Raw genomic sequence first — 288358 nt, 5'->3', positions numbered from 1 at the left:
AACATAGCGAAAGAACAGACACAGAATTGGATTTTGTGAACTTTGGACGTCTATTCAAGATGTTAATCTATTTGTAAAAGAATTGAATCAAACTTCAAGCTGCTGATGGGTGAGCAGAGACTGTGCAAGGGGATCCAGTCACATTTGAGTTATAGGTCCCTTTTTATTGAATGCTTTGTAAAGGTAACATGCACCCATTTATTTCTTGTTAAAAGATCAACTGAAGCATATTAATATATGAACAAAAATCCACTCAAATAGGGCGGCATCCATCCTAGCAGATATAAGGGAGCTCCAAGGAGCAGTACAAAATGAAAGATTTTTATAGTCAGAAGGGAACAAGGACAAGGAGTTATACTAGACAAAAAGCAGGCTGGTTATTGCTAGGTTCCTATCCTTTAGGGGACAGCAGGGGTCTCTCAGGTAGGTTACCTAACTAGTACTGATCAGGTGATTCCTGATGGGCTGGTGTAAGATTTCACTTCTGAGAGAGCAAAACTGTAATTAAGTCTCTGTTTAATGATGCAGGGCTTAGCATAAGTGACTCCATTTTGGGCCTGTTGTCTTGTCCTTTAACATTCTCTAAATTCAGTGCCTAGGACTTTTTTAAGCACAAAAGCCATTTAATAAACATCCTTTTATATGTTGATGGCAGATTTTATTCTTTTGGTGAAGTGGGGTGGGGCGCAAATAGGTGATATGAGCTAAGAGAGTTCTGTTTCTCCCTTCAGCTGGCTTTTCTGTGATGATCGGTTTCTATTCAACTACACTTCCACATAAGGATACACACATGTAAGTATTCCATACAGCTATAAATCAGTGCTTTAGGTTAAGCATTTTTCAGATTGTTGTGGTTCCTTCTTTATACAAGAGAACTAAAGTTAAGAGGTTTAAAAACTTCCCCGAAAATCCATGGCCAAAATATGGAGACAAGTTTTTGATTCCTGGGTTGGAGTTCTTTTCACCACACCTGTGTGTTTGTCAAAGTGTGGGCCACAATCAGCAACCCTGCCAGGGAGCATGTCAGAAACACAGCAGCCAGCTACAGGGTAAGGGAAGTAGCGCACAGAAAACGTCTGAATTGGCCCAGTAGAAATGTAGAATCTCAAGTATACTCCAGACTTCCTGAATCAGAACCTGAACTTTAGCAAGATCCTCAGGTGACTTATAGGCATGTTTCAGTTTGAATAGCTGGCAACCATTCGGCCATACCACCTACTCCACATGGAAGGCATGCATTTCTAGCTATGGAATTACTCGGGGTATAAAATAGAAAAGTTCTGTATGAAATTTGAAGATTCTACACCATTAACACATCATATGGCATTACAAAGTAAGCTACAAAGCAGTTTGTTTAGAATAATTCCACTTTAAAATAATTATTTTTATAAATAGATATATATATCCACACAGAGAATAAAGATGAAGGATTTTAATGAAAATATTCTCTCTGGAGATGGGGTTATGGGCAATGCTGTCCTTTTTCAGTTTTTTTTTAAAGAAAACACCTATTAGTTTCTTAAAGTTAGTCTTTTGGTAACCACTGAATCTGGTCAGCTAAGCGGGGGAAAGCGATACACACAGAAACCATGAATTGGCATAAAAGAGCCCAATAGAATGTCACTACTAAAGTTTTCTGGGGTGCCAACCAAGCACAAAGGGAGGTCCCACAAGTATTCTAAAACATCAGCCACTCCACTCCCTGCCTGGAAGGGGCTCATGCTCCTGGCCCCCAGGGGGCAGCCCTGGGTAGGTTACAAGAGCCCGGTCTTCTCCCCCACGGTGTGACTACTCGGGCCTCCTGTCAGCCATAACTCATCTACACCCAGGGTCAGAGACATTCCAGGCACTATAACAACAATAACAAATATTATAGCCGGAGAGAGAATCTTTTATAAACAGAGACAACCCCCTCCCCCCAAATACACAGAGAAGAAACAGAAAACAAACCACCCACATTGCTCAGCCATAACGCCAAAGAATCTCTTGTCAACATAAAAAACATTCAGACCAGTAGAGAATTTCTGTGAGTTTACTTGAGCCAAACTGATGGCAATTGCCAGGAAGCAAAACCTCAACGAGCTGAGAAAATGCTCCAGAAGATAGCAGTTTTCCACTTTATTTTATACGTTACAGTCAAAAGAGGAGGTACAAGGGAGTTTCATGAAATCCACTGCTGATGGATTAGGAGGTAGGAGGAAGCACAGAAGGGAAACTTCGGGGATCGCGTAAAAAATAAAATAATAGACATGTTTCTTTTACATAGGTGGGCACGGGATAGTTAACAGCCAACAATTAACATGGTAACAATAACAATGAGGGGATTTGTGGTCTCCCCCTGGTACCCCTGGTACAGTGCCTGTGCTTTCAGCTGTCTGGGAAAAGGAAATTTCACATTCCAAAGGTATGTTATCGAAGATGCAAATAGACAACAGACAGGCTCATTTAAGGTAAAGACTGACCTTTGTCAGGGAAGATTCTAGCCAAGGACATGACCACTCGCCATGAGCTGCTTTTAGTTAGGAGTTTTAATTTCAGACCGTCCTCTGCGGTTAGTTAGGGTGAGAGAATGGGTATATGAAGGGACACTGTTCAGTCCAGAGTGTCAGGGAATCCCTCCTAAAGGAGATATTGGAGATGTATTAGTATTCGTGTGGGAAACCACTTTGCCACACTGTGCTCTTCGCTAAGCCAGGGGACACCACTCAGGACTTCTACACCAAATACATCAGGCATTTTAAAGACTACTCTATAATTATCAGTATATTTGTTTGCGCTCTTGCTACAAATGGACATTCTACTTCTTGCCCTGCGTGTATATTTGAAGATACTCATTTTAAGGCCATTCGTGGGTAAGTCTTATTACTGTGATTTGAAGCATTTTTCTTTCCTATTGGAAAATTAACCTGGAAGAGATGGTAAATGCGGATATATTTGTTTAACTTATCTTAGAAAATATTCTGGACTATATTGAATACATTCATTAGCCTTTGATTCTCAGAATAGTTTCTTCAGATTTTAAGGGCCACACATCATGTTGACTCAATCTGGCTCCAGCTTGTGCTGTGGACATTGTGATTTGATAAGGTTGCCATCGACTAGGAGACAGGGAACTCTTACTCTGCTAAAGATAGAGTTGTCGAGGCTATGAGATTTGAACTAACTTACTCTACACTGGACTTTGAATGATTCTTGAAATCCTCTAACATGCAGGGAAATGAAAACATATGTCTAGCAAATAAAGTTAAATCAATATTAGCAAAGAACATGAAAATACCCTTATGAATCCTGATTGAATGAAATCAAAGAAAGAGTAGGGAACTGATGAAATGAGACTGGGCCGGTGCAAAGCCTCCTAGCAGTTGTCAGGATAGCTCTACCTATAAAGCAAAGCATGGGCGTAGAGTGTCCAGGGTGGAGAAAGGAGGGGAGACTGTTTGATTCCCCCAGGGAGTGCTGCTCAGCTACCTGCCATGCTGGTGTTAGAGGTTCTGGTATCAATTTTAATGTGGGGAGGGTGTGTGCCCCATATCACCAGGCAACGCTCTGGACACCAGCTGGGTGTCCTCACAACACAACTCAATTCTGCACTACCTACCAAGAGAGAGCATCAGATCCTGCAGGCTAAAGCTTCAGTCCTACAAGAGCCCCCTCCCCCGATATGCGCTTTGGTTGTCAGTCTCAGCCCAGCCCGGGTTGGTACCTGTGCTCCTGACTGACTGGCTGTAGATCAGAGGGCCCCATGGCTTCCTCCTTGGGTTTGAATAATGGCTAGAGACGCTTACAGAACTCAGGAAAGCCATTTACTCACTAGATGGCTGGTTTATTATAAAAGAATAGAACTCAGGAACAGACCTGTGGAAGAGATGCCTAGGGCAAGGTACAGGGAAAGTGCACAGAGTTTCCATGCTCTCTGTGTGCACCGCTCCCTGAATCTCCATGTTCACCCATCAGGAAGCTCTTCAAACCTGGTTTCTCAGGGCTTTCAAGAGATACCTCAGTGATATAACAAAAGACACCATTATCATTCTCAACTCTCAGGAAATTATAAGAGTGTTGGGAGCTGTGAGACAAGAACCATGGAGAAAGACCAAATATATATGAGAAATATATTTTGGTTATCTGAATGGCCAAACATATATATTTCTTATAAATCACAACATCGCAGCTGGGAAGGACTTTAGAGAGGTATTTGGTTGGAGGTACTAAAGACTGGTAACTCCCATCTCACTGTTAACACTGAGGAACAAAGTGCCCAGTCTCTGCTCTTTCACAATTCCAGTGGCCTTTCTGTCACTCCTCAGATCACACCACGCATGATGCCCTGGTTATCAGTGGGCTTCCATGCTGGACAGTAAAGCCCCAGCTTCCTTATCTATGCAATTAGGATACTGCTAATACTTCTTATGATTGCTGGGAGGTTTAAGTGGGGCAATGCATGTAACAGACTTGCCACAATAGCATGAACATAGCAAAGATTAAAAAACACTGTTACTGCACTGACTGGTGTGGCTTCATTGGCTGGGTGTCATCCCACAAAGCAAAAGGTCACTGGTTCAATTCCTGGCTAGGGCACATGCCTAGGATGTGAGTTGGATTCCCCTGGTAGGGGCATGCCTGAGAGGCAGCCAGTTGATGTTTCTCTCCCTCTCTTTCTCCTCCCATTCCCCTGTCTCTTAAAAAAAAATACTGTTATAATGTTAGTTAGAGCGGGGATGCATATACTCATCACTGTTTGCTTAGCACCTACTAAGTGTTTGGCATATGGAAGGTACTTAAAAATTATGGAATGAGTTAAGACATTATTTAAAAAATCAAGGATGCCCAGGGTTTAGCATTCAGGATGATGAGAGGTCTCTTTTCAATTTTTTAATAGCTTATATAAAAAAAAATCCAGTTAGAGAACACAACTTTACTCTGACACTGAGAAAAGTTAAAAATTATGCCTTTATCCCAAACAGCAACAGAAAGAATGTGGTTCTAATTAGGGAGCAAAATACCTTGACCACCAGCTTCCAACACTGACTTCCTGAAAGAAAGTGGAAAAATCCAAATCTAAATAAAAATCTACAGCTTCTCCAAGACCCATGCTCAGGGCCAAACCAGCTAATACTCCAGGAGGGAGTAGCTTCCTTCCACCAATGAAACCAGCCTCCCTTGGTAAACCCCTTTTATAGGCAGAATTCCTTTTCTAGTTCCTTGGGGTTTCATTTCACTTTGTGGTCTGCTTGCAATATTCTGGTTTGAGGGAGCAAAAGGGAGAGAGGAAGCAAAATGCAGGGTGAGGTCCTCCAAATGTCAGGCAGGGCAGTGCCAGGCCAGCTGGGCCCAAAACTCTGCCTGTGAGGAGAGGCACTGGTGTGGCTGGGGAGGATGTGAGCTCAGCCTCATCTGGTTTGTTTTACTGCTCTCAGCAAAAGCCCTGAGTTATTGCATTCTTTCTCGATGTCTTACATACTATCAGATTATTAAGTGCAGAGACAGTCAACTGTTCTCTGTCCTCCTGGCTAGCTTTCTAGCATCACCATAGCAATGTCCATAAACAGAGAAGTAAATGAACCTCTGAAGAAGAAGTCTGCTGGCTCTACTGTTCAAACTGCTCTCACTTTCCCTGCTTAAACATGCACATGCATGCATGCACCCATGCACACACGTGTATGCATACTCACACACTACTGTTGTGTTTGTCGTTCTCCTTATTATTGTTAGATCCATGAGCTATTTGACCCAATGGTGACAAGATCTAAGATCACAGCTTGGTTCCTATCACTGCTTTGTTTAAAAAACCTTCAGCGACTCCCCATTGCCCTCAGAATGAAGTGTGATTCCTTTGCATGGTGTCTAAAGTTCCTGATCTCTTTCAAAGCCACATCTTCATCATTACTTGTCAGTGGGCCCCATAAGCCATTCGAGGAGAATAAGGCCTCATTTCCTTATAGAACCCTTTTTTTTCTTGGCCTTTCTGTCCAAGGCCCCCTGCTGTCATCTCAGCAAGGTCAAAGCAACCTTCAGGCCCACCTCCAACACTGAATCCCAAACCTGCTCTCTCCTATTTCTACTGCCACCAGCCTGAACCAAGCTGTTCTCAAGTCCAACCCGGATGACATCTTCAAGAGCCTCTGAACTGGTTTGGTGTCTCTTTTCCTGCCCTGCATGGTCTATTTTTGACACAGCAGTCAAAATGATCTTTTACAAAATTAAATCCTATTAGTTCACTCTCAAAACCCTTTTGGTGACACTCCTGGTACACAGACAAGGTTCAAAGGCCTCACAGTGCCTGCAGGGTCCTGTGTGACCTGGCCCATGCCCATCTACCCAACTTCATAACTTTTCCCATCCTGGCTCTTACTCTCCAGAATCACCGGCCTCATTTCCATTCCTTACATATGCCAAGCCTGGCCTTTGCCTTTTCTCTGATTCTAGAACAGCTTCCTTTGATGGTTACAGGGTTGACACCTTCTCCTTGTCACTCAGGCCTCAGCTTAAACTCTCCTTAGAGAATTTCTTGACCACTCTCTCTGCAGTACCCCCTTCCTGCCTCAACATTTATCAAATTGTCCCATTTGGTTTTGTTGACAGCTTGTAACACTATCTGATGTTATCTTGTTTATTCATTTGATAAATTAACTGATAAACCATCACCCCTGTCTCTTCCTGAGAATGCAAATAGTGCAGGGGACATTTCTGCTTGTTCTCCACAGAATCCCGGGCACCTAATGAAATTGCCTGGCACACAATAGCCCAGCAGTAAATATTTCTTGAATTAATAAATAAATAAACCTCACTTATAAGACCCGGTTTATATGTGACCTTTCTCATAAAGCCTTTATTGCCCATTCCTAAATAATCTTCTCTCCCTCCCATACATGTCTCCTATACATCATTGATCAGTTCTTTTCTCTTAGAGCCGTGATTTGTACAGCTGCTGTATCTTCTCTAGTAAACTGTAGCTTCTTAGGGATGGTTTGGTTCATTTTTATAGCTTATCACACACATCTTTATACATCAGAGCTCCTCCACAGAAGAATATGTTTTGCATTTCACCCCTGCAGTCACCCACAGATGCAGGCTGGGTCCTATGGTGGACCCTCTGCTGAATGTTAAAGCAAACAATGTTTATTTCCTGGTAACTAATCATAGCAGACACTTTCAGGAGCCTACATCTTATTGCTTGGCCCACACCTTATGTGCAGGCTGTTCAGAAGGGTCTCTGCAAGCTGAGAGGTATGGTAGTCAGAGTCTCTGGGTGGGTACCACACATAGGAGCCTTCTTCAAAGTCCAGCAGCCACTCCCCCAACGCATGCGCACTAGGAAGTTGCCAGAGACCTATCACCTTCCAGGGTAACCCTCAACCAGTGGAGACAGAACCTCAGGGAAAGAGCTTCATTCTCTTGTTCCTTAGATGGGCCATTTTGAGAGACCATCTAGATAGTTTTCAGATGTCCTGTCAGAACTGAGCCTCTGTCCCTTATGACAGCAATATCCATTGTATACCTTTATACTGGATTTTTGTCCTTCCCTGCATCTGTCTCCCTTTTTCGTCACTCCTGCTTCCTGTGATTACCTCCAAAATTAACTATCTATAAACAAGTTATTGTCATAGGCCCTGCTTCAAAGGAACCTAAAATAAAAGAAAAAAGTAGGTAATTTGGATTGTATCAAAATATAAAACAATTGTGTGCCAAAGGACTCTGTTAACAGGGTGAACCCATGGATTGGGAGAAAATATTTTCAAATCATATATCTGATAAGGTGTTAATGTCCAGAATATATAAAGAATTCCTATAGCTCAACAATAAAACCAAACAATGCAACTAAAAAACAAACAAACAAACAAACAAACAGGCAAAAGACTTCAATAGCCATTCCTCCAAAGAAGATATAGAAATTGCCAATAAACACAAAGAAAAGATGAGTGACATCACTAGTCATTAGGGAAATGCAAATCAAAACCATAGCGAGATACCACTTCCCACCCATTAGCATGGCTATTCTCAAACAATAGAACATTAGTGGCCATAAGGATGTAGAGGAATTGCCTCTGTGGAAAAAAGTACAGCAGATCATTAGAAAACTAAATATAGAATTCCCATATAATCCAACCATTCCACTTTTTGTAATCTGCCTGAAAGGATGAGAATCTCAAACAGACATTTGCACACCCGTGTTCATAGCAGCATTGTTCACAAAAGCCTAAAGATGGAAGCAACCCAAATGTGTGTTGACGGATGAAAAAATAAACAAAATGTGGCTTTTCCATACAATGGAATATAATCTAACCTTAAAAGGAGAGAAATTCTGGTACATGCTACAATATAAGTGAAACTTGAAGACACTATGCTAAGTGAAAAAAAAAAACAGTTCCAAAAGAATAAATACTGTATGATCCCATTTATATCATCATATATGATGGTACATCATATACGCGAGGTACTAGCGTAGTCAAATTCATAGACACAGAAAGTAGAACAGTAGTTGCCAAGGGCAGGTGGGGTAGGTGGAGTAGGGAGTCATTGTGGAATGGGGACAGAGTGTCAGTTCTGGAAGATGAAAAAAGTTTTGGAGATGGACGGCCATGATGGTTGCCCAATGATGTGATGTGCTTAATGCTGTTGAACTAGTTGTAGGTACACTTAGACATGATGAAACCAACCAACCTCCTTTGCTGCAAAGGTGTAGAAACAGAGAGTAGATCAGCGGTTGCCTGAGGCTTGAAGGGGTTGAGGACGATGGGGAGTAAATGCTAATGGATAAAAAGGTCTTTGGGGCATGATAAAAAAGGTATAAAATTCATTGTGTTCAAAACAAGTCAAAATCCATTGAGTTGTATACTTTAAATGGGTGGTTTATATGGCATATGAATTATCTCTCAATAAGGGTGATAATTAAACATAAAGCCATTTGACGATTCCTTTACTTAGGCAACTAATCTATGACCTTGGCTGTCCATGACATTCCTTCTCATGATATCGAAACATTCGATTTTTTTCTTCTCCTCCAGAAAAATTAATTATCCTCTGTCCCACTTCTTTCTCACCCTGCTGCCAAAAACTAACACATATATTTACGTTTTTAAAAAGACCTAATGAGTGCCTGTGATAAAGATCCTCCGATACCTAAAAGACTGAGCTAATGTGGAAAAGCCAGGGAACCTGGCAAAGCACAGGGGATATATTTAGACAGGTGTCACAGCAGACACAGTAAAAGCTGCCCATGACCTTTTCTCTTTTTGCTGCCAAGAGGGATAGAAAGTATCAGTCACAGGGCTAAGCTTTCACTTTCCAGAAAGGAAAAGAAGGGAAAACAGGGAAGCGCTTCCCAGCAATCCAAGTCATTGGGCTCAGTCAGCACAACAGTAGTGTTCTGGGTTGCATTTAGTCCCTCAAAAAATAAAATCCTGGGTTTCACTGAAGAGCTCATGTTTAGAAAGGGCAGTGTGGGTCCTAGAACAGCCCTGTTCCATGTCAAAGATAATGCTAGACAGTAGTTCTAGTGGTAAGGACAGATTTTAATCATTGCAATAGGAATGAAGTCCAGCATGAACTGAACTCAATTTTGATTTGGGCAGAAGTGACTGACTGTTTAAAAAAAGAAGAAGGAGGGGTTTGTTTGGGGGCTCAGTAGAGTCAGGCAACTAAAAATAGAAACCGTGAGTTTTCTAAGGTAGGCACTTTAAGTGGGGTTAGGGTCATCCTAGGAACGCAGCCTTGAGCTGTTAGAAACTATGTTAGTGTTTTATTAAATTCTTAAAGACCAAGGTTGAGATCTACTCAGGAAGAGGGCTCAGGGAAGCCTGCCTAGAGTTTGTTAAAGGAGAGAATTTATCATCTATAGCTTGGTAGTTGTGTGATCCTGGGCGTGTCACATGTCATCTCTTACCCCTAGTTTCTGAGATCAAAATTGAATGCTTCCAAGCCCAGTAGCTTCCGCAGTAGTCCATCCCTACTATAGATACTTATTGTACTGAAAGGTAGGGGGTACTTGGGTTTGAGCCTCATTTCAGTACGTGTTAGCTATGTGACCTTGAAAAAGTTCTATAGTTGTTGAGTGTGTGTCCACACCCTTAAAATAATAACAAATGACCTTTACAAAGATTGGACCTATGACTTCTGCTTCATTACATTTCCTTGAATATACCAAAAGTGTATGTAATCCTATTGGGACTGTCACTATTTTATGTGGTAAAGTGAACATTAAAAATAAACCAATGACCTTCAGTAGAAGACTGGCTAAGTAAATGGCGCATTCGTACACTGGAACCCCAAGAAAAATTTAAAAATACATCTTCATAATAGAATAAAGACCAAAAATCATGAAGTGGGGGGGAGAAAAACAAGTTATAGAACAGAATTGCTAGTTAGGTCTCATTTTAATTTTTATTAAATAAAAAGCACATAATGTACACATGTACATATTTATGTGCTAATGGATAAACGCTTGGTAGGATACACACCAAACACAAATATACCTGTATTGTAGGCTGCTGTGTGTTTGTTATACCTGTGTGTGTGTGGGGGGGGGTGTTGGGGAGTGAGGTATGACGAACTATGAAAGATTAGAGTCGATTAGTGAGGGTATCACTTTTCCCCTTATAGAATAGGTAATTTGTGCCAGGCTCCTGTGCTAAGCATTTTATTTTTAGTAATTCATAATTATCTAAATAACCTGAGAGACAATGATGATGATGATGATGATGCTGATAATAAAAACTATTATTATTACCATTTTACAGATGGGAAAAAGTGAGGCACAGAGAGGTCAAATAACTTGCTCAGTATCACACTACTGTAAAGTGCCAGAGCCATGGTTCTTACTGTGGCACTGACTTTAAAATTTCCCCTTTTAACCAATATTTAGCTTCTTACCTGGTTGCCTTTGAAATAAAAATATAAAATATATGCTTATTGCTAATACTTTTTTAATTCCAAGACAGCTGATCTCTCTTCATCACAAAGATACCACTCACTAATTTCTCCACTTTCCATTTAATATGGGGAAATATTTCCCACATACAAGTGTACGTAGGTAAAGGAAAACCTGTCTGTACTATATGAATATGCATCCATAAGAGCTGTTCTTACCAATGTGTACTTTAAAATCTTCAAACTATCCCTTTGTTTCCCCTACCTTTATAAACAGTCAACAAATTAAGTGAGGGGAAAATTCTATTGCCTATTAATGTAAGTCCTGTGAATTAAAAAACAAAACAAAACATGTCATTCCCCACTTGCTTCTGCTTACTGCCCCTGCCTCTAATCCGAGGACAAGTGGAAGTCTGGCTGTATCCATAAGCCAGAGAACTTGTGATCTGAGAGTAAAAATGGGAATGGGAAAAGACAGAGTAATTTAATTGGAACAAAATTTGCTAGTTTTCCAGGCTGCTCCAAATAGAAATAGTTTGGGAAAACAATAGAAAAATGTCAATTCTATCTCATGAATCTTTTTGGGCCAATCCAGCCAGCTTTCACAGCAGAGCATGGAGGTGAGGCTGAGCGATAGAGGGGGAAGAAGGAGGTGGGAGCATCAAGAATAACTACCACCCCAAACCCAGGCCCAGTGTTTAGCAGTGACATCAAGTGAACAAGGAAGTCCACATTATTGCCCCAAATTCCTTACTGCATGACTTCAACCTTTCTGAAATCCCATTTTCCCCACCTGTGAGCTCACGTCCTTCCTATTTTATCTCTTACAGGAAACAATGGCAAAGTACCAATTATTTGTTGAGTGCATTGAACATGAAATGAAGTGTTTATAAATAGAAGACACAATTAATGCAAAATAATACCCTGGGACAGTAACACAAGTAGGCTGCTTTTCTTTGTCCCCTTTTCCTCTTTTGGGTCCATATGGACCTTGGCCTCCTGCTTGTCCTCCTGTCCTGGTCCCATTGCTTGTGAAGCTGCCCAGAGCCCATTTCATAGACACATTCCTGTTCTGTGTTTCATCAAACATGTTTTCTGACATGTTGAAATGATGGAAATTAGTTTTGTTTCCAGGGGAGAATAGAGTTCCTTATGGCTCAGGGGTAGAGATGACCAGGCATTCACCAGACCAATATCCTCTTCCTCTTGAGCCTACAGCCCGGATATGTTTCCCAGCCTGCTTGTAGCTAGATGTGGTAGGTCTGTAAAACTCCAGCTCCCACCCTCCTCACTCTTTCTCCTTCCCCTGACTTGATGCTGAATAGGGTAGCAATCTGAGCAGCTATGTGTGGGAGGTAGCAGGGCCATGAATGGAGGGACCTACACACCTGTATCACCCAATGAAGGAGAGTAGCTAACCGATCAGGAACATCTATTATGGGTTTTGTATGGGCAAAAAAAAAAATGAATGTCTTTTGTATTTGAGATATTATGCATTCTGAGGTTTGTTTGCTACAGCACCTGTTTTCACCTAACAAATACAAGTTTTCTGCTACTAAAAAAGGGACAGATATGAAGAGGCCATGGCTAAAAATTTGGTCAGGTTGATGAAAAGGCTACAATGTCAGCAAAACCCACGATCCTCCATGATAGTGAGAAAACAGAGGCCCCAAGAGAATAACTGAAAGGCCATGAAATTAGATCAAAAGAATGACATAGTTCAATATAACCAAACAAGATTTTAAGAGTTTTCTAGAGTAATTCAATAGTGGCAAAGACACTCTAAAATGCTTACATTGGTGTTGAATAAAGAGTTTGGAGAGGTAAAAGGAAAATACTGAGGAGAGGATGAAGAGGGACAATAAAATGACATCTGTGTGAACACCCTCAGAGACATCAGCCAGTGACAAGTGTTCAGTGGTCTGGCTGGCAATAGGACTTTACATACATGAAAACCTTACATTAAATTTTATATGTTAGCTTTGTCATGATGTGACATAACTCTCTTCAACTAATGTAATGCATTTCCTCGTACTGGGACACTTAAGGAAATCAAGGAAGACATACTGCAGGTCACATCCAGCCTACAGGAGAATAGGACAGATCAAAAATTAAGAGTAACAGTATCTATTCATCAAAAGCCAGCCATATGAAAAAGAGAACCAAAAACAATCTGAGGAATAAATGAAGAGGGGAAAAATGTAAGCCTCCAAGAATTTGGGGGGACAATGGGAGGGTGCTGGATTTTCTACTGCACATGAATATGTGGTGATGCAAAGTATTCTTTACTACTGACTCTGAATTTGAATTGCTTATGACCTAACCCAAGTGTTACGAGTTACATACTTGTGACAAGTTCATTTATCTATCTGGACCCTGTAAAAAGAAGATAATGTAGAACCTATCTCCTAGAGATGTTACAAGGAATAAATTAGTTAAATAATGTTAAGAGGAATAAATAGTGTTTGGCATATAGCAAGCTTTCACCAGACTTTATCTATGGTTATTATTATTGTTACTGTGTATTGCATGTGGAAGATAATGCAGTGAGGTCATGAACTGGTGAAGACTAAAGCTCTTAGAGTACGTAGTTTCATGTGGTGATTTATGACATTTATGCACAACTAGTGTAAGTGAATGTAAATTAGCTGTCAAAGCAAAAGATGATTGCCTGAAAACACATTATTAAAATAAGATTATTTTCTGCCAAAACAGCTAAAATTGAAAAGATTGCCCATTCTTGAATTTGAACTGGAATTCCTACATATTGCCAGCAGGAATACAAATGGGTACAACTGTTTGAAAAACTGTTTAACATTAATATTGGACAAACACAAACCCAAGGTCCAGCAATTCCACTCCTAGATGTATGCTCAGTAGAAATACAGTAGTTGCTCACTAAAGATTCTTTAGAACGATGTTTTCCCCAGCATTTTCTGGATATCCTCAAACTGGATTCAGCCCCAACGTCCATCAGGAGTAGAATGGATAAAAAAAAAAAATTCGAATCGTGGAATACTACAGAGCAACAATAAAAAAAGTGAACTGCTACATACAAAAACATGAGCAAATCTCACAAAAATAATGTTGAGAGAAAAAAAGCCAGACACAAAGGATTAGATACTACATGGTTTATTTATATACAATGAATATGCAGAGTTATAAATATATAATGAATATATGGTGTTGAATACTATATAGTGTATAGTGAGATGACTGTATATTGTTACATGTCCAGGTAGTAATGACCTTGGAGGGGCCGGGATAGTGATTGGGAGGAGTCAGGAGCAAAATTTTTAGTAATGTTCTAATTCTTTCTCTGGGAACTGATCACACAGGTATGTTTACTTTGACATGATTCTGTGAATTACACCCTTATAATCTGCACCCTATTATACTTTGGTAAGAAGCTTTTTAAAAAGACAAGGATGGACTCGTGTTAACCCCAATGAGATCCAAGGCGGGTACTTGCTCTGTTCTCCCAGGATCCTAAACTTTTAGTCTCTCTCATTGTTCAGAGCTGAAACCATGGAAAAGACTCTGGCCTCACCACAAAATAACCTAAAGACAATGACAATTCTTAAAGGAATTAAGCAACTGAAGCCCATATTACGGTCAGTTCTCCACAAGCCAATAATTCCATTCAAAGCTCTTCCAAGACTTAGGAAAAAAAGAAAAGGTCTTTCATTTCCACTTACTATTTCCATTGTCTTACTATTTCCATTGCTCTGCACAGCAGGACTTGACTTAAAAAAAAAAAATTAGTTGTTTAGAGTTAGTGTGCATTTGAAAAAGTTTTTGAACAAAAAGGTGATTTTTGAGTCTTTCTGTAGAAGATATTCAAGTTCAATCACTATTTTTTCTACATTTGGTGATGTCATTTTGCCCCCTAAAATATTTCATCATAAATTTCCTAATTAACTCACAATGACAAAAGTCTTACCTTCAACACTATTTAGACTTGTAGTTTTTTATTTTGTGTTTGCTTCTTTATTTGTGTCTCACCCACAAGACAGTAAGCTTTGTGAGACTGGGATCAAATCTTTGTTGACTGATTTGTTACAATACATATGCAGTACCTAGGAGATATACTAACAAATAAATGACTTGATATTTTTATGACTTACCGTTGTCAATATGTTTCCATCATTTTTAGAGGAGCAGTAGTAAATAAAATCTTACGCAGATCCCTGATGCATCAAGTGTATAAAAGTGAAACTATGGTGCAAGGTTGTCCTCAGGTGTCTCCATACAGCCCTAAGGGTCTGAGTGTGAAGGCCTGAGAACTAGGAGGGCAGGAGGAGATGCATGTCCCCGCTGAAGCAGAGAGCAAATTCACCATTCCTCCAACTTTTTGTTCTTTGTAGGACCTCAATGGTTTGGATGGTGCCTACTCACCGTTATCCTGTCTGCTGATTCAAATGCTAATCTCTTAAGAAATATGCTCACAGATACACTCAGAAATAATGTTTTAACAGCTATCTAGGCATCCCCCTTAGCCCATCAGGTTAACACATAAAATTAACCATCACAGTGACATTTAAAAAGGCTTGACGAAGTTGATGGAAGAAACCATGACTACAACTACAAAAAGAATGTTTCAGGCTGAGGAAACATCAAGTTCAAAGGCCCTGAGATACAAGTGTTTGATGCCTTGGAAGATCAGGAAGAGGGCCAGCATGGATAGAACAGAGTGAGTAGAGCATAGAATTATAGGAAGTAAGTTCAGAAAAGTAATAGGGGTCACACCACTCACTGATACTTGGCGTAGTTGGAGCAGAAATAGATTCAAACAATTAGAACTCAGCAGTACATATCTCAACAGACGTATCTAAGGCTGTTTGCTTGGATTGGTCATTAGAACATAGGAATGGATATTATTTGATTAATAGTAAATAGTAATTTAAAAAGAGATTTCTTTGCAAAAGCATTCATGAGCCAAGAAAACTTGATGGAGGGGGTATGTTTGTAATAGTTTATGACAACATAGAAAATGATGGAGAACTTAGAAAATAAATGTGAGACTTTTGATTAGACCACCCTAGATAACCCCAGAGGTACCTCTATACAGTAGACCCGAAATCTTGCTGTAAGGGTGTCTCAGGGAGTGTTCTATATTGTAGGTAACCAAAATGCAACTTAAACTGGCTTAACTAATAATGGAGATGTATTGCCTTGCATAATTAAAGGGTTCAGAGTTGGTGAAGACTTCAGACTTGGTTTGATTCAGCCAACTCAGCCATGTCATCAAGGACCATCTCTCGGTCACTCTGCTCTGCCTTCCTAGGAATTGCTTTGGAGGGTGAACACCTGTGGGAGGGAAGGAAGGGTAGGAAGTAAGGTTAACAAAAGGAGGAGTCAAGCTGCTAAACAATCTCATCAGAAGCCACAACTGATCCCTTTGAAAAGCCCTGAAAATAACCCCTCATACATGTTTCAGGTTATGATGAGGGTGCTGGGCTTTATATCCCAGTATTAATCAGTCATTGGATACAGGCCACCTTGGCAAGGGCATGAGACCTTGGGTGAGGTGACCCTCAAAGTCATTCTCTGAAGGAGTCTGGCATTAGAGGAGACCGTCAACCACATTCTCAGTGACTGATGTAATATGTCCTTCATTCCTGAAGGGGGATCTGATGAACATGTCACAGTATTCACCACAAAGCTTCATGACAGATCCCCAAAGGGAACTGCCCAGCTGAGCCCAGTCAACCCACACATTCATGAGAGGTGCCAATAAATAGTTGTTCTACGTAATTTAGGGTTGAGGGATTTTGTTAAGCATTCATAGGTAACTAGACGAGAAGATGGAATAAGGACTGAGTTTTGGAGCACTTCAACACTAAGAGGACATGGAGAAAAGTAGGAGCCAGTAGAAAGACAGGAAAGGAGTGCCCAACACAGCAGGGGGATAGAGCAAGTCCCTTGTGCCAGACTTGGTCCTGGAGACCCTGAAGCAATCCCTCAGCCTTCCCACACTCAGGTCTGGACTGCAGTAGGAAGTAGGATTGACCACTGCAGGCTGCTTTCCCAAGATCTTGATGTTACTCACTTTCCATTGGGATTACTTATGAAAGGCACTGATGGAAATTAGGAAGGGGGGAGAAAAAAAGAAACCAGGGACATCCTCTCCTTGTCTCGGGGAGTGTCTCTGGTTGCAGCCGTATCTCTTCCCTGGCTCTGGCTTTTTCCAGACAAATTCTCCTTAGTTCTAGCTTCACCTGGGAAACCCCAGGCCCATGGGCACATCCTCTCCTCCTTGTTCCCCCAGCCTAGGTTGGTACAGGACTTCTACTGTTGCCCATCTCTGGTTTCCTCAATCTCTCTTAATTTGCATTTTCATCTTTTTTGCCTCCTGTGTCATCAAGGCTCTGAATTAAATTCCCTCTAGTCAAATAATAAGAATAGTTTCTGTTTTCTTCATTAGATGCCAACTTGAGTAGGTCCTGAAAGCCAAGTGAAGAAAGTGTATCCAGAAGGAAGGAGTAATTGACTGAGTTAAATACTGCCCAGAGGTTAAGTAGGATGAGGGCAGGGAATTGATTATTGGATTTAACTAAACAGAGGTCATTGGTGACATGAGCAGAGCAGTTTTGATGGAGTGGTAGGCAAGTGAAAGATCAGTTAGGTTAAATCAGCGACAAGCTCTCTAGCTGTGGTAGGGCCACTTCCCTCAAAAGATTAACATAGGGAAGACATAGGTAGTACAGATTTGGGAAAATAAGCACAGTATCCACTTGCGCCAGGAGAAAGGTGGAAGACTGAGGTAACAGAGAAGTCGTCTAGGTGGAAAGAGCCAGCAATCACAGCCAGGGCCTTCCAGTGAATTAACAAGGACTTAGGTTCATGGCAGAAATGCATGCCAAAGCAGGAAGATAACATCATGTGAGGGAAATTGAGAAACTCTAGTTAAAGTGCCAGAAAAACTCACCATCCCTTTAAGGATCAGTGACTTGCTGTTTTCCAAACTTTGTTTTTGCGATTGGACAAACCAATTAACAGTGTATCATGGGTGAGTTCATTGTAGGAATACATTTTTGAGTAGTGATTTCATTTGAGGGATGCTACCCCAAAGAGGGTAATCCTAAAATGAAAACTGTTTAGGCATAAAGATGAATCCTGAATTATTATTTACTATAATAGAAAAGTAGGAAACATCCTAGGTGTTCAGGGACATAGGAATATGTAGTTAAAACTATAGCATACCCACTCAGAAGATTATTATGAAAACCATTAAAGTTATGGTTCCATACACAAAGAAAATGCAGACAATGTAATGTTCAGGATTTAAAATGAAGGATGCAGCATTTATATGCACAGCATAATTACAACCATGTAAAAGTGTGCTGATGTTTAAGTAATGGTGTGAGGGAGATGATACCCTAGGTAATCTTTCCATTTTTCTATGCTTTATCCATTGATTGTGTATAATTTTTAATAGTAGAAAAATAAACTCTTTAAAAGGAAGAACACTCACATATAGGAGACAGAATTATTCCCTATTGAAGAAATTATCTCTTTCGTAACAGACACAATAGAGATGGCTTCTCTTACTCTTAGGATAGACTATATCATACCTAATCAAAGTCTTAATCTAAGTTCCAATTTATTTGGTTGCTTGTGATTAACACAATATTTTAATCTTGTGTCAAAGCTGCTTCCCTTGCAGTCTTTCTTATTCCATTACTGAAGCTTTTAATTCACATGTCATATCACAATGTTTCAGTGACAAAATCACATACATACAGATGTCAGGCCAACTGTTGCAAGTTTCTAATTTTGTAGATGGAAGCTTGCATTACATTCAAATGGATTGAAAACCTTCATGGAGAGAGGAATGGAAAAATATGCTGTATTAAAAATATCTTTAACACAGTCCTTAGAAGAAAAAAATGGGAGATAAAGTCTGAGATGACATTATACCATTCAAATATATTACAAGTTCTTAGTCTCAGATTTGAAAGATCTGTCCACACATCTCCCTATCCAGAACCAACACCCTTTTCAAATGACTGTGTTATTTCAAACCCTAAATGGATACATAAATGTTCTGCTTTCTTTATATTGTTGGGGAGTATATGCTAACGAAGATAAGGGAGCTCTCAGACATTAAGTTAAACCCAGAAGAATATCAAATATCAATCAGTATAGTAATTCCAATAGGTCGCAACAACAAAGAAATATTTTGGATTCCATTGTAAATGAGGTGAATCCAACTCTTTGCTTCTTAAGATTAACCAAGAAGCACCAACCATTACCCTCTTGGCCTTGACTGTAACAACAAAACATTCCAGATATCTTTTGCAGACAAGGAATTGAGGTTTAAACCTCAGTTCCTCTTACATTCCTCAAATTACTTTAAAAGATGAATAAACAGTGGGTATGTTGTCTTGGTAACCCAAGAGAGTTCTAATCAGGTATAGAAATGTTTTCTCCAAAATTTATCATTCTTCCTTCCCTCAGGTCAGGCACTATATTTTTTCTTACTCACAGTGGTTCAGATTCCTCTTCACTCATTTATAGATTAATGATGAGCCTAATATATTCAAGTTTTAATAGTACCTTGCATCAAAATCAGGGAATTCTATAGGGTAATGGATGTGGCATGGTTTAAAAGCATAGGCCTAGGGGTCAAAATTCCTGGATTCAAGTCCAAATTTTACTTACAGGATGGCCTTAGACAAGCCACTTAATCTCTTTGAGACTCACACCTTCATTCATAAAAGAAAGATAACAATAGTGTCTCCCTCCAAGGAGTATTGTGCAACTAAATGAATTAATCCATGGGCACCACTTAGAGAGGTGCCTGGTACTGTGTGTGTTAATCCAGTGCTGGTTGTAGCTATTATCGGCAACCTTTGTGGTGGCTCCAGGAAATTCTTAGGAGATGATTATACCCACCCTTTTAGATAATATGGTAGAACTGATAATTAATCTCTCTGGTTCATTTAAGTGAACATCTGGTCAAGTTTTCATTCCAAACAATATCAGTTGGAATGACTCAGCCACACCATGACTAAATAAGGCAAACATTCTCTAATTCTACTGTATTGCTGACCAAAAAAATTTTTTTACCCTCTGCTAAGAGCCAGGAACAATGTTAAGGCAGGGTGGAAATTCATTTCATTTTCCAGACAAAGGAGGGTTTAAGCTAAATCCACAATTTCCACTATAAATATCTGGATAAAATTTTTAAAAAGCAGATACTTAGCACATCATTCATATTCTCCAGGAATTTATCCACCAGATTTTGGTTATTTGTGTGATAACTTCTCTCTGCTAGAAAGAAAAGTCGGAGCCAATATAAGTAATTTACAAATGGTAGTTTTCACCAAAGTTCCCTGCTGCTCTGCAAAATATAACACCTACTTGTCTACAAACCCTTGATGCTCCATAGATTCTAAAAATAGCACAGTCCTCTTTACTCCATAAGAATAATGGAGATAAAGATATCTTTGATGGTGTCTCTTGTCCACACCACCTTTTAGGCAGGAGATAATCTAAGAGTGAAGCAGAAAACTGACTTATGTAAGGTCATGAGACAAGTTTAGGACAAAAGCGATACCTAGTTTGTAAGATTAAGTCTTTTCACACTATTTCCATGCTTCCCCAAACTCCACTGCCTACATTATGCAAAAAACAAACAAAAAAACAAAACAAAACCAGGGTCTTGGCACATTAACATCCAGAGAGATATCAGTGTCAATTTCCTTCTTCCATTGTCTATTTGAAAATTGAAACCAAAGTTATTTCCATCCTGACCATCTGGATACCATATGTAGCATATTTGGCTTTTTAACAGATAAACAAGTTGTGAGTGTGCCAAAAACATTTCAGTACGTGATCAGCAATACATTGTACCTAGGATGACTCTGTTGTTGAAGACTCAGGAGGGACCGGGTTCTGGGCTAATGTTTTATAGGCAATACTTCATTTACTGCTCACAAGAACCTTATGATGTAATTAACGATGATTCCACTCTTGAACAGATGAAAAAAATGGAGACTTAGCAAAGTTAACTCAATGGCCTAAAGTCCCAAAGGTGAAGAGCATCAGAGTCACGTCATTCATACACTTTGGTAATCTTACCCCCAAGCCTGTGTGTAAGCCTTTTTCTAACTGGGGGCTACCACAGCCATCCACGGCCATCCACAGATGGATCACTGTCTAATTGTTCTATGTCTGGCTTCCAAGTTCACATGAATGCATTCAAGGTCTATTGACCTGATGCTGTTTTTTCCAGTATCTTATTTTATTTACTTAACAAACACTTATATAACACTTAGGTGCCAGACATTGTCCTACACAATCTATACATATATTGCATACATATTTATTTAAGCTTTACCACAACCCAGTGGGTTAGGTAAAATTAATATCCTCATTTTATAGATAAGGAACTCAGGCATTTGTGTAACTTGCCCAAGGTCACACAGCTAGCAAATGACAGACTCTACCATACAAGTTACATCATTTATTATAATTATTTTTACTTCCTCTTTTTTTAAGAGCATATTTTAAGAGAAAATTTAAAGAAATATTTTTATAAAAGAAAGATAGGGTCATCTCAGATTTCTCATCTGTTTAAAAATTACAATTCACGCCAGTAAATTTGAAGATCTAATTGGCTTTATTAAGCAATTCATGAATCTGGTAGCATCCTGTCTAGCACTTAGAAGTACATGCCAGTGAATTGTCCAAAATGGAAGGTTTGTGTAAGCAGGAAGAGGGTAGGACTAGGCAGTTAAAAGCGTGCATTATTTCAGGCAATGACATATTCCCTTAAGGGCAGGCAGGGGTCTTATCAGGCAGATTGCCTCACTAGTGCTGCTCAGGACATTCCAGACTGGTTTAAAATTTCACTCCTGGAAGAGGCTGAAACTGCAATTAGGTTAGATATTAAGTTTTGGCTGGAGAGGCAGCTTAACAAAAGTGACTCCATTTTTGCCTCTTTTTTTTTTTTTTTTCATTTCTAACATCTCCCGTACCATGGTAACCTTTGGAATGCTAAGGATTGCAATCTGAAAATTACTGCTTTAGAATGTGCTTAAATAATTTTTTTTTTCCTCAGTTATTTCACATAATTGTTACCTGTTCTTAACCCATAGGAATTGTGTTTCCACAAGCAATAGCTTGTGGATGATTACTCAGCCATTAAAAGTGGTTGTTAGAAAGACTATGTAATAACATGGCAAGGCGGCTATACTGTCATAAGCGGAAAAAAAAGAACACCAAATGCATGCATTGCATGATTACAGCTACATAAAAGTCTATGTGCCTATACTCTCTGAATGACTGCATTGCAGAGGAGAATCATGGGTGATTACTTTTCTTTTCCAGATTTCATCTGCAGCTATTATAGCATCTAAATTAAAAACACCCTAACAAAATACCAGAATAAAGAAATATTCCTGAGAAAGGAAAGGATGTATTCTTTAAAGGAAATACTTAGCTGTAGACGAACTATCAGGGTAGTGATTCTTGTCCAGATTATGTTTTGGGGCTATCTGTCTCAAAATGATCTATTAGCATTTAGTTGGTTATTTGAATGGCATTACTCTTGCAAGTTTGTCAAGAGCCTGGTAAGGTAAATTGTGCTTATCCTCTTTAAATAATACAGCATAATAAGCATTATTTATGGTGAGTGTATTATGACAGAAGAACATGTTTATATTACATGAAATGAAATATGATGTTTAAAAGGAAAGAAAAATAAAATGTTGCATCTATAGTATGGTAACAGTTATATTTACATGTTTGAAAAAGGTAATATATAGGAATAATACAGAAAAGAAATACACCAGAATATTAAAATGGTTGTGTTGGAGAGAAAGAAGTTAGATCATTTTCCCCCTTCTTTTATTTTTTGAGTGTTTTACAATAAACATGAATTATGTTAAAATGGACGGCTATTTGCTTCAGTTTTAAAAAGAATTAGGAACTTAAAGTGCAAAGGAAGAGAAGTTAGTATTTTAGTTGAGGATTCTAAGAGTAGTGATGTGGGGGAGGAAAAATCTTTCTTCTCCTCTTCAACATTCTTCCAGTTGGTTTATTAATTAATTTTACATGAGACAGATTGACAAGAGAAAACAACCAAATTTAATTACGTCTACCCATATGGGAATCCAAAATACATAAGAAGTTCAGAGACAGGAAGTTAAAATGAGGTATACTAGGCATTCTGAGCTAAGGATAAGGTAAAGTACGGTGGGACTTCTGGGAGAAGGAAGCTCACTGCAGGATGATAAAAAGAGCAGATGTTCAGGAAGTAACATTTTGCCTTGCCATAAAGTTGGGTTGGCCAAAAAGTCCATTTAGCTTTTTCCGTAAAATAAAAGACATTTTTTTCATTTTCCCCAATAACTTTATTGACGTGGATATCTTGGGTATGTTGGCTATTTTTCCCATGGTATAATGTTGATTGTTCTCAGTTAATGTCTTGATTTAATTGCTATCAACTTCAACTGGTCTGCCCGACCATGGAGCATTGTCCAGCAAGAAATCCCCAGCGGGAAACTTTGCAAACCACTTTTGACAAGTTTGATCAATCACAGCACCTTCTCCATATACTGCAAAAATCTTTTTTTGTGTTTCAGTTGTATTTTTACCTTTCTCAAATAATAAAGCATAATATGCTGAAAATGTTGCATATTTTCTTCCATCTTCAATGTTAAAATGGCTATACAAAAATTCATCAGTTTTGATAAGTTCTTTTTTAAATGCACGCTGATATGACAGCTGTCACAATACAATCTAACAAAATTGTTTCAAATGAAGTTAAGGACAATTAAGTGCTACTATAGCCATCTCACAGAAAACAAACTTTTTGGCCAACCCAATAAGTAGATAAGTCAAAAAGGGTATCTCTGGACCCTCGCTGCTGTGGGTCAACGGATTGAGCGCCGGTCTACAAACCAAAGGGCCATTGGTTTGATTCCCAGACAGAGCACATGCCTGGGTGTCAGGCCAGGTCCTCAGTAGGGGGTGCTCCAGAGGCAACCACACATTGATTTTTCTCTTCCTCTCCTTCTCCCTCCCTTCCCTTCTTAAAAATAAAAATAAAATCTTTTTTTTTAAAGGGCTATCTCTGATCATCTCTTACTATGTGCAAGGCCCCTAATTCCCTAATTTACAGATTTTCTCTTGAGCCTGAACAGTTTTGGTTGCCATTAGCTCAAAATAATTCCCACACCACAGAGGCACATCTTTGGGTGACTCTTTCTGAACCCCTACAGCAGAAATCTCCTTCCCCGTCTCTCCCTCTATGGGGGATGCAAGACTGGAGGGAATGGAAGATCACCCAGTCTAAACGCAGCCCTCATGGTTCTCAGAGCCACGTAGGTAGCTGGTGTTTCAGTCCAGGGTCTTGGACAAAAGTCAGGGTTTTATTTTTCCTTTCTTTTCTTTTATAAAGTTGTTTTTTCAAATGAGCATGCAGCGTGTGAAATTTTAGGGCTATAACAGGCTCTCTTTTCAAAGAAGACATTTGTTTTTATTTTAAAAAACAGTTCAACATTGAAGATGTTGCAAAAATGAGAAAGAGAAAATGTTCTATTGATTGCATTTTCCATTTCAGACCAATGGAATCAATTCTACTTAGGAACTACCTGATAGTTTTTAGAAACTCCTAAAGCTGGCTGGTTATCAGAACAACCTGGGAAGCTTTTGAAAATACTAGGTGCTTGGGCTGGCAGGAAATTATGACTCAGAAGACAAGGGATGGGGTCCTCTATGTTTTGTGTAAGCAAAAGTCTGTAACTAGGCAAAAAATAAAAAAAAAATCCTAGGGTGACCAGCTGTTCTGATTTTAGCACTAGAAGTCCTATATCCCAGGACACTCCTCAATCCTGGGCAAACAGGGACAGTTGGCCATCCTAAATCATCTTTGCAGACTCCTAACTAAACCTGAATACCTAACCTAACTGCAGTTTCGGCCTCTCCCAGAAGTGGAATTTTAAACCAATCAGTCTGGAATGTCCTGATCACCCCTAGTGAGGTCATCTGCCTGCTAAAGCCCTCTGCCTTCACCTAACAGTCAGTGTTCTTGCCCAAAATAGTCCACTCTTTTAACTTTTTAGTCCCACTCTCCTCCTGGCGATAAAAACCTTTCATTTTGTGTAAGTTACCTAAAGCCCTTGCTAGATGGGAAACTGCTGGATTCATGAATTGCTTAAGAGAGCTAACTAGATCTTCAAATTTACTTGGTTGATTTTTGTTTTTTAACAACTTGGATCACTTTTAGCCATGGTGCAAACACAGAGAGATGAAAGCCAGAAAGAACGAAGTATTTGCAGTGCACAAGCCATCTCTTTGCTGGAGCGTCAAAACCATCAAAATGGTCACCTTGGGAAAAAGAAAAACCACTTTGATTTTTAATCTTCTAACTTCCTGAATATTTCTCTTCCCCAATGAGCATTTTGATACAAATTGTTAGCTGTTAGGACTCTATTCTAAAATACCTCTTAGGAAAAGTCCAAAGGAAAGAATCTTATCCAACATGTAGGTCCAATCCTTAGAAATCATGGAAAAACATCATCTTTATTTTTGTTTCTTCTTTTTCAACTTCCCAATGGTAAGATAATAAACTCAGACATTAACAAGAAGGTTGTCTTTCAAAATTTGGACTGGAATTAAAGTGATTGTGTCTGGTGGTCCATCTGTTAATGTTGGAATGTGGTAGGGTATAATTCTCGCATCATATTACCTTCTTTACCCTTTACTTACTAACAACACATCAGAGGTGTGGAATAAGAACTCTTCAGCATTAACAATGGGAGGAGTGATGTTCGTCATTAGAGATTTATTCTATTGTGAGGAGCACACATTGAACCACGAGAAGTAACATAAAGCAAACCTCTTACAAATGTGGTGAAAAGGGACTTGTTGCCCTTTCTGCTTCAAATCATAGTGTAGGGGCAAAAATTGACTAAACAGTAATTTTTCAATCACTGTCCGAAATAAAGCTATGTTGTTTTCCAGGGAAAACAAGACATTGTTATTTTTACCTCTCTCAACTCTGTGTTAAGGAGAAAAAAATTACATAGACGTTCTAAAAGATTGGATTTCATAACAAGTCCTTTGACATTCATCCCTAGTGCAGAATCTTGGGTAAACATTTTAATAGCTTTGGCTATGCTTTTAAGTGTCTTATTTACTTTAACAATAGGCTTCCTAACCAGAATCACAGACCAAGTATTCTATTGTTAAATCAGCCTGTCAAAAAACAAGAACAAACCCACAATCAAGGGACAGCGATACTTTGAGAAACTGGGGTGACTGGTGCGTGCAGTCAGCAGGCAGTACTGGGTAGAAGCTGAGCATGCTGGCTCTGGGGGCAACCTGTGTTCACATCCAGGCTTTCCCTCTTACTAGCACTGCAACCACAGGCAAGATATTTTAACTCTAAGCCTCAGTCCCCATTTGTAAAATGAAATAATAGCACTGACCCCCTCGTGCTTTTCTGTGCCTTGAATGAAATAAACAGAGCATCTAGCACAGTGTGAGAAGCGGGGGGTCTGTTCCGTAAACGCTGGCCCCTGATGTAACTCACTCTACCTTGTTTTCCATGTTCCAACCACATGGGATGCATCATTTCCTAAAATGAACTACATGCTCAATTTCAAGCAGAGGTCTTCACCGATGCCATGTGACCCGTAGGCAGCTCCCCTTGACCTTCACCTTACTAAATCTTACTATCCTTCCAAGCCCAGTTCTTCAGGGAGGTCTTCCCCAGCCACCTAACCTGAAGGGCTGATCACAACACCTTCCTGAACTTTCCCTTTATTTGTCAGAACCAGCATATAACAAGCACTTAACCTGATAATTATTTACTGACACTATTCTTATATAGAAACTTAATGTCATAAATCACATAAAGGGGGAGGGAGATAGCTTTATAAAATAGGAGTGTTTGTAGCCAATGGATTCTACCACCTCTTGTGAACAGCCAGGTTGCAGCAGAATGTGTCATGCAGCATTTGCCAAAGCTAAGCAATTCCTATATCTATCCAATATGTATACTATTTTCCCAGAACTTTTGTATTGGCTCATTTTTGTGTTTAGATTAATTTGTGCTGAGGAAATAATAAATCACAACCCTTAATGAGGAACCAGACTTTGGGGACCACTAATCTATTTCATCTCTTTCCTTTTCCAAATCAGGAAACTTAGCCTAGAGAAGGGAGGGAACTTTTCTGCAATCTATTCTAGGTATGTACCAATGGCCCATCAATGGCAATCATTCAAAGCTCCCACGTGTTAGCCTGACTTCTTAGCCATATTTCACTTCCTCATGTGAGCTTCATTCCAGACAGTTTTAGTTTGGTGATACATTTGGAAGAAACTGACAGAAAAATCCATACTTATGTTTGGTAACTTATAAAGCTGACCAAGGAACCACACTGGTGATAGCTGTCTCTCCCAGAAAACAATACCCTAATCCAAAGGAGAAATTTACATTTCAAAAACCATGACAGACGAGTGGCCATCTTTCCTGTCTCTTAAGATCCACTCCAATAGCTTCTACCTACTTTACAAGTAAAAACAATAAAGCCGACGCGCTGCAGGGAAGGAATGTGGCAGGCGGAAAACTTGGAAAGAAAAGAGCAGTGATCCCTTCCACCGAGAACGTGCTTTTTTCTGAGGAGCCACAGTTGTGTGGATGAGGGTAGACTTTTTACACGGGGACAAGTTCTTCCAGCATTTTTACCTACACGTTCTGAGACAGTCAGGCACATCAGTCCTTTCAGCAGAAACTGCCTTAGGCACTTAACCTTTCATGGCTCAGGCACCCCAAGACAAAAAAAAAAAAAAAATGGCCCAAATGAAAGAAGAGGTCAAAGCTCCAGAAAAAATACAACTAAGTGATGAAGAGATAGCCAACCTATCAGATGCACAGTTCAAAACACTGGTAATCAGGATGCTCACAGAATTGGTTGAATTTGGTCGCAAATTAGATGAAAAAATGGAGGCTATGCCGAGTGAAATGAAGGAAAATGTACAGGGAACCAACAGTGACGGGAAGGAAACTGGGACTTAAATCAATGGTGTGGACCAGAAGGAAGAAAGAAACATTCAACCAGAAAAGAATGAAGAAGCAAGAATTCAAAAAAATGAGAAGAGGCTTAGGAACCTCCAGGACATCTTTAAACATTCCAACATCCTCATCATAGGGGTACCAGAAGGAGAAGAGGAAGAGCAACAAATTGAAAACTTATTTGAACAAATAATGAAGGAGAACTTTCCCAATCTGGCAAAGGAAATAGACTTCCAGGAAGTCCAGGAAGCTCAGAGACTACCAAAGAAGTCGGACCCAAGGAGGAACACACCAAGGCACATCATAATTACATTAGCCAAGATTAAAGATAAGGAGAGAATCTTAAAAGCCACAAGAGACAAGGGGACAGTTACCTACTCCAAAGGAGTTCCCATAGGACTGTCAGCTGCTTTCTTAAAAGAAACTTTGCAGGCAAGAAGGGCCTGGAAAGAAGTATTCCAAGTCATGAAAGTCAAGGACCTACATCCAAGATTGCTCTATCCAGCAAAGCTTTCATTTAGAATGAAAGGGCAGATAAGGTGCTTCCCAGATAAGGTCAAGTTCAAGGAGTTCATCATCACCAAGCCCTTATTATATGAAATGTTGAAGGGATTTATCTAAGAAAAAGAAGATAAAAAATATGAACAGTAAAAATGACAGCAAACTCACAGTTATTAACAACCACACCTAAAACCAAAACAAAAGCAAACTAAGCAAACAACTAGAACAGGAAAGAATCACAGAAATGGAGATCACATGGAGGATTATCAGCAGGGGAATGGGAGGGGGAGAGAGGGGGGAAAGGTACAGAGAATAAGTAGCATAAATGGTAGGTGGAAAATAGACAGGGGGAGGGTAAGAATAGTATAGGAAATGTAGAAGCCAAAGAACTTATCTGTATGACCCATGGGCATGAACTAAAGGGGGGGAATGTGGGTGGGAGGGGGTGTGCAGGGTGGAGGGGAATAGAGGGGGGAAAATGGGACAACTAATAGCATAATCAATAAAATATATTATTAAAAAAATACAATAAAGCCAATGACAAGCTTCATCATTGCAACTACAGTATTGCAATGGAAAAACTGCTTCTTTATAAACAGCTTTATTGAGATTAATTCTCATGCAGTTAAAATGTACAATTGAATGTTTTTAGTGTATTCACAGGGTTGTGCAACCATCACCACGATATAATTTTAAAACTGTGTTTGATTCCAGCCTTTAAAAGAAGCCAGTTTCCTTTACCAGATAATTCCCATCACCCTTCCTTCCCACTCCCCAGTCCTCTCAGAACTAATTAATCACTAATCTACTTACTGGTAACCTAGTTTCTGTCTGTGTGGACTTGCCTAGCCTGGACATTTCATATAGGCAGAAACATACAATATACATGATCTCCAGTGGCTGACTTCTCTCACTTAGCATAAGGTTTTCAAGGTCAATCATGTTGTAGTATGCATCAATACTCCATTGTTTTTTATAGCTGAATAATATTCCATTGTATAGCTATACATTTATTAGTTGATGGACATTTGGGTTGTTTCCAACTTTATGGTTATTATGAATAATGATGCTATGAATATTCATTTACAAGTTCTTATGTGAATGTATGTTTTCATTTCTCTTGGGTATAATACCCAGGAGTGAAATCCCTGGGTCACATGGTAATTTAATGCAAAACTACTGTTTTGTCTGACTAAAATTATTGACTCCTCCTTCTAATAACAGTCCTTCCTGTCTCTCTTCCATTTTGCTGTATAGTTTCTTCTACTTCGGCTACAGTCTTGGTGGAACTGTCAATCAACTCATTAGGACCTCCCCTGGCCACATGGTCAACATGTGATAAAAGTCCTACCAATCAGATGCCCTCTCCCTGGAATTTGATTCTTTGGCTAAAGAAAAATGAGGCAGAAAGGAATAAGAACTCATGAATTTTCTACCATAATACCTCTCAGAGTTACACTTATATTTTAACTTTTTCTTCAAATATTCAATTATGCCATATCCTTCCAATAAATTCTCTGATTTTGTTTTTTTTCCTTAAGCAGATCAAAGGTAGCTTTGTTGCTTGCATCCACCTTTGGCAACATCTTGAATACTGTCTTTGAATAAATAAAAATGCATGCCTTTTTTTCCCCAAAACTGGTCTCTCTGTTGACAGCATAATTTAGTCAACTCACATATCCCCCACCCCAACCCCCAACCTCAGTCCATTATCCAAGAGGGAAAGGAAAAACACCCTCCTTTATAAGCACTGATTCCCAAAATGAGGAATTCAAGCAAGTCCCTGAATTTACCCTGTGTCTGGAAGACAAAGATGCAAATGCCAGAGCCATCAGCAGTAGTTCTTCTTTCTTGGTCAAGTTACAATCTGAGGCTTTTACAGAGCATGGTCCCTGCTCTTTCATGTATATAAAAAGGATGCAGTTAAAACAAATTAAAGGCCTGCATGCCTTCACCCTGTATCAACCCACAGATCCACAGAATGGTTATTCAAACCCAGAGAACTCTCGTTTTTCTAATTGTGAAAAACAAAATACACAGAACAATTAAAGAGATGATTTTATTCAGGCTGTTGCAATAGAAAAATGTTCATTAATAAAGAACATCTCAAAGAAAAAGATGGGGACCTGTGGTTTTATAAAGGGAAGTAGATGAGGGAATCATGAGGCAGAGTGGAGGCAGGGCTTAACCGTATCCTATAGGAAGTGTGGGGTTTTTGTGGTTAGCTCTTTCTGGAAGCAGTAAAGCTTGGGAAGTTTCTTCTGGGGAGCAGAGTGCTTAGATAAAGTTCAATCTTCCTTCCTTCCTCCCTCTCTCTCTCCCTCCCTCTCTTCATTCTTCTTTCCAAACTTTTGTTCACTCAGGAAATATATACTGAGCATCTATTTTTATGCTGGGATCAGGGCCCTGGAATTAAGGAAGGATCTTTCTGTTAAGGGTCCTCATGAAAGGAAACAGACCTATATAGGCCAAGGGAGCACCAACTTTCCAGGCAGGTTCTTTTCCTCTTGCAGCCTCTTTCTCATCACTCCCATTGCCATTCCACCTTCCCTCGCTGGTCTCTGTGCCTTGGATCAAGATGTCCCTCTGTCTGCATGGCACTTTTACATATTCCTACTACCTCTAGGTCAATCTAAATACCTTTTCCTCCAAGGAATTTTTTCTAGATTTCAAATGAAGTACATGGGACGGCTATGGGAGGCTTTAATGGGTCCTACCAAGGACATGGCACTTTTAAAATAGAGATGGTATACTTTTCCTAATTTTATGCAAAGTATTATCTAAAAGCACCTTCAGGATAGCCTTCAGTCCCCTCTTCCAACTAGATTGCCTCATATAGAAATTTTAGTATGTTCCCAGAGCTGAAGGAACCTCTCCTTCCCTTATTTATATTCTTTAACATTCTGTCTTACTAGAATTATTTATTAATGTCTTCTCTGGTAGTTTGTACAACATTTTTTATTCATGTCTATCTCCCCAAATGCCTTTTATATCTATTGTGTGTAAATTTGTCTGGGTTTAAGGAGCAAGTGTGAATTGTAAGTATTATAGGGAAAATTCTGTGCTTCAGTGGAAAATGCCTCCTTGGCTCGAGCACAGCCTTCCAGTGTTATGTTACTCTGATTCTATGGGAGCTACAGCTCTGTAGGCTATAACAAATTGATAGCAATGTAAAATAAGTCTTGCCTATAGATGTCCAAATTCTATCCACTGGAAGTCCAGCTGCCTTCTGTCCCCCATTGTGGAAGAGTCAAGATTTGCCTCCACTTCACATTCATTTTAACATTTTAACATCGATATATATATATATAGGTTTGACACATCTCTAGTTTCCTCATTAATGAGTTAATAAAATCTTTGACCCATGTTCATATTTATATCGATATTAGAGTCATGTTTTTACCGATTTTTCAAAGTTATGTTTTAACAAGTTTGGATTACATTAAGTTGCTCAGATCATCAAGGTGAACCGAGGAAATTCCCGATAGGCACGGGTTCAAGGGAAGTAGGGTGCAGTAGTGAGGAGTGCAAGATTTACAGTAGACTCTGTGAGTTCAAGTTCTACCCAGATCTACCACTTTTTCCCCCCTAAGCTCTGTGACCTTGGGCATGCTACTTATCCTCTCTGTGCCTCAATGCAGATAATATTACTTATTTTGTAGGGTTGTTGAAAGGATGTCCTGAGTTTGTCAATGTGTGGCATATAGTAAGAGCTCAATAAATACCATCTTTTACTATTATTACTTAATAAAGAAGCATGTAAGTAAATTTTGGGTCCCGTTAAATATGAGCAGGTTAGAGACAGAAAGCAGAATTTCCCCACTCACATGTCTCAGCATCGACAGCTACGGTTCCATTCATAGATGGGCAAGGTGAGAAGATTGGAAGGGGTAGAACCAAGCTCACCTGAGATAACACTGCAGGCAAAGCTTTTCAATGGTAGCCCTGGGACTTTCAAACCAAGGCCTCTAATTGCTGGACAAGGGGGCCTTCGTGTTTCTCTCTGTCACTTTTAGACACCAGTCCCCATGCCCACTCTCCCAGGATTTCTTACAAATCTCCCTTTTGACTTGAAATAGAAAACAGGGCTGTGGCACAGCTCTCAGGGTCATTTCTCTCTTAGGGGCCCCATTTTTAAGGTATCAGTTTAGAATCCCATTCTAACCAATTCCTGGTAGAGTATTTTCTGAGATATTTCTTGGTCCTTTATGACCTTACGTTATACCATCTCCCTTTGTGGCCAGAGAGCAAGGCTCCTTCATGGGTATCTGTGATTGGATGTCTGGAACGATTAAAAAAAAAAAAAAAGGAAAGAGGATAAAAGACCCAGAATTGTTAGAGGTAAAAAACGGAAGTGTCAAACTGACCTAGGAATCCAGACTGAGAGAAGTAGCCTTTGTACACACCCGGCAATTTGTGAACTACACTCAGGAGGAAGAAATTATATCTCAGGGAAATAATCACAGGACTTATTTTTTGTTTGTTTGGGGTTTTTTACTTTTGTCTATATTAGAACAAGATTTTTAAAAGATGTTGATATGTAGTTTAGCTTTGAATTGGTTTTCTACCAATTTCTTTGAATTCACTCTGAATCTGGTTTTCTACTATGGTGCCCATCTCCTTAGCTAAAAAATGAAAACACTATTTATTTTTTCTTATAGTGTCAAGTTTCTTAATTATGAATTTATGGGACCCTTTAGAGATCAAGGTAGGTAAATATTTGAAGCATATATGTAACTTAACAAAGTAAGGCCCCAAGAAGGGGCCTTTTTGTTAGTTACTTTTGTTAGTTACTTAACAGGATCAAAATTGTCCTGGCTGGTGTGGCTCAGTTGGTTGAAGTGTTGTCCCATGCACCAAAAGTTTGCAGGTTTGATTTCGGGTAAGGGCACATACCTAGGTTGTGGGTTCAGCCTCTGGGTGGAGGCAACCAATTAATTTTTCTGCTCACATCAATGTTTCTCTATCTCTCTCCCTCCCACTCTCTCTAAAATCAATAAGCATGTTTTTTTTTTAAAGAGATCAAGATTAACCCAAATTTAAGACTCATTGCTCTAGAGGATTTTAAAAAATGGAATAATTTGATCATTTCTTCCAGTCAGCATGCAATGGGAACACGAAAGTGAAGGGATTTTGACTCAGCCTTTGTTCTATCTCTGCTCCACTGCCAGCCCTTGACGTGAGTGAGCATGTAATGCAGGGAGGGAGGAGTGATTGGGAGAAGCCATAGATTATGTGATCCTTGCAATTTCACAGAATAACAGGAGACCAGTTTTCTTTAGTGCCATAAAAAACATAAAGAGAAATGGGTTCATCTTTTATTTAGAGAAGTAAGCCTTCAAGGTCAACTGGTTAAATGATGTGGACCCAGTTCATTGATGTGTTAGATAATGTTCTGATTGTTAGAATGTTGGGAGGGATTTGTTCTCTGATGAGGCTGTAAAGTCACCACTTTAATGCTGTTAATGACTCATCACAAAGGTCAGGAGGAAAAAACTTCTCCTCCCAGGACAGCATAACTGCACTGAATTCATTCTCCCAGTTTTCAAACCTGCCTTTGAAATGTACTGAACTGGATAAAGCAGAGGGGGGTGACAGTTGGGGGGGTCCATTTATTGTCCAGTTGGGGTCCTCAGTGATAGCATTATGTTTTAAACTTTGAAAATCATGTATTTAGCAAGACTTAAAAAGGAAGTTTGCTTTTGACCAAGGAACTTCATGTTTAGGAGTTGGTTACCCCTGAACAACTCCATAAAATTTCTAGGAGTAAATCGTGGCCATCAGTAGTTCAAAAAAGTTCTCCAAGCTATTCTAATGTACAGCTAGAACTGGGAATTATTGGTTAGAGTCAGAAAAATCTGGACTTTTAAACACAATTTTACTATAAATCACATTAGATTCAAAGCCTGTTTTCTTATATGCAACAAATATCTCAGGCTTCAATAAATATGGAAAAAAAGGGAACACTCAAAATTACTTGTTAATTCTTTTCCATCCCACAAAGAGTTATAAAAGTGACTGTCTCATTACCATATTCACATGCAATGAATTTAAAGTAACTGTTTTTTTAAAGATGATTAATTCTGACTAACCATTTTCCCTCCTTGCCCAGTGAATAATAATAATTAATTTACAGTAAGCAGGTGATTCACATTCTCCTCACACTCAGAGATTTCTTGGCTCCAACCAATGCGGAGGATCGAGCCATCTTGGCTGGCTGCCTATTCATCAGATGGATTATTCTTTACAAACAGTCCCAGCCACAGCAAGACCAATTCCTGCCCAGCTGAGACAATTGTCCTTATCACCATTCATCTTCTGGGAATGTTCCCCAATCCCTGCCACATGTCCCATGTCTCCTTTTGTGGTGGTACAAGAGATCATTTTTGAGTGCGTTCTCTGTGCCAGTCCATTCGTGCTACATTTTACATATGTTATTGCATTTTACCCCCCCAACAGCTTTGTGAATGAAGTGTACTATCTCCATTTTACAGATGAGGTAATAGGCTTATAGAGGTTTATAAACTTTGCCTGTGGACATAGAGCTGATATTTAATTCCAGGATTTAAATTCAAGTCTCTCTGGTTCTTAACCGTTACACCAACTTCCTTCTTGACCTACTCAGCTCCTGCCCTTTGTGCTTGCTCAAATTAGAGAGCAAATAAAGCACCCATCTCAGAAAAGCCCAAGTTTAAGATTTCTATTACCATAATAACTAACATTAAGGTCTTACCAGGCACCAGATAGATATAATATAAATATGCCTTCTTCTTTCCTTTGACCTACTTCCTCTAGACTTGTCATATACATATTTTTGTTAAACTGAGGAAATATTTTACATGTTGAAAATTATGTGTGTGTACTTATAAAAAGTATATTATGTCTACTCACTTTATTTTTCTTACTCTTCGGTCCTCCCTCTCTGCTCATAGGAAACTGTTTACAGTTCCAAGGACCAGCCACGCTATCTCTTGCTCTGGTCTTTTACATATAATCTTCAGCAGGGTGCTCCCTCAACACCACTTTGCTTTTCCTTACTCATTCTTTAGAACTTGGTTTCTCTTACCCTCAAAAGATGGATTTCTGTGGCCCATGTCTGAGCTGGGTTTATTTTCATGTGAAGTTTATTTGTTGGTCTCCTCCATGATGTTGGGAGCCCATATACCACAATGACTGATACATCAGCTATGCGTACCAAAGTGCTCACATACAGTAGGCCCATGGGGATTTTTTTTATATAGGGGAATTAACTTGTGTTTCTGTAATCCACACCAAGGCAACCTAGGCTACACCTCATGCTATATTTTCAGTCCCTGACTTGCCAACTTCTCTGAAATGGAACCAAAATCTATTTGGTACAAAATGGCAGGAACATGGAGAACTGAAATGACTTTCTCATTACTTTTTTCAATTATTAACTTTTCCTGGGCCATTGTCAAACTGCACCTTTGACAGACACAGAAGCATTATCTAAATTATCAGTTTGCTTCAGATTTAGAAACAGGAATAAGGAGCAGTTTGATTCATTAATTTGCTTACTGCAGTCCAGGTGTTTGGTCCTTCTTGACACTGGCACAAAATTTCAACTCTTTGCAATTAATGTTAAAATTTAAAGCATAGTGTTTTGGCTTTAAAAACTATGAAGCCGAAACAGGATGCTATACCATAGGGACTACATGCAACATCATTCTCTTGACTGTAAAACAATAAATATTTTCTTCTGCAGAGTCAAAGCACACTCTTCATAAAAAAGTCATCTAAAACCAGTTAGAGCATTCTAGTGTGTTAGGAAAAACCCAAAATTGTGTGACTTGCAATCAATATGAGACTATTACTGTAACAGAGTGAAATGCTCTCTCTCTCTGACTCCATCTTGTTCAAGCCTCCTTTGTTCTCATAGCCTTCAGGCTAATAGCTCCTTCTCTGTCTTGCATATAGACATGTGAATTCTATATAATGTCATATAGACATTAGAGGAATTCTGCTTGTAGCTTGAGGATATAAAGAAGGATGCACTGTTTATCAAAGATTTGCAGGAACCTCATAACCAGACACATCAACTAACACATTCTTCCTTGGACCCCAGCAGGTACCCAGATGTCTGTGGTGGCCAGTCACCTCTTGCCCCTCCCATTTCCCCTTTCCTTGGCATAAAAGAAGTCTGAACTCTGTACTTCCTTAAGATAGATTTAAGGTAGCACTAGGACTCCCATCTTCTTGGTTGGCAGCTTCTTGATCAGTAAAAATTTCCTTGCTCCAAAATCCAGCATTTTGAGTTTTGGCCTTTTGAAGCACTGGGCACATGGACTTTGGTCTGGTAACATTACTGTTTAAAATAGGGAAGCCCTGGCTGGTGTGGCTCAATGGGTTGAGTGCTGGCCTGTGAACTGAAAGGTCACTGGTTTGATTCCCAGTCAGGTCATGTGCCTGGGTTGTGGGCCAGGTCCCCAGTAGGGGGTGTGTGAGAGGCAACCACACATTAACGTTTCTCTCCGTCTCTTTCTCACTCCCTACCCATCTCTCTAAAAATAAATAAATAAAATCTTTAAAATAGGAAATCCTGGGAATTATAAGGATTTGCTCTTTGAAGGATCCATCACTTACCATCTACACTCAGGTGTGTGAACTACACTTGAGAAGACGGGTGGGTTGTGGTGCTGAAAGAACAGTTCCTACAAAAGCTTTTTCACCTGCACTAGACAGGAAAGGGAGGCCTGGGAACCCAATCCAAGTCAGGAAACAACAGCAACACATGACAGGAAAAGAGCTTCAATAGAGATAGTCTCAGAGACACCAGAGAACATGACTTCTGAGAATGTTCCCTGGTCAAGAACCACTTGCTGCAGAAATACCTGGCAGATGTATCTTAACAGGCAGCTTTCTTGAATATGTTCAGACTCGAAATCTATTGTCAAACTGCCCTCTAACAGTGTTGCGCTTTATAAACAATGCCAGAAATGATGAGAAGCTATCTTTCTGCACATTCACCAACCTGCACATGCTATGGATCAAGGGTTGGCAAAATTAATAGCAAATATCTTCAGTGATTTGGATTCTGCAATCTCTGTTGCTATTACCCAGCTCTGCTTTTGGCATGTGAAATCAGCCATGGGCAATACTTAAACAAATGAGTATCACTCTCATCCAATAAAACTTGATTTACAGGCACTGAAAATTGAGTAATAAAATTTTCACACGTCATGAAATATTTTCTGATTTTTCCAACATTTAAAAACATAAAAAAAATGTAGCTTGAGTGCCACAGAACAATAGGCATTGCGCAGCATTTGGCCCATGGGCTACTATATGCTGATTACTAGTCTAGATGCCATTAAGGCAGTCCAATTGTAATTACAGAAATCACTTTTGGACTAGCACTTAACTTTCACATGTATAAAAGGTGAAACTCCTGAATGTACTCCCTATGTACTTTCATCATTCCCTTTTAAAAAGATATAGAAAGAGTAGAAACTTCACTTAGCCATGTACACATACATTAAGTTCTCAAGCCTCCAGCATTAGACCACTGCTGAGCCTCATTATGAAAACTTCTAAGGCCCCACTGATGAAGGTTGCATAGCTGGGGGAATCATCTTACTGTGACCACATGAGGCAAGAGTCTGCCACTGTTCTGGCTTCTCTGCCTTAAATATTTGGAGAGAGTCTTGCCCAATGAATAACTCATCAAGATTTTGCTTAAGAATTTCTCTCTAAATTTCATAGAAATTCCCCTGTGATATACATTTCTACCACTATTGTCATTTGAGCTTTACAGTCATCTTACTTGATCCTTATAGGAACTTTGCAAAATAGATGTATCTGTGAGGTTTATTGTCCCCTTGTGCAAATTGTCAAGATTCAGAGGACTGGAGTGGCCTGCCTGGGAGCCACCTACTAGTAACTGGTGCTGCCCGAAGTAGAGCTGTGATCCCCTACTGTGCCTGTTCCACAAGGGCTCTCAAAAGAAATAAATTTTAATTCAATGTACAGTTTATTGTATAGTACCAGGCACTGGCTCATGTTTTATGAGTTTGTGCTGACACCTAAATATGATGTAACAAAATTCTATTAATAAAATATAATTAATAAAATCATAGGATCATATCTATATAGTCATCCTCAAATATATGCATAGATATTGTGATACTTGGTAAATCCTTAGGCACTAAGTGCTAAGCAGTGGAGGGAGTTGTTCAGACATATAAGAAATGGCTGGGCTGGACCACTTTTCAACAACTTTCCCCAAGGAATAAAAACATTAACATGAAATCCTCACCTATTAAGGATTCTGGCCTTTGTCTCTCTGTGACAAGTAAGATTTTCCTCAACAGTCCCACTACCTCGGTTGTATATACTATCTCCCAGTTATAGCCAAACAACTGTTAATCTAGGTGCTGCTCTGAAATAATGTCGCAGGTACAATTGAGGTTCTTAATCAATTTTAAATTAGGGAGAGTGTCATGATGGGCCTTACCCAATCTGGTGAGACTTGACAAGACAGCAAAGACTAAAACAAACAGCTTCTCCTGTTGATATTGAAGTAGCAAATAGCCATGTTATAAACTTCTTATGAAGGAGTAGAGGTCACATGGAAAGGATACGAAGGTGGCCTCTTAGAGCTCGAAGTGGCCCCTGGCTTACAGTCAGCAAGAACTGGGCTGGAAGTTTCGCTACTGGAAATAACAGAATTCTGCCACCAACCAATGACCTTGAAAGAGGACCCCAAGACTGAGGTAGGATCCCAGACTTCTCTGACACATGAGTTCCACTTGGGGAGACCTGAACCCAAATTCCTGCTCCATGGAAACTCTGAGGTAGTACATTTATATTGTTTTAAGCTGCTCAATTGTAGTAACATGTTATAGAAGAACAGAAAACTTATACACTCTCATGGAGAGAATCAAAACCTTTCTTTAGGTGCCTGTATGTACTATTTGATCTTATAGTTCACACCCCACCCCATCCTGAGAATGACAGAAGTCGGTCCATCTCTTCAGTCACAGCTCTGAGCTTTCTGCTCTGCTGTGAATCACGGGTTTTCCACCAACAATCCTCCGCCTGCCGCCCCTGACGAAAGGACATCAACTGTGGTCTTAAACACACTGAAGGCTCATTTGGAAACTTCCATGGTAAAAACTTGCCTCCTGATTCTGAACCTTTCTCCAAACACTCCTTGCACCATACCTGGAGATTTAGCAAACCCACTCAGCAAGGGATGGGACATCAGAATACTAATGGCTGAAGGTCACTGTCAGGAGAATGTGTATCTATGAAAGCATGGAAGTCTAAAGGAATAGAACAAAAGTCCTAAAAATTACTTTGGATAGCAAGATGAAGACAGGAGAAATCTGGGGGAGGGCAGATGCAGAAGTGACTGTTAGATCTGAAATCAAACCTCATGGCTGCAGGTGAGGTTAGTATTACAAAGCAGGTATGAACCAAGATATACTTCTTTTCCAATCAAAAAGTTTCTCCCTCTCATTCATGATCCCACCTGTTCAATCCTATTCAATCTTCCTGACTTTATCCATTACCAACCTGCAAGCCTTGTGCTCTCTGGCCAAGAAGGATTGCTCCCTGTTCTCCCCGGTTTCTCATTCTACCAGGAATGACCTCACTCAACTTCCACTTTGAGACTTGTGGTTTGCTTTTCAGAAAACCTTTCCTTTTCTTTTCCTTAGTGACCCTTATCACAGTCCGAGCAGCATTATATTTGAATAGTTGTCTTATCTCCTGTATTATAAACTCCCACAATACCATGAATATTCCCTGACACAAAATAAGTACTCAATAAATATGTAATGAATTAAACTGATTAAACACAGACTTCCTTTTGTTACCTGGGTAGAGCTGCCCTCTCCCCTAAGCTCAGTGATAGTGCATTGGGGGCCAATATTTTCTCTCCTGTGTGTGAACTATTTGGTGGTAATAAACAAAACTGGTCTTTAGATTAAAAAAAAGAAGAATGAATAAGGTTAACTCAAATATTCACTGATTTTTTAAGTAAGAACAAATTTCAAAGTGATTTCTTAGATATTATTCAATGTCTTCAAGAGTAAAAAGAGAAAAGCAAGCAAATTTGATTTTCGTATCATAAGGTATACTAGAATTTTGGAAAGACTACTCAAAGATCTACAAAAACAGTTATATTTCTTAAAAAAATTGGATCTGCCTTCCCTATGGGGAAGTTTTTATTTATGTCTTATCCTGAATGAATTAAAGACTTCTCAGGATCCAATGTAAAAAGCACTGGGAATAATTCAAACAGTGAAATTCATCATCATTATATGATTTAAGAGATTTTAATTACTGACCATGACATTTTTAAAGAAGTGATCATGACTTGCCAGCTAATATCAAAAATTATATCCATAACAATGAATAATCCCACTAATATTACATCCTTATAGTATTTCATTACAAGGGCAATTCCCAGGTTCTACATTTGCCAGACTTGCCAGAGTGCTGTAGGCATGTTATAAGTCCTACCCAGGTCTACATGATAGGACACAAAGCAAGCCTCAACAAATTCAAGAAAACTGAAATCATATCAAACATTTTCTCTGACCACAAGGGACTGAAACTAGAAACCAACCCCAAAGGAAAAAACCCCAAACACTCAAAATCATGGATATTCAATAGCATGCTATTAAACAATGAATGGGTCAAGAACGAGATTAGGGAAGAAATCAAAAACTTTCTGGAAACAAATGAAAATGAATTCACAACAACCCAAAACCTATGGGACACAGCAAAGGCAGTCCTGAGAGGGAAGTTCATAGCAATACAGGCCTACCTTAAAAAGATAGAAACATTTCAAACAAACAACCTAACCCTACGCCTACAAGAACTCGAGGAACAACAACAAAGACAGCCCAGAGCAAGCAGAAGGAAGGAAATAACCAAGATCAGAGCAGAGTTAAATGACATAGAGACTAAAAGCACAATTGTAAGGATCAATGAATCCAGGAGCTGGTTCTTTGAAAAGATAAACAAAATCGACAAGCCTTTAAGTAAGCTCATCAAGAAAAAAAGAGAGAGGATCCAAATAAACACAATTAGAAATGAAAGAGGAGAGATTACAACTGATACCACAGAAATACAAAGGATTGTAAGAAATTACTATGAAGAACTGTATGCCAAGAAATTTGAAAAACTAGGTGTAATGGACACATTTCTAGAAAAATGTAATCTTCCAAAACTGAATGAAGAAGAAGCAGAAAACCTGAACAGAGCAATAACAGCAGACGAAATTGAAGCAGTCATCAAAAAACTCCCAACACACAAAAGCCCTGGCCCAGATGGTTTCACAGGAGAATTCTACACAGCATTTAAGAAAGAGCTAACCCCTATCCTTCACAGACTATTCGAAAAAATCCAAACTCATGGAAGACTCCCAAACTCTTTTTATGAAGCCAGCATCATCCTAATCCCAAAACCAGATAAAGATATAACAAAGAAAGAAAACTTCAGGCTAATATCGCTGATGAACATAGACGCTAAAATTCTCAACAAAATATTGGCAAACCAGATCCAGCAATACATTAAAAAGATCATACACCATGACCAAGTGGTATTGATTCATCCCGGGGATGCAAGGATGGTACAATATTCGCAAATCAATAAATATAATACATCACATCAACAACAGCAAAGACAAAAATCACATGATCAAATCAATAGATGCAGAAAAAGCATTTGATAAGATACAGCACCGATTTCTGATAAAAAACACAGCAAAGTGGGAGCATTCCTCAACATTTTATTATTAGGCCATATATGAGAGACCTACAGCCAACATCATACTCAATGGACAAAAACTTAGAGCTTTCCCACTAAGATCAGGAACAAGACAAGGATGCCCTCTCTCACCACTCCTATTCAACATAGTATTGGAAGTCCTAGCCACAGCAATCAGACAAGAAAAAGCAATAAAAGGCATCCAAATTGGAAAGGAGGAAATGTAACTGTCACTGTTTGCAGATGACATGATAGTGTACATGGAAAATCCTATAGACTCCACCAAAAAAATACTTGACCTAATAAATGAATTTGGCAAAACAGCTGGATACAAAGTCAATACTCAGAAATCAAAGGCATTCCTTTATACCAACAACGAAACTGCAGAAACAGAAATCAGGAAAAAAATCCCATTTGATATAGCAACAAGAAAAATAAAGTGCCTAAGAATAAACCTAACCAAGGAGGTAAAAGACCTGTACTCAGAAAACTACACAACACTGAAGAAAGAAATTAAGGAAGACACAAACAAATGGAAGTATGTACCATGCTCATGGATTGGAAGAATTAACATTATCAAAATGGCCATACTACCCAAAGCAATTTATAGATTCAATGCAATCCCTTTTAGAGACATATGACATATGACATATTTCATATGATATAGAAACCCATGACGTATTTCACAGATATAGAACAAATATTTCAGAAATTCATATGGAACCATAAACAACCCCGAATAGCTGCAGCAATTTTGAGAAAGAAGAACAAAGCAGGAGGGATCACAATACCTGATATCAAACTGTATTACAAGGCCACTGTGATCAAAACAGCCTGGTACTGGCATAAAAACAGGCACATAGACCAATGGAACAGAACAGAGAGCCCAGAAATAAACTCAGGTCTTTACGGTCAATTAATATTTGACAAAGGAGGCAGGAACATAAAATGGAGCAAAAACAGCCTCTTCAACAGATGGTGTTGGGAGATCTGGACAGCCACGTGCAAAAAAATGAAACTCGATCACCAACTTATGCCATACACAAAAATAAATTCAAGATGGATAAAAGACTTAAATATAAGTCATAACACCATAAAAGTCCTAGAGGAAAACACTGGCAGGAAAATCTCAGACATTCCATGTAGCAACATCCTCACAGACACGTCCCCTAAAGCAAGGGACATAAAGGAAAGAATAAACAAATGGGACCTCATCAAAATAAAAAGCTTCTGCATGGCTAAAGAAAACAACATGAAAATACAAAGAGAACCAACAGTATTGGAAAACATATTTGCCAATGATACCTCAGTCAAGAGCCTAATCTCCAAAATATATAAAGAACTCACACGACTCCACTCCAGGGAGACAAACAAGCCAATTAAAAAATGGGCAAAGGACTTGAACAGACACTTCTCCAAGAAAGACATACAGAGGGCCCAGAGACATATGAAAAGATGCTTAGCATCACTAGCCATCAGAGAGATGCAAATTAAAACCACAATGAGGTACCATCTCACACTGGTCAGAGTGGCCAACATAAACAAATCCACAAACAAATGTTGGAGAGGATGCGGAGAAAAGGGAACCCTAGTGCACTGTTGGTGGGAATGCAGACTGGTGAGCCCACTGTGGAAAACAATATGGAATTTCTTCAGAAAACTAAAAATGGAACTTCCCTTTGACCCAGCAATTACACTGCTGGGATTATACCCTAAGAATCCTGAAACACCAATCCAAAAGAACCTATGCACCCCAATGTTCATAGCAGCACAATTTACAATAGCCAAGTACTGGAAGCAACCTAAGTGCCCATCAGCAAATGAGTGGATCAAAAACTATGGTATATTTACACAATGGAATTCTATGCAGCAGAGAGAAAGGAGCTTATACCCTTTGCAATGACATGGATGGAACTGGAGAGCATTATGCTAAGTGAAATAAGCCAGACGGTGAGGGACAAATACCATATGATCTCACTTTTAACTGGAACATAATCAACAGAAGAAAAAAGCAAACAAAATATAACCAGAGACATTGAAATTAAGAACAATCTAACAATAGCCAGGGGGGAGTGGGGAGAGGACAGTGAGGAGAGGGGATTACAGGAACTACTATGAAGGACACATGGACAAAATCAAGGGGGAGGATGGGGATGGGGGCGGGAGGTGGGTTTGGCTGGGGTGGGGTGGAAGGATGGGGAGAAAAGGCATACAACTGTAATTGAATAGCAATAAAAATTTTTAAAAATTCATTTGTATCTTATTTTTGATGAATTTTTATATAGTAAGTTTCACATACACATCTGACTGTATCTTTGATCTAGGATACCTTTAGGAGACAAATCTCTGGGATTTTCAGGATTACAATTGCAGGTGTCTGACTTGGTTTCCCAAATATATGTTTTCATTTTGGTCATGCCTAAGACAAATTAGTAGTCATTGGCTATATACTACATACAGTTCTATCTACCATTGAAAAGTAAAAGTCCTGGGTAACATTAGTAATTAAAGTGTGTTTTTTGCTTACCTATTAATTGGGTCACAGCAACTGGGGGGAGGATCTGACAAAAATCAGTGACATTTGTAGAGAATAGTTACGACTTGGTATGCACCATATCACCTTTATTTTTTCCAACACCACAGCTTTTTATTCCCATTCCATTGATGAGAGAATAGAAATAGAGAGTTCACGCAACACCCCCCCTAAAATTCACCCAGGCAGTGGGGCACCCACAATTATGGTCCAGATTTTCTCACTTCAGATCCCATGTCTTTCTCAAACACATTCCACTCCATGTAAATACTCTAATATTTCTTTTCTTTCCTTTTTTTGTTTTTTTAAAATATATTTATTGATTATGCTATTACAGTTGTCCCATTTCCACCCCTTCACTCAACTCCATCCTGCCCACCCTCTGCCTCCCACATTCCCCACCTATAGCTCATGTCCATGGGTCATACTTATAAGTTCTTTGGCTTCTACATTTCCTATAATATTCTTACCCTCCCCCTGTCTATTTTCTACCTACCATTTATGCTACTTATTCTCTGTACCTTTCCCCCCTCTCTCCACCTCCCAATCCTCTGTTGATAACCCTCCACATGATCTCCATTTCTGTGGTTCTGTTTCTGTTCTAGTTGTTTGCTTAGTTTTCTTTTGTTTTTGTTTTAGTGTGGTTGTTTGTAACTGTGAGTTTGCTGTCACCTTTACTGTTCATATTTTTTATCTTCTTTTTCTTAGGTAAGTCCCTTTAACATTTCATATAATAAGGGCTTGGTGATGATGAACTCCTTTAGCTTTACCTTGTCTGGGAAGCACTTTATCTGTCCTTCCATTCTAAATGAAAGCTTTGCTGGATAGAGCAATCTTGGATGTAGGTCCTTGCCTTTCATGACTTGGAGTACTTTTTGCCAGTCCCTTCTTGCCTATAAGGTCTCTTTGGAGAAATCAGCTGACAGTCTTATGGGAATTCCTTTGTAGGTAATTGTGTCCTTTTCTGTTGCTGCTTCTAAGATTCTCTCCTTTTGTTTAATCTTGGGTAATGTAATTATGATGTGCCTTGGTGTGTTCCTCCTTGGGTCCAGCTTCTTTGGGACTCTCTGAGCTTCTTGGACTTCCTGGAAGTCTATTTCCTTTGCCAGCTTAGGGAAGTTCTCCTTCATTATTTGTTCAAATAAGTTTTCAATGTTTTCTTCTTCTTCTTCTCCTTCTGGCACCCCTATAATTCGGATGTTGGAACGTTTCGAGATGTCCTGGAGGTTCCTAAACCCCTCCTAAATTTTTTGAATTCTTGTTTCTTCATTCTTTTCTGGCTGGATGTTTCTTTCTTCCTTCTGGTCCACACCATTGATTTGAGTCCCAGTTTACTTCGCACCACTATTGGTTCCCTGTACATTTTCCTTTGTTTCTCTTAGCATAGCCTTCATTTTTTCATCTACTTTGTGAACAAATTCAATGAATTCTGTGAGCTTCCTGATTACCAGTGTTTTGAACTGTGCATGTGATAGGTCTATCTCTTTGTTGCTTAGTTGTATTATTTCTGGAGCTTTGATCTGTCCTTTCATTTGGGCCATTTTTTTGTCTTGGCACACCTGTTATGTAAAAGGGCGGAGCCTTAAGTATTCACTGGGGCTGGGTAACGAGGGCCGCTGCACTGTGACACTGTATGTGGGGGAGGGACCGAGAGGGAGCAATGGCGCTTGCTGTACTCTCTGTCGGATTGCAGTCACTCCCTCTGGTATCCACAATCAAACTGGGCCCCTCTAGTGCTGATTCCTGAGTGGGTGGGCTTGTGCACGCTCTAGGCCTCTGTGGGTCTCTCCAAAGAACTCTCCTGTGAGCCTGGGAGTTTATCCCACAGCCGCCTCAACCCCCATGGGTGTTTTCCATCAGAGGTTTGAGGCTTTATTTCCCCGAGTTGGAGCCCTGGGATGCGCAGTCTCTTTCGCTCCCCCGCTGTTCCTCCCTGTTTATCTATGCACGAATGTGGGGTCTTGGGGTCTGCTAGCTGCCGCACTGCCTGCCCAGCTCCACAATCTGCCACGTCACTGGGTCCATCAGTCGCCACTTTGCTGTGAGTCCTCTCCACCCCGGCTGCCTGTCTGTGCCCCTCCTACCAGTCTGGATGAATGTTTCTTCTTTATCTCCTTAGTTGTCTGACTTCCATACAGTTTGATTTTCTGTCAGTTCTGGTTGTTTTTTGTTTTTAAACTGTTGTTGTCCTTCCTTTGGTTGTGCGTGGAGGTGCAGTGTGTCTACCTACGCCTCCATCTTGGCCGGAACTCTTTTCTTTTTTTTTAAAAAAAAGATTTTATTTATTTATTTTTAGAGACAAGGGAAAGGAGAGAGAAAAAGAGGGAAACATCAATGTGTGGTTGCCTCTCGTGCTCCCCCTAGTGGGGACCTGGCCCACAACCCAGGCATGTGCCCTGACTGGGAGTTGAACCAGCAACCCTTTGCAGGCCGGTACTCAATCCGCTGAGCCACACCAGCCAGGATACTACTCTAATATTTCTTCATAAGAAATGGAAATTGGAGCTACATGACTAAGCTAATTGTCTCTATTTTTTCTTCATGTTTCCAATTAAATTGCTATAGGAGCTTGAAGCATTGAACAGATCCTACTTCCTATCCATTTGTCTTAATTATGCAAGATCTAGAGGAATAAGGCATGCTGGGGAGCGGGCTAAACAAAGAGTTATTTATTAACAGAAAAATGAAATCAGACAAAGTCACTGGGGTAAGAAGGCATTACCAATGCATTTATGTTTTCTGAATCTATACACAACTATAAAATTCTCAATGACAGTATTATTTGCCATGTTTCCATTTTTTTCTTCCATATCTCTTAACATCTGACATTCATGCCCTTGCCTGGTAGCTATTTATGTTGGAACCAGGATGTGCCCTCGTCTTGTGGAGCCAGCAAGTTTCTGTCTGGAATGAAAGGAGATTCTCTTTTCAGGCTGTCATTTTATTTGACTACTTTCCTTTAGGTAGTACTTAGCTTATGCTCAAGGGAATAATACTGAAATAAAAGTTATCTTTTTTAATGTTAAGTGTAAGTTTCATGTCCAGGTCCCTTGAGCCACTCCAGCTATAATAACAGCAAAAATATTCCCCATCACAGGAAAGTGATTGGATTTTGAACTTATTCCTAACAGAGCCAGTATCGTTCAATTTAGAAACCTGGAGTGTGTGTTCTGAAGACACACACTTTCTCTGAGAGTCTGAGTGGGCCATTTTCTGCCCTGATACATGAGTTATAATTGCCTTGATTATGTTATTGCTGCAAGCCTTAGCTTTCTAAGAGTGAAGGGCTTCTGTATATCAAACACATCATGGTTATTCTTAAAAGCAAATAATTAAACTAGAGCAGTAATTTATTTGGCAAGAGAAAAAGTTTTAAAAATCCCAATGAAAGGATCAGGTTCTAACAGATAGCAGGTCTCCAGAAGAATCTGAGAGATTAATACAGGTTATTGGTTCTTTTTCAGAGGCAAGATGAGAGAACAGAACAGGTAGGGGGCATTTGAACTCTATTATATTATATTGCTTAAAAACATGAATAAAATGTGATGAGAAGTTAACATTTATAAATTCTAGAGACCGAGTACATGCAAGGTTTTGTTAAATTACCCTCTGCTTTTCTGTCATTTTGAAATTTTCACTGAAAAGGAAGGAAGGAAGGGAGAAAGAAATAAACAAAGAATTCATTACTGCTCTTTTACTTTGGATGGCAAAAAAGGAGAGAATTATTTTTATTTTAAATAATCAAAGTGAGACTTAAAACAATAATGTAAAACCAATGAGATTTTTTTTTTGTAAATGGACAAAAAACAGGAAAAGTAACTGGAAAAATAACAAATAAGCACATTTTTAAAAAAGATTTTATTTGTTTATTTTTAGAGAGAGGGGAAGGGAGGGAGAAGGAGAGGGAGAGAAACATTGGCCTGTGACCCAGGCAGGCGCCCTGACGGGAAGTGAACCCACGACCTTTCGGTTTACAGGCCAGCACTCAATCTACTGAGCGACACCAGTCAGAGTCAAATAAGCACATTTTTTAAAACCTTGGAAACATACTTTGAGTCATAGTGACTGGTAAAGAGGTTGGACTTGTTTGTTTGTTTTTTACTTTTTTTTTTTTTACTATTATATCCCATAACTGGATTTATTGTCTATCCTATTGTCTATACTCAGAGATGTTCATTTAGGAGATTAAATTGCACCTGTGAACCTGCACCAAGGAAACTAGAGCATTAGAGCATTTGAAATGAATATCTGCTTTATCATATCAGTCAGCATTTACTTAACATTTGTCTCCTCACTTAAGGCAAAAGGAAATTCAGTGATTGACATTGGCCTTGCAACATTTGAAAATAGTAACATCAAAGAGAGATGCTCAGTGGATGAACCTGGGAAGGAAAATGAGAAAAAAAGAAAAAGAAAAAGAAAGAAAAAAAAGAAAGAAACTGGGAAGGAAACCCCAACCCCCCACTAGGAAGGTGATTATGTCACGTCTCATTAAGTAACCCTTTGCTGGAAAGGATTTGCCCCGAGGACATTTCTAAGCCCTCATTTCATGTGCTCATCATAATGATCATGTTCTTACTCAGCTGTCCAACTGCTGAGGCGCTTTGCATGAGGTGACAACTTGACCCTGATGAGGGGGTCTAATTTCCTTTTATTTTTATTTTTTCATTTTAGATAATAGAACTTCATAAAAGAGTAGGGAGTGAACAGCTTGGTTCACTAATTCTCCATCAGAGATTTTTGACATGCCCAATAAATGTGTTTTATGTAAAATAACATCCTGGATGCCCATTTTAAAATAACACATTTTTAATTATAAAAGTAATTCACACTTACTATGAATATTTTGGAAAATATTAAAATGCATTACAGAAGAAACTAAAAGTTACCCATAATCCTACAACTCAGCCCCCATTAATATTTTGTATATATTTTTATAATTTTTCTCCTTATATGTATATATGTATGAAACAACAAAGATTTTTTTTCTGCATGCACAATTGAGATTATTAAAAATATTTTATAATTTGATTTTAACATTGTGGATATATTTAAGAAATAACCTTTTTTCAGGTTTCTGTTGAACACTTTGTTTACCAATATTAAACTGCAACTCAGTAGTAGCCTGTTAAGAAAATTCTTAGGGTGTGGTGTTGTTATACTGAAAATAGCAGTTACTTTTAAACGTATATTCCAAATGTTATTATAATGTCAATTTGCTCCATAAACCCTGCAAAGCTAAAGTCATAGGACATGGTCAAGCTCATTATTGCAAATTCTGTGTGATATTAATGATATATCTAGCTATATTCTGAGGACGTGAAGAACTAATATTTATTAAGCACCTACTATGTATCAGGCAGAAAGCTGGATGTTTTGCAGATTGCCTCATATATTGCCATTTCTAGGGCAAAAAATGAGTTTTCTGATCTCTCTACCGATAAAGTGGGAAGAGGTAATGTAGGTTCAAGTTCCACAATTCAAGGAAGAAAAAGACAGAGGGTGAGTATTGATCAGAAATATTTCAATTCACTGTTGAGTCAAGGTAAAATGCAGAACTCCTCTATTTTCTCCTTATTTTGAGCATGGAGGCACAGCCTTAGTGAGCATTAAAATGTTAGCTTCTATTGGGTAGAATTTTGCTTTATAAGAATTGAGTGCAATTCATTTTGCATAAAACGTATTCTATGGGCAGCTATATCCGGATTGCTGCATGCATGTCACTACTGTCTCTCTTTCTGCTGAGCTATAGGTAATAGAGATGCCTCCAGAATACATTTCCCTAAAGTTATAACTGGATACGCTATGGGCTTACATCACAAGTCATCTCATTGTACAGTGGCAAGTCACTTACTGCAGTCACAGGAAATGTAAATCTGATCTGGCGTGTAAAAAGCAGAAAGCTCTAGTTTGTTGTCTGGTTGTAGAAACACCTGGCTGTTTGCACATGGGTTTGGAGAGTCCCTTCTCTGGGAAGTCTGACTTAGGTGGCCATAGATGTAATGCTGCTCTTGTGTTTGTGGCTATCATAAGAAATGCATCCTCTGTCTTATTAGGGAGAGACATGACCAAATCACCCTATGTTTGTGGGCCCGATGCCTCTGTTAGGAGGATGTTGGTAAGATGTATCTTTTTGTCTTAAAGTTAACTTTTGCCCAAGAACAATTGAGCCACTTAGGATTATTCTATTTGTTAACATCTTACTTCTGGTCTTCCCATTTATTATCTCTTTAGATCCTTAAACAGAACTCTATCATGGGGTGGCTTTTAAGAGCACAGTCTCTGGAACTAGTTAGTAGAAAACTTGAACTCCAGTTTGAAGTGCTAGCTGTGATACTGTGGGCAATGAACTTACTTGTCTAGGCTTCGTTTTTACCACTTGTAAAATGAGAATAATGATCACACTGAAATTTTGTGAGTTGTTATGAAAATGAATGCAATGCACCTGAAATTCTTAGCCTTAATGTCTTAGTCAGGGAAGTGAAGTCCTTAATGCTTAATGCTTTTAAGTGGGTGATGCAAATCTGAAGTAGAAAGGCATCATCCTGAAGTTAACCAAGGCCACATAGTTACAGAACTGAAGTCAGATCAGCCTTTTCCATTCAGTCTTCTTTCTTTAATTAAACACATATGTGTATACACAGCTGTTGACTCTAAATATGATGTTTCATCAACAAATGTAATTATTGAGCATATACATTGCAACATAGTGGTGAGGCAATGTAGCTGTAACAATGGGGCTGATTTCTGTTCCTGCACCCACACGCATGGGCACATACACGCAAGCACCTACTTTCAGAATGTGGCCCGCTCAAAGGAAACAGACTCTGCGCATATTGCTTCCTGGAAGGATCCTGTCAAAACGTGGGCATTTACTCTGAGCCTCAGCTCCCTCCATAGTAAGAAAAGAGATGATAGTACCTGAGTTGCAGTGTTATTAAGATTAATCAAGATACTGTATGGAAAGTCCTCAGCACTGAGCCTAGCACAGAGTAGCTTCCTAATAAATGTTAGCTAGTAACCTTATTGTCCTTGCTGACAGTGTTGTGCCAGGGGTGCTTATTGAGTCAGGGGGCAAAGACTTAAAAGTCTTCCCTGACCAGCCAATCTAAAATTTTGTTACTTTATTTTCTTCAAAGCTCATGTGACTATATGTCCTGATCAGTCTTATTTACTGTCTGTTCCCCTCCACTAGAATTATGTCCCCCAGAGAAGGGAACCCAGGACAGTGCTGGACACATAACAAGTGTCCCCTTAAAAGTCTGTCAATGAATTGAATGGAGAAGAGGTTGACAGCAAGGGGCAAGAAGATGGAAATAACCTGTGTGAGCAAGAGGATGGGAATGGCCTGTACTACAGAATTTCATGTAATGAAATCGCCAATCAGCATTTGTCAAAAAGGAGCAGCTGCCCAGAGGAAGTCAGCTTAAGGAATCATGAATAATTTGAATAGAACACAGGCAGTTTAAGCAAATGCTTTTCTTCTCGCTGGGGGCAAGCTTAACTTTGTGGCCACGTAACTGTCTTAGACCCAAGTTAAGGTCCACTTCCATCTCCCAAACCTTCAAGGCTGTCACAGACCTGCCACCAAGATCCCATTTTTCAATATCCTAATTTCCCTCCCAAAATGAAGTTCAGAGTTTCAGGTCATCAAATATGTGGAGATGTCTTCCAGGATTGTGTTCCCAGAAACAAAAGTCTGCCATGTGCTCATGAGCACTAAATGTGTCAATATATACAAAACAATTACAACAGCGATTGGCACATAGCGACAGCTCCATAAGTGTTCCTTGTTGCTGCTATTATTAGTAGTATTATTATCATCAACATCATCATCATCATCATCACCATTTGTTCAAAAAGGGTTTATGGACTCTCTATGATGTGCCTATAGATGTTCTAGGCTTAAGATATTCAAAGGTAAACTAAACAGATCAGATCTCTGCCTTTTATGGAGCTTATGATGTAGTGGGGGGTTCAGAAAATAAAGTCTAGTACATTGAGTAGAACGGTGAAATACTTGGCTCCTCAGATGGGTGCCTGTGGGCCACACTCTCGGTGAGGCCAGGCCCCCATCCACCTCTTTTAACACTGTCATTCCAGTATCTTGTGAGGAGCATGGAAGGCACCCCATTCATGTTGGATGACTACATGAATGAGTGCGTTTCTGAGAGGAGCCCTGGTTTAATGGGAGCACCGCCGTTCCTGGGTTTCTGCAGATCCACACCAGCTCCACAGTTTGTGGGCCCTGTTTATGGGCAAAGTCTAGGTTAGAGTAAATGTGGGTGGGCACAGCGAGGAGGGTGAGCTAGTGGGAGGGTGCATATATACACATAAAATCCTCACATAGCTGAGGCAGCATGGAAGGCAAAGTCTTTGGTGGCACTTTTTTTGAGGTAAATCTGAACTAATGTGTAAGCCCAAATGTAGGGTCCTGACTGAGGTACATCTGAGCTTGAGTCAGCGTGTGAGGTATTAGGCGGGCCTGTATGTGGAGGGGGTATGAGGAGTATTTTGCAAGTATTTTGCTAAGGAAAATATGCCAATCGCTATCATAACTGTCTCACATATATTGACTCATGATGCATGCCTGTGATCTCTACTGTAGTTGTCTCTGAGGCAGATAAAGGGTGGGCAAAAGCATCTCTGGGTGCTGTATATGTGGTCAGTGTAGGTTTGTCTGTGAGTCAATTACAGGCTTTTGTGATTGTCACTGAAGTAAGAGGGTCTCTCCCTCTCTCTCTCTCTCCCTCCTTCCTGTCGTCTCCTCTTTTCTCCCCGCCCCAATTCAGGAATTTTTTACTTGAGAGTGTAGGTTTGTGAGATTCTAGAACTGTGAGCAATTGTAAGACAATCCTAAAATTAGGATGAGACCAGTCTGGGATTATGGGAAACCAAAGTCGAAGATCCTGAGTCTGATCAATCTGAGCGGGGTGTGTGTGGTTGTAAATCAGGGTTTGATTTTGAAATGAACAGCTAGGTTTAGGTGCATAAGCGGGGCACAAAGACTTGGGTTTGTGAAGCAAACTCAGGAGCTGGTGTGGCTGTAGCAGCATTTGTGTGCTTGTGTGAGTGAGGCAAGTTCTTGAGTGTGAAATCTGGGGCTTGCAGGACGAGCAGGAAGTGTATGTGCGCGCGCTTGTGTGTGCACGCGCGCGTCAAGTTGGGATTTCTACTTTCCTTGGGCAACAAGGACCTGAAGCCTGGGAAGCCACCTTAGGGTCTGGGTGCGCGAAGCGTGGACCCGGGTCCAGGGGTCCGGTGAGTGGAGTGCACCCTGCTCCGGCCCCTGCGCGGTGCTGGCTGGCTGGCTGGGGACTGGCAGGAACGGGAGCAGCACTGCCGCCCCTGGCGCAAAGGCTCAGGCACCTCCTCCTGCTCCAGTCACTGTGGCTCAGCGCACGCTGCCGGTGGCTGCCCTTTCCGCCTCGGGGAAAGAAAACCCACCAGTCGTAGTCGTAGTAGAACCATGGCCTCCGGCCGAAGAGGCTGGGACAGCTCCCACGAAGATGATCTGCCCGTGTACCTGGCCAGGCCGGGCACCACGGACCAGGTCCCGCGGCAGAAGTACGGCGGCATGTTCTGCAACGTGGAGGGCGCCTTTGAGAGCAAGACACTGGATTTTGATGCCCTGAGCGTGGGGCAGCGGGGCGCAAAGACTCCCCGAAGCAGCCAGGGCAGCAGCCGCGGTGCAGGGAGCCGACCCGGGCCCGAAGGGGACTCCCCGCGCAGGGGCCAAGGGCAGGAGGAGAGCCGGGAGCCCACGCCCGCATCGCCTGCGCCCACCGGGGTGGAGATCCGGAGTGCCACAGGCAAGGAGGTTTTGCAGAACCTCGGCCCCAAGGACAAGGTAAGGGGTCCAGGACTCCTTTCCATCTGCCCTCCTTCCTAGTGCAGCCGGGGGCGCCATGGTCCAGGCACAACTTTCTTTTGCTCACTGTGCATGGGGATCTGGGACTAGGAGGAGGAAAAGGGCATCCTTCACTGAGCAGAGCGTGACTTCCTAGCCCGGACCTGGATTCGCTCGTGTCCCCAATTGTGGGGTCTTCGTGCACTCGGGCTCCCCTGCCTCCCTGCCGCACCCTGTGGCCATCGGTCCTGGGTGGGTGTGTCAGCCCAGCCAGCCCAGGAAGGCTGAGTGATTTCCAGTCTTTCTCTCGTCTGAGTAACCAGACACAATTGTCTTGGCCTCCTCTCTGGCCCTTAAATCTCAACCGGGTCATCAGGGCAGAGGGCAAACTGGTGCTGGGGAAACGGGGTCATCTCCATAGTGCCCGAATGAAAATACAGGATGAGTGGTCCCCCTTCTCACTCTTGGAACATTAGCTCTGTCCCTGAAACTTTTGGGTGTAGAGCTACTAGACTAAACAATCGAATCTCCACGCCTCACTTTTGTCTTAGACGGACATTTCACATCTGTGTTTGTAAAGTATGTATTTGTGCACAAAGTTTGGCACAAGCCTGGGTACCACAAGTATCCAGCTGTCTCTGGAAGAATATCATTGTATTTTTGAAAATAGACGGGAGTATTAAGGGTGCACCTTAAACTAGCAGAAGCTGAAAGTTCCCTGCTGCTCTTACCTGAGCCCAAACCAATTTCTTCTGTCTGTATTTTTGAGAATCTTATGTCACACTGAACTGACTGAAGGCATGGCATTGAAATCCACCTTGCCATGATTTATTTATTTCGTAGAAAACTCAGAACTGTAGTTCAGAAAATTCAGGGCCTGGGCATGGCTGGGGTATTCAAAGTTCAAACTGATGCTTTTCGGTTGGGGGGACAATAGTGATCAGATACGTCACCCTCATCTAGACAATGGCTGCACAATCCAGCTGCATATATTATTCTGCACTAATACCGTTATGAATAATAACCCGAAATGGAAATGTCTGCCTCAGAGCAATTACGGTTAATGCATACCCAAGTTTTAGATGTTTTTCCATTCAAATGCAAAGAGCCAGGGAAAGGACAGCACATCTCTACACTGTTTGATTCTGGGAAGTTTAAAAAGAAAAACAAACCTTTAACTATTGATCCACCCTGGAAAAAGAGCTCCTGTTGGAAAGTGCCACTGGGAAATAATGTCACTGTCCCTTGGTATCTCTCAGTCTGTGATTTTTGGCCTCGTCCTTAGATTATGGGATCCTCTAGGCCCTACTCAAATACGCTTTTTAGGGAAAACTTCAGATCTTTTGGAAAGGCTGTGGCTGATTTGTAACTCAAGAATGGCCCTAGCAGGATGGTGATTGCCAGTCTTCTAGTCTAAGTTGATCTGTGTTTCCACATTCCCTTCCTGACTCCCAGGGGTGGGAGAAAGGATGGAAAAGGTCAGTAGCAATTGCTGTGAGTCAGGGCCATTCCCTTTGCTGGAACACCCCTGATGTAAGCCACATAGTATGCCTGGTTTGCAAGATTCAAGAATGGTAACTAAAGAAAAGGAGAACATTCCTCCTTTAAACCCAGCAATTCTCTCATTTTCCTTTCTTTTGTCAACCCTATACTTTGGGATCCTAATTGAAAAATAATAATACAACTTAAGCATCAGCAGGATTTCTGGTGCTACGTGGTGATTTGTAAGTTCGGGCTTGCCGTCAGCTTCATCCAGGCCATGTTATTATCTCTAATTTGGTTGAATCACACTGTTAGAAGAGGCAACGTAGGTTATCTGCTTCTGCACTTGATGTTTATATCCTGGAGGATAGGGGTTGTGTGTTTGGATTTATCTTGGTGACTGAAATACCTGGCACATTGGAGGTGCTTTATAAATGCTTGATACATTAAAGCTCCTTTTTAAGCCATATGTTTTGCTACCTATAATCCAGATGATCTGTTTAAATACTGCCATTTTCAGGGTGCTCTCTCCCTCATGAAGCAACTTTTGGACAACTCACTTAAGAAACTTAAAATAAGCCTAAATCTGCCTACTGGTAGTTTCGATAAACTAGTCTTAGTTCTGACCTTTGGAAATAGAAGAAAAAATATGTTTCCTTATTCTGAAGTATTTAAATAATTTTAGGACATCTGGACTCATGTATCTGTCAGTAAAGGCTGGTTAATGCTACAGTAACAAGCGACCCCCAAATCTCCATGCCTTAAACAATAGCAGTTTATTTTTTGCTCTTTCTAGTTGGCCAGCATGAGTCAGGAGGGCAGCTCTGCTTGTCACTGCCCCTCAGAGACCTAGATGGGTGGAGGTTCCATGTCTACACAATCACATTGGGAAGAGCATGTGGCAAATTCCTCGCAGACTCTTATTAAACTCCCACACTGAGGTCACGAACATGGCTTCTGCTCCTGTAAAATGGAGATTAGAAATATTTTAAAAATAGCTCCCAGATCTGTGGATGGACTGATGGGATGAAACCTGGCTCAACCCTGACACATTCTGTGACTGTCACCATGTGCCTTGGCTTCTGTGCCTCAGTTTTCTCATCTTTAAAATGTGGATAACATAATAAGTGCTCAATGCATACTAATTACTATTCCTCTTTGGTCTTTACTGCTCTTTATATGTTTGAAGGCAATGATACTGTTCTCTCTAAAATTCTCTGTTTTACTCTTATCATTTCTAGCTTATTCAGCTCTTCCTAGTATGAGTCTTTACCCACTTCATTTTTAGTTTAGACTCTGTTTTGTAAATATTCTGGCCAAAATACAGTGCCTAGAACTAAACACAGTTCTCCAGATAGGATAGGACTATGGCAGAGTACATTAGGCTGGTTAAGTTCCTTGATTTATACACACCATATGCTTCTGTAGTACAACATCCCGCCTGCTAATTCGGTGGCGATGTCCTGCTATTGTCTCCAATTCCCTTCAAGCCGTCACATTCAAGCCTTCCCAAACTTTTCCACACAAGCTCTCCATTCTATGTTGGTACAACTAGACTTAAAACCAAAAGGAAGAAAATACTTTATAGGATTTTGTCTTTTTCCCTGCTTTTATATTCATCACCATCTTAGCTCATCTTTTTCTATTATACCACAATAGTTTTGAACTTTAATTCTATGATACAGCATCCCTACTCCCAGCTTTGGATCATCTGCAGGTTTGATAGTAAGTACTTCTTTTTCAGCACTTTCTATGTGCCTAGCATAAATATGTATATATATATAAACTCTCTCTATATATTTCACCCTTTTTTTCTTATAGAAATTGATTTTAAAGATAAGGAAATTGAAACTCAGGCACTCTAAATGGTTAGCTACAAATCACAGCTAACAGTGGGGAGCCAGAGTTCAAACTGGTTTCTCTAATTCCAGAATCCATCCTCTGTCCAGACTGAGAGGCTGCCTCTTTATTTAAAGTCAATGGCCTGACCAGGGTGTCTGCTCCCGACATGTTACACTCACGCAGGGCAAGGGCAAATCTTCTTGCCCCACCTCTGGAAACCTTCCCCCATCTGCCACCAGTCCGTCATTCAGGGCTCTTGCAGGTCAGTTGCTCACCCTTGAAAACAGTTGTTGCAAACTCGTTATTCTTGCAAGTTCATTGCAAAGTTATCAAGAGAGATTGTTTTAAAAATGTCTCGATAAACTCATAATAGGCTTTGTCTCTAGCATACCTGCTCATTACACCCACTGAGTTCATTAATGAAAAAATAATGAAGGAATTAAATAATAAAAGTGTTTTGGCAGAATAAAGGGTGTAAAAATGTTTCTGAGTTGCACTCCGAATGCCAAGTTCCAGGTTTGAGATATGACTGGGTGTTCACTTTTCGGTTCTGGACCTACCTGTAAACACCTTGTTAAATTTTATAGTTAGATTCTTCTCGTGATAGGCATTCATATTGCCAGAATCCTCCAGGGTTGGCTCACACAACTCTTTGTTTATAATTTTTGAGAATAAGTGCATAAAAGGCAATTCTATGTGAAAAGTAAATATTTTCCACCATTTATCAAGATGGTTTCCAGAATTGTTCTGGCAGTGAAGAAATTACTGGAGGGGGGAGTACTATGATGGACATGCAGCCAAAAGCAAATGATCCTGCAAAGACTGTCATCCAAGCAGAGTAACGACATTATGATTCCACATGTGTGTTGATGACTGCCTGTCAGGAGCTGTGGCTCACTTCTGGTTCCCTGCTTCCCACACGAGCCACTTTTGTGCAAGATGTTTCTTTCGTCAGTGAAGTCAGCAGCGGTTTGGGGTGTTGGAGGAGAGAATTTAAACAAATACTATGTGGCTCTTAACTTTCTACCATTTGTCATTTGGCTTTTGGTCCTGGACAGTAAGTTTTCAAAATGATTCAGATGCATTGGTGTTCTCTTCCTTACCCTGCCAAAGGGAAGACAGCTGGCAATAGAAGTCTAGGATTAGAAAGGCCTCTCTCGTCCTCCAAATCCAAACCCTGGAGTGTAAATTAATTTTACAAGGCTGCTCTGACACATGAGAGTTTGCACTTAATGCTAGGAAAAAAGGGCTCTTGCTTACCTGGACCTCAGGCCACACTTGAACCTGGGAGTATGTTTGCCTCCCCTAACTTGGAAGTTTTTGAAACCTTTCAGAACTTTGGTTTAGTTTGACAATAGGCATTTGAGGAACATAAAAGTGTGCCTTCCAAGTAATGCTGCAATTGGCAGGGTTCCCTCAAAGTAATGGACCCTGGAGACAGGGTTTTGCTGACGGCTCTTGTAAGTAAAGTTTAGGGCAGCCAGAGACTGTCTGTGATGCTTCTGTCAGTGATTTCTGTGGCTATTCTCCTCATGATTCATTTCCACTGGGCCTTATCCCTTCCACCAGTGCTCCTGTGACACAGTGGACAAAACTTCCTGGGAACGGGAACTCTGGCTGAGGTGTCCTGGATCTGGAAGCTCAGCCCTCTGCTTTTGAGAGGAGGCAGGAGATCCATACAGGGGTGTAAGCACTTTTTAAAAATTAAACTTCTAGGAATGTGATATTAAAATTTATCTGTATGCCTTTAAACATTTTATTGATTTTTAGGGAGAGAGAGAGGAAAGGAGAGAGAGACACATCGTTTTGTTGTTCCACGTATTTATGCTTTCATTGGTTGATTCTTGGATGTGCCCTGACGGGGGATCAAACCGTCAACCTTGGTGTATCAGGATGATGCTCTATTCAACTGAGCTACCAGGCCAGGGTATAGCTGTAATCTTAATATGAATTCATTTGACATTCAAAAACAGTTCTACTCAGTCAAGAAACAATGAGATGATGAAGAAAAACCAAACAAACCAGAATAACTGGATAAAGCATTAGCAGTCTCAGCTTGAAGACCCCAGCTTTAATCAGCTGTACCTCTTGGGCAAGTACCTCCCTTCTCTCTGAGCTTTAGTTTCCTCCTTTCTGAAATGAAGGGGCTGGACCAGATGGTCACTATGGCAATGGTCTAGAAATATTTTGATTGTGTACCTCTATGCCAAATTTTTTCAGCATGCTCTCTCTTTATATATATGTATATGTACACACACGTGCATCTATATCAATTACAACCACAAATAATGTGTTAATATCTTGTGACCATTATACAATACAAATAAAAACGTACAAACCAAAAAAGGAAGAGATATCATAATAAATACAAATAGGAATCTTGATATTTTTTTCTTGTACCCCAGTAGGTTGTCTTGCCTACCCAATAGGGTGAGTGCCTATAAGTCTGTAATCTTTAGACCAAAGCCTTAGCAGTCATGGTTCTAATGTCACAGTCATTGATAGCCCTTCTAGATTGCCTTCTTTCACTCAGTAAGATGCATGTAAGGTTCCCCCATGCCTTCTCATGCTTGAGAGCTCAATTCTTCTTATCACATAGACTGATATTCCATTGTCTTGATGTACTACAGCTTATTTATCCACTCACCTACTGAAGGACATTTTGTTTCCAAGTTTTGGCAATTAGGACTAAAGGTGGTATATATATTCACATACAGCCTTTTGTGTGGGCACGCATTTTCAATTCATTTGAATACATACTAAGGTGTGTGATTCCTGGGTCCTATGGTAAGAGTATGTTTAGTTTTTTAAGAAATCTGCAAACTGACTTCCAAAGTGGCTGTATCATTTTACATTCCCACCAGCAATGAATGAGAGTTCCTGTCGCTCCTCATCATCACCAGCATCTAGTGTTGTCACTGTTTTGGATTTTGATCACTCTAATAGATGTGTAGTGATATCTCACTGTTGCTTTAATTTGCAATTCCCTAAAGACATCCAATGTGAAACATTCCTTTGTATGCTTACTTGATATCTGTATATCTTCTTTGGTCAGGTGTCTGTTCAGGTCTTTTGCCCCTTTTTAAATTAGGTTGTCTACATTATTTCACTCATGGATTGTGCCTTTGGTGTTGTATCTAAAAATTCATTGCCCACGTTCATCTAGGTTTTCTTCTATGTTATCTTTTAGAAGTTTTATAGTTTTGTGTTTTCCATTTAAGTCTGTGATACATTTTGAGATAATTTTTGTGAAGAGTGTATGATCTGTGTCTACATTGTTTTGTTATATATGGATGTTTAGTTGTTCCAGCAGCATTTGTTGAAAAAAATATTTTTGCTACATTGCATTGCTTTTGCTTCTTTATCAAATGTCAGTTTATTATACTTACATGGATCTATTTCTAGGCTGTATATTCTTTTCTATTAATCTATTTGTCTATTCTTTTGCCAATAACACCTTGTCTTGATAAGCATAGCAATACAGTAAGTCTTGAACTTGGATACTGTCAGTTTCTTTGACTTTATTACCATTAAGTATGATGTTAGCTATAGGATTTTTGTAGATGTTCTTTATCAGATTGAGGAAGTTCCCATCTATTTTTTGTTTGCTAAGAATTTTTTAATGCATTGGTGCTGGATTTTGTCAAATGCTTTTTCCTGTGCTTATTGATATTATAATGTAATTTTTCTTCTGTAGTTTGTTGATGTGATGGATTATATTAATTTTCTAATATTGAACCAGTCTTGCATGCCACTGGTAAATCCCACTTGATTTTGGTGTATAATTCTTTGTATACATTGCTGGATTTGATTTGCTAATTTTTTGTTGAGGATTTTTGCACCTATGTTCATGAGAGATAATGGTCTGTAGTTTTCTTATAATGTCTGTCTGGTTTTGGTGTTAAGATAATGCTGACTTCATAGTATGTGTTAAGTGATATTCCCTTTCCTTCTATCTTCTGGAAGAGATTGTAGAAAATTTGTATGATTTCTTCCTTAAATGTTGGTGCTATCTGTTTTGGAAGGTTATTCATTATTAATTAAATTCATTTAATAGATATAGGCCTATTCAGATTGTCTATTTCTTCTTGTGTGAGTTTTGGCACATTGTGTCTTTTAAGGATATAGTCCATTTCATGTAAATTATCAATTTTGGGGAGTAGAGTTGTTCATAATATTCCTCTATCATCCTTAAAATATCCATGGGATCTATTGAGATGTTTCCTCTTTCATTTCTAACATAAGTAATTTGTGTCTTTTCTCTTTTTTTCTTGGTTATTCTAGTTGGAAGCTTATCAATTATTGATCTTTTCGAAGAACCAGCTTCTGGTTTTGTTAATTTTGTTTATTGATTTCTTGTTTTCAATTTCATTGATTTATGTTCTAATTTTTATTCTTTCTTTTATTCTGCCTACCTTGGGTTTAATTTATCTTCTTTTTCTAGTTTCCTAAGATGAAAGCTTACATTATTGATTTTAGGTCTTTCTTTTTTTTTCTAAGATATGTATTCCATGTTATAAATTTCCCTCTAAGTACTGTTTTAATTGCATTTGAGATTTTTTGATAAGTTGTATTTCTACTTTTATATAGTTTTAACTGATTGAGCTATCTGGCCAGGGCAGGGATGGGAAGCACTTATAGTGCTATGATTAGGACTTAGCCTTTTGGGGAGCTTGTGGCCCTGGACTGTAGACTTTGCCATGCTTCTCGCAGTGCCCCATCCGCAGGTGAGACAGGATGGCTGGAGGAGGCTGGGATTGTATATTTTCCTTCTCCCATGTGGAAGGCAAGAGGGGGCTGGTTTGGATTTTCCCCCTCCCCCTCAGGTAGGTTAGACTCTGATGAAAGCCCAGCAGGTTAGGCTCTGGTAAAATAGTTCCTCCTGAGGGCAGGCCTTGTTAAGAAGAACAGAGTGCTCTGGGGTATTTGAAAATGGTTCTGTTTTCCCTCCCTCTGCCATAAAAAAAGAGGAGATTTTTCTCTGATATTCACCATGAGGACCTAGTGAAACTCCCAGAGGCAATGGCCATAAAACTCTGAGGGCCAGCCAGTAACTGAGTCCCTCTGGAGGTTTTAGCTCTTAGAGTTGACCACACTGAGTCTCCAGCAATTGTTCAACTACAGTTCAGGTTTTCCTACCCCTATTGGTTCCCATGAAAGTGTTTGCTTCTGGGTTTCTGCTCAGGTGAATTGCAATGTTTCTGCATCCTCCAGTCTCTCCCATTTTGGGGGCAGCTGTTTTCCCTGTGACCTCACCTTTACGCTGGATCTCAGAAGAGCTATTGATTTGTTAGTTTGCTAAGCTTTTTTACTTGTTGTTCAGGTAGAGTGGCAACTTCTAAGCTCCTTAATGCCAGACTGGAAACCCTAAATCACCATATTTTGCTGTATATAATGCACACCTTTTTGACCCAAAGTTTTGAGGGAAAAATAAGAATATGCATTATACCTGGGTGTAATGATTACTACCATGGGTATAATAATCCTGTATACAAGGTGTGCAAAACGTGGGTGCACAATATACACAGCAAATATATGGTATATTTTTAAACTTGAGTTATTATGGCACCGTGACAGAGAATCAATGCTTTTTTAAAGCATAATTTACAATGGCCATATAGTACTCCATTGTGGGGTATCATGTATTTAATTACTAATTCCTTTTAATTGGATATTTATGGTTTGTTTCTGTTTTGATTTTGCTTTTACTTTTCTCTTCTTTTGCTATGGTAAATAAGGAGGTGATTGACCTCTGTCTAGCTAAATCTTTGTACCTATTACCATTTGACAGCGGAAAATTCCTAGAAATGACTGCACGTGGTGTGGTCATTCTCATGCTGCGGGAACACTGAGCATGGGGTGGCTGCTTCCTACCGGAAACTTCGCGGGCAAGACTCTAGGCGTTTAAAGCTAGGGAGGCCTTTTGTGTAAATTCTTTAAGAAAGTAGGGTGCAGCCTAGGCCACATTGCTCCACAGCAGGTGAGATTGAAGGTCCACAAGAACCAGGTAAGTGGGAGCAAAGTAAAAGACACAGGAAGAAGATTTTAAATGTCAGCTGCAGATAAAAAAATATAAAAAGGAAGTTGAAGTTATGAAAAAGAGCCCCACTAAAAGAATAGAATTTTCTGTACCAAAGTAGTTCACATTGTATTCTCTTGGAATTTTACCTTTCCTTGGGCTTGGGGGCACAAATATGAGGTTCAGTTTGTGTTTCAGCCAAAAGTTTCATTGCACTGCTGTCTCCAATCTCACCATAACACTACAAAGTAAGTGCTAATACCTACGTAGTCAGGAAGAGACACAATCTCGGAGAGGCTACTGGATTTCCTATAACCATACGACTAGAAACAATGCCAGGGGATAAGCTCCAGGACTTGTCTGAGTGCTCTGTCACACCAAGATGCTGTTCTCTTTTTGTGTGGTGGCAGCTAAGCTTTGGCACTGAATCCAGGCCCAGTCCCCAAATGAGCATGACTGAGAGAATTATTCAAAATCAAATGTCTACACGTGGGACTTTCTGGAGAGTGAGAGGATGGGGTTCACAGAAACAAAACAGAAAAGCAGAATTTGGTCAAGTCCAAAAGGTGTACACAGTAGCTAAAGCAGAAAACATCAGAAGCTATGAGGCCCTAGAAAGCAGCCAGGACATAGAGGAAGGGAAGGAAGAAGTAGAGAGGGACTAGGGCAGTTGCCATGATAAGACCCAAGTGGCTAGTGATACTTTTTATTGGGTGCTGTGGCTTGCTGGGGGTGGGGAGTTGGCCTGGTTTACAGGCACGTACCAAGGGCAGATAGTATGCAAAGGATGGTGGCAAAGATTGGCCCCAAATCCAGGTCTACAAGGCCCTGAAGCCCACACATGGCCCATTCTGAACAGTCTCTATCAAGGGCAAAACCAAATGGCTTGTTTTCAAGCAGTTAGACTATGTCCAAAGAGAAAAGATGCAATGATTACTTTGAGTTGGAAATGGGCTTGGGAGGGGCTTTTTCTCTCTCATATACCTATACCCTGTCACTTAGAAATAAATAAAACCAACAAAAAGGGAGGTTATGTGATAAATGGATACTGAGTGAAAGGGGGGGAAATACAGTTGATGAATGAAGAAGATACCTCACACAATTAGTAGGGAGGGAGAACTGTAAGAGACAGTTTTCTGTTATACACCACCAAGGGAGAGTCAGGAAGCCAGCCTGGGGTACACTTAGGGGAGTTTTTAGTGAGATTGCAGGGTGAAGAGCATAGAGTTTGAAATAAGGGTGGGGGGCTTGAAATGAAGGCAGTATCTGGCAATGCATGTTATCAGCTAAGAATTTGCAATTAAAGAATGAGATGTCCCTCACTGTGTACAGGAGAGTCTGTAAGCTTTTTATGTGAAGGTCAAGATAGTAAATATTTTAGACATTATGGACTGTAACGTGTCTCTCACAACTAGTAAACTGCATTGCAAAAGCATGGAGAGACAATATGTAAATGAATGGGGTGGCTCTGTGCTCATCAAACTTTATTTACAAAATCAGGTGGTGGGATGGATTTGGCCCAAGGGCAATAGTTTGCAGACACTGGAATCCAATACAAGAAAAGGGGCATGTGTGTGTATGTGTTTGCCTGTGTGTTAGACTGGTAGAGTCCTAGCAGCTTTTCAATATGAAAAGATTTAGACATTTGAAGTAGATATGGTAACTATGCAAAACAATAAAAAAGACTCAATCAGAAGCACTGGCTCCTCCTTTCAGGAGGTCTGAGATCGGAGGAAGAAAATAAAAATAAATACAGATCTGACAATGCAGAGGAGAACAATGCAAAAAAAAAGTACAGGGCATGCACACTTATGAAGTGAAGACAAGTCTTTGTAAAGAACAAAGACAGGAGAGAGGGGGAGGTTGAAGAGGATAACCTGGAAATGACAGTGGGGAAGAAATAAATAAAGGAAGCCTAGCTGATGAGAAGAAAGGGGGTCAAGTTCAAAATGAGGCTTTACTGGACTGTAGGAAAGGCGAGGTGTGGAGGCAGCAAACAGCTTCAAGTTGCAAAGAGGGGAGTTAAAGGGGGGAAAGAGCATTTTTGGAGTGCTGATAGAACGGGACCTGACCAGAGGGACAGGCAGAATGCTAGGCTCACTCACACGTAAGACATGCCTTAACTGTGGAGTCCGGGAGCTGACATAATGGCTTGTCCAATAAAAGCGTGACTAGGAGTTTTCAGGGAAAGCGTAGGTGTACTTGGGAATGTGTTTATTACCTTTTGGAAGGTGTGTGCTCATCGCAGGAAATCTGACGTAGGGGTCAGCAATTTAGCAATTCAGCTGGGGCACGAGGCATGCACTGAAGGTCATTGGCTACACGTTCACTCATTCATTTTTTTCTTTTTAAAAATTCTTTTATTATTTTTAGATGAATTTCTATAAGTTTCAGGTACAATTCTATAATACATCATCTGTATATTGTATTGTGTGTTTACCACCCAAGTCAAGTCTCCTTTTGTCTCCATTTATCTCTGTTTTACCCTCTTCTACCTCCCCCACCCCTTTTCCCTCTGGTAATCACCATACTGTTGTCTGTATCTATGAGGATTTGTTTTATTTTTTTGCTTAATCCCTTCACCTCTTTTATCCCACTCCCTAAGCCCCCTCCAGTCTGACACCTGTCAATCTATTTTCTGTATCTATGAGTCTGTTTCCATTTTGCTTTTCAGTTTATTTTGTTCATTAGATTCCACATAAAAGTGAAATCATATGGTATTTGTCTTTCTCTTACTGGCTTATTTCACTTAGCATAGTGTTCTCCAGGTCCATCAATCCTGTTGCGAAGGGTAAGATTTTCTTCTTCTTTTATGGCCCAGTAGTATCCCATTGTGTACATGTACCACAGCTTTTTTATCCACTCATTTTGAGCTGCTTCCAAATCTTAGCTATTGTGAGTAATGCTGCAGTGAACATAGGGGTACATATATTTTTTTGAAATAGTGTTCAGGTTTCTTCAGATATATTCATTTTTCCTTCCATCCATTCATGGGTCCAATAGATATTTACTGAGAGCCCACCCTGAACCTCTTCAGGGTTGCCAGTAATCAGAGGTCGTCAGGCTTTTGAAGAAATCATGTGAAAGAGGTGATGGCAGCTGCACAATGAATGCTGAGACAAGCCACTAGGCCTCGGTCAGGCCACAGGGCAGAGGGTGCAAGACATGGATATTCATGAAAAGTTCTCTCCAGCACGAGGCAGATGGATCCAACTGGACTGCAGGATCTCAGAGCTGGAAGCAATTTCAAAGATTATTTTGTCTCTTTCACTTTATGAATAGGAAAACAGAGACCTTCAGAGGGCTATAAGGATAAAAAATAATCATCGTTGTATAAAATAAAAAGTTATTATATGCCAGGCATTGTTTTATTTTATTGTTGTTTCACTGTGGTAAAATATATATAATATAATTTACTGTCTTGACAATTTTGAAATACAATTCAGTGATATGAAATACATTTACAGTGTTATATAGTTGTCACTATCTTGTTCCAGAACTTTTCCATGATCCCAAAGGAAACTGTATCCATTAAGCAGTAACTGCCCATTCCACACTCACTCAAGCCCTTGGTAACCACTAATCTGCTTTCTGTCTCTACAGATTTGCCTATTTCTGGACATTCCATGTAAATGGAATCATATGATATGTGACTTTTTTTTTGGTCTGGCTTATTTCACTTACTATATTGTTTCAAGGTTTATCCATGTTGTAGCATGTATCAGTACTCTGGTCCCTTTTTATGGCTGTATAATATTCCATTTTAGAGCTATACCACACTTAGTTTATCTGTTCACAAGCGGATGGAAAGTTGGGTTATTTCTACTTTCTTGGCTGTTGTGAGTAGTGCTGTGCCAGACACTTTTTAAAACACTTAACTTGTATATTTAGTGATTTAACGTGTTCACAACAAACCTTGGAGGGAGGAACTATTTTAAAAATGAGAAAAAGAGATTAGATCACTTACCCAGTTACACAGTTAAAGGAAAGGAGCTGAGAAGTTGGTGCTATGACCCCAATTTTTTGTTTTCCAACCTGGGGCTCCTTCCACTGTCCCCACTAGCTCAGCTCTGTGAGGGCACTTGTCACTCACTCCAGAATGCTCTTCCCCCGTGTCCACCCTGGTCACACATGCTCAGGCTATTTGGGGTAAGTTAGTTGATGTAAACCCCTTTGCTGAATTGTATGTAGGAAACAAAAGGAAGGACTAGAGATTATTTATAAAAAGTCACTCACTCTATGTATTCTAATAGTAAATACATAAAACAGCCTATCCAGTAATGGGCTATTATAAATAACTTATGGCATAGCCATATAAAATAGTGTAGAGACATTAAAACCAATACCATAGAAGAAGAATGGTTTGAGAAAGTGTTCCTAGTTTATGTAGCCTCTCAGCCCTCTGAAGGAAGGTGGTATCAACTCCTTGGGTAGGAAAACTGAGGCTAAGAGGGAGTAAATAACCTGTGCGAGGTCAAGCCAGGATTCTGTCTCCATCCCCAAACCCATGCGCTCAGCCACAATAAAAAATTAAATGGAAATTTAGCAAAATTTTAGCAGTGGTATATTTCTGAGCAGGGGGACAATGGGAAACTTGTGTTTTCTTCTATTTCTCTAGCAACATTTTCCACATTTTTTACAAAGGGCTTGCATTACTTTTGACATTGAATAAAGGCATTACATGCTCTGTTACAATGAAGAGAATCCTGTTCAAGTTAACTTCAAAACATAGCTAATTAAAAAAAGAGACTAAACTCTCATGGAAGAAAGCATGGGTCACAGCGCAAGTAAGGAACAGAGTTGGAGAGAAACCCTCAGTGGAGGTGCAGTTCTGTGGTCACTTTCTTTGCCCCCTCAGCATTTGGGAACTATTTATGGATGCTAACTGTTCCTTTTCCCTAAATAAGCATTTCTGTTTCCCAACTCCTTACAAAGTTCTTGTGATGAGCTGACAGCCACACCAAATCGTACGCAGGTGTAGCCTGGTCTTGTGTGACATGGTGGAGATGTGAAGCATTCAGCTAGTTAAGTCATACCCCTCGATTCCCTAACCTCTATCTAGAACCTTCCTCTCCCTAATTTAATTTGGTTTTATTATTTTGTTTTATTTTTTATTGAGGTATAATTGATATAGGCCTTTTTTTAGTTTCAGCTATACAAACTAATGATTTGATATTTGTACAGATTGCAAATAGATCACCACAATAAGTCTAGTAAACATCCATCACCATACATAGCTATAGAATTGTTTCTTTTGATGAGAACTCTTAAGGTCTACAACCTTAGCAACTTTCAAATTTATAATACAGTATTATTAGCTATAGTCGCTATGCTATATATCACAGCCCAGGACGTATTTATTTTATAACTGGAAGCTCGTACACTTTGACCCCCTTCATCCATTTCACCCATTCCCTAGCCTTCCTTCTGGCAACCACCAGTCTGTTTTCTGTGTCTACAAGCTTGTTTGTTTTGTAATTCCACCAATAAGTGAGATTCTCATTTCTGAATATTGCCAGGGAGCCCTTGCTTGGGGCCTGTGTAGTCTCCCAGCTTCTATTGTTAACATAAGAACAATAGTACTTTGTTATTGTGTTTACTGTTGATGGGAACAACATTGTGAAAACAAGTCATTATCTCTAAGGACTTAAATTGTTGATATTTAATTCCAAATTTCCCCTTTCAAGTCCTGTCTCTTCATTGAATCAGCAGCGATGCAGCTCCACAGTAGCTGTAATATTGTCATAATTTCCATAGAAACCTTCTGTAAAGCTGCAAACACAGGATTACACCCTCCCTGCCGGCTAAGGCAGGAAGGCCAGATGGGCTCTGAAGGGGAAAAGGCCCTCAATGAGACATAAATCACTTGGTGCCAGGTGGAGGTGGGGGATACAATGGGGGAGGGGGAGGGGAGGAAGCCACTTCAGGAGGAAGATTGGTTTGGCGCAGTCTTTGCCACACGGTAAAACTCCCAAATGCAGTGGCCAGCAGTGCCGGCTCCTTTCCAAGGCCAGTGTCTGGGCTGGTTACTTGCTCGGACCCTGATGCTAATGAGGCTGGGTTGCTCACTGCATTGGTCATCAGCCACAGACAGACATAAGGTCCTGGTCAGCTGCTGAGTGTATGAAGATAGGGAGAAGAAGTCACACATAATGCCATCCCCGTGTGCCAGGTTGGACACATGAATACAGTAGTCCCCACCTTATCTGCAGTTTTGGTTCCCACAGTTTCAGTTCAGGTCAACTGTTGTCTGAAAGTCTTAAGTGGAAAATTTCAGAAATCCACACCCTTTCAGACTGTGTGCTATTCACAGCTGCATGATGAAACCCCCACCATCCCGCTTCACCCTCCCTGAGAGGTGAGCCACCCTGTCCTGTGTGTCCACACTGAATGCACTGCTCACTCCTTCGTCACCTGGTAGCAGTTTGGGGTGTCAGATCAGTTATTAGGGGGAGTAAAAGACCCTATTCACCTAACTTTTATTACTGTATATTATCATATTATTAGTTATTGTTTTAAATCTCCTACTGTGACTATTTTTTAAAATTTTTATCGTTGACACCATTACAGATGTCCCCATTCCCCCCACCCTTTGCCCATCTCCTCCCAGCTCCCATCCCTTCCCCTGGCCTTCACCACACTATTGTCTGTGTCCATGGCTATGCATATATGTTCTTTAGCTAATCCCTTCACATTTTTTATCCAGTCTCCACTCCTTCCCTAATTTATAAGTTAAACTTTATCATAGGTAAGTATGTATAGGAAAAAAACATAGTATACATAGGATTCCATACTATCTATGTTTCAGGCATCCACTAGGGAACTTGGAATATAGTCCCGTGGATATGGGGGGGACCTCTGTATCTTCAGTCCTTTATAGTGTCCCTGAGAGGAAGATATGATTATTCTTATTTTATAGAAGAGGTACCTGGATTGCTGTCAGGCTCTTTCTGCCTCAGATCTCAGCTTCATCTTGAGAGTTCCCTGGGATGTTTCCCTGGGTTCTCAAAGTCAAGTGAAGTATCTCTTTCTGCTTTCTAGTATACCTCTGTTTGACATGTATCATTCTGCAGTATAGATTCATGTTTACCTCTTTCCCACTAACCTGGGAGTCTTTTGAGGGTATTTCCCTTAGTACCTAACACAGTGGTTGACTTATAGTTGGTGCTCAATACATATTTTTGAATGAATAAAAGAATAAATAAGAAAATTTTAGTAACTTATTCAAAATCGATCTTTTCCACAGTTGTATCCCTGGGTATTAGCACATTCCCTGTCATATAATTGACCCTCAATGAATATTTGAGTGAAATAGTGAATGAATGGACATCAACTAGCTCATTACCCAGTGTATCAGGGAGTTGTAGCAAGCTTTTCTGACTTCAGGCACTGTGTTGCATTAGCTGGTAGGAAAGATCATTGTCATGTCTAGCCAGCAATTCAAAGTGCATTGCTTCCGGATAGTGGCATGGTGCTGTCTGCTTTGTGAAGTACGTCTCATTATGTAACAGCTCCTGCACTTATCTGAGGCTGCCCCAGCCTGGTGGAAAGAACATTTGTCTGAAAGCCAGGAGAATAAAAGTGAGGACTGGTTCTCTCACCCATTGTGTAAATTTGGTCACATCCCTTTATCTCGGCTTCTTCATCTTTAAAACAAAGATTTAGTTGAGTTAAATCTGAGGTATTCTAGGAGCATACCTTCTCTTTAAAAAAAATCCAAAGTAGTCTTATGCAAAACCCCAAGAAAAGTGGAGTTGCTTTTATAGAGATCTCCCCACCTTTCCCTTCATGTGCCCCACCGTACCCTTGGTAGCCTCTGAGGAAGCTCAGTGGACAAGGTCCCTGGTAAACACAGTTTGGAATCCACTAGAATAGATTGTATTTAGGGCCCCTTTGGTTCTAAAGTTCAAGAATCTAGAAATAAGGACACTGAGCTATGCAAATTATGCAGCCAGTCCTGGGGTAATGGCATGTGCCACCTATCCTTACAAGTGGGCATCTTGATGGAGAGGAATGGGCATGGCATTTGGGGTCATGATTTCTGATTTTGGAACCCAGAACCACCACTTGCCCAAAGGGTATTACCATTGAGCAAGCCAGTTCACTTCTCTGAGCCAGTTCCCTCACCTCTAATTTGGGGCAAATATCCTTTTGTGATTGGGTTTTATGAGACTCATAGTAACTATCATTTCCTAAGCCATTTGTTGGGAGACGCAACACACCCTGGGCTTTGAGCTTTCCTGCATGTTCTTGCTAGTTATTATCCTCCAAATGCAAGGCCCTGACTCCTCTTCACCTGGATTATTTCTCATGGTTCTGTTTTCAGTGAGCAAGCTTGACAGATGAGGTAACATTTCTCGCAGACAGAGGGTCGGCTTATGACCCCTCAGCAAGCACCATGTTCTCCTATAGCACAACCCACTGTGTGTGCGGGCATCTCTGCTGGGCCTTTTGCCTCATCCCTGTGAGACTTGGGAAGCATGAGCAATCAGTGGAAACCAACATGAAACTCTGGCTCCTGATTTTGTCATGAGTAGTGAAGTCATTTGTCTCTGACCCAGGAGTCTCCTGTCTCCTGTCAGCATCTGTGAAATAGTAACAAGCTAACTTGTTAGGTTGGAAGTAGGATAAAATCTCAGACCCTACTCAGTTCTTGACATGATACATCTTATATTACATTAAGTAAATGATCACAACAGCTACTTGAAGTAGGTATTTCTAGTAACCAGATTTCATAGATGATGAAACTAAGTTTCAACAAGGTTCAGTAATATGCCAGAGATCACACAGCTACTGTATGGGGGAACCAAGATTAAACTAATGTCTGCCTCACACCAAAGGTTATACCCTTAACTGTATTTCCTTTCTGAATTCAATGAAGTAATGGCTATGAAATCCCTTCCATATGTTATTATTACTGTAAATATAATTATATGTGATCCTTAAGAAATTGGTTCATTTCAACACATGTGTATTGATTCCCTGTTGTGGCCCTGGCCCCTGCCCCCACAGCAAATAAACCTGCCTATTTAAGCTTCACTGGCAAACCTGGGTTTAGTCATTACCATGCTGCTTACTAGCTGTGTGACATTGGACACAATATTTAGCATCTTTGTATGAATTCACACTCGGTCATAAAAACAGACCACATCCTGAGGTACCATATTTTCCCATGTATAATGCTCACTTTTTGCCCAAATTTTTTAGGGAAAAATAAGAATGAGCATTATACATAGGTATATTGATTACACCCGTGGGTATAATAATGGGTATAATAATCCAGTGTATAGTGAACATAAAAACATGGGTATGCAGTATACATGGGAGCACGTTATACATGGCAAAATACGGTACTTCAAGTAGAGGGGTTTAATACAGAGAATTGAGTATACACTGAGGGAGCAAAATAAGGAACATAGAGGTAAATCTAGAGATATTAACTAGAGGAAGCCACAACCGTCCTGAGTGAACAAAGCCTGAGAGAGGGATGCTAGAATGGAGGTGCCCGGGGGGGCTGCCCTGCAGGGCTGGTGCCTAGAGTTCTGGAGAGATCTCTACCTGGCTGTTCCTGATGTTCTGGAGAAGGTGTGGCAAAACGGGGAGCGGAAGTGCCTGAAGAAGCTAGAGTCTGGAGACGACAGGAGGGAGGCTGCAGGAACAGGGAAGGAGGAAGGAAGGCTCTCTCTTCTCCATTTTCTGCCTTCTGTTTGCAGAACTTAATAGGAAACTAGCCAGTGAAGGGTCATGTAGTTTGCAGAGTTCTGGCTGAGTACAGAAGATGGGCTTGGAGTTGAGATAGTAGGTGAGTAACAGGCACAATTGCTGTCCCTGGGTGCCATGCCTGTAATGTGGGGATGATGTCTATCTCGTTATATTCTTTTGGAGGATTAAATGAAATAACCACTCAGTTGCTTGACACTGATTGCAAGTTTCTAATAAATGGAAGCTTTTATTTTTCTTATTATTCTAAGCTTGCTTTCTATATAATCTGCTGCCTTTGCCTGTTTTCCAGTGGGACTTGGGTGTTAATGCTTGCTTCAGGGATTATCAGGCCATCTGGGAAGCTGGTTTTGCTAACCCCCTGGGGAGAACAGGCTTCAGAACTCTGCACTTGCCCTTGTGAGTTAAGATGGGAACCCTCTCCTCAGAGATGTTTAATTAGCTGGTTGTCAGAATGATGTTGATAGATGAAATGCCTGTCTTAGATGGGTTCCATGGTTGCTCTGATGTGGACTCTCAGTTTCTTTCATTTGTCATCCTGCTTCCTCTCTTTCCCCAGAGAAAGAACCCCTAGCCTTTCCCTTTTCTCTCCTTTCATGTCCTAGTCAGACAAGATAAAATGCCCTTCACTGAGTCAGCAAGATTTGTGCTACCTAACAGCTGTTCAGTACGCTGAAGCACCCACTCAGAATGTGCAGCCAGCTGGAGTTTCAGCAGCACAGCCTGCTAACTAAGGATTTAGATTGTGGAGTAGAAACAACCAGGGTTCAAATCCCCAATCAGTGTTTTATAAGACCTTGGGTAAATAGCCTCTTTGAACCTCAATTTTCTCATTCGTAAAATGAGCATGCAATTGCATGTACATCGTAGGGTTGTTGGAACACTAATAGGAGATAATTCCAGGAAAGCCCTAAACCCAGCATGCTTCATACTTCGTAACCATGCAATATATAATAACTATTATTACTGCCTGTCAGCACTATGCTTTTGTTTGTTTGTTTGTTTTATAAACTCCTGAAATACTCAGAGTTGAATTCATGTATTTATCCCATGAATATTTATTGGTCACTCACTGGGTTCCAGATACTGTGCAAAGAATTGGCAAACCAGAAATGAGCACAATACAAACCTGACCTGGTGAAAATAGAAGAGAGTTTCCACCAAGGTGCTAACAGTTTGGGAAGTGGGGGGCTGGAGGTCGGCCACCTTCACATACTCACAGGATAGTGTGATGGTGTGATGGGTGTTACAGTAGGATTACAAAGAGCCACAGGGGCTAAGAGATAGATAAAGAGCTGAACCCAGTCCTGAGGGACAGAGAAGTCTCCCCAAGACCTCGATGCACAGTTGAATTGGGCCGTCAGAATAGGTATGGTGATGAAAATGTGTGCTGCTGTGCCTGCGCACATGTGTGGTGGGGGGATTGGGTTTGTGGTGGTGATGGTGGCGGGTGGGTGTTTCCAGGCTGAAGATCTCTAAAACAGAAAGCATGGCATGCTTAGGAACCCGAAATCCTGTAGAGAATGAGGGAAAAAGTTGGGCAAAAGTTAAAGCCGGAAAGATAAGCCAGGACCAGATTATGCAGAGCCTTGCAGAGCATGTGCAGGCTCACGAACTACCCTAGGAGCCCTCTTGCATTCTGTTGGCTATGCCTTTCTTTCCAAAGGGGCCATCTGCTCCTCAGACCCCAACTCTTGATGTATTATGGTATTAGTCTAACCAGTAATCAATTGTCTCCTTTTTTATGAAGACAAGCCTGATTTTGTTGAGGGTGGCAGTATGCCCAGCTTGAAAATCTCCATCTTCCCACCTCTCTTACAGACAAAGGCACGTGCGGCTGAGTGACCATCCTAATGGACACTGATGTATAAGGCCTGGAGGTGCAATGAAAATAAAAATGCAGAGTGTGTGTTGAGATCTGTGAAGCCCCTCTAACAGACCAATAAATACAAAGGGAATGTTAAAAGCTTTGAGAGATGTGTTATCTTCAGCAGTGGATAACCCAGGATAAATCCTTTACTGAAAAGTATTTTTATAAGAGCAATAATTAGAGAGAGAACAAAATATGGTAGGACACAGAGACATGAATTCGGGTCCTAGCTCTCAAAAATCTGATTGTGATTCTTCATGAACGATTACCTATCACATAATACAATTCTCTAGAAAAATGTAAACAAAGCCTTTAATGCAGTGCTGTTATGAAGATGAGATGAAATATGGGATAATAATAATGCCAGCTAATGTCCATTTGGTGTTTCCTGTATTCCAGGCACTGTTTTAAGCAACTTACACATACCTTTTCATTAAAACACAAAACATTGTTATACTCCATGAGTGCTACCTTTTGATAAGTAAGTGAAATGAGAAAGAGAGGTTAAATAACTTGCTCAAGGTCAGAAAGCTTCCAGTAGGAGGAGTCAGGGTTAGAATCCCTTTCAACTGACTCCACAGCTAGAGTCTCATCATGTGGCAGAGAGTTTGAAAAAACCATGTTACATACAAAGGGAAGATTATTATCATGTCCACATGTGCCTTGCATGGATTACTGAGAACTAGAATAAATAAAATATGCTAAACACTAACCCAGTATTGGGTGGTGTTTCATATTTCTATAAAGGCTCCTTCAAAATCTGATGTCATTTCAGAATAAAGATTCCTTTGTAGGTAGTCTTTTTTTCTTCTCTCTGCTTGCCTTTAACTTCTTTTTTAGTTGCCTTTGAGTTCTGCAATTTTAGTAAAGATTCAGGCATATTTGTTTTTCCTTTTCTGAGTTCAACATACTTTTTGAATCTGAGGATTCACATCTTTCAACAATTTGGAAAGTGTCTTAGCCATCATCACTGTGGTATTGCTTCTCTCCAACCCCTCTCCTCTCCATCTGCAGTTCCCATTAACTTAATGGTGAACCATCTAACTAATGTCCTGGTCTCTTCTCCTCGCTATCGTATTTCCCATTTCTTTCCATTCTTTGCCGCAATTAGAGTTATTTGATCATATTTCCACTCCAGTTCACACATTCTCTCTTCAGCAGTACTTAATCTTCTGTTTAACTATCCATGAAGTGTTTAATTTCATTGACCATTTTTTTCATTTCCAGAAGTATATGCCCTTCCCCTTTTTTTAAATCTGCATTTTTCTGTTTTGATAGTAAGCGTCTTATTCTGTTCTTATGTTTAAAACTTACTTGTACTGCAAATTTGTCAATTTAAACATACTGATTTTATTTTATTTCTGATTCTTTTATTATATGAAGTTTGGAGAGGACTTAGTGTACTTATTGTGTCTGCTAAATCTTGCTCAGGAAGATTATTTCCTTATGTGTTTTGTAATTTCTAATTATGAACTCATATTAGATAATGCGGTTTTCTGAAAGAATCTAATGAGCCTGAGTCTAGAGTGTCTCTTGTGAGTGGTTTTACTTTTGCCAGGTACCCCAATGCTATCTTTGACCATTTTTAATGTTGATATCTCACTTTAGGGATTCCTAGTGGTTTAAAATAAAATCCAAGCCTATGTAGGGGCCCTCCCATCACTAGAAACTCTGAGGAGACCCACCCTGCAATGCTCTGTTAGGAGCATGGGCCAAGGCCAACAAGTTCCACATCATCGCCCTTTATTAAAAAGATTTTCCTACTTGATTTTCTTCACAGAAGGACCAACATGTATAGGGGTGTGTGTGTCTCTGTTTTGACCCTGCCTGCTTTGGAGTGGACCACAGGGCCTCATTTCTTGTTCTCTGGAGCTTTAAAATCCTAACCAAAATTAGCAAATTCCCATAACACAGCCAAAGTTTCAGCTCTCCTGCTTGCTTCTGTTTTCAATGCCCTTGTTTTCCCCCTAATTATGCATTTATCTATCTTGTGTTGGAAGAGCTAAGTTATCTAATCTACCATATTGCCCTACTCATCACTCTGGACTATCAATTATTTTATAGTCATAAAAATTGTCCTCCAAGTGGAGCCTGGGTAACTAAAAGTTCAGGTTAATTTAAATAAAATCAGTTCTGTGTTGTTGTTGTTGTTTTTGACTAGGTGATTGGAGGACTAATTGGCATTAGGGTATAATTTCCCATGCTAAATTATAAATTAATTCATATCCTTTCTTTAATTTTAAAGTTCAAAATGAGATCAAAATGGATTGACCTACATGGCCATGCATAGCTACATGGATTGAATTCCAGCTCTAGCTCTAAATCTTTTGTAAAGATTTAGGCATATTTGTTTTTCCTTTTCTGAATTCAACATACTTTTTGAATCTGAGGATTCACATCTTTCTATGTGAGCTTGCTATGTGAGCTTGATCAAGAAACATGAAATCTTCGTGGCTCATTTTCCTTCCTGAATATAGCACCACAGTAATAGTATCAACTTCGGCAGGTTGTTATGAGAATTAAAAAATACATGTATAACCTTTGGAAAAGTTCCTGGGCAGATAGCACTTCACAATTTTACTCTTGTTTTTATTATTACTGTTATTATTTGTAAAAGCCTTCTAATAATCACACATTCATTTCTGAGGGTGTGTTTATTAGTGCTACTTTGTATTCTTGCTCCTAACCCAAATAAATTAACTTCAGATTTTTTCACTATAGTTTCTCACTGTAGTCTAAAACCTTGAAGAGTGTTTTCAAGAGTTTGAGTCATCTTCCTCATTACGGTAACATTTTAAGACAGTTCTTTACCTGGGACGACTACTGTAGTTTCTAATTCCTTGGATCTTCCCCCCTTTCCTAAGGTATTTTTTACTCATTCTTTAACTTACTTTATATTTATAAATAGCCTTGAGGGTCTGCTTTTCTCTGTTCTTTCAAGGCATTCTTTCCATTCCCTTGAATAACTTTCCATTTTGAGCAATTTGTTTTGTGATTTCCATCTTTCTGTCAGGTCTTTAGCCACAATGATCAAGTTGTGTCAATCTTAAGACAGGTCTCAAAAACCATGTGCACGCCAGCTTCTGGGTCTGGTATCCTCTTCAAAGCTCCTCTCGACTTTCTTTAGAAATGGCATTATTTTAACTTTTTGTTTTGAAATGATTATAGGCTTATAGGAAGTTGCAGAAATAGTACATAGAGTTCTTTGAATGCTTCACTCAGCTTTCATTAATGGTCACATCTTCTGTAGCAGTAGCACAATGTCAAAGCCAGAAAGCTAACACTGGTTTAATAATAATGTTAGCTAGATGGCGGGGCCTTACCCAGATTTCACCAGTTTTTGTATTCACTTGTGTGTGAGTGTGTGCGCATGTGTGTATTTCTATGAAATATCATCCCCGGCATATTGGTGTAACCACCATTACAACCCAAAGGCAGGCTTGTTTCCTCACTCTGAAGGAAGTCTCTCATGCTACTTTACGTCTTGTCAGTGCGATTACTGTGTAAGTGGGATCATACAGTATATTACTTCATGAAATTATCTTTGTTCATCAATCATAACCCCCTTAACATCCACCCTACTTTTTCATCTCTCAATAGTTTGACCCTTCTTGTTACTGAGCAGTATTGCCTTGTGTGGATGCACCAGACTAGTTATCCATTCACCTACTGAAGAACATTTAGGTAGTTTCCACTTTGGGCTAGTACAAACAGGACTGCTATGGACATTCTTGTTCATGTTTTTTGTGGGAATGTAAGTTTTTATTTCTTTGGGATAAATGTCCAAGAATGTAATTGTGACGTTGAATAGTTAGTGCATGTTTAATCTTATAGGAAACTACCCAACTAGTTCATGGAGTGGCTCTACCAATTTAAATTCTAACCAACAGTGTATGAAGAAGTGACATTTTTGATACAATTTCTCCTTTAAGAAATCTAAAATCTTAAAATTCAGGTTAAAAAAATAAAAGACGTTTTTGGTGATAAAAACCTTCTACACTTAGATGTGGTGATGTTTGTACAACTTGGTGAGTATACTAAACAACATTGAATTGGAATTTTATGGTAGTGATTTATATATCTCAGTGAAGATGGTAACCATAAATATGACAAGAAGGGATCTAATTTTATTACAAAAATCTTAATTCTTCACTAAAAATTTCTAGTATTTATTAAGAATTTAGATGGGGCAGGCAATACATATAATGCTTATCTTGATATATCTACTAATTAGCATGTCATCTGACCATTTGCAACTCCCTCATCCTTTTCTGTAGATGGGAATGCATAGGAAAATTACCTTCCTTTGTGAGGATTGAATGGAATAATGCATATGAAGCATTTAGAATGATGCCTGACCCATATCATTATCCTTATTATTAAATTCATGAAAAGTCATTTTCCTCTTAGTAGTTCAAAATTGCCCGGTAATAGTGTTATGAGAAAGTGAGCCACATGTATTATTAAAAGATGACAGACTTTGCCATTGTATTTATGGAGGACAAGGGAAGCAGCTGACATTGATCACCTACTAGGCACCACACACTGTATTTATTATCCACCATTTTCCTCATTTAGTCTAAAAAATGTTTCCATAACAGATGTAGGACCATTCCCATTATATGGAAGAAGAAACAATCTCAAAAAGGTTAAGAAAATTTCCCAGTTTCCTAAAGCAAGTATTTGATATAGCCAAGGACAGAAAACCAGGTCTGTGTCCCAAGTTCTTGCTTTCGTACTTTCATGGTTGAAAGGAATGGATACAAATTAGACTTTTCTTCAAACATCACAGTTAACTTAGGGCAGCAATTTTCAACTGGTGTGCTGCAAGAATTTCTTAAACATGCCGTACCTGACTATTTATTCAGGGGCACTGACCTCTTTTCCCTTAGATTGTCAAATTTTAAAAAATGACAACAGCCAACACAACAGTAGCTGTCCAATGTTAATGAATCAAGATTATACCTATTTAATGTCAGATTGGCAAAAAAATATATTTTTTTGGTGTGCCACAGAATTTCAGGAGTTTATGTGTGCCATGAGATGAAAAACGTTTCAAATCGCTGACTTAGGGTATCAAGATACTTGCAGCTTTTCTCTCTTCTTTATCCAGAAACTAAGGTTTAGCATTTCTAAGGTTACCATATGTAAAATGTTTCAAATATAATTTTAAAAGACACTGAAAGGTCCCTGTGATAGTTCAGAAAGAACCCCAAGATTTACTCATCCTGAATTTCCAACTGTTTTAGAGTTTGAACTGCAAAAGGCAAAGTTGCTGGTGGAAGTCCATTGCCAGAAGTGTTCAGTAAGAAGTGAATGGATTCATTCCAGAGATTAGAAGACTGAGTACCCCATGCTGAATTCAATTAAAAAACAAAACAAAAACTAATTCCAAGCTAAGAAGAAAAGAAAATTGCTTGCGATAAATGTGTCATCAAAATGATTTCTCAAGTTCATTCACCCATGGATTAGTCTTTGTGCCCTTTTTCTTCTTCCAGCCCCTTTCTCTTTACAAACTGCCAAGTGTAGTAATGGAAGCAAAGAAGCGACTCTGATGTCAGCCAAATTATTGAGAAAAACAAAGGAAAGTTTTCTTTGTAGTGAGCCTCAAAGATTATGTGCTCTATTCTTCAGGTTTGTGGAAGAACTTGGCTGCAGGTTTTTACTGGAAAGAAACACAAGGATTTGGAACTCCACTCGGAAAACATAGGTCCTCCTGATTTCTGGATCCACATAGACAGAATCCCAGTGAGTGCCCTCACATTGATGTGAGACAGGAGAAATTGGAAAGGAACCCACTGATTGAGTCTCATGTGTTGGCTTGTTATAACTTATTTTATTACGGTTGGGAGAAACAAGGTCTGCTTCCCATATGACCAAAACCAAACCAAATCTAACAGTCTTGGTTGGGTTAGGAGGTTCTCTGAACCATAAGAAATGACCTCAAAACTGGCTAAAAAAAAAAAAAGAATGAAAAATATCAGGCTGCAAGTCCCAGGAAGATGCTGCAGTGATCAGCTTCAGACACATTTCATTTTGCATTGTTATTAATGGCTTGGAAAGAGGCTATAAACCCATTATGGTAATTACATCTGCAGATGAGGGTAAATAGAACGGTGCTATAGACTAGTGAGCAAGAGCCGCAGCACAGAGCAACCTTAGAGAGATTAGAAATATGGGCAGGAAATGAGCAAATGAGATCAGCCTGGAAAAGTAGAAACGTGCATCTGGAGAAACACATGATTTGAAAAGCAGAGAGGTACTTAAAGAGAGAGTCATGCTTGGAAACAGTGATGGTAAATAGGCCTTCGAGCAGATATCACTCCTGGATATGTTTGTAACACGGTGGAAAAAATCATACTAAGGCTTCATGTTCAAATAGCTGTTCTGAGTGCTTTTTATTTTTTTATTTTTCAAACAGGGGGATTTCCATGAGCTCATTTGACCATCAGCCCAATGGAGAGTACATTATTTGCAACAATTGGAAGCAAATAATGCATTCTCCATTAAAGATATGAGGAGAGGTTAAGTAACTTAAGGTCAAACAAACTGTTGATGATATAGACAAGGCTAAAACGTGGGTCTCTTGACTCTATTCTTTCTCTTTTTTTTGCAAAGCCACCTTTGTAGTATGTGTTAGATCTCAGAATAATTAGTAATTGTTTCTGATTCAGCATTTACCCATCTCTTTCTGATATGGAACACAATTTTCTTTCATTTGAGACTTAGTATCACTGTAGGTTTGAGCAAGGTGAGAACCTGACTCTGCCCCCATGCCCCATATACCCAGAACAAAGCGAGGCAGCATGTCGTGGCTGGTGGGTGGTCCCTGGAGTAGGAGTCAGAACCCTACACTAATCCTGTCACTGACTGCGGGGGGTCAGGGGTGGGCAGACCCCATGCCTTCTGTAATCTCACGAGTTTCAGCTGTGGGACCACGTGAGTTGATTGCTATGGTCTCCTGGACTCGATCTGTTTGAAGACCTAAAAGAATAATGAAGCTAGAGCCAATAGACAATCAGAGACAGAAACCAAGAAGGCTGAGAGAGGTGGAAGCGGGTTGGGAGAGGGAGATGGATACCTGTAACACCTGGACTGAGAACCCCATTAGCATATGGCAGGCAGGCAGATTTACATTGTCAAGGATCACGCTTGCAAAATTTATATGAGTCGCTCCTCTCCTGCAGGTAGAGAGTTCCTGCCTTGAACATGACATTTTTTTCTTTTCCTTGGCAACGATGTAAGAGTGTCTGCACACCCTCATGGCCCTCTTTGTGTGGACAGCGGATAAAAATCAGTGCACCAGTCCTCTTTTTGGGTTCCATCAAGATCATAATGGCCCCCTTTCTCTATGACCACCTGGGTGGGCTCCTGGCAGTCGTGTTTGTGTCGTGATTCCTCCATCCCTTCAACATAGGTGATTAGGTGGTAGGTTTCCAATGGACTCCAGCAGAGCCAGTCAAATTCTTCCAACTGAGAACTGGAACCAAGAGACTCTCATTTTATTCTCTCAGTGTGATTAGAGAACAGAAGTATGGAGCAGCCAAATATTTAGAGAAAAAATGTAGCCAATGTAAACAGAGTTGAGTGAATGACTGTGGGGCCTCAGAAGGTACAAGAGACTGGCTGACAGGTCCTGATTGCAGCCTGGCTGGACACTTACACATGAGCCTTTTCAATAAATATGGTCCTTCTTCTTCTTCTTTTTATTTTTTTAAGAATTGTTTCACTGAGCTTGTTATCTTTAACTTTTTAGCAATGTGTTTTCACTAGTAGTCTCCCTAAATGATATCCTGTTAACACGCAAATGAGTCCATCCAAACCTTTCTGCCACCCCAGCCAACCCATTAGTCCTGTAGGGTGCTGTTCTCCAGTAGGGTTTACATTTGGCTGGAGTTTGTTTGTGAATGTACGTGTGCGCATGTGTGCATGTCTGTAGGGTATACGTATGTTGATATTTCATCCAAGGCATTCAACACATCTCATGCCTGCCTTTGTTTATGTGCAGGGCGCCATGCCCGCACTGGGGAGACAGTAAGGAATAAACACAGCACCACCCCCAAGGACCCCGAGGACAATGGCCAGCCGAACAGATAATTATGACATAGTCTGTAAGGGCTGTGCTGGCAGTTGGCAGAAGCTCCAGGAAGCACCAGGGTGGGGGTGGGGGGGTGAAGAGGTGTCAGGGAAAGCATTCTGGAGGAGGTACTGCCTGGAGTTTCCCAGTTAACTAGGGGAGCGATTGTTTGAGGTATGACATAGGCACGCAGTTGGATGTGAGACAGGAACTCATGGGTCTGAGGATTACTGGACCAGAGGGTACAATCAGGAGTGAGGGGAGATGAAGCCACAGAGATGAGCAGAGGCCATGTATGGGGGGTTTGGTATCATATTAAGAATCTTAGGCCCTGGTTGTGTGGCTCAGTTGGTTGGAACATCATCCCGTACACCAAAAGGTTGAGAGTTTGATTCTTGATCAGGGCACATACCTAGCTGTGTGTTCGATCCCTGGTTGGGGTGTATATGGGAGGCAATAGATTGATGTTTCTCACATCAATGTTTCTCTTTCTTTCTCTCTTTCTCTCTCTTCCTCTCACTCTGAAATCAATAAATATATCCTCGGGTGAGGATTAAAAAAATAATCTTAGACTTTAACCTCAGAGTACTGGGGAATGACTGGAGACTCACAGACAAGTGAGGAGGTGGTATTTAAGAAGAAGGACCAGTTTTCATTCCCTGGCTCCTTTAGGAATTTGCTTAGAGAAACTGTGACTAGACCCTCAGGCGTATGTGTCTGCCATTCCTACTTCCTCGCAAAGATAGGGAGCCAGAGGCCAAGGAGGCCCTGTGGCCCTGGAGTACTTGCTACAGCTGAGTACAGGAAACAGAGGAAATAAAACAAAGGACATACAGCCAAAGCCCCTTCCTGGAGACGGATGGGAAACCTGGAAAATATAAACTGGGGTTGCAGCCTTGCACTGAGGGGTTGGCTTGCTATTCTGAGCCTCCATCCAAGAGTGAGCTGTTGTGCTCTGCAGTCTACAGGGAGAGATCTGAATCCAATCACATGTGTTTCCATTCAGCCCCAGGGTGAAACTCACTGCACTTAACAGTAGATTCAGCAGCTCCAGTGCATGTTCTTCAGCAGGCTTTTAACAGCTGGTCTGGTGGTGCCAGGATTCAATACTGTAACTTAGTGGGGGGTTGGGCTGGGGGGAGGTAGTTCCTTGGAGACAACTCACTGCTCTCTCAATTCTGAGCGGGCACCAGACTGCTTCGGAAAAGAGCAACCCTCACCTTTGAGACAGAGTCCCTATTCTTTAAGGCCTAAATAACTCAAGAGTCTCCAACTAGTCTGATGACATCAGACATTCAAATGGGAATAGCCAGGCAGGTGGCATCAGTATACAGAAGCCAACCCTGTGTAAAGGAAGAGAAAGCAGCAAGCACCATGGCTAACTGGAGAGTACGAGTTCTGTCCGAAAGGCAGCCAGTACTCATTTCCAGCTGATGGGCGCCAATATGTGCCAATGAGCCCAGAATTGCCAGGTTTCTAATTTTTGAAGAAATCTAAATTTGATGCAAAATGTATGCATTTCCAATTATTGGCTAAATAAAAATGTCACACCATGTAAATGTTCATTGAATATCAGCCTCACTGTTACAGGGTGGTTTTCCTGGAAGGCAGATTCTGAGAAGGAGAATCAGATGCAGGAAGTTTATTAGGGAGTGTCCCTGGAGTCAACATCTGTGGAGGGCAGGGGAGGGGAGAGGGCAGTGGAGGAGACCTGGAAGGGGAGGTGAGGGTTGAGCCCAGGGAGAAGCTGAGTTGTGTTGTGGTCTTTAACAAAGGCATATGTTGACCTACAGCCCTAAATTGGGATAACCCTTCTAGCTGTTGCTCTTATGTGGCCAGCAGGCCAGGCCTTAATAAGGTTGTGTTATCAAATGACTGGACCAGGCTGCCCCTGCAGGGGTGGGTACCTTCGACAGGGCTGCTTCCAGAAAGGGCTGCCCCGGAGGGTTCAGAGCTCCTGGGGGAATGAGTCCTTCAGTCTGGAACTGGCACTGGGTGGAGCTTCACATGTCACCTGCCCACCCCTCCTTTCACTGCTCAGATTCACTTTTTTGTGTAAGTGCCCGGTGCAACAACTCCAGGATCTGGGGTCCCTCTTCTCTTGGGGGTCTGAGGGCCTCTTTTCCCATTGCTGGTCTTAGGGCCACAGTAATCTTCATTGTTGTCCTTTACTGACTATTCTAGATTCTCCTCATTCTTAGCTAACTGCTTTACTAGTCCAGGGGATTTATTGGTGTTGGGACATGGACCTGCCTCTCGGAAGGTTCAGAGCCCCTGATCACCCTGCCCTTCTCAGGGTATAGCTGATGTTCTTGTCTGTTTACCAGCAACATAGGGTGAGGTCATACCTAAAAAAATTATGTGGATCTCAAGGGGGTCATACATACTTCTTCCTGCCCCTGTTGTGTAAGCAGCCCTGTCTCCCCCTTATCAGGGTTCTAAAAGGAGGCTGACTCACCTGAGCACAGATGCCAAAATGCCCCGAAGCACTGGAACTGAAGTTCAGTCGGACTGTTGCTGTGCTCCCTGGTGGAAGCACCCCCTTTGGGGGAAAAGACTAAATAACCCAGAGTTACAGCAATGTAAAGCACCTACTTCCCAGTCGTGTCCCTGGGAGTGAAGGCAAGAGGGGTCACTCCTGCTGCTTCTTCTGCTTGGTTCTTGAGTCCATGTGTTCTTCTTTTCTGGACACAGCACTAGATAGAGGACATTGATATAAAATGCCCAATGCAGCTTGGAGGATGGTACTTTATCCTTCAAGGAATTGTCTTGGAATCGGTGCTTCAATTGTGCCTTTAGTAGGACATTCTTCCCCGCTCAGGGTGGCAGCTTCAGGGTGAGGTGGCATGTGGTATAGTTAGTAGACCCCACAGTCATATGGCCATTCCTGCATTTCATTCACTTTTAAACAGGCCTCCTGATCTGATTGGATGTTATGTGGGATCCCATTCCAATGCATGTGCCCAGACTAGTGAATTCAATGGGAATAGAAAGGGGACTGCCAGCCCTGAATCCTTCAGGTTTTTAAGGGTGTTGCTAATCTCTGCTATTCCTTTAGGATGCAGAACTTTTTTTGATTTACTATCTAGATTTAATATCTTTGGGTAGGGGTTGGGGGTCAGTTTTAGAGCCTTCTACTTGGTCTTTCCTACTTGGTAACTGTTATTCCACAGGCTAAGAAACCAATGTGGAAGTTGTATTAATTGCCATATTTGTCTATTCTGGTTAATCAATGAAAGTCTGTGAAAATGACCACTAGGTGGATCTGTGAACCCACAAGTCCGGAACTAAGCCAGATCTAGACCAGGGGTCCAATTATCACCTGCTTCAACAGGCCTCCTCTCTACCCGAGGCGCTAGAAGGATGCTTCAAGTCTCTGAGTATCAGTGTCCACTGGGAACTTGTATCCAACTGGTCCTCAAGATTTTTCATTAGTCCCCTTTCGCAGTTGATAGTGGCATTAGGATATGGTGCTAGGACCCCTTGAGGAAGGAGTAGAGGAATCATTATCATATACACTAGGCATAGCATTGCAGGCTCCTTCCTCTTGATGACCCAGCTTCTCCTTCAGTTAACTTTTTGCAAGCCTGAAACTAGGTCACATCCAGAAACCGGGCAAGGGGAATCAGTGTCCTGATCAGCAACCCTTGATGATTCACTTTGATTTCTACCACATTTAGTTTCTTATCACTGCTCTGACAAATGACTGTACACCTACAGACTTAAAATCATAGAGCTGTTCTCTCCCAGCTCTGGAAGTCAGAAGTCTGGAATGGCTTTTACGGGGCTAAAATCAAGGTGTCAGTGGGACTGCGATCCTCCTGGAAGCTCCGTTCCTTGCCTTTTTCATCTTCAAGAGGTGGGCGCATTCCTTGGCTCATGGTTACATCATCTGACCTTTGCTTCCATCATCACATCTCTCTCTCTCTTACCCTTTGCCTCCCTCTTATAAGGACCTTTGTGGTTACACTGGGCCCACCTGGATAATCCTGCCTGTGGCTTTGAAATGAGTTGCCATTAAAGCTTGTGGAGAAGGCCGTAGGCCGTGAGAATCATTCTCTAGTAAAGAAGCGAATTTGAAGCTCCATCTAGGGAGAAGGAGATTTGCACACCGTGATCACTCTAGTGTAAATTTGATTTTGGGGTTAGCCCATGGGAATACTACTTTGTGACTATCATTTTTTTTGGCTTATGCATAACAAGGGTAGGATTGTCTGTCAGGTTATTTCTGTGTGTTTAATATGTAAACATCTAATAAAAAAACAGGTGAATCAACACTTTGATGTTCATTCTGTGACACTGGAATTACATGACTAAGATTTTCTTTGTTTGAATTGTTGGTAAAATTATAGACCCAAATGACTGAATGGGCAGTTCTGAGATTGACGGTTTATTTATTCACACTGAGAATTGCCTGTGTATTTCACAAAGGCCTAGTGTGTGGCTTTGCCCCTTCAAAACTCTTTGATATTGGTTTTGGGACTGCTTTTTTTCTCTGCTTTCACATCAGGACAAGGGGGAAATGTTAATCCCCATATTAATATAGAAAAACAGAATTTTTTTTAACAAGTAGAAATTATTTTCAGTAGTGAAAACTGTGTAAGTGGCTGTGCACTCATTTTAGGTATTTTGGTGATTAAAAGGGAGACAGAATATTCTTGACTTTCCCCTCTAGGCAATTAAAGTTTCTACCCATTGATTCTACTCTATTCCAAGCATTATAGAAGAGGAGGGACTACAAAGACAACTAAGACATAGCCCCTATCATAAACAACTTCAGCAAATAATATTCAGAACTTTAAAAATAATGGTAAGTCCTGAAACTAATATAAAATAATATTGAATGTCAAAATAAATAAATGTACAATTTTATAAAAATATATAATGCAGCAGTTTTATTAATCTTTTTTTAAAAAGATTTTAATTACCTTTAGAGAGAGGGGGAGGGAGGGAGAAAGAGAGGGTGAGATACATCAGTGTGAGAGAGAAACATCAATTGGTTGCCTTTTGTATGAGCCCTGGCTGGGGACCAAACCTGCAGCCCAGGCAAGTGCTCTGACTGGGAATTGAACCTGTGGACTTCTGCTTTGCAGGATGATGCCCAACCAACTGAGCCACACTGGTCAGGGCAGTTTTATTAAACTTTTCAAATCACCGACCATAACTGGTATTTGGCTTTGTATATCCTCTCTATTTCCTATTCATTTTTTCTTTAATTTGATCTTATTTCATAAATAATAATAATAAATAGCATTAGCTTCTATTGAAAAAACTAATGGTCAGAATAGCTGCCATCTAATTAACTTACTTTGTGCTAAGAGCTTTGCACAAATAATCTTATTTAATCTTCAACAGGTTCACTGTCCTTTACTCCCCATACACTGTGCCCTCCCTTCTCTTCTAACTAGCTTAGATCCCATGCCTCATCTTCAATCCCTTCTCAGCACTCATCTAGCAAAGCCCTTGTTAAACTGCACACACTCCCTGCCCCATGTTCACACGTGTGCAGCTGTACATGGCTGGAGGGATATGCACAAACATGCCTATGAGTCTTTCTTTAACGTCATGGCCAGTAACTGAAGGGAATCTTTGTGCTGCCAGGTAATCACACCATGTTTCCCTAGTCCCTTTACTCTCCTGGAAATCATTTCATACCAACTCCTCTGCCCTCTAACTTCCAACACCTTCCCTCCCAGACTGTCTCAGGTGATGACAGGGAAAACAGACACAATCACAAGAGCACTTCCATGAATTCCCTCCACGAAACTTACCTCGCCTCTTTTCTCTGTGCCAATATCCTCTTCCCATGATTTACTGTGAAGAAACCATCCTTGTTCCTTGCTAAGGGGCAGGCCCTCCGTATGAACACTAGATGTCGTCACCTGTGTTGCCCATTCAAGAATGATAGAGCATTTGTCCCCTTTCTCTCCTGAATCATGAAGTCTTCTCTGCTTACTGAATGAGCTCCTTTGGCATACAACCATGACATTATTTCTCTCCTATTACATTCCACTTTGCTAGTTACCGCTCCATTTCTCTGTCCCTGTTTGCAATATAATCCATTGTAAGAGTTGCCTGTCTTAGATGTCTCCAATTCTCACTTTGATTTTCACCCCTACAACTTCATTAAGACTGCTCTGGCCCACGTACACGCCTAGTAAGTGCTCAGTAAATACCACTTGAATAGTTTCATACATGCTTACAAAAGAACACTGAGATATGGGTATTAGGATAGTCATTTTACAGGTGCTCTCGTTCAGGTCCTCAGTGGCCTAGGCAGTGTTTGCCTGCACTGGTTAATTCTCAGTTCTCATCTTCCTTACCCTTTCAGCAGCAATTAAGGAACTGAACACATTCTCGTCTTTTCTGAAGGTCCAGAAATTTTGCTTCTGGACCTTCAGAACACAACACTTGCATGGTTCCCCCTCTCTCATGCACCACTCTCTCTGCTTCTGTCCCAGGTTGCTCATTTCCATTTGGGATGCTTCTCACCTCAGATTTCTTCTCTATCTACACTCATTTCCTTGGTCATCTCATCCAGTACTGTCACTTTAAATGCTGTCAACTCCCAAAGTTGTATTTCTCTTCCAGCTCTTCCCTTAGACTTCTCATCTCGAACATCCACCTGCCTGCTCAACATTCCTCTTGGATGTTTAATAGGAATGCCCACAAACAAATTCTGGACCTTCCTCCCCAGTCCCATTCCTCCCACAACTTTCCCTGTCCCACCTTCATCTTTTGGGTTGCCCAGGCCAGCAAACTGAGTGTAATCCTTGATTCTCCCTTCTCTCATACCCCAGTGAAATTCTCAGCAAATACTGCTGGCTTTACCTTGAAATTTATCCAATGTCTAACCATATCTCACTGCTTCCACTGCTACCACTTGGTCTAAGCTGCCATCATCTCACCTTTCATTCTGTGACCCCTGTATGTAGAATTCCAGCCCGTCCTCGAGACTCTGGAAAGACCTTCACCTTGCCATCTCTGCTTTATTTATCCCCAATGCACTTGCCATCATTTTAAAGACTATATATTTTAGTTTTTCACTCTTGATTTGTTCCTTCCCTAGAATGGAAGCTTCAAGATCAAATATTTGCATCCCTAATGCCTAGGTACCCATAGTACATACTCAATAAATATTAATTGAATGAATTCATACACCATCACAAAACCACTATAAGGTAGGTAATAGATGCTCATTTTGAGATGATGAAACCCAGCCTCCGAAAGTTGAGGTCTACTGAAGGTCATAGAAATAGGAAGTGTATGAATGGCAGTATGGACCAAGGTCCTTCTACTCCTAAGCCCAGATCCTTAAATGGTATATACCATTCTGGGTTCAAGTCCATAGTTTTCCCACTGAACTTAGCAATTTTTACTTTTAGGAATTCTTTAAATTACCACAAGGCTTTTGATTTTCTCATACATTTTGAGGGCAGTTCCTTTCAAAGCCACGGCTTATAATCAGCGCTCAAGTACCAAACCTATTCTACCAAGCCATTCGGCCCATGTGTTGCCTTGGAATTTTGTGACAGTATCGTATTAGCAAAGTGATTCCTCACCATCTTGAATTTACCTGCTCTCAAATCTAGAATCAGGAAACTCTAAGAGGCATAAGAGAAGCAAAAGTATTCTTAAATCTAGATTCCAACCATATGTCCCTTAAATGCAGTTCTTACTCCATCTATTTAGTCTTTCTTCCGACAGAATTTAAAACATTCTTACATTCACTCACCTAATAATTATTGAGCAATTTCTATGGGCAAGGCCCTATTTCGTGCACTCAGGACATAGCAGTGAATAAAACAGACACATTCACTGCTCTCAAGGAACTTACATTCAGTTAGTGATGGGAAGAAGGATAGTATTCAATAATAAATTAATGTCATGTGATGAAAAAATACCACAAAGAGAAATAAAATACAGAAGGGGGATAACAAGGGCATAAAGTCAACTCTGTGAGATCTGGGACATTATTAGTATGATTCACCCCTGGAACACTAGTACCTAGAAAAATAATAGCATATTGTAAGCACAAGGTAAATATTGTGTGAAGTGGTGAGAATGAATGAAGAAATGATGAAGAAGAGAGCCCACTTAGGAGGTTGCTGCAGTAGTCCGAATAATAGCTGATGGCGACTAGGCACAGACAGCATCTTTGCAGATGGAAAGAAGAGGCTAAAGTCTGGATATATTTAAAAGGCAGAGCCAATAGCATTTCTTGACAGATTGGATAGGCAGTGCAAATTGGATTGGATTGAGGGAGAGAAGTCAAGGTTTGGATGATGCCAAAACTTTGGCTTAAGCAACTAGAATAACCTAGCCTTGACTGAGACGTGGAATCATAGGGGTGTGGTAGGTGTGGTGGCCAAATTAAGTTTCTCTGAGTCTAAATTAAGTCTGTCTGTGTCTCCCTCCCTCTCTCATAGTTTCTTGAGATACCAAAAGCCAAGTACTGCTGTGTGTCCAAGGAAAACCATTCAGAGTCATCCTCCTGTGGGAAACATCCATGTGCTTCCACTCCTCACCCTCTTGGCCAGACACGCAGGCATCTTGTGTTGATGGCGGCCTTTCTTTTCAATCCTTGAATAAGACAGGCAAAGGCAAGGAAGGCCTTTTTCTTCAAACACACCTTAGACACTTGAGTTTTATTCGATAAGGAGAAAGGTGATTGAAGTGGATGCAAGAGGGAAAAAATCGTGTTTGTTTTACATTTCTGATGGTGGCAACAGCTTGGATCGATGAGCTGGTTATTATGCATTCCTGCGCATGGCTTGTCACAGCAGTCTGATCCGGAGAAACGCATCTCAGGTCCTATTCTGCATGGCTTCTTGCCGGCAAACCTGACCTTGAAGAGTTTAACCAATCTTGTAATTTGAAACAATACACACACACGTGCATACACACACACACAAACAAGTGACCAAAAATGTGGTATAAATCTTGTTAGTAGAGTGTGTTCTGGGTTATAATGACTGTAACAGAGGAGGTAATTAGGATGCAGGACAGGCAAAGAAACCCAGGAAGTAAAAATAAGAAAAGAAAAGAAAAAGTAGTAGTATTTCTTTAGGATTGTAAATGTCCCTTATATATTTTTGCTTTTTTAAAACATTTGCAAGATCCCCTCAAACAAGTTAGGGGCAGTCAAATCTATGGGAAAGATTCAGAGAGACTTCTGCAGGGTTTCAAAGTATGTAGCTGAATTCTCTTTTACTCTGTTCTAAATATAATCCTGCTTATTTGCATGCCAATCCCCAGAATGCTTTGTAATTTCACAACTCTTGGCTAGTGGTCTCAGCACTTAAGGTTTAAGAACAAAGCAAAATATTCAGGGCGTGCCTTTGGCTTCAGCCTTTTTCTACCACATGCACCCCCTCCCCGTGCTTTGCAAAATTGCTCAGGGAGGTGACCTTTGTCTGGCATTCATGGTCCCAGTCAGAGTAACAGAAATGAAGTGGAGAGTGGTGTGGGCTTTTCCTGTGAAGACCGTATTCGGCCCAGTTACCCATGAAGGAACCAGAAGCTTGGATTAACCTGAGCAGGGAATGTTTCAGGGGGCCTTAGTCTCCCCCTTGATTTTGCAACTAGGCTAATTCATTTCAGCTTTCTGGGAAGCCCAAGCTGAGTATTCTGTACTCTCTTGCTGTAGATGCTTTTTATAGCGTCTGCATTGCAAAGTAAGTCTTCATTTTAATGAAAAGAAGTCCTGAAATTTGGTCAGTGTCTCGTCTAAGAGGACTATGAATTCATCATCCCTAACACAGACCTAGTTATGTTCAGTGACATCTAAATAATTTCTATTTCGTAGGGCATTAGAATCCACAGTTGAGGAGTGGGGATGATAGGAGACTTATCTTTAGAGGATTTTATAATTTTTGCACAGCAAGCCTTTGTTGTTATTTAAATGGTATGATTGGTATTGTTTTTCAGGAGAGCTAGAAGCTCCCTAGCCAAGCACAGCCCTCACTCAGCTCCCACTCACAGGGGCCCCTCCAAATTTGCCTCCTTTGGCAGTTTCATTTGAGCGGGCAGCTAAAGAACAATAAATTCCAGCACTGAAAGGGCGTGCGTTTGCTTCTAATAGCATTGTGACTGTTGTTATCAGTCCTGTTGCCTAAAGTAAACTCGGGATGGTGAACAGCGCACATGGTTGACTCACAGAGTCCACCGCTGCTCAGCAGTAACGTGCGGGGGCTCTGCCTTCCCCTACAGGTGTTTTCTACTTTTTACTCGCCAAGCAACATCAATGCTCATTCTTCCATCCCGAGAACCAGGCAGTGGAGTTCATTTAAAGCGTATTGTTTTGATAGTATTTTTAAAATCCAGAATACGTTCGATGTTAGCTGACAAGGTGCCCCGTACCGCCCCCCCCTCAGTCCTCCGAGAGTGAGAGGATGGTTTTATGCTTTCTGATACCTAGGCTCTTGGTCTCAGGATAACCGCAGGCCGGCCTGGATGCACCGGGTCTGACCAATTTGTGGCTTTTTAAGGGTTTGCGCCAGCTGGGTACACACCCAGCGACCAGCAGAGGCGGTGCCCAGCCCTGGGCTGTAACAAAGGCGGAGGCTCCCCATCCAGCCCGAGACGGACAGCCGAGGAGGGCGGGTTCTGGGAGGGACGTGTCACCTTTCTGGAATGTGCGTGGTATGGGAGAAATAGGACCAGGGGCTGGGGGTGGCCTCGGCGCTTTCCCGGGCTTGGCCCTCGAGGCCTGGAGGGCGACCCTAGCGCTTCTCTTCCGGAACCGGGACTGCAGCATCCCCGCCCGGAAAAGTCCCTCGCGCCCCCTGGTGGCCACGGAGCGCACTGGCTCCGCCGCACTCGCAAGTCACAAAAAAAATTTTTTTTTAAAAAAAAGGAAGAAAAAGAAAAAGTGGGTGAGGCAGCTGCAAAGAGGAAAATCAATAGGGATAAGAGAGAAGAGGGAGGAGTCGCAGACCAGCCATTCTTGTCTTACGGGGTCCCAACTGGCACCGCAAAAGAAAAAAAAAAGCCTGGGCGTGAACGCGGGTGGAGGAGGGTGTGTGTGGCGGGGGGGTCGGGGGTGAAAGGGAGACCAGGGGGATTTACTATTGTCTCCGGCAGCAGCCGCGGGAGCCCGGGAGGGGGGCGGAGGCGAGGGGAGGCGGCCAGCGCACCATTCGCTCCACCTGATCTCCGGGCGCTGTGTGCTGAGGAAGGCGCAGGCGAGCCGGAGCCCAGAGAAGGAGGGAGGGACGCGGCTGCTCAGCCACCGCCGCCACCATGTCCTACCAAGGCAAGAAGAACATCCCGCGGATCACGGTGAGTCCGGGAGCCGCCGCCTCCCTCCCACTCTCGCTGGGTCCCGATGCGCCGCGGGCGGGGCGGCTTGGATCCCTGGTCGGGTCCCCGGGGAGGCAAGGGGACCTGGGTCTGGAGGGGGGGGGGGGTGGAGAGCGGCGGTCAGTCCAGCCGGCGCGGCGGGCGCCACTGAGACGGAGCGACCCTGGAGTTTGGGGACAACAAAACAAAGAGGAAACCCAAACACTGGCGGGGAGAATTTAGCATTATTTAGCCTCCTTTCCCACCACCCGGTAGTTCCCAGAGATCGCCGGCTCACGGCCCTCTCTGAACTGCCGCGCCTCCTAGGGTGTCGGTGTGTGCTGCCTCAGGCTAGGGATGCTTTTTGCTTTAGCTTGCTTTTGGCGGGGCAGGGTGTGGAGAGATGACACTTTACCCTAGGGACACTGGGCAGCCCGACCGCGCCCCTCTCCCAGCTCCAGCTCTGCGGCTCTGCCCCCCTCGCCGCTAGGGTGATGGGGTGTCTGGACCTTCAGTCCTCACCCTGTCCCCTTCTTGCCTGCATTCACCTGATTCGTATTTCTGTGCGTCATGTTTGGGACTGGACAGCTAATGTGGTTGTAGCGGGAAAGACAACTTTTACGGGGTTTTTTTTGTTTTTTGTTTTTTTTTGCCCTTGATGCATTTTACATTTTTCATGTCTCGTCTCCTCCTCATTCCAAGAAAAGGCTGAGCTTTTAGAGGAGATTTTAGTTTGCAGTTGCAGGCGCACGCCGTGTGCATGCCTTGTCCAAGTGCCATTGTGTGCGAGACGGAGCCACTCAGGGCCTGCGGGTGTGAGATGTGCCGGGCGAGTACCTTGGTGGGGTGGGGAGGGGACGTGCCTTTATCAGGTATGGAAGCCACCGGTTACACCAGCGCCCAGCAAGATGCTGTTGCAGCAGAATACCGCGCCTTGGTCTGATTCCTCCAGAATGCCCTGAAATGATGCCCCCAAATGGAAGGGACATACTACAGACTGGAATGGGCATTAAAAGAAAAAAAGCAAAACAACAAAAAATCCACTGGCATTTGTTAATTTAGCACCAAGCGGTGCAGTTGTGCTTTGTCTGTAGTGAAGGAGGTGTGTGTGCAGTGTGTGTGCTGTGTAGTAAGGGAATGGGTGGCTGGCTACTCCATCTTTGCACGGGGAACAAAGGAAGTGATCCGCTGGCCCCTGGGAGGCTCTGCAGCCGCCCGAGGGCAGAGCGGTACCTGCTACTGTGGTTATTTGCCCCCAGTTCACTAGGTTTGGCTATGGGCATGAGTCTGTTTGCACTTGTTTGGTTATGCTTGCAACACCCTGTGCATTTGGCATGCAGGACCTTCCCCTCTGTAGGCAGGAGGAAGCTGTTCTTGCCTCTGATGCACTTCGTGGAGTGGTTTCTTTTTGCTGCAGCACTCTACCTTTCTCTTGCATCTGAGCTTCATTCCACACACAGGTGCCCCACCCCTCCCTGCTATTTTTCTGGTCCCAGGGAAGAAACACTTCCCCCTGGGGGAAAAGTTGGGATGGGTAGGGATCCTTCTGACAGGTCGAGGCCATAGGTTTTAAACCCATTCTCCTTTACTGATCATTACCTGCTCTCATGGACTTTCCATTATTAAATAAACATTGTGGGTCTTTAACAGATATTTGCCAGTTGTCTCTGCAAAGAGCTGTGGAAGCTATCATTAGGGAAATAAAGCTGATTAGGACAAAAGCTCAATTTTTATGCTTATGTCCCTAACTCAGAGAGGAGAACCCTAGCTCTCACGCTATTACACGCAGGAGGTAGGTTGCATATATGCCACTTGTTTTATGTCCAGGATGCGTTTGCCCATTCTCCCGTTTGGGATAAGCAGAGAACAGATTTTGTTTGTTTGTTTGTTTCTAGTCTGAAGATTGCAATGGTTCTTCTAATGGGACTTAGCTTGTGACACGGCATTGAGGGCCACACCCATTCTTCTAGGCATCACTTAAGCCACCTTTAGGGAAAGATACAGAGATTTAGGTCTGGTAACTTACTTGCCTTAAAAGGCACCATAGATGTGTCTGTCCCCTAATTCCAGAGCCATGTTTGCAAGAGGTTTCCTTTTGTTCCTGTTTGGATGCTCTTCCCGGGGGTTCATCCTTCATTTTCAGCGTGGCTTCCATTCTTTCTCTCTGCATGCAGGGCGTGGTGCTGCATAACAGCCTCTGCCTGAAGCTGGGGCTGTGTCTCCAGCAGCTGTGACAGGAATGTACAGTGGTTGTGAATTTCTTCAAGCCAGGCTGCCTGATATTCATTGTTGAAGGAGGGGTGAGGGAGAAGAGGGATAGGACTGGGTGGGGGAGGAATGCTGCTCTTTGGGAGCAAGAAATCCATTTGTAGTTTTTTTTTTTCTCACGCTTTATGTTTGTATTTCCATGAACAAGGGTTCTATTTCAGATAAAATACTTTCGTACTTTTGCATGACGAGAGATGGTCATGATTATCCACATACTGCAAGGGTTCAGATATTTATCTTCCTAGATAACATAAAAATATGGACATGGATAGAGATTGATTAAAAATTTAAGTATAATGTATATCCCCTACTGTCGATTCTAGTACAGTTTTAATGGTAAGATTATAGAATTTGAATTAAATTTACTAATCTCTCCCTATTTCTTCTGGTGAAGGCTGCTCCACCCAGTAGTTAAAATGTCACTATAGTCCAAGGACCGATGGGGGCAGCCTTTCTCCACCCTATACCCCTTACCTTCCCAGGCACCACCTTCTGCCACAGTTTTGGGGGCCACTGTAAGGTTTTGCTTGTTGTCTTTCCTTCCACCTATTTGTGCTGCCTTCCTGAGAGTAAAGCCTTCTCATTACCCTGTGTGTATTGGTTTCCTGGAGGGAGTAGGGGTTTCTCTGTGCCTGGTAGAACTGGCTATGGCTTTCCTTGTATCTCAGGCCTCAGATATCACTGTGCCTTCTTAGGCCATCTACTTGCCTGACCTAAACCATCTACCTGAATACTAGTCCTTGCTTCTAAATGTCAGAGACTGGCATTTTGGAGGTGGTCCCGGAAATCCGAACAGGGACCTTGTATTGTCACTCACCTCTGTCTCCACTCCTTAGCACAGTGCCTAGTACAGAGATACCTAATGATGTCCCTGTAAATGGATAAATGAATTTAAAAGTGTTCCTAATAAGAATAGATCACACCCATTAAGTGTTTATTGCATGCGTTGTCTCATTTCATCCTTGAATCAACACTGCGGTTGTACTGTAGTTATCCTAATTTACAAAACAAACAAACAAAACCCATGAAAGTCAAATGCATTTGCCCCACATCAGAGCTATAATGTTACAGGCAGGACAGAAACCTACACACCTGGTGGAAATCAAAGTTCACGTCTCTGATTCCGCCATGGCTATGACTTGGGGCAGGTAGTTTAGGAGGAAGATTCAGTCTCTACTCCTGGTAGGACCTGGGAAGCCACTGTCAACTAGTTCTGTAACATGGGCCTTCTTACCTATTCTATTCAGTGAATATAAATACCAATTTAGGAATGGTGGCCACCACATCGATGCCACAGGTAGAAAGTTTGGATAATTACAGTCACTGTTTTCCTCTGATAGAATCTACAACTTGAAGCTGACCACAGGAATGGGTAGGGACCTAACACTTAGGTTCCAGTGCTTTATTTGTGTTCTATTATTAGAGTCCCCATTCCACAGTTAAAGAAATTGAAGCATAGATAGGCAAAGTCAGTTATCTGTTGCTACCCAGGGAGAATTTTGGGGTAACGCTGGAAGTGAAACCCAGGTCTTGTCTGACCTCACAGCCTCCACTGCGCTGGTACAGCCACTGCCTCCCAGAGGCACGTGCAGCGGAGGTTTTGAAAGGTGTGGGTAAAGTGCTCCTGAATTCCCTCCAGGAGACCAAGCACAGAGAAATGGCTTTTTCCAAATACTAATTGGATTTCCATAAATACTGCTTGACAGGGCATTTCCGCTACCTCGGAGGTTGTGCCATTTGTGTGGGATGTTTGGGAACTGCTGGAAAACATCCTCAGTCTGGAAGAGGACCTGGAGAGTTTGGTCTAGGGCACCTGGACAGAGGGCAGGGTGTGACTGTGAGCATTGTGAGTCGGGGGGGGGGGGGGCGGTTTGGGGAGGGGAAGTGAGGGGGGCTTATGAACTTGGGGAACACCCAGGCCTCTGCAACACTTGAGCAGGGGCAAGTGCAGCACCTCCACACCTTAATCTCGCCATTCTCTTGCTTCAGTAGGCGTCGCTTTGCATTGGGGAGCAGATATGAGGACGTGGAGGTCTACAGCTTGGGAGACAGAAGTAAGAGAAGTCACCCCAAGCCAGCTCTATCCATAAGGCATCTTGGAAGGGCAATTCCAGTGTAAAAGACAGAGGAAAATTATCAAAGATGTAGGAATGAAAAGCATCTTAGATACCTGATCATGGAAATCACAGCCCAGGCCCTTGCCTGGGGTGCTTATTTGTTACTTTATATTTTGGGCAGGTATGTGTTGATTCTCAGCCAGGTTAACCCTCTTTCCCAAATGGCAGCAAAACACGTCAGCTGAATAAAGAGCTATTAGTAACCGATGGAGCCAGCTGGGTGCTTGGGGAAATTCTGAAGAAATCGATTTCCTTAGGGAATTCAAGTCTCTGTGGTAGAACTGCCAGTTTATAAATAAAAATCTGTCCTGCTTATCTCCCTGGGCTGTTGAAAGGTTCACATGAGGGAGTGAGCCTGAAAGTGGTCTGTGAACCCTGGATGCATTCAAGAAAGTAAACAGTGATTTATTTATAAAATCTCAAACTCTTTGGAACGAGGACATTAATAAAAGAAGACTCGACAAAGGTCTGGAGTAGAAAGAAACTACTTAGGAAACATTTTTTTTTTTAAATACGAGTTTGCAGAAACAAATAAAAAGTAGCACGATGTTATAAAAAACATTTTTTTCCTGCTTTAGTTATGTTACAATGTTCCTCAGCCTGTCATTCATTTGTGACAATCTAATAGGGGCCATTAGACATAAGTAAAAGACACTTTTCATAGTTGAACTATATTGTCTTCAGTCCTAATCAGCTTCTAGCCTAGAGGGACACAGGTTATAAACACCCTCTCTAGCAATTTCTTCACAACTCCCTGTTCAGTGGCTTTTGCTCCGCCCTTTCTCCTTAAATGGAAAAAGGAAAATAAAATTGAATTTGAAAAAGAACAAAAAATCTCTTCAGACCCTGCCAGGCCCTCTGTCCTCTATGTCATGACATCTCAGGACTATTCATGTCTGCTATCACATTTGAAAAATCACAAAATGTTTGCAGTGGTAGGATTATCTCGCTGGGATGTAAATGTGCCTCCCTCTGATTAAGTCAGCACTTCTAATCATAAGGGGACTGGAAATTTGAATATGTCATCACCTCTGGGGATGGATGTTAATAGGAAGCCGGAACTGCTCCTGGTTACTCCCTCCTCACTGGAAGCAGTGCCCCACTTCCCCTTCCCTCCCAGTTTCTGTGGGCCAGAGGGGAACAAATGAGGAAGACCCTGCACAACCCAGACAGATAGGCTCCTCTGCTTTCAGACTCTTCTGCTGTGAAATCCCTCTCTCACAAACTCAATATGTGTCTATTTCAATATATGAAATGGACCAAAAAAGTGGTTTGGTGGAATAGTATGTGCCCCTCTGCTTGGCCTCTTCTTTTGGCCCTAGTTGAAGCTGTAGTGCACTCAGCGATTAGAAAGATGGGACTAAGAATAGTGGAGTTATTATTAATAGCTACCATTTATTTAGTGTGTTAGCACATAATAAGCAGATTATCTAATTTAACTCACAACAACTGCTGTAGCTACGATTATTAACCATCGTTTTGTGGTCTGGATAGAGACTCAGAGAAATTAAGTAATTTGACTCAAGTCACACAGCTGAAAAAGCAAGATCTGGGGATCGATCCCTCCAGAGGTGAGTTAGCTTCACAGGCAGGAAAGCAGTAATTCCATATCCACAGGTGACTCTCCTCACCTCCCATCACCTCCCACTGTCCACACCTGTTAGCTCACAAATGTGTTCACAGGATAGAAGGAGTGGGGATGGTCTGGCCAAACCTATCACATCACCATTGGAATAACAACTAAGTGCATGTCTCCCTGACAGTGGTTCATGCATAGCTCTGGCAGCTGTCTGAGCTAGCTCCTGGCTTTTGCCCAGGAGCACGTATGAGTGGAAAAGGATGGAAAAGCAGATGCTGTTTTTCTGCCTTGCCTAGTGGCAGATCTGGGCCCATGGCTCCTTCTCACTCTGTGTCCCTGTCCTCATCCTGGACATAGAAGGAGCCAGGCTCCCTGTTTTCATTCAGCCAGGCAGAGAAACCCAGGGCACACCCAGCACTCTACACCAGATTGGGGGTGAGGAGGGGGTGGTCCACTCTAGAGTGGCCCAGGAACCTATCTGGGACATCTGGAATTCAAAGACATATTTCTTATGGCTTCATCAATCTTTTTCCCCACTATGGGAGCACTGGACAGTGATATTTGAAGGATAGGATGAGATTTTATTTTAAGAGAGGAGCCCTCTTTTTTTAAAATCAGATTTTTCTTTTATTTATTAAAATTTACTTATCGATTTTAGAGAGAGAGAGAGAGAGGAAGGGAGAGGAGAAGAGAGAGAGAAAGGGGGGAGAGAAAGAAAGAAAAAAGAAAGAAAGAAAGAAAGAAAGAAAGAAAGAAAGAAAGAAAGAAAGAAAGAAAAGAAGGAAGGAAGGAAGAAACACCATTGATTTGTTGTTCAACTTATTTATGCATTCATTAGTTTATTCTTGTATGTGTGCAGACCTGGGATTGAATCCTCAACCTTGGCACGTTGTGATGATGCTCTAACCAACTGAGCTACCCAGCCAAGGCCAAGAGGAGCCCTCTTGTTTTAGGATGCAGGGGAAGAAGGAAAGCCCTGGATAAAGTGTCAGCACATTGTGGTTCAGGCCTGCCCTTGTCTTTAATTTATGTGTTACTTTGGGCAAACCATTATTATCCTTCTCAGATTCTCCACCAGTCAAACGAGGGCACTGAACTGGATGACCCCTAAAGTCCTTGCTAGTGCATTGACCCTGTGAGCCTTTATTGTGTCTTCTATTTTCTCATGAGATCATGGTCAGCCCCTCCTTGCTTAGTTCCAGATTCACAGAGAAGAGTTCTAAGCCCTCCCCGCGTGAGGGAAGGGAGAGCAGTGAGAGAATGGATGAGAGCAACAGTTGTTGGCTTCCACTCAGCGGGACCTGCCAACATCTGTGTCGGATATAAGGGTCTTTGGTTGCTTTTTACCCTTAAAATCCCAGTCTTTTTCTTATTCAGACAGTGGCCTTGGTTAATAGACTCTGTGCAGGAGAGAAATGGAATAATGATGATCGAGAGTGTTAGTATTCACTTCCTTAGCAGAGTGTTACTATTAATTTAAATGAGTATTATTACTGTTGTTGTTGTTATTATTAATTCTCACCTGAGAATATGTTTTTATTGATTTTAGAGAGAGAGGAAGGGTGGGAGGGAGGAAGAGAGAGAAAATCATTGAACACACCCTGACCAGGGATAGAACACACAACCTTTTGGTGTATGGGATGATGCTCCAACCAACTGAGCCACCAGGCCAGGGCTAAATGAGTGTTATTAAAGTGATAGTATGACCCGTTTGGTGGCACATGCAGTCTCTCTTTTGGATAAGGCTACCGTTGATAGAGTACAAAGGCAACAATTGCCCCAAATCTAGACCGGTCAAACAAACAAGCAGACAGACCAACAGAAAACAACTCCCAGTCTGCCTATACTCACTGAGCTCTATTCAGTTGTTCTTGCCAATATTTTAAATGAGATGGCTTACATCTAATAGAAATAACCCACCCCAAAGGTCAAGTAATGCCACGGATGCCCCATGAGGTAGGGATGGTTTTTTTTCATTACCACTGAATCTCCAGTATTTAGTCTTTAGCTGGCACCTATCAAGCCCTCTGTAACTATTTGTTGAATGAATGGACATAAAACACTTTGCAAAAATAATTTCATGGGAGAAGAGGATCAGAACATGCATGTATTTTTGCTTGTACACCATCCTCCCTTTTGCTGACAACTTTCTAGAATGTTAAGTTTTAAAAGGTAAGGCCTGGATCTAAGAAACTGGCAGAGGATCAGTGGACCAAGAGGAAATTGACAGCCCTTTATCAGGAAAAGCAGGAAAACCAGGACACGACTTGGCCATCCATCATTGGTATTTGTTTCCTGTGGCCTCCATCCATGCTCTGTCCTTCCAAATTCTGCATCTGGCCTCATTCTCAGCATGTTTCAGGGGCCCACCTGGGTGCTTCTTGCTTGAAAGCAGAACCATCATTTCTCTTACTGAATTAATAGAGACCTTTATGTCTTCGTTCAAATGGAGAAAATTGTCACCATGACTTTTTGAACCAGAATCTGACATAGATCTTAATTGAGGCCTCTTTCTGCTTTTGCACGGAGGCCACAAGTCATTAGAGGTATTAGCTGAAATTAGATAGGCCTGTCTGCATTTGCACAGCCAGCTCCGCCATTCAGGGAGTTTGGTGAAGGAGCAACCCAGAGTTCTGTTAGGGTTGGCCCTTTAAAAGGGATGTTTTTATGCTTGTGTGTTTGTTTTCTTAAAGATTTTAGTCCCTCACCCTATGCATCTGTCAACTTTCTCTGGGATTATATTTGGAGCTTTTCCTGTTATTGGCTTATATTCTAAAATTCATTCGTTGGTTTGAGGTTTAGTTTGCCTAAAGTTTCACAAAATTGGTGGAACCAAAACTCAAACTGACTGAGAGCACACATTCTTAACTCTGCTCTGTGGTGCTACCTTAAATTCTACCTTTTCTTACCTTCTCCCACCTTCAGGTGGATGAGATATTGGTTCAAATTGGAGTTCACTTCCTTAAAGTCCAGGGTTAAGTCCTTCTCTGTACCTATTTCCCCCGAAGCACAAGTGAGGAGTTCTGGTTCTGTGAGTCACAAAGAAGAGCCAGGGGGTGCCCTCCTCTGTATGGGGTTGGACTCAGGAGCACTGCCTGGTTCTGGAAGCCATCCCACCTTCCCATTAAGGGCAGCCTTGCTTCTGGGCAGCTCCACATTGTTGGACTTACCCAGTCAACTTGCTAGGGATGTACCCACTACTCTTAGCAATGGAGGCTCTTCTGCACTGAATTAGCAAAAATACCAATGAGGGATTCTTCTTAACATAGATAAGAATACCACCTTCTCATTCCACACCCCACACCTCCCCAGCTTCTTAATAGACCCTAAGCAAGATTCTGCTGCTGAGGTTTTGACTTAACCTGGCTCTGTGAAATTCATAGAGTCAAGAGCCTCCGTAGAGATGATTTTAATTCAGTCCTCCCTTACAGATGAGGAAACCAAGACCCTAGTGGGATTGAATGAATTAGGGCTTTTTCTAGTATCTGGTTTACTGTGGGGTACTGAGATTTTAAAATTGAGTTGAAAACATTTTTTTCAATTACAGAAAAAGCTTGGTAGTTATAGAAATATTTGCCAAAAAAACAAACAAAATGAGGACAATAAAAATAAGCTAACATGAAATTAATCAGAGACAGACATTTTAAACTTTACGAATATACTCATCTAGGATTTTTGTATGACTGTATATGTCATTTATTAAAATGGTACCATATATTGTTCATGTTATTTTATGTCCTGCTTTTCATTCCACAATATGTTATGACATCTTCCCATGTTTTAAATAGTCTTTCATAACATAATTCTAAATACTTACATATTAATCCCTGTGCTTGGGGATCTGGTTAAATTAACATATTTTGTTTAGATATTTTTGGTGGTTTCCAAGATCTTGGTATTAACAACAAAAATGAAATGATGGATTCATTTTCAGATGCTGTTTTTTAGTTGAAATTAAATTAAAATTAAAATTTACCCCAGAATGAGAGGTTGAATAATGCCCAAAGTTGCTCAGCTCATGGGTATCACTCTATAAATTTGAATCCCAATTTTTTAAAAAAATTTATCAATTTTGGAGAGAGAAGAGAGCGAGAAACTCGATTTTTCTTCCAAGTATTTATGCATTCATTGGTTGTGTTTCTTTATACTGCCCTTAGGATATGTTCATTGATTTTAGAGAGAGGGGAAAGGAAGGAGAGAGGAGAGAAACATTGATGTGAGAGAGAAACATTGATCAGTTGCCTTCTGTACACGCACTGACCAGGACCAAACCTGCAACCTAGGCAAGTGCCCTGACTGGGTATCTAACCTGCAGCCTTTTAGTTCACAGGGTGACACTCCAACCAACTGAGCCATACCAGCCAGGCTCATTGGTTGATTCTCGTATGTGCCCTGACTGGGGATCAAGCCCACAACATTGTTCCAACCAAGCAGCCCAGTCAGGGCTGAATTCCAATATCTTTAACCTTAGTCTTATGTTTCTGTTATTGCTCCAGTTGCTTTAGCAGTTGTGCCATTTTCCAAGGAAATCCATTTCCCTCTCCAATGAGCGTATTTGTTTTCTCACCATCACCCTTGCTTGCCGCCTTGACTCACTGAGGCTGTTGACATTTGTAGAGGTACACAGTGTCTTAGCACCTGAAGCTACACAGCTGGAAAGGAAACATACCCCGTCCTTCCCTTCAGCCCCCCTTCATGGCTTAACCTATAGGCTTGGGAGCTGGTTTTAATTTGACAGTTTCTGTGTGTATGTGTGTTTGTTTTAAAACTGCCCCACCCCTTAATTCTTTCAAGGAGACCTTTGTTTGAAATCATACACCCTTCCCCTCAAAGCCAATCTGTGCCCCAAATCTTGATGAGATTACTTTGTTTGGGGAAATTGATAAATTCAGAGTGGAGTTTCTGCTTTATCCAACTAAATTGGTTTAAATTATGGCCTTAGAGTAAGGGCTTTATGCAACTTAGAGGGTTTGAAAGCAATTGAATGCGGCCCTCTGCTTCCAGAGACTTCACCCTGGGTTTATTCCACAAAGAAGAAACGTTTTTGTTTTGTTTGTTTCAGTTTCTTCATTGCGTGCTGCATTTCAGCCCCTTTTTGCTGTGAGAAATTATGGAAAAAGCTTAGTTTTTTTTCAGTTAAAGGCAGGGAGAGGAATAAGGAGCCAGTTACTCTAAACCCTCTCATTTTAATGATTAAGAAAATATGGGTCAGAGAGGGAAAATAATTCGCCATAGATCACACAGCAAAATAGGTATTTTAAATTTTTTTTTCTTTTTTCTTTTTATGAGGCTTAGGAGTCATTTCTCTTGCCTTGGTTCAGTATTGTTCTTACACTTTTTTTGAGGCAGGGAATGTGAGGGGCTGTTAAGGACTGAATTTGTCCCCTCAAAATTCATGTGTTAAAGTCCTAATTCCTAGTACCTCAGAATGTGACTGTATTTGGAGACAGGATCTTGAAAGAGATAATTAAATGAAATGAGGTCATAAGGCTGGGCCCCGTTCCAGTATGACTGGTGTCTTCATGAGAAGAGAGTAGTACACAGACACACACAGAATAAGACCAGAGGAAGATGCAGAAAGGAGAGGGGGGCAGTTTATAAGCCAAGGAGAGAGGCCTCAGAAGAGTGTAAAGTGGGTCTAGTAACTCTGCCCACACCTTGATCTTGGTCTCCTAGGCTCCAGAGTCGTGAGAAAATAGATTTCTGATGGTTAAGGCACCCAGCCTTTGATACTTTATTATGGCAGTTCTAGCAAAGTAATGCAGGGGGGAGTTAAGAACACTTAACACATTAAATGTCTTAAGAACACTTAAGACATTTAAAAACTCAAAACTTCAAAGGTGGGAAGTTCTCAGTGAACATAAAAGGGAAGCCCAGGAAATTGATATAAGAAATTATGCTCATGCTCACTGATTTTCGGTCATGATTTTCTATGTAGCATCTCATTCCATCCTGATAACATGCCTGGATTATATTTACTAGACCCACTTTACAGATGCAGAAACTGAGGCTCAGAGAGTTGCCTTGTTAACTAACTGGTGGAGCTAGCTCCAAATTCACCCCACTGCCTACCTTTAAAACCCTCAGTTAGTCCTCTGTGCTACTTCCCAATGAGGAAGATAATCCAAGCTGTTTGATAAACATTGTTATCAAGTTTTTAAAAGTTAGTAAGAAGAAAAAATGGACTCTACAGTCTCAGGGACTTACAATGCACTTAATTGATTGGACAGGAAATTTTCGATCCCTGATTTTAGAATGAAAACAGAGATCAGGGAGATTTAAAAAGATATTCAAGGTATTTAAATTTCACGACTAAGTCTTCCCAGTGGCTTACACCTTTGCATGTTGAAATGGACAGCTACACATAATGAAGAATTAATGTTCGTAGTGGTAGACCCCAGGCCTTGAAAGAATTGGACCCATCAAAGGAGAATCTATTACCCACACTGGGTCACATTTGCTAAAGCAGGAAACCAGATCCATACGTTTGTAACATGGGCAGATGTGGAAACTTATTTAAGAACAAGACCTGAGAAACATGCAATCAACCAAAGGAAAAAAATTCAAATTCACTTGAGCTGCTGGTAAGCCCAGCTGTTATGATAGGAGAAATACAAGCTGCTTGAGTATTGAATATAGATTGCTCTCTTACAGCTGCGTCCTCCCTGTTTCAAGGTTGTGTGGTCTACCAATGCCGAAATGTGTAGGTTTAAACCTACTTGGACTTCATTTGTAAGAAGACACGGTCAAGTTAAGACTTAAGTGGGTTTTGTTTTCAGCATATACTGAGGTTAAGTCCCAGTGAAGTCAGTCATAGACTCACTCTGAGACTTTGTTGCCTCTACCTTTAGAATAGAATATTAATTCAACCCCTTCTCACCATTTTTCATCACTGCATCCATCACCCTAGCTCAAGCCTCTGTCACCTGACTGCCAGAACCCCTATTTGAATCACTACCATAAGGCTATTCTCCACACATAACAAAGGCGATCCTTGAAAACTATAAATCAGATCCCGTCACAGCTGGGCTAAAACATCTACTACCCTTGGAATGGCTATTGAGGTTCCATGTGGCCTGGCCCTCCCTATCCATCTTTCTGGACCCCAATCCTGCCTCTGCCCCTCAGGGCCTGGGCATCAGCCATCCTCCCCTCTCGCTGTCCCTTGCACATGCCATGTCCACCTCCAGCTTAGAGCTCTGCACCGACTGCACCTCTGAGCGGGGAGCAGTCTTTTCTAGGAGCAGTTCGTTACTTGACTTGCTCCCTCCGATCCGTCAGAGCTCTGTTCAGCAGACAGCTTCTGACATGCCTCTGAAACCCTCATCAGAAGCAGACCCAGGCTCTCCTGCAAGCCTTACCCTCTTTCTGAATTTCACTTAGGACTCTTGAAATTACACTCATTTCCTAGCTTACTTGTTCATTGCCCTTTCAACCCTATAGGTCAATGGCAGGGAATTTATTTTGTTCACTGTTGTATCCCTAGCCCTGTGAACAGGAGGCATTTGCAATTGTTGAATGAAGGAATGAATGGATAAGTAAATGAACGAATGAAAAGGCACACTGCTCCTTTAATGTAAACCAATGTGCTTACTCTGGATTAAGTGGTTTGGGGAGACCAGTGTCAAGGAAACAGTATTATCAGAAGGCTATGAGTCTGTCTGCTCCCTGGCGATAGAGAGGATATGTAGGTAGTTCTCGGCTGTATTCACTAAGGCCTTGCTCAGCCTAGCCTTGAATGAGTGGACTGATGAAAAGACTTGGGACAACAGGGACATCAGTGATAAAAAACACAGATGAAAACTGTTGCGTCTGAGGTGACTTGAAGAGACTTGCAGGGTTGTGACTCATTTGCACAATTTAATACACGTTACAACTTGCTTTGTATGCATGGGACAACTGCCTCCGTAAACTTCAGTAGTCACAGCACTTTTCTTTTAATCCTCACCCAAGGATATATTACTGATTTTAGAGAGAGAGAAGGAGGGAGTGAGAGAGAGAGAGAAAGAGAAACATTGACGTGGGAGAAAAATATTGATCAGTACCTGCCACTTGATGTTTTTGCAGGAAGGGATGAAGGTGGCAGGCCTTCAAGTGCAAGGGAGATATTCCTGTAATATCAGTGTGACATTTGCAAGTAAAAGCTGTCTTCTGAAGAATTTATTTTTTATCCTCACCCAAGGACATTCTTTTTTCATTGCTTTTAGAGAGAGGAAGAGAGAAAAACATAGATTCAAGAGAGAAGCATTGATTTGTTGCCTCTCGTACGTGCCCAGACCTGGGAATCAAACCCACAACCTTCCGGTTACGAGACAACACTCCAACCAACTGAGCTGCACTGGCCAGGGCAAAGCAGTCTTGAGTGCATCTCAAGAGGTGCCTGTTGTGTACAGTCTTAGATCTTTGTTGAAGGTGAAGAAATATTTCATTATAGGATTAACTGCCCACTAGTCTCATTTTTGAGTGATCATTTTTAAGTGAGCCTCAATTGTATCTATTTCAAGGATTCCTTTCCTTCAAAGCCAGCCTGACTTCTTAAAGCCCTTGTTCTCAGACCATCTGTAGTTTTCTCTGTCAATATAACTTGGAGAAGTTTGGAACCCAAGAGTCAAAAATGGCCACTGCTTTGCTAACTACCCACCTAGTAAATGAAAGCAGAGCTGCGGGTATGCAGGTTTCTAGGCAGATAGACAGGTGTGACCAAGAGAATCAGTCCTCACCATTGTCTGCTTGTGTGTGAAGAAAGAGCCAGAAAAAAGAGTGATCTTTTCTATCCCCTCTGCTCCCCATACTCCATCGTAGGAAGTGTGTTTGGGCTCTTGCGACAGGTATTTAAAGATAAATGAAAACTCAAGCTACTTTTTAGGGCTAGATGAGAGAGTGAGGAGGCATCCAGGTGAAAGGAAGCAAGCTGAGAAGATGTGGATCCACCTTTTTGGGGGGAAGGGGACATATGAAAATTTATGACTGTGTTTTTGCCATCAGAACTTTGGATCTTGGTCTTCCCTTCACACCTTTGTCTAAGGCTACCTTGACAGCTTTAAAGCAGACTCCAGGAATGTCACCAATGGCATGACCTTTGCAACCAAATTTAGCAACCAGAACTTCATCATTTTCATCAATAAAATTCAAACAACCATCACTGGGTACAAAGGCTGTGACTGTTTTTTTAGACATTCTTGACCAGCTAGACCCTGGCACACTCCCTAATGGTAGAATTTGGCTCTTTGGCCTCAACCCCTCCTTCTTCTCTTTGCATGGGAAGTTCCTCCAAAAGGGTTGGCTTTCAGGGCTGTGCCCAAATGGGCTTTTTTTTTGTACTGTTTATTATGCCACTTCTGTTTATTGTCAGTGGCTCTGGAGCTTCCTGGCACTACAAAGGCACCACGGGCCTGACTGAGCAAAAGAGCATTTGCATCCAACTCCTAAAGAAATGCGCATTTATTAAACAGCTACTATACATCTGAATCTAGGCTTCATACTCATGTCAGTCCTTTGGGGCAGATGGAAGTTCTCTCATTGTACAGCCAGGACTGTGGCTTCAGAGTCCCCTCTTTTTCACTGTTTAATCAGGCTGTCTAGCACTTCAGTTCTTTGGCCACAAAGTGAGTGATGAGGCCTGGATGGACTGGACAGTCTCCTGCATCGACCCATTCTCTGGTGCCTGGACTCCAGAGCAGAGCAAATTGGGGAACATCTCTGGTCTTTGAAACAGTCCCTTCCTCCCACACTGTCTTTCCACGGGCCCTTTCCACGGCAGCGTGGTGTGAGTTACAACATTGCAGCTGTATGTTCTCTTAAATGCATCCACCACGGGCCAGTTTTAGGAAGTTGCCTAAGCCAGTGGTTTGTGTGCTTACAACCACAATCCCCAGGCAGCCCCCACCAATTTTAAAAGTATAAGGTCAGACTTGGAGAAGAATCCCTGTGGCCACCACAAATAGATGAGGAATAATTGCCTGTCATTTGAAGGTGCCGCTCACACATTCCAAGCCCAGAGCCCGCATTTCTCCTCTGAGAATTGCATTTTGGCTGGCTTTCAGATTTAGTGAAAGAGTTTCTTGTTTCTTAGAAGCAATTGGGTGGGAATTCACTAGGCGCCCCTGTCATTCTAAAGGCTCAGTCAAAGCCAGCTGCCAGTCAGGAGTGATCAAAGAGGAGAAACACTTCTGAAAGAGGGAAGTGGGTACCTCACATTGGCCAGCAGCCCAGAAGGGCTAAGTGCCTTGCTCGGGGTCACAGAGTTATGACCAGAGTCCAGGGCTCTTGACTCCATTCCAGGGCCTCTTCTCCAATCCTCTGTTGCCTTTCAGTTGGTGTAGCGATTTTCAGTATGACATTAACTCAAGTTCATCCATGAATACCTGACTTCCTCTAAATCACAGGCCCCCACTTCTAGCTATCCTCTGCATGGCTGTGTGGTTGACCAGCACGTCTAAATTATTATTTACAGTCTTGCACCTCAACTTTGTTACTCTCCTTTCTGTTCTCCATTTTTATTATTGGGTCCTTCCTGCCATCCTGCCTTGAAATTTCAGTCAATTTTGACACATCACTCCATCATTCCCTTTTTTAAAAAAAAAATTGAGAGAGAGAGAGAGAAACATCAATTCATTGTTCCATTTATTTCTGCATTCATTAGTTGTTTCTTGTATGTGCCCTGACTGGTGATTGAACCTGCAACCTTGGTATATTGGGATGGTGCTCTAACCAGATGAGCTACCCGGCCAGGGCCTCCATTCCCTTTCAGTTGCTGAGTTGATTCTAGCCTTCTGTGCAGCATGCATACATTTTCTGATCCCTATTCTTGCTGTCACACTAGACTATAGCAACCACCTTATTCTTTTTCCTTTTTATAATTTTCTTTATTAAATCTCTTGGAAAAATAATCAAATGTCATATACATTGTGCAACTGGTGAAATGATGTAAATAAGTAAATAGAGGAGAAAGAAGAAAAAAATTAAGTTCCTCATGCGTCCTTCCCCTGCTTCCTTTCCTCCTATCATGCCCAGTATTAATAATTTGGTGGGCATCCTTTCCGATCTTTCTCTTCCTCACAAAAAAACATAATAAATATATTTATATAGCTTATTTTTTGTTTGTCTTTGCAAGAATTGAAACACATTTTGTGCTTATTTTAGATCTTCAGTTCAAGATGCCAATTTAACCTGTTTACAAAATAGCTGCATAATAATGTATAGTGTGGCTATATTGCAGTTTATGAAATCATGTCCCATGGTTGGATATTCAGGGTCTGGGCTGGATATTTCCTGCTTGCCTCTCCAGATACCCTCTGTGCCTTTCTCTACCCTGCTCCCTGCCCTGAACCTGCCTGGTTGTCATCTGTAGGTCCTTTGTCTTGGGCATCTGGTGGAATTGGAGATTGGAGAAAGGGTGAACAGTCAAGTCAGGGTGTTTTTCCCTGATTGCCTCCTGCTGTGTACCTGTGGAAAGGCTGCATGCCTTCACTGAAGGTCTCAGCTTCTGTCACAAAGACCTCTCTAGCCCTGGCTGGTGTGACTCAGTGGATTGAGCACCATAATGAGAAGCAAAATGTTGCCGGTTTAATTCCCAGTCAGAGCACATGCCTGGGTTGCGTACCAGGTCCCCAGTAGGGAGTGCAAGGGGCAGCCACACATTGGTTTCCCTCCCTCTCTTTCTTCCTTCCCCTCTCTCTAAAAATAAATAAATAAATAAAATCTTAAAAACAAAACAAAACTGAAGACCTCTTCATACAGCTGCCCTCTTTGCTGCCCATTACCAGGCCTTTGCCGTTGACTCCTTCAGACCTGGGGATGGTAATGACTCAACTGTTGGTCCCTGGATGCTGCACATCCATTTAATTTTCCTAAACCCAGCTCATACTTTGCTAAATAATCCCTTTGCCAAACTCCAGTAATTCAGTTTGAGTATCCCATATGTTTCCTGGCGATATAAGTGATAAAGGTTGTTTCCTTTTTTCTGCCACTTGCTGTTACTTTCTGACTAGCTCCTTCCAGCAGGGCCATTCTGTCATCTTAATTTTTCTTTTTACTTTGAAATTATATTTCACTCATTTCTTAAAGTCCTTCCAGAGCTCCCAGGATTCAGAATAAAGGTCAGAACCCCTGGCCATCTCTTGCATCATCCCTCCTACTCCAGGACCCTAAGCATGAAGGACCCTGCATGACTCCACAATCCCCTCTGTCATGAATTTCTTGCATTGGTACAATTCATTCTCCCAGTGCCTGGTTATGTGATGCTGGACCATCAGCTGAACTCCCTGACCTTCCCCATCTTCATTAATTCACTGGGGGTAATAACAACACAGAAGTTATAGCATTTGGTTGAGGGGTAATTAGACAACATGTACATAAGGCTTTTTAAGAGTTTCTGGCACATAAGAAGTTTTCAGTGAGTGCTAGTTAGGAATTACTGTTCCCCTACTCTGATTAGAATTGCCTTTGGCTCTACCTGCATGTCCAGATCAACTGTTTTCCTATGACTCATCCCTTCTCTGTTATCTACTCAGCAGAGGATCCCTCTCTCTCTCTCCCCCACTCTCTCTCTCTCCCCCACTCTCTCTCTCTCCATTTTGCTTTATAGACCATTTTTAGGTTTACAGAAACGTTGAGTAGAAAGTACAGAGAGCTCCCATGCACCCTTCCTTACTCTCCCCACCCCAGAGGTTCCCCTGTTATTAACATATTGCATTGGTGTGGAACGTTCGGTATACACCAGTTATGAACTATCATCCGTACATTATCAACAACAGTCCACAGTTCTATATTAAGGTTTACTCTTTTTGTTGTACAGTTCTGTGGGTTTTGACACATCCATACTGTCCTGTATCCACCATGAAGTATCTTATGGAATAGTCCTCCTGTCCTGAGAATCCTCAGTGCTCCATCTGGTCCGTTGTCACCCCTCCCACCTCTCTCCCAATCTCCCCAAACCGCTGATCTTTTTACTGTGTCTATTGTTTCATCCATCCTTTCTTCTTTACTACTGGCTTATTTTATTTTTAAAATATATTTTATTGATTATGCTACTAGAGTTGTTGCAGTTTTCCCCCCTCCCCCCCCCAGTGCTCCCTATTCCCTCCAGCAATCCCCTCCTTTCGTTCACATCCATGGGTCATGCATATAAGTTCTTTGGCTCCTCCATTTCCTATACTGTTCTTAACATCCCCTTGTCTATTCTAAACCTACCAATTTGTACTTCTTAATCCCTGCACCTCTTCCCCTCTCTCCCATTTCCCTCTCTCAGCTGATAACCCTCCAAATGATTCTGTTTCTGTTCTGCTTGTTTGCCTAGTTTGTTTTTTAGACTTAATTGTTGATGGTTGTGAATATACTGCAATTTTAATGTTCATAGTTTTGATCTTTTTCTTAAATAAGTCTCTTTAAAATTTCCTATAATATCGGCTTCGTGATGAAGTACTCCTTTAACTTTCGCTTGTCTGGGAAGCACTTTATCTGCCCCTCAGTTCTAAATGATAGCTTTGCTGGATAGAGTAATCTAGTACCATTTCTTTTTTTATTTCACATTATATTATTTGTGTTCGTGGCTTACTTTTCCTATGATCTCATCTTCACTTCTCCATAAACCTAACATACAACTTCATGGCCAATTAGCCACACAGGTGTTTGTTTCAGGAATGAGTTATTAAACCTGCTTATCCCTGGAATCAAAGCCTGGGTTGAAATTCCAGGTCTTCCTGCCTGACGACACAGGCATGTGGCTTTTGCACAGGCCCTGGGACTCAGACACAGGATCCTGCTGGAACGAGGCGCGAGCCCAGTTTTCTAGTCTGTGTTTGCACGGAGAACTTGCACCCGTTGTGTGTGGACTGGGGGCTAAAAAGGAGCAGTGCAAAACAAAACAAAAAAATAATAAAACAGAAAACTATCATATAAAGCCACTCCAAACATGGCCACGAATGAGTTCTCGGAAGCACTGACTTTAATCTGCATTCTACTCTGCACTTGGGTCCTGAGCCACACATTTCTCAGGCAGCTTAGTTATAATAGTGATAGCTAACTTCTATTTGCACTGCAATTTGGATTTGCCTTCAACTGTTCATCTCTATAAGAAGAACAATCAATTAGAGATGGCAACATAGCCGTGGTAGCAGTAGTAGTAGTAGTAGTAGTAGTAGTAGTAGTAGTAGTGATATTTATAATGCTTACAATTTACGGAGCCTTTTCTAAGTGTCCAACCCTTCAGCATGACATTTGATTCTCACAATAATCCCTTGGGGCTGGCCTGGTGATCTGTACCTTATACCTACAAAAACAGGCCCCTTTAGAGAGCTACACCTTCACTCAGCAGAGGAAACTGAGGCCCAGAGACACATCAAGTCACTTGCCTAAAATCATACAAGTAAGTGGCAGAGACACAAATGTAGCTCCAGCTTCCAGTGCCCCCTAGGCTGCTCGCCGTATTCTTGGTGGCTCTGCAGACTGCTCTCAGGGCTGGTTTCCATCCCGGGCAGCATCCTGTCCACTTCCCCTCCCCAAAGCCCAGCTGAAAACGTGCCACCATTCTTCTTTCACCCACATCTGTTCCATCCTATTTTCTGATTAGACATGTTTGCTTCCACACTCGACCTCGCCCACCCTGCCTTCCCTCATCCTCCACAACCACTGACTCAGGGATCCTTCATGATCGCCACAGTCTCCTCCATCTACTATGCTGCCTAGGACCTGGGAGGTCCCTGTGGCTCTGCTTTGGACCCCGCTTTGATGCTTCTGATGGGCCCATGTCAACCCATGTTGTCCCATGTCACTTAGTGTTCCAGGAGCAGGGGTGGTATTTCTGCTGTTCCGTTAGATCATTTTCAGTGATTCTGGAAGAGGATATTCAGTCACATTGACTCACGTGGGAAATTTTGTCCCCTTGCTAATTCTTTTACAGCCCTTCTGGGTAGCTCGAAGAAAAGGTCTCAGTGTAGTGTCAATGTGTCTTAAACACCTCCTGACTCTGGGTACACTTCCTTTTTAACAAAGGTAGCAGATCTGAGCCCAGCTGTTAGAACCCTTTGAAGGCAGCAAGAATATAGCCAAAACTTTGTGGTGTTTTTATTCCTAGATTTAATATCTATTTTTGGTAAGTGATACTGGCTTAGAATTTATGGGAGGTAGAGAGTGTTTTCTTTTAAAAGACATTTATTTCAGTATGATACTAAGTCAATAACAGTACAGTTTATACCAGGATATGTCAAATATCCATGAAAATAGTGTGCAAGTGACTGAGGTTTGGGCTTCACAGGCCCAGCTGCCCTTCCTGCTAGATAATGGAAAGGCTTCAGTGGCTCTTCCTGTGCGGTGCTGGGTTGTCCCTCCCTTGCCCATCCTCCCAGGTCCTGGCCTGGTTATCCACTTGTGCTTATCCCTGCCTGGATCCCTGCTAAGGGTGGAGAGACTGTTATCAGGGACTGGGATTAAGGGGTCTTCACAATTATCCTCCCACTGTACTCTGGCCAAGGGCAGGCTACGTCATTTAGCCGGCCCTTTGATAACCACATCTCTAGAAGGGTGAACGTGAAGTTCTGGGCAGGGAAGAATGTGCGTAGCAAACCTGGATGCTCTGGTGGAGAAGACTGAGCAGCACCCCTGTTCTGGTTCATATTGCCCTCAGCTACTGCTTCCTTGGCCTTCTACTTCTCCTACCCTGCCCTCTGCCCCTCCTGCCCTGCCTTCTGCCCCTGCAGGGCCAGACCAGACATCGAGTGACAAGGGCTTCTTGTTTGGTATGAATTCTGCTTAGGAGGCTGTGTTCTGAAGGGAGTGCCCCAGGTTAACCTCCACCCAGCACACTGCGATAGTCATAGTACGTTTGGATGATGAGTGGAAGGAAGAGTGTTCCTGAAATTCATCGGTAGCCGTTGAGAAGTTTGGAACAGCCAACCAACCCTGCAAACTGTGCCCTGTTCGAATTAGGACTCAGCCAGGAAACCATTGCTCTGCAGGATGTGTATTTTCTCCAGACCTTTCTCTCTCTCTCCGTGTCGATGGCATGTTTGTCATTGAGGGTCCTAGAAACAGATCCATGCCTTGTCCAGGGAGCGTGGGCTTGGGGGCAGGTTTGAGACCTCTCCACCCACACTGCATTCTGGGCCAGGAAGAGAGCAAGTAGATTGTTATCTCCTCTTGGAGGCTCATTGCCAGTGGAGGAATGACCTGGAGGGGCCCTGGGAACTTGCCAGGGTTGAGGCGGGTAGGGGAGTTGAAAGGAGAAGTCTCGGCTGACCTTGGCTCCTGGTGGAAAGAGCTGAGAACAGTTGTCGAGGGTTGGCTGAGGACTGGCGTCTCTGGAATTCCCTTTATGGAAAGGTCTCTATATTTTGATGAACAAAATGTTAGTTCAGTTCTTGAGTATTTGTGAGACGGGAGATTACAGTGGCCACATACAATGATAAGGAATGATAATAATGAGGGTAGCTCACATGTATTAAGCATTTCTAGCACACCAAGCACAGTTCAGCCCTTTACATAGAGTACCCCCCTAATCCATCCTAACCAGCACCCTAAGAGAGAGGCATCATTGCCCCCATTTCACAGATGGTGCGACTGAAGCCCCTAGAGGCAACATCAGTTGTCCAAATACAGGTAGTATTAGTATTAGAATTCTGTTAGAATTTAAACTCATGTCCATATGTCTCATCCAAGGAGCATATAAACAGCAGAACCAGGATGTGATCTCTGGTGTCCTAAGGGGCTCTTCGGTACCTTGTTCTGAATATCATTTTGAGTCCACTGGACTATCTTAGAAAACCTCTTCTCTCTCTTCTTTAAATGAGGCCACTTTGGGGAAGCAAAAGAAGATTTCATACATGTAGTCTGGCCATTCTGCTGTATTCTTAAGAGTAGAAGTTTTTTTAGGGAGTCAAAACTAATCACCCAGGAGGGACTTTATTTTGCATAGCCGCCAGCACCTTCCTCTGGAATTTAAAAGGAGCTTGAGTTCCCACCCAGGGTCAGAGTCAGTGTTCTGTGATTTGAGCACAAGTAACAAAATATTGGATTTTGGAAGACTCACTCTCCATTTTACATCCTCTTTTTTTCCTTTGTAGGATTCTAGTTTTTACTCCGAGCTAATGGAATGTCTGCAGAGTGTGGGATGGGGGAGCCTTAAGTACTGTTCTCAGGTTGACTTTACTGAGGGGGGAAAATCCACAGAGGGCTCTGGTGGGGGGTGTGTTCTCACCACCTCGGATAGATGAAGGTGAAAATTTCAGTTCTTTAAATTGAAAAATAGATGAGGAAAATGTAAATGAGGACCAACATTTCCATTAGGCTTAAGTTCAAGATTCTGTTCTTTCATTTTTATCCTCCTTTGAGTTGCAGCCATTCTTAACAACCTCCCTTGTTAACAGAGTTTATTTCCTCCTGCCTTCGCTCCCCTCCACTCTCCCTCTGCTCCTGCCTCCTTTGTGTTCTCTCCCCCCCCCCTTTCTCCTCTCTCTCTTTCTCACAAACTTCTAATTTTTTTTTTAGAGTGGCTTGTCTTAATTATTATTAGACCCTAGTGAAGGAAAAAGGATCGGACTTCATCACTTCATCAGACTTCAAGGACCTGTGCTGCCCGGGATTGTAAATCAGGTCCTTTATGAGCTGCACTGACACATTCAGGCCACAAGGGCCAGGTTTACCACCCTGGTTTTATAAGCAATAGAGGAAACGTTACTGGATTCCTCGTTACCCACCGCAGAGCACCAGTCAGCAGTTTCAGCACTGGACCAGTCAGATGCAGTATTAAACAGAGAAGAGAGTCCTGTCAAAAAGGGCCACTTAACAGCACTGGCAGGTGACTTACTTAGTTGGAGCATTGTTTCTTACACCACAAGGGTGCGGGTTCGATTCCCAGACAGGGCACATTCCGAGGTTGTGGGTTCAATCCCTTGTCGGGGATCAAGTCACACACAGGAGGCAACTGATCAGTGTTTCTCTCTCACATCAACCTTTCTCTATCTCTCACTCAATCCCTCCTTTCTTCCCCCCTTCCTCTCTCTCTCTGAAATCAATTTAAAAAAATCCTGGGGTGAGGATTAAAAATAATTTTTAAAAAAAGAAAACAAAAGGTCCACTTGTCATAGGTTTAAGGACAATTGGTACAGTGGCTTTGGATGGAAATCTGTGTGGTCTTATAAGGTAGGAGACTTGGATTTGCTTCCAACTGAAACCAATTGACTCTGTCACTCGGAGGAAGCCATTCATCTCTTTGTGTTTCTCTGCCCATTTGGAAATTGGGAACAATCAGCCCTTTTCAACATACTTCTTAAGGCTTTTAAAAAAAATTGGGGGTAATGTAAATGATATGAATGGAATAAATATAACTAATATTTAGAGGTGTTTACTTGTGTGCTTGTAATTTTATACATGTGTATACAGACACACACACACACACACTTTCCCCCTCACTTATACCTGGAAGGCCCCCTGTGTGACGAGCTAGCTGTTATTTTCCACTTCTAGCTAATAAAAACCCTGAGGTTCTGAGAGGTTAAGTCCTAACTTGAGATCATATGCCTAGTTAAACAGTCTGCCTGATACTCCCAGTAGTGGGAGAACCCAGCTACACCCACACTTACCCGCTGGTATGGGCTGTAAGACCTTGCCACACTCAGCCCTAAGCGACAATACAGGGTCTATGGCAAGTAGAGTCCTTGGCTGATTGCTTCAGGCTCTGAGCAGCTTCATTTTGCATTCCTGATACCCTCCAGGTTATCCCAGTGTGCACTAGCAATGCCATCATCTTCTGTATCTCTCCTTACATGAGAAACACCAGTAGGCACCAAACTAGACCCTTTTACCTCTTTGGGCATCAGCTCATGGATGCTTGACAACTTTAGGTGCTGAGAACAGAAAGTAAAGAGCCCACAAAGCCACATTCACCTGTCCTTTCTAACATCATCCAGGATGCCTTTTAATCTTAGATGTCAGATTTGTTTGTCCTACTGGGTTTTGACCCAAGCTTGTGTTCCTCTGTGAAGCTGGTCCAGGAATTCACAGACAAGCATGCTCTATAACAGGTGAGGTTTGGTTTTAGATGGCTTGGGAGTGGTCAGTAGTTATGTCATTCTTCAATGATAAGCTCAAGACTTACTTTTCAAATTCTTTGGGTCTGATGGAAGTTTGCCTGGGCTGCCCTTTGTCCATCCCACATGCATGGAAAGAGTTAAAATTTTAATACAGCAGTTTTGTTGACCCCTTTAATAAAAGTTAAGGGGACAAGCTGAGGATCCTAGGGACAGCCTTTCTTGGCCTTCTGTGAATTGAGGTTTTGCTATCTCTGTTTTGTTTCCTGATGATTGAGCCAAAGAAGGCTTGTTAAATTATCATCTGAAAAGTTTCCAATGACTCCACCTCAATAGTGGTAATTCCACTTAGATCAGCTCTTACTAATTCCCAGCGCACATTGGGCCTGAGAGAGCTTTTGCCCCGGGCTGACACCTGATACTTGTTGAAGGAAGCCATGGTCATTCCAGTGGTTCCGGGCTGGATGTCCCCAGGCAAGAGATGGTCACATTTCAGAGCTGGTCTCTGTTCAGGCAGTCACTGGCTCCTTTCTGAACACCAGCTTACTTCAGCTCTTTGCTGGAAAGATAAAAGAACATCAGAAAAGCACTGAGCTATGAGAGGGAGCTCATAGTGGTTGGCCAAAAAGTTCATTTGGTTTGTTCTGTAGGACGGCTCTAGTAGCACTTAATTGTCTTGAACTTCATTTGAAACAATTTTGTTAGATTGTATTGTGACAGCTGTCATATCAATGTACATTAAAAAAATCAAAATTGGTAAATTTTTGTGTAGCCATTTTAATATTGAAGATGGAAGAAAATAAGCAACATTTTCAGCATAGTATACTTTATTATTTCAAGAAAGGTAAAAATGCAAAAAAAGATTTGTGCAGTATATGGAGAAGGTACAGATACTGATCGAATGTGTCAAAAATGGTTTGTGAAGTTTTTTTCAGAAGATTTCTTGCTGAACCATGCTGTATGGGTAGACCAGTTGTAGTTGATAGTGATCGAATAGAGACATTAATTGAGAACAATCAACATTTTACCATGTGGGAGATAGCCAACATACTCACAATATCCAAATCAATAAAGTTACTGGGGAAAATGAAAAATATCTTTTCTTTTATGGAAAAAACTAAATAGACTTTTTGGTCTACCCAATATTATTATGAAGCTCCTGCTGGAGATTCTTCTGTCACCTTCCTAGACACACAGAACTGTGCCTGGGGCAGTGGTTTCTGCTACTGGTCTGAGCTGGCTGATGGCTACATAAGAGCTGTGCATGGAGTTTATAAAATACAGGTCCCAGAGCTGGGCATGAGAATCTGTTTTCCCTCCCTTAGGAAGCACAGCCCTAGGACTGCCTCCTACAGATTTTCAATTACATTTGAAACAGTAGATTACAATCGACTTCAAGTTTTTTTCTTAATTTTTCTTGAAGTCCAATTTTTTGGCCACTTCACATAATTTTTAACTCAGATCGTATTCCTGTCACACAGATATAATAGAACTTCCTGTGTCCCATCCTTCACTCATTCATTTGACCACGATTTAACAGCTGTCAAGGATGGGCTGCAAGAAGTAGTAAAAGAATCAAAAGACACATGGTTTCAAAGCTAAAAGAGTATTTGGTCAAGTGAGGAAACAATTGAATAAACCAGCTCTTGTAGAACAACATAATTGTTTGAACTAAATTGCAATGGCAGCAGGCAGAATTTGCTAGAAAGTCAGGTAATGTGTCCTGGAGGAGAAACCCTTTGACTGGAGGTTGGATTACAGGGAGGATGGTTATCCAATGCCAGGCAAACAGGAGAAAGCAGAGAGAACATCTTTGTAAAGACTCAGTGGCCCGAGCGCCTAATATGCAACAAGAACAACACGTTTCTTAGCTTCACGACTGTATAAAATACGAGGCAATATGTGATAGAAAGAAGGGTGGATATACTGACTGAGGCGAGATCATGGGGGGCTCGTAGGTCACACATGCTGGGAATTTGTATTTGACCTCATTAATGCCTCTCCTTGCCACACACGGTTCTTTCTAAGTGCCTCATTGATCTGCATCTTTTTAAAATGCTCTCCCCTGACAATATGGCATGATGAAATTTCTTGTTCTCATACAATACCTTGGAAGCAGGAGAAACTACATGGTAATTTGCTTTATCCCTCATGGATTCCTAGTTTTAATTCTCATTTTCTGCCCCTGTTCACTTTTATTTCTAAAGCCAGAAGTCAGCTTGTGGGGGGGGCTTCCTTCCCCACAAAACTTAAGTCCTCTTTGAAAGCCAGTGCCTGCCTCGCTGACTTCATTTCGTGCCATTTCCCTATTTGATCTTTTTCAGGTTTTCAAAGAAACAAAACTTACTCCTACCTCAGGGCTTCTGCACATTCTGTTCCATCCACCTGCGGTTCTCTGTCTCCACCCCATCCAAAATGATCTTCCCTGAAAGGCCTTTTCCAGCCTCTATTTACACAAGCTCCACTCCCCTATATTTTGGGACACTTAATATGCTTTTCTACTTTTTTTGTTGACTTTCTTTTTTCTTTATTGCCAGACTTACCTTTTAAGATCCATGAAAGCTATGACCTGGTATGACTCATTCACAACTTGTACCCTCCCCACCTATTTAGTAATAAATATTAAATAATTATTTGCTAAATAAGCAGATGGATGGATAATGGATGGATGGGATCCTTAAGTTGAAATCTTAACAAAATCCAACCTGTGTTCCTTTTTTCTTGCTCTAGTCCACTCAGCCAGCCTCCTAAGAATTCTCTTCCCTGCCCTGAACCTAATACAGCTTCATCCGTCCCTCAGGGCACAGTGTAAGCTCCATTCATGTAATGAAATCTCTGAAAGCTGACACCGATTTATCTCTCCTGACTTATATGTAAAGTATATACTTACATTTTGTTAATAACCTTGGAGTCTACGTGCATTGTTTCCAGTTGGCTTACTTATCCCAACTGCATCTAGATTGTAATTTTTAGTGACTTTTCTTAGAAGAAAAAGCAATTTTAGTAATAAAAGCAATAAAGAGATTACATTTCAGAAGATGTGAAAAATACTGAGTATAATGAAGCAACTATGAATTCTGCATAATTTTTCACCCTGAGTTAAATACTATTGATATTTGTCTTTTTTCCCCATTGAGTGGTTTTTTTGTACATTCCACAGCTTGGTGTGCAGGTGTGCACACAGGTGTTAAGTATCCTGAATTTTAAATATAACATGGCCACTGTGTCATTTTAAAGGTTTGTAAAGGCTCCTTCATGGTATGCCTGATCTGAGTTCTGTCTCTGAGAAGCACTGTGGTGTCAACAGAACACCAGACTGGGTGCTGGGCACCAAGATATACTGAGTGGTCACTGAAGCATGAAAGATAATAAAAAGAGTAGCTATGTTTCTGAGTGACTATGATAGTTTGCTAAAGCAAGAGGTAAACGCTGGAAAAAATCTGAATTAGAGGAAAACGAGAAAGACTGGATCCTCAACAAATACACCCTGTGCAGATACTGAGGATACAGATGTCTTCGGTAAATGTGTTCTTACCGGACTTCAAGAGCTGTGAACTGGGAAAGCGTTGGCAGACCACTTTTCCCGGAAAGCTGAGCTGCGAGAATGACGCATGTTGTCTTTTTCTTCTAGAGTGACCGTCTTCTTATCAAGGGAGGCAGAATCGTCAACGATGATCAGTCCTTTTACGCTGATATTTACATGGAAGATGGCCTAATAAAGTATGTATACGGAACCCTTCTCTCCTTAAGGATGCTGAAAAATGTGTACAAATTATAGCACCCTAAAGCTATACCAAAGGAGCTCAAGTGAGGATAAGTAATTTAGAAGTGTCCAGAAGGAAGGTTTTGGGGTGGAGAGGCCATTTAAACTGAACCTTGACTTAGGTAAGACTTAAATGGGCAGAGCACACGCAGGGCATATATTTCAGGCAAGATTTCCAAATAGATGCTGTAGGATACCTGTAAGCAGCATAGCCAGGTAACGTTTCTGTGCAGGTTCCTTACCTAGTGCCTTTCAAGAAAGGATTTTATATGCACATAGCCTTGCATCACGTAAAGCATGGTACATCCCCCCAGTGATAAGGTGTTGTATAAAACCGGAGTATTTAGCTCGTCCTATTAGCCATCCCCGAACTTGTTCAGTTTTATATTTATATTATTCAATTTTACTGGCTAATTTAAGGTTCTGGTTACAGGAGACCTCTTACTTATCTTTGAAAACTTGGTTTTGGTATAACTTTTTATAGGGATGTTCCTTACCAGCCCCCAAATCTAAGTTAGCTTCCCCTTCTGTGAGCTTTCAGAGCACCTGTGCTTTTATCAATTGTAGCAATTCCGACAGTGTTAGGCCCCCTTGAGAGCAAGGACCTTATCATGTTCTTCCCCATGCCCCCTGCGCTTAACCCAGTACTTAGCACTGAGAGCCCTTGGCACTTTTGGAAGGGCTACCTTTGCTGAGTACATAGTACACGTCAGGCACTATTAGATGTTTTTATTCCTTATCTCATGTAATCTGCCAGCAACCCTAATGAAGTAACCACCATTATTACCCTCTTCTCAGAGGTGGAGGAAGAAGAACAGAGAAAGCAAATAACTTCCTAAAGATCAACATACTAATCAGATACATTAAATGGATGAATGAACAAGTGCAAGATATTGGTGTTTAATTGCCTTGCCAATTTCCATAAATATTTTTTCATAATCGAAGTAGAAAAATGGAAATACTGGGCAAGCTAACCAATATATAAAGCAATAATTTTGTCAAAATATGTCACGATTGATTTTATATTTTTTATTATTAAAAATTATTGTATGTAGTTGGCCTCTTTGGAGGTAGTGAAAAAATCCCTCATTTAGAGGTTCAGAGGTGGAAAAACATTTAGTACGTAACATTTCTTCCCTAGCTGATGCTCATGACAGGCATCACTAATTGATCAGAGAACTTTTTGCAGTTGAGTCTCAAATACAGGCTCCATCCATCTTCACACACTGAATCAGGTATCTACTACCAGAGTTGAATATGCAAAATGTATTCTTTTTGCCATCTCTATTGGATTCTACTAGAGGCCACTTGCCGAGGATGTTGTAGATACAGAGGTGGCAAGCACAAGGCCCGGGGGCCGAATCCAGCCCTCCACCTTGTTTCGTCTGGCCCAGCACCTTGTTTCTACCCAGTGGCAGCACTGAGCTCTCACTTAACTGTTAAGGAGCATTTACATTTATACAGTCCTAAAATTACACTTGGCCCTTTGAAGGCAACTGTGAGGCTGATGTGGCCCCCGGTGAAAATGAGTTTGACACCTCTGTAAGGAATTTAACCATCAGATGTGTGGGTTGGTGGAAGAGACATGGTTGGATAAATGTGGTCTTCATCCCTTCCTGAAATTTTCTATGTTTCTAACAACATTCTTAACAGAGCATAAAATCAGAAATACAGGTGATCTTCAACCTATGGTGGTTTGACTTAGGATATTTTTACTTTACAGTGGTGTGAAAGTGATATACCTTCAGTAGAAGCCATACTTCACATTTCGAATTTTGATCTTTTCCTGGGCCAGTGATAGGAGGTACAATACTCTCCTGTGATGCCAGGCAGCAGCAGCAAGATGACTTTGCCCAGCCTGGGACTAATCTGAGCGTTCTCGGCATGTTTAAGGAAGGCTAGACTAAGCTATGGTGTTCGGTAGGTTAGGTGTCTTAAGTGCATTTTCACTTTATGATAGCTTTATTGGGACTTAAAACCCCATGGTAAGTCTGAGAGCATCTGTTATTTCCCCCAGCTGTTACATAGTTGTTTGCCTGTGAATATTTATGGGGTGCCTGCTATGTGTGGGGCAGTTGTCTAAGTTACTGGACACATACTACAGTAGATACCAGTGGGACCCTAGTCATCATGTCATCATGCTCTCTTCCCCTAGGGACCTTACTGATTTTTAGAGGAACTGAATAATCTGCATGTGTGTGTGTGTGTGTGTGTGTGCAAGTGAACAGATGTGACATTACCAGATATTATCAAAATAAAATATTAAATTAGTAGAATGATGAGATTCAGAAGGAGCGGGCTATATGGGAGCAGTGTGGTTATTAATTATAATAGCTGAGAGTTGTTGACTTCTAATCTGCCTAACAGTGTTCTTCAGGCTTACCACAGTAACATTTACTCCCCACAACAACCCTATGGAGTTTTTTATTACATTTTACAGATGAAGGAGTTGAGATCTGGTGAGGTTAAGCATGGCCTTGAGGTTACAGCCAAGGTCATAAAGCTAGTAACTAGCAAAGCCAAGTTTGTGCATCTGGACACCCCATATCCAGAGCCGATCTACAACTTTTATTAGATGTTGCTGTCAGTAGAAATGTGACTAAGGAGGGAGATAGAAGCTGAGCCTTTAGGGATCATTGTGACCTTGATTAGTTGGGTGGAGGGAGAGGGAAGGCATTTCTGTTTCAGACTTGGTGCTGTGCCAGTTGTCAGAATGGTGGAACACACACACACACACACACACACACACACAGAGGCCAGGCAGCTCTTCATGCCCTTGGTTCTCGGCTTCCCTCAGAGGACAATCGGAGAAGGAGAAAAAAACAGAAATACAATGCACGGGTCTGTGGACTAGACTAGGGTTACAACCAGAGCCTGTAATTTTTCCACAGTGTGTTTTGAATTGTGGTGGCTCTGGAATAGCCCCGTGGTGATGTGGTGAAGTTGAACTCTTAGGAGATGTCAGAAATACTTTAGTGGCAGAACTAAGATTTTGGTGGGCCAGTGGTGGACTTCTAGTGCCCCAAGGGACTTTCTTGCTTGTCTGGTTAGGAGCAAAGTGGAAGCATTCATGCTACTGGCATCGGGACTCATGTGTCCCCAAGATAGGAGACACTTAATGACAATGTAAGGGCTTATGAATCATAGTTCTATCTGGAATCCATATTGGACAGATTTAACTGGCTATTTAAGTCAAGGGACTGGAATCATATACAATTTGAGCAACATGAATTGGTCTATGAGGCGATATTGTTCCAGGAGTAAGTTGTGTTTATCCCTTGCCGTGTGTCGTGTGCCTTTGACATACTTCCATTCCACCCAAGTCCCCCTCTCTTCCTCCCTGGGATGCTCTGAAGCTTCCTGGATGAAGGTGTGTTGGGTGGAGGTTGTCAGGTTGCCATAACCATCTTCCTTGGCTTGAAGCTTCTACTGAAATTCTGACCCCACAAAAGCAGCTGCAACTGGGCATTGCATCTGTAACTTCCTCCCTTCGAATCTGTCTTCATACATGATTGCCAGATAAATGGTCAGGGAAGGGAGGAATTGGGAGTGGGAACTGAGGTGTAAAAGGACCCGGACAGAGTCCTCTTTTGTTAGGAGCCCAGATGAATCCACTTAGATGACAACTAAGTTCACATACCTGTTCTTCAAATAATTCATTACCTCCTATAATCTCTCCCAACAGTTCCTTATTTTACACTCTTTCAATTCCCTTTCAAATGTTATTCCTCACCCTTAACTAAAATAACAAAATGAAAGGGATAAAAAAAGTATATTTTCAGAAATTTATTTCACATCCTGTATTCCAGACACTCCCAAACCCCTGGGGTTACAGCACTAAACCAGGACACACGTTTCCACCAGACAGCATGTTGGGTTGTTTTGGTCTATAAAAACTGTGTTTTGTATCTATACCGATCTTTATTTGTTTCTAGATTGCTAAGCTTGTGAATCACTTGCAGAGACTATTTTGATAAAGAGGTACAACGCTTAAAACCCTTATAATACTGTTCATCTTTGAAGTTACTCTTTTAAATTCCCAGGTGTTTCACTGTCTTCCCAGGCAAATTGGAGACAATCTGATTGTCCCTGGAGGAGTGAAGACCATTGAGGCCAACGGGAAGATGGTGATCCCCGGAGGCATCGATGTCCACACTCACTTCCAGATGCCCTACAAGGGGATGACCACCGTGGATGACTTCTTCCAAGGGACAAAGGCTGCCTTGGCCGGTGGCACCACCATGATCAGTAAGTGCCCCAGTGACATTCCTGGTCCCAAGTGATAGGAATGGGCTAACCACTGGGTTGCTGACAGTGACTTGTACCTCTCCCTTGAGACAGTTTGTAGACCCGCTGCCTGATGGGCCCAGGTCAAAGCAGGTTGGAGCGAGGACGCTGGCTGCTCACAGTAGCTGCAGAGAAGGGCTGCATGAGGCTCAGGGCCGTGCAAGCAGCCATCTCTCCTGTCTGCCTTAGCGCCAGGGGCTGGCGTGCAGGTGACGGAGAATCAGAAAGGATCACCTCCGGGCCCATCACTGGGGAACGCGGACCAAACAAGTTGTGGATAGAAGGCAAAAAGTTATTCCAGAACTTCCAGTTTGGGTCTCAGGCAGGAGCAGGGGGCAGAGAACATGGTAGAGTGTGTGAGTGGCGCTAAGAAGCATCCCTGAAAGAATGACAAAGGAGATTTGAAATTCTGGAGAAATGAGTGGGCTTTGGTGGCAGTTAGTGTCATCTGGTCTGTGCTGTATTTTGACCACTTTGTATCTTGAGGATTAGGCAAGCTGTGTCTATGGTTTCTTTTTTTTTATTTTTTTCCCTTTTCCTGGTAACTGTTGAAATTCCAAAGAAACCTAGGGAGTTGCATGCCACTGCATTACTGAAAGGAAAGTATCCCAGGGCAGCCCTTCCTATCCCAAGGGAATCCCGATGAATTGGGTCCCCTTCCAGCCCCCATCCCAACTTGGTCAGCAAGAGCACTGTTTATTTTAACATCAAATACATCCACCCAAGAAAAGAGAACAGCCAAAGCCATAGAATTACTCACTTTCTTTATTTTCCTTTTGATAGGAGCCCTAGCAGGCTTCAGCTTCAGCTAGTACGGTGTGGAAGCCCAGGAAAATTGCATCGAGGCCATAAAAGGTGCAATTTAGGGAGACCAAAACTTTTTCCATCCAAAGGGAGGAAGCCAGCTGACTTCTCAGCAGCTGCCTGCCCACAAAGGCCCTGGTATGGGTCCAGACATCAGTAACATAGCTCCGTGCGTTTGCTTTCCGATAAGTGCACTTAGGCGGCTGAGATAGAGGACTGAGGAAATGAGCAATCTTGGCTTGGCTTCCTGCCACCTAGGCATGGAGTTGAACTTGTCAGAATTCTGGAGACGTATAGGTTGCTTAGTCTTCTGCATTAGGGAAGGAGCAGGAAGAAAGTCAAGAGTTCCAGGTGACAAGGGAGAAAAGTACATGAAGAACCACACAAATGTGCATGTCCTTCGTAGATCGTTTTAAAACCCTAGGTATGCAAAAGAAAAAGAAAACTCACAAATCCCATATCGCTATTCCAGTTTGCCTGTATTTTTTCCTATTTAACAAAAGCAGGATCATAATAGATACAGTGTGTTTTAGCCTCCCATTTTCACAACGTGACATGTCATAGATGTCTTTCCCTTCATTCATTTTTATTCTACCCCAACACATATAATGCATGCTAGACCATCTGTTTTATGGAGGTATCACTATATATTCAACCAAACTTCCCTATTGTTAAATATTTTGATTGTCTCTAGTTTTCCCCTTATGCATATATGTAATCATGTAGACTGACAGAGGTCTTTAGAACCCAGATTTTGCACACAACATTCTTTATTTCCTTAAGAATAATTCTTAGGCACAGGAATCATCAGTGAGTCAAGGTATGAAAAAAATATCAAGGTTTTTGATACCTATTTTTATTATTGCTTTTAGGAAAGTTGTACCGATTGTCACTTTTTCTCTACTGCCCGCACAGACTATGAGAATGTCACTTTTGCCTTATCCTTACTAACTGTAAATGTTATTATTTTAAAAAATATTATTCATGGTTGCAGGTCCTGCATGAGTAGATTTGGTCGTCAGAGAAACCAGATACTTGACAAAGAATTTATGCAGACATGAGGTCTCTGAGCCCAGTGTCAAGTTCATGTAACTGACACTGGCTCTTTGCAATGGCAGTAAGCATGAAGATGTCACTCTTGTGCCCTGACATAACTTTAAAACCTCTTCTCCACCCTTACGATGGAGTTGGACTTTCATCTCTTCTAGTAACTCCCTGCAGTATTGGTAATAACGTCACATAGCATGGCCACATTGATAGCTAATGTTAATTGAGCACTTACTATGTGCAAGCCATCAGGTGAAGCACTTTAGTGCATTTTCCCATTTCATTGTATAACAACCTTAGAAGGAAGGCACTATGACATTCTGTCTCCCACCCAATTTAGGGCTCATTTTAAGGATGAGAAAATTGAGGTATAGGGAGGCTAGTATTTGGCCCAGTGTCACAGTGTCGCCCTGTCTGCTTAGGTGACACATCAGCAACTCTTTCCAAGGTTAATTCCATGTTCAGGAAATAGAGGTTTTGCAGTCATGGCTAAGCAAGCAGGAGCAGGCCTGTTCGAGGGGGAATGCAGGCTGTGTCAGTGAGTCACCTGTCTGGGGTCTCTGTCATTCAGTTGACCACGTGGTGCCCGAGCCCGAGTCCAGCCTGACGGAGGCCTATGAGAAGTGGCGAGAGTGGGCTGATGGGAAGAGCTGCTGTGACTACACCTTGCACGTGGATATCACCCACTGGAATGACAGCGTCAAGCAGGAGGTGCAAAGCCTCATCAAGGAAAAAGGTGAGCCCGAACGTTTCTTCCTCCATTCCCCCTGTTCATCCCCGACACCCATCCTTTTCACACCATCCACTCACTTGAGTCCCTTCTCCTTGCTTGGAGCCTGGGACCTTGAGCATGCATGCTGGGTGATAGGGGCACCGCCACACTCCAAGCACTTCATTTATTACATCACTGATACTACTTACGGTGTCTCCACGAGATGGGGGTCATTATCCTCACTTGGGAGATGGAGACCCTGAGGCTCAGAGTAAAGAGCCCAGGATCAGAGAGCCAGTAAGCAGCAGATCTACCCACAGCCTGCCCTTTACCTCCATGCAATGCTACCCATTTGACAGAGGAAGACACTGAGGTCAGGAGAGGTTAACATCGTACGTAAGGTCACACTGCTACTCGATAAGAGATCAGGAATTTTAAAACTCTATCGTTTTTACTCCAAAGATCAAACCCATGACTATGATATATCAACAGCATCTTCAGGAAAGCTAAGACATGTCTGGGAGTGAAGATTGTTTGAACTCAGGCTAGGAGCTTAGGCACAAACGCATGTCCATGTGTGCGCGTGCTCTCAGTGAGTGTGTGATTTAGGTTGCCGCTGTCTTCTCAGCCTCTTCTATTATCTACTTCCTCCTACGTTTTGATTACCAGGTACTTCACACACATGCACCACTCCCCCGTACAGACACGCAACGTGCTTGGGGACTTAGGGAAGCATAAGAAATGACCTCTGCTGAGCATTCAGGGAAGAAGGGGAGAGGCCAGCGAAGAGCAACAGAGTCAAGGCCACAAGATGCAGGACGGTTATCGGACAAGCAGTCTTGATGCCAAGGCCAGGCGTGCCGTGGAAGAGAGTGTGTTGTGTGTCGGAGGGGAGAGGATGAGCTCCCGGAAGGGGAGTTTTCCTTTCCCTTCCCCTCATTACCCTACAAGCTCTGCCCCAGTCCTTCCTGACTCAGAATGAGGGGTTACCCCCCTCCCTCCTTTCTGGTGTCCCCTTTCACACTGGGCATCTGAACTGGGGTAGAAGATTGAATGACTTTAACACCCACTTCCCTTCCAAAGGGCCTGGGTCATTCTACGGATGGCACAGAGGCTGGGGCAGGGCAGTGCTGGAAAAACTGCCCTTAGTTGAACCACACGGGATGGGGAAGCTCTCAAATTACAACCCACTGTCATCCTGGAATGCTGTGGGCTGAGATGGTCCTGACGGTTGGAGACCAATATCACCCTGTTTTCTTCAAAGTGACTCTTCATTCCCCAGCCCACCTATTTCTGTGCATTACAATATTAATAGTTTATTTAAGGTAAAAAAATTAAATTAATGACTCTTTTTAAAATAATCCTTACAATTTGGATATTTAAGCTCAAGGTGACACTTGACTTCTGCCCAGGAGCCCTGTTATTTCTCCAAGGACAGGGCCCTTTCAGATCCAACCCTGCACAGGTTGAATGCAGGGCAGGCACTCATTAAATAGTGAAATGAACCAACCTCAGGAGGTCCATTAATGGACAAAATGTGCACCAGGGCTGGTGCCAAGAGTTTGGTGTGTATCTCTTTTAATGTTCCCAACAATCTGATAAAGCAGGGCACTGTTGTTTTTCCATTTTACAGACGAGGACCCTGAGGATAAGAGGTCAGATGTTCCAATCTCCCTGCACTTGTGTGTGGTGCAACCCCCAGTGTGTGAACACAACCAGTGTGCTACAGTGATTCTTGATGATTCATACACTGCTTGAAGCAATAGCGAAGCTTACTGACCCTGTGGGCTGGGGAGGGCTGTGCAGGGGGGTAAGATAGAGGTGCAGAAGAAAAGACCATTCTCTATGACATTACATCAGAATTGTTGCTTTTACAGAGTGTTAAGGGAATAGGAAAATGCTTTTGGAGAATGGGAAGCATTTGCTTTGCATTGGATAGGACCCTGTAACGTACTAAGGCCCCCTGGACCATAGGAGTGGGAATAAAAGATGGAGAGTGGTTGTGGTAATGCTGTCTTCTTCCTGCCCACCCCCTTTCTCTCTCTTGCAGGGGTTAACTCCTTCATGGTTTACATGGCCTATAAGGATTTGTATCAAGTGTCCAACACAGAGGTAATGACCCATTGCTGTGTGGCTTGGGGTATCTGGATGGGTTTCCCATTGTTTCCTGATGACCTTGGCTTCTTGAACTTGATTCACTGTAGGCACTGTGGGAGATCATGTGTCCAGATTGCTCCCTGAAGCCCCCACTGTCCACATGACATTTTAAATGAGGAAACAGGCAGGGTGCCCACAGCAAGGCAGACAGAGAGCTAGGATTCCACTGCACAAGCCTTCTGAGAAGGACAGGAGGGAGGGCATGCCTAAATCTCCATCTCCCAAACAACTCCAGACCCCCTATGAGCTTGGGGAACACTGGAGGCGCCCAGCCTCGCAGGACTATGGAGGGCCTTCTACTGTTTAGGGTGATTGCCCCAGCCTGCCTCGAACTCTCTCCTTAGAAATTCATGAAATGTGTTTGTTTGAGACAATCTAAAGTTTTCAGAGAAAATACAAGAATTTAATCCCCTTACTTTCTGGTGAGAAGGTCAAGGGAGGTCTGTCTGGAGAGATCGAGAGACAGGGGTGTCAGCTCTCATGTTAGCTTCTGGCCAGGCTGCTGTCACTTTCGGGAGCACTTGTTGCGAAGGATTCTGAAGCTCTGTCTCAGCTCAATGGGAAATAATGCCAAACAAAAGTGTGCATGGTGGGGCGTGGTGGGATTGGTAGCAGTTTGTTACATATTCACCCTGTCTGCTTAGGTGACACCGTAGGCTCTGTATATGGGCATCTTTCCGGAGTTTCTATGGACTAGCACTACTCTTGAGTCGTGCATGTGTTAGTCTGTATTCCTGCCCCGGTTACTTATTTCCTCTGGTTTATCCCATCCTGGCTTTTGTGATCAGTCCTTGTGTGAGGTCACTGAAAGCATCAGTGGCTTGTGAAGGGAACAAAGATTCACAAGCATTCTGTTTCAGCTCTATGAGATCTTCACCTGCCTGGGAGAGCTGGGAGCCATCGCTCAAGTTCATGCCGAGAACGGGGATATCATTGCTCAGGTAACGGCAGGCGGCTCCCTGGAGTGGGCTTTCTGCACAGGCTTCACTCTGCGTCCCATCCATTTCCTCAATACTTCACATTGCTTCAGCTCCCACTGTGTACAAGGCATCCACCTAAGTTCTCCATAAAAACCTAAAGGGCCTCCCTGTCAAGGAGGAGGAAAGAAAGAAAATGTAGACAAGTGAGGGAGAAAGTGAACGCTGTTGGAAAACAGGGAGAGATCTGGCCATTCTAGAGAATCAGAAAAGGCTTCCTGGAATAGGCAGTTTTCAAATCGGCCTATTTATTGGGGCAGCACTGCTGATCTTTTCAAAACGAGTCCAAACTCCGTGGCATTCTCTGTCCTAAAGAGAAACCTTAAGGCAGCACTTCTTGGAAGCCAGGAATCCGATCCAGGACTGTGGCACTCACTGCCTTAGGGAATAAAGAATTGAGGTCTTGTGGGGATCAGACGTCCCATTGGTTTCCTAGAAATCACACTGAGAAACCGGAGGCGAGTGATGAAAGTGAGGGTCCCAAGGCCCAAATTGATCATTTGTGAGGAAGCAGACAGCGCTCCCCCCCCCATCTCCAGGGCTGCTTAGTGGGCTAGATGCACAGATGTGTCTTAGCCGGGTTCTGTTTATCCCCAGGTTGGCCTCCATTAGGTGGAGGCTGCCAGAAAAGAGTGTAAGCTGTCTCTCAGTCCATGCCATAGCATTAATAGCAGGAGACCATTATTCATCATTTCAAAGAGTATTTCCTGCGCACTTTGTGCCAGGCATTAGGCTGTGCAGAAGTGAGCCAAAACAGATGTCTTCCATAGCTCAGGAGTGCTTGGGCTGTGCCTTTATTCTGGAAGTTGTCCAGGACTGGGCGAATGTGATTGGCAGGGTGTGGGAACGGTGTTGGACCTCTTAGCTTCCAATAGTAGGGACCATTTTGTGAGCACTTATTGCCATGTGCCAGGCTCTGATGGGGGCTCTAGTATGTTCTCATTTACTTTTCACCTGACCCTTTAAAGATGACTGCCATCTTCCTCATCGTATGAGAACATTGAGGCCCAGTGCCCTGAGGGATTACGACATTGGCCCAACGATCACAGCCAGTAACTGGGAGAATAAAATCTCATCCTCAGTGGGCATCAGTGTGCCTCAGTGGGCATCTCATCCAGAGATGGTGCATCCAGGGCCCTTGGCCCACCCATCTGGCTGCTGGCCTCCTGGGGAGGCAGTGCTGCAGCTATGCAGGGCTCCAGCTGTTGGGGTGCTGTCTCATTAGTGGAGGAGGTGAGCTAAGTGTGCAGTTTCCCTCTGCTTGTGACTAAGAAGGTTAATTAGTCAGGCCCCTGACAGCCTTCTCCTACACCCCCACACACCCAGAGATAATGAAATCATTTTCCAAAGAGAGTCCAAATGCCTTGCTCCCAGGGGAGGTGTCTGGTGGTATTAGAGCTGTTGCTACTCCCCCTTCGCCAAGTTTTCGGTGCAGCTGCCAGAGGTCCCAGCCCTCCCTCCAGATACCTGAGAAGCCAAACTCCCTGCTTCTTCAGTCTAGAGCTGAAGTCTAGAGCAGTGTGGAGGCAAACAGGCTCTGACTCAAAGCCCTTTCCCCAGTTTCCTCTATGACTCCTTAGCACAGAAGAACCTCTGGTCCCCACCCTCCAGTGCTGCACCCCCTCCCCCCGCCTTCCCCTATGTTGGGAATATCTGGTCTCAGTCAGGAAAAGAATAAGGGCATTTTTCCATTTGGATAAGTTTTCTGGTGTGTGTTTATTAAATTCAGCTTGAGCTGAAAGATTTGATGACTCTATTTAACTGAAGCATCTGCTGTCCTCAGAGTCTGTCTGTAACTTGATGCCAAAGTGATTAAAGTGGCAGAAATCTTTTCCTATGAGTCCCAACAAGGAATATCATCAGAAGGACAATCTGAGAGCACAGCATCCTTAGCCTCTCATCCAACAAATATTTACTGAGAATCTACTATGAGTGAAACATTGGAGAGGGGAGATGAAAATGGCAGGGTCCCTTTCCTCATCGAGCAAACTAAAACTGTGCTGTGACCCAAAATGTGTACTTACTTCAGTCATCACTCCCTCAAGGTGCTACTGTTACTCACCTGTGACAGGTGGCACCAGTGGCCTTTTACATGTCCTTCTTTTTTTAAAAAAAAATTACTGATTGGTTTTAGTGAGAGAAGAAGGGAGAGAGAGAGAGAAACAGACAGACAAACCGATTTGTTGTTCCACTTATTTATGCATTCATTGGTTGGTTCTTATGTGCCCTGGCCAGGGATTAAACCCACAGCCTTGGTATTTTGGGACAATGCTCTAACTACTGAAATACCCAGCCAGGGATTGCATGCCATTCTTCCAGCTGTAGGGGCCCCTGACTGTGGGGACAGGACTTTCCAGCATGAACAGTGAGAATGATAGGTGAGAATGTCCTATCAGACAGCAGATGCTTTCGTTGGAGACCTTAACCCTGTGTGAGTGAGTTCAGGATCCAACTCAAAGTGGAAACTCACCAGCGTTTGGAAGAAATTTTATTCAGTCCAAGTTTCAATACATGAAGCAATAAAAATGAAATGTGGAGGTACATTGCTAGTAAAATCAGCCTCTGTCCTTTTTTCAAATTCTGTAGAGCTGGAGACAGTGACCATTTTACTTCTCACAGTTGCTTATAGTAGTAATCTTCCTTTCGACTACTCTTTTTAAAAAAATTATTTAAAAAAAAAAGGAAAACAACAAAACAGCCCTTTTCCAGGTAGAAGGAATCCCTACTTTCCTAAACATCTCATGGTTTCAGAGTGAGACAGGCGTAATTCAGTTCTCTCCTCTATCTCTCACATCACCGGGACAGATGTTCAAAGGAACTGGCCTTCAGACTTTGCGAGTGAAGGCCACCAAAACTGCAGAGATAGTGGCCTGGGATTTGTGCCAGTTCCAATTAGCCCATAGGTGTGTTCATGGCCCATCTACATGCTTCTTCCAAAAGCTGGCCAGAAATCTAAGGACGTTAGCCATCAGCCATGAGGGGTAGGCAGTTCTGCCTCATCCTAGACCTAACTCATTACAAACTGACCAAAAGATGAACTCAGGTAATGCTAGGTAGAGGCACTGTTTTGTCTGATTAGATTCTAATCCATTCATTTAAGTCACGAAAGTGAAACATTAAAAAGCCTGACGGGCTTACTAAAATGCAGATTGCTAGAATTTAAGCTCAGATATTCTGATTTGCTAGACCTGGACAGGGCCAGACATCTGCATTTCTGCAAACACAACCCACTTCATTCTGAGGTAAGTGGTGGATTGACCAGACTTTGGGAAACGTTGGACTATACTAAGTCCCATCAAGTCAGGAGCCTCATTGCTTTAATTCAAGTACCTAACCTAGAGCCTAGCATGAAACAGATACTCAATAATTGTGTTGAATGCATGGGTTTTACTGCTGTGCATAAGGAAGCTGAAAAATCAGAGCAGTTAAAGCACCGTCCCATCGTGTCTGAAGGACTGGAAAGTTGTTTGCACAGTGCAGGCAGACCCGGGTGATCAGCGCCGTTTGTGACACTTTTCTTAAATGAATGAATGAATTAAAAAACAAGTTAAGGGAGAGCACTCTCCGAGGTCTGCATCTGAAAGGAATAAAGTATAAGCGATCGTGTGACTTTTGATGCGTAATGTAGAAAACAACTGGTACTGTTTAACAGACTTTCTTTTAATAAAAGCAGGCCACCCTGAAATGTTTTTTCTCCTTTTAATTAAGACTCTGCCCTATTTTGCAATTCCACAGAGTTAATGAATTATTCAACATACATATTTTATTCTTTTTTCCCTTGAGCTCATCTTCAGCGTGTTTCCACATCCTACTTGAGCTGTCCTAAGAAATAGAGGACAGTTTTTATTAGTTAAGAGTTAGTTAATAACATCTTATATATTTTTAAGTTTTTAAGTTTAAGTATTGATGTATTATAAGAAATTGCCGTAGTGCCTCTTTTTGATTGGTCTGGATGATTTCAGGCTTTGAAATAAATCTTGACTAAGTGATACCATAAGGTTTTTAAAAAATAAAAAAATTAAAACTGCCCTCTATTTTTTTTTCTCACTCTAGGAGCAATCCCGGATGTTGGAAATGGGGATAACTGGCCCAGAAGGCCATGTACTGAGCAGACCAGAGGAGGTGAGTTGCCAGGGGGTGGTGGGTGAGGTAGGGGGAGGGACAGAGAGAAGCAGTAGCACTGGGGTCTTTCTTTTTTACCAGCACCTTCCGAGAGTCTCCCATTTTCACAATCCCAATCCCAGCAGCTTTCCTGATGGCCTATCCGTCATTTCACATTTGCAGTGTTAGTGTTCAGCCTCACTTCCTGAGGCACATGCACACATGGTGCAGGGTGAAAGGTGATGAGGCTCTAGGAATACCCAACAGCAAGATTGGACCATTTCTTCCCCAGACCACTTTAAATGACTCAACTCAAGGGCCTCTGAGGAAAGTAGAAAGCAATGCTTACTTCTGACCCCTAATCTCTCCAAAGCCTACACCCATTGGAGGATACTTTGCAGTTATTCAGTAGGAGAGGTAAATATGTAAACCCTTTCTTAATCAATATGAGTTTTGGAGGCATTTCTACTTACTCCCTATTCTATTTTGAGTCCTGAAAATATTGGCCATATGGATAGGAGGCTAAATGGGTCTTTAAGAGGCAATATGCCTATCGAGTTGTGTAGGGGATGCACACATGGAAGTTCCTCACATGTAAAATACATGCTGGTTAGTGACTGTGTTTAGCAGCCGAAGAGCAAATGAAAGGAAAGTAGGGGCTGATTCCATGTCTCTGGGATGTCAGCAGTCTCAGCTGCTGGCACAGGGCCCAGCTGGGACTTGGCTGTCCACATGGCTGAGAGCACATTGGCTTTGGAGGACTAGCCTGGGTCTGGTACCTGGAGCCAGTTCAAGGTCTTGCATGTCAACAAAGTGAACCATGTCCCTGCTCTGTCATTCCAAGTCCTGAACTCTACAGCAGATAGAAGAGGGGGTCAGGACCAGAAATAATTGCATTCCTGTTGCCCATCTCTTTTAGAATCTTTTAAAAGATTAAATTGTACCACACATAGAGAAAAATGTACCTGTCATAAAGGTACAGTGAATTTTCACAAGTTGAATATACTTATGAAAGTAGCCCCCGGTTGGAGAAACAAAAGAATGTCATCTGCTCCCCAGAAACCCCTTTGTCTGGTGCTCTTTCTGTTACCAGCTGAAATAATTTATAATTTTGACTGTTGGGAATGTAAATTGGTGTGCCCACGATGGACAACAGTACAGAGGTTCCTCAAAAAATTAAAAATAGAACTATCAGCAATTCCTCTTCTGGGTATTTTTCTGAAGGAAATGAAAATACTAATTCCCAAAGGTATCTGCACTCCCATGTACACACAGTATTATTTACAATGGCCAAGATATGACAACAACCTAAATGGTCTATCAATGGATGAAATGAAGAAAATGCGGCACACACATACACTCAATGGAATATTATTCAGCCATAAAAAAGAATGACATTCTGCCAATTGTAGTAACCTGGATGGACCTTGAGGGCATTACGCTACATGAGATAAGTCAGATAGAGGAAGACAAATACCATAGGATCTCACTTCTCTGTGGAACCTAAGAAACAAAACAACAAACACCCCCTCCCCCCAAATGAGACCCGAGCTCATAGATACAAAGACTAGATTGATGGTTGCCAGAGGTAAGGGGTAGGGAAATTGGGGGAAAATGGTCAAAAGATGAACAATCTCCCAGATATAAAATAAGTAAATCAGGAGGATGTAATGTACAGCATGGTGACTGTAGTTAATAATACTGTATTTGCATCTTTGAGAGTTAAGAAAGTAGATCTTGAAAGTTCTCATTACAAGAAAAAAATTGTAATTGTGTGGGATGGGTATTAACAAGACTTTTATTATGGTGATTATTTTGCAATAGGTACAAATATTAAATTATTATGTAGTACACCTGATACTAATATAATGTTATATGTTAATTACTCCTCACTTTTAAAAAACCTGTGTTGGGGTTACAGTCATAGCATCCCTGTAAGAGCCTGTGTCCTTAATGCCATGTCTCTTCTATGGAACGCTTGCTTATTCCCAGGTCCGTGTTAACTGTGTTGTCGCAATTGTCCTTGCTGCTGCTCTGGGCTGGTGCTGTTGTCCATACTGACGCCGAAGATCAGAGCAGTTAAGGCACCAGCCCATCGTGTCTGAAGGACTGGAAAGTTGTTTGCACAGTGCAAGCAGACCAGGGTGATCAGCGCTGTTTGTGACACTTTTCTTAAATGCTGGTTACTGTTGAGATGTGCTGGCAAGATAGATCCTTCAGCAGCAGCCAGGGGATTTCTGAGCAAAGTCTATTTTTGTTCTTTGGTTTGTTTGTTCAACTCCCCCCCCCCCTTACTCCCCTCTTCCCTGTTTCCGTCTCCTTTTTAGTAGAAAGCCTCTGGGCTACAGATCCCAACAACCCTGGAAGCCCTTTTGGGTGAAGTTGGAGAGTGATGTAACCTTCCAAAGATAGTCATGTTGTCAAGGTGCTAAAAATCCTGCAGTGCTATGAGGGAAGGAGATCAAAGGGGCCCAGGCAGAGGTCATGAGGCAGCTGGAGAGGTCAGCATAGGTGTGAAGAGGGAAGACTGGGCATAGGGGAAGCTAGCATCTTTTCAGTTCAAAGCACAACCAGATGACATCTTGATTGAGGCCGTTCAGAGAGCTGAGCCTGAGGCCCAGAGATGCTACTCCAAGAATCTGGGTACTTCCAGAAGGTGGCCATGTTTCCCATGGTCAGGGGCCTCCAGGGTCTGGTCCACATGGAACAAAGTGCAGCTTAGGGGATGCCAGCTGGACCAGCCAAATTCTTAGAGCCTGCCTGCCGAGCCACCCTCACCATGGGCAGGAACTGGTTCGCCTTGGGCTTCTGCAAGCTATTTTTGATCTGTTTTGAAGGGTTGGGCTGCATAGGCTAACCAGAATGTCACATCCATCCAAAAAGGGACTGTGGCCGATTGAAGGGAAAAATGCCAGTGTCCCCGCTTTGGGCTACACTGAACTAACTTGGGTAGTAGCTTTGGGTCATAACACCGGCTCTCACACATGGTCAGAAGCTGCCACCAGCAAGAAGACCAACATCTACCCTTCAAGGAACACTGGCCTCATCCCAGGAGTGGGCTGATTACTTTGCACAGATGGACTTTCTTAATCCTCAAAACAGCCGTATGTGTTAGGTGCTATCATCCCTGCATTCTGGACCTGAAACTTTAGGAGGTCATGTGAGGTCACGCAGCTTCTAAGTGGCAAAACCAGAAGCCAGACCCAGGCTGTTGGAGAAAGCCTGAGCTCTCTGACCCTGCTTTGTTAGTAAAATAAGGGAAAACTCCCCATTTCTTACTTAAAATAACGCATTCAACTGGGCTGGTTAGCATCCCTGAAAACATGAATTCTACATTAGCATGGAGGAAGTTGATGACAAAAGAGGTCTTTGTGTGGACAAGTCTGGGATTTATTAGGATAAGACCGGCCCGCTGGAACGAACCCATCCCTGACCACCTGTTGCTGCAGGCAAGGGTTTGAAGAAGCATGACACCTTATTGGCTTGACTGGTTATTTCCTCCATACGAGGGTTGGGACTGTGTTTTGCCAGAGAATCTGCTCTAGGAAGACTGGAGAGCAAAGGCTTCCACCACATGCAGCTTCTGTGATCATCAGAGGGAAGGCAGAGAGCAGGCCCAGGAGAAACTGGAGCTGTGCTGATGCAGCGTTTGCTCTATGCCAGGCCCTGATGTCACACAGCAACCCTGTGCTGTCCTCTCTGATCTCCATGCACTTCCCAGGTGAGGAGCAGAGGCACTGAGATGCCAGGAGCGTAAGCCAGCCAGGCAGTGCTGTATCTAAGACTTAGATCCAGTGCCTCCAGCTCCAGATCCTCTGGGCTTTGAACGCCTGACCTGAGTTTGTGTGCAGAGGCAGGGGAGCAGTGGTGGCTTTGAGAGCCTCCGGTTCCTAATGACTCCTTGGAACTTTTTTTTTTTTTTTGCAGCTGGAAGCAGAGGCTGTGTTCCGTGCCATCACCATCGCCAGCCAAACCAACTGCCCTATCTACATCACAAAGGTCATGAGCAAGAGTGCGGCTGACCTCATCTCACAAGCCAGGAAAAAAGGTGATGTGTGCTCCTGAGATCTCAGGGCTCTGACGCACCACGTTCCCTTTCCTCCCTGAACACCCAGTATAAATGGTGCCTAGTTTGTGCCTTGCCTGCTCTCTGGGAAGCCCCTCATCCATGGCAGCCCATTTGATCCTTTCCATATTCCAGTGGAAAATAGGATCCCAGGAGTGATCCCACTTGGAAGATGGGTAAACTGAGGCCCAGGAAGGGTTAGTGGTTTTCCCGAGATGACACAGCTTGAATCAGTTCTTTGGAGACTTGGGTCATCTTCCTGCCTCCCTTTGATCTTTTATTGTCAGTTCACATTATCTGAGCTTTATAAATGAACATATTAGTCAAGATTATATTGGGTACAGTAAGTCAAAGATCCAATTCAAACTGACTTAAGCAAACGAAAGTAAAATTACTAGTTGAAGGTGTTTCAGGTGTTTCTGGCCAGACCCAGGGCCTGAAACAGTGGGATTAGGGTTCTGTCACTCTCATTCCTGTCTTGGGGCTGCTGGCCTGTCTGGTGGCCTTCTGTGCAGTATGAAAAGTGACAGTAAATGCCAAGTGGCATCTGTTGTCCTCCACTCTTGCTGGGGGGTGTTATGAGGAGGAAGAGTGCACCTTTTTCAACAGCTCAAGCCCAAGTCCCTAGGAGGACTGTGGCAGCCTTGGCTTGGGTCATGGGTTCATCCCTGAACCAACCTCTATCTGCACTGGGAGTGGTGTGCTTGACTGGCCAGCGCTGAGGGCAGGGGCAGGGTCCTCCCTGCTGAGCCACACAGGGTAACACAAGTTATTTTAGAAAAGGGGTTGAATGGATCTCCAAAGCATGTCCAGTGGCATTGGCCTTCATGACCTGGATTCTGTCCCCACTGCCTTGGCTGCGTTCCCCCATTGCTGTTAACTTGGGCTTCATTTGCCCACCTTGTCCTAAGCTAAAGTTTACTCTCACTTCAAAGCTTTCTTTTCTGCTTTTTGTTCTCATCCTTAATGGAAGACTAATGGACTCACTTGTGAGCAATGTGGCTGAGAAACTGGAGGCGTGGACTGTGTGTTGGTTGTGTGATTGTGACCACTGGGTGTCCGTGGCTGTTTTGACAGAGGAAGGGCCCATAGTGAATGATTCATCAACCAGACTCAGAACTGGTCTGTGAGACTCCAGATGTGTATGACTGGGGTGGCTAAAAATAGCCCCAGCTGCCTCTGATGGCTGAGTTTCAGCTGCCTGGCCTTCTGGCAACGAGGACCCTTTACTTACAGGAAGGGCATTGTCCTAATTGTCTGGACAGGCTTCTCGCTGGCGGATTCCAGGGCACCTCGTGCTTTACGCTGCTCGCAGTGAGCCTGCTGTTTTCTCTCTCAGCTTTCAGTCTCTCACCAAGATATGGGGTAGCTGCTCTGCTGGGTATGAGTCACTGGCAAGAACCAGGAAAGCAGCCCCAATCCTTACCCGTTCTTGGAGAAAGGCAGAAAAGAGAAAAAAGAAAGAAGAGCATAGGGACACCCCATACCTCTTTCCATGACCACCTGCCGAAGTCATCTGGCACCTTCCACCCGTGGCAAAATCCTGCTGGGGCCCATTCTCAGGGCGACCTGGGGCCCAGCGCAATGTTTCAAGATGTGCAGGGTCTTACTTTAAACTTCATGTAGAAAAATTCCTCAGCCTTAGCCTTCCGGCTCATGGTTTGCCGGCAAGGACGGCACTGAATTATTGCAGTGACAAAAATCAGGCTGCTGAGATCGAAGCCAGTGAACCCCTCATGAACCTCCATTCTCTGGGAAGGAGTCAAGGACATTCATATGGGAAGACAGAATGTAGCAGGGTTCCCTCCTCCCCCTGCGCAGGTAACTCTGCAACTCCCCATGTGTTTAATCACTAAGTGCTCTTCGGCAGCTCAGCATTGCTGCTCAGAATTAAGACGAGGAATCTACAGTTTGATGAAGATCAACTCTATATCCTGCACTGGGATAAATACAGGCATAGTGGAGATATTGCAGATTTGGTTCCAGACCACCACGATAAAGCAAATATCTCAAAAAAGCGAGTTAAACATGAATTTTTCAGTTTCTCAGTTATGTTTACACTATACTGTAGTCTATGAAGTGTGAAATAGGATTTGTCTAAAAAAATGATGTATATATCTTAATTAAAAAATGCTTTATTGCTAAAAAATGCTAACCATCCTCTGAGACTTCAAGTCATAAATTTTTTTGCTAGTGCAGGGTCTTGCCTTCAATTTGAAAAAAACACAATAGTATCTGCAGAGTGCAATAAAATGAGGTGTGCTTGCACTTTAAATCTATTGTTATGTAGAAGTCTCCTAGAGCCCTGGGAAACAGGCATTAGTATCCCTGATTTCAAATGAGGACATTGAAGCACATCTTGTCCAGATCCCTCCCAGCGTGGAGAGCTAATATTCAAACCCAGCACAATGACAATCTTTACTTATTCTACTCTCCTGTCTAAAGGTAGTCCAAAGAGAGAGAACTCCTCCACTTTTAAAGTTGTAATTTCTCTTAGTGGGACTTGAGTGCTTGCCTTGGCTGTCATTTCTTCACTTCTTTGTGGCCCTCTGTGCTTTAGTTTGGTAAATATTTTTGAAGAACCCTTGAAATTCTCATTAGTCAGGTGTGGGTCCTTTTTTACTGTCTTTCCCCAGTCATTGCCATTGTTTCCTTCATTCACCCACGGCAGACATCACAAATCAATCATGAGTCTTTTCTAGGGAAGCCAGAAGCATTATTAGAATTCTTCTCTATGCAAAATTTCAGGCAAAGACAATAATTGATAGCAGGTGGAGCAAGGCAAAACCTATTTATAATCCTGGTCGTAGAGCCTTCCTAAACTTCAGCCTTGCAGGGGACTGTCACCGTGGAAGATAAAGGACAGAAGCCAAAGAAGTGCAGCACAATTCAGGCCACCTCTAGCCCAGGATCCTGGCATGGAGGATCTTGGTACCAAACCCACCTTCTATGAGATGACATTTGCCTTCTGAATCACTGTCCCTTCTTCTTTAAGATGACTGACGAAAGCTTACATCAATGTATTTCCCAATATTTTTCTTCTCCTTGATTTAAGTCTCTAATGCCAGACATACATAGGGTCTAAGAAGCAGCCTTGTCTTTGATTTGGCCCAGCTTATTGGGTGTCCTGAAGGAGTAACAAACATGGTGGAAAAGAACATGAGAGCCTTTCATCCACGGGAGTGGGTTTGACTCTGTGGAACAAGAGTGTGTCCTTGCAACAGCAGGACCTAGCCATTCCCAGTGATGTGGGCACATCTAGGGCTTTGGAACCTGCCAGTGGGAAGGGGGAGGAGATATAAAAAATTCAGATTTACTGGGCCTCTCCTGTGTGCCACTTTGTATATGCCACATCCTTCCATTTTCTCAGGCCTGATTTGTTTCACCAACCCCAGGACAAGTCTATTCCACATTTTAACATTTATGAAATGAGGGTGAATCTTAGAATCAATGTATGTATTCTTTTCTTTTACTGCAAATTTGAATTTGCCTCAAAATTTGAGAATTAGTATTGTATCTTGCAAGCACCGGCTTCTTGTAATCTGAAGAACATAAATTTCTTTTCTCATTTAGCAGCTAGAAAAGAAAAAGCTTGGAAAAGGTGGGAACAGGCCTGTCTGACTCGAGAGCCACAGCCTTGCGTAGGCTGAGGGGCTGTGATTACTTAGGCTGGGCCCAGGACAGCAGTACTTTATGCAAACTCTGTGCCTGTTTCCTACCCCTCGCAGGAAATGTGGTCTTTGGTGAGCCCATCACTGCCAGCCTCGGCACAGATGGAACCCATTACTGGAGCAAGAACTGGGCCAAGGCGGCTGCCTTTGTGACATCCCCACCTCTCAGTCCCGACCCGACCACTCCTGACTACATCAACTCCTTGCTGGCCAGGTCCGTGTAGGATGACAAGCAGCGGGTGTTGTGTGGAAACATGCTGGGGCCTGTGGGTGGAGGAGTCGAGGAGCCCATCCATCAGCTAGACTCGTATCTGCCATGAGGGGAAGACACTGAGAATTCCCCTGCAATCTGGAGCACAGATACCAGTAATTGATATGAATACCACAGGGATCCTATTAATCATGGGAATAGTAGTGAATGCGTATCATGTGCCAAGCACTAGGGAGAGACGGCACACATGATCTCGTTATTCCTCATAACAACTTGATGAGTGAGGGACTTTCATAACCATTTTACAGATTAAGCAGCTGAGGCCCACAGAGGCTACAGTACAGGGTCAGCACAAATGACGCCCCCTTTTTATTACAAAATCATAAGCATGTAATTCTGTAACATAACAATATCATACTCCAGCATACCATATGACATTTTAGGTAAACTGTTCAAATTAAAACCATAAATTATGACACCCATATTATTACCCTACCAACCACACTCACGCAGGCCTTACTTCTGCCAGACCCCGTATTTCGCAAATTTTGAACAGATGGCCATGATGACCACTTAACCAAAATGAAGGAGGACTTGTTTGCTATTGCCCTCTGGGATCAGTCCCATCCCTCATTTGGGATCATCTAATCCCACGCCCTCATTTTCCAGATGGGGTAACCAAGCCCCAGAGAGAGGAAGAAATTCGCCCGAGTTCACATAGTTGGCAGAGGGGGAGGAAAGGTTCCAAACTCAAGTCCTGGCTGACACTAGACACTCGAGTCTGGGGCCCTGAGGTGCCTCTAGCCCCACCCACCCACATTCATGTGGAACTTTTCTCCTTGCCAGTGGGGACCTGCAGCTCTCTGGCAGTGCCCACTGCACCTTCAGCACCGCCCAGAAAGCGATCGGGAAGGATAACTTCACAGCCATTCCTGAGGGTACCAATGGGGTGGAGGAGCGGATGTCTGTCATCTGGGACAAGGCTGTGGTAAGGATCAAGGTGGGGGGGGGGCGGTAGCCAGCCTGTAAAAGTGATTATCTATCATTGTCTTCCGGCACAGGGACCTGGTTTTATTTTCCTTGTTAAAAATCACAGAAGCTGTCAAAATAAATACATAAATAAATAAATACCATGCAAATGAAGGTTCTTCCAAAGATTTCAGTAAAATTAGTGATTAACTTATTGAGTTGATCATGTCCCTCTGCTTTATTTTAAAAACACGAGAGACACTCATTTTAGAGACAAGTAGAATGTTTTTGATCTAATACCTCATCTAGCTACACAGTATCATCCACCAAGTTTCCTTTTTCTTCTTGGCTGCCAGGAAACTCAAAGCTAGATTTTAAACTAAATTGTTCTTTCCTTCCTGGGCTTTTTTTTTTTTTTTTTTTTTGAGAAGAGAGAAATGATAAATATTTTTGTCTCTTTTGTTACATATTTAGATTTTTTGTCTTTTTTTTTACACTGTTATGTATTATGAATGCATATATGTATTTATCTTGACACTATCTGGAATTGTTAAAAATAATATTTTTTTTATTACAAACATGGTACATTCTCAATAAAGAACACTTGGAAAGTACCAAAAAACACACATATGAAAGAAAACAGAAATTACTCATAAATTCCCCACCCCAGGGATAAGCATTATTATCATCTGGGTGAGGTTCTTCCATATTTGTCTCTGTCCATGCAACTACAAACACATATTTTATTTACTTATTTTTAGAGAGGGGGAAGGAGGGAGAGAGAGAAATATCAATGGGTGGTTGCCTCTCGAGCACCCTGTACTAGGGACCTGGTCCTCAACCCAGGCATGTGCCCTGACTGGGAATCGAACTGGCAACCCCAACCAGGGCAACAAACATATTTTAAAAGTGGGTAAAATCTTTTTTTAACAAAAGCCCCAGCTGGTATGGTTCAGTGGATTGACTGCCAGCCTGCAAACCAAAGGGTCATCAGTTCGATTCCCAGTTGGGGCACATGCCCTGGTTGTGGGCCAGATCCCCAGGAGGGATTGTGTAAGAGGCAACCACACATTGATGTTTCTCTCCCTCTCTTTATCCCTCCCTTCCCCTCTCTCTAAAAATAAAGTAAATAAAATCTTTTAAAAAAATGGGTTCATCACTGCTTTTGTTTTTCCTGTGAACTCTTTGTAGTCCTTTTGAGAGTTAGAGGAGTAAAAGTAAGTAGGTACACGTATGCATTTAACCAGAAAAAAAGTGCACATATTTCAGGAGCAGGAACTTCCCTTCTCGGCCATGTGTTCCATCACTTCAGCCGATTCTGAAGCTTGCTGGGCGGGGTTCTGAGCTCACAACCTCAGAGGTCCCTGTGTGCATTTTGGGGCCTCTGCGGTCACCCTGCTCTGCGCTTAGAAGCCCTGCATTGACAATTAAAAAAACATTTTTTTAATATTTCCACAGGCCACAGGGAAGATGGATGAAAACCAGTTTGTGGCTGTGACAAGCACAAATGCTGCAAAGATCTTCAACCTGTATCCCCGCAAGGGAAGAATATCCGTGGGTTCTGACAGTGACCTGGTGATCTGGGATCCGGACGCCGTGAAGATTGTCTCTGCCAAGAACCACCAGTCGGTGAGGCTGGAGCCCTCGGGCGTGGCTCGGGGTAGGGAAGGCATGCAGGGAGCTCAGTCAGGAGAGAGGTGCGTGTGTGGTGCCCCAGGGCAGTTAGACGGGGATGGGTCCCAGTAACAAACCATCCCAACTTGTCAGTGACTTCAAACCTCAACAGTTGATTTCTCACTCCCGCTTTCCAAATGGGTGAACGGAAGGGCTCTGCCTATTATAGTCACTCAGAGGTGGAGGCAGATAGAGACGTCATCTCTACTCATGCTTCCGTGATTGTGAGCCCAGGGGCCAGGACATGGTAAAGGGTGGACTGTCTCTCAGCACTCTCCCAGGATGTCACTCCCTTTCATGCGGCATTGGCCAAAGCTAGTCCTGTGGACATGGCTTCCTCCAGGACGGAGGTAGTGCAGTGGTACCTTGTGCCTGGGAGGACAAAGAAGGGGGAAACAAGTGACCAGCACCGATGACTTCCTCATTCAGAGTTTCAGGTGGAAGATGAAAGCCCACCATCGAACAGACAGGGGCTTAATGCTTGTTAATAAAAACAGTTAATATTGTTTAAGCACCTATGTTCCAAGCACTGTGCTTGTAATTCATTCAATCTCCACAACAGTCTTCCACAGGCAGGCACTATCATTATCCCCATTTTATAGATAAGCAAATGGAGGTACAGAGGGGTTTAATAATTTAGACAGCAAGGAAATGAAGCTGGGATTCAGGTCTAGGCACCCTGACTCCAAGCTCATCTCCTTCACCACTTTCCAGTGATGCCTTGCAGTTGTTAAGTAAAACAAAGGAGGTGGGGAGCAGTCCCATTTTTTGGTGGGAATGAATGGCCTTTGCGCAAACACTGTGTCATATCACATTATTTAATTTCAAGCTAGGGATCTAAGGGTCATGACACCCACCTACCCACCCTCTCAGTACCAGACTGCCAAGTACAGCATCCCTGAGAGTCACCCAGCTTCTCCTTGGACACTGACAGTGACAGACTTTACTTCCCTTTGGGGACATTAATGAAGACTGGGTGCTTCTCTCTGCTAGGAATTCCAGAGCCTCCACCCTCGGGAACCTGGTAAATGCGTTGTAAGCTTTTCCTGGCTTGCCTAGCGAGTCACTTCTGGTGATTTTGCAGCAGGATCCCAAGCGCGTGGGAGGCACATTCCTCTTTCTCCCCTTCCCATGCCCATACTCATGGCTTTGCCCCTCCCCCCATCTCTAGGCTGCAGAGTATAACATCTTTGAAGGGATGGAGTTGCGCGGGGCACCTCTGGTGGTCATCTGCCAGGGCAAGATCATGCTGGAAGACGGCAACCTGCACGTGACCCAGGGGGCCGGCCGCTTCATCCCCTGCAGCCCCTTCTCCGACTACGTGTACAAGCGCATTAAAGCCCGGAGGAAGGTGAGAATGCCTGGACCATGGGGGGGGGGGGGCGGGGTAGATGGGGCTCATGCCTCATCCAGTTGTGGTGACAGTTGAGGTGGGGGATTAGGGACAGGGATCTGAGTGTACATGGCAGTGTCCATTAAAGAGAGACTCACAGAAACTCAATACCCAAGTGTCCCGCCCACCCCTAGGTCCCCAGTGGTCCTAATAATGGGCCATCCGGCCTCTGTGTGCAACACAGGGAGGCTCCCCATCTTACAGGGCAGCCGACCACTTCTGCCTGTGACAATGAACTTCTTTCTGCTGGACTGAAATTGACCTCCCTAAAGCCAGCCAGCCTGTTCAATTCTGCTCCCCGTACCTGCACAGGATACACTAAGCCCATCTCTTAGAGCGTCTGTGTGTTTCCAAAGTCATCTGTCTTTTGAGTATCCTTAAGTATCCCTGTAGCCATCCGCTATTTATTTTATGACAATGTTTTAAATCCCTTCACCATTCTTGTCTCTTCATGAGTGATCATTTTCAAGTTAAGTAGTTTGGAGTAAAATTCCACACTCCAGTACTGGCCTAACAGAGAAGATGCAACTCAAACTCCCCGTACATCAGCTCTTAATATGACTTAGATTTTGGACCGAAAGAAATGCTGAGGATCTGGAGTGTCGCTCAAGGATTCTCGGGGAGTACAGAGTCATCATCCTGCCTGGCATTAATCTGCAAATTTGATGAGCGAAGCCTCTGTGCCTGCACCTGAGTCACTGACAGAGGAGGATGGCTCTGTGACAGAGAGCCTAGGAGTCTTCTGATGGCCCAGCCAGAACTGTCAGCCTCCTGGCAACATGTCCTCCCTGAAACGGGTGGAGGGTGTGTGCCACAGGCCTGCTGCCGTGGGTGGTCCTGCAGTGTCTGTTTAATACATTGAGAGCCCCACTGTGGGGCATGTCGTGGTTCACAGGTCCGCAGGTTTCAGTGTCTGGCACCAGGCCTAGCACAGAACATCACTTGGGTGACATTGCTGCCTGGCTGCATTGTCCCAGGGCAAGTTCACAGCCACAGCCAGAGGTCAACGGGTCAGGCCAAAGGATGCACATTTCCAGGCCTGCTAACTCTGATCTGTGCTGAGGAGCCTGGGGGTGGAGCCCCCATGGAATCTGGTCTCTGCCAGCACTTATGACCTCATCTGACATGGCTGCCCCTTCCCAACCGCTCTGCTCTGGCCACACGGGTGGTTCTTCATTTGTTTCCAACACCTGCTAGGAACACTGCTTCCATACCTGTCCTCTACGACCTCCAGCCTCCTTCTCCCTCCACCCCTGTCCCAGTACAAACTCCTTGGGTCCTTAAGATCAAAGCTCACCTTTTAGAGACACCTTAACCTACCTCCTTCATCAGCGCTCTGTCGTAACATCCCCCTTTATTTTACACTCCTTCTTCCTTAAAATGACATTACTATTCTTCTCTGGCTCTCGCTACACACACTTAATGCATTGATATGTTTGTATTACCTACAACAGACCCTAAATTGTTAAAAAACTAAATAAGTGACATGCTTTCTCTGCTGCAGATGGCGGACCTGCACGCAGTCCCGAGAGGCATGTATGATGGGCCAGTGTTTGACCTGACTACCACGCCCAAGGGGGGCACCCCCGCAGGCTCCACCCGGGGCTCTCCCACTCGGCCGAACCCTCCCGTGAGGAACCTCCATCAGTCGGGATTTAGCCTGTCGGGTGAGTCAGACAAGCTGATGGCGACCATCAGTGAGAGAGTGGGGAAAGGAGGGGAAAGGGGGTTCAGTGCTCTAAGCTAATGGTGATCCTGGGAGCCAGACCACCCTTTAGGGACTCCCTTACTGGGCAAGAAGGATGGTTTGCTGAACAAAAAGAAGGCCTCTGAGAAAGCAGAATAAGGCTCAGTGAGGTTAAAGTTCAGGCTTCAATGTCCACCAGTTCTGCTCAGAGCTCACATGTGGCAGGGGAGGGGCGGGATGGCTGCCATTATGAATTTATAGTGATGTTCTATGTTAGCCAGTGAGAACCATGTGCTGTGTTGTGTTTTGTTTGTTTTCCCAGGTAAAAAGAGTGCCCAGGTTATTTGTGTGCTCAAATTGCTACCCGTAATTTTTATCACATTCTTCCAACCTAACAACAGCTGCTGGTGACTGAACATTTACCTTGGGGTAGCCGTATTGTGAAGCTTACCTATTCTTTAAGAACTACCTGATATAAATAGGAAATAACTAGCCAATTGCTCCATAACCAGTAGCCTTAAATTGGGGGGAAAATAAATGTAGATTTGCAGCCCTATGATGAACCATTTAAATGCAAGAGAAGCAAGATAACACAAAGGGACAGATGTGTACAGAGAAACTGTGGGGGCAGGTAGAGGGGTGAGGAATAGGAGCTACAGGACGATGGGGAGGAAAAGAGCTAAGGGGACAGAGACGGGGGAGGAAGACAAAAGAAAAGAGCTACAAGTTTTGAGGTGACATGGCCAGAGGTCACAGTAGGTTCTTCACAGAAATTTTTGTCAGTGTTTTGCCATTTTCCATCACTCTCTGATTCCCATAATCCCTAAGCTTTGTGGGACTCCTTCTGAATGGACAGAGGGGCCCACTGATGTTTTCTTTTGGGCTATGGCTGCGGGACCTGGCCATCCCCTCTCCCAGTTGTGACGTTGGGCGCAATGCCCAGCCCCTCACAGCCTCGGTCTCCCCTTCTTTTCATGGGATAATAACAGAACCTCCCTGAGAGGAGAGTGGGGAGGGTTGACTGAGATAGCCTGAGAAACACTTTATACATTGCTTGACCCAACGAATGGAAGCAGCTATTTTTATAACATTCCCATTGTTTTTTTTTTAAATTTTTTATTGTTATTCAATTACAGTTGTGTGCCTTTTCTCCCCATCCCTCCCCCCCACCCCATCCACACCCATTGTTTTTTATTATCATTGTTATGATGTGGATGGTCTGATGAAATCTAGATATGAACCTAGCTTTTCCTGGCAGAGGGCGATTTTCAGGAGGGTGGATATGAAAAGCCTGGAATACCTGACAAACTGCAATGGAAGTTTCTTGGGAGATGAAGCCAGGAAGACACGTAATATCTTACACTCTTAAAATTAACGCAGTTTCTCCTTCGTCCCTTTTTCTCCCTGGGAATTTATTGTAGGCACCCAAGTGGATGAAGGGGTCCGCTCGGCCAGCAAACGCATTGTGGCGCCCCCTGGAGGCCGCTCTAACATCACATCCCTGAGTTAAGCAACCCCTCCCCAAAGAGAGGGGGCAGAAGCAAGAAGAGATTTTTTTGGAAGCCAAAATGGTACACCGATATTTAAGAAGGAAAGCGAATCCAAACAGTTACGATCTAAAGAATCAATAAGCCTCAAGCCTTATGTTTCTCCAATATTACGCTCGCTTGCCTAGCTTTACGAAGATTGCTTTGTTTTCTGTTTATGCCTAGCCTCCCCCATTTCCATGCATGCAATCAGACAGGCCACTAAGGTAAAGAGTCTGCTATATAGTGTTGAGAGCGTGTGTAGTGCTGCATCTTAAGACAAGGGGACACACAAAGCTGGATGTCAAGGAAAATGAGCAGAAGGGACACAGTTATTTGGGGTGAGTGGGTGGTGGGAGCCCAGAGCGAGGCAGAGGGCTCAGAGGTTTGGGGTAGGGTGTGTATGGGGGCGGGGGGTGGGTGGGTGAGCATAAGGGGTCTTGTGTATTGTGTTAATGAAGTACATTTATTTCCATGGACAGTGGCCCCTGGGGTCGGCGCGGAAGGCAGGCAGGAGGTCTTCAGGTTCCAGACTTTGTCATGTCCTCTTTTAGCGGATTTTATTTCTTTGAGCATTTATTGAAACACCAAAACCCAACCTTTGCTTCCACTTGGTCATGCCCATGTTTGGTGGGCCTTTTCCTCAGCATTGCTGTCAAATTCTTCACTTTTCCTGGCTGGAAAGGAGGAGAGGAGGGAGCAAAAACACTTCTCCCATCTTGCCCTGGGTGCTGTTTAGAGGCAACAGCTGGGAGCACAGCACAGGCCCTGGGGGTGGGGCAGCCAGGCTTGAATAGCACCTCCCTCTAAACACAGCTAGAGCTCACCTCACTCTCCAGTCTTTGCAAGGAAACAGAGAAGGGCAGCCAGCCTCTGGCATTGGACTTGTCTTGCCAGTGGTGTTTGATTCTCTTGATCTCCTGAGATCCAGGCACAGCCATGATTGAATACACTTTTTGTTGTTGTTGTTGTTGAAAATTGATTTTCTTAGGCATTCCTTAACTTTTACGACTAATAGGATATCTCAGCTTCCATGGGAATCAAGCAGGGTTTGGGGAAAGCCAGTCTGAAGCAGAGAGGTTACGTTCTGTGGCCATGGTTCTAGTTTTCAGTCCTAAGCCATCTGTACCCTTTCCATCAGCACATCCTTTGGGGGAGCTTTTGTTTTGGCACCAACGTCTCCCAAGGTGGGTGGCAGTGGCGTGCGGCCTTCCTGACAGTCACATAAAATGAAGTTGGCAAGGACCATTGGTGCCCACCTACCTTGTCTGTCAGAGCTGAATGTCCATTCCCTATCCTACCCCCTCTAAAACTCAATTTTGGAACAAGTTCCACAGGCCAGACAAAGATAAAAGGCCTATATGCGGGATAAACAAAACAAAACAAAACAAAATGTATTTAACCTGGGATCAGACCTCTGCGCTAGGGGGTCCAGCTGATAGAACTTGTAACGCTGTGTGCTAACACCTTTCAGGTGCTTAGAAGAAACCAACACCTTTCAGGTGCTTAGGAGAAACCGTTATCTCTAACTTCAGGCTTTAAGTTGAAGGCCAGAGGAAAGAGAATATGGGGCTGGAGAGGTGTTTGGAAATAGCCAAGGAAGAGGGTTTTCCCTAGCAGAGCTAACTTCTGTTCCAATCATGAACAAAGATGATTTCTTCTCCGAAGAAGGAATCTTGCTACTCTTAAGGCTTTTTCATAGTGCCTTTATTTTAAAGGAAACTGAAATGAAGGTGGTGATGTATCTCTTGGCTCATAACTCAAAGATGTGGGAGTCTATTCCAAACTCGGAGTGACAGTTTTGCAGGCAGGGAGCTTGTCCTAGCAGAAGCATATTCTATATACCTCATTGGCTGGGCTGGGATTTAGGATATGTTGCAGTACCAGCCACAACCACCAGGTGGAGGAAAAGACACGTAGATAACTCTGTTACCTTCTGCTGCTGTTACCAGCTCCTGAGTCCAGCCCATCTCTCATGACCTCATGGCCCAATTGGTTGCACTTGGGACTTCTGAATGCAACATTTAACCGGAACTTTGTATTATTCTACACAAGTTTCCGTGCGGTAGGAACAGCCCCTTCATGCCTTGCTGTTGGGCAACACGATCTATGGATGGCCTTACTTTCTTCACTATTAGTAACTTTCCAGGCATAGGAATTCCTGAGGATTCCAAGAACTCTCCCATTATTTTATTAACTCTAATTTCTGGTTCCTTGTTACTTAAGTTAAAATTTATATTCAAACTTGCCCTGTTCCGTAAGATACATCAAAAAGCCCTATACACAGGGTTCAGGAAGAGATCATGGCAGCGAGTCGGCCCTCTCTGAATTCATCAGCACCTTATCCAGCTGTGGGGTGAGGAGTAGGGGGCACTTGCTGGCTTTCTGTCCTCCTCCTGAGCTTTCTTCTGTTGCCCCATGTCTTGGCCTGGCCCCTCTCTAAGGACACCGCAACCCCTCCGCCACCCCCAACCTACTCACATTGTCCCTAAACCTAGAGGGCAGTCAGCAAGGGTTCTGTCTGGGAGGCCCCCAATTTGGGTAGTTGAGAAGGTATTTGTGGAACTGTTAAAGCATCACCCCAACAGAAATACTTCTTCTAAGTTTTCTAAAAATGGCAGTGTTATAGCCATCCCCAAAATGGGTTTCCTTCAAAGTCCAGCCCCTCATCCTGTGGCCCTTTCCTTTGTGACTCCACCCAGAGAGTCACACTCTGCTCTGAAGGCCTCAGTTCCAACCCTGGACCTTCACTCGCTTCAGAAGCCCTTCACATCAGGGTGACGAATCCCGCCCACTCCCAGGCCTTCTCCCCTGGAAGAGTCCAGCTGCAGCCCCAGATGCGCAGGCGGGCTGCCCCAGGCAGCCAGCTTTCCTGTGAGTTCCCTCCTCGGAAAACGGTGTGTGGGTGTTCAGTTCCGTGTCTGGTGACTATGGACAGACAGTGACTTTCCTGTGATCTGTGGTAGCTGTGAGGCAGCTCTGGAATGTGACGAGCTGTTTGCTTTGAACCGTGAAGAAAACTGTGTTTTGAGTTTAGCTGAAATTTAAAAAAGAAAAAAAGAAAAAAAGTTCATCACGTGACTGTTAATGTAAACCTGGTTATTAAAATAACTATAAAATCACAGATGTTGTACAGTCTTTTTCTGTGTGTGACATGCTGTTTTACTGAATGTGTTAAAATTGGACCATAAAACTGAAATGGTTAGGAAGGGTTGCAGGTCTGATGAAAACAGGCATCTGGACAAAATCTAGGGGGAGTACCCATCTTTTCAGTTGAGGTTGAGATTTTGTTCAGCTGCAGAGTTTGAGGTCCTGTATTGAAATTTTGGGGAATGACTAAAGTTTGTTTTGTTTTGTTTTTCCCTATAGATCATCAAATTCAGTATTAATGTAAAAGGCACTGCCTTTGGGGGTAAATCTGAGTCCAGAACAGATCCTGAAAGGTTTGGTTTGTTTGGTTTTTGTTTTTTTCCTCCCTTTAAAGCTTTGCTTCTTCAAAAACCTGGATTTGGAGAAAATTCAAACTGAGCATGTTTTAAAAAATTGTATATTTAGCAAACTGGTCCCAAGGCATCTCATGGGTGTTGGAGAGGATTATCTGCTATGTCTACTCCTCTGAGAGATTTAACTTGTATGTCATCAAAGATCTGAGAAATCCTGTGTCTTTCAAAATTTGTCCAACTCAAGTTTCTCAAACAATTTTTAACTACTTACCATCTTCTAACATTCCACCAAACTCGTTATACTAAACCCTTTTGGGGAAAACACTTCTGGGTCTAATTAGAATTTATGCAGCACACTTTTCATCACAAATGTTAAGCTAGTGTATGTGAAAAACAATTTTTTTTTGAAAAAGATCACTGAAAACTTCAGGGGTTGAATCGAACAAAGCTGTATTAGAATATTGCTTCTTGGTGCTCCATTCTTAGGGAAGCTCTTTGCATTTGGGAGCACCACTGGCCATCAGCATCTCATGGTTTTCATTTTACTGGCTTAGTAATTTCAGGGGAAGGAGAGAGACTCCCTCAATAGTTCCAGCCAAAGAGACTGAGTCTGTTTGGTCTGGTTTAGGTCACATGTTTTCACCATTGAACTAGTTGCTGTGGCCAGGAGACTGCAGGACTGATTGGCCACACCTGGTCACATGCCCAGCCCCTAAGCCACCTGAACCACATGGACTCTCACTAACTCACAGAAAATTAATCTGTGATACCGGAAGAAGAGGGAATGGCTGCTAGGCAGGCAAAAATAGCAGGTGGCCCCACCACTGGTCTCAGACCTGCAGGACACAAATGCTTTGCTCAGCAAAATGTGTGTATTTAGGCTGGAGTAGGGTGAGAAGGGATGGCATGGTAATTTCTTCTTCTTTTTTTAAAGATTTATTTATTTTTAGAGAGAGAGGAAGGGAAGGAGAAAGAGGGGGAGGGAAATAATTGATCTATTGCCTCTTTTACCTGCCCCTACTGGGGACTAAATCTGCAACCTAGGCATGTGCTCTGACTGGGAATCGAACTGGCAACCTTCACTTTGCGGGATGATGCCCAACTGAGTCACACGGGTCAGGGCTGGGAGGTGATTTCTGATGAATTGCTTTGGTGTGTGATGAAGCCCTCTTGGTTCAGTAGACCGATGCCGTCAGTATAGGAGCACAGGGCAATGATGCCTTTTAGCACAGAAGCTCAGAAACTGTATTATAAGTGACTCTGTGCTTATAAAGAATTATTTCAGCTTGAGGTTCAAGGTCTGATGACTAATGAGCCTTGGGCCATAGTCCCATTTTCTGGCTCAAACTCAAAACTGGAGAAATGCCTCTCCCTCTTCATGACCAAGGTAACAACTGAGTTCTGTTTAGGATGAGCGTGGGTTTAAAGGTCATGGTCAATGCCTAACATGAACCGAGGTTGCAGAGCTCTAAAAGGGATGGAGCGGTTTTTTAAAAAATGTTACTGAAATTTGCACACAGACTAACTCTCACATGTCTGTGGGCTGGAGATCTTCTGGGCTGAGTCACATTGACCCAGGTGGGGAATGAGAACACTGAACAGGAATAATAGGATTTCTCTGGTTTCAAAGAACTTTCTGGAATCAGCTCTGCTGCCATCAAGCCAACCCAAAGGGAATACTAACCATGAAGAGGAAGTGGGGGATGACAGGGCCAGAGCAACCTGCAGAATTGACATCTCTTAGGCTGACACTCCAGACTTGGAAGAGGTTGAGGTGCTGCCCTGTGCTCCAGTGGCTACTGAGCACATGACGGGTGACTTCATATGCCCTGGACAACAGGGTACCTGGCACACAGGACTTCAGAACCCACAAGACCTGCAGGAGCCTCTGTTTCAGGACAAGCCCAGGGCACCAGCCAGCCTGGCAGCTGAGCTGTCATGGATCTGAAGTCCCCTTTATTCTCTCCTACGGCCCAAGCTGCTTCGAGCTGCAGGTGTTCGGAGATGCAGTCTCCTTCCTGTCCCAGAGGATGGGCCTTGGAACATGTACCTGCTGCTGTGGTGGATGGGATGCAGCTGAAAAGAGATATTCAGGGGTAGGAAGGCAGAGTGCTGGGAAAAGGTGTACAGGTGGCCTGTGGACTTAAGGTCATGATGAAAAGCAAAACCTGGAATCCTGGGTTGTGTGCCATAAGGTGTGGATGCTAGAGGGGTCAGGCGTTTAGTTTTTATATGTGGGGATTAATTAAGTTGTGTTGCATTCCATAGTTTATAGAATGCCACCTCTATTGCCAGCTTGTGTGGTAACCGACATCCCTCATAGCAGGACACGGAAGTAAGAACAGGTGACTCCAGGCACTGCAACCCTTCCTCTAGGAAAAACCATCACACACACACACACACCCCTGACAAAGAAGGGTCAGTGTCTTACTGTGTGCAGACAACATTTTAATACACAGACACACTGACATTGGAGATGCTACAGCCAAACAGACTGTGAGCTTCCCATCCAAGGGCCACCTGTTCATAACAGCACAGATAACAGGTTTGGAGGATTAACATCAATATTTACTGTTAGGCACACTGAGCTCATAAGAAGCAGTAATCACAGGCAGACAGAGTAGGAAACAGGACTTTGTGTAGACATAATGCAAGGACAACTGGGCACCAAAACAAACCTGCTGTGCTTTTCATGCCATTTTGTTCAGCTTTGGAAGAACTGAAGCCCTAGCGTTTCTGCATCAGCCCAAAGCGGCCCCACTGGCCCCTGCTGGCTGTGTTACCATTCGTTCTCCAGTTATTTATTTGTCCTTTCAATCTAGACAACCTATGATGATCTAAGTCTAGTCATTTCTGGCCAAAACTTTCCCATCAGAAGAAAACTAACCACTAAATTAATTATCCTAATTAATTTAGCAAGGTTCTGGGCTGTTTGCCATTAGCAGAGCATTTTCTTTCAGAGGTAGGGCTGTGACCATTGTCACGGGGCTCCACTGCCCCACCCATCCACTAGAGGGCACTGTGAATGCAGTGGGGTGGGTGGCCAGCAGCAGTGCTAGTGTTATAACCAGGAGGCTTCTGGTGTTCAACACCTGCCCAGACTTTTTCGATGCTCCACACAGATAAGGAGGAAGCTGTTCAGAGGAAAGGATTCCAGGAACACCAGACAGGAAAATGCAGCAGTCACCCTGTTTTCTAAAATTCTTAGCTCTGAACCCCAGTTGTCTGAATGTAGATGAGACATGTTCCACACGATAGGGTAGTAACTTTTAGCCAAAGTTATGGGGGAAAAAAAGATGATCTGTTTTCAATAAGTAGCAATTATGGTAAGGATTTAGGCATCCTTTTAGTTTTTGGAAAACTCGTTTGTCCAAATGTTTAAGACATACAGTGATGGGAGGTGTTTATAATCAGTCGTTCTCCACTGATGGACACAAAGCTTGTTTTCTTTTCCCTAAATGAACATGCACTGCAGGTGTGTGACCTGCGTAGGCTGGGAAAGCCCTCTCTGAGGCTGTGTTGTCTAGTCGGTCTGTCCATCTGCGGCTCCTGAACACCCACAGGGGTGCTTCAGGCATGGACACAGTCACTGGAAATAAAAACTAGGGATTCAAACCACAGGGATTGCCTTGGATTCCTGTCCCATTAGAAACTGTAGATGTGAAGTGGCATGAATGACTAGTTCCTGCCCCCTTGCACAGCCCATCAGGGCTTGAATCAAGACAAAGTGCACGATGGAAGTTGGCAAACGCCAAGTGGCCCCTGACACCCTGGAGCAGGTTCTGGTCGTCCTGTCACCCCATCCCCTCTTTGTGAAATTGAGTCCAGCAAGCATTTAGAATTTATAATGTTTGGAGAAACAACAAAATAACATAGACAATGTGTGGAAAATGTAGAGAAAAGGAATAAAAACAGAAGAAAGGAGCTGGCTTTAATCCTTAACAAAAGTCTGTTTTCTCCTGAAGTCAGTAGACACTTCCACAGCTCTGTCAGAAATTCCGGGCCCACCAGCCTAGTGAGGAGACTGCTGTGAATGCTGAGTTAAAACTCCACACAGCCTCAACCCATGCTGAGATGCCCCCCTGCAAATATCCTTCTGGAAAAGTCTGGTGCAGCAGGTGGCCACATCTGTTACTTCTGCCTACGTCCATCTGTCTGGTTTCCCAGATGGGCCAGTCTGGGTTCCCCTGTTGCCAGCTTTCTGCCATCTTGCAGAGGTCCACACTGTCCATGTGGAAGGTCAAGGTTTAGGTGATCTGAGTGGCTGAGGGGTTAACCCCCTCCCCCAGCCAAGACTATTTACTTCTTGACTCTACCGGGTGGCCTCTGTAGGTGCCCCCAAATAGTCCCTCTGCCTGCAAAGATCCTCAGGAGAGTGGAGATGCATTACATGCACATATCCCTTAGGTGAATTAAACTTGGTGTTTCCCAAATAAATAAAATCTGAAGAAAAACAGTGAGACATCCATCATATTTTAAGTAATAGGCAGTTCTGCCTGCCATCCTTGAAGCAAGCACAAGGCAGGGAGCCAAAGCAGCACTGTTCCCTGAGCCCCATGACTCCAACCCCTTGGATGTGTGAATTCTGCTCTATAAAGGCATGTGTGAGTTGTTCAACAATTTGATCCATCTGATATCAGCCAAAAATAAAAGTAAGGAAACAAAAAGTGAACCAAGAACAGTGACTTCTGTCATCGGTGAGACAGGTGGCTCACTGTCCCGGGCTTCACCTAGACAAGATGCCCCCCAGACGTTATGGGCAATTGCAGGGAATTTTCAAGGGTACATTTTACTCTCACTCAAGTTCACCTCACACTCTAACTTAGCCTGTAACTCCTGTGTAAGACACATCGATGTACAACAAGGTGGACATGCTCTCAATGTGACAGAAGTCTTTCCTGATTCCACATGCAGGTCCTCGATCATCTTAAAAGGACAATTAGCTCTCAAGGAATGTGGTTGCTAGAGGAAAGCAAGTGGTGTGCTAACGAATATTTAACAACTGGCTTCTGGGTAGGGGTGTGTGGAAAGCTCTGCTTTGTAGCATTTGGTGTACACGCCCCATCATCACCAATTTCCACTTCCCAACTTCACATTACTGCACAGGGCATTGGGGCAGATGTGCATAACAGGCTGTTGCTAGCTGGGACAAGCTGATGTTGTGTCGCTGGAAGGCCTGGGTGAATCTGTGCCACTTTAATCTGCTCTCATTCACGTCTACTTGGCTGAATTTCTTAGTCCTATTAAATTGGGTTTGGGGGCTGTGACCTCTTTATGAAGTCCCCTAGCTCTAAAGAGCAGCCGTCTTCATGCCCCGAACACCTCCCTTAGTCCTCCACCCATGTCTATTTGTCTACTAGCACACCTAGCAGAGTGGAAAAATAAATCTACATCCAAATATCCATTTGCAATAAAAATAAATGCAGTTTAGGATAGAGTGGTTGCAATAAAAGGCAGAGCAGAGCTCATCTAGCATAACCTCTCATTTTAGAAGAAGAAACTGAAGCAGAGAAAGTGGTTAAGCGACTTGCTCAAGGTTGATTCGTTAGTAGTGCGACTGTTTCCCAGGAGCCCAGGGAAGTCTGCTGGATCATGCTGCCTCTTTCCAAAGGTGGGTGGTCACAGTTTCTAAGGTCAGTGAGGTGTACAGAGAAGAGTCTACCCGTCCTCCTGTGGAAGTCAGGAAATGTCCCAAGAAGAAAATGCTGACAACTTCACAGGTTGTTATTCTGGCTGTTGTCTTCCTGTGAGTCTTTGGTTTGTTCCAAGGCTAGATTTCCTTGTCTTTTATTAAAGTCCCTTTTTACTCTTAACAAGCAAAAAAAAAAAGAAAAAAAAGAAAGGGGGTTAATTCACTGAAAAGAGATTTAAGCTTTAGAAGTGATAGCATTATGTCCCACAATTTACAAAGCAGTCAGAGAAAAGTTAAAAATATCCTCGATTTTAAATGTAGTCCCCACTTCTCTGCCCTCCCATCAACAGAAACTTGGAGCTCATTTACCTAGCACAACCTTTGAATCTCTTACAAGAAAAAGGGGTTTCTGAAAATTTCAAATGTTCTATCATGGACAGGCATCATTTTTGTAATTAAGATAAGAAAATGTTAAAAGTATATTAAGCCTTTGCAATTAAAGTCTAGCAGAAACACTATCATTTGTGGGGCAGCTGCGCTTCCAGGAGCTACTTACTTTTCTCTGTTGAAAATGAGGAACTCCTTTTGCACAGATTCAAGGTGCTCTTGAAGAAGGCATGTCTTCCAGGTGCACATTGGGAAACAAGCAGAGTTAGAGTGAGCAGATCAATCAGGATCCTCAAGAGTCAATAACCCATTGAGTGTCTGAACACTGAATGACCCAAATCGAAGAAGGCATCTTCAAAATAGATGCTATCTTAGAGTTTGCGGCAGGAATGAGATGCGAACCAGAATAGGGGATCAAACAGGGAAGAAATAGCAAGAGGATATAAGACATCAGCACTCTGCTCCCAACTAGGAAGACTTGGGTTATAGTTTATGAGCTCAATGTCTTTCAGCCCCTCAGCCTAAGTAGAAACCACGGCTTCCAGGCAGGTGGGGACAAGGGTTTATCGAGCTGGTTACTTATTTCTCATCTGCTGGCCCTCACGTGAAAGGTTTGGAGGTTCTATGTGAATATAACGAAGAGCCTAGAAACATCTCTTCACACTGAGCTCTTACGGAAGGTTCCCCTCCACAACTGTGCTCGGGTTGGTGAACTAGATTTCGGGGGTCAGGAACACAGCTGTCTTTATTTGTGACTTTCTCACAGACATGCACATCACTTTCACTGATGTTTCACTGTCTGGCTTTCAACACCTATCAATGACTTTGCCATCATGAGAAAACTTAACCTCAAAAAAATGATGCTCAGGCCCAGGACAGTGCCTGCCCCAGATCCAAGGCTTTAGAAGTCTGCAATGAAGTACTTCCAAATCACTCCAGATGAAAAACTTTCTTCTCTAAGGAAAAATATCTTTCATTCATTCATTTTTTAAATCTAGGAATTAGAAAATCCTCTGTCCTTGAATACTGGAGAACTTTCTTTCTTCCCTGAGCAGAAATTTCAGAGCAGGGGAGAGGGAGGCAAAACAAAGATGCCACAGAAGATGTCCCATGATGGAACTTGACCTTGTAACTCTAAGAACAGCAAGGCCCAGGTTCCACTGTCCAGTTATAAAGTTTTCTTTCCTTCTTTTAATATATTAAACTACTTATTGAGGTTGGGGTGCCTTGAAGATAGTGGTGGGTAGGACCAAGCTGGTCTTCACTCAAAAGAAGCCTTCAATTTAGTGGGATAGAAGAAAAACACAGACATACACATAAAATATTTATAAATTATGTTCACATCATGAAAGAATTGAAAGTAGGGGCTAAGCGGGGGATGGGATGGGACTTCGTCTTTGACAAGGTGGCATTAGGGTGGAAAGGATGAGATGAACGAAGCCTCTTAGGTGACAATCCAAGAGAACATTCAGGAAAAAGGAAGAGCAAGGGTCCTGAAGAAAAAACAAAACCTCTAGTGCCCAAGGGTCAGGCCCTCGCAGGGCCTATGTGGTTTGAGGGAGAGAATGGCAGAGTACAGGGATGGGGAGAGAAAGTAGATCATGGGGAGCCCAGGAGGCATAGCAAACTGTGATTTGCAAGTTGTTGCTGTCTCTAAAACTTTAGAGAATGTATAATAAAAACTATATTTTGGTTTTTGCTACCATTAGGGGCCTCTATCCAGTTTGAGTCACGCCGTGTCGGGACATAGAGGGGGTAAGTCTGAAGAAGCCAGTTGGTGAGGATATGAAGAAGAACAGATCATAAGGAGGGAGATGGATGAAGTGAAAGGAAACAAGCAAGATGGGTTTGTGGCACAGCTAAGCGTTCTTTGCAGAGCCTCAGAAACAGTTAAGGCGGGGGATCTGGTGAGAGGACAGCCTGTGGACAAACAGGATGTGGAGTTCAGTTGACCATCAAAGGGTACAGTGGTTCCTGAGGACTAGAGAAATGAAGGACATGGTGCATTCTTATTTGTTTGCAGAGTTATCTTCACCACAAGACTAGACAATCTTCGAGAACAGGAATGGCATTGAATGCAGAAATTATATTCATAACTATCTCTGGCATTTAACATAGGACCTGGCAGATAATAGGTTCTCAATAAAAGTAGCCTAAATAAATGGATGGATGGAGGGAGGGATGGATGACCATTAGTTGAATGGGTAGGTGGATGAATGGATGGATAAATGGATGGATGGATGAGTGATCATTAGAGGCACAGTGAGTGTTTATAATACATAGAATTACATGTATAAAATCCTATTGAGTTCCTGTAAGTTACTGTATTAAGATCTGAGCTCAAACGAAATAATATTGTTACAAAATTAACTCAGCCTAAAATCCAAAATTAGTGCTTGATCATATAAGAATTCCATCACTTCTACTCTCTACTTTTGCTAGCCCTGGTATCATGAAATTTTACTTGTAGTAAAGAACAGATACCACCTCTAGGGCCGGCTGCTCCCAGTGAGAGTGAGGCCCCAAGCAGCCGTGCATGTACAGGCAGACCTTGCAGGTATTGTGGGCTCAGTTCCAAATTGCCTTGGTAAGTGAGTGCCGCAATAAGGTGAGTACTGCAATAAATCAAGTTGTGTTTTTTTTGTTGTTGGTGGTGGTGCAGGGTCTTGCCTTCAATTTGTAAAAAGTACAACATCAAAGCAAAGGTCAATAAAGCAAGGTATGCCTGTAGTTGGAGACATGCCTACTAAGCATTGGTTTCAGAGTAAGTCACCTGGTCCAGGCTTGGCCAATTAGAGTCTGTCCCAGGAAACTGACGATTTTGAATTGAGAGCTGGGAGAAGGTAATAATGGAATTAAGTTCACAACAAAGCTAGAAAGCCCACCGTGAAATGTTGCTGCGAGGATGCCCAGGGACACTGAGTTCGGCTCCACTGTGCACTCACAACAGCAGAAGCTGAGACGGCCTCCCAGCAGAAGCTCCCAAAGAAATTGCAGCCGCACCTGCTCACCTGAGAGGACTCACATTTCCTCATCTCCTTCTCCTTCTTGGCCAGCCGTTTCTTTTTCTTGTGAAGAGGTTTGGACTCCAAAATCATTTCTTCGAGTTCAAAGGTAGGGTCACAATTCAGCCTGCCTTTCTGCAAGGAGGACAGGTTGGGTCACTCCTTAGTGCCTAAGGGAGCCACAGCCCAAGGGCAGCGAGTGGGGCCCGTACTCTGGGTTCTGGGTGAGGTACCCCTGCACTGTTTTCCACATTCTTGACTTTTATACTTTGTTTACTTTTCTTAACTCCCCATGAGCCTTCCATGAGTTGAAAGGAAATCAAATGACAATGATTTTTCTAAAGTTTGAGTTTTGGGGTTTGTATTTCAAATTATGTTCTAACGATCACATAGTTTGTTAGAACCACTTGAGTTGTTTGCTCAGTTTCCCAGTTCCCCAACCAGGTTTCCTGAATCAGTGATTCTGAACACAGGGCCCAGGAAGCTGCACGTGTGACCTGTGATTCTCCCCAGTTGATTCTGCTTCACACTGAAGTCTGAGCCGTGCTGGAGAGTCTCCTGGAGTAGCACTGGGGTCAGGAACGGGGAGATGGGGTGTGGAAGCAGGAGGAAGCACTAGCTCTCTCCTGCATCACGCGTCAGCCTGGAACAAGCTGCCCCTGCTGGACCCCACCCACTGGTTGCTCCCTACGATAGAGCTTCTCCACCCCAGAATTGCAGCACAGCACCGTCTCACTGTGCACTTTGACCCGGATGCCGGCTTTTACCAGCGGTCTGCAGGAGGCCACAGCTGTCCCCTGGCCAGGGACTCATCCAGTGGGAATTACCTCCCTTGGGGTCTCAGTCATTGCAAATGTAAGAGGGATGAATGGTAAAAATAAGTACCTCGTCCCCACCACAAGTTTTCAATCGCTTGACTCATAGAACACCAAGGGATAAAAATTCCTACATTTTTGGGATCAGAGAAAGCATTGCTTTTTCAAAAACTGACAGATTCCTAGGTAGGACAACAGTAGGTCCTTGGGGTTTCGTTTTATTATGTTGAGATGTGTAGGAACTTAATTCTTGTTTACATCAATCAGCCAGTGGTAAAATTTGTTTCATTCTACATTGTTTCTCTTAAAGTCACAGAACCTACTGACAATGTATGGTGAAAACTATGTAATAGGAGGATTAGGGCTTCTTTCTTTAAAAAAAGTATGCTACAAAAAATGGTTAGGCCCTGGCTGGGTAGCTCAGTTGGTTGGAGCATCCTCTCGTACACCAAAAGGTTGAGGGTTCAATTCCCAGTCAATGCACACCTAGGTTGCGGGTTCGATCGCTGGTGGGGTTGTGTATGGGAGGCAACTGATCAATGTTTCTCTCTCACATAGATGTCTCTCTCTCTCTCTCTGGTCAGTGAACATATCCTTGGGTGAGGATTGTTTAAAAAAATGGCTAGAAGCGAGAACTCTAGTCACAGATAGGCCTGGATTAGAATTCTAACTCAGCCACTTGCTAGCCATGTGACCCCCTGGTGGCCAAGTTACCTGTGTGAGCCTCAGTTTTCTCATCTGTAAAATAGGAGCTTGGCTGTCTTACAACAACAATGTGGTTAGCTAACAAGACCAGGTGTGCATCTGGCACGCAGGGTTACATGCACCGAATGGGAGTTGAATGGGGTTTGTTAGGACTGACTTACACTGGGGATGAAACCTGGAATGAGCCTTTTCTGCAGAACCGAATCCCAGTTCACGTCATTCATGTACGGGAAGTTTTGAACGTCAGACAGGAGAGAAAACCGTTGGTCTGGATTGGGTTCCAGTAGCTGCCAATGGAACAGAACCATTAAGATCACAAGGAAGGTCAAAATGAGGCAAAGAAAATGATACAAATTCCCTCTATTGTCAAGTGTAGGATTGAAGGAAATAAGGCCATGTTCCCCTCCCTGACCCTATAAATGATAATACAGATAATGCCCTGTTAGAATGAATTGTAAGTTGGTTTTTGCAAGGTGGGGCAGGAAACCAGTTGTCCCACTGAGTCAAGGGTATCTTTGATGGCTGATTCCCTACCTTGCTAACTGGAAATGTTCCCTACATCTCAGTTTACCCACCTGTAAAAAGGGGGTAATGACCTATATCATGAGGCTGCAGCTAGGAGTAAAAATGAGGCCATATAAATAAAGTGTTTAAAAGAAGGACTGTTCTTATTAGGTGACGAATGTGCATGCATTGTACAAATGAAATTCATTTCCCACTTAGTATTTTAGCTGTTTTTACAACTAACCAAAATATACTGGGGCTGACACAGAGAAGCTATCACTAAGGTCACTGTTATAGTTCTGGGTTTTATGAATGGGGATTAAAGATTTTTTCACTCCTAACCCCTCCAGAGCCAAAATCATCACATCAACCCTGTGGCTCAAATGGGAAATGTCACTTCCATTGGAGAACTGTCCTGGAGGTGAGCCCTGAGATCACTAAGGTAGAATTTGGGGGTGAAGAGGGCTGTCTTGGAACTGAGGAAAATTCACTCACGGAAGTGACCGCCCTATTCATCTTTGGCATTCCCAACATCATTGTGCCTATTCCAAACCAAGGGACTTGACCCCCAAAACAAGAGACACAGGTTTGCACTTGAGAAGAATGTCTATTCTGCTGCTTTGGAATGGAATGTTCTATAAATGTCAATGAAGTCCATCTGATCTAGTGTGTCACTTAAGGTCACTCTTTCCTTATTGATTTTTTTTTGGTCTGGATGACTATCCACGGATGACAGTGGGGTGTTAAAGTCCCTACCAGGACACGGACAACAGTGTAGTGATGTCCAGAGGGAAGCAGGGGCAGGGGCTGTGTGGAGGTGGGCAAAGGGGGTAGACACTATCCGTAATAATGTCAATAATAAAAATCAATTAAAATAAAACAGGCACAGATTTGCATCCTTAGCCCCAGAAGCTCTTTTCCCTGAGCAGCCACCACCTGCACAATTTTCTCTCTTGAAAAAAGACACACCCATCTGTTGGGGGTCTTCAACGCAGCCCCCCGGTTCCGCCACGGGTGAAGAAAAAGACTACCAAGACATGATCTGCTTGGGGAGGAAAGGTGGCCAATCTCTCAAGGGAGAAGGGCCTTGATCCTTTTTCTCCATGGGCTTTTATTAGGTTCATTCGCACAGGAATGCAGATAAAGCCCATCAATCATTGTCAGACAATAAGGATTAAACAATACAGGATTTACAGAGAACTTCCAGGGCTTATTCTGAGTTACAGCCAATTAGTTAGAGGGCCATAAAACTTTAGGCGCCAGACTCATCTCAAGTCTGGACCCTTATCTTTTAAGCTGAGGGTACAGATTTAGTAGGTTTCACAGGAATGTATGTATTTTCCTTAGGCCTGATTCCCCAGGGAATCCGCCCCTCCCAGCACAGGACTGCATTGCCCTCTGTTATCTCTTCAGGCTCAAGTCAGATAGGGAAGTAAAGCAGCCAAGAGATTAGGAGACTTCTTGCAGACAGAATGAGGACTCAGGCTATTTCAAAGCCGAGGGGCGAGGGTCCATCACCCCCTTTTGCCACAGCCCCCTGAGTCCTTCCCTGTGAGCTTATCCCTGGTGACCAGAGCCTGTCTTAGGTTGATCCTCCCTTGAGGATTCTTACCCGTCATTGGCTAACTGGCCAAGCTCAGGGCCAAGCAAGGTGAAGTGGGCAGAGGTGGCACTTCTGCCAGGGAGATAAGCTTTGTCTCCTTAGTGGCTTATGGTCCCAACTCTGACTCAGCCTTAACCATAGGGGGTTACAGCCTCTGAAACCAGGCAGGGCGGTTCCCAACACCTATCCCCATGGGATCCATATTCTTCCTTTTGCATAATCCCTCCACGCACACTGTTGAGCTCTTGCTACAATAGTTCCTAATCATGTTAGTCAACGTGGGCCCTTTGAAAATCTGATGAAAACAATGGACCCTGTTAATCCAAATACCAAATTTTACCACCTGTCAGGCTCTGTGCTAGATGCTGAGGATACACAGGCAGACGAGTCAGACGTGGTCCCTCGTGCAGCTTAGAAGACAACACTCATTAACCCAACGCATAATGGGGGAAATGCTATGAAGGAAAGGTGGTGCTGTGTGAACTGACCACAGAGGGAGGCCTCCCAAGGACGTGCTGTCTGAGCTGAGACCTAAAGCTGACCTTCTTAAATCATGTAAAAGGGCCAGCTGTTTGTCCATTCGTTTGTTCTAATTTCCAACCCACCAAAACCAACATGTGGTGTTCATGTGCACAGCTCACATGGAACCCCCCACCATGTTGAGTTTGATTTGATTTGAATGTGACCATCACCAAAGAGGCCTGTACCCTGTTCAATGAGATGAGTCCACTGACCATGTTCTTAGAGGCATTAGCAATATCGAATTGCTAAACATTTTCCTAAATATTTCTCTCAATTTCTGTACTTATCATGACTTGGAAGAAACAATTCATGGGCTTGAACCAATCAGTGAATCTCTGACTTGTGCTGAAGGAGGGGCTGGAAGAGTTGAGGGGTGCAGTGTTGTAGGCAGAGGGACGAGCGTATGCAAAGGGCCTGTGGTGAGAGACTGATGTGTGAGGATGAGGAGGCACAGGGGAAACAAAAGAGAGAAAGACTAAAGCAGCTTATGGGTAATCAAAAGGTGGACAAAGGTCCAAACTAAGGCTTGAGAGGCAGTTAGAACCTTTATATCCTACAAATTATTTTGATTTTTACACTAAGAACCATGGGAGGACAGCAAAGTTTGCTTTGAACGGATCTCTGTGGGGCAGAATGGAGACCAGGATGGACTGTGTAGAGTGCACAGTAGTAAACCCGACCTAAGACCCGATGGCAGCAGCATGGGGGAGACAGCAGTGGAGATGGAGAGAAGTGACAGATTGAAGGAATATATAAAAGGTCAAACTGCAGAACCTGGTGATGGATTGGATATGGGCATGATGAATGGTTTCTGGTTTCTGGCTTGTGTAAGTGAATGGACGGAGAGTCCAGTCCCTGAGACAGGGGAGCTCAGAGAAAGTCCAGGCAACACAGAGAGAGCAAGAGCTCCATGTTGGGCACACACAGCTGGGTTGGCTTTGGGACACACAAGAGGTCTTGGGCATTGTCTTAAAGAAGCCACGCATTTGAAAGTTGTGAGCTGCAAAACCCACTCTGGAAATGTACGTTATCATGACTGCCTCCAATATTGCATCCGAACCTCTAACCCAAGGGCATGCTTCCTTTTCATGGTTTTCCTTTGTCGCGCAATCCTCCTCCTTACCTTTTTAAGAAGTGACACCATTTCCTGTGACCAGGCAGAAGGGTAAGTCACAACGGTCGTCTCAAACATGTGAGCGATTTCCTTGCTGGAAGTACTGGAGCGAATGTGATAGGGTCTCTTAAGGGAGAGAGGAAGGAAGAGGCTTCGTGTTTATAGCGTAAAAGAGAGAGAGAACGTTGCTTTGCAAATGCTTCCTAGTTAAATTTTCAGCCCATAAAATCTCAGCGTCACTTTCTTGTCTCTTCTGATATAGGCATAAATGGTCCAGTGTTGCCAGATGTCCTACTTTATTAAAAAAAAAAAACCACCAGAAAAACCTAGGGTTTCTTTTAAAATCTCAGAGTTTTAAAAAGTTGGTGATTTCCTTAGGCCAAACAAAACATTTCTGTGGGCTAAATCCCCCTCTGAGAGCTAATTTGGAACTGTTTTGTAAGGTAACTTATAGCCATATTTTCACAAACTATTGGACACATGTCAGTAAATTGAAGTTTTAAACACGTGTTATTTAGTTTGATTCTAAAGAGATCTGGAGTTTTACTACACACCTCTTTTCACTTGTTTGAATCATCATGAATATGTTCAGGGTGGAAAGTTACCCAGAAGACTTCAACCCTGTCCTGAATGTTATGAGTCCCTGGTTTTCTGGAGTAGGGTGGAAAGTTTTATGATGAGGTAAAAGTACTTTTACTTCTGAGAGAACCAGGTTCTGTTATAGTTTTACTTTGCAGGGGGGAGGAGGAGGGCTTTATTACAGCTTTCATAAATGTCCACTAGAGGGCAGCCTTTACCCATGGTAATTCTGTTTTTTAGGGTTTTCTCTCTTCTGTGAACAGGGAGCTAACTACTAAAAGAAACAAAACAGAATTGTACCATACTCACATTTTGCCAATGGCACATAGCATCTAGTAGGTACTCACTACATGCTTGTGGAGTGAACAACATTCCCGTATTGGATTAACCAGCAACAGGACCATTAGTGCCGATGTTGCCTATACAATTAGTGCCTATATTGAGCAAGTGTCTGGCCCTTTGGGGGTACTTGGTAAGTGATTGCAGACTGATGAAATAATTGGAAGAAATGGAGGAGTTCAGTTTTTTCTCTGGTGCACATCACTATTAAAAGGTGATATAATTAAGTGTTTGAGGTCTGAAGGCAAAAGCATCGGAGGGCTAAACAGAGTCCCTAGATTTGAGTTCCAGTTCCTTCATCTGTAAAATGAACTGCCTAATGAGACTGTTGGGAAAAGCGAACCACACACACAGAGCTCACGGAAGTGTGGCTAATGCACGTTAGCCACACTGGAGGAGAGGGACTTCTATTGTTACTGACGCAGGGTGGAAAAGGTGGATGGAAAGGTGAACAGTGAACAGCAAGACAAATCAGCAGAAAGGTGAAAAAAGCTTAACACTCCATGTGGCACATCGATTTCAGTGATTGAGAGAACCAAGAGATGCTAGAAGTCGACCCCCTAAAAAAAAAAGTAGCCAAACCTAATTTTTTTAATGCAAGGTCTACAGACATCTGGCATGTATTTTCCTCCCTCGAGACTGAGTGAAGGACCACCGCTAATTCTCGTCTCAGTGACCCTACAGTGCAAACAGCCTGCGTAACTCGCTGTCAGAAAAGCAGAGCAAGGCACCTGATCACTGTTATCAGAGTTTGCTGACTTCACCAGCCAGGGCAGGATGGGTCACCATATGAGACTCATTCCAAGGGTTCTGTTACGAGCCAGGGCAGGGTGGGTGTTCTAAGTGTCCAGGGTCACGTGTGCATGCATGGACAATTCTTTCTAATTCCCTTCTTTGAGTCATTGCTGCTGCTTAACCTACTGTTTCTTAATAATCTGAAAACACAAAATGATTTGATAAATGAATAATTAAGTAATGAACACCACAGGCAACTGGCGTAAGGGTATTTTCATTTACTTAAAAGGTCATATGACTGACTTTTAATATTTTTAAAAAATCCTCATGGCCTATGAACTTATTAAAAATAGTCAAACTGCCTTTGTCTTATACAATGACTTATTTCTCTCATTCCATATTAATTCATCAACTACTAGAATTATATATTTACTCACTTACTAAATATTTAATAAATGCCCATATGTTCCAGCACCTCTACTGGGCACTGGGGATGGAGAACAATATGGAACAAGGCAGACATAAGTTCTGTGTTGGTGACACTTATAGTCTCCTCAGGGAAACCACACGTAGTCATAAAGACTGCACACACACACTTCAATAAATGGAATTCATGCCCCAAAGAAAAATTACAGTGTACAGGACAAGATACAGAAAACAATTCTATCAAGAGGGAAAATACAAAGAATGAACAGAGTGGGAAGGGTAAAATATGGATGGGAAGAAGTGATCTTTTATGATTATATCATCTTTCAGGAGTACAAAAGCAAGAACTGCAGCTAGGAATGTACCCTTAGTGCAAAACTCCCTGTGTCCTTATGACAAGCTAACACTTATGGATAATACAAAGCTAGAGAAGCCATGAGCCTTGCCTTTACCATGACAAGGACCGCTGGGAGACAGAGATGACAAAGCAGGTCCAGGGCTACGGGACCCGCTCGTCAAGCTGTGATCAAGGTTGGAAACCATGGGGATGTTCCAAGCACATTCGTGAATGTGCAGAAATCATTGTGCCCGCTTTCTGCGTGGTGCAGTCGTGTTGATGGTCCCCACTAAATGCTGTGTTTCACTTGTTCAGATTAGCTCTATTTTGTAGCATAATTACACATGGCCTGCTTGGTGATTCTTCCCTGGAATATGTCAGAATTGATTGGCAGTGACCTATTCCTCCATTCATTCAATAACAAATATATGCACCTAGTTAAAGTTAAATACTGTACTATTATTAAAATATATAAGATACAGGCTTCATCTTTAATGAATTTGTGATCTCATCATATAGAAGGGATAAAAACATAAAAAAGGATGTGCCTGGAAAAATTTACAATGGGCAATATATTTACAAACTGGATTTAATCCTAAAAAATTAAAACAGATTTTGGTGTTCTGATGTAGAATGTGCTACATCTTAAGTGAAAAAAAAAATCTCAACAGAAAGATAAAGCATGTTGTTGTTTTGCTCAAACAACAGCAATGGGGTGTGTGTGTGTGTGTGTGTGTGAAAATGGATTATCATTATAAGAACAGAAAAGGTTGGGAATTGAGTATGGCTGGCTGTTAATTCTGAAAAGCAAGATTGGAAGGTCAAAGGAGGATTTAATTTTTTAATTGAGAGTATTCTTTGCCTATAGTTGATTTTACCTTCATTTTTATGCTTCTCTGCGTTTTCTAATAAATTTACATTCAGAAGAGTCGTAAGAGAGAAAAAGTGCCTAAATATTTGGGAGAGATACAGATCACTTTCACTAGAGATCAGAGAAAGTTTCTTCTGAGAAGGGGCCAGGGTGTCAGGGGCCACGAGACGGGGTAGGATCTGAGTAGGAGGCCTGGAGAAGGGCCTTTCCCACAAGAAAATCCAGGGAGGTCTAAAGGCTTGTCTTTTGTCAGAAATGATCTGTATTCATTGAATAGAAAGATTCTGAAAGGTCCTCAATTAAGGCACATCCTTAACTTTATTCAAACTCAATTTAGCAATTCCCAAACTAATTTGACAGTGATTTTTAAAGAAGACCAGGGTTTACTTTGGGAAATATCTTTAGAGGCAAAGGAACATGAGGTTAAAAAAAAAAAAAAGCCCAAAATGCCTTGAGAGAGGAAGAAACCCAAAGAGGCCAAAGTGGCTTAAGAGTTGGGGTCATTCAAGTTGAATCAAAATCTGAAAAGTTAGCCTGGTTCGAAAGGAGAGAGAAGGCCAAGCACAGACATTAGAAGATTGTCTGTGTTCTGACAATCTTCTAATTGATAGCAGGGATAGGGAGAGCCATGTGAAGGGCATGTATGTGTGTGTGTGTGAATAGGTGAAGCACTGGGAGCAGCAGCATTTTTGTGTGTGTGTGGAAGTTCACGTCTGTGCTTTAGAAGAATGAACTGCACCTCCGTGTTCACTGCAGTGTATTCACAAAGGCCACAGCATGGAAACAAGCCAAGTGTCTCAGCAGATGAATGGATGAAGAAGATGCAATAAAGATACATAAAAATATATGCTGTTTGCAACAACATGGATGGACCTTGAAGGCATTATGCTAAGTAAAATCAGTCAGAGAAAGACAAATACTGTACGATCTCACTTATACGTGGAATCTAAAAATACCAAAAAGGTCAAACTCATAGAAACAGATAAGGAAAGAGGTTGCCAGGGGTTGAGGGTAGGGGACATAGGGAGAGGTTGGAGAAAGGGTACAACCTTTCACCTATAAGATTAGCAAGGTTGGAGGATCCAATGTAAAACATGATGACTAAGGTTGGTAACACTGTATTGTACATTGAAATTTGCTAAGAGTAGAACTTGAATCTCTCTGCCTTATATATATTTCAGCAACCTGTCTAAACCCCCACCCCCAACGGAATCTGACAATATTGATACATCAGACAGATAACAGAGAACTACTATAGGTATAAATGTGTGTGTGTATAGATATATGTGTGTGTCTATATATACATGCATGTACACACACACATATATGAAGTAGAAAAATATTTTCTTAGGAAAATTCTTCCTAGGCATTTTCCTAGTTTAAGAAATGTTTCACTTTAAGGGAAATGACTGCAATTTGCCACTGAATCCAGAACCCAGGAGCCAGATGATAGGCAGGGCTCTAACAAGACGGGGCATGAATTGTGTTATATTAATAATTCACACTCGCCATGGGAAAGTGAGTCCGAGTGAGTGCCCTGTGCTGTGACTGCAAACTGCTTTCTTCAAACAAACTAATATATTTATACAAGATATTTAGTGAGGCATGTTTATCTCCCCTCCCTGGGAGTTTATAATCTCCACATTATTCATTAAATTTTTTATCTGCATAATTTAATATGACCTCGCATGCTTGGTCCCATAGCTAGGAGAATAAACAGAAGCAGAAATCCCAAGGGCTCTTAACGGCAGCACATGCTATAGTCGCTTTCACCTCTCAGACTGCTGGGTTTTTAGCAAGAAAAAATAATCCATCTCTCATTCTGAAGATGGAAATTGCTGGAAGAGTAGGCAAAGAGAAGTGCTGTGCTACTGTACCCGGCCTCGCAGAAGCTCGTACGCTGTCACCCCCAGCGACCACCAGTCCACAGAGAAGGAATAGCCTGCTTCTCTTCTGGAGTTGAACATCTCTGGTGCTGAAAACACAGGAAAGTTAGGCCTGTTTTGCTCCCCGAGATGATAGCAAATCTATCTTCCCACCATGGTCCTCCAAAGGCGAAACACCAGGGGAAAGGGTAGAAACACTTGTATGGATATTTGTCATCCATTACAACATTGCTTAGAGCAGGCAGCAGTTCTAATTTTCTGGTCTCTCTCAGGAGCCTCATTCATCAGCTGACATGACAGCAGGCACAGGCCTTGGTGGACACATTCTTCTCTTCTCTAGAACATGTATCTGTGAAAACTGAGACCCCACCAGGCTTCAAATGTGTGGCTGGCCCTGAAGCCAAGAAGGCTGAGAAGATGTTATATGCTGTCTTGCTTTGGCAGGTTTGGGCTAAAGGGCTGAAATCTGTACTCCAGCTGCAAACAGTGCTCAGAATTTGGTGCAATGGGCATCAGATTGGCCCTCCACCTCAGTTGTCTTGAAGAAACAAGGGCAACATTTCAGTCCTGCTGTTGGGGGGGAGGGGGAGGGAAGAGGGAGTGGGCACTCTGAGTGATATAAGGTTTACTATCAGCTTTGGGGCACTTACACTTTGTTACAGAGTTCTTTGAATGGACTCCAGTGGAAGGCAGGGCTACAGTTAGTCTTAAGGCCAATGTAACCTGCCATTGGGCATTCTCTAAGTACCTTGACACGAAGTGAACTTCTATTGTACATGCTACGTGCTCTTTCAAGAATGTCCCTAACTCCTGAGGGGTGGAGGAGGAAGAGTGAAACACAAAGCAAAAGCAAGTATCTTGTCTGCTTGCTCACCACTACATTCCCAGTGTCCAGCACTGAACCCGGCATTCAGAGTCACTCAAGAGATGTTCACTGAATGAATGAATGATGCTCAATCCATTAATCTAGCAACAAGTGCAATTGGAGCTGGAGCCACACGGTCTAAGTTCAAAACTTGCCTTTATCACTTATTGTAACCTTGAACAGAATAATAAGATGCTCATCTTTCTAGAGGTGAGGAATTAAATGAGATAGTACATGCCCAAATTTCAGCACAGTGCATGGCACCTGGAAATTGCTCCAAAAATTAGGCACTCTTCTGGAGAGGCACGCATCTATCATAACGGGAATTTTACCTAGCGAAGAGCTACACACACTTGACCTGTCCTCTGGTACTGAGGTGCTGACTCTGGGCCAAAAATATTGCTGGGTCATGGGTCCTGAATACAGAGGCTTGCCCTGCCCAGTGCACTCAGTTCTAAGTACAGTCCTACAGACAGCATCCAGTCAAAGGTGGGGTGTTGACATCCCAATGCCCAGGACTGAGCCTGACTGAAAGAGCCTGCTGTAGCAGGACCAAGCAGGCTTCACTCCCTGCTGGATTCACCTTTCATGCATCACTGAATGCTTTCTGTAAGTCACAGGTCCCTGAGCAACTGGAGAGATAGTGGCCCTGACCCTGTGGCGCCCCACAGGCTGGATGGAATCTACTAAACCCTGCTTCCCCTTCTCAGTATCTCATAGCAAGTCATCTCAGATGGGTCCCCAGGGTTATAGACAGCTCACTTAGAGAAGCTGTGGAGAACTCTGAGGGATAAACAGACCGTTGTGCTAAGGAAATACAGATCAAAGATAAACATTACTCCATAAAAGCTGTGAATTCTGTCATCTTGGATTGTCCTTGGAGTTTATAGGAGCATCTTTTTTGTTTCTTTTCTACTTAACTGTTTTCCAGCATGAAGGCATCTGAATATGAGTTCATTCATTCAACAAATATTCACTGTGTGCTGGGCACTGAGGAATTTTGGTAGAACGTGAAGAAAAAACATCATACCAACATACTAAAGCACAACAAATGAGTGACTTTCTGAGCTCTCACAGAGCTGAAAAACCAGAGCACAGAAGCCCCAAGGGGCTCCTGTAAATTCAAGAGGCACCCCTGCCTGGGAGGGCACAAAGAGAGGTGGAGAGGGACTAGCTTCCTTCAAAAGATCATTGTGTGTTTTGTTTGGTTTTAAAGTGTTTCAGCCTACATTCAGAAAAGGAGATACAACACAAAAGAACAATTTAGCAAGTCATTATGAGCAAATGGCCAGGGGACCATGACAGAGGTCACACGATAGACTCTTGACCCCAACATTGTTCCTCTTGTGCTCGCAAACCAAGAAGAAACCACTGTCTTCAATTTATGTTAGCAGTTGTTCCCTTTCTACATAGATTTACTACGTACATGTGACTTTCTACGCAGTTGTCCAGTTTCGCCTATGTTCGCTGTGTGTGCATATATACACATGGGGCGGGTAAAAGCAGGTTTGCAGTTGTGAGTATTTGAAACACAAGAGTTTATTCTTGTGTTTCTGTTATTATTATTAATTATTGTATTATTTATTTGTATTACAACTATAAGCCTACTTTTGTCCACCCTTGTATATATAACATGTATATGTATGTGTGTATAATGTGTATATGTGTGTAACATATGTGTGTATATATCTCATATATAGAAAATCCCACTCCTGGTTTTCTTTGCTGTCTTGCTTTCATCACTCAAGATTACAGGTAAGATTTATCCAAACTGCTGCCCATGGTTTCCGTTTGCTCACATTTAGGGTTTGATGAGCATACTGTAATTTACCTGCCTATCTTGGTGTTGGTAGCTGTTTGGACTGTTTTCCATTTGGGAGTCCTGTGAAGAACCCTCTGTGAACACCCTGTACATCCATGCAAGAGGAGCTGCTGGGTACGGAATATGCATCCCCACATCCACTAGACAAAGCCAAACTACTTACCAAAGTGGTTGTACTCCTGAACCTGATGACCAGCAATGTATCTGACTTCCTTTAGCCCAACCTCCTTACCCACACTCGGTATTAACTAAGCTTTTGATTTTTGTCAGTCTCGAGAGTGTGTAATTGTCTTTCGCTGAGGTTGAAACTGACATTCCCCTGATTACTACTAAGCTTGGCCATATTTTCATGTGTTTATTAAATGTTTGGATTTCCCTCTTTGAGTTTTCAGATTTTAAAATAAGTGGAGCATACACTCTGGTCAGGATGTCAAGAAAGGGCTCCAAAGATAATCTATAACTTTAATGCAAAAAAATAATTGATGGAATTTACAAAAATGATTCTAAATTTCATTGACAAAAAAAGCATGAGTAATGGTTTTCTTAAAAAGCATCAAGAGACTTGGATCCTGTGTCGTGAACTCAATCATAAAGCCGCAGTGATTGAGATTAGAAAGCCACAGCTTATACATGCTAGTGCACAGATTACTTAGTTTGTGATGACTATATTTCAAATAATCATGGAAAAGTTCTTAATTAATAAGTGATATTAACACAATTATTTAATAACCCAACAAAAAATAAAGTTGGATCTTTATCTCATATTGTCAGTCAAAATAACATATAGCTGGATTAAATTAAAAAAACTATAACAATAATAAAAATATTACATAACCATATTGAAAATCTGGAGATAAGAAGATATTGCTAAGAACAGCATAAAAGATAGAAACTATAAAGTAAAAAAAGAAATGATTTGATGTTAGAAAAATAGTTTGTCAAAATGTCATAAGAATAATAATAACAACTAAAAAGTAGAAATTGTTTATAACACGTATGATACACTAGAATTTAATATTCCTAACATACAAAAGGCAAGAATTCTCTATACAATCATTAAGAAACATCAGAATAGGTAAAAAAAAGGATTAAAATCCTAATAGAAAATGGGCGAAGAACATAAATAGGCAATTTATAAAAGAAGTCAAAGGAATGTGATCTTAATATCATAAGGAGGTATCGTTTTCACTGATCTTTTTGAGAAGATTAAGATATTGATAGCACAACCTGAAATCGATGTGACTTTTCAGGAGGGAATGTATTAACATATATACCCTCTGACCAGGAGGAATTCTTTGGGAGTTTATTACAAGGAAATACTTAAGCTGCAGGACATATTTTTACTAACAAGATTTTTATCATGAATATATATTTCAAAATGGGAAACAATCTAACATGCAATGAAGAAATTGGGTAAATAGATTTTGAAGCAGCCCTCTGTTCTGTAGCCATAAAACAACAGTTATATACAGGGGCATGGAAAACTAAGGAGGGTTGGCCGCCTGGACCCAGCACTGGAGTCAGAGAGGTGGGTTTCCATTTTGGCTGAGGCACTCCGATAGACTTGGCCAGGAGGTAGCTGGTAAGAATGTGAAGTCAGAGCTTTGATGTCAGGCCCTGAGGGCTGTACCCATAGCTCCCTTGGGCAGAGCTTAACTTCTCAGTCTGCAAGTCTCAAGTGGGAATAACAATAGTGCCTGCCAATGGAATTGTTTTTATTTTAAATGATGTAATATACTTATGTACTTAGAATGGTGTTGGGCACATGAGAAGAGCTCAGTAAATGTGAGCCACTATACCTCCATCACTGTCACTGTTGCCACTCGAGACATTTTCAGACCTGGGTTTAACCAGCCTTGTGCTCTCTACCAGTCACTTGCTGGGTGATTAGGACCATGTCAGTATGTCAGTTTCTCTCTAGGCTTGATTGTTTTGTTTTGTTTTTTCTTTTTTTGTAGATCTGTGAAATCAGAATAATAATGAAACCTACTGCATAGGGTTGCTTTGGGAATTTAATGATGCAATAAATGTTAAAAATGTTGCAAAGCGATTGGGCCATAATACATGCTTACCTTGTGATGTCTGTTGTTATTGTGATTGTTTTATAAAGTGAAAATTCTAGGTTACAAAAATTCAATATGATCCAACTGGAAAAAAGGGGGTGTTTGTGTGTGCAGAGACTAAAGATCTGGAAGGAAACCATAATATCTGTAAATGGAGGAATTAACTTAATGTCCTCTTTGCTTATCTGCATAGTATACATTTTCCATAGTGAATCTGTTTGTTTGTTTTGGGAAGAGGAAGCACGTTTTAATTGGTGAAGCTCTAAGTGGAATGGAATAGAGTAACCCAGACCAAGGAGTGGGAAGAAGGAAGTATTGGAGTGATGGGAGGAAGCCCGTAATTAGAAGATTATGAATGAAAATTGGTTAAGAACTGGCAGGCTGTCCATCTGCTTATTTCCAGAGCCAGGGAACTGCTTCAGAATATGTTCAGCATCTCATATTAATAGCTATTGTATATTTCTGTAATCTTCATTCAGTATTGAATCCAAGTTTTCTTTCTTTTCAGAATTTTTTTTCTTTCTGGTTAATTGCTAATTAGTACCCTATAGAAGTGGTATAATATGAATGCCAGTGGAGTGTCAGGTCGGTGAATTTTGCCAAATTACTGGAAACGTAATTTTTCAAAAAGATGATTTCCACCCATGATTCCTCTTAGAAAGACTCCCATCTAAAAATCAAAGCCAAGGGCAACTTCAGAATAAAGAGATAAGTGATGATAGTCAGATATTCATTTTTTAATAAACAAACATTTCTAACAGTTTGCCCTACTTAAATTGGCTTACAACCATTTAAGAACAAAAGTTCTTTTTTAAGAACATTTTAAAAATTTATCTCTTTCAGGAAGAAGCTTGATTTTCTAAAGTCAGAGCTTGATTCATATCTAGGCTATTTTCAATTACTAGCCATGGGATCTTGGCCAAATTACTTAGCTTCTTATTTTCCTCATTGTAAAAGAGTGATAATTATAGCCTGCCATATAGCATTGTTGAGGAAAAAAGTGAATGAATAAATGAATGCAAAACATTTGACACATTTTCTGGTCCACAGAAGGCTTTCAATAAATATTAGTAATTGCTAATTATAGTTATGAAGACAGAGAAGCATAGAGAACTTTGACCAGATTCCAATTTCCAAGCTTTGTGTTGTGAAAAGTCAAGAAATGCCAATTTTGAGGAGAATTAAATTATATAGCTCTTGTATTTGAAATTACTGGGGAGAGAAAATAAAAGTGGCCTCCCTTTCCTCCTCTCACCATGGAAACCAGACCTAGAAAACCCAGAGGCACATTTTCTAGTTTGGCTCCAAGAAAATAGTCCTTAATGTGGAAGCCCAGGAAACCTGCAGAATTAAACTCATCAGACCAGCAGGCTTGGATGGTCCTTTATATCATTTGAGTACCATGGGTTGCAGGCAGAAAATAGGCTGAATTATATGTGTCCATTATTTTAGAAGTGACAAAAGAGATTTATTCCACCACTGATCATTGGAAGCTGGAAAATTTGCAGTTGTTCAAATATCATATAAAATAAGGCTCATTTTCTGCTGTAGATTTCTTTCTCTTAGAAAGCAATGTGGCTCTGCAGGTGGGGGTTCTCTTTTCTTTTCTCTCTTCACTTGCATGAAGAAAAGGATGAAATATTAAAAGAAAGTGGCATTGTCCTTGCCCTGGAGTTCAAGTACAAATAGTTTGCCAGTGCATTACTCTGACCACATCTAGCCAGTACAATTCGCAGCACCCCGACTTAATTTAATATCCCACCAGTTTAACCAAAGACACCATCCCCTTTAAGCACCACAGCTGATTAGGGTTGAAGCATGTCAGTTTTATTCTTTCCTCACCCATCCACAACTATGCAGTGCCTAGCCTTCCTTTCTTGCTGAGCGTGGGCTCCCTTGGTAGAGGCTCAGTCTGTTGCCTAATAGTTTGCATCCCTTTTGCTTATTAAAACATTTACTTGAGATCCTCTGAAACTCAGCCCTGTGAATTTTAAAACCAATCTCATGTCTGATTCAAAGCTCCCTGACACCACCAGGCTGGATTTAGCCACCTTGGTATGGATGAGCACTCTGGCTGTCGCATACCTCCTTTTCTCTTTTCCGAGCAAGTACCATTTGTTTTAGAACACAGACAAAGTGCAGAGGTGCAGGGATCTGAACACAAATGCCCTGCACTACCCCGGGGTGACCTCTCTTTAGCTGCCTCTGATACCTAACAGAGTTCAGGGGCTGCAGCAGAGGTTCTCAATTCTAAGTGCATGTTATAACGGCTTTCACACCACTCTGAGCTCGAGTGTCACCTCCAGAGATTAACATAGTTGGGCTCTGTTGGGACTGTTTGTGCTTCCAGTAAGCCGTGCTGACAGGAGTTTCCCTGCCTTGCAGGCTGCACTCGGTGGGCCCTGGAGGTGCCCCTGTGAAACTATTAACCCCATCCACTAGCTGATCCTCCTGCATGCTGCCCGCCCCCCACCACACACATATACTCTCATAAACTGCTTCCTGTCTCTGTCTCCTACCACAGTGATTCCCAGAAAGACTGGACCGAACTCATCAACATGCCATGGCCAGCTCAGCTCTGTGAGCACAGGGACCAGTCAGCAAATTCAGGGATTAAACAGTCATCAACCAGGAGTGAAACTCCAGGCACCTCATCTCACACTCAGGCCTTGACTTTACAGATAACTCTCTTGAGATCTGACTCATCTGCCTGAGTAACAACAGGGAGAAAGGAGGAAGACGTCCCTCTTCCTGAATACTATATGCCCCCAAAGGGCAACAGACCTTCCTTTATATTTCTGGGGTGCACAGGGGTTAGGGCTACTTATGTCGGAATGGTACCTGCAGAGAGGTGGCTGCTTCCAAGAACAGAACACAGAATTTGTATTAACTTGTGACTGTTAGCACAATTAAATAGGAAATCTAAGTGACATTTTTGGTGTTGTTCCCTACCCTTTGACACCCTCTGTGTAAATTTTAAAACTTCAGGCAAAACCCAGTTCCTTAGTTTTATAAAAGGAGTGAAAACTAAAATTATAACTGTAAGGCACTCTGTAAACTTTACAGCCTCTGCATGTAATGCAGTAGTATGTAAATAATGGTTATAATAACACTTGTCACTTATTAACATGCTACTTATTTCTGTGTCTATCTTCTCTGTTTGATTCTACTTTTAAACTCCTCTCACTGGAAGGGAAGCTCCATGGGCAGGAGACCTTGTCTGTGTTGCTCACTACAGGGTCACCAGCACCTGATATACTGCCAAGCACCCAGAGGCAATTAGTAGACATTTATTGAATTAATATTCTTTGTTAGGGAGTGGGAAGACACTGTCCTAAAAGACTCTATAAAATAGTGTTTCCAAAATGTAATCAATGGCCCTCCTGATCATCATCAGATGGGGTGCTCCCTAAATGGAGAATCCTGAGGCTCACCTCAGATGCATGAAATCAGAAGCTCCCCAGGTAAAGTCAGAGGGGGGCTTGTCCCTTCTAGTTCTAAGTCCTATAGATGACTGGACCCGGCATAAAGGGTGTCTACAGCAATGAAAGACAAAAACCTTCCTCTTAGTCAAGACAGCCACCCTGAAGCTTGTACCCATGTAAGGCTTGGTGCCGGCCACGGTGGTGATCCGCGCCTCCCTGGGCAGCATGGCAGCGATGTTGAAGTCTGTGATGTGCACGTGTCCTGGCGGGAGAGAAGCACCACAGAGAACGTTAAGTCCGGTCAACCCAGTGGCAGAGCCATGCTTCTATACCAAGCTCAGTCTGTAAACTCTTCTGTGCTTTGTGTACTAGCAGTAAAAGCTCAATTATTCTGTCCTCAAGACCACTATGTTCTGCCCTGGCCAGTTAGCTCAGTTGGTTGGAGCATCGTCCTGGTGTGCCAGGGTTGCAGGTTCAATCCCTGGTTAAAGCACATACCAGATCCAACCAATGAATGCATAAATAGGTGGCACAACAAATGGATGTCTCCCTCCCTCCCTCTTCTTCCCTCTCTCTCTCTCTCTCTCTAAAACTCAATGAAGAAAAAAGTAAAAATATACCAGTATGTTCTTCAACCAGCTAATCCTCCAGCATCCGGAACATGACATGCAAAGATTAGTGTCTGGTTAAAAGTCTGTAATTCAACCTCAGGAAGTGTTAACTGTGGGGGTTAAGAGCTCCTGCTCTTTAATTCTACTTAGGCAATTTTTGTTCACATTTTAAGTCAGTAACCTGTGAGTATGAATAGGGACCCAAGAGCTATTCAAAATATCAAGTTGCCAATGGTTGCTTATGGGATTTTTTTTTAAAGAAACAAACACTGTTACTATAAATCAGACATGAATGTGGATACAGCAGGTCTTTGAATAGTGTTGTTCAAGGTTGTTTTGTTATAATGTTGATGGGAAAAATCAAATCCAGAAGCCACTGTTTGTGTGGAATTTGCATGTTCTCTCTCTGTCTGCACCCCAAAGATGTGCATGTGAAGTGAACTGGCATATCTACATTGTCCCAGCATATGTGTGTGTGTGTGTGTGTGTGTGTGTGTTGTCCACCTGTGATAGAGGGGAGTCCTGTCCTGTCCAGGGTTGGTTTCCACCTCTGCCGGAATTGCCAGGACAAGCCCTGGCCATCCAGAACCCTGAACTGGAATAAGTGAGCTGGAAAATCATTCTCTCACTTGTTTTTATTCACCTTTCTTAAATGTATGTATAGCTCACACTTACTTCAATGTTAATATTAGAAGTGTTTTGGGTCTTTATTTAGAAGTTTGGTGATGTTTTTGTGACCAGAAATATGCTGTAGGAACTTCAGCATATTATATTTGCTGAATATACTATACTTCAGCATATTATATTTGCTGAATATAATATACTATATACTATGCTGAAGTATATACTATACTTCAGCATAGTATATTTGTCTGTTAAGTATAATATAATAAGCAGGGGGAAAAGTCAATTTTTACTTACAAAGAGATTGTATAAGAGATTGTGTTCTAGACTGGGAGCCAGGAGACCCGAGTCCTACCCTGATCTGTGCCCCTAACACATTGCAGACTTCACTCCCATTTCTGTGTTGAACCTAAATTCCCCTTCACACAAAAAAAGGACTGGGTGGGCCACGTGATGCCTCCGGTCTTGCTCAGCTCTCACGCTCAGGGCATTCCTACGTGGGTCTCACCACTTAGCTGCAGCGGGGAGTACACTGCCTGCACAGCGCAATAGGGTGGCTGCAATGAAGCAGGAAGGAAGAAAGGGGCTGCTCCAGGAGCTTGAGCAGACATGCTCGTTGGGTTAGCTATTGGCACAAGAGTCACGTGCTTTTGGAGGATGCCGAAGCATTGGCATTTCCTTGCTTCTGTGGTTGTGAGGAGCTATGGCTGTAATTGGAGGTGATGTCATCTGATTGTTCTTCTTGGTCCCACCATCCACGCTCCCCTTAACAAACGTTACTACCATCTCTACTGACATCCAGCCTGCGGCTAATGATAAATCCCCCTGCCTTTACCGCCAGGGTTAGTTTTGTGCCCAAAGTTTTTGTGTTTGACTGTATTAAAATGTCAGTCAATGGTTTTAATACAGTCAAAGGTTTTCTTGCTTGAATGGTACCTATGAGTGACTCCTATAACTCATCCTACCAGAGCATAAGTGGTCTCAGTTTTTTCTTTCTCTCTTTTGTCCCATGAGTCTTGCTCAAAGCACTGGTCGCTGGTTCACAAGGTTTGGGACGAATTAGGTGAGCCAGGAGATGCTATGGTTAAGAGCCTGTTCTCTGAGGTCAGACTATTTGGCCTCAAGTCCAGGTTCTATTGCTGACTGGCTGTGTCACCTTAAAAAGGTAGCTTTTATCTCTGCAAAGCTAGGAAAAGGATAAAAGTCTCCTCATTAGATTGTTGGGAAGATCAAAGAAAACAATGATTGTGGGAGACAGCTCGGCCTTTGGCAGGAAATTAAGGGTTCAGTTGCTGCTATTTGTCACGATCAGAAACTCCAGAGTTACCGAAGGTACAGAGTGTGTGTGTGTGTGTGTGTGTGTGTGTGTGAGAACATGATGCCCACTTGATTTTTAGGCACATTTCAGGGCTGTGCAAGGGAGGAGCTGTTATGATAGAAAGCTTAGACCTTCATACCCCCAGATCAAGTTTTTGCCTTTCTCTGCTCCCTTTGTATAGGGATGATATTAAGAAACCTAAATTATAGATGTTACCATAATTGTCATTTTGTCAGCTATAGTAGGCAGACAGTGCTATTCCTCTGGATACAGCATTTATTTCCTGAATAACTTAGAAAAGACACAAGAATTTTAGACAGTATGGAATTGATAGAGTTGGGTGGACTACTTAAATGGGTAGGATATGAAAATATGCATCAGAACAACTGATATCATGCCATCCAAGATCTAATCCCTTCTTGGGCTCTGAGCTAGTGAGTAAGACATTTCAGGAGAACAGTAGCAGGTATGCTCTACATTAAAAAGCATTTCTTAAGTCAAATTCTGATGAACAAAGAATATTTATTCACACCATGGAAAGGTTATCCATTTTATGAAAGGATTTCACTCTTTTAAATTTTAATCTTCTCTGGTGAACATGAACCCATATGAATCAGGAGGCATAAAACAAAGTTTCTGCCTGTTGCCAAATGGTGCTAAATGGAACATGTAAACAATGCAGTATCACACACAGCTCACTTAGTGGAATGGGTATAGAAGGCAGATCAGTAATAGGCAATCACCCTTCACAGTTGCTAGGCATCCCCAGGTAAGAGGTGTGTGTCATGGCCCATCAGGAGTGAAATACTGTAAATGTTCATAGAGAGGACAAACAAGGGTTTCAAATAGAGAACATGGACAATCACACCAGAAGACCCTCCCAAAAGCAGGCATTGATTTGTGGTTCAGTTAATTCTCACAAGAGCAACTCTGTGTAATGAGCCCAGAGTAGAGGTTACCAGGAATTGATTCAGTGAAAAGTGGTTAATTATGGTCCCTGAGCAGTGCCTGAAAGACTTAGTTTTTCAGAATGTGAATAAACAGAAAGTAAATAACCTCAAAAATTATTTTCCCCAAAAAGGGATCTCAGGACAATGTTTAGAGAAGAGCTCTCAATCTTTTTGTTTGTTTGTTTGCTTTCATTCCATCCACACATCCAATCCTTCCAAAGGTAATGTTTCTCTTACTGAGTGATACTCAACTTCTGTTTAGGATGGGAACATACTACAGAAAAACCCCATATTAATCCATTGTCCAGACACAAAACAAACACTTGAGAGAGAAAAGGGGTCATTGTACTTAGTACACTAGACAGCAGGTGTAGTTCGGACTGTTCCCCAGGCTGACTGGGACGGCTATTCACAGTCCCTAAGCAACTGAGTCCCAGCCCCGCCAAAAATAAAATGCCCTGAAAAGCAGGTTTAAAAGAAGAATGGACCATTGACAATGTAGTTATATGAGAATTAGGGTTCAACAAAACTTTTTAAACACAAGACTTAACAGACACACAGAGTCTTTGGAATTAAAATGAGTAGCCAGCATTCACTATCTGATACGAAGACACAGCAACATAAAGCAAGATGAAGTAGTCTAAGTTTCCTTCTCTAGGGAAGAAAGCCCCTACTAACTCATGGAATCATACTAATATCTAATTTTTATTGAGTGATTCCCTTCTGGCAGATATTGCAATCAAGCACTTTATAAGTAGTATGTCAGTTCATTTTTACAATGAGTCCAAGAAATAAATATTCTTTTGATCCCTGGAGAAACTAAGGTAGAGAGAAAGTTTAGGCAACTTGTTGATACTCTTAGAACTAGTGAGTGGATGAATTGTTTTTTTTTTAATTTTATGAAATTTAATGGGTGACATTGGATAATAAAATTATATAGGGTTTAAGTGTACAGTGCTGTAATACATCATCTGTATACTGCATTGTGTGTTCACCACCCAAATAAAGTCAAGTCTCCTTCCATCACCATTTCTCCCCTCTTTACCCTTTTCTACCTCCCCCTCCCCCTTTCCCTCTAGTAATGACCATACTGTTGTCTGTGTCTATGAGTTTGTGTGTATTTTTCTTGTCTGGTTTGTTCATTTGTTGCTTTTAGCTTTACATCCCAGATATGAGTGAAATCATATGGTTCTAGAATTTTTCACCTGACTTATTTTGCTTATCTTGATATCCTCAAGATCAATCCATATTGGCACAAATGACATTATTTCATCTTTTCTTATGGCTGAGTGGTATTCAATTGTATACATGTATCACATGTTCTTTGGTTTTGGGTTCAGGCAATCTGGCTCCAGAATCCATGCTCTTAACTGTAATACTATACAGTTAATCTTTCACAAGGGCAGTCTCTAAGAATAGTCAAACTTGCAGATAAACTTATTCCTGGACCTTTCTCCTAATCTACAACAACCCAGTGGGCAAGATCATGAGGAAGTGAAAGAAGGTGCAGGAGAGAGGTCAGAGATAGTAAATGCAAGAACTGGCCATTCTGTCCTCATGGTAAAATTAGGACAAAAACATGTTTGGGATCTAAGATTAAAACACTGTTTTCTGAAATGGAAGATAAATCTTGAACAGGTTTTGGTTGACAGCACCTATATGTCTCCATTCAGGACCTCAATGAATGGTAGAGCAATATATGGTAAACAATGGCAACCACTCCAGGTGCAGCAGAAGCCCAGCCTGGGTTCTGCTTGACTAGCCGGCCATGCACCTTCGTGAGACTGTGGTGGGCAGATGGAACACCTTTTTCTGAGTCATGCACAGGTGGCCTCTGTAGGCTAGGGGAGGCCCTACCCACAATGGTGGAACTCTGTAGTTTATATGCACCAGGTTGAGAGAGGATCCTGCTTCCTGTTTAAGGCAGGGCGGACTGGTGTGTTAATGAAAGTCACCTTCATGCTAAGTCTCACCATTGCTCACATTTCTGAAATTCAGAGAATCTGTGCCCAAATGTCAGAAGCAGTAAATGGAAGGAAGAAAGAAGGCATTGAAAGAGAGTGGGAAAAACATCTTTTTAGACAATCTGTAAATAAATAATGACTCTGAGCTTTTAAATTAGAGGTCATACACAAAAGTGTTTCTTAGCCCTCTGAGCACAGGTGGAATCTGTTAAATCACGTTTAAAATGCAACTAAGTAAATAAATCATGCACAATGGGTGGTCCTTGGAGTTTCAGTCCCACTTGCAAATCCCTTCTGTTGAAGTCAAATGAGTAAGGAGCTTTGCAGATTTACGACTCACCTAGCAGCTTTGTGAAAAGAATGAGGATCTTATTGCCGCTGTAACATTTGTAATTGCAGGCTGTGTGTTCTACAGGTCTACCCTGGCAGACCAATAAATCTAAATGTACGTTCAAAGGAATGTTAGAGATTAGACACATTTAATCATTGTGGCAAAAGCCTGTTCTGCAGGATATCTTTAATCAGTGTTTCTCGAACTGCAGGCATTCATTGTTCCCTTGCATGGCTCTCCCCATATTCCCTTACCACATTCCTATCTGGGTTCACATATATCGTCATTTACTTTACACTTTTCTTTACACTGACTGATCTTTTTAATCCTCACCCAAGGATATTTAATTATTTTAGAAGGAAAGGAGGGGAGAAAGAGAAACATTGATCGGTTGCTTCTTGAATGCATCCCAACCAGGGATCAAACCCGCAACTTAGGTATGTGCCTTGACAGGGAATCGAACCCACAACATTTTGGTGTATGGGATGATGCTGCAAGCAACTGAGCCACCCAGCCAGAGCATCAACTGGCTGATTTTTTTAAACAGAAAGATCTTTGAACAGAAAACTTACTATCTCCTCTGCAAATGTAAACCCAACTTGCCCTTCTAAGAAGGAAAGCATAAAAGGAGACACAATGCCAACAAAACAGTGCCCTCAGTATCTAGGGAGACACCATTGCCTGCCAAGTGCTCCAAGCTTGAGGACTGTTCTGTCTTTATGAAAAAAAGGAGATGACAGTTATAAAGATATTAAGGCAAACCAGCACCAAAAAGCTGAGATGGTTTTCCTGAAGAAATCAGTAGGGATGGAAGGACATTGGAAAGAGAATAACTTTCTCATTACATAAATTCAAAGTTATGTTAAGGGTGTGCTGGTGTACTATGCCCCTGCTGTAAATACTGACATTTCCCCCGATTGCCCCTCCCACTTATAAAATGGATTTTGTACATAGAACTCAAGTCAGTCAAACAAAACACCTTCTCTATGTGTGATGCTCCTTTGCAGGGGATCATCATTTTTGTCCCATATGCAAGTGCTGTGGGTTGTAAACAAATCATTTACTCACCATGTTCATCAAGCAAAATGTTGTCGGGCTTCATATCCCTTGGGGAATAAAAAGAAAAGAGAAAGTTGCTCATGATAAAACAAACAAACAGAGCCAAAGCAGAAAATGCTTGAGAGTGCTAAGTAGGGTTGAAACATGTACTGGCCCCTCATCACTCACAATCTTATTCAGTTTTCACAGTGAATCTAAGAGATGATTACCATGAACACCCCAATTTCTGGATCAGAAAACTGAAGCTTAAAGGAGTTAAGTGACTTAGCCTAAGGTCGGGGATGGTAGATGGAAGAACTGGGCTCTGAACCTGAGTCTCTCTCATTCAAAAAAGCTCAGACTCTTAATCTCTATAGCATATAATATCTAAGCATATAAATATTGCTCCACAGGGTCACATGGGACATGTTAATTGTCATAAGGTGGGAGTACTAATTATCACTGTTTTCATCTGTGTAAATCTGGAATGAACGTAAAGACTATAAAAAAAAGTTTTTTTAACATGATTTTATTTTAAACTTGCAGAGATTAGAGTCCTCTTTAGGGTGATGTTATAATTTTCTAGTTACTTCATAAATATTATTCCTGGGATGGTTAATTAAGATTTGGACCAGTCGTCTATGCTTTTGTTGAGATCCTTAAATTTATACATGGGTAAAAGACCCACCTGCTTCCAGTAAAAAGAGTAGTTTCATGATAAATACTTAGAGATAAGGCCTATAGCATTTTCAAAATTCTCCTGAAGCAAATATTGTAAGCAGGGCTCCTTAATCAGAGAATGGCGGTGTTGCCGTTCCTAACCACCCTCATCCTCCACTCTCAGGTTTTCCTGCCCTTCCCTAATGTGCCAGTACAGCCCTTCAACCTAAATTCACAAAAGCCATTAGGGAAGAAATTCTGAAATAGGTTTTGAGAACACACATTCAGCCTCGTCAAGTGGCTTTTATGTTGCTTGAATAAGGTGACCTTGGTCTTTGACAGACTGAGATTGTCAGGGTCCCCTGTTCATGAAAATATTAATGAATAGCAAGCCCTGACCTACAAAGAGAACCAAGTTCATGCTACCCCCAAAGTGCAGTCTTGAACTTTGAATATCTTCTCATTTGGTTTGTTAGGGACTTAAAGTTAATTTTGGATTCCTAAGTGATCCTCTGTAGCTGTGGCAATTTTTTTCTCTGGAGCAGGGGACAGTTTGCTAGAAATGTACAGTATGGGGAGGGGTTTCAACTGTGTAGTTCTATGGCCTCTCTCTCTCTCTCTCTCTCAATATTGTAGATTCCACACCAAACCCTTTGATGGATCCTGTTATTTTAAGCATTATCAAGTTCAAACTCATACATATGGAATAAAGGCCCTTTTATCATCTGGCTCCTGTCCTCCAGCCACATGGAGGCACATGGAGGCACATGGAGTCCCCACGATGCTCCCTGCATCTGCCCACCTTCTTCTGTTCCTTCACCAGAATCAGAGGCCCCCTCACCACTACACCCAGACAATGTAGATTCATCCCTCATCTCATAGCTCAGATGCTGCTTCCTACAGGAAGTTTTCCTGATTTTCTGGTTCTGAGTCAATGGCCTCTTCTATGTGCTCTGCAGAGCATGCTTTTCCCATTGTAACATTTATCATTTATATTTACCTTTTTTTCCCCAAATGGATTATGAGCTCCTTGACATCAGGGGTGGTTTCTAGATTACAGTCATACTCCATCACATAAGCCCAGAGAGGCTGGTGGGCAATAAATGCATGACCCAGTGGTACCAGGAGAAGGCCTAGTGCACTCAAGGTTGGTTAATCCTAACAGTATCTACCAGAGTGCTCTGGGGCACCACCAAACACTCTATGGTTGAAAGCTTGAGGTAGTCCAGGTATTAGGATCCCACTGCCTCTTTCAGACCTGCGCACAGTGAGCATCCCTTAGCATTTGCCAAGTGAGAAGGAGGCCCGAGCAGCTCTGCTAAGAAGAAAGGGACCTGGGTGTAGGAAGGTCAGCACAGGAATTCTGTGGCCTGAATGTATGACAGCTTGCTGGGGAAAATGGATAGCTCTGTGTTTGACACCTTATAAGCTTCTATAAATCCCTCAGCATCACTTTTATTATTTATGAAAGCTACATATCATTCTACTTAGTACTTCCCCCAGAAACTAATGATAAAAGAATAACACAGAGATCAGAGAACTAACAATTGTTTTAATGTAACACTTTTAACGTCAATCTCATATTCATTTATTCATCAAATATTTCTCTATTTTGGTAAGTCACTGTGCTAGGGCTTCAGAAATATAAAGACAACTGAGATATAGTTCCTTCAGGGATGGAGAGGATACGAAAGATTCATAAGGAACCATGCCAAAAAGGCTTGAAGTGGTGAATAAGTGTGTTTACCACTAAATTCAGAGGAAGAATATGTGGAAAATCTAAGAAAGTTATAAAAGAAAAAGTGGACTTTTAGATGGTGGCGAGATAGGTGGGAGCAGAGTCCACTTCCCCCTGCACACGGGTGAAACACCTAGCCAATCTACTGAGGAACAAAGCAAACAGCCAACAGTGCCCCAGCATATATGGAGATAGTAGACCAAAAAGTATAGAGGACACTGAATAACCAGACAGTAGGGGATTGCTTCAGGACAACAAGGTCCCTGGGACCAGCACTGGGCCTGCCACAGGACTCCAGGGAGAGAGCCAGGTTAACAGCTCCCTCCTCTGCTAAAGAAAGTTTGAGCAGTACCAAGAGAGACCTGGTTGCTTGAAGTCACAGGGAGGGGAATAAGGACAAAATGGCAAACCCACAGAGACTGTGTTTGCCGAATGGGGTGAGTTGAGAATTGGGCCATGACAGGCCCTGACCCGGACAGTCCCCAGTCTAGCTGGAGAGGTGGGCTGTGTGAGAGGACAGGCCCTTCCTTGTATGGAGTGGCAGGATTGAGCAGGAGGAATTTCTCAAAAAGAAAAAGTGAAAAAAAAAGAGACACTCGGTGGCAGTTTGGGGAATTCTCCTGCAGCAGCACCTCTAGCCTCCTCTCCACTCAGCTGCATGGCGCTCCTGCAGGAGTGTGGGGGGCACTGAGCCCACATCCAAGACACAGGGGAGAATACGTGCCACAGAAGGCCCCATGCTCACACTCGTAGCCCCAAGGAGGGTGCACACCCAAACCTGTGGGACCAGGGGCTGCTGGGAAGCTGGGCTGGAGGCTAGCCGGATGGAGAAGGGCTAAACTAAGCCCCCCTCTGCCTGCTGCAGCCAAAAAGACCAGCAAAACTGGCTTGGTCAGTTTGAAGCCAGCAGGAGGCTTTTTTTTTTTTTAATTCCCAAAAGTGAGACAATTAAATCTGGAACTGTGAAAAGACCAGACTTGACCCAAAGAGTGGGTCAACTGAGACAACTGAGACAGTGAAACAAATTTCACTTTGCTACTCCAGAAAACTTGCAAGTTATTATATATTTGTATTATTATTTTTTTGATTAGTCTTATATCACTCATTTTATTAGTATTTTTGTATTTCTCTTCTTTCTGTTTAGTCTTCTTCACTTAACCAGTTAAATTGCATTGTTCGACTGGTTTCCACTTGTTCTCTCTTTCACAGTGTATTGTTAATTGACTGTCTTTCACTTCACTTGGGTTCCATTAGAACACTACTCTAGGACCTATACTCCCAATTCTAGTTCTCCAGATCACATGGATTCTGTCATATGATTGTTGCTCCATTACTATTGCAAATAATAGCTGTTCCATATATTTTTAAATACTACACAGCACCCCCCAGATCTTAGCCCACTTCACTGTTTCCTGAACTCTATTACTGGTGTGGTTGACTCTATTCTCTCACACATTACACCTATTTTCTACACTTTACTCTCACTTTACCTAATAATATGACCTCCAACAAGCTCACAGCTTTCTAGATCCAACTCACAATCCTTCCCCCTCCCCCACCCCACAACAAGAGTCTTATCTTCTTTCCACCGTTTCTAAAAAGTGGCTAGGTGGGTGAATTATCACGGTTAACACTATACATATCCAAAGGATCTCCTATCTCTTTCCTAAGGGCTGATACTTTAAATATCATATAATACACCCCTGCTGTCTTAAACCATTTTGCCTGCCCCTCCTATCACATAAAAGGGTACGTAGAAGCTGTGAACACCAGGATACCTCCTGGAAGAGGAAACTCACCAACAAAGGAAACACCAACAGATAACAATAGAAAGAGGTAAAGGAGAGAGTGGAAGCCACATTAACTCAACCGAGGACCTATCTGGAAATACAACTAAAGAGTGGAGAAATTACTCAGAACAAACAACTGAACAAGAGCAAGAGAAAAGCCTCAAAACCTTGTACACACAGAAAAACCAGCTCCAACACAACCTACCCACACCTGCACAACAGAAAACAGAGGTGGTGGACAGATTGACCCTCAGTTAACCAGCTGGTGGGAAGGACTGACCAAAGAAAGACCCAACAACAATCAAAAACCAAAGACATACACAGAGCAACATAAACCACAGCCCAAGATCAGTAAGCTCGGGAGATCGAAGAGACTGTACCACTGAATCTCACATGTATGCTACCACAGAAGTTAAACCATAAACCCAGGGGGTCAGAACAGATCAATTTAAGAAGCAGAGGCTAAGAGGAAGAGTCTCACTAACAATGGGAAGACAATGAAACAATCCCAAATGAAAGGAAAGGAGGAAGTCTCAGAAAAAATGCTAAATGAAAAAGAGGCAAGTCAACTATCAGACATTGAGTTCAAAACACTGGTTATAAGGCAGCTTAATGAGTTCACAGAGAATTACCAAAAACTACAGGGAAACTACAATGAACTCACTGCAAACTATATCAACATGAAAAAGGAAATAGAAACTACCAACATGGGCCAAGAGGAAATGAAAAATACAATTTCTGAACTGAAGAACACAAAAGAAGGAATCAAAAGCCTGCTCGATGAAGCAGAGGATTGGATCAGTGAACTGAAGGACAAGGTAGAAAAAATCACACAGAAAGAGGAAGAAAAGGAAAAGAGGCTCAGAAAGAATGAAGAGGGGTTAAGGGAAATGCAGGGCAACATGAAACATAATAATATCCATATAATAGCGATAGCAGAAGGATAAGAAGAAGAGCAGGGGATAGAAAACCTGTTTGAAAAAGTCATGATGGAAAACTTCCCTAATCTGATGAGAGAAAAAGTTACACAAATCCAGGAATCACAGACAGTCCCAATCAAGATGAACCCAAAGAGGCCCACTTCAAGACACATCATAATTAAAATGGCAAAATTCCAAGATAAAGAGAGAATCTTAAAGGCAGCAAGGGAAAAACAGGAAGTAACATACAAGGAAGCCTCAATAAGACTAGCAGCTGACTTCTCAATGGAAACACTCCAAGCCAGAAGGGAATGGCAAAAAATATTCCAAGTAATGAGAACCAGAGGCCTGCAACCAAGGTTATTTTACCCAGCAAAGCTCTCAATCAAATGGAAGGCCAAATAAGGAGCTTCCTGGACAAAAGAAGCCTCAAAGAATATACCTCCTCCAAACCAGGTCTGCAGGAGATTCTAAAGGGTTTGCTTTAAGAACAGGAAGAAAAACAGTGAAAGAGAGAGGAACACAGGTACAAAAAAATGGTAATGAATAAATACTTATCAATAATAACCTTAAACATAAATGGATTGAATGCCCCAATTAAAAGACATAGAATAGTGGAATGGATAAGAAAACATGACCCACACATACGCTGCCTACAGGAGACCCACCTCAGAGCAAAAGACCTACACAGACTGAACGTGAAGGGCTGGAAACAAATATTTCAAGCAAATGGACAGGAAAAAAAGATGGGGTAGCAATACTCATATTGGACAAAAGAGACTTCAAAAAAAGAGTCATAAAAAGAGACCCAGGGAGTCACTTCATAATACTCAAAGGAAGAATCTATCAAGAAGACATAAACATAGTAAATATATATGAACCCAACATAGGAGCACTCAAATATATAAAGAAAATTTTGGAGGACATCAAGAAAGATATTGACAGCAATACAATTATAGTAGGGGATTTTAACACCCCACTGTCAAAAATAGATAGATCTTCCAAACAAAATATCAACAAAGATATTGTGGCATTGAACAACGCCCTAGATGAAATGGACTTAACGGATATATAGAGAGCCTTTCATGCCGAAGAAGCAAAATACACATTCTTTTCAAATGCACATGGAACATTTTCAAAGATAGACCACATGATAAGACACAAAACAAGCCACAACAAATTCAAGAAAACTGAAATCATATCAAGCATTTTCTCTGACCACAAGGGACTAAAACTAGAAACAAACCTGAAGGAAAAAAACCCAAAACACTCAAAATCATGGAGATTGAATAGCATGCTATTAAACAGTGAATGGATCATGAATGAGATTAGGGAAGAAATCAAAAAGTTTTTGGAAACAAATGAAAATGAACCCACAACAATCCAAAACCTATGGGACACAGTGAAGGCAGTCCTGAGAGGGAAGTTCATAGAGATACAGGCCTACCTAAAAAGAATAGAAACATTTCAAATAAACAACCTAACCCTACACCTATAAGAACTCAAGGAACAACAACAAAGACAGCCCAGAGCAAGTACAACAAAGGAAATAACCTAGATCAGAGTAGAATTAAATGACACACAGACTAAAAGCACAATTCTAAGGATCAATAAATCTGCATCTGGTTCTTTGAAAAGGTAAACAAAATTGACAAGCCTTTAATCAGGTTCATCAAGAAAAAAAGAGAGAGGATCCAAATAAACACAATCAGAAATGAAAGAAGAGAGACTACAACCGATACCACAAAAATACAGTGGATTGTAGAAATTACTACGAAGAAGTATATGCCAAGAAATGTGGAAACCTAGGTGAAATGGACAACTTTCTAGAAAAACATAACCTTCCAAAACTGAATGAAGAAGAAGCAGAAAGCCTGAACAGACCAGTAACACCTGATGAAATTGAAACAGTAACCAAAAAGCTTCTGACAGACAAAAGCCCTGGACCAGACAGTTTCACAGGAGAATACTACAGAGCATATAAGGGAGCACTAACCCCCATCCTCCACAGATTATTTCAAAAAATTCAAGAAGATGGAAGACTCCCAAATTCTTTTTATGAAGCCAGCAACATCCTTATCCAAAAACCAGATAAAGACATAACAAAGAAAGAAAACTTCAGGCAAATATTGCTGATGAATATAGATGCTAAAATCCTCAACAAAATATTGGCAAACCGCATCCAGCAATACATTAAAAAGATCATATACCATGATCAAGTGGGATTCATCCCAGGGATGCAAGGTTGGTACAGTATTCGCTAATCAATAAACATAATACACCACATAAACAAAAGCAAAGACAATAACCACAGGATCATATCAATAGATGTGAAAAAAGCATTTGATAAGGTATAGCACCCATTTATGATAAAAACACTCAGCAAAGGGGGAATAGAGGGAACATTCCTCAACAAAATAAAGGTCATATATGAGAGACCTACAGCCAACATCATACTCAATGGACAAAAACTTAGAGCTTTCCCACTAAGATCAGGAACAAGACAGGATGCCTTCTCTCACCACTCCTATTCAACATAGTATTGGAAGTCCTAGCCACAGCAATCAGACAAGAAAAAGAAATCAAAGGCATCCAAATTGGAAAGGAGGAAATGAAACTGTCATTGTTTGCATATGACATGATAGTGTACATAGAAAATCCTATAGACTCCACCAAAAAACTACTTGACCTAATAAATGAATTTGGCAAAAACAGCCGGATACAAAGTCAATACTCAGAAATCAAAGGCATTCTTGTACACCAACAATGAAACATCAGAAACAGAAATCAGGAAAAAAATCCCATTTGATATAGCAACAAGAAAAATAAAGTTCCTAGGAATAAACCTAACCAAGGAGGTAAAAATCTGTATTCCAAAAACTACACAACACTGAAGAAAGAAATTAGGGGAGACACAAACAAATGGAAGCGTGTACCATGCTCATGGATTGAAAGAATTACCATCATGTAAATGGCCATACTACCCAAAGGGATTTATAGATTCAATGCAATCCTTATTAGAGTTCCCATGACATATTTCACACATATATAACAAACATTTCAGAAATTTATATGGAACCATAAACGACCCCGAATAGCTGCAGCAATTTTGAGAAAGAAAAACAAAGCAGGAGGGATCACAATACCTGATATCAAACTGTATTCCAAGGCCACTGTAATCAAAACAGCCTGGTACTGGCATAAAAACAGGCACATAGACCAATGGAACAGAACAGAGAGCTGAGAAATAAACTCAAGTCTTCATGGCCGATTAATTTTTGACATGGAGGCAGGAGCATAAAATGGAGCAAAAATAGCCTCTTCAACAAATGGTGTTGGGAGATCTGGACAGCTACGTGCAAAAAAATGAAACTCGATCACCAACTTACACCATACACAAAAATAAATTCAAGGTGGATAAAAGACTTAAATATAAGTTGTAACACCATAAAAGTTCTAGAGGAAAACATTGATAGGAAAATCTCAGACATTCCATGCAGCAACATCCTCACAGACATGTCCCCTAAAGCAATGGACATAAAAGAAAGAATAAACAAATGGGATCTCATCAAAATAAAAAGCTTCTGCATGGCTAAAGAAAACAGAATTAAAATGAAAGGAGAACAAACTTTAAGGGAAAACATATTTGCCAATGATACCTCAGAGAAGGGTCTGATCTCCAAAATATATAAAGAACTCATATGACTCCACTCCAGGAAGACAAACAACCCAATTAAAAAATGGGCAAAGGACTTGAACAGACATTTCTTCAAGGAAGACGTACAGAGGGTCCAGAGACATATGAAAAGATGCTCAGCATCACTAGCCATCAGAGAGATGCAAATTAAAACCACAGTGAGGTACCATCTCACACCAGTCAGAGTGGCCGATATAAACAAATCAACAAACCAATGTTGGAGAGGATGCGGACTAAAGGGAACCCTAGTACATTGTTGTTGGGCATGCAGACTGGTGAGGCCACTGTGGAAAACAGTATGGAATTTCCTCAGAAAACTAAATACAGAACTGTCTTTTGACCCAGCAGTTCTGCTGCTGGGACTATACCCTAAGAACCCTGAAACACCAATCCAAAAGAACCTATTCACCCCAATGTTCATAGCAGCACAATTTACAATAGCCATTTATTGGAAGCAACCTAAGTGCCCATCAGCAAATGAGTGTATGAAAAAACCATGGTACATTTACACAATGGAATTCTACACAGCAGAGAGAAAGAAGGAGCTCATACCCTTTGCAACAGCATGGATGGAACTGGAGAGCATTATGCTAAGTGAAATAAGCCAGGCAGTGAGGGACAAATACTATATGATCTCACCTTTAACTGGAACATAATCAACAAAAGAAAAAATCAAACTAAATATAACCAGAGACATTGAAGTTAAGAACAATCTAACAATAGCCAGAGGGGAGGGGGGAAGGGACAGTGGTGAGAAGGGTTATAAAGGACACATGGGCAAAACTAAGGGGAAGCTTAGAAGCAAGGGATGGAGGTGGGTTTGGCAGGGGTGGGGGAGAGGGGTGGGGAAAAAATGCAGACAACTGTAATTGAACAACAATAAAATAAATAAATAAATAAAAGTGGGCTTCTAACATAAAAATAAAGTATAGATTCTAAGTATGTAATTTTTCCAAAATGTTGATGAGGTAACTTCTAAGTCCATGCAGTGTGAATTGCAGAATGATGGCATTGTTTATTCATATACCAGGGAAAAGAACATGAAAATTAGCCCAGCGTGCTACATAAACTTTCCTGCTAGAGCGAACTGACATTTTTCTAACTGTGAAATTTAGCAGTGCTTTCTTACCTTTTCAAATAAATCCTAAATATGAAATAACTTTTGCTAAAATGTTTCTCTTCTGTAAGGCAATCTGTAATATGGCTTCATTTAAAGCGATCTATAATATGATTTAACTCGGTGGTTATGGGGAACCTTTGCATGCGTGGGAAATGTGGCCCAGTCCCCACTCGGAAAAGTCAGTGGGGAGCAAGGTTGGTGGGCAGGACCCACGCCCAAGGATAGGTTCTCCCGTGGGGAATCAGGCCTGCATTGTACCTAGGCTGCTATGAGACTTGCTCTTGCTAAACTTCCCTCACCCTGAATTGAGGCAGCAAATGTTTACAGAGTATCTTTAACTTCCTAAAGTCTGTGCTAAACCACCCAAGTATGGAGTGTGACCATTTTCCCCCTTGAGCTATAACATCCTTCTCTGTGAAGTAATTAGCAATATTCTGTCCTTTGTTGTCCTTAAAAGGTAATCACCTGTGGTGAACCTGTGCATAGTAAATGAGGACCATCCTTGATGTAATGTGCCCAGAAAAGCAATAAAAGCCTGTCCAGGTGGGGGTCCACTCTCTCTCTCTTGGGCTCTATATAGCCCTCTCGCCCTCTCTCACTTAAGAGAGTGGCCATGCCATCCCTTTTTCTCCACAGGATTTCTGTAGTCTGTGTGCATTTGTCTATTACCACCAAAACTCAGGATCCTGCGGGCCGGGATCTGCATCAGGTGGTTACCAAACCTGGATATGTGAAGAATCATCAGGCGGGCTTTAAAAATCATAGACTCAGTGACCTGCCTAGCTCAGTTCTGTGATAATTAGACTATCTGTCCAAACACAGACTCTTCTAAGAACGTCCTATGCACAGTTAGGTTCAGAAACACCATCCAAGTGTGGTTCAAATCCCAAAATATCAATCTGATTTTCAAATGTGGACTTTTACATTCTGGACAAATTCTTTGGTCAAAATATATGTGGAGGTGTATAGCTCATGAGTTCCCTCTCACTGTTATTTATCATTTTCGGTGATGACAATATCTGTGCGGACATTCCATCTAATATCTTAACCTCTCGCTTCCCCGGGTTTCCTCCAATAATCTTTTCACCTCTCACCCAGTTGTTTCCTCATCCTCATTTCCTTCATCATCCCTTTGTCATCATCCCAGCCTACCTGCTGACCAGCATGACTCTCTAACCAATACAATTCCCAAACTGGCATGTCTAACACACTGAGACCATCAGGTTCTCAGACAAAGGACATCTTTTCGGTAGTGTTCAATGCTGTAGCTCCCAGGCTACCTAGAAATGAGTGAATCTGGTTCCTTGGTTCTCACACTCCTGGAATAATAAGCCATGTGTTCTTTTTCCCTAAAGATAAGAAAAAACAAAAAAAAAACAAAGAACAACCCCCCCCCCCAAAAAAAACCATAAACCACTCTATCTACGCCAGATGCACTGTGTTTAGTGTTGGCCGACTAAAATATCGATTGATTTAGTAAGTGGATGAGTGTATATCAGAGTAAGGGTGATAAAGAAGTGATTTCTGCAGCCTGAGCCCACAATTTCAGAGAGGAGGCTATTGAATTCGGGGGTGGGGGCAGTAACATACAGTTCTAGGCTCACACCTGCTGCACAAACGGAAAAGGCCGCGTCCTGCTGAGTCAGCGGACTCCCACATTGGGAACTAGAAAGAGTGGGGAAGTACAATGCTCCTGCAGCTCAGTCCAAGGCAGAACTGATACATCCCCCTTCTCACTTGAATGAGTTCACAGCATATTAGCAGCACTTAATAGGCTAATTACATCCCTTCAATGGGCCTGCCCTGGGATCAAGTCACTCTCTGCAATCTGATAGGGTATTGTGAGAACAGGGAACAAGAAAATCAGTGTATCCAAACCAAAACCCACTCCGTTGGTGTCCCACAGCTTTCTGACAGGGCCACAGTTCAGGTTTAACTGTCGCGTACGGTTCTCCTAGGTTGGATCCTCTTCAAGTTCTTGAGAGGTGAAAAGATATCATACTTATAATTCTATAGTACATTATTTAGGGTGTTACACAAAGGCCATTGGTCACATAAACAGGTCTATTGTAAGAAAAGAGTTGGGTAGGGTGGGAGAGTGTGAGTGGGGGATTGTAAGCAAAACCACATGGTTTGGTATAGGAGATAGAAGTATAAGCTGCCAGGATTGATTACTTCCTGGGTCTCCTCTTCCACCTCTTTCTTACCAAATGGATGCTTTTTTTGTTTTAATTGGTTCAAATTGGTCTGCAGCACATTTAATTTTCTTTTTCATAGTTTCCATTGCATATTTAAAACTCATGTAGATTTTGCACCCTACTCTATAATATATGCATGTCTTTTAACATAAAAGTCCCCAATCCCTAGCTGTGGAGTAGATGTGTTGCCCTAGGAAGGTGAAGCACACACGTCCAACAGGACAGCAGCACAGAAACTGTGGCTGGAGAAGCAGGATTGCAGACCATGACTTGTAACCTGAGATTGCTAACCATCCTGCAATCTCTGGAAGCAGAATATTTGGATGACAAGGCTTCCTGCCTTACAGTGTAGGAATAGTCATTGCCCTCTCATTCCCATTGTTTCCTTTCATCTGGATTCACACAGATCGAATCCCCGGTCACAGGTATGCATTCTGTCACCAGGCAGGCAAAGACACACAGCATTGGGGAGCTGAACAACATCACTCAGCTGCAAAGAGCAGCTGGAATGCAAGTCTCCTGAGTCTCTCCCTCCACCCCACAAGGTTTTAAGTAAAGAAATGAACCAGTCAGAGGAAGGCAAAGGGTCTATAAGGTAAGGGGAACTGAAAAGGATCAAGATCAGTATGGATATTGGTGGTAACAGACAACACTGTCATGAGGGGGGTTTGATTTTAAATTAAGCAAAGGAGAGGGCCATTCAATTCCAGGTGAAAAGTAATTTGCTCCATTTCAACTCCAGGACTGATAGTATCTTCTCTAGCAGTAGGAAAAAATAAACTTGTCACTTGAAAATGAAACAAATGAATTCTTCTAAGCACCAAGAGAATTTAAAAAAAAAAAAAATGAACACCTGAGTCTTTCCAGAGCCATGAACCCACTGGCGTCTGGAAGGTATCAGGCACTGGGCCTGGTCAAAAAAGTCACAGAATGGAACCAACTGGCGCATACACTAAGATGTGTTGCTTTAATATATTACAAGGAGTAAAAAGTTATAATAAAGTGCCAACCCTGAAGTATCATGTGCCAGAAACCATGAAAATAATTTTGATTCATTCACAGCAGATGGCTATTGTTGCACTGGCTATTGTCATTTTTTAAAAATTTGACAGCGGAAGGGAAAAGAGTTCAGTGCCCCTGACTAAATAGTCAGGTATTGCATGTTTTAAAAATTCTTGTAACACACCAGCTGAAAATCGCTGTTCTAGAAAGATCTGGTGACTTTCTAAGTCACGTATGTAGATTCTGACTGGTGGCCCCAGGACTTGAGCACAGGCTCTGAGCCAGAGAATGAGGCAAAGTGATGGGACAGCAGGTGAACAAGTATGTGGCCATAAAGTCTAAAACAAACAGACAAAGGGGAGTAGAAGTGGGAGACCTTAGGTCAAAGGCAGTAACCCTGTAGAAAAAAATAGAAGCTGGGCATGGGGCAAAGCAATTAAAATCAGCATAAGTTTTCTTGGCAGATGCTGTGGGCAAAGAGGGCTTGGGGAGGAATGTGCTCTGATCTATCTATCTATCTATCTATTCATTTTTTTTGACAGAGGGAGAGAGTAAAACAGAGAGAGAGAGAGAGAGAGAGACACGAGGCATTGATTTGTTGTTCCACTTATTGATGCTTTCATTGGCTGATCCTTATATGATGCTCTAACCAACTGAGGTAGCTGGCCAGGACCAGGAATGTGCTACTACAGATTGCTTAAATGAGCAAAACTACAGCATGGGGATGATTAGTTGGCATTGGTATTAATTAGCACACTGGTTAGAAATGGGTCTTGTTACAAGTGACTGAAAACCTGACCCCCATTGGCTTAAGCAGAGAGTATGCAAATGCACAAGCAGCCTCTGCCAGCTGTCAGCTGGGAGCTTCTGTGTTGCAAAGATCTGGGCTTCGCTGACCACCAGAGCTGGACAAGGTCACTCTGTGATTGTGACTGAGAGGACAAAACAACCATGTGATCCTGGAATCATGCCTAAGCACAAAAGGGAGAGCATTGTGCAAACTATAAAACTGACCGTACACCCCTACCTCCCACCCCCGACCTGCCCAACAGGAGTGATGCTGCCTTGACCAGTGACTGCACTGGCCTACTCCATTCCTCCTGCCTCCCAGATAAAAACTATTAAGATGTTCAGTCATAGAATCACCCCTCTCTCTGACAGCATCCAAACCTGTGGAAAATTGATGCCTCAAACCTTCCCCAAATCACCTAATCCAAGCCCTTCCTAACACGCTTTTCTGAGATGTCCCACCATTCGTCATATATGCAGTCTTTCTCTGGGAACAAACACCAGCAAACTCAACTTTGCTGGACTACAGGTATATTCCTGGTGGTCTCTGCCAGGTGGACATCAATAAGCAGTGCTTTTCTCATGAACAGTTTGTGGGAGAATGAGGTAGTCCAGGTCCATGCAGTGGTTACAACTACCATCAAAGACCCATTCCCATTCTGTCTTTCCACTCTGCCACCTTGAAAATTTGGCTTATTGCCTCATGGCCTCAGAGCAGTTGCTCCAGCTCTAGACATCACATAGGCCTTTAGGGCAGGAAGAAGCTGAAGTGGGCAGCATCAATTGGGTTTATAATCTTTTATCCAGGAAGCAAATGTTTCTCCAAAGGCCCTTACAGTAGAGTCCTCCATAGGTCCCACAGTCCACACTGGCTTATACCCCACATTAAAGAAGGCCTTGATGAGGACAGGGGGACAGGACTTCCATGACTGATGAAGCCAATCATCCCCCAACCTGGGACCGGGCACCTTGCTGCCAAATTGGGGTTCTGTTACCAAGGAAAAAGGCAAGGTAAATTTCAACATCTCCTATAGCTGGGCAGTCAGGGAGCAAAAGTGAAGAGCAACGATGCTGGCACCAGATGACGTGGCATTGAAGTCCATCCTGGCCATGTTTGACCTTGGCCAGTTTGTAAGAGGGGGTTGATTTTATTGGTACTTACCTCATGGGGTTGCTGTGAGAATTAAGTATGGGTCACTTGTAAAGTACTTAGAATAGTGATAGTGTACACTAACACACCAGTGAGTAATAGTTCTTACTAGTAAGAGTAAACTATACATATGGTATAGTACACTACATTTTAAGTATTGTGGGCATCATAGTACATATATAGATAGTCAGGGGTGATGTTCATTTAACAGCCAGGACACCACAGCCATCAGCCAATTAGAATGGACAATGGTAGAGGCATAGAAGCAGTCCCTGAGGGACCCCTTCTGGGCCAGGAGGTAACACTTTAGCTGCTGCACCAAGGGAGGTATGGATGAGATGGGAGAGGAGAAGACAGGGGATGAGGGAGGCAGGAAATGGACTGGGGAAGAGCTGGGCTCAGGCAGCAGCTCTTTATTAACCAATGCAATGAAATACAAGTATTTCAGTATTTTTGCAACTGTTATGGCCATACCAGCATATGGAACAAACATGAGCCTTGTATATGCAATACTGTATTATACTATGTAGTGTGTGTGTGTGCCTGTATGTGTATACACACACATCATATATATGTATATATACATATATGATGAATTTTAGGTTATATGAATATATTAATACATAAAATAATGTTGGTAATAGTCTCAATCACAAATGGTCCTATCTAACCCCAGGAGTTACTAGACTTATTTGGGAAGCAGTAGATCCTAGATGTAAAGTATGAGGGCTTTCGAGTAAGATGACCCAGGTTCAAATCTCAGCTCAGCACTTATTAGTTCTGTGATCTTAAGCAAGTTACAACCTTGTATAATGTGCATTGTGACTGCCTTCCGAACATAACATGCTTCATTCCCTTAATAATTATTCCAATTTTCATTTAGGTACCTAACATTCTCTCTCTCTCTCTTTCACACACACACACACACACACACATACACACACCAGTTCATGTGCTTTGGGGAAGCCTACGACAGCCCTGATTTTAGGGGAAGGTTCTGTGACTTAGGCCTAAGCTACAAAAAGTTGTCCCATCCCACAGTCCTAGTTATTGGTTCAGGGATAGGCCAAAGACCCACATTAAGACACTGATTAAGAAAAACAGTTATTCTGTGGGCTTCTGAGAAAGAAGTTTCTTTGTTGTCCTGGGCAAAGCTTCCAGAAGAAATGTGTACCTGGCATATCAATAAGTGATCAGTACTATGTTCATTGCAGCATTATTATAGTAGCCCAGAGGGAAGCAAACTATGTGCCCATCAATAAACAACTGGATGCAGGAGCTGTGGTACATATATACAATGGATTATGACTCAGTCATAAAAAAGGAGGAAATCTCACCATTTGCAACAGCATGGATGGACTAGATAGTATTATGCTAAGTGAAATAAATCAGACAAAGAAAGACAAACACCATGTATTTTCACTTATATATGGACATTTAAAAGAATAAGAAAACAAAACAGGAACAAACTTATGAGAACATTTTCATTGTTGCCAGATGGTAAGAGGATTGGAGGGATGGGTGCAAAAGGGGAAGGGATCAAGATGTGCAAATTGGTGGGTACAAAATAGTCAAGGGGATGTAAAGTACAGCATAGGAAATGTCATAATAACTGTACGGTGCCAGCTGGGTAATAGACTTATTGGGGGGAATACTTTGTAAAGCATTCAAAAGTCTAACCATGATACTGTACACTTGAAACTAATATAATATTGAATGTCAACTGTAATTTTTTAAAAAATGTGCTAAATGACTAAACTTGAAAGGACGACATTTAAGCTTTGGAGTAAGATGTGCACTAGGAAAAGTGAAGTTTAATTTGAACCAAGTCACAGGTTTCGTATTAATGAAATCCTTAACCTCACAGAAATTGTCAAAAGCTCGGTGCAAGCTAGTTAAATGTTAACCTAGAAACGAGCAGTTCTTTGCCTTTTTCATCTGGGCTTTTACAAATGGGTGGCCTTGTGTGAAAAACACAGTTCCAAATGGCCTGATGCATAATACAAAGACGGCAGAGTCTCCTGTTTTCACAATGTGTAATTCATGCTCATTCATTATTCGGTAGCTTGGGAGCAGGTGCTGAATAGAACATATCAACCTAATACCCTCATTACCGTAGAGCCGTTTTGTTTTTGAGGCTCGGTTGCCCTTCTGCTAAGGGAGTTAGGAACAGGGAACATGTGCAAGGGCTTGGGAGCTACTGAGGAGATTTATCAAACCAAAGAGAAGGGGCTTTTTCTTAAACACTCCATAGAAGAGAGTAGCCTAAAACCAAAATCTATTACCCTGCTGCAATAAACAGAGAACATTATCAATATACTGCAAGGAAGAAAGCCAGCGCCAAGTGACACATGCATAATATAAGGAATCAGATAATCTAGAACTATTTTGGACTTTTAATTTTCTCCTACTGGATTTACAGCTTTGATCATTTGGAAAAAATTTAAATTCCCTTCTAGATATTTAAAAGCAAAACAAAACACCTTGGACCAGAGGGGAAAATTTTTTTTTTTAAAGCAACAAATAGCTGAAATACCTCACCAAATCTGAAATACAGAATTAAGCAAGGCAGTCTCTGGACAACATAAAATAGCTTACCATATACTAAAGCTAATGAACTGGACTACCATAATTTTACAAACAATTCTAAGAGGTTTTGTTACCTGGTCTCCCATCCCATAATATATTTGAAGACAGAAGCTGATCTGAGTAGCACCCTCTAAAGAAGCAAAGATTGAAATCATAGCAGCTAAGAAAACTATTAAAACATACTGTATGAGTTTGCTATGGCTGCCATATATAACAAGGTACCACAAACTGAGTGGCTTTAAAACTGAACCAGAAATATATTGTCTCATGGTTCTGGAGACTAGAAGTCCAAAATCAGGGTGTCAGCAGGACTCTGCCACACCTACCCCGCCCATAACCTACAGCAGAGGATCCTTCCTTGCTTCTTCCTAGCTTCTGTTAGTTTTCTGGCAATCTGTGGCTTTCCTCCTAACCGTCCATTTTCACAGAGTTTTTCCTATGTCTCTACATATCACCTCCACCCTGAGGATGTCTATCTCTGTGTCTGAATTCCCTGCTTTGATAAGGATACCAGTTGCATTGGACTAGGGCTCACCCTAATTAACTAATTTTTACTTGATAACCTCTATGAAGATCCTATTTCCTGATAAGGCCACATTCTGAGATACTAGGGATTAGGACTTCAATACACCTTTTTGGGGGGAATACAATTTCACCCATAACACTAACCAACTGAAAGTATGTATCTAAACTAATGTCTGTTGCTATTGGGTAAATACCACCAAAGAGCTTCTCTGGCCTTGAGGATGCCTATTATTTCCTAGGAGTAAAACTAAAGGAACCTAATATGAAGAACGGGGCCTTTGAATCAGATAATCCTATTCTGGGATCTGGCCACAGTACACTAACTGTGTGGTATAGGGCAATTTACATAATCCCATTGTGTCAACTATCAAAATAGGCTGTGTGTGCAAAATGCTTACTAGCTCAGTGCTGAGTTCCTGGTATGTGCTTAATAAATTAATTATAGCCATTAAAAAAAGGGTATATGTACTTTGTGGGATAAATTAAATAGTTAAAATGTTGGTGAGCAAAAAGGATAAACACCTTCAGGAATTAGCAAAATGTCTCTCCACATGACTCATTTCCACATGCTTTAAAAGCTGTGGTGTCCCTGTGTTGGCAACTTCTTCTTTCAGTAGCTCATCTGTCATTTAATGGTCACTGACAAAAATGATTAGTTGCAGAAAGATCTTATTTTTTCCCCTCTGAATTATCATCTTAGGAAAATAAAATGTGACTTCCAAGATACAGTGTGTATGTCAGACAAAAAGGTGAAACTCAGCCTAGAAGATTTGCCTGTAACAAAGACCTGGGTTCAAACAAACAATTTTGGTTCACGACTGAATTGCTGATAAAACCTTGATTAGTCAATGTGCTAAAAGCTGTTTATCACACCTCACTGTCACATGCTCTGTATACAGTTCATTTCTGTCATTCAGTCTTTTGGGAGAAAATGGGTATGTGGTGGAGAGCAGGGGGAAAATGAGATCACGCTTTGAAGAGCATCCTACCAGGACTGAGAAGAAATTGTTACCATTGGTATTTTGCTAGAAAGGTGGAACAGAGAGACTTAGACATTGAGCTTGATAAACTGGGGAGCATAGCCTGTTTGCTTCACCAGGAAGCTACAGCTTTTCATAGTCCAGGGGATCACAGAATTGTGCTCCACCAAGGGACTGACACTCCTCCTCTACCCCTTCTGGTACCGGATTGTTGGGGGCATAAGGGAAGGTGCTGGACCATAGAGGCCTGTCAGTCTAACTAGAGGGTGTAAACCTATCTAAAGCCCATAAAAGCATGGGAAGTTGGTTTTTTTTTGAAAAAGCACCTGGCCTAGCCCAAGCCCAAGCTAATATAATCCCAGGAGAACAAAGAATCATGCGATCTGTCTGTCTGTCTCTCTCCCCCATCTTCCCCATCGATGACCCACACTCGCACAGTGCATGCACCTATTCTCTCCATGGCTGTAGGGACTCCACACACAGGCTCCAGGAGGGAGCCTGATACCGCAGCACAGCAGTGAACTGCAGCTGGAAACACATGCTAAGCTAGCTGGATGCTGGACTGGATTCTGGAAACTGCCTTTTGTCTTGGCCCTGCTGAGGACAAGGTTGGACCTTTTCCGTGGCAGGGCGAACAGAGATGGGACATTGGGAAGTCAGGAGGGGAACTCCCTTCATTTTACATCATCAGTAAAGCTCACCATGGACGCTTCCCTATAGGTCTTAGAAAACCCTTTTCCTTGTAATACCAAAAGAACTCATTTTCCACCAATAACAATGTCACCCTTGTCTCTTAGGTATGAAAAAAATTCTTGATGATTTGCCCTTTTTCATAACAGGCAAGTTCAAAGCTATGTTTAAGGTCACAGAGAAAACTGGTGTCAGAGTCTGGCACACTTCTTTAGAGGAAGTGTGGTGGATAGACTTCCTGGTGGCCCCATGACCCCCACCCTCTGGTGTTCATGTCTTGTATAATCTCCAGCCCCTGAGTATGGAATGGTTGCATGGCTTCTAACCAACATTATATGGCAAAGGTTGATAAAAGGTCACTCTCGTGATTGTGGTATATTACATAATGTTATTCAATGATATGTACTCGGTCTTGCTAGTTGACTCACTTGGAATCTTGCTCTCCTCACTGAATTTGAAAAAAAAAAAGAATCCTATAGCCACAGGGAAATGAATTCTGCCAACATGAACATGGAAGTGAACTCTTATCCAGCCCAGCCTCCAGAAGAGAACCCAGTTCTGGCCAACACCTTGATTGCAGCCTTGCAAATAACCCAGCTAAGATGTGCCCAGGCTCCTGATGCAAAGAAACTATGACATAATCAATGTGTATTTTGTCATTACATTTGCAGTCACTTGTTACACAACATAAAATCCTAGCAGAGCATGGAGAAAAGCCCCACACACCATCGATGTGCTATAGGAACATGGGGAATATGTAGAAAATTTCTGAAACAGCATTTTCCACTGCCACCTTTACCATCCAAGTTCACCCAAGGATTACTTGTATATATGGCCCTCATTCATTCATTCATTCATTCATTTATTCAGCAACCACTCTGGATTAGAGTATATGCTGGGGATTAGAACCTGAGTGAGGTGTCTTCACCCATAAGGGCTTAAGTTTAGGAAGGAGAGACAGCTTTTTATTGAAAAAATTGTCATCCAGGGGCTGCAGATAGAAGTATGACTATGACCCTTGTGAAGATGCAACTGAGTATGAGGGATGTGTGTGTGTAGCTCACAGCACACACACAGCTGCTTGTGTTCTTTATAGTACATGCCACCGAATGCTATGCCCTTCTGAGGTCAGTGGTGAGGGGTTTTCTCAACTCCCTTCCACACTACCATTATCAATCTGGGCAACAGGGGTTTGTCTGTCCTTTCACCACTGCGGGTCAGCACTGAGAACATTGTTTGGCAAAGGAGCTCAAGAATCAGTTTTTGAATGGGTATTTATGATAGAAGCATTATTCCTGAGTTTTTTCTTTCACTGTCAAGATGATGATTTCTAGAAAAATGATAGGAACATAAGCAGCTACTGCAGATGCAGAGGGGATGTGCAAAGGCTGATTCCTGCGTGCCTCTTGCAGAGGCTCTGAGAGGAACCTGGGTGTTGCTTACTGGTTCCTGTGATTACAGCAAAGCCAACAAAGGTGACAAATAAAAGTTCTAGCTGTCTTGTTTTTGACAGTCATAAATTTTCTTATTCCTACTTCAACATATCTGTAATCAACTGGAAGTAAAATTGTTGCAGCTCTCTAACTGCTATACTGTAATTATTTGTACACATTTTCCAATTAGATTTTTATCCCGTTCCTATGGGAATTTAGAAAGCAGTAAGTTATAACTTCATCTGAGTCGTGGTAATTTTTTGAAAGAGGGGGAAACAATCACACATCCACTCAACTGGTATTTTGATCCAAGATGACTTACTATCTAACTGTTCCGTACAATTCCTCTCATTGGCTTAAATTCATAATTGGGTCTTCTTGGACACTGAACAAGGGAGTGAATACAAATGGATCTTTGGACTATAATAATTACTTTCCATCCCATAATTCACTGGAGAGCCATGGTAACCAACAAATCAAGTAGTACTATCCCATGGGAAGCACTGTAATGAGTTTTATTTCCTTTAATTTTTAAACAAAAGCAAGTAATCACTTTGTCCATATTTTAAAATTTTCATTCACTGATTTAATGTAGGTAAAAGAATATTGAATTAGAACCTGGCCATAATTTAGAAACTAAAGCTGATTTTGAAAGCTGTCCTCATAGACAAATGTTAGATATTTTGACTAAAAAGAAAACTGCCTAATTGAACAATTGCAAATTAATGTTTATCATGCTATGCTGTGTCTTTCATAACAGTATAGAAAGGAAAAATCCTAAAATTGAGGGAAATTAGCTAAATATTCTCCATACTTGGGAAAGTAAGTGAAAATTTCAAGTCTGTGGAGTTTTAAAAACTCCACTAACAAAATAAAATCCCATTCATGTCTCACCTGGAATTTATGGCAGAAACAGGACCTATGGTGTTTTTAAAGTGGCTAGACACTGCTGGCAGGAAAGTCAATGCAGACAAAATATTAAAACAGCCCACCTGAGGTTACCACAGAGACAGATGAGTACTTTCACTCATTTAGCTCCCTTTACAAGGACTAGATGTTTCTTCCTGCTTTGGCTATTAAAATCCCTTTTAAACCCTTTGAGCTCTCAAGAAACTTTGTTTTGTTACCCCAAACCATTTTCTTCTCTAAAGTATTTTGGTCTTTTCTTGCCCAATTTAGCTTCTAGCTGGAGGCTGTTCTGTCATCTGTTGGTTCTACATGTAATGCCTTCGTGGTATAGCCAGACTGTGGGAACCTGAGGCCGGTGGTCCTGCCTTACAACGACGTCCTTGACTCTGTGCTCAGCATCTACAGGGTGGGCAGTGGCTGGGACCTCTCCACTCCCATTAAGTGATGCTTTACCGACTTGTTAGTTAAGTTACTTCCTGAGTCAGAGTTTCATCAAGTGTAAAATAGGGACAATAATACCATCAACCTCCTGGGTTGTGGGCAGATTGAGTGAAAAAATTCACAATTTCTTAGTGGAGTGCCTGGTGCCTGGGAAGCTCCCAGAAAATGGAAGCCTTCTGCTGCACACATATTTGCTGACTGCTATGGATAGTTCTGAATCTTCTACCACATCCAGAGATAAAATCTTTCCAATCTAAATTTAGGAAGTCACATACTTGGCAGCTGCAGGTTTATGCAGATGGTCTTTCCTTGTCTGGGGAAACTACTGTATTTCGTAGATTCTTTATTTTTCACTCACACTTTAGGATCTTGGAACTCAGGAGGTGTTTTACAATCCAGTCTTTCAAGTGGCTGAGAGAAGTTTTGTTTTGTTATTTTAGAGCCAATCAAATCCAGCATGAACTGGTTGATTCTTATTTTTTTCCCCTCCTCACCCATGACCATGCTTATTGATTTTATCTTATTATTTAAAAATATATATTTATATTTTATTTTAATAGTTTCTTTTTGTTTTTTACTTCCATCACCATTTATCCTCCCTACACTCTCTCCCACTTCCCCCCTCCAAGCCCCCTCCCCCCACAATCACCACACTGTTATCCATGCCCCTGAGTTCTTTTTCTTTTTTGCTCAATTCCTCCACCCCAGACCCCTAACCCCACCCCGAGCTGTCTAGTTGATTCCTTTGAAAAAAAAAACAATTTTATAAAGAGAATTACATCTTCAGAAGCCTCTTTCTCTTCGCTGTTGTCCTTCATGCTTTTAACTGCCCCACCCTCAGAGTGCCACCATTGTTACCCTTTAAATGTCACAGACAGAGAGGCACTGCTAATGTTACCATGTACATGTTTTTTAAGCTATTTGATGCCATGTGGTTCAAATTCATAGCACTTCAAACTGATCCCCGTTACACTGAGGGCAGAAAGTTATGGTTGATAGAGCTCCCTCACAATTAAAATGCCTATTTGGTTATAGGGAACTGTTCCACGTGTGGGAAATGTATCCCAGCTCCCACTTGGAAAAGCCAGTGGGTGCGAGGTTTGGCAGGCAGGCCACGCCCATGGACAGGTTCTCCCGTGGGGAATCAGGCCTGCATTGTACCTAGGCTGCTATGAGACTTGCTTTTGCTAAAACTCCCTCACCCTGGATTGAGGCAGCAAATGTTTACTTAGTATCTTTAACTTCCTAAAGTCTGTGCTAAACCACCCAAGTATGGAGTGTAACCAGTTCAACCACTTTCCTGCTTGAGCTGTAACATCCTTCTCTTTGAAGTAATTAGCAATATTCTGTCCTTTGTTGTCCTTAAAAGGTAATCACCTGTGGTGAACCTGTGCATAGTAAATGAGGGTCATCCTGGATGTAATGTGCCCAGAAAAGCAATAAAAGCCTGTCCAGGCAGGGGTCAGCTCTCTCGGGCTCTATATAGCCCTCTCGCCCTCTCTCACTTAAGAGAGTGGCCATGCCGTCCCTTTTTCTCCACAGGATTTCTGTAGTCTGTGTGTATTTGTCTATTGCTGCCACAACACAGGATCCTGCTGGCCAGGATCCACATCATTTGGTCGCTACTGGCTTGTAAAGCCTTAATGATATTGACAGGTATCCAGATTTTCCCAGACTATTTTTGAGGTTTGCCTGTTGTCCCAGCATAATTAATAACAGCAACTCCTTTCATCCTCAGGAGTACTCTGGTTTGGATGATGGATGATATGATTACCCAATGTGAAGACCAAGGTAGGTCTAAAAGTGTTTGGTTTTCATGTCCTGTATTTTCATTTTGTCTCTGTGTGGTTCAGGCAGAGTCAATTTCCTCATAACTCTTGCTGCATGCTGATTATACAATGAAAAGCAAAACACACATGGCCCTAGCTCATGGAGTTTACAGCTTAGTAGAGCAAATGGACATTACTTAATTACACACCATAAATGTCACAACTCCTCAGGAGAGGTACAAGATGCTGTGATTGCTATGCACCTGAGGAAGTAGGGGAGCCTTGCAGGCATGAGAAATTCACCTGAATTGTTTTCTGATCCCAGAAGGATGCCACTCATTTAACACAGTGTTCAAAATGTCATTGCGTTTGCCTTCTACTCATTTGCTATTGTGAGGAGACATTTCAGTTTATAAAGAGGGCTTTCTGAAGATAGGCATAAAGTAATAACTGTGGGTATGTGAAGGGCAAGGAACAGAAAGTTAACCCTTTGTTTCTTATTAAAGTGGCAAAATTATCATGGGAGAAATAAATAGGAAGAGCAGATTGGAACAATGATATTTGGGATTAGTAAGCTCCTTAAGAGTACCAATTACATCAATTTTTCTGTTCTGGTGTGGGTTTTTTCCTCTGGAATTCCTTTAGGAACATGGTTCTAAGCATACAGCAGAAATGCTCAGGGCATCTTGACTTGTGGTGACAGGGAAAGTGAACCCCGGAGAAAGAAGACACAGGATCCAGATTCAAACAGAAAAAGGAGAAGGTTAAAGGCTTGGTTTTCCATAGTTCCTGTCTCCTTTCTGGGACCTGTAATGTCAGCAACCAAAACAGACTGTGGGGTGGAGGTCTGGGGTAGGATGAGTGAGCGTGGAGGCTCTGGGCAGGTCTGCAGGACAAAAACATGAAACGGTCTCAGAAAGTACTGCGGAGACCAGGAACCAACATGGGAGCCAGTCTGAGAGAGAGATCGCTGGCGAACAGGACCCCAGTTATTGACAAAACGACAGGTGTGTAAATTTACTTCCAAGAGCCTACACCGTGATTCGCTGGTCTGCTTTCCATTTATCTGTTTTTCCGAAGAGCATGTTTCCAATACAAATAGGCCCTTCTAAAGACCGGAAATTAAATAATAACTGTGTAAGTGTACAGAGCCAAGGTGAAAAAAAAATTGATCCATGGTTCCTGCACAGAAAACCTATCAGTGATTATGTTACCTCTTCATCCACAGGCTCTGCATTAATGCAGGTAAATTCCACGTAAATGTTAACTCCTGTCAAGCAAAAAAGTTATCTAGCCAAATTTTTACTAAATGAGACATAATTGTATTGATACTTAAAAACTCAACAAATTCTTCAAGGATTAGAGATGACAGTGGCAGTCACACGTGGTGATTTTTCATTTAATGATGTGTAATTAATTAATGCATATATTTCATGTGTGCCATTAATACAAGTGGGGCTGCAGAAAGAGCTCTGACTTTAGGACCAGGAAGAACTGAGTTTATATAAATCCCGACAGTGCCATTTGCCTGCGGTTTGTCCTTGGCAAAGCTTTGAGCCACAGTGTTCTCCTCTGTGTAGTGGGGATACTGTCATGACGTGCGGAATCCTCCTTCAGTTTTGGGAATTTAATAAGAGAACATATGAAGGCACTTAGCAGTGCCCGGCATGTCATCAGGAAACAGTCACTGCTTTGATGGTGATTGGGTTCAAACTTCTTATCAGTAACCTGGATGATAATTTAAATTCCCCCTATTGTGGTTTTCTCGCATTTAGTACTGATCTAACTGTATGTGTTCTAAACATATCATGAGGGATCAAGTGAGATGTACAAGAAATCATCATTAAAACTATCAATTGCTTTACAAATATAAAGTATTATTATCTTTCCCCCCTAGTTGGGTTTATGGCTGCTTTGTTGCAGTTGCCCCTTAAACAGCATGGGTTTGAACTGCACAGGTCCACCACCATGTGGGTTTTTTCCAATACTCAGTCAGCCATTCTTGTACCTACAGTCTGGCACCTGTGGATTCAACCAACCATGGAGTAAATACAGTATTTTCTGTCCAAGGTTGGGAATCCTTGGGTACAGAGATGTATGCATTGTGCTGCCCCATTTTATTTAAGGGACCTGAGCATCTGTAAATTTTGGTACCCATGGCAGGGGTGGGCTAGAAACCATCCTCGCCCCCTCATGCCAGAGACTGAGGATACTGAAGGATGACTGTTAAGTTTGGGGGGAGTCAAAATTATGTGCAAATTTTCAATTGAATAGGGGGTTAGCACCCTTAACCCCGTCCATTGTTCAAGGCTCAACTGTATTTGTTTGTCTTTACTCAACACAAATGTCCCCAGTGAATGAGACATGTCAAGGTGACGTCTTTGCAACACACAGAAGAGGGACTCAACACAGCCTGTAGAACAGGCAGATGTTAGGGCTCTGATTTCCTTCCCAGAGATTTTTCTTCCTTCCCTTGAATTTCCTTCATTTCTATTTCAATTCATGCTTTTAATATTTGCTAAGTTCCTATATGTCACCTCTCTCCTCTGTGTCTAAGCTTAGTTATAATACAGCACCAATATTCATTGATTCTGGTCTTGGACACAATGTACTTAGCTGTTTTGTTTTTTTTAATCTGTGAAATAAGGACCAAAACCTACCTCAAGGGGCTGTTGTAAGAATTAGGTGAGGGTTAAATGTCATGTTCAACAAGTACCTTGTGAATTCTCTCCTGTGCACTCAGCCCAAGGCTGTCTGTCTCCTTGGACTTGACTGACCTGTGAATGATGCGCTGGCTCTGCAGGTAGTCCAGGGCCATGGTCAGCTCACAGATGAAGAGCTTCACAGTGTCTTCCTGGAAACGGACGTTCTGCTGCAGGTGATAACGCAGGTCCCCACCCAGCAGGAGGTCCACTACCATGAACATGTCTTCCTCATCTTGGAAGGAGTACCTGGAATAGAATTAGAAATGAAAATGTATATAATACAGCTGCCCACTGAAGACTCCCAGAGGCAAATGACCCCCTACAGATCAGAGCAGAGTGCTAGTGAGCTAAGAGGTCAGGTTTTGGGAGTAGGTCGTCTCTACTCACTCTATTACCCTGGGCCCTTAGTTTCCACATGTATAAGACCAGATTAATAAGAATATCTAGCACATTTGATCATAGTAAAGAATAAAGTATAACATCTAAGTCATACCTGGCATATAGTATGTACTTATTAACAGTTAGCTGACAAAGCTATTAAACCAAGGTAATAAAGAAAACCCATTTATTCACTTGTTATTAACAAGCATATCCTAACCACACTGTTGCAGGAGGTCCATAAAATGTGGATTATGAGGCCTCCTTGAAGCATTCTCATGCCCATTTTCCAGGCTAACAACTTCATTGCCCGGCAACATTATGAGAAATCATGTACCCACACTAATGATAAGAAAAATATATAAAGGAGGCAATAAAGAAGAAAGTGCACAGTACAAGGAAGTAATTCACCCAGTCTTTGAGATGGGGAGGTAAGGGAAAGCTTCTCAGCAGAGGTAAAACCTGAGCTAAATCCTAAAGGACAGTGACAATAACCATAACTAAAAAATAAAGCTAATGCCGCTAATACTTCTACCAAGCGCCTTCCCTGGGGCAGGCTCAGAAGCACTCAACATTGTTACCCTATGGGTCCCACAATGCTGCTCTCACGCTCCCATTTTACAAATAAGGAAATCAAGGCTAACTGAAGGTTAAGTAACTTGCCAAGGTCAAGCACCCAATAGGTGGTTGAGCTGAAGTCTTCTCTGGGTCCAAAAGTCAGATTTGAAAGAGAAAGTTACATATATTGAGCACAGACATGGGAAAGAACAGAGTGTGAGTGGGGAGAGGAAATAGTTTGGGTTTTCTGGAATAACAGGTATGATGGGGGAGCTTGAGCCTAGAGAAGGAAGGCAGAGGGCAGGTCCCAGGAAAGGAGCTCATTCAGAGTCTACAGGTGTCCAAGAGACACCGAAGGGAGGTATGATCAGACATGGGCTTCATACCTGAAGGAACACAGCCAGGGAGGAGGGATCGGAAGAGGAAATGAGCCACAGGAGAGCAGATCTGGTCTCTGGTGTTTGCAAAGAATCTCCTGTAAAAATGCATTCCTGCTGCTTTGATTCGTTTTGTTTCTCTCAAAGCAGAGACACAAGCACTCATCACAATAGAGCTCTCACTAGCAACACTGTTTTGACGTTTCTTTTGACATCGTATCACTGAAATCACACTTTCAAGTTTTTCTTGAACTAGGAATTAAGTGCCTGCCAGCAGAGTCCAGAGATGCAAACCAATTCCTAGTGACAGATTCTTTGCTTGGGAAACAAACGTAGAATATCAATGATAGGAGAACTGTACTTTGTACTTTTGTTCTTTATAATGATCATCATGCTGAAGGATAAGGAAGGGACTTCACTGAAAACGAACAGAAAAAGAGAAGTTCTATGAAGCGTTAATCTGAGGCAGTAACATTCTAATGAGGAATAACTGTCCTGATGTTTACTTGTTCAATAGATAAAATCGTGATTCCCACAGTAGTCTGAGTCACACAGAAGGTGTCAGAAAGTAAGCCCCTGGGAGCAGTTTAGACAGAAACACAGGAAATGCTATGTAAAAATCAGAAACACATCCTTGGCATTGCCTTTTAGGGAATGATATTCTTCACCTTGATGCAATGACTGGCTGGTCATCTCTGCCTTTGGTTTAATGGGTACCAGGAAAGGTGCCTGGGCTGTGTGGTTCACAATCTTTCCAGCTGCACCGCTAAACATTATATTGGTTGTGTTTTACAGTTCTTTCAGTAAGCAACAAGGTGCTAATTAATACATAATCATGTGTGGGACCTGTTGTACCTTAGGGTCCTCTTAGCTAATATAATAGAAACCGAGATTGCTGGTGGGATGTGAGCAGTCTTTGGGCATGGCCAGTGAATGGGGAGGGATGGTGAGGTGGATGATGACTGGGTACCAAAGAAGGAAGAAAAGAGTGCCGACTACGAACATATCTATCTAGATACCCATGGAGACAGCCTATGCAGACTGGGTTGGGATTCAGAGCAGCCGTGGCTGCCTTCAGCTCCCCACTGGAGGCAGGTAGAGGGCAGAAATCAGGTAACAAACCAGAGGACTCTCTCGCATGATGCCATTTAACTCAAAGTGGGGACAATGGTTTTATCAAAGTCAACGAACAAACTTTTTTATTGGGACTTCAGTTAAGCTATTTTTACTGAAAAAACAGACTAAAAAAGATGCCCATTGTGGCAAGATAACAACAATGTTCAATCATGTCGGGAATTATGAATTAAGGAAAAATAAGCAAAGGCAAAAGGCAACATGCTTCCCTTGCCTGGTGTGAATATAAATTTATTTATTCATGGTTTGGCCATTAAAATCATCTTTCTCCTTCATCACATCAGATCTGAAACTCTCAGAGGGAGGGAAGATAAGTATTTTATTTTCCAGAACTGTCCCAGGTAAAATATATGGGTCTAACACAGTTTGGTGATAACTAGAATATGCAAATTCATATCATATTCTGATTTTTTTTTAAAGAAAAGAGGTTTTTTTCATATCTCTACCATTTATCACATAGACTCACTGTTGTGTTTCCATAACTTTTTTTTTGGTATGTTATATCGTGGCTTATTTATTTCTTAGTTGCCAGCTCCAAAATGAACAACTCTGGTCCCGATACACGTGAAAGGCATTGCAAAGTGTGCTCAGCAAGACTAACGAAGTAACAAAAGCTCACCTACCGTACCCTCCTCTACCATGTCTGACCCAGACCACTGCAATAGGCTATTCTTAGCTCTCTCCAATCCACTCTACACATCACAGTCACATGTTTAAATGTGAGTCGCATGTTATTCAGCCTTGTAAAATGCTTTCATCTCTTTCCATGGTCTTCGGGACCCTGTATGGTCTGGCCCTGTTTACTTTTCTAGACTTACCTTTAAGGTTTTTTCCTTTCATTTATCAATTACTGGCTCATGCCTTCCTCTAGCCTTGGAAGCTTGTGATGTGGTGTGACCCAAGGCTGTCTACTGCCTAGTTATTTTCTACTGATCTTTCAGTCTCAGCCTAAGGGTCACTTCTCAGAGACATTTCTCACTGTCCACATTAAATCCTGGCTCACAGACAATGCCGTAGTCTTGCTCACAGATCTTACTGTAATTTAATTCTTTTTCCTTTTTTGTTGTTCAAATACAGTTGTGTTCATCCCCCCCCCCACCATCCTCAACAAAATATTGGCAATCTGCATCCAGCAATACATTAAAACGATCATACACCATGGCTAAGTGGGATTCATCCCAGGGATGCAAGGATGGTACAATATTCGCAAATCAATAAATGTAATACATCACATAAACAAAAGGAAAGACAAAAATCACATGATCATATCAATAGATGTGGGGGAAGCATTTGATAAGGTATGGCAACTATTTATGATAAAAATGCTCAGCAAAGTGGGAATAGAGGGAGCATACTGCAACATAATAAAGGCCATATATGAGAAACCTACAGCCAACATCATACTCAATGGGAGAAAACTAAAAGTTTTACCAATAAGATCAGGAACAAGACAAGGATGTCTGCTTTCACCACTTCAATTCAATGTAATTTAAAAATATTTATCTGTATGCTTTTGGATGAACTGCCTTCCTTCCCACCGTGAGATGAGAATGCATGACTGCTTTTACTCATCCTTGAATCCTTGGTACCTGTACAAGGTCTGAAGTGTGTACTCTACAAATAGTGGTAGAAAAAAAAATTAATGAACTAAAGAAGGGAAAGAGAAAAGCAAGATTAACACACAAGTTTTAAAACTTTTATAAAAATATGCATATTGATTTTAGAGAGAACAACATTGATGTGAGAGAGAAACATCAGTGGGTTGACTCCCATATGTGCACCCACCAGGGATTAAACCCACAATCTAGGCAAGTACCCTGACCGGGAATCAAACTCCCAACCTTTTGGTTCATGGGTCAATGCTCCAACCAACTGAGTTATACACACAAGTTTTGGGTGGGTCTGTGGTACAAAACATTCCCTAGTTTCTATTTTTAAAAGTTAGCATGTTTACCTAATTAAGTTCAAAGAAATCACATGCCTGGAGTTGTCTCATGGAGGCCATCTTGAGATTAACCTGAATCTGAATATTGAAAGAGACTGAAAATATTATTCAATTGTTTTTCAAATTGTGAATCATCACCCATTAATGGGTTGTGAAATCAGTTTGGCTGTTCATTGAAGAAATAAAATAGATTGAATAACATAGAATAAATGTTATTAACATGTAAGGCTAGACATTGTTTATGAAACTTTGTTCTTGTGAATACAGTGTGTGTCTCTATGAGTATATCCACAAGGTTGTGGTGGAAAATGTCTTACTTCCTATGGGTTGCAGTAAAAAAAAAACATGACCCAAGGGAAGCTGCTGCCTATTGCAGACCTATTGTGCCAAATCCTAACTTAAACTCTGCCTAAGCAAGGGTTGGTTTTTACATCTCCATCTAGCAAAGCAAGGGAAACACATGACTGATATTAGTTATTGCTTCTCAAAGCCACTGGATATTGGAGAAGAAGAAACTGATTGATTTCAAAGATAAAATCGATTTAAAAACACACTGAAGGAAAACACAAATGGAAAATGCATAGGCTTCAGGCAGGCCTGCGCTAAATATCACACGTGAATTTAGAGCAAGTCCTACAATCTATGAGAAAATGCCAAACACCTAGAATAGCCAAAATAATTTTAAAGAAGAAAAAGATTGAAAGACTTTCACTTCCCCATTTCTAAATGTCTTATACTGTCTTGATAACTGTCTTAAACAAATAGTGAACATTCTACTACTCATGAAGCACTGTTAAGCACTAAGAAGGAAGAAACTAGTAACACATACTACAACATTGATGAACCCCATCAACATTAGGCCAAAAGTGAAAGAAGCCAGGCATAAGAGATCACGTGTCTATAATTCCATTTATATAAAATTGCCAGAAAAGGCAGATTTATAGATACAGAATATTGGTTGCCTGGGGCTCAGGATGAGAATGGGAATTAACTCCAAAGGGGCATGAGGGATCATAGTGGAAGGGAGAAAAGGCTCTAAAATTGATCTATAGTGATGGTTGCACCACTCAGGAAGTTGCTAAAGATCATTGGGAATGGGTAAACTGTATGATGTGAAAAAATACCTCAATAAAATTGTCATTAAAAAAAGAGGATATTGAGTAGAGAAACAACATTCTAGTGTAGAGAGAGGTTAAATACGTGTTTGCTCTAGAATCACAAGTTAGGAAATTGTGGAGGCTGGATTGCATCTAACCCCATGCAGTTTACAGACATGCTGTGTGACAAAGCCCAGCCAAGTTCATGAGAGAAAAAACATCCGGGGCCCTATAATAAAATCCTGCCAAGATAATTATTTAAATGCCCTTCAAGTCAGCTCTCAAAATTCAATTTGTAGGCTTCCTGGATAGTCTCATTCCAATGCTGGGGCATTTCTATCTTTGGCCAGGGACCTTTACAGAAGTTTTAAGAACTGATATTGTCCTCTGTGCTAAAGCAATACAACAATTATCTGTGGTTTTTGGACTCTGAACAGCGGTGTTCATGGCAGGCTTTTCCATTTAGGAAAGGCATTAGCCCTTGTGAGAAGAGTCCCCTGAAGAATGGACGAAGAGGAGGTTAGGGTACAGTGTCCTGTTCATTCAGTACAGATTTGAATTTTAAAACTATTCTTTCACACAACTGCCCATCCTATGTCTCTTCTTGTGGCTCTGGAGTAATTTTCTAAAGTGTCCCTAGTGTGAAATTCATAAAGAAATAAAGCCAAACTAGTATTATTTCCCCCAACTAATTTACCATGACAACATTTAAAAACTGAGGTTTGCAAATGTTTGATTTCAACAGTTTATCAAACTATACTCAGTTGTGTGCGTGTGTGTGCGTGTGTGTTTAGCTGATATGCCCCAGCCTGCATGACAAGCTGAGGGTAAAGAAAGGTAACTGGCTTGGATGACCCTGGAACCGAGCTGAGACAGCAGCTCTTTGCTACTATGAATTTAGAGGGAGGGGTTTTACATCTAAACAAGCATGTCATGACTTCTCACTCAAGTACCAGAGTGGAGCATTTCCACCAGGGCTTGTCAAGAGCCGCTGTTGGTGAGGACATGGAGAAACAGGAGCTCTCCTGTGCTCTGAACAGAGGTTAATTTGGAGAAACCACTGATGAAGACAAGTTGGAAATCCCTCTTGAAAAAAACACAGGGTTTCTGAGCCTGTAATTTCACTGAGCCTGAACTTTCACTATGGATACACTTGAAAAATTATACTAAGATGTACTTATAAGGATACTCATTACATTATATAAAATCAAATACAATGTTCATGTCCATCAGTAGGAGGACATGCAAGTAAATTATGGTAAATTCATGTTACAGATTATACAGGATTTTTAAAAATGAGGCAGATCTATATTCTGATATGAAAAGATTTTTAAGATATGAAGAAAAAGTGAGGGAAAACACTGTTTATACTATAATATGCATTATAGTATGTAATATGCATTATAATATACAGATGTAATATTTATACCATAACATGCATTATAGTATATAGTATATAGATGCTTAGAATGTATTTTAAAAGGATATACACACAAGCATAAAAGAAAAATAAACATATTACATACATATGCCAATATATGCATACAATTTTTCTGAAAATAAGATAACCAATTATCTAAATGGTAAGATTATAAGTAATTTTTTATTTATAGTTTTATATTTTAAAGCTTTACAAATATAACAAAAATATTTCCTTTGACTCTGATATATCTATGTTGTCTTCTTTGCCATGAATAGTAAACAGTATAGTGAAGATAGACAATATTGCATTATAATCATCAAAGTTGCTAAGAGACTAGGGCTTAAGGATTCTAAGCACTAAAAAGAAAAGATGATTATGTAACATGATATAAGTTCTCATTATCACTTCAATGGCAACAATCTTACTGTGTGTGTGTATCAAGTTAACATATCATACACCTTACATTTGCACAATGTTATGTGTCAAATGTATTTTAATAAAAAAGGAATAAGAATAATATATGTCGTCTCATCAGGAAAGGAACTAACACAGATAAGTCAGCTTCTAATCTATATAAATTATCTAGTACCTTTCATCAAATACACAATTTCACATTTCCCTGATTGTTCTTTAAATCTTCCTTTAAAAAGTTTATAGGTTATTTGAGTCATCTAAATGAATTCAGATAAGATTCATATATTACCTTTGGTTTATGTGCCTTAAAAAATCTTTTTTTTAATTCTATAGATTACCTGATCAACTCTCCTTTCACTTCGAGTAATGTTTTGTTGAAGAAACCAAATCATTTTTTTTTCTGTAGCATTTCTACAATCTGAATTTCACTGATTGCATTCATGCCATGTTTTTCTATGGGTTCCACAACTCCATATTTCATGAAAATTAGATTTTGAGACTTGTTCAGATTCAGGTTTGATTTTTTGGTGGAAAGACTACTTCACAGATGTATACATAGTATGTGTTCTTTGATCAGAAGGCGTAGAATTAATAAGGGTATCTTTTCATGGTATTATCAGCCATTAACCATTTGAATGCCTAGATGCAAAAATTCCTTAGGGGTTGTGATATTTAAGTTCTATCATTTCTCCTTTGTATTTTAGCTGGAGGACTTTTGTAAAGAAAAATTGGCTTTTATCAATCATTTGGTTACTCTCAGGTACAGTTCCTATTAGGAAAGGTAAAACAATTTTAAGTCTTTATTTGCCACTTTCAAAATGATGTGTTGGTTTCCTAGAGTCCTCCAAAAAAAATCACCAAGTTTTTTTCAAATAATGAAATCATGGGTTTGATATTATTACCCTTATTGACATTCAGTTCATGTCTGTTCTTTGACCAGTAGAAACATAGTTAAGTTGGATCATATGTTACTTTGAAATGACCGTAGGAGGTTTTGATAACTATGACTTTCTGATGTGAAAAGACATTCCTGCCTATCTTGTATATTTCCCCTACTAGACTATCTGGGAGGTTGGCATGTTTACTGCAATCTGGTTCTTATTCTTACTAGGATTTTTCAGAAAACAGATAGAAATAAATAAAGATATTTGTCATAGATAAAGGTAAGCTAAGAGAAACACATCCTAAGTTCATAATAATGCTCAACCTATTTCCCACTGAAGGATGTTCAGGTTGTTTCTAGTCTTTTGCTATTACTGGTGGTATAACAGTGAACATCTTGAAGCAAATGTCTTTTTGTATTCTGACCAGGATCACTTTGGTATAGATTCCTAGAAGTGCATTCCCTAGGATAAAGATTTTTTAAAACAAAAAGTAATGTCATATCCAATTCTTGCTCAGTATTGCCAAATTAATCTCGATAGAAGGTGTATCATTTTGGATTCTCAACAGCAATATACAAGAGCTCCTACTTCCCCATATCCTCTCTCTAGTGTATGTTGCCCAATTTCCAGAAGTTTTTAACTTCAGAAAAACCCAGGAGACAGCAAGAACATTTGAAACTTGCATAGCACTTTGTCTCACAAGTAGCCCTAGAAAGTCCTCCAAGGAAAAAGCACACCTTCAATGGCACTGCAAAAACCCACAGATGACCTCCTTCTCTCTTGCACATAATGAGTGTATGTACAGGTTAAACACTCATATACCTAAAATCCATGAAAATGGATGATTCAGAGTTTATGTAGATCATTTTGCCAGTGAGTAGAATGGGTGAGGGAACTGCCACATAAGAGTTATGATAAATGTTCATTAAAACTTCCTTTATAGGCAGAAGAAAATTCTGTGTAAATTTTAAACAAAAGAATTTTTTTGTACATTAATACCATTGGTCTAAGTTCATCTTTCCTGTACTTTAGTTATTCCTGACCTATTCTTTTAATTTATTAATTTTTAAAAGAGACATGAAAGGAGAGCAAGTGAGAGAGAAACATCAATTTGTTGTTCCACTTATTTCTGCATTCATTGGTTGATTCTTGTATGTGGCCTGACTGGGGATCAAACCTGCAACCTTGGTGTATCAGGATGACACTCTAACCAGGCCAGGGCTTTCCTGACCTATTCTTGTCAAACACAAATTACATGCTACCCCTCTGTGTTTCTCTCTCTGCACTTCCACACGCCCAGCCATTTCTCTGTTACAGAGTACTCCAGAAACCTAGCTACATAGATGGTTACATTATGTTATATTGCATTGTGACCATTAATATTTTTTTGCCTGAATTCCTCATTTGATGAACAATGTGAGGAATTTGTGTTTTGCTCATCTCTGTATCCATCAGCAACCCCCACCCTCGCGGGTGGTCCATAGTGAGCACTTGTTTATTCAATGACCATTTGACAAATATCTATCGTATGTTTGTTTACTTGTACATGGTGCTGGAATAAAGGAATAAACCAAGGAGTGTGGTTCCCCTCTTCCTAATCATCTATAACAGATAAACACATATTTACACAAGCAAATATGCAGTTAAAACACATGCTAAGGGCTGTAAGAGAGAAGTGTAAGAGACCATGATAAAGACTCACAGAAGAACCTATTATTTCATTTTTGCTCATTTTTTATTTATTTATTTTTACTTTCAGAAGGACCTAATTTTCATCGTAGGGGGTCACAAAAGCCTCAGAGAAAGTATTACACATACTACCTGATTTGGACCACAAACTATAGCCTCAAATAAAATGAATAAAAATCCATGACTCACACAATGAAAAAATTTGTAGGTGATTTTTTTTTAAAGTCACATATAACAGGTTACTAATTATTTTTCTGACATTCCGATGCAGTCATTGGTTTTCCTTCAGCCCTGACCTTCCTCTGGCCAGAGCACTGAAGGATATTTTGTGACCCGTCAGCTCATCTGTACTGGCTCTGGAGATGTTAGCACATGCTTAGGTTGTGGGCCAGGTCCCCAGTGGGTGGCATGGGAGAGGCAACCTATCCATGTATCTCTCACTCATCGATGTTTCTCTTCCTCTCTTTCTCCCTCCCTTCCTCTCTTTCATTTATGAAGCCTCTCAGGGGAAAATTTGGCTGTGATTATTTTCTGCAGAATCTCTTGAGACAGTTACCTCAGAGAATAGAAAAGCCAGTTAACAGGCCAAGGGGAATAAAAGACATCGGTACCCATATGAAAGGAAAAGCCAAGACTCAAGCTCAGATGATAATGAGGAACAATGAAATCACACTTTGACCCATAGTGTTTACCAGTGGTTCAGAAAAGTCCATTTTAGAAGTTAACACTTTTTGTGCTTCATAAGACTCATAGGCTGATTACAGAGAGACAGTCCATGTGGGGAGAGTTTGGGCTGTCGGTGGGATGACAAACAGCCACTTGTGGTTCTGACAGTGGCTAGGCAGCACCACCTGAGCTGGGAGAGGTCCTGGATGTGCTGAGTCGCACATTTTGACTGGCCACATCTCCAGAGTGGATGAAGAAGAAAGGCAAAATGTTCATCTGGCCCCAGTTGTGGTCAACCTTTTGCCTCTATAGGCAGAGAGGCAGTTTACTCACTTACTGACCAAGTTACCAACCCAGTCTCAGAATTTCAGGGTGAAGAGAGGATTTCCCAGCACTGCTACCAATTACAGAAATTCTTGTTTTGTCCTTCATGCCCTCCTTCTTGCCTCTTCATTTTTAATGCACCCCACTTCCCTTCACCTGATTAGTGTTTATAGCCAAACTAGATCAATTGCATCTTCAGAAAGGTCTTGATCATTCCTGCCTCTGCTTTCATCTCATGTGGATCTTCCATCCATCTCTGTTCCTGATATCCAGTGGATAGAACACTACCAGCAAGGCAGGAATAGGCAGAATGATTTTTCTCAAACTGGAGTATATTAAGTGGTGATTTTGTTTCACTAAAGCATTATCACATGTCAGCCATTTATTTTTAAATAGCTCTTACATTTTTTAAATTGATTTTGCACTTGAATTTAATTTTTAAAAGTTTGGTTTTAGAGATTTGGAGGTAAGGATTCCTATGTAAGTTAATAAAATAAAATATCAGTTAACACTGAGGATCTTAGAGAATTTGGAGGGTGGGATTTGGAATCCAGATTTGCTAACACTTTCTGGTTTTGTGATTTGGTTAGGGAATCAAACCTCTCATCTTTAGCTAATCATCTTTGTAAGGGGACATATGATATCTGCAGATACATGAGATAAATATTAATATATGGAGATATATGAGGCCAGTATGTGAAGACATATAAGATAATGTGGGTAATATCTTAGCGTAGTACCTCAAAAATATAAGCTGCCTTAAAGAGTGACTTTACATATGTGTGATTTCCTTAAGTTTCCCCCAACAATCTACTTCTTTAGCCTGCTTCCTAAAAATGTACTTTTCAACTCATTAAACTTTGTCATAGTGAGGACTCCTTTCCCAATTAATCCCCAGTCATGATTAAACCCACCTATATTCTTTAAAATGCAACAAAAAAATAGCATCTATTAAGTGCACTTAAAGGAGAAAAACACGAAACAGCGCTTATTGGATTCACTTGAAATTCATAACCACAAGTCTCAAGTTGATACTTAGATAATCCCATTCTAAGTCTCTATTGATGTCATGTTTTCAATCACCTAGCACTTCTCTCCTTAAAATTTCACGTATGTGCACACTCCTCATTCTCAGCTGATGAACTCATATGTCACCGAGGCAATGACATGAGAACTACTTCACTTGCCCACTAACAAATTTACCAACTCACAAAATCATGCCTTCTCTGTCTTGCCTCCTAGTACAGTGAAAGAAGCGCCCCCATGCCCACCGAAGGCAGCTCGTTTACCTGTGCTCTGAGTCATGTCCCTCTCATCAGCTTCAGAAGCTCGCTCCAGCCATCTCCTTTCTGCCCTACATTCCCAATTCCATCCTCTCAACTGGGCTCATACCCTCTGCACTCACCCTAGTGCATGCACCTCTTAAATGATATAATAAAATAAGTACTTATAAATAAAATAATTTAATATATAAATAAAAAGATAAATATACATTATAGTATTCAGTGCTACATATACAAAAGGATAATAGAACATAACCAACTAGAATTTATTTTAATAGATCACAACCAGCTAGAGTTTAAGAAATCAAGGTTGTTTTAAGACTTGCAAATCGATTAATCTACTACTTCACACAATAGAAATGATAACAATATAAAAGAAAATGCATTTGATAAAATTTAATACCCCTTCTCAATTAAAAAAAAAGAGGAAGTCTAGCAAACTAGGACTGAAAGGGAACTTCCTTATTGTGATAAAGGATGTCTACAAAGCACCTACAGCCGCCCTGGCTGGTGTGGCTCTGTGGACTGAGTGCCAGCCTATGAACCAAAAGATTGCTTGTTTGATTCCCAGTCAGGGCACATGCCTGGGTTGCAGGCCAGGTCCCTAGTGGGGGTGCATGAGAGGCAACCACACATTGATGTTTCTCTCCCTCCTTTCCCCTTTCTCTAAAAATAAATAAAATCTTTAATAAATATATTTTTTAAAAGAGCCTACAGAAAATATCAGATGAAATCTTGAAATTCTGGAAATCTCCCTGTAAAATCTGGACAGACAGACAAGAATGTCCACTATACATTTATTCAACATTGTTCTCAACGCAAGTGCAATAGATGTGAAAATAAAAAATAAGACGGTTGGAAAACAAGAACTAAAACTGGCATAAATATTTAGTGACATAATTGTAAATATTGAAAATCCAAAAGAATCTACAGGCCAATTAGTAGAATTAAGAAGAGAATTTGAACAAGGGCACTGGACACAAAGGCAACGCAGGGTGGCGTAAAAGTGGGTTCACAGTTGTTCATGTGGCAAATGATACAATAATTAATAAACAATACAAAAATAAACTCTTTGTTTACATACAACTGTGAATTTACTTTTGCCCCACCATGTATTAAAAATCAATTGTATTTTGGTATATAAGCAACAAATTACTAGAGATAAAATTTTGATAAGTTATTACTATTTGTAATCATATCAAAAACACTAAATACAGTGAATAAATCTAAGGAAAGATCTGTTACATTTCCACACTAAAGACTGAAACCAAAGAAACTGAAGAATGTCTAAATACACAGGGAGATAGATATCTATATATAATTTATAAATTGGAAGATATAATTTTTAAAAAGAAAATAATTATCTTTGAATTAATGTATAATTTCAATATAATCCAATATAAATACCAGCAGCTTTAAAATATATATATTAACAAGCTGACTGTGAAATTTATATGGAATTACAAAGGGCCAATTACAATCAAATTAACTCAGAAGGAAAATAAGTATGTGACTGAATTCTTTACCAGGATAAAATGACAGAAATTAAATATGGGTGATAAACATAAAGTAGATCCAGAGAACAAAGTCTAGAAACCCACACATTTATCATAATTTGACTAATACAAATGTGATATTGTGTGCAGTAAGAAAAGGACAAACTCTTCAATGAATGTTTTTGGGTTAATTAGATAAATGGGGAAAAAAATGAATCTTAACCCTGAATTATAAGTCCAAATGTGTAAGTTAAAACAGCAAACAGAATAGAATAATTTCACATCGGTATAGGCAAAAATTTCTAAACAGGAACACAGAAAGCACTATCCATAAAGGGAAAGATTGATAAATTATACCTAAATACAAGATACTTGATTGTTTTTTAAGTACTATCATGGATTAAAAAGGAAAGTCACAGATGGAACAAATAATTTATATCCAAAAAAGGGCTGCATGCAGAATATAGTGTAAAGAACTCTTACATGTCAATGAGAATAAAAGGCAACTAATAGGAAGATGGACAAAGGACTCAGGCACTTCTCAAAGGAGGATTCTAAACGGCCAAGAAACATATAAAAATGTGCCCAAATTCATAAGTCACCGGCCATACAAACTAAAGCCATAATTGGAAACCATTACACATTTGTTGGAATGCCTATCTGTGAAGAAACTCACAGTACCAAACGTTGGTGAGATTTTAGAGCAATTTGAATTCTCATACATTGCTGATGTATGTGTAAAATAGTACAGTTCCTTTGGAAACTAATTTTCCCACTAACCCTAGGATCCAGTGATTTATTCCTAGGTTTACACCCCAAAATATGTGGACTTTTGTTCACCAAAGACACAAACAAGAATGCCAATAGCAAAACTAATTGCGAAAGTCTCCAACTAGAAACACCCTAATTATAAAGAGTGAAATGTGTGTCAACAAAAGAACATCCAGTCTAAGAAATAAAGCATTGTAAGAGTTTATTTGAGCCAAACTGATGAAAATTGCCGGGAAGCAAAATCTGAATGGACTGAGAAAATGCTCTGGAGAATGGCAGTTTTACAGATTATTTTACACATTAGAATCAAAGGAGAAGATGTGAGGACGGTCACATGGAATCCATGGGTGGTAGATTAGGGAGGCAGGAGAAAGCAAAGTGGGGCATCTCTGAGACTGGAAACCAAGCAGAAGACATACGGTATCTTGCTCAATTTACAGTTACTGAGTGGTGAAGCAGGGACTCAAACTCAGGTCTCTCTGACCTCAAGGACTGCAAAGATCTTGGAGTGGGAGTGACTAAATGAAGGGATATTTGTGAGTGTGCACCAGGTGACAGCGGCACGGTGGGAAAAGAGCAAAGAACCAGGGGCCAGAATCCTGGTCCCACCACTAACTTACTCCATTCATTCATTCAATCAGTCATTCATTCAACAGATATGTAGTGAGCACGTACTCACTATTATAGGAGCTAGGGACTGAGGCAGTGAACAAAACACAACCACACCTGCCTCATGGATTTTGTATTCTTGTGGTGTGAAAGACAATAAACAAAATAAATTTGCTTTCCTTCCACAAGATTTTGGAAGGGAGTCTCACAAGATGTCTATAGAGGATGGTATAGTATAGTCAGAAGAGCAGAGGCTTTGACATTAGAATTCCCAGGTTTGAGTCCTGGCTCTGCCAATTCCTAGCTGTGTGATTCTGGAAAAATTAATCAACCTCTCTGAGCTTGTTTCTTCAAGTATTAAGTAGGAATAATAATCCTTATCAACCAAGACTGTTAGGATAAATACACTATCATTTTCACTGACGCTGTGCCTCTGAGCCTACCCTGAGTTCTCCTAGCCTGTGATTCCCCGCACAAACTCTGGTTTCTGAGTCACAGCTGATGGAGGTGTCTGCCAGGGAGCCCACTCAGTCAGCTCTGTTCAGCCATCAGGCAGGAACCCCTTTTTACACTCCCAGTAGAAGTGGTCCTTTCCTCTGAAAACCAGCCACCTCATCTCCTAATTCCCTGAAATGACACATGGGCCCTTTCTGTTCACAGGAACAAGAGAAGGGGGTAAGGAGAGAGCTGGGCTCAGGAGAAAGTGGAGCCCCAAGGAGCTGTGTGCAGCTGCAGGCTTAATCTCAATTAACAAAAGCCGCTTGGGGAACCAGCTGAGCTGGGCATGGCTGGGACCCGTTTGTTTGCAGGCTGTGGGTTGCCAGGGCTTTGTTAGCAGGTCCCAGTGAGGCACCCGCAGGAAGATTTTATTTGCTTTTCCTGGATGCCAGCCCTGACAGGCAGCCTTCACTTTATAACCTGGCCTACATCTGAGGACTGTGTTCCGAGTGGGCCAGGTTCAGAGAGGCTGGGAGGTTGAGTTTTAATCAGAATGTTCTTTCACCCTGAACACTGACTGCTGCTCCCAGACTAATGGATGGATTTCCTTCCCTGAAACCCCTTAAAACACACACACTCCTCTGGACGCTTAGTCCCTTCAATGCACTTCTCACAGTTCGTATATTCATGTGCCATTTGACAAAGTCAACCTCTTGTGGGTAATGGAAATGTCAGGCAGATCAGGAGCTCCATTTGCCCCTGCTGACCACTGCCTCCCCACTGTGTGGGCCCCTGTGAAAATTCGGTTGCCAGATGCAGCAAATAAAAACACGAGATGCCCACTTAAATTAGAAATTCAAATAATGAGTGATTTTCAGTTAAAGTATGTCCCGCACGATTGGGACATATAGTAAAAGTTATTGCTTATTTATCCGAAGTTCAAGTGGAATTGTGCATATTGTACTTTACCTGACAACCCTAATTACAACTTGTCTGTGATGCTCAGTAGATATATACATGAATGAAGAAATGAACGAGGCTAATGCATGATCAAAAACAGAAAACCAAATGTAGATATTTTACTGGAAAGTACACGCCAACATCTTAAGGGTGATAATTTATTTTTCTATGCAGTTTTCTATGTTTTTTGGTTTGCTGTAATGAGCAGAAAATTTTTCAAATATCATACAGGCATGTATTTATATATATATATATATATATGTATTTATATATATATATATATATATATATATATATATATATATACACACCAACTTAAAAAAAAATAAACCTGCTTCAAAGAGAAACAATTTGTTTTTTCCCTAAACCTGAAGCCCAGAATTTTCTGAACACAGCCCCCACGGTAAGAGACACTTTGAGCATCCATGGGAAGATTATTAAAAGCAATATTGAGAGGCCTACATGGGATATCAGTAAACTAAAGTACAGAAAGGGGTACAAAGGAATGCAAAAATATTGCTGCTATTGTATTTATAACTTAAGAAAATTGTCTCCTGAAGCTTTGGGGATGAAAGATAAATCTATTAAACCCAAGACACAAATATTGATTAAGTAATACATAACATACTGGGGATTATTTTATCTTTTTTCTTTGATTTGCAGAATGAGGGTGGAAAACAAAACAAGACAAAATATAGCTCTTATTGAAAATGAGTTGAAGACCTCCCCCTGCCCCACCACACAACGTCTCATTATGCCATGGGTCCAAGCACCATTCAAATCTGTCTTTTGGGTGTTCAGTGATGGGCATGTTCAGAATGCTGTATCTTAATGGAGCAAGAAAGAACAAAAGAACTAGAATTTGTGTAATGCTTACTACATACTGGTCATTGAGCACAGCACTTTGTCTCATTTCATTCATGAAAACAACCCACGTTACACACATTAACCCTATCTTAGAACAATGTGACTTAACAATGATAAAGATTGCTTATAAACACACCTCCAGAAGTACTGCAAGATGCTTAATAGTTGTGAGAAGAGTCACTCACATTTACTATGCTGTACTTACTAAGGCAGAAAGCATTTATCAGAAGGAATTAATATTCAATCTGATGATCTGTAGCTCCGGGTTTGAAAGACAGAAGGGTTTTCTCCTGCACTTTTAGGAACTGTACCTCTCCCAGTGTTCAGTTCTGAATGTGGTGCTAGAATCATGGGGTGAGAAGTGGAGTGTCTCTTCTCTCTTCTCTGTCAATATTAATGGTGCCCAATGTTCCACTGTGAAATGCAGTATAAGAAGATGGGAAGGACAGGACAAACGTCATATGGTCACCAAGTTGGCATACGTGGAGGACAAAATATCATCTGGAATGACACAACGTAGCAAACAGCAAGTCTGCAAACTCGGGTCAGCTTAAAGTCTTATAAGACCCATGTTGTAGGGGGGAAATGGGACTAGAATGAAGTCACTCTTGCCTGCTCAGCTATGAGGGACAGGCAGAAAGAGTAAAATGCTAAGTCTGTCTTTATGAATGGTTCCTGATCTTAAAAAGAGAAAATGAGCTGGTTGAACTTTTGAAGAAGGAAAATGTGGCTTTGAACAAAAAGCCTGTACAGTGAGAGTACTTCCTCATTTGCAGGGTGGAGAGAGAGGGAAGAAAAGGCAATCTGATGATTGCTAAGGATGGAGAAGAAAGAGCTGCCTCCGTTTCATTCTTTACATGGCCGCATTTTGAATAGGCCACTCTAAAATACTGATTAAATCCACTGAGCCTGAGCCAAAATTAAACTCTACCATGTCTCCGTAGTGCATAAACTGTAACAGACCCATTTCCAAGTCACACAGAGCCATCTTCTTTTCAACAGTGGCATAGCATTTGAGTAAATTGTCTATTAAGTGAAGTGTGTTAATTAAAGATGGAGGGAGACAGGTTTAATGCACTGATTCCTCCAGAGGAATGTCCCTAAACACACAGTGACATTTCAATTATTCTTCCATTAGTACTCTCTGAATAAAGACCTTTTTTCTTGCCTTGGCTAGTAAGCACTGTTTGGTATGCATATTTGAATAAGTCATACTGAATTAGCTTTAAGAATCAGCTCTTAACATAATGGCTACATTAAAATGGAGAGCAAAATGAGACAGGAAGACCTCCACACAGAACAAAAGAGCAGGAAGTAATAGACAATGTAAGCTTTGTCTTTTAAGCCTTGGATTATGATCATGGCCTTGAGAGCAGATAACATAGTTAGCTCCAGCTCTGTTAAAACCTGTTTGGTGCCCCAGCTGGTGTGGCTCAGTGGATTTAGGGCTGTCCTGAGAACCAAGAAGTCACCAGTTTGATTCCCACTCGGGACACATGCCTGGGTTGTGGGCTGGGTTCCCAGCTGGGGGCAAGCAAGAAACAACTAATTCACGTGTCTCTTGCATATTGATGTTTCTCTCCCTCCCTTTCCCCCTCTCTAAAAGTAAATAAATAAAATCTTTAAAAAGCAGTTTGGTGAGAAGACAGCACCTGTCTTTTTCCAACCCTCAGGAAGATAGCTGGCTGCTTAAGAAGCTTGCTACAAGGAAACCCATTTTGGTGCTAGCCATTTAAAGAAGAAAGCACTTTGTGCATATTCTGAAGATCAATATCATGTTAGCCAGTGACGCACTCTTTTTACCCAAAGTCTGTCCCACAGTTAATGGGGGAAAAGTATCTAATGAGTAAGAAGACATCTGAACTCATTCGTTCAACCTATTTAATTACAATGCTTTACAAAGTAAAAATTGGCTCTGACTAGGGTGGCTCAGTTGGTTGCGCATCGTCTCGCAAAGCAAAAAGTCACCAGTTGGATTTCCAGTCAGAGCACATGCCTAGGTTGTGGGTTTGATCCCTGGTTGGGGTGCATGCAAGAGGCAACTGATCAATGTTTCTCACATTGATGTCTCTCTCCCTCCCTTCCTCTCTCTTTAAAAAATGAATAAATGAATATTTAAAAAAATGAAATAAAATAAAATTTGACCTCAAGGGCAAGAGAAACCGTGATAACCTGACCAAGCAGTAGTTATTGGTGACAACAGAACAACTATGTTGTTTCCTTATCAAGTCAAAGACACTAAGGAGAACAAAAGTCCTTGAGGAAGATCCTAATAAGGACTTTGCAAATGCACACCTAGAAATCAAGACAGGTTGTTTATGTCACAGAATTTCGGGTAGAGGGGGTAGTGTCTCCATTCAGAGAAGCAGAAAATCCACCTACCACAAATTAACCAGGAAAGGATGCTCCAGACCCTGCATGATCTGGAGTTCCTTGAAGACATTTCTCACTTCATTACGCTCGACACACTTCTGTTTGTTCATGTATTTCATCGCATACATCTTCTTGGTATCATTCTTCTGAACAATGCAGACCTAATGGGGCAAATTAGATTAAGAAAGTGGTTAGGAAGAAGACAGATCATAGTAATGAGCGACAACACCAGACTCATTCTTCAGTGGTTCAGTGGGGTGTGGAGGCTTTATCTCTTGCAAATTCTCTTATGCTAAAGTTACTGCTTAGTTCTAATTTCAGAGTGAAAAACTTCATTTCCTTCTGCTGAAACCAGGTCAATTCCTAAATCTCTGCTTTCTCAAACAAGTTTGCCTGGTTTTGCTTTGGGGATTTTATTTTTTAAACAGCATTTTAGAAAAAATAGCTGCCAAAATAGCTGCCAAATTCTTTGTCAGGAATCTTCCCCTAGCAAATGACATCCTTATTCTGCTTTGAGTGACTTAAATGAATGGACTAAAGTGTCAAGCTGAATGACATTGTGCAAAAAATTCTTGTTTACAACCATAAGTGGTATTACTAACTAGCACTGGGATAAAATGAAACACAATGTCCATATTTTTGAAAATTGTTTAGAGGTTTATATAATGCCTGATAATGTAGACAGAAAATAATTTTAAAATACAAACTCATTCTTCTCACAAAATATGAAATATTAAATATTCTCAAGATACATCTCCACTAAGGAACTAATAATCAGGATTTGAATCTAGAAGTTTCTTATGAAAAATTAGACTGGATATGTGTATTTTTCATGGTAAGGTTTTTTTTTTTTAATAAAAACATGATACAACTTGGGAAAAACAGAAATCAGGTGACATCTTTTCCACATGAAAAGATTTAATGCTTACATTGATTAGATACCTGTTACTGAGTGTACTGGTAACAATTTGAACATGATTCTGAAATCCTACTCTCTCCATTAGAGTAGAGATGAAGTCTTAAATTCCAGTGAGAGTAAACAGATTTGACTTTGAGATAGTTCTAAGATGTTCATTATGTACCATATTTTGTTGTGTATAATGTGCACCCACATTTTTGGCCCAGACTTTGAGGAAAAAAGCTTTTGTTTTAATTTTTTAATCCAATTATGTATTTCTTTATTTATATTTAGATACTTGTTTCTGTATGATAAAGGAATTTTAGCATTTTTTAACATATTATGGTACAAGAAATTTTATGTAACAAATAATTACAAAACACAAGAATGAATACAAGGTATTTCAGGTATTACCCATGTATAATGCTCATCTTTACTTTTCCCTCAAAAATTTGGGCAAAAATAGTGTGTATTATACATGGCAAAATATGGTAGCTACCTGTCTCATGTTTTCCTCAAATTGTGGTGATGATTTTATAAAAATCCATAATAAAAACATCCCTGAATTATCATTCCTTGTGGGCCAGGTAACTTAGTAACCCAAACATTGGAGTCTCTGTTCCCTAAGCTACCTAACCCTGCTGGTGGTTAATCATTTGGATTCTCACCTTCCCAAAACTGCCTTTCCCAATGGCTCGCAGAATTTCAAAGTGGTCAAAGTTGACTGTAAGACAAACAGAAGAACATTGTGAGTGATTCTCAGTTGTCCTTTAGTAGCTAATAAATAGTAAGTAAAGATTGGACTAAACCGAAGGACCTGGTTTAAAACAATATTCCAGATTACTGTAAAATGTCCATTCACTCATCCAATAAATACTTCTTGAACCTGATATTATATTATGGCTTAATAACAGTGCTTAGCACTCGAGGGTATAGTAATAATAGAGTAGGAATCTCATCTCTGCCTGTATGCAGCCTGTAGTCTAGGGAACGCTCCATGTGGAATGAAACCCATAAGGATTAAACAGTCACAAAAGTGAGTGGACAATTAAAACTCCTGATGCATGTTAAGGATAAAGTAGTGAGGCTCTAAGAGCATGTAAGGGGATTTCACATAGGTGGCAAGGTTGGGGGCAGCATCACTGAACACAGACGATTACGGGGAGTTCTGGTCCTTGGTGGGTCTGGCTGTACTAAGGATCAGCACTTTAAATGTCTTCTCCTTACACCCACTCTTTTGTATCTTAATAATTCAATTTTCCCAAGCAAGACACTATGACACTTGTAAGTTCATAGAATGAGCTGATCCCCAAGGTCCTATCTAAGAGATTAGCACAAACGTGTGTGCAGAGGTCTCCTGAAGGGTGTATGAAGTCAAGATGGTCGTTCCCATCTGCTGTTTTAACACTTCAGCTGCAAGGAGGCAGAAGAAGTAGGTGTTTGTAGGTGGCCTGGGTCAGTGATCACGAAGTGCTTGGTTATGAGAAGTGAGAAATATAGATTCTCTTAGGTGACAGTCTTTGGTTTCTTGCCTCAAAGATTTTGAGAAAATGTTCCATTTGTTTCCTGGTTTTTGAAATAAGGATTTAGACAAGTAAAACTCCAAATGAGTGCTTATAAGAGTTCATTGAGAAAAGGTTGGGAAACACTGAAAGGTACTACGCTTCTCTTTAAAAGATATATTTTGTCTCTCTTTTTAAAAAAGAATAATTAGATTAGCTCTTTCTGAAGGAAAGAGAAACAACTAAAGCAACCTCTAAGGTTTTTCCGAGCTTTCTGAGGGTCAAAGCATTTTTGTAACATGACTTGTGAATGAAAAGGGGGCCACATCCCAAACCTGACAAGCTCAGGGGAGGCCTGCATGGCAGCCGTACAGACTCAGAGACCTAACATAACCACATAGGCTGGTCTGAAATCAAAACTGTCTAACAAAAGCAGAGTCATGTCATCAACTAGAATCTTCCCTGACAAAGGTCAGTCTCTACCTTAATTGAGCCTGTCCATGGTGTTTTTGACAACACCATGACAAAGCTATGACAACATAGCTTTGGAATGTCAGAGTCTTCCCCTTTTCCAGACCCCTCAGGGCACAGTCACTGCACCAGCACACAGAGCCCCTCATTGTCATCTTCTTCCCCCACATGCCATCTTTATGGGCTGTACATATTAATTGTTAACTATCCTCTATTCACTACATAAAAGAAGTTTTTGTCTCTCCATTTCAATCTCAGAGATTTCCCTGCTTTGCTTTCTCCTGCCTCCCTAATCTATCACCAGTGGATTTTATGTAACCCCCTTATGTCTTCTCCTTTGATTGTAATATATAAAATGTGTGGCAAAACTGCCATTTTCCAGACCATTCTCTCAATCCATTGAGATTTTGCTTCCTGACAACTGTTGTCAGTTTGGCTCAAATAAACTCATGAAAATTCTCTACAGGTTTGGATGTTTCTTACATTGACAGACTTAGTCATCACTTCCTTCTCTGAACTCCCAAATCACTGTAGGTCTAGCAAAAATGCCATTCAATCATGTGAGTCAGTATGTATATTATAAATAATACCGGATTTAGACTCAAAATAATGCTGTGAATTGTGGTAATGACAGACTCTCTCTGTCTCCATTTTCTCATCAGTAAAAATGAGAATGATCCTCCTAGATAAAACACTTTTTACTCAGAAAGTGCTAATAAAGTTGTTTTCGTATTTAACATAGTCAAGTGAATGACTTACAATCCAAACTGCTTGCGTTCTTAGTTTCTTTCATCAACTAGAGCCTAAGTTCTATGAGGGCAGAAATAACGTGTCATTTTGCTCATACTGGCTTCCCTGGCAACTCAGACAATTCCTCTTTGTATTTATGTTCCATAGAGCGTAGCTCAGGATTTACATGTGGTTGGTTCTCAGCGAATAAATAGGACTAAGCTGTCTGATGCACAAGAACCCCCACACAATTGCATCTTATAAATATAAGCAGTGTGAGCATTTGAGTTTTCTAAGGAATTGTTTTTCAAACTGAGTTGAGAACCACTGATGAGTTAGAAAATAAGTGAGCAGTAATGAGAAGCATTAAAAATTTAAATAGAATAGAATACATTGAAAATATCAGAATACCTCAAATATACAATAGTATATATGTATATAGATAGGTATGGACTGGATCATGATATAATTTGGGGGGTATATTTCTTACTGTGGGTTATGGTCAAAATAATTTAAAAACACCTTTGTAAGTTTTCTCTTGAGTTTCAAACTGGCATACCCAAATAATGATTTTCTCACACTCATTCCATGAACCTGAGTTATATATTATGTATCTTGCAAGTGTTGAAAAAACTGACCAGGATTTATTTGCAAGTCCAAGATTTTATATTGAGTAAATCCAATAACTCACTGTGATTTCTCCACTAGCCACCAAGCCCTAGAATCTCTATATGCCTACATGTAGCAGATACCTAGAAAGCATGGAGTTCCATTGTTATATTACCATAATTTGCCATGTATAATGTGCACTCTTTGCCCAAATTTTTGAGGGAAAAATAAGGATCTCCATTATATGTGGGTAGTACTAATTCCATATCTTTATAAATGTTTTTAATTTTTTAATTTATGCATATGCATGAAAAATTATGCATAATTTTTCTAGTGTAACTCTAGAAAGCAATAATGATATCCACATGCAAAATAATACCAAGGGATACAATAATCAGTTTTGTTTCTAAATATAAATAAATTAACAATTGAATTAAAAATTAAAATGGAAGATATTTTTCCTGAAAGTTTGCGTCAAAAACATGGGTGCACATTATATATGGGAGCATTTTATACATGGCAAAATATGGTAATCCATTTCATGAACCACATCTCTTTTTGAAGCCTTTTTATCCTGAAAAGGATAAAAGTTAGGTGCCACATTACTTATCCATTTCTACCAACAGAGCTGCCCTACTTAGCTGCTCTTTTCTGAGCTCAGAAGCATGGAGAACTGCCATTCTCCACCTCGTCAACTTCACAACGACCAACTGTCCTAAGTGAGGATATGGATGAAAACTCCCAGAAAGTGCAGGATGATTAACAACAGGAGTGAGAGGAGCGCTCTGTCAGCACTGCATTGTCTTTGAACAGAAATCAGTGTATCACACTACGCAACAAAAAGGAACCAACATTAAAGGACAATCTTCCATACACCTCATCAGAATAAAGACAGAATTGTGCCTCTTCTATGTCACTGTTACTTTGCCCATTTGTAAGAATGGACATTGTATGATTTGCCAAGTGTCTGCCTTTAGTGGGGGGTTATATTCTTGGCAATGTGTCTTATTTAAAGTCCCAACATCATTTTGCCGAATGTTCAGCCAAATGATATTCTGGGCTGATGACTCCCATAGTAACAAAAATAACAACAACAACAAAAATGGCATTTTTAAGGGAATGTAAAAATTAATAATAAATAATATGCAACAAAGACCAAAATATTTACTAGCTGGACCCTTATAGAAAAGTTTGCCAAAAAAGAGAGAAAAAGTTCAGAAAAAATGAAGTTTTATTAAAAATACAGTTCTTATGGTGAATCTTAAACTTTTCCATTAATGAGATGAATGTCTGGTCATCATATTACATTCCCAAATGGAGCCCACTACAAAGAAAGGCTTGCTTATACCCTTTTAAGACAGTCACGGTAAGAGAGGAAAGAAGCTAAAAACACTTCTGCAGAAGCCATATCTTTGCTAGCAAGTTGATTCAACAAATATTCATTGAGCACCTGTGTGACCAGGACTCTGCCAGGCACTGAGGAGAAAACAAAAGGAGCTTGGGACTAAGTCACATCTTCAGAAAACTGAGTGTGACTCATTCAGCAGTATTTGTGAGAATATGAAACCTGGGTAATCAAATATGCCGTACCTCATTTTTATTTATTTTATTTTTCTATAGTGTATATCTTCGGAATCCAGTCTTTGCATTTTCTAGAATTATATGAGTATAAATAAATAGGTATATAGCAAAAAGTAGACAAATAAAAGCAATAGAATGTTAATATTTGGTGTAGAAAGGTTCTCTGGGAGATTCCTGGAAGATGGTGGCGAGATAGGTGGGAGTGGAGTCCACGTCCCCATGCACACCAGTGAAAGCCTAGCTGATCAGAGGAACAGAGTGAACAGCCAACGGTATTCCAGCATATATGAAGATCGGAGACCAAAAATTGTAGAGGACATTGAAAAATCAGATTGTAAGAAGAGTGCTTAAGGACAATAAGGTCCTTGGGACCAGCGTGGGGACCAGGGAGGCTGAAGCCCCAGGCCGGACCACAGGGTCTGCTGCAAGATTCTTGGGAGAGAGCCAGACTGGGCTGTGTGAGAGGCCAGGTGCTTGTTTGGATGGGGGGCTTGAATAGGAGGAATTTCTCAAAAAGAAAAAGAGAAAGGAGAAGCATTCAGTGGCTGTTTAGAGAATTCTCTGCAGCAGCCGTGGCATCTTGCACTCCCACCCCCATAGTCCCTAGACTGTGAACACCAGATAAGCAGCCCCAGTGCACACCCGAAGCCACAGTTGGTGCACACCCTGATCAGCATCCCCACTCCCCGAGTACACAGACCCAAAGCCCCAGGTCTGTGCGCACTCAGATCAGTGGCCCTGGAGCCCAGGCCCACATGCCCCCAATTGGTGTGCACCCCCCGCCCCCATCAGCAGCCTGACTGCCTGCAGGAGACCACACCTGAAGCACCTGGGACTGAACACCTCCCACCTAGCCCCTGTGCACAGAGGCTAGGTGAGCAGTAGAGACCAGGTCCTACTTGCTCTCTAGGAGGAAGGCAGAGTGCCCAGCAGAGGGGAGCTGCAGGGCTAGGGTAGACAGCAGTCCTGGAAAGCTTGACTCAGTAGGGGGCTGAACTACCCTGAAGGAGCACCAAGAGCCCATAGAATCCAGGACAGCAAAGAGCAAGAAGGTAGAGTGTGAGGTGTCCCTAATTGGTGCACCTCAAGAATAGCACAACTGGTGGACTAAAGGCTTAGTGGGGAGCAGAAAGGACCCTGAGGAACTGGACTGGAGGCTGGATAACAGTGAAGAGTGTGGCTCAGGAAGGGAGAAAAGTGAAACCAACCCCTCCGACCACGGACCCCCTCCTGTTTCACAGACAGGAAGACCAGCAGAACTGGCCAGACCAGTTTAAAGCCAGCAGAAGATTTTTTTTTTTAATTCCTTCTTCCTTTCTGTCCTTCTTTCTTTTTTTTTATTCCTTCTTCCTTCCTTCCTTTACTTTTTTATTTCTTCTTCCTGCCTTCTTTTATTTTTTATTTTAATTTTTGTTAAAATTCCTTCTTCCTTTCTTTCCCCTGATCTTTTTTTATTCCTTCTTCCATCCTTCCCTCCTTTCTTTTTCTATTCCTTTTTCCTTCTTTCACTTTTTTTTCTCTTTTTCCCACAGGTGAGACAATAAAACCTGGAGACGTGAAAAGACCAGAGTTAGACCCAAACAGGGGTCATCCTAACAACCGAGACAGTGAGACAAATTTCACTTTGGTACTCCAGAGAACTTGCAATGTGGGAATGGTGAACACCAGTACACATGCTGGAAGAGGAAACCCACCAACAAAGCAACAACCAACAGGTAACAACGGAAGAAGGTGAAGGAGGGAGTGGAAGCCACACTAACCTCAATTCAGGACTAATCTGGAAATACAACTAAATAGTGGAGAAGTTACTCAGAACAAACAACTGAACAAAAGACAGAGAGAAGCCTCAAAACCTTGTACACACAGAAGAATCAGCTTCAACACAACCTGTCCACATAAGCACAATAGAACACAACACATGGTGGACAGAGTGACCCTCAATTAACGAGCTCGAAGGAAGGACCCATCAAAGAAAGACCCAACCACAATCAAAATGAAAGACATACAGAGAGACAACATAAACAACAGCGTAAGACCAACGAGATCAGGAGATTAAGGAGACAGCACCACTGAATCCCACTGGCATTCTACCATAGAAGTTCATACCATAAACCCAGGGAGTCAGAATACATCAATTTAAGAAGCAGAGGCTGGCAAGAAGAGTCTCACAAACAATGGGAAGACAAAGAAACAATCCCCAAATGAAAGGAAAGGAGGAAACCACAGAAAGAATGCTAACTGAAAAAGAGGCAAGTCAACTAACAGATACTAAGTTTAAAGCATTGGTTATCAGGAAGCTCAGTGAGCTCACAGAGAATTACCAGAACCTACAGGGAAACTACAATGAACTCACTGCAAACTATATCAACATAAAACAGGAAACAGAAACTATCCACAAGGGCCAAGAGGAAATGAAGAATACAATTTCTGAATTGAAGAACAAAGTAGAAGGAATCAAAAGCACACTTGATGAAGCAGAGGATCGGATCAGTGAGCTGGAGGGCAAACTAGAAAAAAACACCCAGAAAGAGCAAGAAAAGGAAAAGAGGCTCAGAAAGAATGAAGAGGGACTAATGGAAATGTAGGACAACATGAAACGTAATAATATCCGTATAATAGGGATACCAGATGGAGAAGGAGAAGAAGAGCAAGGGATAGAAAACCTGTTTAAAAAAGTAATGATGGAAAACTTCCGTAATCTGATGAGAGAAAAAGACACACAAACCCAGGAAACAAAGACAGTCCCAATCAATAGGAACCCAAAGAGGCCCACTGCAAGACACATAACAATTAAAATGGCTACATTCCAAGATAAAGAGAGAATCTGAAAGGCAGCAAGGGAAAAACAGGAAGTAACATACAAGGGAGTCCCAAAAAGTTTAGCAGCTGACTTCTCAATGGAAGCACTCCAAGCCAGAAGAGAATGGCAAAAAATGTTCCAAGTAATGAGAACCAGAGGCCTGCAACCAAGGCTACTTTACCCAGGAAGGCTCTCAATCAAGATAGAAGGCCAAATAAAGAGTTTCCCAGACAAAAGAAGTCTAAAAGAAAACACCTCCACCAAACCAGCTCTGCAAGAGATGCTAAAGGGACTGCTTTAAGGAAAGGAAGGAAAAGAGAAAGAGAGAGGAACACAGGTAGGAAAAAATGGCAATGAATAACTGCTATTGATAATAACCTTAAAAGGAAATGGATTAAATGCTCCAATCAAAAGACATAGAATAGCTGAATGGATAAGAAAACATGACCCACACATATGCTGCCTACAAAAGACCCACCTCAGGACAAAAGACCTACGCAGACTGAAAGTGAAGGGCTGGAAACAAATTTTCCAAGCAAATGGACAGGGGAATAAAGCAGGGGTAGCAATACTCATAACAGACAAAATAGACATCAAAAGAATGGCCATAAAGAGAGACCCAGAAGGTCACTTCATAATACTCAAAGGAAGAATCCACCAAGAAGACATAAACATTGTAAATATATATGCACCCAACATAGAAGCACCCAAATACATAAAGAAAATCTTGGAGGACTTCAAGAAAGATATTGACAGCAACACAATTATAGTAGGGGATTTTAACACCCCACTGTCAAAAATAGACAGATCTTCCCAACAAAATATTAGCAAAGATATTGTATCATTGAACAATACCCTAGATGAAATGGACTGAACTGATATATATACAGCCTTTCATCCCAAAGAAGCAAAATACACATTCTTTTCAAGTGTACATGGAACTTTTTCAAAGATAGACCACATGATAGGACACAAAGCAAGCCTCGGCAAATTCAAGAAAATTGAAATCATATCAAGCATTTTCTCTGACCACAAGGGACTGAAACTAGAAACCAACCCCAAAGGAAAAAACCAAAAACGCTCAAAATCATGGAGACTGAATAGCATGTTATTAAACAATGAATGGGTCAAGAACGAGATTAGGGAAGAAATCAAAAACTTTCTGGAAACAAATGAAAATGAACTCACAACAACCCAAAACTTATGGAACACAGCAAAGGCAGTCCTGAGAGGGAAGTTCATAGCAATACAGGCTTACCTTAAAAAGATAGAGACATTTCAAACAAACAACCTAACCCTACACCTGTAAGAACTCGAGGAACAACAACAAAAGCAGCCCAGAGCACGTAGAAGGAAGGAACTAACCAAGATCAGAGCAGATTTAAATGACATAGAGACTAAAAGCACAATTCTAAGGATCAATGAATTTAGGAGCTGGTCCTTTGAAAAGATAAACAAAATTGACAAGCCTTTAAGTAGGCTCATCAGGAAAAAAAGAGAGAGGATCCAAATAGACACAATTAGAAATGAAAGAGGAGAGATTACAACTGATACCACAGAAATACAAAGGATTCTAAGAAATTACTATGAAAAACTGTATGCCAAGATATTTAAAAACCTAGGTGAAATGGACACATTTCTAGAAAAATATATCTTCCAAAACTGAATGAAGAAGAAGCACCAAACCTGAACAGACCAATAACAGCAGACAAAATTGAAGCAGTAATCAAAAAACTCCCAACACACAAAAGCCCTGGACCAGATGGTTTCACAGGAGAATTCTACAAAGCATTTAAGGAAGAGCTACCCCTATCCTTCACAGACTATTCCAGAAAGTCCAAAATGATGGAAGACTCCCAAACTCTTTTTATGAATCCAGCATCATCCTAATCCCAAAACCAGATAAAGACACAAGGAAGAAAGAAAACTTCAGGCCAATATCACTGATGAACATAGATGCTAAAATTCTCAACAAAATATTGGCAAACCGCATCCAGCAATATATTAAAAAGATCATACACCATGACCAAGTCGATTCATCCCAGGGGTGCAAGGTTGGTACAATATTCACAAATCAATAAACATAATACATCACATAAACAACAACAAAGAGAAAAATCACATGATCATATCAATAGATGTGGGGGAAGCATTTGATAAGGTATGGCAACTATTTCTGATAAAAACATTCAGCAAAGTGGGAATAGAGGGAGCATTTCTCAACATCATAAAGGCCATATATGAGAGACCTGCAGCCAACATCATACTCAATGGACAAAAACTTAGAGCTTTCCCACTAAGATCAGGAACAAAACAAGGATGCCCTCTCTCACCACTCCTATTCAACATAGTATTGGAAGTTTTAGCCACAGCAATCAGACAAGAAAAGGAAATAAAAAGCATCCAAATTGGAAAGGAGGAAATGAAACTGTCATTGTTTGCAGATGACATGATAGTGTACATAGAAAATCCTATAGACTCCACCAAAAAACTACTCGACCTAATAAATGAATTTGGCATAACAGCAGGATACAAAGTCAATATGCAGAAATCAAAGGCATTTTTGTATACCAACAATGAAACATCAGAAGCAGAAATCAGGAAAAAAATCCCATTTGATATAGCAACAAGAAAAATAAAATACCTAGGAATAAACCTAACCAAGGAGGTAAAAGACCTATACTCTGAAAACTACACAACGCTGAAGAAAGAAATTAAGGGAGACACAAACAAATGGAAACATATACCGTGTTCATGCATTGGAATAATTAACATCATCAAAATGGCCATACTACCCAAAGCGATTTATAGATTCAATGCAATCCCTTTTAGAGTTCCCATGACATATTTCACAGATATAGAACAAACACTTCAAAAATTTATATGGAACCATATACAACCCCAAATTGCTGCTGCAATTTTGAGAAAGAAGAGCAAAGTAGAAGGGATCACAATACCTGATATCAAACTGTATTACAAGGCCACTGTAATCAAAACAGCCTGGTACTGGCATAAAAATAGATAGATAGAGCAGTGGAACAGAACAGAGACCCCAGAAATAAACCCAATTCTCTACAATCAATTAATGTTTGACAAAGGCGGCAGCAGTATAAAATGGAGTAAAAATAGCCTCTTCAACAAATGGTGTTGGGAGAGCTGGACAGCTACATGCAAAAAAATGAAACTCGAGCACCAACTTACAACATACACAAAAATAAATTCGAGGTGGATAAAAGACTTAAATATAAGTCGTGACACCATTAAAGTCATAGAGGAGAACATAGGCAGGAAAATTTCAGATATCTCATGCAGTAGTATTTTCAATGATATGTCCCCTAGAGCAAGGGACATAAAGGACAGAAAAAACAAATGGGATCTCATCAAAATAAAAAGCTTCTGCATGGCCAAAGAAATCAGTATTAAGATAAAAAGAGACCCAACCGTATGGAAAAACATATTTGTCAATGATACCTCAGACAAAGCTGTAATCTCTAAAATATATAAAGAACTCACAAGACTCCACTTTAAGAAGACAAACAACCCAATTAAAAAATGAGCAAAGGACTTGAACAGACACTTCTTCGAGGAGGACATACAAAGGGCCCGGAGACATATGAAAAGATGCTCAGCATCACTAACTATCAGAGAGATGCAAATTAAAACCACAACAAGATACCACCTCACACCAGTCAGAATGGCCATCATAACCAAAGCAACAAACAACAAGTGTTGGAGAGGTTGTGGAGAAAAGGGAACCCTAGTGTACTGTTGGTGGGATTGCAGACTGGTGCAACCACTATGGAAAACAGTATGGAATTTCCTCAGAAAACTAAAAATGGATCTGCCATTTGACCCAGCAATTCCACTGCTAGGATTATATCCTAAGAACCCTGAAACACCAACCCAAAAGAACCTATGCACCCCAATTTCATAGCAGCACAATTTACAATAGCCAAGTGCTGGAAGCAACCTGGATGCCCATCAGCAAATGAATGGATCAAAAAACTATGGTACATTTACACAATGGAATTCTATGCAGCAGAAAGAAAGAAGGAGCTCCTAGCCTTTGCGACAGCATGTATGGAACTGGAAAGCATTATGCTGAGCGAAATAAGCCAGGCAGTGAAAGACAAATACCATATGATCTCACCTTTAACAGGAACCTAATCAACAAAACAAACAAGCAAGCAAAATATAACAAAAGACACTGAAACTGAAAAAAGGCCGACAGTGACCAGAGGGGAGAGAGGAGGGAATTTCAGGAGAAAAGGGTGAAGAGTTTGTAGGAACAATTATAAAGGACACATGGACAATAACAGGGGTCGGGTGGGGGGGCAGAAATGGAAGGGAGTTGGGGAGGGTTGTGGATTAGGCTGGAGTGGGGAGAAAAGGCAGAGAACTGTACTTGAATAACAATAAAATTAGAAAAAGAAAAAAAAAAGAGAAAGGTTCTCTGGACCTTCAGAGAAGGGAAAGAATATTGCAGCATGAACATTTTGCTTCTTGATTTTTAAGTAAGATAGAATGCTTTGATGAAAGATAAAAATTATTTGGGTCAGGCAGAATTGCATTAGGATCCTAGCTCTACTGTTTACAAAATAAATAAAATTAGGAAATTCCTCTGACCTTTCTGAGTTTCAATTTCTTGTTCAAATTTCGATTATTTTTATATAAAACTAATATACTTTTGGTGTAGAAAAAATACAAAAATGTAAAAAACAAAGTCATTGAAAGATAATCATGATTAATATTTTGATAATTTTTCTGTCATTTTAATGTTATTTTTATAAAGTTATGTATCTATATCTATACTTATATACAGTTTAGAGTCAAATAATTCTAAAAGGTTTATTATAAAGCACTGATATTAGTTCTGCAATCCATCTATCTCACTTTCCAATCTCTCCAAGTCAAGACACTAACCTCTTTTAGCTAATAATTTGGTAGTTTCCACCATATCTTCTAAATAATATAATTGTGTTGTTGTTTCTTTTCAGTTTTAGGTATTACTTATTGAATTGCCAAGATGGAAGGAGAGGATTTAGCTCACTTTCCTGGTCATTTGTTCTTACCCCAATATAGCTTATCTGATACACTAATTTCAGTTAGATCAATATTCTCATTAGTATGAGTATGGAAATAGTACATGCACCTGAGTGGTTCACTGTGATTAGTTTCTTTTTCTTGCACAACATTTTAGTTTCCCTGTTGTTGATAACTTTTTTATTCATACATGAGCTTCTTTTTCTATGCCCTTTTTCCTAATTCAATCTCATATTTTCTCTAGTTGTCTAAATTCCCTTTCAACATGTCCAGACACATCAGTCACATTGTCATTTTACTGAATATTTCTGTGCCAGAGCCCTCTGACCTAATCCAATCTGGACTGTTTATCTTTCTTGCTTTATAGTTGTCATCCTGGGGCTCCTTGAACCATCATTCTGGGAATTTCTTTCACTCCTTTTTCATCCTGGATTCCCTGCTGATTGCATGGACCAGCTCCTTCTTTCTTGTTTTCCTCCCTTGTTTTTTGTGGAGTACATCCTGCAACAGCTATGTAAGAAATATTGCCCAGGAGATAAATTTTGGAAGCCTTGCAATTATGAACAGTGTTTATATTCACTCATACTCAATTGAGAGTTTGGCTGACTATTGAATTTGGGAATTATTTTCCTTCAGAATTTTGAGTCACTGGTCTCCTTTAATTTCTAGCTTTTCATGTTGCTGTGAAGTCTAAAGCTACTTGAGTGCTAGACCCTTTGATGTAATGATTTTCTTCTCTGGAACCTTGCAGGGTTGTATATTTGTGTTGAACATTTTGAAATGTCAAGATGATATGGGCTTATTTTATTCATTGTACTGGGTACTGAATAGGCTCATTCAGTCTGGAAACTCATGTCCTTAAATTCTGGGCTTTTCATTTTCCCTTAAAATATGTAGTGATGGTTTCCTCCCTTTTATTTTCTCTTTCTCTATTTATGTACCTCCTAGAATTTAGAATTAGAACTCTTAGGCTGGCCCTTAAATTTTCTTGTATTTATCCTCCTATTTTCTACCTATGTCTGTTTGCTGATTATTCTGGGAAATGTCCTTAAATTATCTTCTACACCTTTAAATTTTTCCATTCATACTACAATTTTTCCCTCATTCTGATTTTTGCTCTTTGAATGTTGCTTTATTTGTTTCCTATATTTTTCTATTTTTTAAAAAAGTTTGTTGTTTTCTGGTACACCTAAATCCCCATTTGGAAATTCTGAGCAAGTGGGTGCATCTTGTCAACAGTAAGCTTCACTCTAAAGAGCTATAGCTAGGATGTTGGATTTAAAACTCTGATGTTGATAACTTCAGATCTTCCTTCTTGATTTGGTCAAAATCTATAGAAAAAACTCTATCACCCTGTCTGGAGGGCAAAGCCCCAGCTGTCAGTGTCAATGGAGCCAAATGGGAAAAGAAGGCCGAGCACCCTGTATGCTTTCATTTACTTGGTTGTCCCCATTTTCCACCGGACACCTCTGCCCTCGGTGTGTCAGGTCTTCCTGGTTAAGGGAACCTCATTCTGGAGTATAAACCACAGCATAGGGTAAAGATAGCTTTTTTTTTCTTTTGAGAAACTGGTAAAAGGAACATGACTAGTTGTATTACTTTTAAACATATATTTAAATGCACATTTCTTAAGAGCAGCTACAATAAAGTTCACCTACCTTTATGTGAGATAATCCCCAAAAAGCAAATATTAAGACCATAGACTTTAGTGGAAACCCACTGAAGAAAACAAACCAACCAATTCTAGTTACCAATAGGAGCATAAGACTGAAGCAAAAATTCTTTTTAATGCTTCAGTAGTCTTATTTAGAACATTTTTCCTGGTACAGTATACCCTGGACAGAAAATGAAGTTATCAAAGTGGCAATGATTTCAATATTTTATAAAAGTAAATCAAAATTCCCACATAAGGTATCATACAAATTAGGCTGATCTAAAAATAGTCAAGGAGTGAGTGACGATGATGATGGTAAAATGAATTGTGAAAGACATGAATGAAGGTCACTGAAATTGCCCTTGAAATCAAAATGAACAGAGGAAGCCAAGCAAAGCTCAGGAGTAGTGATGAACTGCATAACTCCAGGGAAGAAAAAGGTGTTGTATAGCAAACCCCTAACACGTCAGTAACATGTGGTCTAAGGGACATGCCTGTGAGTTACATCACAAGTGCAGATGAATGTCACTGTGAAATGAAATGAGTCAGTTTTCTGAGAGTGGAATTCAAAGGTAGGCACATAATGGGTGTTTGATGTATTCTTATTGAGAAGCAATCCCTTACACGTATTCAATTTTATAAATCCATTCCAGTTGGCCATCCTGGGAGAATATGTATAACTGGCATAAAGGAGATTCATTTTATATAACAAAATTCAGGATCTACCAAGTGGCTATCCAATTTCAGGTCAGGGGCTTAATCATTCTAATCCTCAGTCCTTCTATGTTTAAATCGTGACTGATCTGAAGATAAAATGCATTATGGTTGTTGGACATCTCTGTCACCATCCCTAACTAGAATGTTACTGAGTGGTGAGAACACCTTCACATCAATTGCTTCCAAATGGAACTCCATGACATACTCAGTATATCTAGATGGGAAGGTAAGGACCCAAAAGGTAGTTGCTATCTAGCCACCTACCAAACTGCCATCCTGGGGCAATGACGGCCACCACCATGCCCCATCTGGGGATGTCATAAGGGTGCTCACCCCCAACCATCCCTGCATCAGCACCCAGACCCATGCCACAGACAGCGGGTGGGATGGGCCAGGCTGGCACCAGATACAACCAACTTAGACCCCTTCCGGGGCAGGCAGCAGTGTGAGAGCCCAGGCTCCAGCCTCTGGGGCATGATAAGGTCCCATCAGACCTCACTTACAAACAAATTCAAAGATAAAGTTAGAATTTAGAGACAGCAACTGCAGGTCATCAAAGCCAGAACAGAGGGCCCTTCTGAACATACTGCACTGTGCACATGCATTGGGTCCAGCCCTGGTTCCTGTTCACCTGATATATTAATTTCTCCCCTTTGCATTGGTTAATTCCCACCAGCATAGACTTGCTGTAGTATCTGCTCTTTAAAAAAAAAAAAAAAGGAAAGAAAAATTTCTCCCTTTACATCATATTCAGCTTTAGCTATTGACTCATTTCTCTGCTTCTATTAATTTTTTGTACATTATGTTTTTATTTATTTTTTATTGTTCAAGTATAGTTGTCTTTATTTTCCCACCAACACTTTCCCCACCCCGCCCACCCCCCACCTCCCACCCTCAATCCTACCCTGCTTTGGCTTTGTCCATGGGTCCTTTATATATGTTCCTTGACAACTCTTCTCCTTCGTTTCCCTGTTATCCCCCTCCCCTCCCCTCTGGTTACTGTCAGTTTGTTCTTTGTTTTTGTTTCTCTTTAAACTTCTTGAAAGAGTTGATTACACTTGCCGTGTCTGTGTCCTCAGCTCCCAAACAATCCTCACTCCCCAAGTCTGACTCTTGCCTCTCCAACCCCAGAACTGCTTTTGTCCATATCAACACACCACCCCCTGGGTTGCGTAACCCCATAGATAGTTCTCACTTTAGGCTACCACACGGGAATATTCAACATAACAGACTGCCCCCTCTTTTTTAAAGCACCCTTCTCTTTAATTTCAGGACAAATATTTCTTCATCTTCATTGGCCATTCTTTCTCAATTTCCTTAGATGAATTGTTTCGCTCTGCCCAACTTCTACATACTAAGGTTCCTTTTCTCTTTCGTTTCCATGTTCTTTCCCAAGGAAGACTCACCGATCCCCATATCTTTAATCTCCAGCTCAGACTTTCCTCTCATCTCTGGCCATTTAATTCCAGCCTCCTACTTGATATCACCACTTAGATGTCTCACAGTCATTTTGTGCATCCAAACTAGGACTCTTGACAATGTCCAAACATGTCCCCAAACCTTCAGTGCCCCATCTTCTCCATCTCAGAAAATGTCACAGCGATCTGTCTACCTGATTACTGCAGCAAAATCTATGGTTCATTCTTGACTTTGTTCTCTCCCTCTTACCCCACAATCAAACCATTAATAACTTCCAATTATTTTACATTAAAAATAAGTGTTGCATCAACTCTCAGCTTTCCATCTGCATTAGCCCAGGCATCATCATCTCTCACAGAAATGAATAGCTGTCCTAGTTAAAATAGGTCACCTTCGGTCTCTCCCCCCATTTCAGCTACTTCAGTAAGTTATCTATAAAGCACTTACTGAAAATTATGATTACTGCTCTAAATTTCACCAATCAGAAAATCCCATCCCCCTAAAAATGAAACTGGAGGAGAGAAGGAAAACCAACACTGGGTAGCTTTTATTTTTTACTTGCCACACAAGGGCGTTAAAAACTATGATTACGATAATGGTAGTAATAACAGCTAACATTTATTGAGCAATTCCTACATGCTAAGTGCTATGCTAAACACTTTTTTCTGGATAATCTCTTTTTACTCCCACAAAAACATATGTGAGACAGATACTGTTATGAGCTCCCTTGTTATAGATAAGAAAACTGGGAATCAGAGACACTTGGACAAGTTACATGTCTTTCTCATGATCAAAAAAATTCTACTTCCATAATCCTTAAACACTAAACACACGCACCCAGAAAGGATGTAATCTTAGAATTAAAACTTTTAGTAGTTTTAGCTTTGTGAAAAACTGATTACATTGTCCTGCTTTTTCTCTTTTTACCACAGACTAAGTGAAACATAGCCCTTGTTTGGCATTTGTCTGCAGAGTGTCTGGGAACCACTGGTTTAACCTCTCTGACAACATGGCACTAGTTAAAGTTGGCAGTCAGCTCAACATATCATTTATGATCTCCCAGTGAAAAAATTATTTAGCTGGCTCACTAGCCTTTTATTATCCCAAATTGTTGGCAGCAAATGGTTGCCCATAATACATGTGGGGCTTGGCAGGTCTTTTAAGAATATGTTTGGAAATTCTCCAGAGAAGCAGCCTCCAGAGCCAATTGGTGGCATCAGTTTGCATAGTCAGCACTTCTTTTTATGAAACATGGTGCCCTAGGGAGTCTGGGATTTATTGACATCCATTACTTGTGCCAAGACCAAGCAACGGGCACCAATGGCTTCTTTTCCTGCTGCTGGGACCCCAATTCATGAATTTGCCTGGAAGTCAGAAAGACACTGGCTATTTCTTTAGAACAAATAACAAAGTGGAACAGTGGGGCAGGATGGGGGAATCAACACCCCAAAGTGTTGGATGTCCCTAAGTTGAATAAATGCCCTTGTAGGAAATGAATTCTACTTAGTGATATTTCAGATGAATTACAGGTTCTACCTGCTTAATGAAACTCAGTTCATATGGCTATCAAATAACATACACCCACACCCACACGCATGTGTATATATAACACATATGTATATATTATATATAATTTATATATATATCAAACAAAAAATAATATATTTTATCTAAAACACCAGATTTATTGGTACAAGTATTTCCACTGGCTCACAATGATCAACTAAAAGAGGGTCAGTGAGGAGTGAATGTGTAGTATTGTGATGGCCATGTAAGGCGTTGGGTGGGTGCTGGAATGGACTGGGTGGCAATGGGGTAATCACTTCCTAGATTGTATACCTTTCTGGCCACTATGCTGTGCACTTGAAAGTGATATAGAATGGCATTGAATGTCAACTGTAACTGAAATATTTTGTTAAGTTCATGTTAGAAAAAGATTTGAACACCAAAAGAAAAAAAGAGTGCATTTGTTAAGCATCTAGAAAGAAGAGTCAGACCCCTTGCCCAAGCTCTTGGTTAAGGCTAGAAGGTCATGGGTGGGTACCAGACAGGGCCCCTGGCACAGGGAAATAAATGTGTGCAAGATGCTTTACAGCAGGGGCTGGCAAGATATGGCTCCCAGGCCAATTCCAACCCACCATCTATTTTTACATTGCTCGTAAGCTAAGAATGGCTTTTATATTTGTTAAATGCTTAGAAAGAAAGAAAAAGAATATTTTGTGACAAGGGAAAATGGTGAGCCTTCCAACGTCAGTGTCTGTAACTAAAGTGTTATTGGCACATAGCCGCATTCATCTGTCCCCTCATCGTCTATGGCGGCTTTCACTCTACAATGGCAGCTGAGTAGTTGTGACAGAGACTGTATTAGCTGCAAAGCATAAAATATTTATTACCTGAGCCAGTACAGAAAAAGTGTGTCAACCCTGCTTTAAATCATTCTCAGAAATAACAAAAAATATATAAGCTACTCAAGTATAAAACAAGGTTAATATTACTTATTTTACTATAAAAATGCCTCCAGAAATGAGAGAAGAAATCATTCAGGAGGTGAAAATACAGCCTGTGCCACTCTTGAATTTTCAAAATCTATAATCTTAAATTGTACAGTCCTTTGACCATATAAACTGTGCTCAGGGTCCTATTTTGACTGGAATATTCCATCATTGGCTTCCTGTGTGTGTTTCCAAAGGAACTTCCATTAGTGGTCACATAGCAACACATACTTGAAATCACTGTATATATATTTCATAAGACTTGAACTGGTAAAATGGTGGCTAACAGGGGTTCCTTTAATTAAGTTTACCTCTGAAAGGCCCTACAACAGAAGCCGGGTCCCCTGAAGGCCTTCACTCCCATTCCCATTGGAGACAGTAGGCTTGGAATACCAGTCACATTGCCTGAAGCTGAAACTGGTTTTCAGATTTAGGTTCTTAACTTAGGTAGTTTAGCAAATTTCCCAACTTAAGATCCACTGAATAAGTTATGTGCCATAAGGTATTAAAAGTCTGTCAATGAAAAATGTTTTCATTTTGAAATAAGTTTGAAAAATATCAGAATACTGAGATTTTACTACTGTAGGACATTTCAGCACCTTTAATTTAATATGCTAAGGAGCACTGTGGATCTCCAAAGGCAAGATGTAAATTTTTTAATTTTTACTTTTTTATTGTATTTTTTACATTACCATTTATCCCCCTTATACCCTCCTCCACTTCTACCACCCCCCAAACCCTGCAATCACCACACTGTTGTCCATGTCCATGAGTGCTTTTTCCTTTTTGCACTATCTCTCTACCCTCTACTCACCCTCCTCTAGAGCTGTCAGCCTGCTCTCTATCTCTGAGTCTGTCTCTGTTTGGCTTGTTAGTTCAGTTTGTTCATTAGATTCCACATATGAGTGAAATCATATGGTATTTGTCTTTCTCTGACTGGCTTATTTCACTAAGCATAACGTTCTCTAGGTCCATCCATATTGTTGTAAAGGGTAAAATCTTCTTTTGTATGGCTGAGTAGTATTCCATTGTGTAAATGTACCATAGTTGTTTTATGCACTCATAATATGCTTGAGTAGATTCTCCTAATCAGGTGCTAAGGACTCATTGCTTAAGGAACGTGCAAGTCAGAAGCACTAGCTCAGTCTTGGAGGCTGTTTTCTTAGCTGTCTAGTTTTTCTTTCTGAGTCTTCCAACCCCCTGGGATGGGACAAATAAAGCCCTAACAAGTTTAAAAAGTTTGTTGCTATAAACTGTTGGATCTGAAATTATTTATGCCAATGTCATAACTAAATGTTAGACCACTCAAGATGACATAATTTTTTAAGAAGCTAATTCTTGCTAGAAACTTTTTTCCTTTTACTCTTTCAATCATTTTAATGCAAAGTAGTAAATAATATAAGACAACATTACCCAAGTTTGAGAGGACAAAGTCTGAAATTTGCCTACCCAAGTGGGTACAAATATTCAATGCAAAGACATTAAAATAACAAATGAGATTTTTAAAGTCCTTCCTTGCTGGAATCAATTCAATAACCTCCCTTTTCTTTTAGATTGCAAATCTGTGGCCAATTTTTTGGCCCAACATTTTGAAGGACCCATTGCTTCTGTCACCAAAGATGGAAAGAAACTGCAAACAGTCACATATCCTAGGGGATGAGTGTTGCCAAATGAAAACAGAACATTGAGTTTTAAGCAAGTCCAAACAATAATGCAATAATTGAGCTCTCTCTGCAAACTCAGGGCCTGGGTGAACTTTTGTAGCAGCTTTTAAACCTAAGGCCAATTGTCTTAGCTACAGCATGAAAGTTGTCTCTTGGCTGAACTACACCAACTCACCTCTACATTTTTTTGTACATCCTTGGAAACACATGTGCCTTATGATCACAAGACCCTCTTCTGCTGTCTAAATCCTGAATTATTAACAGGTATACTTTCTGCTGTTATTAAATATTTTTTTCTAAATTAGCAGGAAGACCTCAGTGATTGGACTTTGAAAATGTTGATGTATTTAGAAAAAAAATAAAACTAACAAACCAAAAAAAAACAAAAAACACCCCACCAAAAATAGGCCCAAACCACACAGACCAAACAAAACCACTCCATTCAGATAAAGGCAATAAAACAGATTAAAGGAAAAGAGTTATAAACATTAAAAACATTTAAAACATTGTATTCCTTTTATTGCAGAAAACTTAAACTGTCTTTCTGCATCATTCATTATTTCTGAGTATCCATACAGTTGTTAGGTACAGGGGACAATTGTCACTGTGACTGTTGATCCAATAGTATTACTTAATTAGGCAACTTTGGATTGAAATCAGAAAAAGTGAAGTTTATTGATTTTCATCCCGACAAGTTCTTGATTTTGCTTTAAGGGAAAACACAGTCACCTCGGGAGATTAGAGGGAAACCAGGTGGGGCTGTGTTTGTGTGCAGTCAATAACTTGACTTCTCTTCAGAGGGCTTTCATATATACAGGCTTCCTGCCATTCTGTTCATCCAGTCCCATTGACAGAAGTGTGAATAGGTCATATTGACTACAGCATCCACAGAGCTGCATTTAATCAATTTTGCTTCTTTCAGAAGTTGAAGTAGTTCAAAGAGTTCATGCTAAGAGACTCTGATGCTAATAAAGAATACTAGCATTAGCATTAATTGAATTGGGTGATTATGCAAGACACCTTGCTAAGTGTTTTACTTGCATTATTTTATTTAATCTTCACAATGACCTGATGAAGTGTACCCAGTTATTACTTACTTACTTATGAAGAAACTGAGGAGGTTTAATATATTGTACAACAGAAAAAAATTTTTTCAAATGAATTCACTAGTCATTGTTTAGGCTCAGGGACTTTTTTCAAGGGTAGAACAAAAGGGACACAGCTAAACCTGACAAGCTCAGGGGAGGCCTGCGTGGCAGACTTACAGACTCAGAGACCTATAGTAACCACAAAGGATGGTCTGAAATTGAAAACTTTCTAACTAAAAGCAGGTCATGGTGGGTAGTCATGTCCTAGGCTGGTATCTTCCCTGACAAAGGTCAGTCTTTACCTTAACTGAGCCTGTCTGTTATCTTTTTTGCATCTATGAAAATATTCCTTTGGAATGTCAAATTTCCCTTTTCTAGATCCCTCAAAGCACAGGCACCTACCAGGGGGAGACTACAGACCCCCTCATTGTTGTCATGTTATCTGTTGACTATTAACTATCCCATACTCACCTGTGTACATGTAAAAGTGTCTATCATTTTTTGATCCAATCCCAGAGGTTTTCCTGCTTTGCCTTCTCTCACCTCCTTAATCTATCACCAGTGGATTTCATGTAACCCCCTTACACCTCCTCTTTTGATTGTAATGTATAAAACAAGGTGCAAAACTGCCACTCTCTGGAGCATTTTCTCAACTTGTTGAGGTTTTGTTTCCCAACAATTGTCATCAGTTTGGCTCAAATAAACTCACAAAAATTCTTACAAGTTTGGGCATTTCTTACAACACATGACATTGCAAGTCCTTCTGGAACACTTTATACTTAGTCAAACTGACTTTAGTGTTTTATAAGGATTGATCAAGCTATGACCCCTTTGATTTTTCACATTGCCAGCCTGTGGCACAGGTGAGACTTGAACCTGTGCATGTCTTCCCGATACCAGAGCCCATGCTTTCAGTCAGTCCCTTTTTCTAGGTGGTTTTCCATCAGTAAAACACTAAACACAATTAGGTGGAAGACAGTCTGGTACTTACTCAAAAAAATACATGTAATTACAGTGCATATAATTAAAATAACCGAGGACAGGGACTCCAACAAGTATTTGTTCACCAATGTTCATAGAAGTATTGTTCACAATAGTCAGAAGATGGAAACCATCAAATGTCCATCAGTGGGGGCTGGCTTTAGCTCAGCGGGTACTTCGATTCAAATATCCATCAGTGGATGAAAGAGTAAACAAAATGTTGTCTCTATTGACAATGGAATATTATTCAGCCTTAAAAAGGAATTAAATTCTGATACATGCTGCAACATGAATGAACCTCGAAAACACTAGACTAAGTGAAATAAGCCAGATAATAAATATTATGAAGTACCTGGAATACTTCATAGAGGTATTCATACCAAATTAATAGAGACAAAGTAGAATGGTGGTTACCAGGGCCTGGGGGAGAGCGAATGGGGAGATATTGTTTAGTGGGGACAGAGTTTTTGTTTGGAAAGATGATAAAACCCTAGACGATGGTAATGAATGCCACTGAACTGCACACTCAAAAATGGTTAAAATGTTGCATTTTGTTATATGTATTTTACTGCAAAAAAAGTAATTAGGACTTAGGTTTGCACTAAAATATAAAAGTTAGAGCCACGAAACAAAATAATAGTATAATTTGGGGTCTCCTTTGTAAATGTTGACTTAACATTAATCAAATAAGAAACTCTTGTTGGGTCCAACGGTACTATAAATCTTGCACTTTATTTACACTAAATAAATATCAACACAAGTAACTGAGAGGAAAATTTTTTCAGTATCATTATCAGAAAAACAACAGGAAATACCAAGTGTCAGGATGAATTCTAGCAAGAACAGCTTCTCTCAAGGGACATCCAATAACATCTTATCTGATTCCATAATTACCTTCAAAATGAACCAGAACACTTTCTGTGAGAAAGAAATATTGAAATATTACTCGGGAAAATTGGTTTGAATTTTCTTCAAACCAATACTGGGAACAGTAAACACTTTGAAGGAAATATTAAATACTTTTTCATCACATATTGGGATTCTCTTCAGCAATATTTTTAAAATAATTAAATTGGCTCATTTTGGTGCCCTAGAATCTGGCCCACTTTGATTATTTATATTAAAATATGGAGATCAAAATGATATAGGCATTAATGTTAATTGATTAGTCAGTGCTTTCTTCTTTTTGTTTCTTGGTCGGAAGCTTCACAGCAATCAAATAAAATTTTGCTTTGTGCTCAATCCAGAGCTATCAAAGGAATCAAATCAACTTTATTATAAAGTTTGCTGATTTTTTAAAAATTACAGTTATAGAATATACAAACCCATATTCATCAGAATGTTATGATATAGGCAGCTATTCCTTCCCAATTTTGTCATTGTTTGGACTCTGGATTTGCTTTCTTCCTGTGCTTGAACTTCTCATGGCATTGCTTCTTGTCAACTTTCAGACTCCAACCCAAATTTCACCTTCTCAGAGAGGCCAACCCTGACCAGACCCTATCTGACATGGTCTCCATCATCACCCTGCCACACTTTCTAAGATCACCCAGAGTGACTTCCTTGATGGCACTTGAACATAATCTGAAGTTATCCGGATTTGTTTACTTGTCTATTGTTTACCTTCCAGCATTCAAACATGAGTTCCCCAAGGGCAGGGCAGGGCCATCTCATTTTCTACCATACTCCTCACGTCAGCAGAGTGGCAGGTTCATAATAGGTGGATCTGCCCTTCTGTTTCTGCTTTGCAACTGTGTATGTAAGTGGACTCAGAGCCCCCCCCCCCCCCCCCCCCCGCTCCCACCCCCAGAAGCACAGACAGACTGCTGTGCTCAGCTCTTCTCTCTGTGGGTGATCATTTCCCTGGGCTGGGCAGTTGGACAACAAAAAAGTGGCAACCTAGAGGGTGCTGGGAAAGACCTGCTTGCTCCTTAAACCTAACTCTACCCAGTCCTAGTTCTTCCAGAGTTTCTTGAAGGTGCTTATAAAGTGGTCCCTTATTTCTCATTGGCCATACTTCCACAGCTCTGTAACTTTCTTGGGCACCCCATGAGAGAAGGGCTGGCTGAATTAAAGGGGATTTAGACATTTCTGTGTTTTCTTTTTCTAATGCTATCTCCTAATCCCTTAACATGATACATACCTTAGCAAGTTATAAGCATGAAGCTGGCCTCTCTTGCTTACTCTATGAGGACACAACCTTACAGGAACACAAGTTGTATTCTCTGTGCACAACCTGAGCTCTGAATCCACAGGGAGCATTGTCAACCAAACAAATGAAATCCAAGCCTACTTGTCTTCTTATTTTTAGAGATGGTGGAATCAAGTAACATCACTGGTCTCTAGATCCTTGCTTTTATTACTTGGTAAAGCAAAGCAAGGCAATAGCATTTAGAGTGGGAAAAGGTTTTCTTAAGACCATTTTCTAACTATATAGTTTCAGGGTTCCTATGCAATATTTCATTCAGGTAGTAATGATGTTCCTGTAAATCAATAGTGAATAGCTGGGAACAAGGCATACTGATCAGTCAGCTATTTTGTCTTTAAAAGGATCCAACCAAAGTCTCAAAAACTAAGCATGTGGTAAACTTCTAGTTGGCCCTGTAACCATGGCAAACCGCTGATTCTTCTCTGATAACAAAACAGAACTCCTTATCTTTAGCAGGCTCCTGGCCATACAAGATTACAAACTAATTTCCCCATGTCCCTTGTCTGTGCATGTGAATGAAAGAGACAAGCTATAACCAGATCATGTGCTTAAAAAGGAGTGGGCACAGCCTCCATGCCCCCTCCCCCTAGTGGGAATTTGGCTGTACTGAGGCCCTAGGGGAAATAATACTCTAGGTATAGAAAGAGAGGAGAGAAGCCAGCTTGTCAGAGCCAGAACCCTTAACCTTTTGGAGCCACATAATGCCTGCTCCTGATACCTAGTTGTTACGTGAGAAAGAAAAACACATCCATGTTGTCAAAGTCACTGGTATTTCAGTTTCCACTCCAGCAATCAAATGCACATTCCAACACAATCAGTCTTCCTTGATGATTTTGACGATGCTTCATCATTTTTGCCAAGTGGCTTTAGGATCTCAAAGTGAGAAACCTTCTGAGTTAAAAAAAAATCTTCAAGGTTAGCCTATCTTTTACTTTACTGATGAAGAAATTGAAGATAAGGGGGATAAATAAACTTCTTGAGCCACACACGTAGCTGATAATAGGCCTGATGCACAGATCTCCTGAATTTTAGTTCATTGTTCTTTTCCTTTAAGGTCCAACTAGCAGAACTCCCATCAAATGACTCTGTGGGCTCCCTCTGGGAGGTCTGGATGACTAACTGGCTGAGATCTGGGGCCCTCTTTTTCCCAGACAACCCATAAACACAGCTGCTACCCTGTGTGAACTGACCAGGCTGCTCCAACTTCCACCATGGGAAGGTGGAGTGACCAGGGGAGGCTGTGCTGGTTCTCGCACACCTCGCTTTGGGATGATGGGGAAATCGGGCTCCTTGCCTCTATGTCCTTTCTTGCTGAGCCTGGCCTAGAAAGTTTCCCACTGATTCTTTTTCCTATGACCTAGCATGTGGACTTTGTCTAGGATCCTGGATCTTGGCAGTCGGAGGCTCAGAGAGCACTTACTTAATGACTTAATTCTGTAATACTATGAGTATCCATTATCATTTTCATGCCATTTGATAATGTAAGACATTTTCTATAACAACTAGCAATAGGTAGGGGTAAAAGGGTTAAAGGAATGGCACAAAGAACAAATCATTTAATTTCAAGGTTCCTCACAATAGCTCCCTTTGTACAAAGGGCAGTGGTACCATCGTGACTCAGACAGCTGCCCAAAGTTCCATGGAAAGTGGAAGGTAAAATCCAACTATTAGCATCCAAGGTCTTCAGATTCACCCTTGCAGTGCATTGCAATATACTTCAGGAACTAAGAGCTTATATTTGAATTCTGCAAAATTCTATATTTTATACACAATTATCATACATCTCTTACCATCCTCATTTTCATCAAAAACTGGGGGTTTGCTTGAAGTATTGGCTCCCATGGTTGACTGCTCAGACCTGGCTTCTCTGGTTACATAATCCTGGCAGAGATGTCCATCTTTGTTCAAAGGAGGTCTGGAAGCCTTAGCTAAATATCAAGGAGAGAAAAAGAAATGATAGCCTTATAATACCTGACAAAAAGTGTACTCAAGGTACCCTGAGTACAGACTGTGGCCAAAATGTTAACTTGTACCATCGTGACAGAACTTTTTTGTACTAGAAAATGATCATTTCAGCAGTAACAGAACATCAGGCATCTCGGAGAACCCATTTCATGGCTTCATTATGGACCTAGACTTACAAAAAAGGAGAAAATCAAAATATTTCTAAGTATGAAGACAAGTTTAGAATGAGGTCAGTGATACTTTAACAACTATAAAATTGAAAAAATATTTTAAACTTTTTTGATGTGTGATCAAATTTTTTTTTAATTATAAAAATACTTTCCCCATCTCTTTTCCCCTGCTCTGGAAAGTACTACAATATAAAGGGAACAAGGTTTGAGTTTGGGATTTACCACCCCAGCAAGTTCCTAAATTTTGCTAGGCATGTTTCTTTTTCTTCCTTCCCCTGAACTTGATAATGGTCCTTACTGCAAAGACAGATTAAATGTTATTTCATGAAGTTATATGTAAAGTATTTTCACTGCATCAACGCTCAATAACTGTGACCTGTTTTGAAGCTCAAATTAAATGACGGATGTGAGAGCTAAAAAACACTGGAAAAAATATACATTGATGGCTTTTTTTTCATCTTTAAATCCAGTCATAAAGAATTTTACTTTCCCTGAAGTTGGTAAGAAGAGGCAGCACCCAGAGCTCTGGTACTAAAACTGACACTGATAAGTGGCTTTGGGCCTGTGACTTCACCCCTCACCTGGACAGTGGAGAAAACCACAGTGCCTTCCTTCCCCAGGAATCACCAGCTCAGATGTCTACAAGAGCCAAGCACAAATGCAAATGAGCAAACCAGACCAGTGCCTGGTGGGGACATTGGTGACCTGGAGAATCCAGGTTCCATCTGAAAGAGGTCACTGCTTTCAAATCTAAGAGACTGCTCCCATGGGCCCAGGAGCTGGACCTTTGGATCTACCAAAACTGGGTAAATATCAAGATTTTATACCCTATTTAAAAATTCATTTTTAGCTATGTGGCCTGAGCTATTCTCATGCATAGGACACATGTGGCTCATGGGGTAGATGTAGTTCATGAGACAACATATGAAAGGCAACTAGCACAATTCCTGGCACATAACATGCAAAGAATAAATGTTAACTACTGCTGTTATTAATAGTAGCAGTATTGTGGCTTCTGGCCAAGATGGAAGCATAGGTAGACACACTGAGCCTCCTCGCACAACCAAAAGGACAACAATATAAAAACAAAAAACAACCAGAACTGACAGAAAATCGAACTGTATGGAAGTCCAACAACCAAGGAGATAAAGAAGAAACATTCATCCAGACTGGTCGGAGGGGTGGAGTCGGGCAGCCAGGGTGGAGGACTTGCGGCAAGGCGGTGGCTGGCGGACCCAGCGAGGTGGCCGGTTGTGGAATGGGGCAGGCAGTGAGGCAGCTAGCAGACCCCGTGGCCCCACCGGGAGGAACCGCGGGGAGTGAAACAGACCTTACAACCCAGGGCTCCAGCATGGGGAAATAGGGCCTCAAACCTCTGAGTGAAAATACCCATGGGGGTTGAGGCAGCAGTGGGAGAAACTCCCAGCCTCACAGGAGAGTTCCTTGGGGAGACCCACAGGGGCCTAGAACATGCACAAGCCCACCCACTCAGGAATCAGCACCAGAGGGTCCCAAGTTGATTGTGGGTAGCAGAGGGAGGGACTGAAATCCGGCAGAGAGTGGAACAGGTGCCATTGCTCCCTCTCGGCCCCTCCCCCACGTACAGCATCACAGCACAGTGGCCAGCGTTACCCCGCCCTGGTGAACACCTAAGGCTCCGCTCCTTTATGTATCAGGTGCACCAAGCCCCCCCCTCCAAAAAAAATGGCCCAAATGAAAGAACAAAGCTCCAGAACTAATACAACTAAGCAACGAAGAAATAGCCAACCTATCACATGCACAGTTCAAAACACTGGTAATCAGGAAGCTCACAGAATTGGTTGAATTTGGTTGCAAAGTAGATGAAAAAAATGAAGGCTATGCTAAGAGAAACAAAGGAAAACATACAGGGAACCAATAGTGATGGGAAGGAAACTGGGACTCAAATCAACGGTGTGGACCAGAAGGAAGAAAGAAACATCCAACCAGAAAAGAATGAAGCAACAAGAATTCAAAAAATTTAGGAGAGGCTTAGGAACCTCCAGGACAGCTTTAAATGTTCCAACATCCAAATTATAGCGGTGCCAGAAGGAGAAGAGGAAGAACAAAACATTGAAAACTTATTTGAACAAATACTGAAGGAGAACTTCCCTCATCTGGCAAAGGAAATAGACTTCCAGGAAGTCCAGGAAGCTCAGAGAGTCCCAAAGAAGCTGGACCCAAGGAGGAACACACCAAGGCACATCATAATTACATTAGTCAAGATGAAAGAGAAGGAGAGAATCTTAGAAGCAGCAAGAGAAAAGGACACAGTTCCCTACAAAGGGGTTCCCATAAGACTGTCAGTTGATTTCTCAAAAGAGACCTTACAGGCAAGAAGGGACTGGCAAGAAGTATTCCAAGTCATGAAAGGCAAGGGCCTACATCCAAGATTACTGTATCCAGCAAAGGTATCATTTAGAATGGAAGGGAAGATAAAGTGCTTCTCAGATAAGGTCAAGTTAAAGAAGTTCATCATCACTAAGCCCTTATTATATGAAATGTTAAAGGGAGTTACCTAAGAAAAGGAAGATCAAAAATATGAACAGTAAAAATGACAGCAAACTCACAGTTATTAACAACCACACCTAAAACAAAAACAAAAGCAAACTAGGCAAACAACTAGAACAGGAACAGAACCATAGAGATGGAGATCACATGGAGGGTTATCAATAGGGGATTGGGAGGGGGAGAGAGGGGGGAAAGGTACAGAGAATAAATAGCATAAATGGTAGGTAGAAAATAGACAGGGGGAGGGTAAGAATAGTGTAGGAAATGTAGAAGCCAAAGAACTTATAAGTATGACCCATGGACATGAACTATAGGGGGGAATGTGGGAAGGAGAGGGTGGGTAGGATGGAGTTGAGTGAAGGGGGAGAAATGGGACAACTGTAATAGTATAATCAATAAATATATTTTTTAAAAAGTTATAGCAATTTAACACAAATCAGAAGGCCAGAAATGTCAGGGGAAAAGTATACTTATTTTCTTCATCTTTAGTTACAGGGATTTAGCCGATATAAGGACAGAAAAAGTATAATATTTAAAGTAATAAGGGAATCTACTACAAAAACTACAAATATATTAGCAATTAAAAAAGGGAGAAAGCAGTGAACGTACACAAAATTCCTTACTTTTCAGGGCAGACACTCAATATGCAGTATCCAAACTTGCACAATAGATGCAATGTAAGTATAAATACATTAAAATATAAAATATATGTAAAAAGAAAAAAATAGTAGCAGTATTTTCTTATCATGTATTTTTTTTTAGTTTTTGTGTATTGATTTCTAGAGAGCAGAAGAGAGGTACATCAATTTGTTGTTCCACTTATTTATGCATTCATTTAATTTGACACCTGTTGACTGATTTCCTCTTGGACTTTTTTCACAGTCAGGAAATACAGATTAGAGGCATCACTGAAGAAAGTGTCCCAAGGGAACCTGGCCTAAGGATGTTATTGAAAAAGAACTTGAGATGTCCCTAAACAAACCAAGAAGAAAAGTTCATTTCCCCATTAGGAAAATGTAAGTAAAGCCTTCATTTGGAAGGTAGACTCATTAAGGAAATTCTACTTTTCATACTAAAAGCAAACTGCTGGCAAAGTGCCTTAAAGCTTTAAAAAGAACCATTAAATGGCAGCAAAAGAGTCAGCAATTAGGAAGCAACCAATTAAAAGGTATGGGAGAGGGGCAGGGAGGGGCAGGTGGTAACAGTTGGCAGGAGGAAACCCAGGGGGATTATTGAGATCAGGAAGATAGAACTCAACTGTCTCTCCAGGCTCAAGAAACAAAGGGCTTTTAATTCCAGCGGAAAAGTGGGTAGGAAGAAGCAAGTGGATGCCTTAGTGTTTCATCGTGGGCCAGAAGGAAGCGATCAGGGTGCCCTGTGTGTTCTGTTATTGCATTTACAGTCCAGAATAAGTGGGGACCAGTGTAAGGGTTGAACCACAGACATCATTAGAGGGGACTGGTCCTAAAGAGAACATTGATTTTAAAGAATTGCAATTGTTAACACGATAGCTGGGGGTTGGGGGTAGGGAGGCTACATTCTCTTTTTATTTTGTATGTAAAGCCTCTCGGTAGAGTTTTCACACCACACCCCAGTCCTGTCATTCTTATATACTTTCTTCGCACCTCAGGCTTCTCTCAAGGTAGCCTATCTTCCTGCAACCCAGCATTGACCTTGCAAGTTGTCAAATCCGAAGGAGAATGAGAGAGGAAGGAGTATTACCGCAATTTGCCCCATTTCAGAATTTCATTTTGATGTGCAGACAATTTTGTTCACCAAATATCCAATGATTTTTAGCAGGAAGGAACTAGGTGAACAGGGGAGGGGAAGGTGGAGAGAATTATTGAGGTGGTGGCTTCTCCATTGCACCTAACACACTGAATCCAATTTAGAACTGTCTTTCTCTCCTCCCCATGTGGATAACCAAACTAGACAACTTCCCCTCATATCCAGAAAGAAATCAACCTTCCTCTGCTGGGAAAGTGGAGACACATACTTTTCATTCTGCTGAATAGGGTCCAGAAGAGCTATAGGACTCTCTTCTGCCAAGCCTCACACCTTCCTGGCCTCCTGGTACTAAGTCTGCTGTGTAACATAAGCATCATTTCAAAATGTCAAGAGGACAGTCACCACCCAAGGAAATGAATCTCCTAAACAAAGAAAATATAAGAGAAATAACAATGTGTCTTACATGAACACAGAAAATTTTCCAATTCTACCTTGACCTAGCCAATTATCAGATTAACTGCAGGCTCCTTCTCTAATGCAACATTTGACCTTTAGCTTACACTTTGGGGGGCTTTCAACCCGTGAGCTTTTCTAAGCAGCTGAGGCTCCCCAGGTAAAGTAGGTGTCATCTTTAGGAACTGAAGAACCTAAGTTGTAAAGCAAGAAAGTTGCCACTTTTGACAAAACTGTTTACATTTCATTGCAACAGCATGTGCCCAGGCATAATGTATTTTGTTTGCATTTGAAAAACAGAACTTCTTAAACTGGGAAATATTTAGAACCATAGGGAACAAAGAAAATATCATTTAAAAAATCCAAGTTAATACAGCTCTCAGTTGTACTGTTAATATTTCATCAACTTTTCTTCATCATTTTTATGGATTCAAAAGCATAGGTAAACATTATCTCCACCTTACCCCTCACACCAAATTCAGTCCCTTTCATACTGATACTTCCCAAAGACAGCCACAGTCATTACAGGGTCCACTTTCTAAGACTTTACAACGTGAGGTGTTTTAAAGTAAGCCACCTAAATGACATCCTAGAGTGTGTGTATTTGGGATCATTTACCAATATACCTCTGCCATCTAAGCAAGCTGGTCTCCACGGCTATGATTTCTGCTTGTTAAGTGCTGCATAGCAAGCCATTGTGTGACTACAATTGTTATTTATCTGTGTACAAATCCTTCAGCTCTGGGGGGGAAAAGTCCTTGTGGAAATGAAGCCAACCATCAAAAAGTCTGTGTTTGCTTGTTTAGAAGCTGAGTAAGAGAGTAAACAAGTATTGATATCTCCAGAGCTTAATTCCACCCAGCAAGTATCTGTTGAAGTCTATGTGTGTCTAGACCTGAGTCAGTGGGAGGCTGGGGGACCAGGTGGGGTACAAGCTGAAATTGGTCCCAGCCCTATCTGGTTGTAGTAGGTTCTCTGGACTGTGGCTTTTGTCTTATTTCTCTTCCCTTTTAACTTCTTAGCTTCCCAACAGTGCCCTTAGTATACAGGTTCTTTAAAAAGAAAAAGAAAATCTAGGCCACCACTCACCTAGTTCTTGGTTCTCCCTTCATGCCTTCTGAGAAGCTCCGACTGGTGCTTCCTCCGAGGGAGGGGAGCCGGGGATCGAAAGCGAATTCCCAAAATTGTGGAGAGAGCAGGGAAAGGCACCCACTTGCCTGGGCGCAGGGGCAGCAGCGAAGGCGGGGCGTGGCTGAGCAGCAGCAGCAGCAGCAGCAGCAGCAGCAGCAGCAGCAGCAGGCGGGCACCTGAGGCTGCGGCTGTCCAAGGAGTCCGAGTGCCCTCTGAGTGCGCAGCTGGGCTCTGGGGTCTGGCACGGGGGAGGGGACTGGGGAGTAGAGGGAAGAAGAAAAGAGGCTCGCCAGCTGGCGTCCTGGGTCGGGAGCCCTCTCCAGAAACGGCAACCAGTCGTGCCTGGGGTCTGTGCGGGAGGACAGTGATGCGGGCGGGACTCGGAGCTGGTGTCCTGGATCCCACAGTGCCCTAGCACCTTCCCTAGATGCTTGCATGCAGAGCGTGCCCCAACTTCCCGGACCAAGGCCCCGTTCCCCTGAAGTGACCCCCTTCCCCTCTAAGATGCCACCGAGTTTGGTGCCTACTGGGGTGATGGATATGAATGAGCCTGCAGATCTGAGAAGGAAAAAGGCAAGATTTCCTTTAAGACTTCTTCGGGGTATTAGAGGAGATCCAAGAGAGGGTTGAGAATTGTACAGGTCCCGACAAGAAGGATCTTTGAACGATTATGATCTAGGGACTTCTTCATTTTACTGCTGGGGAAAGTGAGGCACAGAGAAGAAAACTGCTTGCCCAGTGTGGCAGAACATTTAATGAAAAGACCTTTTATGAACCCTGGCTCCCAGCCCCCATTTTCCCCATGCATCTTAGTCACCCACATGCTCTGCTGCTGAGGAGAAGGCAGGGGACAGTGGCTCAGAGATGAAGGCAACCTCATTGGAAGTTTCTGGGTTCCCTCCCAGGACAACTCTCTGTACTTCCCCTTTGTAATAACAAATGCAGTTGAAATAACTTCTTACAGTTTTCTCTCTATCTCAAGTCACACACATAAGCCACCAGAGAACTGCACACAGGTTGCTCACTGAAATGGCTTACATTGTGTTATGGTGGGCTGTGTGCGGGTGGAGAGGGGCGGGGACAGCTTCTATTTGGCTCTGCATTTCCTTGCCATGTGGAAATGCCAGCTCAGCCTTACCAAATATTCAGATTTTAAAAGGGAACTGGAAACCAGAATGTCTGTATGAAATTTCCCATCATTTTTAAACATTGGAAGGTTTTAAACATGGTAAAAACTGTCAGACAAAATGCATCTGTGGCTGAACTGCCTTTGTCAGGTTCCTACTTTTTGATCTATCTAGATGTGGAGTTCCACCGAGTGCAGGAAGCAGACTGGCTTTGATCCCCATTTTCTGTACCAGCTGCAAGAATGGTGTGTGATGCACCTCAAACATCTGCAGAAATTGGGAAAGACGTCCGTGGTCACCTTCTAGTCAAGAGGCCTATACTTGACTCATGAAATATGTTGGAGGAATACTCTTGTTATATTACGACCTAGCCCCTTTCCTCTTCTTTCTCTTAACTCAGCCCTGGCAACATTCTGCCCTAGCACTTCATAACTAGAATAGCCTTGAACTTCAGTGAACCCACTCTCTCATTTTGCATTGGGGTCTTGGGGAAGGGACTTCCCAGGACCCTACCCAGTGAGTGAGGGGCAGAACTCAGTAGAAACATACCTTATGTTGCCAACTCCTGTCTGAGAGAGGATCAGATGATATAAATGAACATTTAATGTGAAATTTGCATCAAAAAGCAAAAGAAAGCAACCAAGTTCAGGGGAAAAAAAGGAATTTTTAAGAAATTCATTTTGAGAAGAGGATATTCCTTTCAAGGCAAAAGTCAGGCATTTAGCTGAAATACCTTGTTTCTGTGTACCATCTGGTGGTCTACAAAGCGCTTTAATCACCTTCGTGGCATTGGGGATGTGCTGTGGTCGGTTGGGCCTGCTCTGTCTCCCACCTCTCCCCTCAGGAGATGATGGTGTCTACTCTATTGCCCAGAAAACTAAAATAGCAAGAAAGTGGGCTGAGACTAGAGTGGAAGCCTCTGGAATTTCCTTTATTTTAGCGGCCTACTTAGCACAAAGAGCACTGGAGTCAGGCAGTCTTTTACGCAAATGCCCTCTCCACCACTAAATGCCACTGAGACGTTGGCCAAGTTTCTCCGAGGCCCTGAGCCTCAGTCTTCCAACTTCAGTGAAAAGGGTGATGTCATTCCCATCAGCTTTGATGGACGGAGGACTCGATGAAATAATGTTTATTATAATAATGCATTAGCACGGTGCTAGGCAGCACAGAGTAAACACTCAGAAACTGTCAACAGTTAAGGTTGTCGTTGACTAGCAGGTTACTTGGCTCTGCCCCCGTAATTCTCAGATCTGATCTGTAAACCTTCCTTCTGTTTGTACAATCACTTTCACTTAAAATGACACTACTAACCAGTCCTAATGTATTTAGTTGTGGAAAGGCTGGGCATCCCTTCGGTTTTATGGAGCAATAGTGATTCTTGTTACTGTATCATATGCAGTTTATAAAAAGCAGACCTGCTTCAAAGAGCTGGGTCTGTTTTAATCTTTTATTTGTTCAGTGTATTCCTATCTTAAACATGCCTATTAGGGGAACTCTGAGGAGACTCAAAAAGAAGTTACTTGGGAGACAAATCAGGCTGGATACTTATGACAATCTCTGGAGCCCCCCAGTGGAGAGGAAAAGGAAATGAAAAGTAAACCATTGAGAAAATTTTGTCCAGATATATATTTTTTTAATTAAATAAAAATCATCTTATAGCATTAACATTAATGTCACAGCAATCCAGCCATTCCCATTCATGACCTGACATTGTCCACTGGGTTCCACTGTGTTTAGAATGAAGTGACACTCATCCCTCTAGCTGACAAGGTCTTATGCCCTCTATTCACTGCCAGTTTGTCCAACTCCATCTACCATCAGGGTTCCTCAGCTCACTCCCCTCAAGCCACACTGGCTCTCTGCTCTTTGCAGATCACGCTGGCCTTGTCCCCACCCCAGGACATTTAAATGGCTCTTCTTTGTGGATGGACAAGGTTCTGGGCCCCTCATCATTTAGCTGTCAGCTCCTCACATTTCTCCAGCTCAGAGAGACCTTCCCTCAACTCCTTACTTGAAGTAGCTGCCCCACCACTTCCTCCAGGCTCCACGACACACTCTCTGTTCTTCCATCTCACCATTCATCATAAACTATAATTAATTTGCTCGTGTTTCCTGCCATTGAATGCAGGCCTCATGAGGGGAGGAATGACCCCTCTGTGTATCCGGTGCTGAACCAGTGTTTGGGACACAGACAGTGTGCAGTTAGATGAAAAAATATCTACTATATCCATCATTCTTATCATGTTTTCATCCAGGAGGAAATTACAAAGAAGACACCTCATACCTCAAAGCAGTAACCCTTCTGATGACATAAATGAACCTTTATTGGGCTATGTTTAAAGGGGGCACAGATAAGTATATGATCGTTGGATATTAGGATTTTGTGGGTTGGGTAAAAGTGATCATTACAGACTGAGGTTGGAAGATGCCCTGGAGAGCACTTGCTAAATCAGTTCACTCTGCCTGAAAGAGCCAGAAGCTTTAGGAACATTTGCTCAGTGTGTTGGATTGGTGGATGGGCACTGGACAGAGAGCAGGACATTCCAGGTCTGGAGACAGGAGGCATACAAAAGCGTAAAATTCGGGGAGAAACATATAAAGTTTAGTGTGATTGGAGTATAAGGAGTATAGTGTGAGCAAAACAGGATGAGGGAAGATTGAAGAACCAAATATGCTATGGGAAACAGCTTAAAGTATAAACATAACAGCAAGGGGAAGCCCTGAGACATGTGAAGCAGGAAAACAGACCTTGTTAGAGTGGGGGTGTAGTAAGGTCCCTCTGCCCTCCCCCCATAAGACAAAGTTCATGTTCTCTTGGTCTGATATGCAGATTATTCTCAGCTACTAAAACGATGACTCACTCCTCTTTTGTGAAATAAGAAAACTCTCCTTAGTTGTAAAATAACCAGATCCTAGCACAATGTTTCGTATTTAGCAAGTTTTCAAATATTTGTTGAATTCAAGTTCATGTTCAGTTTTACCTGGTTGCCCACTCCTTCCACATGCCATGACTTCCTGAAGTTTTCTTTTAGATATTACCTTTGCAAAACCCCTCCATTTTATTTTCCAATTTCATCGACTAATTGCTGTTTAGAGTTTCTAAACTGCCTTTACACATTCTGTAACTTCAGGTTCATGGTTTCTTTAATAACCAAGTCCCACAGTGTTTTACCATTTGTCTGTGCTGGGGACCGCACCATGAGAGGAGCCGGAGACACAAAGGTAAATAACCCAATCCCAGCTCCTGAGGAGAAAGCATTCCCTCATACATGCTTCCTAAAATAAACACCAGAATAAGAGAGACAAAGAAAAAAATGGTACAAGTTAAAGCACAGGTGAAATGAACACTTATGGTGCCTACTGTCTAGCCACATCCATGGGCTCATTTATTCCATGGCATTCATTGAGGTGCAAATTATTTAATTGCTCTTCTGAAAACTTGCACAGTAGAGCAGTGTTGTTAAGAAAAACATTGTTAGCATCACAAAGACCTGAGTTTGTTTCCTCATCCCACCACCTAAAGTTCATGCCCTTGTGCATGCCATTCTGACTCTTTATTTCTCTCTTTGAGTCTTTATTTCTTGCCTGTACAATGTGGTACTAGTTGTACATACTCCCAAGGAGTATTGTAAGGATTCAATGAAATAATGCATGGAAGCACTTCGTGCAATGCCGGGTGCAGAGGGATTACCTAATAATTGCATTATTATTATTATTATTATTATTATTATTATTATTAAACCAAATGTCTCTCTTTGGTACTAAAGGTGTGAAGAAACACCCACTTCACTGCAACCTCAACAGCACTGACTCTTTCCAAAGACAATTGCCAGGAGATCTGGTTACAACCCTGAACAGGATACATACTTTATTAAGGAGCTCTTCATCCACTAAAAATTCAGGCAAGGTAGCCGGCAACTTCAATACCGGGTGACAGGGCCCTCATAGCAGAAGTTAGGGTGCTTCATGAGCATATAAAGGAAGTACAGTCTTGTCTAGGGATGTGAGCCAAGGTGTCACAGGAGAATAGTATCCAAGCTCAGTCCTGAAGGTAGAGTACAAGTTGGTTGTGCAAAGGGAAGGAGAAGGGAGTATTCCAGCCTGAGGGAACAGCACGGGCAAAGGTGTGTAGTCAACAGACAGCAGGTTGTGTTCAAGGAAGCCCTGGGGCTTGAGTGTGGCCGGGTTGTGGGGGAGGAAGGCACTATACACAGAGAAAACAGCACATGCAATGTCCTGGATGTGACAGAGGCAATGTGCACTCATGTCGCTTTATCTAATCTGCATGGCAAACCCATAAATTATGTGGCACTATCTTCTGTTTCCAGGACAGAAAATAGACAATCATACAGTGTAGGTAAATTTCCCCTACTCCCAGCTCTGGCTTACTGCAAAGTCAGTATCCTTTTCATTATATAGTATAGGTAGGTTTCCTCTCTGTTTAGCATGTGTGTATGGGTGTATAAGTAGGTGTGATGTAATTTTAATCCCTTATTCTATATCATAAATATAATGATTAAAAATACAACCTTAAAAAAAGGAAACATTTCCATAAAGTTGTTTTGAAGCCAGAAGATTTAAACCTGGCTTATCCAATGTCGGCTCCTCATCTTATTCAACCAAATGATTTATGAATGACAGCTCAAAAGATATAATTTAATTTCTTAAACATTTGCTGCATATCATGAAGAAAGAAAGTGCCTCCTCACATCTGACTGTTCTGTATGTCATTAGTTTACATCCCACTCTTATGAGAGATAGACTAGAGAGAGGCGTGGTCTTGTTCACCTATCGACAATTTAACCTGACTATTGTGGTCACTTGTTCCCTCCCCAGCACTTTACACACAGAGACATACACATGGTCATATATCAGCATATCCAGGACCATGTAGAAGGAGCAGGCAGTAGACTTGATATTTACCTGGATAGCATAGCAAACTAGAACGTGCTCATCTACCATTTCCCCTCTCCTTCCTTTCTCTTAGTGTTTTTTACCTCACCTAAGGACATGTTCGTTGATTTTTAGAAGATGGGAGAAAGAGTAACAGAGAGAGGGCGGTAGAGACAGAGAGAGAGATGTGGTAGAAAAATGCTGATCAGTTGCCTCCTGTACGCACCCCAACCGGGGATCAAACTCGCAACCTAGGTATGTGCCCTGATCAGAAATTGAACCCACATCCTTTTGGTGTGCGAGACGATGCTTCAACCAATGGAGCTTCCCAGCCAGGGCTCTCTTAGTGTTGTTTTTTTTTTTTAATAGATATTGTCTTTGCAATGCACTGACCTTACACATGACCCAGAAGTGAAGGGAATAACATGGAGTTGTGCTCTGACAATGGAAAATGTATCTGATAAAATTATATTTTTAATTGCTTAGGGAGATATTTAAGTATATATATGTGTATATTTCATGTATAAGATGAGTATTAAGTTTCATTGAATTAATGTATGTATTTTTGTCCTGGCGTCTAGTGCATAAACTTGTGACATTCTTGGGATAATGTTCTTTTTCCCTAAAAAATTTGCTCTGTTTAGAACCAAATTATTTCTCACTCTAGCCTAGCCATGCTGTAATTAGAAATATTTTTCCTAGACAAATTTTTCTGTTTTGAGAGGATGTTTTGTTGAAAAATCTAGAAACGGCAAGTATGAAACAATCCAGGGTACCAGTGAAACCAGAAAGTTGTGAGATATCTTCATGTGCCCATGAAATTAGGGAGCAAGGCTGTCCTTTGTTCCTGTCACAGTATGTCCCTGTCGGATGCACATCCAAGGAAGGTACTGTGGTCCTCAGAGGACCTGTTCTGGTCCCTACAATTCTGTTTAATCCATCATTGTATACATCGCTGGGTATGGAAGTGACTTACATTTTAACAGAGTCCAATACCCAACAATAAGAGGAATAAAAGAGGGAGAAATTGTGCATTTTGCTTTTCTATATCCCAAAGTAGGCCAAATCTTCTGAATACTAGTTACATTCATGAAGCATTACTTCTGAATCAAAATCCTCTTCTGTAAACCCTGTCGCTGTGTTACTGGTTTTGAAGTCATTTCAAATATACTTTATATTAGAGTGCCCACCCTTTGGTGAGTGCTTTTAATAATTTAGCTTCTATAGAAAATGGTTCAGGACCAAGAGGATAGTGGTCAAGATCCAGAAATTTGAAAGGAGCCTTTTAGAAGAACTAAATTAAATACCTTGAAGCTGAATTACTAAAGTAATTGAGTATACTTTTTATAGTCCAAAAGGCATTTTTTCAAAAAAGTGTCTGTAAAATTGTTCAGATCAGCATGACACAGTTCACAGTGACTCATTTCAGAAAATTCCACTGTCAGATACTGTGTTTCGGTGTACTTAACGTCCAGGTGACTTTGGTGACAATCCAGGGAAGCGTCTTATTTTCCTTGGGTGTGCCTCCCTTGCTCTAAGTAGCAAATACAACAACAACAACAACTATTACTACTACTACTACTATTACTACTACTAATAATAGAAAGACAGGAAATAAATGAATCCCCTCAAAACAATAACAACTATTTAGTACTTTTTATGTTCCAGGGACTGAACCCAATACTTTATTTGCACCATCTGGTTCAATGCTACCAACACCAATCAAAAGTACTGGGGCTTAAAGAGGTGAGATAGTTTTCTCAGAGACACGAGATAGAAGCCCCAAGTCTGAGTTCAAGGTCAGCCTTTTCACCACTGCAGAATTCTTCCTTCTGTTATGACATGCACAGATCTATAATTAGAACAGCGGGGTTCACCTGTCCTCTGAAACACTCTCTGGGTTTAGCTCTGTACCTGTGGAGATGCCATTAGCTCACTCCTTGGATATGACTTGCCATCTGTTAAACAAAGAGGTTGGACTGGGTGGTTTCCTTGGTTCCCCCTTGTGCTGCTGTTCTGTGACCGTGGAACATGTCCTATGACCTAAGGTTAAGATGACCAACCATCTCAGTAGTTTGCCTAAGTCTGGGACTTTCAGGGCTAACATCAGGACAGTCTGCGACAAACCTGGACTGTTGGTCACCAACCACAATCCCTCTCATACATCTACCCCATTATTCTGGGGACAACTGTTCATTGGACAGTTCTTGGAACTCCTTTGACTGGGACTATGATTTCTTGGATAAACTCTTGAAGAACTGGAGCATGATGTAGATTATTTGAAGGGATCTGGCATGTGCTTTCCCTGCCCCTTACATGTTACGCTTGAGTTGTTGGGATAGTTTCACCCTTGTTCCTTTCCCTTCAAAAGAGCGGGACAGTTTGTTCTTCAAATTTGCCTTGGTCCTGATACTTGAGAAATACACACTGACAGTACCATGGCCGTTGTAATGCACTTCAAATGATGTCCACTGATGAAAAGGAGTGGTTATATAGTAACAATAACTTCACTTACTGAATACCTACTCTCTAAAAGGCACTTTACGTACACTAACTGAATTTTAACAGAAGTGATTCCAGGTAGCAGTTATTATCCACACCTTAAGAATAAAGATACTGAGAATCAGAGAAGGTAAGTAATTTACTGAATCCCCTGAACTGGGATTCAAACCCCAGTGCCCCTAAATTCAGTCCCTATTTTTCCCATAGAAATGGCGACTTTGCAGTTCAAAACAGCTCTAATTCTTAGTTTAAGTAGGAGGGCTGATCATGTTCTTGAAGATTCCACTGAAAGTACATTTGGATGTCTGGCTTTTTGCTTTCAAATCCTTTCTTCCCATGCAGAATAATGGGATCATTTCAGAAATGAAACAAGTGTCCTATGTATTGCCGTGTATTTTTCCCTACTTTGTAAGTTCCCTGCTTCATTAAAACAGAGTTGTATTTCCAGTTCTTTTAGAGTAAGTGAAGATGTATTTTTATCACTAGAATAAACAGAAAATGTCAGTAGAACGTTTTTTCAACTATTTCCATGGATCTGGGTAGTTTCAGGCAACAAGAAAGGAATCTCAGGATTGAACAGCAAATATGCTTTACCCTTCTGATAACTTCATTGGACGATCAAACCATTTGCTTACCTTAGTCATGAAAATGTTTGTTCTGGGTGTTCACCCTTATAGCAGCCCTACAGAAGTGGGGCCATCAAACAGGACTTCAGCCAATTGTCCTGAACTCCAGCAATATAAACGCAGGCCCTTGCCCAGGAACAGCCTCCATCTGCGTCTGGTTATTAGCCCATGGCCCTGATGATCACAGCTTACGTGATCGTGAGTTGCACCTGCCATCTTTCTAGGTTCAGTGCTGCTTCTGTCCTAAGGAAGTTGTTCCCAAGCAGAGACAGAACATACACAAAGGCAGAGTAAGAATTCTAAATGGCATTCCCTTCTTTGTTCCCAATTTTAGATATTTCTGTAAAGGCTTTGAAAAGTACGCAAGTGGCATATCCAAGTAAAAGCTGGAGTATTAATCGGGGATTCAATTTAAAAACCTGGTTTTTATTCAGGCTCTGCCTTGTGTGCTGATTGTAATCAACATCTCATTCTAACTGCGGTATAAAGAAAATATTCTTTCTCTTTTGGTACCAGAGAGCTACAAGAATAAATGATATACTGTGCTTCAGTATAATTCCTTAGTTAATAGCAATACTATATAAAAATTATGATAATAAACATTATTGGTCAATCATAATTATTATTTGTGTTTCATGGCAGATAGGCTTATTTTCCCCAATTAGTTCTAATGTACTAACAGATACCCTTTTCTTTTCACAGCCCATAATTATGTGCTAATTACATTCTTCCAAATTATTGGCTGGGTAAGAACAAAATATCCATTGCCCTTGCTGTATATTAACTTGATAATATGGCACAAATAATCTTTGTGTTATAAATAGTTCCCTTTCATCCCAGATGCAACTAGAAAGTCAAAGGAAAGGATGCTATAAATGAAGAGAAGCATTATTTCCATTTTCTGTGTGAATACAGTACTGCCAGTGTGCAGTTCTCGTTTCTCTCCCTCGCCTCCCGCCGACACTGCATCATTGTGCAGCCCTGATGATTTTCCACGGAGGCTCACTGACACGGAAGGGTGATATTTTTCTGGTGATAAAGAGACTCACCAGCTCTCTTTACAAGCCTAATAATTCAATGATTCCTGGTTTTGTGTTTTGGAAAGTTAATGCTATAGTTGAAGGTAAATGTCTTTTGGAAATCTTAGTTTTAAGTTGTTTTTTTTAATTGTGGTAAAAAATAGTTTTAAGTTAGTTTTTTTTTTTAACTTGTTAAGAGAGCTCTACCCTCTAAACAAATTTTTAAGTGTGCAGTACAGTATTGACCGCTATGTGCACAATATTGCACTTCAGAATTCTAGAACTTTTTCATCTTGCATGACTGAAACATCGAACAGTAATTCCCCACTTTTCCCTGTCTCATCACATGGTGACCATCATTTTGCTTCCTGCTTCTATGAGTTTAACTACTTTAGATACATTATAAAAGTGTCCTTATTTCACTTAACATAATGTTCTCAAAGTTCACCCTTAAGGTAGCATATGACAGGATTTCCTTTTTTGCTACTTAGCATTTGATTGTATGTATATACAATGCTTTCTTCATCCATTCATCTGTTGGTGGACATTTAGGTTGCATTCATGTCTTGCCTGCTGTGAATAAGGCCACAGTGAACATAGAAGTACAAATAGTTCTTTAAGATCCTGATTTCAATTGGAATTGTTGAGTCATATGATGGCTGCATATTTAGTTTTTTTAGGAAATGCCATATAGTTTTCCATATAGGCTGTTCTATATTAACATTCCCACCAACAGAGCACCAGAATTCCGATTTTTCGCCATTGTCACCAATACTTGTTATTTTCTGGGGTGGTTGTTTGTTTGTTGTTTTCCGTATAGATAATGGCCATTCCAGCAGATGTGAGATGATATCTCACTGTGGTTTTGATTTTCATTTTCCTGATGATTAGTGACATTGAGAATCTTCTCATATACCTATTGGCCATTTATGTCTTTTTGGAGAAATGTCTACTTAAGTCCTTTGTCATTTTTAAAAAATCAGGTTGTTATTTTTGCTATTAAGTTGTAGAAGTTTCTTACATATTTTGGATATTAACCCTTTATCAGGTAAGTGATTTGTAAATATGTTCTCCCCTTCCATAGGTGGACTTTGCACTCTGTTAGTTATTTCTTTTGCTGTGCAAAAATGTTTTAAATTTGATGCTGTCCCACTAGTCTGTATTTGCTTTTGTTGCTTGTGTTTTTGTTGCCTGTGTTCTTGTTGTCATAAGCAAGAAATCACTGCCAAAGCCCATGTTATGTAGCTTTGCCCCTGTTTACTTCTAGGAGTTTTATAGTTTCAAGTCTCACATTTAAGTCTTTAAATTTGTGTTGATTTTTGTTTATGATATAAGATGATAGTCCGGTTTCATTCGTTTACCTGCATCATTTTTTGAAGAAACCATTCTTTTCCTATTTCTGTAGTCTTGTCACCATTGTTGAACATCATTTGCAAGGGTTTATTTCTAGGCTGTCTATTTTCCCCCCCATTAGTCTATATGTCTGTCTTTATGCCAGTACCATATGTTTTAGATTACTGTAGCCTTGTAATATGTTTTGAAATCAGGACATGTAAGGTCTCCAGCTTTAGTCTTTCTCAAGATTTTTTGGCATCCAGGGTACCTTAGGGTTTAATATAACTTTCATGATTATTTTTTCTATTTCTGTAAAAAATAGCCTTGGGGTTTTGATAGGGATTGCACTGAATCCTTAGGTCACTTTTGGTACTGTGGCCATTTTAACAATATTGTCTTCCAATCGCTGAACATGAGATATATTTCCCTTTGTGTCTTCCTTAATTTCCTTTAGCAATGTTTTCTAGTTTTCAGTGTATAAGTCTTTTGCCACTTTGATTCAGTTTATTCCTAAATATTTTATTCTTTCTGATGATGTTATAAATGGGATTGCTTTTCTTAATTTCCTTTTCAGATTGTTTGGTGCTGGTGTATAGAAATGCAACTGATTTTTGTAAATTGATTTTTATCCTACAACTCTGCTGCATTCATTTATTATTCTTAACAGGCTTTTTGTGTGGAAACCTTAGGGTTTTCAACATATAAGATCATGTCTTCTGTGAACAGAAATAATTTTACTTCTTTCTCCCTGATTTGGATGTCTTTTATTTCTTTTTCTTGCTTCAGTGCTCCAATTAGTACTTTTAGCTCTGTATTAAATAGAAATTGTGGGAATGGGTATTCTTGTGTAATTCTTGATCTTAAAGAAAAAGCTTTCCACTTTTCATCATTGAATATGGTATTAGATGTGGGACTTTCATAGACTGACTTTACCATATTGAGTTAAATTACTTGTATTCTTATTTTCTTAAATATTTTTATCATATGAGGGTGTTGAGTTTTGTGAAATGCTTTTTCTGTATCTATTGAGATGATCATATTGATCTATTGAGAAGGATCATTTTATCCTTCTGTTAATGTGGTATTTTACACTGATCACTTTGTAGGTGTTGAACCATCCTTGCATCCCAGGGGGAATATTCCACTTGATTGTGGTGTATGATCATTTTAATATGCTGTTAAATTCTGTTTGCTAGTATTTTGTTGAGAATTTTTTGCATCTATATTCATCAGGGATACTGGCCTGTAATTTTCTTTTCTCATAGTGTACTTTTCTGGTTTGGTATCAGGGTAATGTTGGCCTCGTAAAATGAGTTTGAAAGTGTTTAACAAGGATTTGGCATTCATTCCTCTTCAATTTTTGAAAAAATTGAGAATGATTGTTATTATTATTCTTTAAATGTTTGATAAAATTCCCTCAGTGAAGTCACATGGTCCTGGGCTTTTCTTTGTTGGGAGATTTTGATTACTGATTCAATCTTCTTGCTAGTTGTATGCCTGTTCCATTTTCTATTTATTCATGATTTAGTCTTTTTTTCCTTTTAAATATTTTATTGTTTATATTATTTCAGTTGTCCCAATTTTTCCCTTTTGTCCCCTGCCACTCATTCCCACATTCCCATACTCAATCCACCATGATTCAGTCATGAAAGGTTGTGTGTTTCTAGAAATTTATCCATTTCTTCTAGGTTATCCAATTTGTTAGTATGTAATTGTTCATAGTAGTCTCATAATTCTTTTAATTTCAGCTGTAATGTCTCCTTTTTATTTCTGATTATATTTACTTGAGTCTTCTCCCTTTTTCTATGTCTGGCTAAGGGTTTGTCAATTTTGTTGATGTTTTCAAACACCAACTCCTAGTTTTGCTGATTTTTTTCTATCATTTTTTCATTCTCTATTTTGATTATGTATGCTCTAATCTGAATTATTTCCCTCAAGGCAACTTTGGGCTTAGTGTATTTTGTTTTCTAGTTCCTTAGGGGTGTAAAGTTAGATTATTTATTTGAGAGCTGTTTTTTTTTAAGCATTGGAGTTTATTACTATAAACTTTCTTCTTAGTGCTGACTTTCACAGTATTGCTTGATTTGATAGTTGGTTAGCCTGAGACTCTCACATTTTTTCAAAGTTTCTAAAGGCTCTAACAGAAAGTATCTAGCTCCATGATTCTTTTAATGACCATTCTTCTTATATTATTCACCTACACTGCTATCACATGAGCCCATGCCTTCCTCTCTACCTTCACGTTATCCTTGTCTATGACAGGGGAGAGTCTTAGAGATGGGAGATAGTCCCTGCCAGGGGTTCCCTTCACCCACTCACCAGCAGCAAAGAGATCCTGATTGCTATCCAACAGGTGGGTATCCAGTTCTATGCTATCATGAGGGTCTGATTTCTAGGGCCATTTTTCTTACCAAATGCCTAGCCTGGATTCCCTGCAAAAGCAGAATCTAAGATAAGAGTTTGTTTGTGGGCAGTTCATTTGAAGGGAGTGACCCCAGGGAACAGGTAAAGGGAAGAGGAAGACTGAGAAGACTAAAGCAGGGAAAGAGGGAAAAATCAAAGAGAGGTGGTTATTGAGGGATCCAAAGGTGTTTGGGTCTTGAAGAAACCCTGTGAAGGTCTGTAGAATATTCCTCAGAAACGTCTACCTGAGGACAGAGGGGGGCAGCATTTACTGCTACATGTTACTTTGGGATTTTATAATCCCTATGAATTTAATTCCTTTGTTAGAATAATCCTCAGGAGTATGGTCCAAGCCTTAGATCCCCTGTGTCTACCATAGTACTTTGAACAGAAAAGGTACTTAATAATAATTATGTATTGAATGAAACAATCAATGAATATGCTCTGCTCAGTGGTTATTCTGAGCAGCAAAGATGGTTACTAAAGTCTACAGTGTGCATCGTACCTTTCTCATAGGCAAAAACCATAAACTGTCTTAGTTCATTTGGGCTATAATAAAACACCACTGACTGGGTAACTGAAAAGCAGCGGAAATGTATTGATCACAGTTCTGGAAGCTGGGCTGTTCAAAATCAAGGTGCCAGCATGGTCATCTTCTGGTGGGGGCCCTCTTCCTGCTTCAAAGCCATCACCTTCATGCTTTGTCCTCACAGTTCATTTGGTGGAAGGCAGTAGGTGGCTTCCTGGAACCTCTTTTATAAGGCACTAATGCATTCATGGGTGTTCCGCTCTCGTGACTTAAGCATCTCCAAAAGCCCCACCTGCTATTACCATCACACTGGGCATTAGAATTTCAATATATATGGCAGGGGGACACAAACATTCAGACCATAGCATTAACCTATGTCTTCAAAAAAGTGTTCAACATCCTCTCAACCTCTTGACCAGGGCCACCATTGCTTAGGTGGGAGTTTCAATGTCATCCATAGTTTCTTTTTTGATTCATGAATACATAGCATTGTTTTACAGTTTCTTGTTTACTTTAAACACACACACACAACACAATCCATGCACACACACACACCTTTCTTTCTTTGGAGTTAGACTGCCTGGGTTTGAGCCCTGATATCTCCACTGATTCTCTGTGTGACCTTTGGAAAGTTGCTTAACCACTCTGCTCCTCAGTTTCTGCACCTACAAAATGACAGTAATTCTACTAATACCCACGTCATGGGACTACTGTGAAAATTACAGGTGATAAATCATACAACATCACAAATAGATACAAGCCCTCTCTCCTGAGAAATGTTATTGAGAGTGCATAGTAATAAAGGCACTATTTGGACAAGAAAAATATCTTCTGTGTATGTCACAGCCCCTGGCATCATCTGAGTACATCATCAGAGGCAATGCTGAAATATTTAACAATTGTCTGGCATGTGCACTAATCAGTGTGGCCACTGGTCATTAACAATCATTATGGCCATACTGGTGTGTACAGGCTGAGTATAAGCATGTAGCCCCTTCAGGACTTTCCCAAAGTAGAGGAATCCTCTGGTAATTCTCCTGGTTTCACTCCTCATCTGCAGGCTGATGGGGTGGTCCAGGAGTGTGCCTAACTCTATTAAAGCAGATTCAGATGGGAGGCAAGCTGCTGAGAGGCCAGTGCCAGGTGAGGGATGGTTGCTTCTGGGCAACAGTATTTACTGGGGTGGGGAGGAATCATCACATGCCACTCTTAGACCTCCTTCCTGTGGTTTCTGGGCATCAGGTGTGCTCTGCTGTTGAGAGGACCTGGGTCTCTTTGTCCATGCACAACACCAGAGCCACGTGGAGTCGACCGGCCAGCTCCATTCTCTCAGCTCTCTGTAGGTTGCCCACAAGCCCAGGAATTTCCACTCCTGGCTGTATAAGGGCCAGGTATGAAGCAGGTAACAGGCTACTGCCATGACAGTCTGACTTTGCATGGCTGTCAGCCAAAGAAGAAAATTTTATTTTTATTAACCAAAGCAGTGACTACCATGGAAAGCTTAAGGACTTATGGCTTCTGCATAGGGGCAAACTTTTATCCACTGCCTCAGCTTAGAAAACCAAGAGCTAAAATTTAACGAATCCCTGCTCCATCACTTCAGGGTAAATGGGTGCTTTTGAAAAAGAAAGAGACAAACTGTTTTGCATAATCTTTTTGCAACACATAACCTTAAGAGTGCTCATGAGTCATGGAAAAGCCTTATAAACGTGAATCACCAAAGACGACTCAGAATTTTTGTTGCTGGATTTTCTAATTCTCCTAGCACAAAGCTTATTGCATCAAGAGAGGAAATAAGATGTAGTAGAAAGAATATGCAATTATGAGAGCTGATTTTGTCTCTGACCTGCTGTGTTCTGACCGTGGGGACATCAGCCAGACATGTCACCATTCTGAGAGCATCTTTCTCTTCATCTATATCAAGATCTTCCTTATACAGTTCTTGCCCCATATCCCAACTGAGGCACTGTGACAATCTTGAACATGGCCATGAAGATTTTGGGACAAAATGTAGGCACGTCAAAATGTAGCCTTACTCCCCCCAACTCAAGGCAGCTGAGTCAACTCTGGGGTGGACAAAACCTTAACTTGTTGCCTCTGGCTGCCAGCTGTCTTCAGGGGGCACAACTTCCCATTGTGGACAAAGAGCAAATGGGGGAGCTTGTGTTCCAGTTGTCCAAAGAGCATGTCCCAAGGCCACTGGGGGGAGTACCAGAAAGCTGGGCAGTGGACCAGGGAGGCTGGATACCAAATTTTCTGTCTTCCTACACATGGGGTATGTCCACACTTCTGCAGTAGAGTGTGCCCTGTTAGTGTTATTGAAACCGGCCTCAAAACATCTCTAACCAGACATGTGAGTTCTACAGATGGAAATTCCATCACTCTTTTGAAGCATTTGATATGAAAAATTGATAAGCTTAAAAAATCTGTTTTCATTATCAGGATGTTTGTCAACAAAAGATAAAGGGACTATTACTAGTGCCTTTTTCACAAAATCAATTTTCTACAACTAGTTGAATACTGAAAATTATGTTTGTTTT

The 288358-nt window shown here is 41.4% G+C and overlaps 2 protein-coding genes across 5 annotated transcripts; one reads left to right on the top strand and one right to left on the bottom strand.

The window, feature by feature from the left end:
• The first annotated feature begins 53884 nt into the window (after positions 1-53884).
• DPYSL3 (dihydropyrimidinase like 3) lies at positions 53885-153541 on the top strand. 2 transcript variants are annotated; one of them, XM_024576884.4, is made up of 14 exons: positions 53885-54522; positions 123433-123521; positions 127628-127812; positions 130274-130438; positions 132465-132526; positions 133432-133512; positions 137602-137670; positions 141577-141697; positions 145444-145600; positions 146444-146585; positions 148025-148195; positions 149412-149591; positions 151138-151300; positions 152742-153541. In XM_024576884.4, exons 1-14 carry the CDS (start codon positions 54142-54144, stop codon positions 152828-152830), a joined length of 2055 nt encoding a protein of 684 aa, XP_024432652.2. In that variant the 5' UTR covers positions 53885-54141; the 3' UTR covers positions 152831-153541. The 2 variants fall into 2 exon arrangements, with proteins under 2 accessions (XP_024432652.2, XP_024432653.1); XM_024576885.4 differs by lacking the exon at positions 53885-54522 and adding an exon at positions 94593-94815.
• A 5187-nt stretch (positions 153542-158728) lies between these two features.
• Positions 158729-271502, bottom strand: STK32A (serine/threonine kinase 32A). 3 transcript variants are annotated; one of them, XM_024576970.4, is made up of 13 exons: positions 271343-271502; positions 265199-265336; positions 239118-239173; positions 237561-237712; positions 217938-218111; positions 190791-190828; positions 184097-184186; positions 175741-175838; positions 170586-170702; positions 166995-167120; positions 165320-165448; positions 162478-162542; positions 158729-162097 (listed from the first exon to the last, which is right to left on the bottom strand). In XM_024576970.4, the coding sequence occupies exons 2-13, from the start codon at positions 265248-265250 to the stop codon at positions 162004-162006; spliced, it is 1191 nt and encodes a 396-aa protein (XP_024432738.1). In that variant the 5' UTR covers positions 265251-265336; positions 271343-271502; the 3' UTR covers positions 158729-162003. The 3 variants fall into 3 exon arrangements, with proteins under 3 accessions (XP_024432738.1, XP_045041081.1, XP_053782989.1); XM_045185146.3 differs by having other exon boundaries at positions 165334-165448; XM_053927014.2 differs by lacking the exon at positions 184097-184186.
• Positions 271503-288358: the final 16856 nt, after the last annotated feature.

Source organism: Desmodus rotundus, chromosome 6 (genome assembly GCF_022682495.2).
Source record: "Desmodus rotundus isolate HL8 chromosome 6, HLdesRot8A.1, whole genome shotgun sequence".
NCBI classification, from domain to species: domain Eukaryota; kingdom Metazoa; phylum Chordata; class Mammalia; order Chiroptera; family Phyllostomidae; genus Desmodus; species Desmodus rotundus.
The sequence above is the reverse complement of the archived record's forward strand: the minus strand, read 5'-3'. Positions and strand labels throughout refer to the sequence as shown.

Coding starts and splice junctions, on each gene's coding strand:
- STK32A (XM_024576970.4), bottom strand. CDS start 265,250: ATGGGAGCCAATACTTCAAGCAAACCCCCAGTTTTTGATGAAAATGAG. Junction 239,174..265,198: donor TTTTGATGAAAATGAGGATG/GTAAGAGATGTA, acceptor TTTGTCTTACAG/TCAACTTTGACCACTTTGAA. Junction 170,703..175,740: donor ACGAGCTTCTGCGAGGCCGG/GTACAGTAGCAC, acceptor CTCTCCCTTAAG/AGACCCTATCACATTCGCTC.
- DPYSL3 (XM_024576884.4), top strand. CDS start 54,142: ATGGCCTCCGGCCGAAGAGGCTGGGACAGCTCCCACGAAGATGATCTG. Junction 145,601..146,443: donor ATCAACTCCTTGCTGGCCAG/GTCCGTGTAGGA, acceptor TCTCCTTGCCAG/TGGGGACCTGCAGCTCTCTG. Junction 148,196..149,411: donor CTGCCAAGAACCACCAGTCG/GTGAGGCTGGAG, acceptor CCCCATCTCTAG/GCTGCAGAGTATAACATCTT.